At 43.8% G+C, this 288,358-nt stretch overlaps 2 protein-coding genes across 10 annotated transcripts; both read left to right on the top strand.

Annotated features, from left to right (window-relative positions):
• Nucleotides 1-13,721: 13,721 nt before the first annotated feature.
• On the top strand, nucleotides 13,722-28,382 carry NSMCE4A (NSE4 homolog A, SMC5-SMC6 complex component). The gene is made up of 11 exons (XM_047824523.1): nucleotides 13,722-14,101; nucleotides 14,810-14,887; nucleotides 17,586-17,716; nucleotides 19,817-19,968; nucleotides 21,882-21,981; nucleotides 22,654-22,744; nucleotides 23,854-23,948; nucleotides 26,062-26,110; nucleotides 26,812-26,906; nucleotides 27,007-27,092; nucleotides 28,214-28,382. The coding sequence occupies exons 1-10, from the start codon at nucleotides 13,810-13,812 to the stop codon at nucleotides 27,079-27,081; spliced, it is 1,158 nt and encodes a 385-aa protein (XP_047680479.1). The 5' UTR covers nucleotides 13,722-13,809; the 3' UTR covers nucleotides 27,082-27,092; nucleotides 28,214-28,382.
• Nucleotides 28,383-48,984: 20,602 nt separating this feature from the next.
• ATE1 (arginyltransferase 1) lies at nucleotides 48,985-204,863 on the top strand. 9 transcript variants are annotated; one of them, XR_007145215.1, is made up of 14 exons: nucleotides 49,483-49,614; nucleotides 52,082-52,145; nucleotides 55,199-55,261; nucleotides 59,722-59,825; nucleotides 61,582-61,836; nucleotides 67,603-67,835; nucleotides 69,602-69,730; nucleotides 70,645-70,773; nucleotides 96,823-96,855; nucleotides 122,412-122,593; nucleotides 126,187-126,286; nucleotides 167,689-167,809; nucleotides 172,887-173,051; nucleotides 204,315-204,422. XR_007145215.1 is itself a non-coding variant. In XM_047824516.1 (13 exons), exons 1-13 carry the CDS (start codon nucleotides 49,014-49,016, stop codon nucleotides 204,491-204,493), a joined length of 1,677 nt encoding a protein of 558 aa, XP_047680472.1. In that variant the 5' UTR covers nucleotides 48,985-49,013; the 3' UTR covers nucleotides 204,494-204,863. The 9 variants fall into 9 exon arrangements, 8 of the variants coding, with proteins under 8 accessions (XP_047680472.1, XP_047680475.1, XP_047680476.1 ...); XM_047824516.1 differs by lacking the exons at nucleotides 49,483-49,614; nucleotides 172,887-173,051 and adding an exon at nucleotides 48,985-49,098 and having other exon boundaries at nucleotides 204,315-204,863; XM_047824515.1 differs by lacking the exon at nucleotides 172,887-173,051 and having other exon boundaries at nucleotides 204,315-204,863.
• The last annotated feature ends 83,495 nt before the right edge of the window (nucleotides 204,864-288,358 follow it).

Below are 288,358 nucleotides of genomic sequence, written 5' to 3'. Positions count from 1 at the left end.
GTATACGTGTATGCATACATCCTATATTATATGTGGTATGTGAATTCTATGCTCTGAAAGAATCATACCACACGCTTATAATAAATAAATTAGTGACTCTAAAAATTCACACAAGCGACTAGTGAAGGGGGGAGCAGTTGCTGCCAGGAAGGGGCAGAAACCAGGGGACAGGGAAAGGGGGAAGTTTGTCTCCTCATGTATCTCTTTTCCTATTCTAGGAATGTGACCTCATGTGTATAGTCGTTTGTCAAAGAAAATTTTTAAAGTAATCTCATTTCCATTAGAAAATACTTAATTTTCAAAATTGCGATTCAGGGCACTGAATTCAATTAACCATAACGCGGGCACACACACACACACACATTTTTTTTTTTTTTTACATATTTAACATCTTTGATTAGGTTGAAATTCCTTAAGAAGACAGAGTTTTGAAATAACAAAAATCCTGGCCTACGCAGGACCCATCTGTGAGTTCCGATCGAGGAGTCAGAGGGCTGGACGTCTGGCCCCGATGCATCTCCTCTGTAGCCATGACTTAGAGCAGGTGCCCAGGTGCCTCATCGTGTGTAAAACAGCCCCACAGCCCCCGCTCTCCGTGGGCCCAGCGTGTCCTAAGCAAGACGATGTACATAAAAGCCTCTGAAAACAGAAAGCCTTTATTCAGGAACAGAGTCGTTCACGGTGATCACATCTTGTAAGATTTTTCTGAAGTTCTTGTGTAATTCAACGCTCAGATCGTGGAAGGCAAACTCCCCCTGAGAATAAGCATCAAGGAAAAGGGGATACTTCCAGAGGGCCTGTATCTACCGTCACTCCTTAGGGCCGGCTTTTATTATCTTACCCTGTGCAGGGCGCCTTCTTGTAGGTGACCTCCTGGCATGTCCCGGGGGGGGGGGGGGGGGGGCTGTGTTCAGGGCTTTCTTCTACGTCTACCTTCTGTTCCCACTTTATTAAACCAGGAGCATTTTTTAGTCCTTGCCTGAGTACCAACGCAGAACGCCTGGTTGAAAATGCTTTGAGATGTAAAAAAGTTGGTTTTTTTTAAATTTTTTTTTTTATTACACTGAAATCACTAGTCAAAGTCCCAGTGCCTAGGAACAGGGTGGAGGGTGGTTCCCACAATCCCAGGACAAACCGCAGACAACTGCTCGCCGGCTGACGTGGCGCCACCGTGTGGCGACATTGCCAGTGCAGCTTCTATCGTCCGTTTGACCCGTCAGCTTTGAAAGGCTTCTCCACCAAGACACTAATTCATTAACAAAAAGCAAATAATGGTTTGAATTTGGCGAGATTTGAAATCTTTTCAAATTTGCTCATAAAGCGAGGTCTCATCAATATTTTTTTAAATTTTCATTCATTTTTGAGAGAGAGAGAGAGAGAGAGAGAGAGACAGACCAAGTGCGAGCCGGGGAGGAGCAGAGAGGGAGAAGGAGACACCGAATCCCAAGCAGGCTCCGGGCTCTGAGCTGTCAGCGTAGAGCCAGACGCGGGGCTCGAACCCATGAACCTCGAGATCATGACCAGAGCCAAAGTTGGAGGCTTAACCTACTGAGCCACCCAAGCGCCCCTCATTAATAGTTTTACTGCTACATTCCTATCTTGCCCCATTCAAATTCAAATAAATGCAGCCCTACCAAAAATGACTGGCAGATGGCAGAGAAGATGAGAAGAACAAAACATTTTGCAGGCAATGCTTAGAGCTGCTGGTTCTTTTAAAATTCCGAGGGGAAAATAATTCAAAGTTATGTTATGACAGTAAACAGGTGGATTTATGAAAATAAGAAGATAATGTTTATGGCCCATTATCTCCCTACGCAGTGAAAAAGAAATTCTCATTAATGAAGCAGACAGAGTTCCTCTCCTTCAAGAATTCATTGAAGTGATAGCAAAGGAATGTTTTTTTGTTGGGACCCTAATGAAGCGAACTGGGACAGAACATCAGTCAAGAGACTGCTCCATGCTTGTGGACATCGGGAAGAGGACTGAGGTCTGGTAATGGAGGTTATCAGGCCACCGCCTAGAGTTGGGGTAAGAGAGAGTGGTGGGGCTTCGACCCGAACAAGACCCAGTCTGCACTGTAGACCCAGGAGAGGCTCTGAAACACCAGGAACAATGGAGGGAAAGGAACTGGGGCTCAAAATTTGAAAATTAAAAGTTGGTATAAGCAGAGCCTGGGTTTTCACCATGTTCTATCCCCCTGATGCCCGTCGACCAGACGAAAGCAAAATCAAACAAAACCCAAACCTCCCACATAGTCCGAAATAAAAAATTCAATAGCAGGTCGAAGGCAGACAAACAAACAAACAAACAAACAAACAAAAAAACATGTCCCGAAATAGAATGAAAGAAAGACTTAAAATAGGAAAAAAATATGACAGGCTTAGAGAATCAATCCACGAGTTCCCGCATCTCATTAATGGAGATGCAGACATGAAACAAAAAAGTGGAAAGAAGAAATTATCAAGGAATGAATGTAAGACTATTTCCCACAGTTGAAGCAGGTGAATCTACAGATAGAAAGGGCCCAGTAGGTGCCTGGCACAGTATCTTACAAATCCCTCATGGGTCTGCGTGTTTCTTGGGCTCTGCTAAGTGGTTCTTATGTTGAGGGAGGGCTCTCACGAAACTGTCGTCAGACGAGAGCTAGAACTAGAGCCATCTGAAGGCTCGGGGGGTTGGACGCCCAAAAGACTCACTCACATGGCTGGCAGGTGACACAAGCTTTGGCTGCTAGCTCACCCGTGACCTACACATGGCCTCTCCATGTGTCTTGGGCTTCCTCATAGTACAGAGGATAGGTTCCAAGAGTAAATGTTCCGCTAAACAGAATGTGGAAGCTGCCAATCTCTTAAGGCTTGGATCCAGAAACTGGCACTGTGTCACTCCTGTATCCTATTGGTCAGATGGTCGTGGGGCCCACATTAAAGGGGAGAAAGACATAAATCCCCTCTGTCAGTGGGAGGAGCTTCAAAGAATTCACGGCCATCTCCGATCCACCACCAGTCTTAAGTATTTCTAGAAACAGATCACAGGTCACTTATCAATAATGAGAATCAGAACCAAACTCATTTTTCCAGAACTGTCTCCCTTGGACACCACACTCCAGCTACCCGTGCTGAAGTTTCCTGAAGTTTCCAATATGCCACACTCCTTGAATCCTCACAGACTTCTCTTTGCCATTGCCTCTGACCAGAATACAATTTCCCTGTATCTTCATGTGACTCAGTCCTTCTCACGATTCAAGTCTCATCTCAAATGTCACCTCAGAGAAGATGTCCTTGCCCAGCATATCTAAAATAAGTCACGATCAGCATTTACACCCTTAGCCTTGGCTACATCCTTCATAGCACTAATCGTTACCAAAATGTTATTTTTGGTCTTGCTTTTGTTTACTATCTATCTCCTCTCTAAGAGCGGGGAGTTTGTCTCATTCTGCATGGTATCTCCAGCACGAAGACCAGTACCTGGAATGGGTGTTGAGTGGTTCAGAATCCGTTTCAAGCAGACAAAGAAACAATGTCTCTAAATTCCTGATGAAAAAAATATATATATTTTCCATTCAAAATTCTATACCCAGCCAAACTATGAAGCAAATGGAAGGGTGGAATGAGACATTTTTCAGATTCAAAAAACTTGCCTCAGTAAAACCAGGGCATAAACTAAGAAAGGTGTTTTTTTTTTTCCTAATGTTTATGTACTTTCGAGAGAGAGACAGAACGTGCGCAAGCAGGGGAGGGGCAGAGAGAGGGGGACAGAGGCTCTGAAGTGGGCTCCATGCTGACAGAAGCGAGCCTGATGTGGGGTTGGAACTCACGAACCATGAGCTCATGACCTGAGCTGAAGTCAGATGCTCAACCGCCCCGAGCCACCCAGGCGCCCCAAAACTAAGAAGGGTTTTAAACACAGAATGTAGCAGAAGAAAGCAGGAGAGGGAAGCCCCACGGGGACAAATGTCCAGCAAGACTGGGCTTACAGCTCATCCAAATCAAGGGTGTAGACGGGGTCCTGGGACAGAGATCTCCAGAAAAAATAGATAGTGGACTGGGTGAAGAGGTTAGAAACAATGGAGAGTATATTTCTTCAAAGATGCACTCAAAGCAACTAGAAATGACAGAGGGAAACGAAAGTTTAAGAAAGAAAATGTAATCAGTAATCCTCTTGACCTCTAGCTCTGCAAGAAATGCTATTCACAGAAATCCAATAATAAAACCATGCTCGTTGATTTTCAGATTTGAGAATCGACCTATAGACAAAGCACAAAGTGCCTACAGGTCGTTACAGAACAGCCTGGATGATTTTGTGGCTGACCTTGTGCTGTGCTGTCCAGATGCCCCTCTAGGGGGAAAAAGAAAAAAGAACTTCCTTAGTACCCCAGCTGCTGGAAGTGCTGTGGTCTTTTTGCGGACGGTCTCAGCCGAAGAGAGATGCGTGAAAGGCAATTCGGCCTCCCCTTCTGCCCAATCCTGCTTCCTTCCCTTCCATGACTGCACCCCTAACAAAATTCCGGCAGGCCAATGGGTGTCACAGAGAGTGACAGCTGGTGCCAGAAGCAGGGTGGTCCAAGAAAATGGACAGCAGGATAGGATTTGGGAGTGGTTTCACCTGCTACCTGACTGGCAAGGAGGACACCGTCACTGATGCCCGGTGGCACACCAGTTGTCCCTGGTACAATGTGGCAGTACGATTGTTAAAATTGTTGCTGGCGGTGAGCTCAGATGTTACCTCAATGAAAGAGATGTATCCGCTGCTGCGATGTATCAGGTGTTAGTGACACGAAAGGAGTAGTGGCCATAAGGCCATTGCCAAGATGACCGCTTTGGGACAAGAGAGCATATCGGTGAGAGGGATTCATCAGCAACGATAGCTAATGTGAAGGCTGGAGGCCCAAGCATGCAGCCAGCACAGGTGAAGGTTGGTTACAACCAGAAGGACGAGGCAAATAAGTAAATATGCTTACTGATGACAATGGTGACCAAGGTTTCCCACAGTTGAGAAGGGATTTGTAATATGGAAAGAGAAGGCTAGGAAAAAAAAAACCTAGAGGTGCTGTACTGGAATTAGAGGTTGGTGTAAACGTGTGGGTTTTTCTTTCCCTCCTTTCTTATTTGAATACGTTTTAAATTTATCTATGTATCTATCTAGAGATAAAGATAAAAGATAAATAGGATGTGTTTATCATGTGTGAGTAGGTAAATACGAACATATATTTTCCAGCTCTGTTTCTTTGTTGTTGTTGTTTTTCCAGAGGTCACCTTCACGTTCAATGACCAGAACAGATTTCATGGAGAAGGTGCTTTTGTTTTTTTTCAATATTTATTTTTGAGAGGCAGAGAGAGACAGAGTGCAAGCAGAGGAGGGGCAGAGAGAGAGGGAGACACAGAATCTGAAGCAGGCTCCAGGCTCTGAGCTGACAGTGGGGCTTGAACTCGTGAATTGCGAGATCATGACCCGAACTGAAATCGGACGCTTAACTGACTGAGCCACCCAGGTGCCCCCATCTCTATTTCTTGAGGGGGTCTACAAGCCATGATATCCCGGCATACAAAAGCAGGAGATAGTGCCATAGTCCTGGGTTATCCCCCCACAAAATATTTATCAGCTACAAAGGGAGAAAGGATTCCTTTATGGTGAAGAAACCTGCCAGACACTGGCATGACCAGGTGATCAAGATTCACATCACCAGTGGGGCAGGTAGACCTCAGGTGCCCCTGGGGTGAAGCACCGAGAACATCACTCCGTTCTGGTGCTACGCCTGCCAAGGATACGCGGCCTGGGTCTGGACATGAGGAAACATTGAGAAGACCCAAGTTGAACAGAATCTACAGAAGGGAGATTCTTTACAGCTGTCAAGAGTGAAAGTAACAAGAGACCAAGGAGCTGCTCCTGCAGGAGATGAAAAAGAGAGACATCATGTGATCCTGGATGACATCTTGGACCAGAAATGTCAGGACCCCGTTGGGACAAAAGGAGAAGTCGGAATGGGGTGTAATGACGGGATGCCAGAGTTGCAAAGTGTTGATTTCCTGATAGGGGTGGTTGTGTTGTGGTTACGCAGGGAAGAGTCCAGTGTGGTGGGGTCACACTGAGGAAAGAGGGGCATCAAGTCTACAACTTGACCCCAAATAAAGAATAGTAACAGTGAGTATCCACATGGGGCGGGGGGGGGGGGCATAAATACAACTAACGACTGGGGATACGGGAGATCTTTGTATTCTTTTTTAAAAATATTTTTAAATGTTTATTTTTGAGAGAGAGACGGAGCGCAAGTAGGGGAGGGGCAGAAAGTGAGGGAGACACAGAAGCTGGAGCAGGCTCCAGGCTCTGAGCTGTCAGCACGGAGCCCGGCGCGGGGCTCGAACTCACGAACCGTAAGATCGTGACCTGAGCTGAAGTCAGACGTTTAATCGACTAAGCCACCCAGGCGCCCCAAGGTCTTTCTTGTTGCAACTTCTATAAATTTCAATTTTCAAAATAAATTATTTTTTTTAAATGGTGATATCTGTGCTCTCAGACCACCTGACCAAATTGTACTAACCCCCCTAAAGGCTAATGGCTTCGCTGGGCCTCTTCTGAGACCCCCACCACCCTGCCCCGCTACAGCCCTCAACTCTGCTGAAAGCACTCTAGGCTGGACAACAGTAACTCCTCTTGGATGAACCGGGGAGTGTGGCACCAGAATATTCACATGACTGGGGTACCTGGGGGGCTCAGTCGGAGGGTCCGACCTTAGCTCAGGTCATGATCTCACGGTTCATGAGATTGTACCCTGTGTTGGGTTCTGTGCTGACAGTGTGGAGCCTGCTTGGGATTTTCTCTCTCCCTCTCCTTCTGCCCCTCCCCTGATCATGCTCTCTCTGTCTCTCTCTCTCTAAGTAAATAAACTTAAAAAAAAAAAAGAATATTCGAATGACTGAAGAATGCCAAGGTATCATAAATGACAGCAAAAAGGTGAAAGCCATCCAAATGTCCACCAGTGGATAAACTGTAGCATATCCATACAGGGAATATTATTCAGATGATGTTACAAAGTGGATACACCTTGAAAACATGATGCTAAATGAAAGAAGCCAACACAAAAGACAACATGTTGATGATTCAACTTACACGAAACATCCAGAATAGACAAGTCTGTGCATACAGAGAATAGGCTAGTGTTTGCTAGGGGCTGCGAGAGCACCGGGGGAATGGGGAATAACTCCGAACGGATATGGGTATGGGTTGGTCCCCCCCCACCCCCGAGGTGATGAAAATGTTCTAGAGTTCATTCTGGTGATGGTTGTGCAACTCTTGTGAATATAATAAAAACCATTGGATCGTATACCTTAAAAGTGTGAATCTTACAGTAGGTGAATTATATTTTAATGACAAAAAGTATCTCACCCTGGCCTTCAGAGGTGAGTAAATTGTTCTGCCTCTCCATTCATCTGGTGGGTCTAAGTACGATCCCTGAACAGCAGCACGGGCATCGCCTGGGAATTAGAAATGGACAATCAGAGGCCCCCTCCCAAAACCTACTATCAGAATCTGTATTTTTAAGATTAATTTTATTTATTCATTTATTTACGAGACAGCGAGAGTGTGGGTGGGGGAGAGACAGAGGGAGAGAGAATCTTAGGCAGGCTCTACGCTCATCACGGAGCCTGATGAGGGGCCGGATCCCATGACCCTGGGATCGTGACCTGAGCCAAAATCAAGAGTCGGACGCTCAACCGACTCAGCCACCCAGGTGCCCCCAGAATCTGTGTTTTTAATAACCATCCCCTGTGATTCAAATGCACACTAACATTTGGAAAGCACTGGTCTAAAGCATTATTGAGGCCATGGACTCGACTTTTGGGATGACAAATACATAGCAGGCGTGGTCACATTAAGACACCATTTCAATGACATGACATGACATTTAAAAAATGTTTTGAGGGGCGCCTGGGTGGCTCAGTCGGTTGGGCGGCTGACTACGGCCCAGGTCATGATCTCACGGTCTGTGGGTTTGAGCCACACGTCAGGCTCTGTCCTGGGCGCTCAGAGCCTGGAGCCTGCTTCCGATTCTGTGTCTCCCTCTCTCTCTGCCCCTCCCCTGCTTGCTTTCTGTCTGTCTCTCTTTCTCAAAAATAATAAGCAATAAAAAAAAAAAAATTAAAAAAAATAAATAAAGAAAAAATAAATAAAAAATGTTTTGAATTTACTGGCCCTTTTGATTTCTTTATTTACAGATCCTCTTCAACATTAACAAAACGAAAGAAAAGCAAACGGAGGCGGCGCGTCCTGGAAGATGGCATGAGACACTGCGCTTAAGCGTGTTCCCAAATGTCCCCAGGCTAATACCAGCTGTTCGTTTTGCCAGCTGGAAATCTCTCCAGGAGCAGAAGTCTCACCGATCCGCTGCTGGTTACTAAGATGGCTGTAGTTCTGTTCCATAAAAATAGGGAGGTGGCCGTCGTGCGAAGGCTAATGATCCTTTTTTGACCATTTAGACCCTTTGGCCTCGAGAGCCTGGGAAACATTTATTTGCATGTTTTGATTGAGAATTTGCACTCACTGTTTCAGTGTAGAAATTAAAAATGAACATTTATTACATTTCTCTCCCCAAATGATACAATTAACACCTCACTGAAACAGCACAGATTTAATAATCTCTCGCTGTCTCTGCGCCCCAGTCCCACCCCAGGTGACCAGCATGCACGGTGCGTATGCCTTTCTCTGGCTTCATGCTGTATATCTGACGACAAACAGCCCCTCTGCTCTCTGGCCAAACCGCACGGCAGGTGATTCCTCTCCTGTCCACGTCCAGGTGAGACGGGCTCGGGGTTGTACATACGCTTCCCTCTCATACTTGGGGTGCTTTGGGCACCCCGGCCTGGAGGTCTTGACAGTGAAGGCAGGCATGTCCCAGTCCTGGGCTTTGTTTTCTCTCAGAAGCTTTTGGATCAGTGTCTAGACTTAGGGCAGACGCTTGGGAAAAGAGAAGTCTCTAGATCTGGAAAGTTCTACACTCACGTCCCCCCTGCCCCCCCAGTTCACATGGCAGACTCCCGTTCTTAACTGAAATGTCAGCTTTTCGGCGGGGGCTTCCCAGACCACCCCAGCTAAAGTTACCTACCCACACTGCTCACCACCTGGTAGGTAACTCCTTCCCACAATATGCTGCCTTTGAATTTCCTCATATTGTCACCATCTGAAATTATTTATCTATTCCCTGTTTGTTGTCTTTCTCCCTGATAAGACCGCCAGCTGGCATCCGCCTGTGACAGCAGCGATCTTGTCTGTCTTGCTCACAGAGCCTGGCGTCTCATGGGCCCTTGATAGCCTTAAGCCGAACAATGTGTGTAGCAGGGCTGTGGATGCTCAGGCCCTATGCCCCCGCCGCCCCCCGAGTGCACCTGCAACCACGGTGGACAGTTTTCCACGTGTCAAGGGCTCCCATGAGTCCTGGGCTCGCCTTTGCGTTCCTGTAAACACTTCCTTTATTTTCCACGAGCCCAGGAGTGTCATACAAATTATGGCATATACAGGATTGAGTTGTGTTATAGCAGGAGACTCTTCGGAGAGTCTACCCTGACACATTTCTGATTATTTCCCACCTTGGAACAAAGCAGTTCCTAAACACTAAGCGACGGCCCCGGCTGCCTCCTGCTCTGCTCTCCTCCCCGCCTGCGCCCCGACTTCCATCCTGGGCTCCTTCTCACCTCAGCTTAACGGCCTTGACTCTGCTATCCAGGTCAGATTCTTGCCTAGCTCCAAATCCTTTCCTTCCAAGCGTCTAACACAGCAGGTAATATACATTCATCTTTGTTTCGCTTTTTTGATGTCTGTCTCTCTCCAAAATCGGTAAGCTCCATGCGTGCAGGGCTTTGCTCGCAGTCTTTAATATTGCATCTCGAGCGTCCAGCCTGTGGCTTAGCACATAGTGGCCCCTCAATAAACATGCATTAATAAATGAAGCACCCAGAAAAGGGGGCAGGGTTTCATCACAGACTCACGCAATCGCCAGCATAGCAGGGGCTACTGGAGAACGAGGGCGTTGAGTTTTTACTAACTACTGCCTTCTCTTGGCAGCCTGGCCGACGAGGAGCGCCAGGATCTCCCTGAGAGATATACTGAATACCAAATCACACCAAGCGACATGTTTATGACACTAGCCGCTATACATGCATCGTGGATGATCTAACTCGGCGCTGGCTGGACATACACAGACCCCCACATCCAGCATTCTTAGCACCAAATCAGCTCTGACCAGAAGGATCCCCCAGTGGCTGGCTGTCTTCCTCAGTGCCGGAACTATTAGAAACTTTGTTTCCCACCCGAGAGCGTACACGTTTTCCCATTTGATTTGCGGGAGAGCTGGTACCCAGCCACAGCCTGATGGACACCCTATGCACCGAGGGATTCAGTCCCTCCACCTCTGCCCCACCCGAAACTCTCCTGCCTCTCTCCTCTCTGCCCGGTGTTCATGAAGGCCTGCTTGCCAGACGTCCCCCTCTGGGTTACTCCTTGCCAGTTCTTCATTGTCATGTCATGTTAATGGGAGGGTGATCCAGAGGCTCAACTCCCAGGAAAGGAGGAGGGAGTACACTCAGTCACCTCTTCCCCCGCTCTCTGGTCTCTGCTCCATCATCTCTTTCTGACTCGTAATGTTCATTTGTTAATCTGTCCCCACGTGGCCCCAAGATCGCTGCCTCACTTTGAGCAGCACATGTGGACAGAACGACGTTTGACTAAAGAGGAACATTTCCTCTCAGTGTCTATTTTTATTGTGGAGAAAACATTTCTGAGTAGACCTTCCATAGACTTCTCCTTAGTCCCATTGGTCAAGAATGACCATATTCCACGCCCTAGGTCCAAGGAGGGGAGGAAAGGTGAGTATCTGGGGGTTTTTGTTTGTTTTGTTTTGTTTTTGGCTTCTATATTGGAAAGTGGGCTTTGACAGTAAAGAAGAAGGGATGGGGAAACAGAGAAAGAGAAGACATGTCTCCCAGCCTCCCTGCAGTTGGGTTGAGGCCGTGTGACCAGATGTGAGCAGCAGTGACATGTGCCCATTTGGGTTGAGGCAATTAAGCCAACACACGAATTCTGGACTGCCTACTTCTAGTTTTCCAGTGTCACAAGGAACATTGTAACAATTTTGGCGAAGGTCCTGTACTGGAGTTTCTATTATACCTAGCTGAAGAAACCCTGATAAACCTTTTACCCATCATGTGGGTTATTCTCCATTTGTCCCCACCCTTCCCTCAAATTAACCTCTACCTTTCTTGGGGCTCGGTCAGTTAAGCGTCTGACTCTTGATTTTGGCTCACGTCATGATCTCACGGTTCGTGAGTTCGAGCCCCACGTCAGGCTTTATGCTGACGGCGTGGAGCCTGCTTAGGATTCTCTATCTCTCCTCCTCTCTCTGCCCCTCTCCTGCTTGTGATCTCTCTCAAAATAAATAAATAAACTTGAAAAAATTATGATAATTTTTATCACAGGTGCTCATCCTAGGTACCGGTATTAGTTTCTTCTTACTGCTTTAACAAATGACTATTAACCTGGTCTCCAATTTATCTTTTTTTTTTTCCTTTGGTTGCTCGTGCTTTTGGGGTATATCTAAGAAACCATCACCTAATCCAAGGCCACAGAGATTTGTGTGTGTTTTCTTCTAAGATTTTTATCCTGTTAGCTCTTACATTTATTTAGATCAGATCCATTTTGAGTTAATTTTTATATATAGCACGAGGGAGAGGTCCAACTTCATTCTTTTGCATGTTGATATCCTATTGTCCTAGCACAATTTGTAGCAAGGACTGCTCTTTCCCCCTTGAATTGTCTTGGCACCTTTGTAAAAAATCAATTGACCGTGGATGAAAAGGTTTATTTCCGGAGTTTTGATTTTATCCCATCGATCAATCTGTCTATCCTTACGCCAACACCACACAGTCTTAATTGCTACAGCTCTGTAGTAAGTCTTGGAATGGAGGAATGCAAGTCCTGCCAACTCTGTTCTTCTTTTTCAAGATCATTTTGGCTTCTGGATCCCTTGTATTTCCATATGAATTTTAGGATCAGTTTCATGTCTGTCTCCTCGTGAGACCATGGAAGGCAAAGACAAGTCTCTGAGCCATCCTCGTGATCTACTGTGTTTGTAGGATGTCTGGCTCATTAGAACACACCAAAACCTCATGGAACTGAATGAAATGCTCCAGGTATTTGTATCCGGAGCTCGGAATGAATTTCCACCTAGAAGAATGCTAACTACTTGTTTCGGTCCCAACGCGCTGAGCTGCAAGTGATAACCGCAAAACAATTAGCACAGGATATTTACAGCTCACTTAACAAGCAGTCTGGAGACAGTTGCAGTTACTCAGCAACTCAGCTATGTCCGTCCTTCTCCGTCCCTTAGCATCCTGGTCTTTTCCTCATGCTTGTCACTTCGTCATAGATGGCTGCTGTCGTGTCGGGTACCAGTTTATCACATCAGCATCTTAATTTTTTTTTTTCAACGTTTATTTATTTTTGGGACAGAGAGAGACAGAGCATGAACGGGGGAGGGGCAGAGAGAGAGGGAGACACAGAATCGGAAACAGGCTCCAGGCTCTGAGCCATCAGCCCAGAGCCTGACGCGGGGCTCGAACACCCGGACCGCGAGATCGTGACCTGGCTGAAGTCGGACGCTTAACCGACTGCGCCACCCAGGCGCCCCGCATCAGCATCTTAAAGAAGGAGTGAGGGTGGGGATAAAGCCTCTCTTTTCTGGAGGCTTTGTGTTTCACGCAGATGGGACGCCCCCTCCCATATCACTGACCGGAACTGGATTACATGCCCGTCCCTAGTCCAGTCATTGAGGAAGGAGGATAAGATTGCCACGACTCATTTGGGCCAATTATACTGCATCCAATGAAGCAGGCACCAGCTTTTACCTTTTCTGAAACCCAGGTAAGTAGGGCTGTGGTGCTGTACCGGCTGTGGGGCAGCTGCAAACAGCGTTTACCTCCAGCTGACTGTACAAGATGCACAGAAGTATTTTTGTAGCCTTACGCAGAAACGCAACTTACATTATTGTTTCCTTGAGAAAATCGAATGCATTCTCAGCACCAAAGAGAACTTTTGAGAAACAACATTTGCAATACAACCCCAAATACGTAGCACGAAAGTCATAGGCTTTTCTGAATATAATTCCATCTGTCTTGGACCCTTTTTGAAGATACTCCAGAATATTTTAGCTTGAGAACCAATTGTGAACATAAGCTGCCATGCTGTAGCTATTTAGAAGGGACGGTTAACAGTTTACTAGGAGAAAGTCAATTTTTTGTTGTTCATTTTTGTTGTCCTTCTGGCTTCACCAGGAGTGGGACTGCCGGCTGCACGTGAACCTCAGTGGATCCGCCCCGTGATGGCTCGGAGAAACTCTCAGGTCACAGAGCCACATCTCTGCCTCCGAGCCCGGCGTCATCCGCGGCAGCCTCCATGACACACGTGCCCTGCGCGCCCTGACGTCGCCAGGCCGTGGCGGTGTCCTGGGGAACCAAAGAGACCCGGGAAGATGCGGGCCGGGTGGGGGGCCCGGCGGGCCAAGGCCGTGACCCCCGCGCAGCGAGGAGTAAGCGGGCCCCGGGCGCGGCAAACGGCCAGCGAGCGGAGGGCCGGGGCCGGGGCCCCGCGGCGCCTCGGGAGCGCCCAGCACCGCGCCCGCCGCCGGCCTCCCGCCAGAGGCGTCGCTGTGCGCTGGCGCCGGCCCGGGAGCCGCGTTCCGCGGGGAGCGGGCGCTCGCGCCGAGCAGGGGTTTCAGTTTCTGGCGCGAACTTCCGCCGTTCCGAAGTTGCACGGCGAATTGGCGCGATGTCCGGGGACAGCAGCGGCCGCCGGTCCGAGGGCCGGGGCCGGGGCCGCGACCCGCACCGGGATCGCACCCGCTCCCGCTCCCGCTCGCGGTCCCCGCTGTCGCCCGTGTCCCGCCGCGGCGCCGCGCCCGAGCGCAGGGAGGCCCCGGAGCGCCCGAGCCTGGAGGAGGCAGAGCCGTCGGATTCCGGGGACGAGATGGTGGACCCCGCGAGCTTGGAGGCGGAGACCGACCACGGCCTGTGCCGCCAGATCCGCCATCAGTACCGGGCGCTCATCAACTCGGTCCAACGTAAGGCGGGGCGCGGGCGGGGGCAGGTGCGGGACGCAGGCCCGCGCGGCCCGGCTGGTTAACCGCGCCCGCGCCGACCCCGCGCCGCCCGGCCGCGCCTCGATTGGCTCGCCGGGTGGCCCCGCGCCGTCGCGTGGAGCGAGCCGCGCGACCTTGGCGGGGGCGCGCGGGCCCCGAGGGGGCCGGACGGCGCCGCCCGAGCCCAGACGGCCGGGAAGGAGTGGCGGCGGGGCTCGGGCCCCGGGTGTCGTATCTGGCAGTCGGTGGGTCCCGCGAGGGGTCGCCCGCCCAGCGCGGGCGGCGCCACCAGGGAGCTGTCAAAAATGGCCCGCACCAGGACCGCACCCCGGACCTACCCACTCCGAAACTCGGGGTGGCGCGTCCATCTGTCGGGTGGCCCTCCAGGGGCCCCTGTGGCTTGCAGAGTTTGGGAACCACTGTTAGGAGCGCTCCTCGGAGGCTGCAGAAGCAGTGGAGCCCTTTGGGTGAAGGTTAAAGGCAGCAAGGCCCCTTTTAAAGTTCATGCTCCTTAAAGGTACAGTCACCTTTCTCTTTCGGAGACGCTTTGGTTAAAAAGATAGAGATGTGTGAAATAATCACCCCAGGGAGCAGGGGCAGGACTGACTCCTCAGCACCCCAGGTGACCACTTTATTAAGGACTTGGTGAATGATGAGCACATTTGCCAAACCTTGTATTTCTTTACGTAGAAAACCGAGAGGATATACTGAATGCCAGCGACAAACTAACTGAAGTCCTTGAAGAGGCCAACACTCTGTTTAATGGAGGTAATTCATTATTTTATATATGGGAGCTTTTTATTGTAAGTTTTAGGATAATTTTTTTATTAGTTTTATATAAGAGCCATATTATTGACATCAAACAATGCCCACATAATGTAGTAGTGTTTTCTTTACTAGTTTTGGAAGCTTTCTCGTTGGAGTGGTTATACTGCTTGTGTTGTGCTTACTATTCCCTAAGTGGTTATACTGCTTGTGTTGTGTATTGAAGGCTTTATGTGAAATTCTGGGGGCGCAGCCAGCAGCCTGTTTTAGCAAGCCCCCCAGGTGGTTCTGTTGCTCGTTCAAGGTTGAGAACTTGTATTATACTTGCATGAATTATCTTTATCTTTCTGCGGTATTGACTGCTGTATCCCCAGGGTGCGTTTGTTGAATGGATGAATTAAAGGAGAACTGAGCTGGGCTGTGACATCCTATTTCTAGTCCTGCCCTCCTCCCAGCTCCTTGCTATTGGTCCGCCTATGGGGGGGGGGGGGCAGGGGTGTAGTGGCCTCCTCCACTAGTGGAGCTGTTGGTCTCTAGTAGGGGGGTGGTGAGAGAGAGATAAAGAGATATGTCAGAGCACTGAGCACCCTCCACGGGGAGAGGGGAGTTCAAAAAACAATCATGGTTTGGGGCACCTGGGTGGCTCAGTCGGTTAAGCATCCGACCCTTGATTTTGGCTCAGGTCATGGTCTCACAGTTCGGTGAGTTCGAGCCCCATGTAGGACTCCTCACTGGCAGCGTGGAGCCTGCTTGGGATTCTCTCTCTGCCCCTCCCCGATGGGCGTGCATGTGCGCTCTCTCTCTCTCTCTCTCTCTCTGAAAATGAAAAAAAAAATCTTGGTTTGAATTAAAAGGGTTTGTGGCAGCAGTAGTCTGTTCAAAGACAGAAGGCAGGTCGGGCACCCCCTGATGTAGGCACTGGGGCCCCGAACCCTAGAGCCAGTCCCCAGACCACTTTCCCCACCGTCCTCCTAACAGTTCTGTGGCAGCAGAATGATAGAATGCAGACAAATTCGGTGGTAAGGAAGAGTCAACAACTTGTGCTGCCCAGACAATTCTTCATGTTCTTTGAGGACCAGACCCTTTCTTTCTAGTAATTTCCCAGTCCGACTAATGGCTTAACTGTTGCTCACTTTTAACATTGCCACGTCTGCATGTTCTCAAATGAGTGTCTTTCTAGCCCTGCTCACAGCCTCTGCACTGTTCCCCATCTTGGTGTCCCACATTTGCCAAATCTCGTTAAAACCTTCCAGAACTGAGCGTTTCCCTTTCACCTGGTTAAATCCCTCCTCACCCCTTGTTAGCGCTGTGACTCATTCACCCCTTTGTACTTTACTATGCATCTTATTAGTTCTTGGGCCACACATCACTCCCTCCTCGGCTAATGCCCCTGTGCTGACTGGGTCACCTCTTTAAGGCAAAGTTGCTCGCTCAGCAAACACAGAATTCTAGATCCTTGGCACTCATGGTTTTCCCTCGGTGGGAGCCTCAAAGCCAGCTGTGACCGAGAAGTCTGTGCTTTTCTCGCCGACTGTGCTGTGAGGCCAGCAGGCAAGGCACCCGGAGCGGCCTGGCCCCTGCTTCCCTCTCTCACGCATGGTCGCTCCCGCAGCAGCACCCCCGAAATAAAAAGGGAGAAGAATGATGTATAAAAGCAAAAATGGGAGTCAGCCAAGTTCAGCCGCTGGAGGTGTGTGTTCAGTAAGCGCGACACCCACAAGGCCTCCGGGAGCACGCCAGGCACAGGTGTTTCTGTACTTGAACTTTGCCGCCTTCGCCTCTTCTTGGCTCCCTTTCCGGTTTGCCTTTCCGGGTGTTCCCAGGGCCCTCTTCACCCTCCCAGTCCCGCCAGCCCCGCCGTCTCCTCCAAAGGGCCGGTCCCTCGCCTCTGCACACTTCGTCGTCCTGTTCCCTTCTTGACTCCTGTTTAAATCTTTTTCTCGCTATAGCTTGTCTTAAATCCCGGGTCCTCTGTCAAACGCCTTCCGGCCCTCCATCCTCAGGGTCGCCGCCCTGCTGCGTGGCCTCTGTCCACGTGGTGGCCCGGGCTGGCACCCGGGGCGTGAGTCTTAGGCTGACTGCCCAGACGGTGCCATTATTTCTGTTGATGTCCCCTGACGGTTTGTGGTGGCCGCTCAACAAGCCACCAGGCCTTACACGGAGCAGGCTTTCCTTTTGACTTACCTCCGCTCGCGTCGAGGAGGGACGCCGAGGTGGGGCTGCTGGCGTGGGGGTGGGGAGGGGGGGAGAAGCTGGGTGTTAAGAGAGGAGACAGGCTTTGTTGAACCCAAGCTATAAAGAGATGGTAGTTCAGTTCACAGGAGGAGAAGGAACCTGGAGGGAGAGGGGCTTTTAGGAGGGCTGGTCAGCTTTTTTTTTTTAAGGTTTATTTATTTTTGAGAGAGAGAGAGACAGAGCATGAGCGGGAGAGGGGCAGAGAGAGAGAGAGAGGAAGACACAGAATCTGAAGCAGGCTCCAGGCTCTGAACTGTCTGCACAGAGCCCGGAGGACGGGTCAGCTTTGACTCCAGATTTTGGTGGGTTGCGCATGAGAGCCAGGTTTTAGAGGGAGATGGGTATGTTTCCTTTTTTTTTTTTTTTTTTTTGGTTGGTTGGTCCAGTGGGAAATGGCAAGTAAGTAGGTGGAAATTTCGGGAAAATCCCTGTGAATCATGTGTCTTTTCCTTCTCTTTTTGAGCAGTGTCCCGGGCAAGAGAAGCAGTCCTGGATGCCCAGTTTCTTGTTTTGGCTTCAGATTTGGGCAAAGAGAAGGCAAAGCAGCTGCGTTCTGATCTGAACTCGTTCGATATGCTGCGCTACGTTGAAACTCTAGTAAGTTCAAAGCTGCGGAATCTTAAACAAAAAATGTGTCCCAGGTCACAGATTAATTATCTGCTTTGATTAGATCTGTATGCCAATGGCTTTCGCTTCCTTTTTCCTTTTCTTGGGGGGGTGGCGGGGCACAAGTCTCAGATTCCCCCAAAGAGATCTCATCTCACCAAGTTAAACGATGACAGGAGAGCCATGTCGAGGAATACAGGGCGGCAGCCTAGAGGTTTAGAAATCTCTTAGCATTCGAAGTAAAGATTCTGGGTGCTACGTTTATTTACAAATGGCCATTTTCCCCCTGAACCGTCAGTTCATAAGTATTCTAGCTCATTCTCAGTGACTGGGGACCCTTTGTCCTGGCTGGACAAAACCCACGCAGCAGGTGGCAGAGCTCAGCTGGAGATGAGTTGGGCCTGGGGGGCAAGTTCTCCTCTGTCTTTTTTTTTTTTTTTTTTTTTTAACATTCATGTATTATTGAGAGACAGAGACAGAGCAAGAGTAGGGGAGGGACAGAGAGAGGAGGAGACACAGAATCCGAAGCAGGCTCCAGGCTCTGAGCTGTCGGCACAGAGCCCGATGCGGGGCTCGAACCCACGAGCCATGAGATCATGACCTGAGCCGAAGTCAGATGCTTAACCGACTGAGCCACCCAGGTGCCCCTCTCCTCTGTCTTTGAGAATAAATGGGAACCACATGAATATGCTTAGGGTTTTGCTATTTTGTGGGTCTTTTTGTGGTTGTTTTATTTACCTTTCTTTTGGATGGTTGTTACCCAAAATTAAAAAATTTTTCCTTGGTGGATTTACCAAAAAAGGCACAATGAAGCTGACCGTGCATTTTACCCTGTTGTTGATTTTTTTTTTCTTTTTTTTTTGGTTCTACTCTGAGCGAAGCTCTGTCCTAGCATTTCTGCTAGACCTTTGAATTTCTGACTGAATGTTTGTCAAATGGCTATTAAGATGATTTAGTACTGTGAGATCGGACCAGATACATTCATTCTTTTGTAAAGGCAGGGGGCAGATGAGTTTTCTGTTGTTTTTAAAACCTTAAATGGTTTAAAACTGAAATTTAACTTACATTGAAAACCGTAAAATCTTCTTTTTTAACTTTTTTATTGTGAGGCATAATGCATTTGGAAAATGCACACTAACATACAGCTGAACAAATAAAATGACCATATATACTGGGTTGTCTTTTTTAAAATTACTGGTATTCATCCAAGTGAGCTGTGTACTTGAACAAATCAAAATAAATTCCGGAAGTCTTTAAGGCATTCAGAGTAAAACCCTAAATTAATAGCTCTGTGATGGCTGGGTGGGGAAGAGCCTTCTGAGTACATCAAATATAGGTTCTATAAAAAAAAGACTGGTAGACTGGACCAGACAGAAACGGACCTGTCCTCCCACGTGTGTGTGGGGGGAGACAAGGTGGCAGGGGGCGGGGGTGATGGATGCCGACCTTATGTCCCTGATCTGGTTCTTGCAGCCTTTTTCTTTACAACTTGATTGCCTTTAATAGGGGTCAGCTCCTTGAGAGCTTTTTGATTGTTCATATTTGATATTACTGTTTTAATTTGATAACTTGGAGGCATTTTATAATTCTATAATGTAATCAAAGCACTTTCATTTTCTGTAAGATAGTTGGGGATGAGAGAATTACTAAACTTCTGGCAACTCTTTGCAGGAAGGCAGTTTTAGGATGAATGATTCTCTGACGCTAGGCCACTGCTCTCTGGATATACTGAGGCGCAAGCTGAGTAGTGGTCTCTAGGAGGTTGGCTAAAATGAAAATCCGAAAGCCAGCTAAACCTGGCCTGTTCTGTGTTGGAGGCTTTGATTTGGGATGTGATTTCAGATTTGTATGGCGGAACTGCTTTCCTCATACTTTGATGGACTGAGTTCATTCATTCTCGTGTTTCTGCCTTTGAAAGTTGGAATTTATGTATGAAATTATCTGTATCGAAAGAAATTTAGCCAGCGTGTTAGGGCCTTGAAAACAGGCCTTGCCTCTGGCCTCTTAAAGTTTACTGATGCAGATTATTTGATGTGGTGAATGATTGCTTGTGGCTTAACTGGGGTTTTTTGTTTCCCTTCATTTTTGTAGCTGACACATATGGGTGTAAATCCGCTAGAAGCTGAAGAACTCATCCGTGATGAAGATAGTTCTGATTTTGAATTCATAGTCTATGACTCCTGGAAAATATCAGGCAAAACAGCAGAAAACACCTTTAATAAAACCCATACATTCCACTTTCTGTAAGATTATTTTAACAATCTGACAGACCAGTCATTTGTAAACCTTAAGTTGTTTTTCCGTTGTAGGAACAAACATTATTTGGTATTGTGGAGGTGACGGTCATGACGCCACTGTTTGGAGACTTTGTAAACTTTGATTGAAAAGCCCATAAAATCTCGATGTGGATGGATCCTCATCCTGCTTAATTGAAGCAGGGAAGGCTGTGGGCCAGGACCTCTTACTAGGTGCCCTGCCGGCTCCTTTGTTTCCTAGTATGTGAGACTTCCGGTCTGGGGCAAAAGGTCTGGCTTTGTTTTGTCACCTTTAATCCTTACCATGTAGGAGGACGATACCTCTTATGGAGAGTATCTTCAGATCCTACCAATGTATGTAAAGTGCCACTTACCGTAATTTCCTGTCGGACGATCAACTGACCTATACTTGAAGCCTGCTTGAGTCACGGTCACATAAGTGCCCGGTTGATTTTTTGGATACAGGTCTAGTTTTGAAAAGTGGTTTTTTTTTTTTTTGTTTTTTTTTTTTATACTCACATTAGCTTCTGTCTTCATTTCCTAGTTCAGTCCTTTTGGAGAAACTAAGAATGGTGCTCACTGGTTCTTCTCTAAGACCATCTTCAAATGCTCTGGCTGTGTCCCCCAGCAGATTCTTTCTGCTGTCGTTTCTTCTTAAGTGCTGTATAGCTCCTGGGCGGTTTGTCTGTTCTGATTTACCCTTGCAAACCTCCCGAGAGTGGTAGCGCCTCAGTTAGAAGGCTCTGGAGATGCACAGGTGTGGGGCGAGGCCTAGGTTTTTAAAAAGCCTCCAGTTAGCACAGGCAGTTAGCACTGCCTCCATTACAGCATAAAGGTCACACTTCTTCGTTACAGGATAAAGTCCAAATCTCTGTCTTTTGCTGTTGAGTTCTTGGCTCTGTCCTAAATCCCAAGATCTAAAGGGAGCCTTGGGTGCTGTGCCTTAAACTTTGTCTCCTCATCCTGCTGAAGTTGCACCCACAGTGAAGTGCTTACAGCTGTGTGCCCTTGCACTTGCTGGGTCTTTGGCCTACAATGTCTTCCCCCATCTTTTCCACCTGGGAATGTTTGCTGATGTTCCAGACCCTAACTTGGAAGCCTCCAGTAACTTCTCCGGACAGATAGAAGGCAAGATCAGAGATCGCAACCAGATCACTCCCACGTCTGGGTAGACCTCTGCCCACGTGCGCTCCCAGCACCACAGTATTATTCTAGTATGATGCTGTGGGATCCACCCCATTGCGATGAAATGGACACGTGTGTGTGGATTTGGATCTGTCCATCTACACTGCACCCTTTGATCTCCTCAGGCGGAGGGACCACACGGGTCTATGTTTTCGGGGCCGTGATCGCTGCGTGGTACATCTATTACTGTAGCTTAAGTCTGCATTTGGGCCTTTTTTAGGGGGTACGGGGAGTCCAGAGGGGAAAAGAATCCCATGGCTTCTGTTTGACCTGTTCTCCCGAGACAGGTATGTTCCGTAGTCTGAGGCTGTGAGCCTTGGCACTGGCACCCTAGTCCAGAGGCTTTTAACCCCCAGAGGAGCTGTTTTTCCCTCTTCCCCACACGTTCTTCTTCCCTGATCTGAAGTTGGCTTTGCCAAGAACACAGTAGGCTAGCTGGGAAGACCACAGGCATGTTGACCGGTCTGCTGTTGAAAGCAAAATATGAAGGTGTTTGAGGAGGTATCTGTAATTGAGAGAAGCTCCTAGGAGTTCTTTGAGAAACACAGAGGGAGCAGAAAGGATGTCACAGACCCGACCAGAGTTTCGATCTGATGTCAGCACATACAGCACTGAAGCCTGGTCTGAATCTGACCATTCCGTGGGAGCTGCTTCCAGTTAGTCGAATTGGTTTAGAAAACAAACAAAAAAAGACATGAAAGCATATTTTTCATTAGGTTGGGTTCAATACAAGGAGAGTTCCCTGTGCCAAAGCCACGAAGCGATCGTCCGAGAAAAGGTCCCACGACAGAAGAGAAGAAGACCATGCCTGACCAGGTTTGTCTTCTGAAAATGCCTACGGTTAAAGTAGCTGTTAATATAATATACATGCAATTTGGCCATCTTTTCTAAGCTTTAGGGTCTGGAGTCAGGGTTGGTTACTTAAATAATCACTTAAATAATTTAAGCTTTTAAACGTTTTACCGGGTTAACCCTTGTCTTAGTTTTAATTCCTTTCGGTAGTGGATCAGGGGCTCTCAGCCTCAGCACAGTCAGCCCTGGGGGCAGGAACAGTGTCCATCATGATTGGCTGTCCTGTGCGATGCAGGAGGCCCCATAGCAATCCTTGGCCTCTTTCCACTAGATGCCAGTAGCCGCCTCCTCCCCCATCCCCAGTTGTGACAACCAAAAACATCTCCAGGTATTGGCAAATGTCCCCAAGAGGCAAAAATCACTCCCACTTGAGAACCACGGTTCTGAACCACTTTTTGTGTTGTGCTATTTTATGTTCAACCTGAACATGGTTGATTTGGTCATGTTAACTCCTCTGTTAAAAAATTAATAGAAAAATGTTAACTGAAACAAAGTTTTTGTTTTTTTTTTTTAACTGTAAATTTGAAGATGGGGGTCAAAACTGGTAGTGATCCCCAATAAAAGACATTTAGACGAATATGGGCGCGGAAGAGGGCAGAAAACGCAAACAGTCTGGTAACGACTTTGTGTTTTCAGTTAAGTGAAATGGAAGAATCTCATCAAGAAGCAACAGAAAAGGAAGTGGAAAGAATTTTGGGATTATTGCAGACCTATTTCCGAGAGGATCGTAAGTATGATACCAAGTTCAAGTAGAGCAATTTGTATTTATCAGTTAGACACATGTCCCTTTCGATGAGAAGTTAGTTTTTTGAAACGCATTTTCGGTTCTGTACAATGTTTGAATCATTTTGATTGCTTTTTGGCCTATATATGTAACGCAGCTTCTCTCCTTTAGATATCCCATGTGAGGTTGTTGGCAAAGTAACTTTTCATTTTTGTTTTTAAAAGATGGGGTTGGGGCGCCTGGGTGGCGCAGTCGGTTAAGCGTCCGACTTCAGCCAGGTCACGATCTCGCGGTCCGTGAGTTCGAGCCCCGCGTCGGGCTCTGGGCTGATGGCTCAGAGCCTGGAGCCTGTTTCCGATTCTGTGTCTCCCTCTGTCTCTGCCCCTCCCCCGTTCATGCTCTGTCTCTCTCTGTCCCAAAAATAAATAAACATTGAAAAAAAAAATCTTTAAAAGATGGGGTATTTTTTCTGTTACAAAACAAAAGGTGCCATAGAAGTGAGAGCGGTAGAGTCAAGTACCTGTTCCACTTCTCGCTCCCTAGAGGCAGCCCCTTGTATGGCGTGCCTTGCGTGCTCAGATCGTCTTAGCTTTATGTCAGTTATGTAACTATGCACATAAGTAAGTTGGGCATCGTTGCTGGTTTTGCTTTCTTCAAAGCTAATCATAATATACACGTTCTTCCGCAACCTGAGTTTCCCACGTCGACATTCTTCTTCATCGATACGGGAAGATCTCCCTTCTGTCCAGTGATTCCCGTTGTAGGGCTGTGTCATAAACACATTGAACAAGTCCCCTGTGAGTGGACGAGTGGCAGTTCTTTGTAGCATCTTACTCTCGTGAAAGCCGCTGTAGCAGAGAATCCTGGCACGCAGCTTTGCACGCACCTGCCGACATTTCTGTAGGAGGAGGGTTGCCAGATCAGTGGGCATACGTATTTTATAATAGGTAGGCCAAACTGGCCTCCAGAAGGGCCGTATCCTTTAATACTCCCAACAGCAGGTTGAGGGCCCATTTCCTTCCTCTGTGCACACAAGAGAATATTGGTCTTACTGATGAGCAAAATGCATCTTTCCCGTTTTGAAGAATTTTTTTTTTCTTTTTCGTCTACAGCTGATACTCCTATGTCCTTCTTTGACTTTGTGGTTGATCCACATTCTTTTCCCCGAACAGTGGAAAACATCTTTCATGTTTCCTTCATTATAAGGGTAAGACTTAGGATTATTTCTCTTTTTTATCTTTTATAGCTTTTAAGAGGGTACATAGTAAAAGCTATGGGTGGGAGCTGGCAGAGGTGTTTGTACTAACCAGTATGTATGTATGTATTTGCATTGTAGCAAAACATTGGCACACAGGCAGAAGAAACTAGCTGAAAATTTGTGTGCGAAGGACTCCTGGCCGGCTCCGTCAATGGAGCATATGACTCTTGATCTCAGGGTCATGAGTTCGAGCCCCACGTTGGGTGTAGAGATTACTCAACATAATAAGTAACCTTAAAAAAAGAAGTTGTGAGCTTGCTTTTACATTTTGGGAATTATTTATAAAAAGGATTTGCAGAGTTTGAGTATGGAACTATAAATTAGAGAACAGTGTGGTATACATGTTCAATTTCCCAAATTTAAATTGCCCACATCTGATAGTTGCCATGTTAGGTAAGAAAATGTCTTGTTCTCCTCAAGAACCGTATACTGAAAGTACTAAGGAAAGGGAGCAGGCTATCATTTATTATCTCATAAAAATTACTAATACGGGCGGGGTGCATGGGTGGCCCAGCCTGTTAAGCATAGGACTCTTAGTTTTGGCTCAAGTCATGACCTCCTGGTTTTGTGAGTTCAGGCCCTATATCGCCCTGTGTTGGCAGCACAGAGCCTGCTTGGAATTCTCTCTCTCTCTCTCTCTCTCTCTCTCTCTCTCTCTCTCTTTCTCTCTGCCCCTCTCCCAATTGCACTGTCTCTGTCTCTCTCAAAAATAAAGAAATAAACTTAAAAAAATTTGGGGTGCCTGGGTAGCTCAGTTGGTTAAGCGTCTGACTTCAGCTTAGGTCATGATCTCATGGTTCGTGGGTTCAAGCCCCTCATTGGGCTCTGTGCTCACAGCTCAGAGCCTGGAGCCTGCTTCAGATTCTGTGTCTCCCTCTCTTTCTGCCACTCCCCCCCTCATGTGCACGGTCTCTCTCTCTCTCTCTCTCTCTCAAAAGTAAATAAACATTAAAAAAATTTTTTTTTAAATTACTAGTACAGTGGTGTCTGGGTGGGTCAGTCAGTTAAGTGTCCCAACTTCAGCTGAGGTTATGATCTCAAGGTTCGTGGGTTCTGCATCAGGCTCTGTGTTTACAGTGTGTAGCCTGCTTGGGATTCTCTCTCTCGCTCTCTCTCTCTCTGGCCCTCTCCCACTTGCTGTCTCTTTTCCAACATAAATAAACTTAAAAAACAATTACAAATGAATATGTAGAGAGAGTGAAATGATGTGGCAAAACTTTAACAGTGAAGTTTGGTGAAAAAAACTTGGTGAAAACTTTGTGAAGCTCGGTAAAGAATATAGGAAGGGAGGGGTGCCTGGGTGGCTCAGTTGGTTAAGCATCCACTCTTGATCTCCGTTCAGGTCATAATCTCACGGTTTGTGGATTTGAGCCCCACATCAGGCTCTGCGCTAACTGTGGAACCTGCTTGGGATTCTCTCTTTCTGCCATTCCTCTGTCGCATATGTGGGCACACGCTCGCTCGCTCTCTCTCAAAATAAATAAACTTAAAAAATATATATACTATAAAGGTTCTTTATAGTAGCCTTGTAGCTCTTTCAGTTTGAAATTATTTCAAAACAGAAGGTTCAAAAAAAACCCTACTCAAAAATATACTGAAATATAAGAAAAGTATACTTTAGACCTATCTTTAGTCTTGTAACAGGTTGCACTGCTGCATATGTAAGATGAATTTGATTTTAACCTTAAACAAAAATCTTGTATTGACCAGAGTATCTTCCCAGAAATGATAACAAAGGCATGTTTTGTCAACGGTAGATGATGAGCTAACACCTGATAAAATATGGAGTGTTCAAAAATACGCATGAATCAGTTAAAGAGATAAGCCAGTTTCGGTTTTATTTAGCAGATCCTCAGGATAGAGGCTGATCAGAAACCCGAGGGAAGCCCCATGTAACTTCTTGTCTACGTAATCTCATTATTGTTATGGTACATTTTGAGTGTCTGGGATATGGAGCTTTCTAATTAAGGGATAATGCTTTTCATCCAGTGGTTACAGGTTTTGGATCTAATTTTTTAAATCGGTTTTTGAATCCAAATCTAAAATCATGTTTGTGTTTTAGGATGGTTTTGCAAGAATAAAGCTTGACCAAGACCGACTGCCAATAATAGGTAAAGGATACTATGTTAAGATTAGTTTTTGAGAAAACGTATGTGTTATTAGAGTTCATGAAATGCAGCTTTCTAAATGTAAATGAGTTTGCATTTTACGTATCGAACTTGTACGTTGCTGTATCTTTACTGAAAATATCGCCATCATTTAAAGCCAGAGGGTTCACCTGTATCATTGACTCAACACTTACTGCCTTAAAGATTGACAAGAAAGTCCCTCCAGTTTTTATCTAGAATGTTTGTAATTGCAGTTACTATTGTACTTTCCTTCCTTCTATTTTTCCCTGAAGCCACCTCCCTCCTCTCCTTGGGAGAATCTTTCTCAAATAATTTCACCGGTCTCCATGAGTCCTTTGTTTCCTAAGGTCTCCTGCAGAGAATCAAGTACATCCATTGCCTTTATTGTTACTTTAAAAGCTCTTAATTTCTCTCGGACTCACTAGGGCTCTGTGGTTAGTACTTAGATCTGCAGAGGTTTTTAAATGATTGCAACGTGTCACTCCATCTTGTGGGGTTTTTTAAAAGTGGAAGCAAATGGATTACTTGCTACAACACTATAACAAGTCAATGATGCGTGGGATCCTAATAAGTATGTAATATTACGTGTCTTTTCAATACAGGCTTCGTTCCTGTTCAACAGTTTACGTTCAGCCTACCTCCTGTGATTCGATAACCTTTGAAAACTTTTGTCTTTCCAACAGAGCCCGTTAATATTAATGAAGAAAGTGAGGGAATTGACCAAAACACCCAAATTAGGAATCAAGGAATCATAGCTTTGAGTTACCGAGACTGGGAGGTAAAGCCTTGCCCCTTGCCCCTTTCCCCGGGGTAGTTCTGTCTCCCAAACGGCATTTGCCGTAAACCCAGTGCCCAAAATGTTCTCTGTTCTCCACCAGGAGATCGTGAAGACCTTTGAGATCTCAGAACCTGTGATTGCTTCAGGCCAGAGCCAGCAGAGGCTAAGCGCCTGACGCCAGCAAAGGTAACATTTCCTATGTTATGAAACGTTACTTAGCATTCCAAACCACCTTCCTTTTTTGCATTCTGGTGAAATTGGGATTTGCCTCCCTCTAGTGCCCCAGTCCTAGAACTGTGTGTGCTGGTGGGAAAGGCAGCGCGCCACCTAGTGGCTACAAGTCCCCTTCTTTGGATTACTTCGGGGTTCTGAAGGGGCGGAGCAGGAGTGTGTTCCTGGCTTGGCTCCTCCTACCCCCCCCCCCCCCCCCCCCCCCCCGCCACCTCCAACAAGTTGATAAACTAGATAAATCAAATACTGAACCCTCCCATCAGTCGTGTTCAGTGTCCGATTTGATTTGGTTATTTTATAGCTACGAAGTAGAAAGGGAGGATTAGGACAGATTTACCTTGGAATGATGTCAATAAATGGGCGTTTCTTAAATGTGAGTTATGCTGTGAAACACTTCTTCAATTTTTATGAAGGAGAACATGCTAGAAGGAAATCTTAGTGACGATCGGGCATTTGCTGTGGGTGGAGTCAGGAGACCTGGATTCTGTTGGCTCTGCCCCTGACTTTAAAATCACGGAGGGGGCGCCTGGATGGCTCGGTCGGTTAAACGTCCGACTTCGGCTCAGGTCATGATCTCATAATTCGTTGAGTTCAAGCCCCCGAGTCGGGCTCTGTGCTGACAGCTCAGAGCCTGAAGCCGGCTTCGGATTGGATTCTGTGTCGTCTTCTCTCTCTGTTCCTCCTCTGCTCACACTTTGTCTCTCTCTCAAAAATAAATAAACATTAAAATCACTGAGATGACTTCATCTCACTCAGCTTCATTTTGTCTATAAATCCAATCTGTAAAATGGGGGGGGGGGAGATTTTGAATTAGAACATTGTTAAGGTTTTATTTTTCTAACTCAATTTTTCTGTAATTTTGAGAGTTAAAATGAACTTTGAATACTTAATCTGCTTTGGTTCCAAGATAACTGAGGGAAAGAGAGCAGATGTAAGATATATAATGTGGGTGGACCGGGGCCCTCCTCACTGAGAAAGCACTGGCTGTCAGAGTCTATTTATGTATATCTAGTAAACTTTGGATTCATGTTATCATTTACAAACTGTTAACCAGCTATTTTTTTCCTCTTTCTTAGGACTCAACTGGATAGTGAAATCCAAACAGGAAAGCAGCATGTATTGTATATATTGTATGATTAAACATTTTTAAAGACAGATTGTTTTTAGTAAAATGTAGCTTTTGATAGTTAATGAATTGGTCCTGGTTGTCTTTGATTAAAGGAAATTCACTGCCATATTCACAAATATTTGTAGTTACTCTTTATTTTCTGATTATGCCAGAGTTTGGCCTTTCTCTAGTCCTGTTCCACTGAAAGCTTTTTAGTTAGGATGTCAATGGCCTACAGATCATTATGGTTCTTTTTATATCTCTTTAGCTAAATGTAAAGTTAGCTGGTCAAGTCAACCAATATTGGATTGAACTGTATGAAATTGTTTGTGTAGGTAAAACATGGCCAAATATCAGCCATTTTCTATGATTCAGCCTGTGATTTACACACGAGAATCTGTTCAGTCCTCTGCCAGGCCAGGCTGAACGACCATCCCCACAGCTCCCATCAGCGGTCCCCTGTGTGCGCACAGAGGACAACCAGACGGGCGCGACTCCCGAGCTTCTGATCTTGGCTGGGCCTTCAGGCCCGTCCTTGATGTTTTTTAGCCCCTTCCACAGCTTGCTACGTCCTCCCTCTCTCCCTCCTCCCATCTGGTGTCCGAGTCAAGTGTCCGAGTGTCGCTTCTCTGGCAGGCTCTGGGTCCCAGCCCCTCCTGGTCCTCGGGCTTGTCAGCCACTCTCCATACCGAGCACTTTCCCTTCAACCGTGCCTGCTTATCTCTCACCTTCAAACCACTACCAGAACCCTCAGTTCCTGTCCTGTCTCCTCTTTGAACAAGAATCGCTTCTACTCTCCCCTCCTGGCCGTCCTGGATCCGCGTGGAGTGGCACCCCCTTTCTCAGCATCCTCTAGGGGCTATTTTAGACCAAACTGGTGATTCCTACCCAAATAGATCCCCGGGTTAAATGCTGTGCATTTGGCACTTAAAATTCTGTTGCTTTCCCTGCTTCCCCTCCCCCCATCTTACTCTCATGAATTGATCCTAAACATTCTTCCGACTTGGACTCAACTCCGAAAAGCTACAGATGTATGTGCAATGGCTTATCGCCAGCATAGGGGCTGTTTTAAACATAGGTATAAAACAGCTCCCAAGTCTGTCTTCCCTGTAATCCCTGTGCTGGTCCCTCTACTCCTTTATTTCCTCAAAAGAAACCCAGGATTTCTCTTCTCCTTCCCCTCTACCTTGATCGGTCACGACTCCCCATCTGGTGTCCTGATTCTCCATCCTGCCCGGGTTTCTGCCACAGAAGCCTCCCATCCGCTGTCCCTGCTCCCTTCCTGCCCTTCACATCTCCTCCACATCTTCAGAACCGCTCGTCAGCCTCAGTGACTCCCCACCGCCTCTGACCCTTGAACAACCTGAGCTTTCAGAACCGTCCGAGGCCTCACATGATCTGGCTCCTCGCCTACACCCCGGCTCACTTCCCGCTCCAGACTCTAGCTCTCTCTTCCGTTTCATTGAACGGCTTTGCAGAGGTTTACTTCATACTCTTTGTCATTCACCCATTCCTGGCAAACAACTCATCAGTCTCTTCACAGGGCTCTGTAACCATCACCACGGTCTGATGTAGAACCTTCTCGCCCCCAACCCCATACCCGGTGGCCATCACCCTTCCTCGCCCACCTCCTCACCCCTGAGCCCCAACCAACTGATAGCCTATTTTCTGTCAAAATTTGCCTATTCTGGGCATTTCACATAAATGGAATCACATACGTGGTCTTAACATTACAATCTTTCAAGCACACATGTCTAGAGTTGCCTTCCTCTGTGGGTGATGGAGTTTGCAGAGCCTTGGAGTGGTAGATTAAAAGATGGTGGCAAATTTGAGAGGAAAAGTCTGTTTCCTCCCCCCTTGAATCTGGGCTGGTCTTGGTGACTTGTTGGAGCAACAGCAGACGGCAGAAGTGACGTTCTGAGACCTCGGAGGCTACATCAAAAGAAGCCTTGTGGTGACTGATGAGTTACCAGAGTCGAGTCACCTGTAATAAGGCCAGCTACCCGGTGGCCAGAAACTACATGAACGAGGGAGGCCCGGACCGGGACCAGCCGAGCCCAGCCTTCCAGCCATCCTCAAGGGCGTGTCGCCTGTACCCTCCGGACTAGTCCAGCTGTCACCTGAATATCCCCAAGCTGCTCTAATGGGGACGCGTAGGGCAGATCGCACTGGCGGGCTCTGCCCGAATTCCTGACACAGAATTACGAGCTATTATAAGATGGTGGGGGTTTTAAGTCACAAATTTTGGGGGACAGTTCTGCAGACAGCTGAAATGCTTGGTCCATCTACCCTCCCCGCCCCCAAAGTTTGATACACTTAGAAACAAGATTCAGGGGTATGGGATTTTATCGCACTGATTCTGAACGTATGCTCACCTGAAAAAGAAATACAACAATCCAGAAAATAACTTAAACTTTAGTTTTTTCTAGCTGACTTCTCAAAAACGGTGGCATGCTCAAGAGCTCTCTGCGGAGCGGCTTCTTGACCTCCTCCTCCTTTTTGGCCTTTTCCGTGAGGATGGTCACTTCTAGGAGCGTTTCCTGGGAAGGCTGGGCGATCAGATAGGCTCGAATTCCTTCACTTCCTCCCTGTGCACCGGAGGCCTGTGGAGAGGGGGAGCCGGGGCAGAGAGCCCCCGAGCTCGGCTCTCACTTCTCTGCTCCGTGAGCTGTCTCCCCTGAGTCATTCGGTCTTGATGCCCCTTGATCTGTTCCTTGGCCCAGGCCGCCCTGGGCTTTTTGGTCTTTGTTTTGTGTGTTCCCTGGAGAGTGTCCGTCTTTTCATCCTTCCCTAGGGTTAATGTCTTGGGGAAGACCGTTAGGCTGCGCATCCTTTGAGAGAGGGGCTGACGCTTGCCTTCTCCGAGGCCTCTGGCCCGTTCGGCTCAGTATATATGTACCTCTCTATCTGGCCCAGCTCCCTCTCAGGCACTAAACAGTCCCATTTTTTAGCATCTCCTGTGTTTTCGCTGTGCGGTCTCTCTCTCTCTATTTTAATTTCCCACCCCGGAACCATTTTGTATTTCCACGCCTCTCCCAGCACCGTTTCTTGATGTCGTCGATAGTAATATGCCTCTGCTTTGGCAAACCGGAAGTCAAAATACATGGCTTTGGGTTGATGAAGTGTTTCGTTCTCCTGTCGAAGCTTTTGGAGTAACAGTTTCCTCACTCGGGAAGAGTGGACGCCACCTAGGCTCTTGTCGGAGGGAAGCACTAGAAGTTTTTTAAGTCGGATGCCCTTTGTCACAGGCTCACAAGTGGCTAGCATTTCTGCCTGGCATTCTGACACCGTGTCCCTGTCGGGGTCTCTTAGCCGTGTTCCCTGGCTTTCTCTCCAAACCTCCCACACACCCCTGCCCCCGAGCCCCCTCCCGGTTGAAGATTTCGCCTTAGACGACCTTGAGGAAACAGCAGCAGGCAGTCAGAAACACCTTCCTCTTCTTGTTGCCGGAACAACCACCGTGTGTCCATCCTGGACTCTGCTTTCGTAATGGAAACATTGCCCCTTTGTCTATCAAAAGCCAAGTCGTCGGGGCGCCTGGGTGGCGCAGTCGGTTAAGCGTCCGACTTCAGCCAGGTCACGATCTCGCGGTCCGTGAGTTCGAGCCCCGCGTCGGGCTCTGGGCTGATGGCTCAGAGCCTGGAGCCTGTTTCCGATTCTGTGTCTCCCTCTCTCTCTGCCCCTCCCCCGTTCATGCTCTGTCTCTCTCTGTCCCAAAAATAAATAAAAACGTTGAAAAAAAAAATTAAAAAAAAAAAAAAAAAAAGCCAAGTCGTCTACGTGCCCTTGTGAAGCTTCCAGAACTTCAGTTTGCAATCACCAAATTCCCTTCCCTGCTTCATCAAATGTTCCCCTGTACTGGATCACTCCGTCTGCATAAAAAAAGGGTTCCAGTGTTGACATCATTTTTTGACAGAAAGGGAAGACTCTGTGACACGTGCCACCTTGGCTCCCCTTCCTAGTGTGCCATGAAGCGGAAACCTATCCCCCCTCTCCACTGCCCCACCCCACAGTTTGCCTTGACCCTTTTCACTTGGGTTTCCATCCCTCCACTCTTCCCAGACTGCTGTCGTCTAGCTCATGAGGGATCTCCACAGTGACAAATTCAGCGGCCTCGTCTCTGTCCCGGTCATCCGTGACTTCAGCAGCATTTCACAGAGTGGACCACTCTTTCCTCTTTGAAATACTTTACTCTTCTCTGGCTTACCGGCTGTGGCCAAGGGCATGTGACCAAGGCTATCCTGGACCTGCTAGAGAATTCCAGCCATTAGCTAAATATCCCCAGGTGACTGAATAGCCCTTCATTCTCCTCCTACCTCATGGCCGTGCCCTCCACCGCTTTGCTGGCTCTGTCTTTTAGAGGTAATGCAAGAAAATATAAGAGAAATTGTCACTTAAGACGAGCATAGTCTCATCTAGGCTTTTTTGGATGTGGACAGTCTCAATCACTCAACAAGGTGACCTACCACGGGCCAGAGGACTGCTCTAGGCGGGGGCAGTAAGGAATGAGCAAGACAGTCCCACACGACGCGGCCTCGCACTCGAATCTCAACTCCAGACCTAGATACCGTCTACTTAACACCTCCACTTGGCTCTAACTGCAAAGTGCTCCCTTCATTTTCCACCTTTCCAGTCCTGTCCCCGGTAGCTTCAGGATGCCCCCATCCTAGGGTGTTAGCCTGACTAGAGTTCCTGAATCCACACTCTCTCCCTCTGTCCCCAGCCCCATCAGACCACTCACACGGCGACCGGATTGATCTTTGTATCACACAAATCTCAGCACGTCACTTTCCTGCACAGAAACCTAGGATAGCGTCCTATCGATTTTAGGAGAAAATCCCATTCATAATCTGGCTCCTGACTGCCTCTTAGCTCGACTGCTTGCCTGCTCTGCTACATGTAGCCGCCCTGGCTTCTCTGTTCCTCAAACCCTATTCTCTTTGCCATCTGAGTATTTTCATACATTCTCTTATACTCCCAAACACACAACACAGCAGCTCTGACTATGGTACTTAATGTACGTAACGTTTAGGTTTTAGCTTAAATGTCACTTCCTCACTTTGCACGTAATTCCTTCAGATAAAATCCCATCTTTCATGACCCGTATCACAATCTGTGGCTGTCTGTTTAATGTCGAGGTCCCTCACTTGCTGAGGCCCCTCGAGGGCCCAAGCGATGTTTGTTTTGTTCAGCACTGCGGGTACTGAATGAATCGAACCTAACAGACAAAGCACTCTTGCTTGCAACACTCAGGCCCTTTCTACCTTGAAGAGGAACTTTTTATGATGGTATTTCTGGCTCCAACGTTCACGGTAAACGTACTTCCTCACCTTTATCTTCTTTTCTAGTGGGGACTGGGAACCCCCTGCAATCCGAGGGTCCTGAGTGTTTTGGGCCCAGGCCAATCTGGAAGATTAAAAAGAGAGATCACACTAGGATTTGGAGAAAGGCTTCAGGAACCACGGCCCAGGTGTGCACTGAGGTAGGGAGGATTTGGGACTTGCTTTCACACGTAGCAAGAGGCGTTTCTTGGTGCCAATAGGCAGGACTCTGGCTGACTTCTGTCTTTCCTTGAAGCAAGGAAGGAGTGCTCTCTGATAGAAGTATGAACAGAGATCCATGCTGAGTTTGAGGTTCAGACTAACAAATACCTTTAACACTGAAGAGGGGAGGCTCAGTTGCGATTTCACATTCCACAAACCACTGTTGGTATAATTGTTGGTAGAACAAAGAACTTGCCTTTGATCAGAAAATAAGTGTTCAAAGCTGTAAGTCCCTTTTCAGTTACGCATAAAATTATAAATAGTATAATTTAGAAGCTATCATTAATTCCCAGCAGTAGCTAACTGTAACATGTTTCAGGATTCTTGTCAAAGGCTTTTATTTTAGATAGATAATAAAACAATTTGATGGCAAGAAAGTTGGTTTTTTAATTTAATGCAGAAAAATACAGGCGAGACAGGGCGCCTTAAGTGTCGGTTGAGCGTCCAACTCTTGATTTCGGCTCAGGTCATGATCTCCCAGTTCGTGGGTTCAAGCCCTGCATCGGGTTCTGCACTGACAGTGTGGGACCTGTTTGGGGTTTCTCTCTCTCTTCCCCTCTCTCTGCCCTTCCCCTGTTCGCTCTCTTTCTCTCTCTCAAAAATAAATAAACATTTAAAAAAATTGAAAAAAAAAAAAGAAGAATACAGCTGAGAAATCTGCACAGTCACATTGAGATATTCTGGAAGAGAGAGAGAGAGAGACAGCATGTGAGCAGGGGAAGGGCAGAGAGAGACACAGAATCCAAAGCAGGCTACGGGCTCTGACCTGTCAGCACAGAGGCCCATGGGGGCTTGAGCTCAGAAACTGCGAGATTGTGACCCGAGCCAAAGACCGACGCTTAACCGACTGAGCCACCCAGGCGCCTGAGAACTCTTGTTTCTTAACCTGCTTAGTTAGTGAATAGGTTGTCTTTAGCAACCTGGGTTGTGAATATTCTGTTTCTCTGACTTCTCTTTGTAGCAAAAGAAGGATTTTATAACATTGACCGGTAAAAAACCAAACTAATTACTGTGTAAGTAAAGCTAATTTCTTAAACAGACTCCTATTTCTGCTTTCATGTTTTTCTTTCCTAAGAGGTTCTTATGCATTATTTCCAAAGCAGCATATATGGGCTCACTGTATACCGGGTGATGTGCTGGGACCTTAAATGGGTCCTTTCACTTGCCTCCCAAACAGTATGTGTGGGAGGCACTCATCACGTCTCACTGCAAAGACCTCTGTGGCCGAGAGAGGTCCAGTGACTTGTCACAGGTCCCGGGTCGGCTTCAGAGGCAAGCATGCCTGCACGACTCCAGAGCGCATCATTTTCGTTCCTGCGCCACTCTTGTTCCCAGATCAATGAACACTCTCCTGGCGTTTGCTCAGAGTGGAAGGAAGGAATACCTACTGTTCTTCCGCACTCAGATCCAGCCATTCTGAGTCTGTCACCAGAGGAGGGCGTGAGGGTAGGGTCTGCACTGACACTTGGTCCTCCCTTAGGTTCCGCGGGGACCCTCCCCGCCCGGCGCCTGTGGTCACCCCTCCAGAAGCCTTGTGCCGTTTATCTGCTGTGTCCTTTGTTTTCGCCAGAGCCCGATCTATCGCCAGCTTTTTTTTTTTTTTTTTCAACGTTTATTTATTTTTGGGACAGAGAGAGACAGAGCATGAATGGGGGAGGGGCAGAGAGAGAGGGAGACACAGAATCGGAAACAGGCTCCAGGCTCTGAGCCATCAGCCCAGAGCCCGACGCGGGGCTCGAACTCACGGACAGTGAGATCGTGACCTGGCTGAAGTCGGACGCTCAACCGACTGCGCCACCCAGGCGCCCCTATCGCCAGCTTTAAGAACAACATGCTTGCCCTTCACTCCCTTTCCTGGTCTCCAATCTCTTATTCTCTAGTCTGCAAAGTACTATTTTCCAGCTCTTTCAGACCCTCAGCCCCTTATTGTTGATCCCTCAGGATGCCGGGGGTGGATTTCTAGGGCAACCAGAGGCAGTCACAAGCTTTTGTATGTGTCATCACCATCCTAGATTGAGGCTACTGTGAAGTGGTACGTGGGGACACTGTCCGGCTGGCAGGGAATGAACTTCTGCGCGAGCTGGGCTGAATGGCCACAAAGTGGAAGGGGCTGGGTTTCAGAGACACGGGCAGCCTTGCCGCTGGAGGAAGCCCCTTCCAAGGCAACGGGAGCGTCTTTGTCATTTTTGTTTGGCTGGTGTTTTGCGGGGGTGGTGAATATCATGTATCCCCCAGGGAGGCGGAGGGCCTCGGGGCAGATCCTGCATGCACACTTGTAGCTGGCAGAGGCTGGACTGTGCGGGTGGCCTGGTCATATGGTCTCACCATCCCTTAGCAGGCATGTCACTTGGCTAAACGTTGCTGCTGCTGTGGAGGTTTTGCGTTCTCATACTTTTTTTTTTTTTTTTAAGTGAGAGAGAGGGCGCACACACGGGGGGTTAGGGGCAGAGGGAGAGAGAGACAGAATCTTAAGCAGGCTCCATGCCCAGCACGGATCCCAATGGGAGGCTTGATCCCACGACCCTGGGATCACGACCTGAGCCAAAATCAAGAGTCAGACGCTCAACCAACATTGAGCCAGACGGTGAACCAACACTCAGCCACGACTGAGCCACCCGTGCGCCCCAAGCTGTAATACTCTTTCATCTACTTGTAATCACATATTATTTGTGTTTATAACTGGTCATTCTTAAAGACTAGCAGGAAATACACAAATGTTAAAATAAAAACTAATGAAATGATTCTGCATATTCACTTCAAGATGCTTTTCACCATATATTTAAGCTGCAGATGGCCAAATAAAGTCCTCGTTTTTTATACTTTTACAATTGAGATGTCTCTACTTCTCAAAACGTGAAAGGAGAAAATATAGTGATAACTACAACCTGGCTTCTGACTTAGTAAGAATAAAATCTATCCCTCCCCCAGTGTGCTGTTTATAGAGATGTGCTTGAAACCGCAGCCCCGAACTCATTCAGAAATGAAACGGTTATGGGGCGCCTGGGTGGCTCAGTTGGATATGCTTCCACCTTTGGCTCAGGTCATGATCTCACGTTTGTGGGTTCGAGCCCCGTGTCTGACAGCTCAGAGCCTGGATCCTGCTTCGGATGCTGTGTCTCCCTCTCTCTCTGCCCCACCTCTGCTTGTGCTCTGCCTCTGTCTTTCTCTCTCTCTCAAAAATAAATAAACATTAAAAAAATTTTTTTTTAAAGAAATGAAACACTTAGGAAAGTAAATGCGGGTATTTTATGCTTAAAAAAATAAAAGAATTTCAAACAGCAAGTCATGACTGTGATTTCTCTTCATGCCAAAACCCTGAACTCAATTTCAATCTGCATTTTAATATTCATCAGATACCATCTTAACACTGATAAAGTGTCATGTCCCTCGGACGTCAAACTCATGTGATATTAATTCAGCCAAAATTTGTATATGCCTGTGCCCTGACAGCTTTGCGTATTCCACAAGTTCCCCGTATTCACGATGAGCCAGGCTGTGTGTGAATTGCTAAACGCTAATACCTTATTTACCCTCCTGTGGAAACAATATAGCCTCTTTTCTGAGAAAGAAAAATATGCAATCCCCAATATCAGCTTCTTGTTAACTACGGAATCAGCTTAATTAAAACTTCTATAAAAACAACCATGTGGACCTAAAAGTACTCTTCATTTAAGTATTATGTTGTGAATTGTTTCTCCTTCCTGATAAGATAAACGGGATGAAGACGACCAACCAGGGAGCTACAGAACCTTTTTGAAACAGCAGATTGGCTTGGAACAAACCGTCAGCACCACTACACTTGACCCTGACATAAACAAAAGGTGGCCTGAGTTGTGTCTTTCTCTGAGAAATACCAAAACAAAAGGACGTTTTGCTAAGAAGTATTTTATCATATACCTAAATTTTAATCTTTTGTCAAAAATCGTGAAATGTGTCTGAATAGTTACGAGAAGTCCTCGCTGGGGAAGGAGACGATAGTGGCTCCTGACCTGAAATTACTGTTAAACACTGACCTTGAAACAAACTTCAGAGTGTCATCACAGACTAACTTCGAGCATCAGAAACCACACCCCGCCCACTGACTCTATTTTGCAGGAGTTTGAAAACAGACTCAAATAAAAAATAAAAGTGTCCCTTCTGGTACCTAAACATAACACTGATACTCCAACCACCCTATTCGGTAACGTTATTATTATTCTTCCCATTTTCTATATGAGGAAACGTGGCTAAGAGAGTTAACGTGATGTGTTTGAGGCCACACGTTGCCCAGAGGGGGACTGAAACTTGAACATGGATGTCTACAAGCAAACTTGTGGTCTTAGCACACGCCATGCCACCCGACCTTGGAAAATGGAAGGAGTGGAAACACAGCCCTCACCTTTGTGGAGCTCACAACCCAATGAGGGAGGCAAGAAATGTACATAGGTGCACGTGTATGGTGTAGCAATACAAACGGGATGCATTGGTGTGGAGCAAAAACAGAGCAGGAGGCATTCATGTGAGGTGGGACTGAATACAGGGGACCTGGAGGGGAGCATGTTCTGAGTAGAGTGGCAGAAACGTGGGGGATACTCCTGAGACCAACCAAGCAAGAGTGACTGTCAGTGGTTGTTAGAGGAAGTTGCACAGGCAGGATACCACACGTGGGTAGCAGCTAGAGCCGGAATATGGTGTAGAGGAATTACGCTGACTTCCCAAAACAAATAGACAACTATGAAATGTGGTTAATAGGAAAATGATTAAAAAGACGTGGCACCAGAGAAAAGATCCCCAAACCATAGGGCCTAGAAGCAGACAAGTCGAGAATTGGGTTGGGCCAGTAGAGCGGTAAGAACTTGGTTCTAGACCAGCATTGTTCTACAAAAATAGAATGTGAGTCACAACTTTTCTAGGAGCTATGTTAAAAAATAAAAATAAAAAGAGGGCGCCTGGGTGGCTCAGTTGGTTAAGCATCTGACTTTGGCTCAGGTCATGATCTCACGGTTTATGAATTCAAGCCCCACATAGAGCTCTCTGCTGTCGGCACAGAGCCTGCTTCAGATCCTCTGTCCCCCCCCCCCCCGCCCCTCCCCTGCTTGTTCTCTCTGTCTCTCTCAAAATAAACTTTAAAAAATTTTTTTAAAAATAAAAAAAGTAAAAAGAAGCAAGGGAGATTAATTTTAGTGATATCCAAAATATTATCCATGAGATCCAAAATATTATCATCTCAACATGTCAATTAAAAATTTTTTTACACTGCTGTTCTATTTTTCATTAATAAACACTTTTTAAGAGTACCTATAGGTTTACGGAGATATTGACTAAAAATTACTGTCTTCAAGTTGCCCCCGTTATTTATATTTTGTATTAGTGTGGTACACTTGGTACAACTGATGAACCAATATTGCCTCATTATTATTGTTAAAGTCCATAGCTTATACTGAGTTTCACTCTTTGTGTTGTGCATTCCATGGATTTTAACATTGTATAATGACAGGTGTCATCATCACTGCATCATACAGAATTGGGTCATTGCCCTAAAAATCCCATATGTTCCTTGCTATTTGCCCCCCCCCCCCACCTTGCACCCTAAACTCCAGCAACCACTGATCTTTGTACTGTCTCGTGGTGTTCCCATTTCCAGAATGCTGTAGAGTTGGCATCATACAGTATGGCTTTTTCATGCTGAAAAGGCTTTTTCAGTTTGGCTTATTTCACTTAGCAATGTACTTTAAATGTTCCACCATGTCTTTTCACGGCTCAATAGTTCATTTCTTCTTATTGCTAAACAATAGTCCATCATTGGTTCATCCACTCACCTAAGCAAGGACATCTTGCTGGCTTCAGGTTTTGTCTATTATGAATACAGCTACTATAAACATTTACGTGCAGGTTTTTGTGTGGATATAAGCTCTCAACTCATTTAGTTATATACCAGTGATTACTGGATCATATGGTAAGAGTATGTTTAGTTTTATAAGAAACTGCCAAAGCATTGGGGTGCCTGGGTGGCTCAGTTGGTTGGGTGACCGACTTCAGCTCAGGTCATGATCTTGCTGTTTGTGAGTTCAAGCCCCACGTCGGGCTCTGGTGCCGACAGCTCAGAGCCTGGAGCCTACTTCAGATTCTGTGTCTCCCCCTCTCTCTACCCCTCTCCTGCTCACGCTCTGTGTCTGTCTCTCAATAATAAATAAACGTTAAAAAAAATAAAAAAAATAAAAAACTGCCAAAGCATCTTCCAAAGTAGCTGTACATTCTGTGTCCCCACCAGCAATGATTGAGAGTTCCTGTTGCCCCACATCCTTGCTATTATTTAGTGTTGTCAGTGTTACGAATTTTAGCCATTCTAGGAGGTGTGAATGCTACCTTGTTATTATTTTAATTTGCAATTTGCTGACAACGTATGATGCTGAGAGTCTTATGAGCTTATTTGCCATCTGTTTATCTTTGGGAGGTATCTGTTCAGATCTTTTGCCCATTTTTTATTCGGTTGTTTGTTTTCTTGCTGAGAATTTTAAAATTGTGTGTGTGTGTGTTTTAAATACCAGTCTTTTGGCAGAGACTATGATTTTCTCCCAGTCCATGGCTTGTCTTTTCATTCTTTTACCAGTGTCTTTTGCTGAGTACAAGTTTTTAATTTTAATTAAGTGCAACTTAATTTTTCTCATGGGCCATGTTTTAGGGTCCTATCTAAAGAGTCATCATTAAAACCAAGGTTGCCTTGATTTTCTCCTATGTTATTTTCTAGGGGTTTTTAGTTTCATGTTTTACATTTAGGCTTATGATCCATTTTGAGTTAATTTTTGTTGAAAGCATAAGGTCTGTGTCTAGATTATTTATTTTTGCATGTGGATGCCCAGTTCCAGCACCATTTGTTGAAAAGACTATCATTTCTTCGTTGAGTTGCCTTTGCTCCTTTGTCAAAGATCAGTTAACGGTATTTGTGTGTGGGTCTATTTTGGGCTTTCTACTCTGATTGATTTGTGTGTTCTTTCACCAATATCACACTGTCTTGATTACTGTAGCTTTATAATAAATCTTAAGTCTGGTAGAGTCAGCTCTCTGATTTTGTTTTCTCCTTTAACATTATTTGGGTTATTCTGAGTGTTTTGCCTCTCCATATGAATTTTGGAGCCAGATGGTTGATATCCTCAAAATAACTTCCTGGGACTTTTGTTGAGATTACATTGAACCTAAAGATCGAGTTGGGAAGAAACGACATCTTAACAATATTCATTTTCCTGTCAATGAACATGGATCATCTCTCTGTTTAGTTAGATCTTCGATTTGTTCTGACGTTTTGTAATTTTCCTCTTACAGATCTTACACATATTTTGTTAGATTTATACCTTTTTTTGTGGTGCTAATATAAATGGTGTTGTGTATTTATTTTTTATTTTATTTTAAAGAGAGAGAGAGAGAGCGTGAGACAGCATATGAGCTGCTGAGAGGGGCAGAGGGAGAGAGACAGAGAATCTCAACTAGGCTTCACACTCAGCATGAAGCCCAACCCAAGGCTCAATCTCATGATCCTGGAATTGTGACCTGAGCTGAAATCAAGAGTCGGATGACCAAAGGACTGAGTGACCCAGGCACTCCTTTTTAAAATTAATTAATCACTCAATTAATTTATTTATTTTATGGTGTTGTGTTTTTAATTTCAAATTCCAATTATTCCTTTCCGGCATGTAGAAAAGAGATTGGTTCTTGTATATTAATCCTGAATCCTGCAACCTTACTATAATTGGTTATTAGTTCCAGGGGATTTTTATTGTTGTTGATTCGTTGGAATTTTCCATTTGGCCAATCATGTCATCTGTGCACAAAGGCAGTTTTATTCCTTTCTTCCCAATCTGTACCTTTTATTCCTTTCTTTGTTTATTGCATTAGCTAGGACTTCCAGCATGATGTTGAAGAGCTGTAGTGAGTGGGGATATCCTTACCTTATTCCTGATCTTATTGAGAAACCATCTAGTTTTTCACAATTGAATATGAAATATAAAAATATTAAATATAGTTGTATGGGTTTTTTTTTGTAGATGTTCTTCCTCAAGTTAAGGAAGTTTCTCTTTATTCCTAGTGCCGAGAATTTTTATCATGAATAAATGTTGAGTTTTGTCAGATACTTTTTCTACATCTATTGAAATGATATGATTTTGTTTCTTTAACATGTTAATGACATGGATTACATTGTTTTTGAAAGGTATAAGAGTGTATAATTCTCTATATAGTTGAATTTGATTTACTAACATTTTGTTGAGGATTCTCACATGTATGTTCATTAGAGATATGGTCTGTAGTTTTCTTGTAATGTCTTTGTCTCATTTTGGTATTAAGAAAATGCTGGCCTCATAGAATGAATTAATAAATGCTGGCCTCATAAAATGAATTGCTTCTATTTTCTGGAAGAGACTATGGAGAGGTGGTATAATTTCTTCCTGAAATGTTTCATAGAATTCACCAATGAACCCAACCCAACCCTGGGGTTTTCTGTTTTCAAAGGTTTTTAATTATTATTCCATTACTTTTGCTATAGGCCTAATCAGATTATCTATTTATTTTTGTGTGAGATTTGGTAGATTGCACCTTTCAAAGAATTGATTCATTTCCTTTAGGTTATCATATGTATGGACATAGAGTTGTTCATAATATTCTTTTGTTAATACTTTTAATGTCCATGGGATAAGTAGTGATGGTCCTTCTTTCATTTCTGATATTGGTAATTTGTATTCTCATTTTGTCTGTCTTACTAGAGGTGTGTCAATTTTACCGACGTTTTAAAAGAACTAGTTTTTGGTTTTGTTGGAATTTCTCTATTGATTTCTTGTATTTTCATTTAATTTTGCTTTTTATTTTTCTGCTTATTTTGGATTTGTCTCTTCTTTTTCTAGTTTCCTGAGATAGCTTAGATTTTTTTCTAGTATATATATCCAATGTTATAAATATCCTCTAAGCACTGCTTCTGCTCTCACAAACCTAGTAAGTTGTACAGTTGATTCTTGAATAATACACACTCACCCATTTATTTGTGGATTTTGAGAAATAAGTACTGTAAAGGTATTTTCTCTTTATGACTTTCTTAACAACATCTTTCTCTAGCTTACTTCATTTATAAGAATATAGTAAATAATACATATAACACAAAAAATACGTGCTAATCAGCTGCTTAGGTTACTGATAAGGCTTCTGGTCAAGAGTAGGCTATTAGTAGCTATGTTTTTGGGAAGTCAAAATTTATATGTGGCTTGTTGACTATGTGGGGTTTGGCACCCCTAACCCCAGCATTGTTCAAGGGTCATTTGTATTTCCATTTGGTTCAAAATATTTCTAAATTTCTTTTCAAACTTCTTTGACCCAAGTGTTGTTTAGAAGTGTGTTGTTTAATCTTTGAATATTTTGGAATTCGCCAACTACTTTTCTGTTGTTGATTTCTAGCTTAATTCCACTTTGGTCTGAAAGCATACTTTGTATGATTTCTATTCTTTGAAATTTGTGGCACAGCAGGTAGTCTATTTTGGTGACTGTTCTTGTGAGCTTGAGTGTGTATTCTGCTGCTGTTGGATTAAGTATTCTATAGATGTCAGTTAGATCCAGCTGATTGATGGAGTTGTTGAGTTCAATCATGTCCTTATTGATTTTCTGCTTGTTGGATCTGTCAGTTACTGATATAGGGTGCTGAAGTCTCTAACTATCATAGTGGATTCATCTAGTTCTCCTTGCAATTCTGTTTTTACTTCACATAGTTTGCCCCTCTGTGCTAGTTGTATACATGTTAAAAATTGTCTTCTTGGAGAATTGCCCAGTTTATCATTATGTAATGGTCCTCTTTATCCCTGACTTTCCTTGCTCTGAAATTTACTTTGCTGAAATTAATGTAGCTACTCCAGTTTTTGACTAGTGTTAACAATAGTATATCTTTATTCATCCCTTTACTTTTAATCTATCTTTGCTTTCACATTTAAAGTGTTTTTTTCGGTAGATAACATATAGTTGGGTCTTATTTTTTTTATCCAGTCTGACAGTCTGTCTTTTAATTGGTGTATTTAGACCATTGACATTTAAAGTAATTATTGATACAACTGGATTAATATCTACTATATTTGTTATTGTTTTCTATTCATTGCTCTTGTTCTTGGTTTCTTTGTCTCTTTCTTTTCTTTTTCTTTTCTTTTCTTTTCTTTTCTTTTCTTTTCTTTTCTTTTCTTTTCTTTTTTCTTTTCTTTCTCTGTCCTCCAGTCTTTTCCTGCCTTCTCTGGTTTAAATTATGCATTTCATGATTCTATGTTTTTCTCCTCGCTCAGCATAGCACTTTTTTTTTCTTTTCTAAGTGGCTGTCCTTGAATTTGCATTATACACTTACAACTAATCCAACTTCTCTTTCAAAGAATACTACACCACTTCACAGGCAGTGCAAGTACCTTATACGAGTATTTCCAATTCCTCCCTCCCATCCATTATAACATTGCTGTCACTCACTCAACTTACCCATAAACTTGTAAAATTACCCTATACAAGTTGCTATTATTATTTTGAACTGCCTATTATCTGTTAGAGCAATTAAATTAAAAAAAAATTTTTAATGTTTATTTATTTTTGAGAGAGTGACAGAATGCAAGAAGGGGAGAGGCAGAGAGAGAGGGAGACACAGAATCGGAAGCAGGCTCCAGGCTCTGAGCTATCAGCACAGAGCCTGACGCGGGCCTTGAACCCACAAACCGTGAGATTATGACCTGTACTGAAGTCAGATGCTCAACCAACAGAGCCACCCAGTGGCCCACAAGCAATTAAATTTTTAAAAATGAAACATTTGATTTTATCTCCATTTATTCCTTCTCCAAATGCTTTTCCTTTTTTTACGTGGATTGGTTTCTGAATTATTTTCCTTGAGAATCTTCTTTAACATTTCTTGCCAATCAGGTTTACTGGTGACAGACACCCTCCATTTTTGTTTGAGGAGCCTTTACAGGAATACTTCATTTTATTACACTTCACCTTACTGTGCTTTGCAGATACTGTGTTTTACCAATGGAAGATTTGTGGCAATCCTGCATCGTGCAAATTTGTTGGCAATGCTTTTCCAATGATATTTGCTCACTTCATGTCTGTGTGTCACATTTTGGTAAATCTTGCGGTGTTTCAAATTTTTCATTATGATACTTATTATGGTGGTCCATGATCAGTGATTACGACTGGCTGAGAGCTGAGGTGACGGTTAGCATTTTTCGTAATAAAGTATTTTAAATTAGTGTACTTTTTTTAGACATGATGCCATTGCACTTTAACTTCACGTGCCAAAACATCCATTTGGCTTGCTTTATCACGGTACTTGCTTTACTGCAGTGGTCTGGAACTGAACCACAGCATCTCCAAGGTATGCCTGTACTTCTATTTCACTTTTGCAGAATAATTTCACTGGGCATAGAGCTGTAGGTTGGTGTTTTTTTCCCCCCCAACCCTTTAAGTATTTCACTTCCCTCTCTTATTACATGCTTTCTAAAGGAAAGTCTGATGTAAATCTTATTTTGCTCTTCTATTAGTAAGGGTTTTCTTTCCTCTGGCTTTTTCAAGAGTTTTGTTTGTCTTTGATTTTCTGCATTAAAATAATTTTTTTTTAGTGTTTATTTATTTTTGAGAGTGAGGGAGAGACAGAGTGTGGGTGGGGGAGGGGCAGAGAGGGAGGGAGACACAGAACCCAAAGCAGGCTCTAGGCTTCAAGCTGTCAGCACGGAGCCCAATAGGGAGCTTGAACTCACAAACTGCGAGATCATGACCTGAGCTGAAGTCAGACGCTTAACTGACTGAGCCACTCAGGCGCCCCTTCTTTTTTCAAGTTTATTTTTGACAGAGAGAGTCCAGCACAAGCGGGGGAAGGGCAGAGAGAGAGGGAGACAGAATCCGAAGCAGGCTCCAGGCTCAGCTGTCCGCAAAGACCCTGATGCGGGGCATGAACTCCTGAATGGTGAGATCATGACCTGAAGTCAAAGTCAGACGCTTAACGGACTGAGCCATCCAGGTGCCCCTCCCCCAACCCTATTCTAAACACACTTTCTTTTATTAATTTTCACACTACCAAATTGGAGAGTACATGTCTGTACAGTGGAGGGAAATGTCCAGTCTGAGGCCTCTTGACAGTGAGTGGCCCACAGAGGAAAGCATCTTCTAGGTGGCTACCATGCCAGCACCTGAGACCCCTGGTGTTCCTAGCTACCTCCTCCTAGAGTGCCCCTCTTCTCTGCCTCGGGTTATCTGTATTTTACTCTTTTTTCCCTGACTTAACTTAGGCCCCATCAACTCACTTTTTTCAGAAGAAAGAGGAATGTATTCCACAATTCAAGAAACATGAATTAGGCCTAGCCCATGCAGATTCCTTGACCTCATCAGGACCTCCCTCTTCCACACTGCAGGCTCACTTAGTGACATAAAAAAAAAACATTAATGGGCTCACAGCTAGTGTTGCCAGCATTTCATTCCATTAAACAAGAAAATTAAAAGACACCTATTGCTTGCAATTTCATATGTAAGGGAACATTCCAATAATGTCTTCTTCCCATGTCTCCCCACAAAAAGGGGGAGCTGGGGGCACCTGGGTGGCTCAGTTGGTTAAGCATCCAACTCTTGATTTCAGCTCAGGTCATGATCTCATGATTCATGAGATCAAGCCCCTTGTTGGGCTCTGCATTGTCATCATGGAGCCTGCTTGGGATTCTCTCCCCCCCCCCCCCCCCCCCCGACCTCTGCTCCTCTCTCACTCACTGGTGCTCTTTCTCTCTCTCAAAATAAATAAACATTAAAAAAAGGGGGGGGGGACTGAAGCTGAAAGTTATTTTTCTCACTTGGGCCTGGAAGATGAAAACTCATTTTCTCTTTCAGCAAAATAAAGACATCTGGGAACCACTGCCCTAGAGTCTTTGTTGATCTCTTTTTCACAATTTTATTTTTATCACCTTCCTCCCTCTGTTGCAGAAGGTCATCGAAAAGACATCGAAAACCCAGAATTGCTTCAGGTTCTGTGTCTCCCTCTCTTGGCCCCTCCCCTGATTGCGATCTCTCTCACTCTCAGAGATAAACATTAAAATAAAGTGAAATTATGAAGCTTGGAGAAACAGGTAAACTTTGAAGGTCAGTTTCCACATTCTTTTTTTTTTTTTTTTTTTAAATTTTTTTTCAACGTTTTATTTATTTTTAGGACAGAGAGAGACAGAGCATGAACAGGGGAGGGGCAGAGAGAGAGGGAGACACAGAATCAGAAACAGGCTCCAGGCTCTGAGCCATCAGCCCAGAGCCTGACGCGGGGCTCGAACTCACGGACCGCGAGATCGTGACCTGGCTGAAGTCGGACGCTTAACCGACTGCGCCACCCAGGCACCCCCAGTTTCCACATTCTTGAACCCAACGTCTACTGTGCTGGATACACACTTGCTTAAGGTGAAGATGTTTCTTGGTAGCCCAGTGACCTACTACATTACTAAGCATCACTTGTGCCTACACAATGGGAAAAAACCTAAGGGCTAGTGGTGTAGCATACAGGAGGTTCTTAGGGCCCCTCTGGGTTTCTCCAGTTCCTCCAACTCCTTAAACTTGAAGGTCCCTTGCTACCTATCAGTATCCATCAAGACAGACCTCATTCATTTTGTCTATTACGGCAGATTTGGCTCTACTCACGGGCCTTTCCCAGCCGGGCTCTCATTTTGAAGTCCTGTGGACAAAAGAGAGAGCAGAATGCCATGCTCAGACAGAGAGTAGGAAGCCAGGAGGCTTCCTGCTTTTCTTATAGCCCTCTACCAATTGACTTCTGTCCCTTTGTCCCAGCCTCATCCCAAGCAGGGAACGCCAGCCTCGAGCTACAATGCCAATGCCCTAGGTATATGTGATAACTCATTTAATCCTTCCAGTAACTTCACAACATAGGAAATGAAGACCAGGGTAAATAACCTCTCAAGATCATACAACTAGTAACAGACATAAGAGGGTATACGTGGAGGGCAGGGACAGACCAAAGGAAGAGGTAGGCCATTCCAGGTTGGTAGGTGGCAGTTTTAATAAGTAAAGGGAACTCACACATGAGGCTTGCTTGGGCAGCAGCAGGAAGAATGGATCCACACACCCACCTACCATATCTAAAAAGTTTGTATAGAGAGAGGCCTTAATTGGGTTCAGCCGAGTATACTGTGCAGGTGTTCTCATCATTATCTCAAGGCTATAACCTCGAAGCAGCCCCTGGAAGTGTGAAAGGCAAGTGGGAACCACGGAGGAGAACGGGTGAGGCACCTCCAATCACCTGGGTCCAGCTCACACAGGTCAAGAACCGGGAGATCACGACCTGCATGGAAGTTGGACGCTTAAGCCCTACTGATACACCCAGGCGCCCCACGATTTCACTTTTCAAAACACTACAAAAAGATAGTTTTATTGTTGACTAGGAAAACTGTACAGACAGGCTTAAATTATCTGTGCACATAAATATTAAGGAAAATTACCTTGTTGGAGGCACTCATTTTTACACTCTGCCCCAGACTGTTAAAGCATCCTCTTAAAATAGGGGTTGCAAATTGGAAGTCCACGGGCTGAATTCAATCTACATAAATGTTTTGGTTGCCCTGCACAGTTAAGAAAAACTTTTAAAATAATACCTACAAAAAAATCTAGATTTGTCAGTTTCTCTTTAAAAGTTATAGGCAATGGGCTGATAGCAGCACACGGCACATGCTGGCTCTGGCAGTTGTTTGCTTTAAAAACATTAAGTGTCTTCAATTCACCCACGACAGCTATTCACAGAACACCTGCGAGTATACTTGTTCTATTTTGGCACTTAAGTGAGTACGTGCTCGCTTGGAAGCTGGAGTTGGCTACCCATATGGTGGTCAGGGCGGCCCGAGACGGTAACTTTTAAACTGAGACCTGCAGGAAAAGACTGAGTCACAACCTCCGGCCCTCAGTTTCCCCATCTGTAAAACGGAGCTGAAGATGCGCGGTTGTAGGAATGCTTGGCGAGGAATTACGCAAAGATCCGGCCCTAAGTCGGGGCTCGAGGGGCACGACTACCACTTTCGCTAACACCTCCGGAGGCCCCGGCCCCCACACGGACCGGGGCCCCGAGGAGGCGTTAGGGACGCGGGTCGGGGCGCTGGGACGCAACCGCCAGACCTCGTCCTCCACTCCTCCCCGCCGCGGGCCCCCGCGCTCCGCCGAGGTCGGCCCCGGGGCGCCGAGAGGCGTGGCCGGCCTCGGCGGACCCTGGAGGCGGCCATGGCCTCGGTGGTGGAGTACAAGGGGCTCAAGGCCGGCTACCACTGCGGCTACTGCGACTCCGAGGAGGGCAAGGTGTCCTGCGGTGAGTGTCCCCACGGACGGGGCTGGCGTGGCCGCCTGGCGTCCAATCCCCGCACCGCCCGCCGCGCCCCGCGCCAGTCCCCGGCCCGGGAGCGCACAGGCCCGGCGCCCCAATTCCCGCGTCCCTCTCCCACTCGTTTCTTCCCAGACTGTTTCCCTTCGCGCTCCTCTCTCCTCCTCACCCTCACCGAAGATGGCGGTCCAGGTCGGAGAAGGAACGGAAATAGCGGACGGCTGCCCTCGGTCAAGATGGCGCGGGCGGCGTCAGCGTGCGGGGTTCCTGGGGAACCTGGCCTGCGGGCGCCCGAGCAGCTTCGCGCGCGCCTCGGGGACTCCCGAGCGGCGCGCGGCATTGTGGGGTGGCGGCGGCGGGGCTGGGCCGAGCGGCGTCGCGCTTGGAGGGCCGGGGCCATGGCTTCCTGGGCAGCTCTTTCGCCCAGCATCGTGGAGTATTTCGAGGGCGAGGACTCCTACCGCTGCGGCTATTGCAAGAATGAGTCGGGCAGTCGCTCCAACGGTGAGCGGGCCGGCGGGTGGGGGAGGGCGTCGCGGCCTCGGGTTTCCGCGGCCGGCCGGCCGGCCGGCGGCCTCGGGGGTGGGGGGGTCTCGGCGCTCTCGGCCCCCAGGGACGCGCGGCGGCGGGAGCCCCCGGCCAGATCCTGTCTCCAGGAGGGTGTTGCGGAACGCTGCTCGCCGGGGAGGGCCGTAGCTGTCACAATGAAAAACGAATCTCCGCTCTGATTCATCAGGGAAGCATCTGGGTGCTTAGCCTTCACACAGGTGGTCGGAAGTGCGGGATGATGATGGTCTCGCCGCAGTCCAAAGTGTGGAAACAGGTGTCCGTCATCCACCAGTAGGACAGGGTTAAATATGTGACAGCAAGCAAGCCATGCCGGGGAGCATTGCCGAGTGGTCAGTTCCGCCGGGGCGGGCCTCTAAGTGCTGATGCTGCTGTGGGATCATCCCCGGTTTTAAGTGCAGAACGCGGCGTGTCGGGTGGGCTGTTTGTGTACAGGGAGACGTGTGTGCATACGTGGGCGGGGGCATCTGGATAAAATGCGTCTGGAGACGCCGGTGACGGACCGTAGACGCTGCTGGCAAGGGAGCCTGTTTGTGTTAATGCGTTTGAAAATTTTACCAGGTGCTTGTTCATATGCCTTATCGTTCCTCCACCCACCCCCAGAACAACAAAGCCAGCTCACAGTTTTGTTTTGTTTTGTTTTTTCTTTTTCCCCCATCATGGTTCAGGTTTCTTCCGGAAGATTTGTTTGTAAACAAAAACAATATGTTTATATTACCTGCTGTGTCGTGCATTGGCAAGCATAGAATCTTTTATTTTAAGAAATAGTGCGTCATGGTGGGAAATGGGATAGTTATGAAGATATACATTTAGGTAGTTTCCGTTAAAAATATGTATAAATGTCCTACAACAGGGCAATGATGTGGACGATTATGGTGTGTCCGTTTACTCATTAGTTGAAATTGTTCATTAGATGCTTGTGGGTAAGAGGAAGTAGAATGTAATATAATGCAATCATTTGGAGCGATGGTTATGAAGAGCTAAGCAGAAAAATGTTTAGAACGTAGGGTTGGACGGAGAAAAACAGGATGCAAATGACATGTGTGACAGGATCTCTGGGAGGATGAAAACCCAGGGGGAAACACACCAAATGGTGGCAGTGATTGCTTTCGGGTATTAGAGATTTCCTCCTCATCTTTTTCAGAATTTGGTATTCTGACTATAGTATGTGTGTAATAAGCACTTTATATTGTGTGTTTAAAATTAACATATTCATAGATTCTTCATTATTTTCCCAGTAACTTTAATAAGAGGAAGTTGATTAAAATAGATGTCCTTTGTTTAAAGTTCTGTGGAAGAAATCAGTTTTCAGCCTTTTCACCTAAAGAGACACCTGTAAATTTCCATCGTATTTATTTTAGTTCTGATGATAATCTTTACTATAGGGCATAGCACCTATTAAGTAGGTTTTATTATTCCTATTTTTATAGATGATGAAATTGGGGCTCATAAAGTAATTCAGTGTTAATGAGCACCTGCAAGGCTTCTGGACATTTCTGTTTCTTAATACAACCTGTGCTATCAAGCCTACCTCTGTCTTTGCATACTTATTTTTAAAATATTTTTTTAATATTATTTTTGAGCGACAGAGTGCAAGCAGGGGAGGAAGGGGGGGGGTGGGACAACACAGATTCTGAAGCAGGCTCCAGGCTGTCAGCACAGAGCCCGACGTGGGGCTCAAACCCACGAATCGTGAGATCGTGACCTGAGCCAAAGTCGGACGCTCAACCAACTGAGCCACCCAGGCACCCCTGTCTTTACATACTTCTGATGCAGTTTGCTGTTTACGAGAGAAACATTTATTTTTCTATTAACATTAATTCAGATATACCTTTTAATGTTTTTTCATGGTTGCATCATTAATTATTCCATCATACTGATAATGTCCTCTGTAATCACTTTTTTGTTCCTGGGCATTTCGATTGCTTTCAGTTTTTATACTTAAAAGGAATACTGCTGTATACTTTTGTTCTATTTTCAACGTCCAAGACTATGCTAAAAACATAACAATGAGAATTAAATGCATAAGAAAACATTTGCTTTCCAATTCTTCGGAGGGGACCAGCTTATTAAATTATCGGGGATATTATTATGGTTAAAGGTGTTGTGTAATCTGATCTCAGGGAGGACCTTAAATTTACGATGTCAAAGAGACTATAGAGTAATTCGGAATTAAATGTAATCACTTTGATTTGTTTGATTTTTAAGATTAAGGTAAATAATTATTTTCATTTGTTGTGTATTATGTCACATAGTGTGAAGTATGTGCAAACTTTATTTTTCCAGTGTGAGCTAGATTTTTTTTTTTTGCTTCAATATTCACATTTAGAAAATGCTTTGAATTAAAAAAAAAAAAAGTTCAACCTGCTATGATTAACTTGGTACATGGCACTTACTTTTTCAGGCATGTGGGCACACTCCATGACCGTACAGGATTATCAGGATCTCATAGACCGAGGATGGCGGAGGTAAAGCTCCTTCATACAAAAATGCTTCTCTTATTACTCAGGTTCTTCTTATAACTAGAAAATGTTGTTCGCCTGTGAAATGTTTTCCTGTTGTTGGAAAAAGATTTAAGACTTTTTTTTTTTTAATGTTTATTCGTTTTTGAGAGAGAGAGGGAAAGACAGAGTGAGTGGGGGAGGGGCAGAGAGCGAGGGAGACACGGAATCCAAAGTGGGCTCTGGGCTCTGAGCTGTCGGCACAGGGCCCGATGTGGGGCTCCAGCTCACGAGCCGTGAGATCATGACCCAAGCCGAAGTCAGACACTTAACCGACTGAGCCACCCAGGTGCCCCAAGACGTTTTAAAATTATATTTCTTTATGTAGTGATTCCGCTGTCTCTTTTTTTAAAGGCATTTATTAGGAGCACCTGGGTAGCTCAGTCCGTTAAGCATCCGACTCTTGATTTTGGCTCAGGTCATGATCTTACACTTGTGGGATTGAGTCCTGTGTCGGGCTTTGCACAGTCAGGGAGGAGCCTCCTTGGAATTCTCTCTCTCCCTCTTTCTGCCCCTCCCCCTGGTGCACGTGCTCTCTTTCTCTCCAAAATAAACAAACATTAAAGAAAGATGTTCGTTAGGAGAACTTCAAGCCTACATAGATGTATAGAGTATGTTCTAATGAACTTGATGTAGCTATCAGCAGGCTTCGGCAGTTGTTAACGTTTGTTTTGCCAGTCTTGTTTCGTCAACTCTCCTTGCTCCCTGTGGTGGTGTGAATGTTCGTGTGTCATCCCTCACAACTCCCAAGTACATCTTTTCAATCCTAACCCCCGATATGATGGTATTGGGAAGTGGGCCTTTGGGAGGTGATTAGGTCAGAGGGTGGGACCCTCACGAATGGGATTTGTGCCCTTGTAAAAGAGACCCCAGAGAGTTCCCTTCCTTGCCCCTTCTGCCATGTGAGGTTACAACAAATATATGAACCGGGAAGCTTGTCTTCATCAGACATTAAATATGCCAACACCCTTGATCTTGGACTTCCCAACCTCCAGAACTATGAGGAATACGTTGTTGTGTTTATAAGCAACTCCCTGTGTGGTATATTGTTATAGCAGCTTGAACCAGCTAAGGTGCTCCCTCCTCCTCCACAAAATAATTTAAAGCAATTTAGGTATCCTGTCAATACACCTATAATAGACACATTTCTAAGAGAGGATTCTTGTTTCCTTTTTAATGTATTTATAATACCGTTATCATACGTTACAAAATTAATAATTCCTTGATGTCATCTGTTACTTAGTTTTGATTAGGTTTTTACTAGTCTCAAAAATGCCCCTTTTTTATAGTTGGTTTATTTGAATCAGAATTCCATTAAGGTTTACACATTGCCTTTGACGGCTAAGATTTTTTGGTAATTATTTTTATATAGATAGTTTTAGAGTATATAAAGTTTTTTGTGTAAATATAAGCAGTGTTAAGGGCCTTGTGCCAATACTACCCAAAAGATATGGGATTGAGTGCAACAAATGAAACTTCATAGCTTTCTTTAAACTTCATCATGAGACCCAAAAAGAAGATCTGGGTCAGATGTTGAAGGATTTTGTATGCCATGATGAAGAACTTTTCTTTTTTTTTTTAAGGTGGAAGGGGAGCCATTGAAAGCTTTTGTGTCAGAAGTGTGATGGAATTTGTGCTTTGGAAACGACCATTCAGATCGTAGAGAGGTATTTGAGGGGGTGGTTCTTGAAGGCAGAAAGACCGGTTCTAAAGATCACTGTAGGGTCCAGATAGGAAATCGTCATCTCACGATGATGCCGTCATCATCAGTGGCTGTAGGTTAGAAGATAGACCAAAGGGGATGGATACAAGGTACAGTTTAGAAGTAGAAAGCTTACTGCCGGGATATAGAGGTGCCTTAAAGGGAGGAACTTGAGATGACTCCCAGGTTTCTGGCTCAGGAACCGAACCCATGTATGTTTGCTTGGATGGCTGTAACAAAATACCACTGACTGGGTGTCTTAAACAACAGGAATCCGTATTCTCACAGTACTGGAGGCTGAAATTTCCAAAACCCAGGTGTCTTCAGCTTTCTTTCTCTTCTGGAGACCCTTCCTTGGCTTGTACATTGCTGCCTTCTTGCTGTGGCCTCATGGGGTCCTTTCTCTTTGCATGTATGTCCCTGGTGCCTGGTGTCTCTTTGTATGCCCAGTTTCTTTTTCTGATATGCACACCATTCAGATTGGATTAGGGCTTATGTTAACTGTCATTTTAACTTAATCACCTCTTTAAAGGCCTTCTCTCCAAATATAGTCCCATTCTGAGGTAGTGGGGGTAGGGCTTCAAAATACGAATTTTGAGGGGACAGAATTCAGTCCATAATGTCATGGCTCTGCCATTAACCAAGATCCAGAAGGCCTTGAAAGGATCGGGTTAATTTTGGGCTTCGTGGCCCTAGTGCACGTGGAACCCTCAAGTGTGGATATCCTAGGCTATGACACACGTCAGGGTGCCCACATCCTGAGCAGTTTTCTCTGATTGTCTTTGTGGTATTGAGGATTGGTGGTGGTTTGAGGCCTGGAAGGATGGCAGGTGATGCTAAGAGGGTAACTGAGGTGAAGAGGCTTGGAGTATGTACGTAAAGGTTTAGGAAAGGAAAGGCTGGGCTCTGTCCTTGCTGTGCCAGTGTTGCAAGATTGCTTAGTTCTTTTTAAAAAAAATTTTTTTTTAATGTTTATTTATTTTTGAGACAGAGAGAGACAGAGCATGAATGGGGGAGGGTCAGAGACAGGGAGACATAGAATCTGAAACAGGCTCCAGGCTCTGAGCTGTCAGCACAGAGCCCGACGCGGGGCTCGAACTCACGGACCGCGAGATCGTGACCTGAGCCGAAGTCGGCTGCTCAACCGACTGAGCCACCCAGGCGCCCCAAGATTGCTTAGTTCTACGGAGTAACTACATCTATATGTTTTTATGTTATCGATCAGATTTTTACCATAATTAATTTTGTGCCCCTGTACTAGTCTGCTTTGGTACATGTGAGAAACGTATGAGACATTAACAACATTTTTCAATTTTAGAAGTGGAAAATATGTGTACAAGCCTGTCATGAATCAAACGTGTTGTCCCCAGTACACGATAAGGTAAGAAAGAAGATCTCTCTCGTATAATTTTTTTAGTGGCACCTTGCTTTTTTTTACATGTTAACTTTTGTGCTAGGTAGACATCCTTTATAAAGAAAAGTAAATGAATTGTATCTTTTTTACATATCGATGCTACATTTATACGTCATCAGTAGCTATTAATAATACCGTTTAATGGTTTGGGTGTAAGTATGATATAAAAAAGTATACTATTTAGTAGTCTAGTCAATGATTCTATGAGATAGTATGAAAATACCAGCAAATACTCTGATTACTTTTAGGTATCAAATTCTTTATAAAATTTAGCTTAGGGCTTTCCACATTCTAGTGTATTACCAGACGTCGTGCTCATATTCAGACAGTACTATAGGATCTGTAGAAAGGGGCGGGGGCTGACATTTAATCTGCCACATGTATTCAGAGTTGTTTTCTTCATTGTAAAACTTAAGCTAGAAAGTCTGTTTTCCTACAGAGTGTTTGCTTAACCAGCAAACCCCAGCATAACATGGAAGGATTTAACCTTCTCAGGTTCTAAAGGTCCTCCTCTTCTCCCTTGTTGTCCTCCTTGCCTTCCTCTTCTTCTGGTAGAAAAAAGAGAAAGCATGTTATCATTGTTAAGCAATTGAGTACAGTTTCAATGTAAATATATTCTCTAGATAAAAAAAGCAAACATAGTTGTATCCATCATGTTTTGGCTGGTCTTCACATTTCTGTCCCATCTCTTAATTTGTTTTGGGGTTGAAGACTGTTTTGACAATCTGATGAAAAGTTCTAGATCCTCTCTGCAACAGAACAAAAGGGAGAGGGGCCTGGAGGCAAGAATACGTAACATTTTGCATATTAATTTTAGGATGACCATAGACTCCCGAAGTTCCACTGATTCCTGGTTAAGAATCCATTCTCTTATCTAACTGGTCATAGGACTGGGCAATAAAGAGAAGAGGTGGCTGTCTGGTTTGGTGACACCGTCTCACTTATACAAAGAATAAAATGACAGAATTGTGCTGTCCTCTTTCAGTTTTAGTGGTTATGAAGCAGTGACATCGTCAGAGGCAGAAGTCCTTTTCCTTCAAATAGCAATTTATTATTGGATTATGGCCAGGATTCTGTTTAAGTCTGGAGCTGATTGGCTTGAATCCTGAGACTCTAATCAGAAAAGGTCAATTTCAGTGGGTTAAAGAAAAAAGAAAAAGCTTCTATAATTTATCGGGTGCCTCTCAGTGCCAAGCACTGTTCCAGGTACATTGATTGCTTTTATGAAAAGGGATTCAATTAACATTGCAAAACAGAATAATTATAAAATGTGATTTTTTGCATGAAATGAAACATTTCCTGAATTGTTATCCTCTATACAACTTTGTTATATATGATGACACTATGGAGTCATTTTGCATATTTACTCTTCTGGGTTTTTTGTGTTTTTTTTTTGTTTTTTTTTTTTTTACTTTGTTGACTGCAATAGTTATAATAAGACCTAATGTAAAGGCAAGGTGTTTATAACTTACAACGTAACTTCTTGTTAGATAGAGGTCAGGGGCTGCCCAGTATGTGAGTTTAAATGAGGATGAGCTTCCTTGACGAGGATTTTTTTTTCAGTTTTTATTTTTATGTAGAATTATATGCTAATAATTAAAAAATCAAACATTCCATAAAATGTATTTTGCAGAATTGCAGTCCCCTGAGCCTTCTTGTTTCCTCTTTCCCAGTACAGTGCACACTCAAATTTTTTAACGGATTCTTTTGTTTTTCCTTCTTTCTACCTTTACTTGAGATGCTTATATAACTATATATCCTTATCTTTGGGTTTTTCTCATTATCTCTGTGTTTCTCTCTTTCAGAAATAAGGATTCAACTTTATTTTTTCTCACTATCTCTGGGTTTCTGTCTCTGAAAGATAAGGACTTAACTTTATTTCATCCCTGTTCCCTTGTCACATTCAAGCTCCTTTTTGTCCTCATTGTCAACTTCCCAGCTTAGAAGTAGTGTAATTTTATTTAAAAAAATTTTTTTTTTCAACGTTTATTTATTTTTGGGACAGAGAGAGACAGAGCATGAACGGGGGAGGGGCAGAGAGAGAGGGAGACACAGAATTGGAAACAGGCTCCAGGCTCCGAGCCATCAGCCCAGAGCCCGACGCGGGGCTCGAACTCCCGGACCGCGAGATCGCGACCTGGCTGAAGTCGGACACTTAACCGACTGCGCCACCCAGGCGCCCCTGAAGTAGTGTAATTTTAAATAGGCGTAATCCCTTTGTTACGACCTATAAATACGCTTTACAGTTGAGTCATGTAGTGTGCTGTGATTTTTCTTTTCTGTACGAGTTTTTGCTTTCCATGGAATTGATAATTGTCTTCTGTGTTCACATCGCCTTTTACGTACCCATCACCAGTTGATTTAGAAATGCTTCCACAGTAGTGTAAATGTCGTCTTGGTACTTCCAGATGCTTCAGGTACTCTGTTGCTTTTATCTTCTCAATGAATATCTCTGTGTTGTCTTCTGACGTGCTCTGATCTGGATAGGTGGTCTCTATAACTCCTGCATCACCGTCACCCTGGGCTCTCTTTTTACTGCCATCGTGGGGATTCTCTTTGGATTTCTTGTTGGATCCCGTGTCTCCTATCTCCTGACCTCTCTCTCTTGGATTATTTCCTCATTTTCGTGAAGCACATTTAATAGCTTTCTGAGGAAGAGTGCACGAGAAGTACTTTTTAGACATTGTACACTTGAAAATGTTTTAATTCTCTGCTCGAACTTATAGTTTGGCTGGGATACAGAAGTGTAGATGGGAGGGGCGCCTGGGTGGCTCAGTCAGTTGAGCGGCCGACTTCAGCTCAGGTCACGATCTCGCGGTCCGTGAGTTCGAGCCCCGCGTCGGGCTCTGTGCTGACAGCTCAGAGCCTGGAGCCTGTTTCCGATTCTGTGTCTCCCTCTCTCTGACCCTCCCCCGTTCATGCTCTGTCTCTCTCTGTCTCAAAAATAAATAAATGTTAAAAAAAAAAAAAGTGTAGATGGGAAATAATTTTCCTTAAAATTTTGAAGGCTTTGCTCCATCGTCTTACTGCTATTAAGTCAGGTAGTCTTCTGAACCCTGTTCCTTTGTGCAGAATGTTCTTTCTTTGGGGAAAGATTTTTTTGTTCCCAGTGTTCTGATGTTTTCTGTTTGGCAGTGTCTGTTTGCATCCATTACACATGGACTTATGTGGCCCTTCTTACCTGGGACCTCCTCCCACCATTATTCTTCACTTCACGGACATTTTCTTTATTTTGTTGGTCTTCTTCCCTCCATTTTCTTTCTTCTGTTCCATTATAACTGCTGATAATGTTTTTATTCAGTTATTGAACTTAAACATTAATTTCAAAATAATTAAAAATTAGAGTGATCCTCTAATTTTTTTTCTCTTCAGTTTTCCATCCCTTTTGCTGTATCTTTTGGAAGATTTCCTCAACTTTATTTTCCAAGTCTTGTTTAAATTTTAACTTTTTCTGTTATACTTTTTCTTCTGGGAGATTTTTCTTTTTGGACACTCTCTATTGTTTTGTAACCTCCCATTGTTGTGTGGCTGTAATAGCCAAAGAGAAATAAGAGAGTGTTCTGAGGATATTTTTATTTTGGGGGCTCTCTCCTTTGTACTCTGTGTGTTCCTAGTTACCTTCTCCAGTGTTTTTGGCAACGTGTCTTTGTACAGTTTCTCTCCAAGTATCTGGTGATTCTCACTTTACAGCGGAGAGTGCCTGAGGACAGTATCTTGGGGTCTGATCACATTCTGGAGAGAAAGTGCCAGGCTTTGTGGCTGGGTTGGGGAAGTGGCTTGGAAGTCTCAACATTCACGATGTAGACTTTAGACTTCCTTTTTCTAGTCCAGTTCCATTGCTTTCCACTGTGCTTGTATCCTCATGTAGGAGGCCCTGTTTTTTTTTTTTTTTTTTTTTTTTTTTATTCTTAGTTTGCAACTTTCTTCTGGGTTGTGTAGGGAGTTGTGTGGGGAGGAGTGGGGAGGGCATCAGACATCTAACTGCTTCCAAAACAGACTTTCAAGAGATTTTCTATTTTTAGACCCACCTTCACACTTATCTCCTGAGGTATCAGGTATCACCGGTCTCTAAAACTTCTGGGGTAATGTAGAGAGAATTGGTTGTCTTTCTGGCTTTTCAACACTCTTGGCTTAGGATTTAACTTTCTTTGGTCTACGAAGTCAGTTACTACTTACACCCGTGCTCTCCAGCTTCCAACATTTCTCTTTTTTTTCCCCCAGTGATTCATGTCTTTTTCTTTTTTTCTAATTCCTTAACATAGTTTTTTAGTGAGATTTGGGGTGGGACTAGAGGCTACATCAAGCCCTGTCTTTACCCAGAAATCCCAGGCATGAAGTTTGCCTCACTGTACTAGATACTATCCAGAACTCATTTTATTTCTTCATGGTTTGAGTTCACTTTTTAAATATTTGTTTTGCTTTCCTAGGTGCCGACCTTTACAGTTTCAGCCATCAAAATCACACAAGAAGGTTTTGAAAAAAATGTTGAAATTTCTGGCCAAAGGGGAAATTTCCAAAGGAAATTATGAGGGTAAGATGAGATTGGGTCTAAAAACTCTTTATATTGATGTTGATTTCCAAGGCTCTCCCTTCTGGCTCTTTCTGAAGTAGGGATAGGGGGTTCTTGCCATAGTCAGGCACTACTGTTAATCTGAGGATGGTGATTGTTGTTAGTGTTGCTGGTACTGTTGCCATTGGCCTGAAGGTCAAGGGTATGAGGAATGTCTGTCGGGGAAAGGGAAAATGTAGGAAAGTTTTACAGCTCTTGTGATTTCCTGGAGTTTATTAGAGCTTAAGCTTTCACAGTACTTTGACAACTTGGTCCTGTAATACCTTGTGAAGTACAGAGAAAGTGGTAGAATGTCTGAGAAACAGATGCTTAGGTACCCCTTGCACAAGACTACACAACCACTTTGAATACTGAGTGAAGCCCAGGTTTTCTTTGAGGAAGCCCTTCAGTAAATCATTATATTGCCTGAAATTTTCTTTTTTGTATGATAAACTTTGAATTGTGAGTCCGTTTCCTAAAAGAAATTAACTTTGGTTTACAGATACTTCCTTTTTCAGTTGTTTCAGTATCTTGTCTTTTCTTTTTTAAAAGTTTTCCTCTAGGCCATGCCTAATCGATGAGCATAATAATTGGGAATGCCAGCTGTTGTTAGAGCTCTTTCTCACATCTGCCCTAGGAAGTGTCCAACCCTGGGAACCTTCCTCACTTTTAACTTGTTAACTTTTGTTAACTTGTTAACACTTTTAACTTGTTAATACATCCCCAAGTATGTTTTCAGTGCCCACAATGTGCCAGTCCCTGTTTTAAGCACTGGCGATACAGTGGCCAGCAGGCCAGGGAAGTTCTTCGCCCTTGGGCACTGTCCTTAACGGATTAAAACTCAGGACATCATGGAGCAGACTTGGCAGAGCTGTGGGCAACAAAAAGCCTGGAAGGCTTACAGGGTCTAGAGGTTCAGGGACAATTGGGCATTGGGGACATCAGAACTTTGGTACAGCTCTGATTAGTATTGTCTGTACATAGTCTTGAAAACTAAATACATTTTGTTGGCTGGTCAAAAAGTTATTTCAGTGGCTGAAAATCATGTTCTGAGTTTCAAAAATTAATATTCAGATAAACCTTGAGGTGCCTTCCATTTATAAATTGATGATTGCCTGTCTTTATACATAGCTTTTACATTTGGTTCTTTATTTGACTTGTTACAGACTTCTAAATTATTTATGTTTGTAACTTAGAGGAGTGATGTACTCATTAGAGTAGAAGGGTAAATAGCTATAAGAAAAAGACACCAGCATGCAATGACTAACAAATGCTAGAAGTCTGTTTGTTTCCTAGTGTGACAGCCCATTGTGGGTGTTTCACATTAGCCTACAGTCTGCTCTGCCCCCCCAGCCATTCTGGGACTCCCTGCAACATGGAGTTTCCAAGCTCACGCTGGTTTTTACTAATCCAGTCAGTGGGGAGAGGAGGGGGTGGAAGTTCAGGGTTACAAATTATCTTTAGAAACAAGTGAGGCCAAGTTGAACCTATCAGTTTTGGTTCTGTTCCGCTGGTGGGAACTTGGTCACAACTTGCAGACGGACTGGGGTGCATTCCCTTGCTTGGGTGCCACAGTCTTAACTACAGCCCTGTTACTTTGGAAGGTGAGAGAATGGACCTGATGCACACACCATAGTCTCGACCACATCAGAAAAAAGGGGCGTTTTGTTTTTACTACGTGTATCTTAATTGCGTCCGATGGCATGGCTGATAGACTTTGATTTTTTCTGATTTGTAGATGATCCTATGGAGCCCACCATGGAGGACACCGTTGCTGGTGACTTTGGATTAATAAATAAATTGGATATACAGTGTGACCTTAAAACGCTCAGCGGTGACCTCACAGAGAGCTTTGACAGTGAAGAAAAGAAGAAAGGAAAAAGCCCAAAGAAGGGAGAATCTAATGAATTCATTCAGTCACAAGATATAGAGGAGAAGTTGGGCTCTGGTGAGCCATCACATCCAGTTAAAATGCCCATGGCTCCTAAGCCAGGTAGGGCAAGTTTGCTCTGTGGCCTTTTTAAAGTCCTAGTGATTTTCTTTGTGCTTGGAACATTGTAGCCCTTGGGCTCTCTCATCAGCTAAAAATATGAGTTATATGAAATCTGTAAAATCCCTGTTTTGTACAACTTATTATTGCCTGGATTTAGATGGACAAATCACATATTTTAAAAACTGCTATTTTTAAAAAGCCTGAAATAATAGTTTCATTATCTCCCAATACACATATTTTTAAAGAGTGCCATTTCTTCCTACCCTAGGAACTTAGAGTTTGAGAATCGCATTTTTATCTGTGCAAGGATGTGGTGCTAAACATTTTTATTTTTGGTGTGAAGCAAGACAAAGTAAATTTTAGGTATTATGTTCAAAGTACAGACATTATAAAGGTCTTTAGTTTATTATTAGATTTCTTTAATCATAATGAATTTTAGTTTAAAAATTACCAGATTTTGATATGTTACTTCACCTTTAGTAAGGTCAGATTTTTTTCTATATTTTCACTTGTAAAATGCTTAGGTTTTAAAATTTTATCCAACTTTAAATGGGTTTATTTGTGTGTGTGTGTGCATGTGTTTGTATGATTTTTTAATTTTTCTTTTTTCTGTATTTACTTTTAAAAATGTTTATTTTTTTAAATGTTCATTTATTTTTTTATTTTGTCGGGGGAGGGGCAGAAAGAGAAAGAATCCCAAGCAGGCTCCGCACTGTCAGTGCAGAGCCCCATGCGGGGCTCAGTCTCACAAACCGTAAGATCATGACCTGAGCTGAAATCAGGACTCAGATGCTTAACCAACTGAGCCACCCAGGCACCCCTGTGTGATTAAAAAAATTTTTTTTTAACATTTATTTATTTTTGGGAGACAGAAAGAGACAGGGCGCCAGCAGGGAAGGGACAGAGAGAGGAGACAGAATCCAAAGCAGGCTCCAGGCTCTGAGCAAGCTGTCAGCACAGAGCCCGATGTGGGGCTCGAACCCACAAACCGTGAGATCATGACCTGAGCTGAAGTCGGATGCTTAACTGACTGAGCTACCCAGGCACCCCACCCCCTGTATGATTTAAAAAAAAATTATTTCATAAAATGTCAATTTAGATGTTTATGTTTCAGTTCCTGAATTCTTATATTTATTTATACAAAATGATCCAAAGGAGAGATTTTTATTACTATTACAGTTTTTCTTGTCTAAATCATATTAATGCACAGAAAACTTTGTTTTGGATTTTTTTTTTTAAACCTCTATTTATTTTGGCGGGGGTAGAGAGAGTGCAAGTGGGGCAGAGATGGAGACCGAGGATCTGAAGCAGGCTCTGCATAGACATCAGAGAGTCTGATGCAGGGCTTGAACTCATGAAACATGAGATCATGACCTGAGCTGAAGTTGGATGCTTATCCAACTGAGCCACCCAGGTGCCCCATTTTGCATTTTTTTTTGAATAGGTATTTTCATGCAAGGCTTTCATGGCATTTAATTGGATGTCGACCTGAGATTTCATCCTAACTAGTAAGAATAGTCCAATAAAATATTCTGAATGGTTTAGATAAATTTCTTACATCTCTTACTGTCTTAGGTGATAGGGCCAGTTCTTTTATTATTTTAGTTTATTATAAAAATTACAGTTTATTACATTTTTAAAAACTTCATTTTGCATCTCTATAAGATTAGAACTTTCAGATACATACTCACAATAGCATTATTACACCTAAGTAAAATTCCGTAATGATACTGAATATTCAGTGTTAAAGTTTCCAGTTTTTAAGTATTTGTTTGCATCAGGATCCAAATATGGCCACATATTGCAGTTGGTTGCTATAGTTAAAAAATCTCAGTAGATCTTTCATTACTCCAACCTTTTTATTTGCACTTTATTTGTTGAAGAAACTGGGTTGTTTGACCTGGGTTATTTGACCGACAGTTACATCTATAGTGCAGTTTAACATGTTGCCGTACCTGCCTGTAAATTGATAGTTGGATGTAGAGCCTTGATCAAATTCAAGATTAAATTGTTTTTTTTGTTTGTTTGTTTTGTTTTTTTGTCTTTTGGCATTTTGGTTTTCTTTTGCTTTTTTGGAGAGGGAGAAGTCTTCATCAGATTGGAGTTCCAATTATTTATTTGAGGATGGGTAAGGTTAGTTCACGGGTGGTGGGATGTTCTTTCAGGAGACACATAATGTCCGGGTGCCTCTCTTTCTGCTAATGCTAGTAGCTGTGGACCAATGCTCAATGCCTAAGTCCGTTTATCCATTAGATATTTTAAGTCTGTAATTCATTTTTCATTCACTAACTGGGTACTTCCATAAACAGAACCTTCTCCTCATCTACTTGTCTCCCATAAGAACTCCCAGCAAAGGCAAGGGGAATTCTTGATTCTTTCATTTTGTGTCATCCATTTTACAAAATAACCTCTTCTAACAGTGAGTTTTAAACACATTTGCCGTGTTTTAATTCTTTGCTCCTGTGGGAGTTTCTCTAAGTTGGCTTCTGGTTTGTTTGATAAAATGTTGGTAGTCTTAGCAGCTTTCTATGACATGATGCTCCTGGATCGTCTTGTACAGCCATTTCCCCAAGAAGCCCTGGTTTCTTTTAGTGGAAAATGGCATTTGAAGATCACCGACTAGACCAGAGGTGACCACTATTGTTACTGGCTTGGTTATTGTTTTCTAGGCTTTTTCCATGAACAGACTTAATAGGTCGTGTGGTCATATTGATATTTCCAGTTCAAATTCAGGACTGTTAGTATTTTTACGTGTTTGTTTGCTTGTTTGACATTGGATCGTCTTTCTTCCACACTTAGAAACCTTGCTCTCAAGGACATGGAGAAGGGTAGAATTAGAATATCACAGTTACCCATTTGCTTTACCCTGCATTACACAACAGTTTTATAATAACAAACTAACTTCTTCAGCAGTATGATTACTGGAACATTAAAAAAAGTTTGCACTTATTTTCCTTTTATATTTTTCAATAAAAATGTGAGATGATTTCAAAATGTAGGAGGCTTTGGATTTTGTCTGGAAACACGCATTTCCATTTTATTTACAAAATATTAGAGGTATATTTCCTGAAACTTAATTAGGAATTATGCGGGTCTACTGAACTCTTTTCAAAACTCTTGGGACTAATCTAGGATCCTTGAGTGGTTTGAATATCTGTGGGTGCTGGGTTGGTACGGTGCAGTGATTTTATATTGATCTGTTTCTGTTCCATTGAAGGAACTTCTTGCTTTGGGGAGATCTTTAGTCCCATAAATAAGCTGAAATCCTAATTTACTATCCTCTGCAGTTCATATCATGATAGTACATACGTGTAGAGTAAAACAACCACAAGAAGGATTGCTTAGTCCAATGAATCCGTTCATGCAAAGCTGGCATAGGTGATCTTTCATAAAAATGGTGAAAACTTGTTTCTCAGTTCACTCTAGAGAATGTCATTTTGAGTAACTACTAGAAAATGCAGGATTCTTTTCTGCCTTATTACCATTTATGGAAATGCCTAAATAGGTGAACCATTGTAGGAATTGGTGATGCATATAATAGCTAATAATAATAGAAGACCCCAGTTAAATAGTAGGTATTGTTTTATGAGCTACACATGTATTAACTCATGTAATTCTCATGGAACTCCAAAGGTAAGACTGGTTATTGGCTTCCTTGTATAGACAAGTAATGTTGCCTAAGGTCAGCTAGCCGAGAGACAGGGATGACCTCTTGCGGCCCATGTCAGAGTGTATGCTCTTAACCAAATGCTGTTGTGCCTCTGTGAACAAATTTGAGGAAGACACATTCCCTGGCCAAAGAAAATTAATTCTCTAAGGCAGTAATGGTTAATTATAGAGTCTTTTGTTGCCTGGTTGTTAAACTTATTCAGAGTCTTCTTTTATGGGTAGATTTTGTTTTAATTGGAAAACATGTTAGTGAAGTCGTAATATGGTTTCACTATGAATGAACTATTTTCTCATCAGATTAATTTTTTTTGACCAGCTCTTGGTCTCTAGCAAGTCTCTTAACACACTGGGTCTTAATTTTCTTTTCTGTAAAATTAAACTTGCTGGTCTTGTAAAACTTCCTATTGCTTACTTTTATATGATTTGTAAATTTGTGTTTTAGGAACTTAAAGTAGCATTTTTCTTTATTTTGTTAATAGCTAAAAAATTTACAATGGTATGTTCATCGTTAGAGAATTTGAAGAAAAGAGAACACTGCAAGGAAAAGAGCAAGAAAAGTCCTTTCTTTGACTGTTAACATGGTGGTATATTTCTTTTCAGGCATTTTAATAAATATTTTTCGTGTATCTATTTGTAAATAATTGGAAATCTTTTTTAACCTTGTGTAATGACAAATCCCCGAAAATTCCTGAAGCATTTCTAATGACTTTTTGATATTCTGTTGCCTGGGTGGCTCAGTCGGTTAAGCGTCCGACTTCAGCTCAGGTCACGATCTCGCGGTCCGGGAGTTTGAGCCCCGCGTCGGGCTCTGGGCTGATGGCTCGGAGCCTGGAGCCTGCTTCCGATTCTGTGTCTCCCTCTCTCTCTGCCCCTCCCCCATTCATGCTCTGTCTCTCTCTGTCCCAAAAATAAATAAACGTTAAAAAAAAAAAATTAAAAAAAAAACTTTTTAAAAATTTGTAGGGGGGCCAGTCAGTAGAGCAGGTGACTCTTGATCTCAGGGTCATGAGTTCAAGCCCCATGTTGGGTGTGGAGTCTACTTAAACTGAAAATAAAATGAAAATTATATAATTATTCTATTGGGCATTTAAATGATACTGAAGTTTTCAGTTGTGTTCATTATTTGCCTCTAGCTCTTGATTTTCTCAGCACAGAGTCCTTAAAGACAACTTACTGGATGAAAAGGCACTCACTAAAATTTGTGGTTTATTGTAGTTAAAATATTTATTTATTTATTTATTTATTTATTTATTTATTTATTTATTTATTTATTTATTTATTTATTTATTTAAGTTTACTTATTTTGAGAGAGAGAGAGAGTGCACAAGCAAGGGAGGGACAGAGAGAGAGGAAAGAGAGAGAAGCCCAGGTAGGCTCTGTACTGCTGGCTCAATCCCAGGGCTCAATCCCATGAACCGTGAGATCATGACCGGAGCCGAAATCAAGAGTCAGATGCTTAACCGACTAAGCCACCCAGGCGCCCCTATTTTAGTTAAAAAATTTTATATCTTTAAGGCCTTTCAGTCTGATACTTGCTCTTTTAATTCAAACAAAAACTGTCAGTAACTGAGCTGAGCTAATGAGGCCCCTCAGTTAGATGGAGAGACACAGATCCCTTCAACTAAGCAAGAGTATTTTTTCATTAAAAAACCTGCCAGAGTGTTTTCTGGGATCAGTATTCATTTACACCCAGGTCCTAAACGTTTGTTTATGTCACAAGTGCTTTGAGAGAAATGTCCCTCAGAAATGTGCTGGAAACATTCATGTCCTGAAGCAGAAGATAATTGATTATGTTTTTTTCTACTTATAAAGACAGAGAAGTGGATGAATATTAAAAAAAATTGTTTTTGAATTTTCACTAGTAAAAGCTGCCTGAAAAGTTTCTGTGACTGTTTATTTTCTTTGACAGTTCCTGCTTCTAAGGTAGGATTTTAAGATAACTTAGAGCTCTACACCAGAATCTTCTGAAGAATCTACCTACAAACCTAACCTAATTGTTGAAATGCTTTGGGCCTAATTTTGTAGAATCTTTGAGACTTGAAAAAAACATTTCTTGAGTCAAATGTGAGTGGTCTAATATTTTGAAATTGTTTTTAGGCAAAGGAGCAGATTTGAGTAAGCCTCCCTGTCGAAAAGCAAAGGAAATCCGGAAAGAAAGGAAAAGGTTAAAACTGATGCAGCAGAACCCGGCTGGAGAACTTGAGGGTTTCCAGGCTCAGGGTGAACCACCGTCTTTGTTCCCACCAAAGGCTAATAAATCCAACCAGCCCAAATCGCTCGAAGATTTAATTTTTGAATCTTTACCAGAGAATGCATCACACAAGTTGGAGGTACTTTGGAGGGTGTTTTATTTTATTTTGTTGTTGGTGGGTACTTTATTTATTTTCATTTGAGGTTATACTCACCAGGTGATATTTTGCTGTTTAAATAATGGGAAATTAAAGTGAATTGGCATGGAGTAGCATTTGTATTTGCTAAGTTAATTGCTACTTGAGAACACCCCGCCCATTTTTTAAGATTTAAAATAAATATTTTAGGCAATTTGGCTACTAAAGTTGTGAAAACAGTTCCAGTTTTAGCATGTTACTATGTAAGGGACTCTGGCTTTTTGTATCCCTTGATTGAAATTCAGTAGTGAAAGAGATAAAATATACTATGTAAATTTCATTTTTTTTGGCAGTTTTGGTTAGATAAGGAAATCACAGTAGGCAAATCTTTGTTTTTTATCCATTCTAATATTCTGATCTTGACCAAGGCAACAAATTTTATTACATATGCAAGCCAGCAATTAGGAATTAACTAAATAGTACTAAGCTGTACTACTACAGTCCTTTCTCAGTAATTCTCTCAAACCAATATAGGCATAATACGAATACTTTTAGAGTATTCCTATTATTTTTGACTTACATTTCAGATTAAGTCTACATTTTTCGGTATTTGGTATTCATTTTTTTCCCCTAAAACATTAACGATAATAATTTTATTCTCATCAGTAACTGGGTAGCCTTTGAATTTATAGCTTAATATTGTCTAAGTGTATCACTAAGGACCTGCTATTAAGAAATTAGCTTTAATGCAATCTAAACCTTAGGATGCTATATATTATTAGACTTAAGTCTTAACTATGTTATAATTGCTTAGCTGTTCTGATTTTGGTATTGACACTTTTTCCTTCCCAAATTAAAAAGAATTGAACCCACTACTTAACGTATTTTAAGAGGAGTCTTTTCTCTTGTGATCATAAATAGTAATGTGTTCAGGGCACCAGGCCCATCTAGCATGTTGTACAGTAGGAGGCTTTTTACTTTTTTAATGTAATGATGGCTAGGATGGGCAGAGATTTTTTTTGTCCACTGTATGACCCTCTTTTTTTCGGCACCCGTGAAGATTGTCTACTTAGCCTTTTTTATTGCACTCGATTGTCTGTTTTATTATTCTGTTTTGCTAACACATTTTAACTGGTTAGTAAATGGTTGATGTTAAAGTAAATCAACTTTACTGTATAATTACGGTTTTTAACTCCTCCTCATTTTACGTATGAGGAAACTAAGGCACAGAGAATACATTTATTTACTTGACCCAAGATGGTGACGTTAAATTTTGAGAAGACATTTAACTTTAGAATCTTCATTCTTAACTCTGCCATGAAGGTTGTCTTTCACCCTTACAAAAAAATGTGTAAATTTAGAGTTAGCAGTGATGCGTGAAGAGCGTCTAAAAAATGTGTTCACATATTTTTGTCTTTCTGACGGGTTTACTGAAGGTGGGTTGCATGCAACGAAAAAAGCATCTATCTGTGTTTGTTTCTGGAGTGCCAGAAGCATTCTGCCATTTTACCATAGAGTCCGTCTTCTGTGATTCGGTCATAGACCTTAGTCTTCGAATCCTCCGCCATTTTAATGAGTCTGTACGTTGGAGGAATAACTTTTTAAAAAAATTTACTATCTGGTTGATTTTCAATGTTAAAATACTATCATTGTTTATGCTTTAATATTTGTGTGGAAACATTTGGTTCTTTTTGGGTGGGAGTAATGTTTTAATGCATGTTCTGTGGAATAAATAATTAATGAACATTGTTTTTTAACTCCTTCTGAAGGTGAGGGTGGTGAGATCATCTCCACCAAGTTCTCAGTTCAAAGCCACATTTCAGGAGTCTTACCAGGTCTATAAACGTTACCAGATGGTTATTCACAAGGATCCACCTGATAAGCCAACTGTGAGCCAGGTCAGCAGGCCAAGTGCAATTTTTTTGTGCAAATGGAACTTTCCCCTCCATTTGATATCATTGTATGAAAACTTGGTTTATTTGTGGTACATTTTATTTGTATTCAATTTGCAGCATATCTGCAATATGATAGGACTGTGGATTAATGGACATTCTGAAAGTGCAAATTTTACCTAGCACGTGTTGAGTGCCCATCATGTGTAATTTCAAAGTGGAAAGTAACACGTAAAATGAGTTATCTTTATTTGAAGTAACGATGTCTAGATGTATTTATCTAAAAATTAGTAATAAATAGAACTCTACTTTTTATGATAGGCATACTTTGAACAACACGGTTAATATGCTTTATCTGCATGTAAAAGTCACGTATAAACAGAGTTCATAACAGCTAAATTATTCTTTATTGATGTACTACCCATACAGGACAGAGTGGAATTAGAAAAGTAAGATAGTAGAATTTTTTTTGAGATAATAGAATATTTTAATAGAAGTTCACATATGCTTATCATTTTATAAATCTACTTACCCAAGAAAAATCTGGAAGGGGAAGAATCTTAAAACACTTAATACAAATAGAGGAGACAAAAGTAGTGACCCTTATGAGCAACATTGTGACTCTATGCAGAGAACCACAACAGGTGGAAAGAGTGAAAAAGTAAAAAAAAAAAAAAAAAAAAAAAAAAAATTTGTCCTGGTCCATATGAGTTAAAAATTTCCTAAGTGTTAGGGTAAAGTTAGTGCTTGAGGCTCTGTGCCAATCAGCACGCTCCAGGGTTCGTTCATTTCACGAAAAATAACAGCGCTGAGCTTTGGAAGTGGATTTGCGGAGATCTTACTCTAGCCTCACCTTCAGAAGCATATCATCAGGTAGAGATGTTTCAATAGCATTTGCTTGTATCTTCCTTGCTCTGAAGGTGAGGTTAGTACCTGTCTCCTTTGAGGACCCAGAGTTCAAGTCGTCCTTCAGCCGGTCATTTTCTCTATATGTCAAGTATCAAATGGCCATACACCAGGACCCGCCCGATGAGTGTGGGAAGACTGAGGTACCTTTTGTTCAACGTTTTTTCCTATCTTGATGAGGCTGTCTGAAGAAGCATAACATCGAACTTTGTTTTGCTGTTTTCTTATTTGTTAAGTAGAGCCGATCATCCTTTTCAGTGTATGTCACTAAACTTCCGTGAAAACAGGTTCTATCTGTGACTATGTAAGTCCCCCAGGAAGAAGGATAGGTTCTTACTCAGTGTTGTCTCTAAGAACCTGATGTAACGTGTTCCCAGTCATCTGGCTAAGTCAGCAAACATAACTGAGTGCTGGTTAGGTGACAGACTGTGTGCCATGGCACAAAGGGGAGAGTCTGTGCCTTTGAGGAGTTGATAATCAAATGGGAAAGATGGGCCAGTGAACAAACCTATGTAAACAAGCCAGTGGAAAACAACGGAATATGTTGAGATTATATGGAACATCATTTAAAGCATTTATTGAGGGCTTATAGTTTCCAGGCTGGAGATATTTAGATGAATGAGAAATCGCATAATTGTCAGAGGAGTGGATATATTAGAAGAAAGATGCCAACAGATGTGGAAGAATTAAATTTTGATTTTTTTTTTCGTTTGCTTTTTAATGACACAGACTGTTTTAGCTTAAAAGAGAGGATTAGTAAGACAGGAGTTAATGCTGTAATTTCCCTGAGAGGGCTGACTGCCAGGTCTCTTAGAACCTTACCTAGTTGAAGAGTGGTCTGCAAACCAACAGAATCCACCTGGAATGCAGAATCTGGGGTCTCCCTGCAGCCCTGCTGAATTGGAATCTGCATTTTTTTTTAACATTTATTTATTTTTGAGACAGAGAGCATGAACAGGGGAGGGTCAGAGAAAGAGGGAGACACAGAATCTGAAACAGGCTCCAGGCTCTGAGCTGTCAGCACAGAGCCCGACATGGGGCTCGAACCCACAGACCGCGAGATCATGACCTGAGCCGAAGTCGGACACTTAACCGACTGAGCCACCCAGGCGCCCCTAGAATCTGCATTTTGAATCAGGTCTCCAGGTGATTTGTATGCACCTTCCGGTTAGAGCAGCGCTTCTGTAAGTTCCCTGTTGAGACCTGTAGCTGCCTATGATTGTGTTTACAAACAGTAAGGAAATCTGCCAGGTGCCAGGACACTCCCTTTGATATTCCCAGGGCGTCTTATTCCTTCTGAACATTATTCCTTCCTATTACCTTGGAGACCCTGGCTTTGTGCCTGCTTGCTTACCAGGTATAGATGGATGGGCCATAACACAAGGATGTGATCCGATGTGTTTACTTGGTGAAGATTACTTTCCTGGAACTTCACCCACTTAGGCTTTAGGTCTCTGTGGAGTCTAGTCCTGCAGACTAGTCCATTGTTAAAGGCGTTCACAGCCTGATTGGGGCAACAGGTGGGTAAGCAGGTCCAGTGCCATTAGGGTTAGCTATTGGATTAGTAGAGAAAGCTGGCTTAGTGGGGACTGGAGGTTTTTCTGAAGGAGGTGACATCTGAGCCAAGTCTTAAAAGATAGTAAATGTTTTTCAGGACAAAAGGGAGAGAAGGGTGTTCTCGGCAACAGAACTACATATAAGAAATATAAAGTGCCACCTATGGAATATTCTTGCTAAAGATGTTGATCCTGAATTACAGGCTTCTTTTTTTTTTTTTTAATTTTTTAATGTTTGTTTATTTTTGAGAGAGAGAGAGAGACAGCGTGAATAGGGGAGGAGCAGAGAGATAAGGAGACCCAGAATCAGAAGCAGGCTCCAGGCTCTGAGCTGTCAGCACAGAGCCCGATGCGGGGCTTGAACTCACAAACTATGAGATCATGACCTGAGCCAAAATCAGACGCTTAACTGACTGAGCCACCCAGGAGCCCCTTGAATTAAAAGTTTCTAATTGTAATAACCAGTTCACAAAAAAATGAGGGATAAAGGATTATTTAAAATGACACCTGGGCACTTCTATGAGACAGATACATAATAGACAGTGTTTCAGAAAAAGGAGTGGGATGCCTGGGTAGCTCAGTTGTTTGAGCGTCCAACTCTTGATTTCAGCTCAAGTCATGGTCTTGAAGTTCATGGGTTCAAGCCCTGCATTGGGCTCTGTGCTGGCAACGTGGAGCCTGCTTGTGATTCATTCTCTCTCTCTCTCTCTCTCTCTCTCAAAATAAATAAACTTAAAAAAAAAGGGAAATCTCTAGATTAAAAGTTATAAGCTTTAAAAAATACATAACTATAATGCCATCATCACCCAACAGAATTAATAGTCAGATCATCTAATGCCCAGTGGATGTTCACTGTTCTTTAGTTGTCTCAAAAGTGTCTTTATAGTTGGTTTGTTTGGCTCAGGATCCATGTAAGATCTATACATCACATTTGGTTGATATTCTTATAACATCTTTTAATTGAAAACAACCTCTTGTTTTTAATAGCATTTTTATAAATATATGTTTTTATTCTTTTTTTTAAGTTTATTTATTTTGAGAGAGCGTGCACTGCCGTGCAAGTGGGAAGAAGGACAGAAAGAGAAGGAGTGAGAGAATCCCAAGCAGGCTCTGCACTGCCAGCACAGAGCCCGATGAGGGGCTCGAACCCACAAACTATGAGATGATGACTTGAGCCAAAGTTGAATGCTTAACTGACTGAGACACCCAGGCACCCCCTGAAACTGTGTTGTTTATCTTAGAACTAATTTTGCTTTCTTCTATTGATACTTTTTGAAAATGTAAGCAAATATATATGTGTTATCTGTGTGTGTGATCTTTCTGTATATATGGTGTGTGTGTGTGTGTGTGTGTGTGTGTGTGTATACACATTATCTCTGTATGCATGTTTTTACAACATACCAGTACACGCACAGGTATAGTGGAGCTAGAGAATTCCATTTCATTGTTGAGAAATGTGGTAAGACTTGATAGGCAACAAAAACCAAAGTTGAATTGATTTTTTTTTTTAAGAAAAGATTTACAGTAAAACCTTAGTTTGCAAGCATAATTTGTTCTGGAAACATGCTTGTAATCTAAAGCATTTGTGTATGAAAGCGAATTTCCCCGTGAGAAATAATGGAAACTCAGGTGATTTGTTCTACAACCCAAAAACATTCCTATAAAAATGATTACAATACTGTAATAGAAAACAAAATAATAAAATACAAAATACAAAGAAAAATGAACAAGTGAACCTGCACTTACCTTTGAAAACCTTTGTAGCTGGTGTGAGGGAGACAAGAGAGGAGGGTTATTGTGTAGGACGACTTTCACTGCCACCAATGAATCACTGCTATCGGTTGGTTCAGTGGAATCTTTTTCTGCATGGGGGCTGTTGTATACGCTCGTGTGGATGTTAATCACAGCACGGTATTAATAAACTCTTGTCGTATACTGTACTTAATGTAACTGGCAATAAGGCAGCAGAGGAAAGGGTCTGTGTCTGAAGGCAGCCTGACTTAGAATGAAGCAGAGCATTTCTGAGCTTACTCTTGTCTGGAAAGACTGTCCATAGGTGCTTTGAAGTGACAAAAAATACAGTAATGCCAGTTGTGAGTACCTTCCAGTGTTCTGAAAAATCACTGATTTCTGCCAAACACCGTGGCCTGAGACCCGAGCTCTGAGCATGGGAGACGATCACCCACAATCCCGCAGTGAGAAAGAGAAGAACCGTTGGCTCAGTTGTGATCTTGTGACATTCAGCGTCACATACGACTCGTATTACGAGACATCACTCATTTATCAAGTTAAAATTTATTAGAAATGTTTGCTTGTCTTGCGGAACACTCGCAGAACAAGTTCCTCGCAGTCCAAAATTTTACTGTATTTGCATATGAAACAAAGAAGTTTTGGGAAAGTACCATCAGTGTCTCCTGCTCGTGGTCTCCCGGCTCCCTTTCTTTTTAAGAGTTGACTCTCAGGCACATGGTGGCAGAGATGAATACTGCCGATTTAAGGTATGTTGTTCTCACGGCGAGTGATCGCAGCAAAAACGTGCATGTTTTAGCTTATTTCAGTAAGAAGTCCTGAGGAAGGTGCTCATTGGCCCAACTTGAGATGCGTCCTTATCCCGGGATCAGTCACTGTGACTGGGGGGATGGAGAACCGTGGTCATGTGTGGGATCACGTGCACACTGTACCCAAGAGCGGAGATGGAGGAGGGTCCTTATTTGAACACATGTTTAAAAGAGAGTGAAGGAATGTTTCCCAAAATAATGTTGGACGTTCCAAAATCCTGTCTGGTACTAAAGGTCCCTTTGGTGGCAGGCTTGTGCAGGAGGTTTTCTTCCAGAGTGGTGAGACTCAAGACAGAGCCAGCGAGGTATGCCGGGCTTGAAATATGCACTGGTAGGAAGCGGACGGTGCGGGTACAGTAGACCCTTCGGAGGGAGAGCTGATGAGGATTTGGTGTTTGACTTGAAGGATGTTTGGGAGTTGGAAGTGGAGGAGAGGGACAAGTCCAGATTGATCTTTCAAGTTTCCGGCTTGCGTGATTGGGTAGATCGTGGTGACCTTATCTGAGATCAGAAATACAAGAGGAAGAAGCATTTGTGCGCTTTGGCACAGAAAATGAGTTCCAGGGTGAGTTTGAGAAGCAACTAACTGTGGCAAGATACTAATCAGAAATGAGCATCTGGCACTTACCATCCGGAGAGACTCCAAGGTGGTGTTCTGTGTTTAGATGTAAGGTGTGATCCAGGCTTTTAGAAAAAGGCTTTGTATTTTTTGAGTGGTAGATTATGCTTTCTCAATTTTGTTATATATTATGGGATAGCTCTAATGTGTAATATAAGTGATGCATATTATAGGGTAGTAACCCATACTCTGAAAGTCGTATATATTTAAGAAAGATGAACATGACATTTAATTAAAATCCTTTTATAGTACATTTTAATTTGAGTCATTTAGATCTGTATTTCCTTTTGTATGCAGTTTTTGTACATTTTTAATTTACATTCACTGCCATTAGTAGTCTGAACTCTGGGTATGTGATTTGACCTGTGTTTAAATAGAAATATGTAATGGATTTCTTTATTATGGCCAGATAGTTTTGCCTTCACAATCTATCTTGTAGGTCACATGCTTACAGCAAGTTTGTACTGGTGAAAATGTCTTTGACGGTATAGTACTTTTTGATTTCATAAGTAAACATGGTTTGATTAATACTAATATATTGGGTTTAATGAATCCTTTGACTTTGAGATCACCCATAGCATTTTATTTATCTGACATCTAACTGAATTCATGCAGAGTTTTCAGAGACCTATGAAATGGTATTTTTTTTTCTTATGAGCTGAACTGTCTGTTATCTCTCTGAATATAGTTTCTAAGGAATAACATGAAATAATATGTTGCAAGTCAAGCCTTTGTACTGTACTTTTTAAAAAGTTTTTTTTTTTGCCTTTTTTTTTTCTTTTTAAAGTTTACCTGTTTGATAGAGGGAGAGGGAGAGAGAGAGCTGATGAGCAAGCTGGGGAGGGGCAGAGAGAGCAGGAGAGAGAGAATCCCAAGCAGGCCTTGTGCTGTCAGTGCAGAGTCTGACGCAGGGCTCTGTCTCACGAACCGTGAGATCATGACCTGAGCCAAAATCAAGAGTTGGACATGTAACCAACTGAGCTACCCAGGTGCCCCCCTGCACTGTGCTTTTTTTTTTTTTAAATAACAGCTTTACTGAGATATAATTCACATACCATATAATATAATTTGCCCATTTAAAGCATATGATTCAGTGATTTTTAGTATGTTTATGGTTATGCAACCATCATCACTAACACCAGAACATTTCTTCATCCCGAAAAGAAACCGCATATCCATCAACAGTCACTCCTCACTTTTTCCTGAATGCCCCAGCTCTAGGCAACGACTCTCCCACTTTCTGTCTCTGTAGTTACCTAATCCGGACATTTCATGTAAATGGAATTATACGGTATGTGGTCTCTTGTTGACAGGCATAATGTTTTCAGGGTTCGTCCGTGTTGTAGCATGTATCAGCACTTCATTTCTTTTTATGCCGAATAATATTTCATTGTATGGATATACCACAGTTTTGTTTTCCTATCCATCGATGGACTTTTGGGTGGTTTTCATTTTTTGGCTTTTGTGAAAAATTCTGTGTACATTCATGTACGGGTTTTATGCGGGCATATTCATTTCACTTTGGAATATATGTAGGGGTGGATTTGAGTTACCATCTAGTATAGTTTCCTTACTATATTACAGTTTTGTTCCCATCCACCTTCTTTATGATGTTGTTGTCAAACATATTACTTTCCTTTATGTCATAGTTCTAATAATATAATTATGCTTTCATACAGTTGGTTCAAAATCATTAGGAGGAGAAATAATACGCATTTATATAAAATATGAGAAGTCTCTGATGTCACTCCCTAGGGGGCTCAGCCTTGAGCAGTGCAGTCACCCTGGGATGCCAGTGGTCTTCCCAGTGTTCTGTTTCGTCTCTCACCCAGGTCTTTGATGTTTTGTGTCTTTTGGTATCACACCCAGCTCTTAGGCTCGCTAATTGCTGGCTGATTGTGGTGTGGTTTTGCAGCAGTGTCCCAGGGCAAATGTTGCTTCCTTGTCTGCTTCAGTGAAATCTGGGCCCCTTTGCTGGGGCAGTTGTTGAGGCCAGTCTTTTACAGTTTGCTCTGACCCCCAAAGGGCCCTTCTTAGCAGTCTCTTCCTGTTTCTCTGTGATACATCATCTGAGCTTGTGGTTTAGCTTGTTGCCCTCATGAAATTACTAGCGCCCTCTTACTTGCTTATCACCAGAACCTCAACTTTTAAGAGCGCCCTTAGGCTTGAACTTTCCCATGCACTGTTCCAAATATAGTTATTTCCCTTGAGAATTGGTGAGGCATTCTCTGTTCCTGTGGCCTCACTGCTCCACTGCTCTGGAGTTGGGGGCGAAAACGGTCCTTTCTCTTTGAGTGACACCCCTGTTTAGAAGCAGGGTGGTGGTCAGGAGCAGTATCTCTGGTCTCCTCTAGGTAAGATAATTAAATTCGGAGAAAATTAGTAGGGAATTTCAAGCCTGTGAACTGCCTTGAAGATGGTTCCATGTAAGGAGAGGGTCCCTGCTGCAGACTGTTTTCATCCTAGAAATTCTTACCTCACTTGGCAAAACCCTCCCTTATGGATGGAGAGTAAGCTCACCCTGTCAGTAGGTTGGCTGTGTCGAGAAACTGATCTGGACATAATACTTTGCTTCCCAAAAAAGCCTAGAGTGGCGTTTCATTTTGAAGGAACCCGTTTCACTCATTCTAGAGCGCAGAAGTAATTCCCCCTTGTACACGACTACATTTTTCAGCCTGATTGCCTGGCCAGTGTTCCTGTGCTGGGATGCAGGAAGAGAAGCCAAAAAAGTTCTCTGAAAAGTTTAAGTGTTCTCCTGACTTGTTTTAGGGCCTCTATGCAGCAGCTCACTGTGGCGTGGTTTTGTTAATATAATAGGTGAAACTAATTTACTTGTGTTCAAGAAAATACGTTTTTTTGCTCTTATGGTTGTAAAGCATTAAAGTAAATAAAAGTCAGCCTACTAGGAGACCTCAATCAACCATATCAGCGCATAAAATCCATTATCGGTAACCGTAAAATAATCATTTCAGCACCCCAGAAAAGTAGATTGTGTTTTTTCAGAGATTTGATGAGAAGTTAAATAGATATAGATTGCTTTGATATATAGAAGAGCAAGTCAGCTCTCTTTAGAAACATCGTTAGAGAAGTAGCACGTAATTGTAGATAGTGAGATTGTAAAGGACTTGATGAATTCTTCCAGAAGGCTTTGCTTCCATTCCTGTTTTCAATCACTGAGGTAGATACCAGATTTTCCGAAAATAATATAATATATATAAAATAAAATGGGTGTATTTTGTGACCTATCTTTTGTATAGTACGATATGAAACCGGCATTTATGAATCATTGTTTGTCAGAATACCACTAATTCCAAATCCTATAAACATGGGATCTTAGCTGGAATTCTATTGATACTGTATTATAGAAACTACCATTATCTAATAGTATTTATTAAGTGCCACTGGTTCCTTAGAATAATTAAAATTGATCTCAACTCTTCTAAACTATTTGAAAAACAGACTGTACTCTTAGTCCCAGTGGTCTCTTCACATTTCTGAGGCATTGACTAAATTTTAAATTTTATTATGGACTTTCAAACAGAAAGGAAAATTGGAAGAATGGTATACCAACCGCCTGTATACTCATCACCTGGATTCAACAACAGTAATTTTTTCCATGTTTGCTTCTTCTCTTGTGTGTGTGAGAATCATTTTAACTTCCATTGTGTTCCATGACGTTTTACTCCTGGGTTCTTTAGCATGCATCTCTGAAAAATAAGATGCGCTTGTTCAAAATGCAACATCATTGTCACACGTGGGAAAATTAACAATGATTTATTTACAAATGCCGTCTAATATCTGGTCCTGTATTCATTTACATTTTCCCAGTTTTTTAAACCTAAGCATCCAAGCTAGGTTTTTATATTATTTTTGTATTCTATTTTTTATTCCAGGACAGCTGTCTTTTAAATATTTTTGGTGATATTGCTGGGTTTTTTGCCCAACTTTTTACTTTGAAATTGTGAAATTTATGAACAGAGATTGCAGTGAACACTCACACTGTGCACCAGGGCTCACGGTTAATAACTTTGTCAGATTTCCTTTATCTTTCTTCTTCTCCTTTTTCACCTGAACTGTTTGAGCATAAGCTGTGGCTACGATAACACTTCACCTGGAAATACTAAACATGCTCCTGCTGCGAATAAGTATATTCTCCTACATAACCATAATATTTATCATTCCTAAATTTTGTAACATCACAATCTATGTTTAATGTTCCCAGTTATGCCAAAAATACCTTTTATAGCTTCTTTTTTTAAATACAGGATCCAGTCAGGGCTCATGCATTTCATGAACTGTTGTGTCTACACTATGTTTATAAAGTGGCTGTTATTTCTTTAGTCTTTTTTGTTTTTTGTCTTTCTTATGACTGACATTTTTAAAGATCTTAGGCTAATTGTCTATAGAATGTCCTATATTCAGGATTTGAGTGTTTTCTAGTGATTAGATTCAGTTTTAAGTGTTTTTAGGTGTAGGTGATGTGTACTTGAAAAAAACCTGTTTATTGGGGAATAACGTAGAATGGAAAAAAACGCATGTAAGTGTTCAGATAGATGAATTTTTGTGAATTGAACTTCTTTGTGTAATAATTCTCCCATCAAGAAATTGACTACTCGCAGCCCCTCCTAAGTTTCCTTTCCCCCTTTTGCTGTTACTACCGATACACTCTTGACTTGTAAGACCTCTGATTCATTTTTGCCTGTTTTGTGCTTTTATGTAAGTAGAGTCCTACACGTGTAGTCTTTCGCTCGTGGTTTCTTTTGCTCAGCATTTTGTTGGTGCGATTCATCTGTGTTACTGTGTGTCGTAGGATGTCCAGGCTCATTGGATAGTGTTCTCCTTGTGAATATACCGTGGTTTACCATTTCTGCTGTTGATGGGAATTTGAGTAGTTCCCGGATCGGAGCTACCATGAATAGTGCTGCACATGGACATCCTTGTACGTGTCTTCTCGTGAACAGGGGCATGCTTCTGTTGGGCGTATACCCGGAACAGAGCAGCCATGTCCTAGGCTCTGCAGATGCTCAGCTTTCGGGTATCGCCGGTTTTCTCTCGAGGTTGTGCTGGTGTTTCTGCTCTGCAGCATTATACCTGGTGGCACACAATGTCAGGTTGTCCCTTATTTGTGATGCTAGGTCTGCTCGCTTGGTTGGATGAAAGCCATCAGATCTCTTTATCGCCGAGAGCCGTTTTCACCGTTGTAATTAGATCTTTCCATTGCAGTGCACCTTATACCCTAAAGTAAGCTGTGGGGTGATGTTTTTTCAGATATTTTGAATAACCTCTTTCCCAACAGCATATCAGCCAGTCGTTTTAGTGTCCTTTGTTATTCCTTGCCTGAATCAGTTATAGGAAGGTAGGACAGGCTGCAGAATGGTGATTTATCAAATTGTATTACTTTCTTCCACGTTTATGACCTTGAAACAGCATATTCACTGTGAAGAAGAATATTAATTCTCCATTCACCCCACCCACCATCTTTTTTCCTTATGACATCACTGTGGGCTTATGGATTTAAAATTTTTTTGGAATATTATAATTCTTTGCTATCATTTTTAATGTTTAAATTGTCCCAAATTGGGCCACTAGGATTCCCCTTAAGCTCCTATGACCTTCTGTTATGATCCCGTTAGTCAAGAGTTTCCTTTTTGTCTGGCACAACAAGATGTTCCAGACCAATGTGGTATTTTTTTCCTTCCAGATTTGGAATCTGCCTTTTTCCCAAGGAACTCCAGTTCCTTTTAGCGGAGAATCGTACTGTTGTGCTTAAATCAGGGTGCCAGTTTTGTTCATTACTACAGTGGTACATGACAAGTCCAGGCCGGTTGTCTTACGTAATGCCCCACGTTCTGTATTTATCTGAATCTTTCTTCTTGGTCGAATTGAACTTGTTCCTTTGTGGCCCCAATTTCCTGTAGACTGAAAATTAAGTCTAAATCTTGATTAGGTTCAGGTTAAACACTTTTGGCATATGTACTTCATTAGGTGATTTTGCATACATCATTTGATGTCAGAAGATGCATAATGATGGGTTGTCTGGGAGTTGATGATGCTGCTTTGGAACACCGTGTTAAGGTGGCGACCTCCAGATTTCTTTGTTGTAGACGAGCAAGTAATCTGTAGAGAGGTATTTCACACAGATGAATAAATACTTTTTCCTCAACAGCCTTTCATGTAATGGTGTTAATGTCCTTCGATGATCTTTGGATCAACCATTTCACTGTTTGTAGAATAGGGATTTTCTTTTCTTTTTTGTAGAATCGTTTTCCTTTTTCTTTATTAATACGTGCATTAGTAGCCATTCTTTGTTAAAAAGGCTGGGGGAGATTTTCGTGATCCACTGAGGTTAACCTATAGTTTCTCCTAAGAAAGCAAGGTAAATGCTGAATGCTTTCACCTTAGGTACAAATTTTAGAGAAAGGAGCTGGTGACAAATTAGTTTCTCTCCCTCTTTTTTTTTTTTTTTAATCACTGCAGAACTCCTGGATATTTTTTTATTCAGTACTTTATAATCACAGTCATTATTCTTTTTGATGCTAAACCTGTCCCAAGTTTGCTCAGGGCACACTCCCATCAGGATATCGCCTCTGTCCTTTTGATAGGCTCCTTTTAGTGTTGAGAGCCTTCCTGCTTTCTAGAACAGAAAGATACCCCAGTCTCATCTTACACATTTCCCAACCCAGTCTTTGAAACTGCCAGCCATTCTTCCAAGAAGCTGTGGTTCCTTTTAATGGAGATTGAATTTAGAGACCAAGAAGAATTGGGTAGCCTGAGTTTATGTTGATAGTTCCAATTCAAATTTAACATGTGGTGTTGTCTTAACCTCTCTGATTTTGTATTTGTTTCTCTTTTTTGTGTTTCTTGATTACATTAGCATATTTCTGAACTCGCTTTGTATTATGATATACCTAAAGTAGATTCAACGTTACGGTATCAGTAGCCACAGTAATGACAGCTAATAAGTGAAGTTTATGATTCTTTTGTGATTCTTTTTTGGAACATCAGAAGTTCCATCAGAATACTGTGTTCAGAAATCACATGGAGTAATTTTCTTCTCTTACGTGGTTATGTTACCAGATTGACTTAACGTTCATTTATTTCTGTTGGCTTTGAATTTGAGGGTTTACTTCTTAATTGTAGTTTTTTAATAGGTGATACATTTATGTGAATCCAAAGTCAACCAAGGAGATCCACTTAGAGGAGCCTTCTTTCCACAGCTCCAGCCTGTTCCCTGCCCTGTGGTAATAACCATCTCGATTAGTATCTGTTAACATTCTTCTGGTGTTTTGTTTGGTTTTACAAAAATAAACAAATACATCTGCATAACCTTATTTTTCCTTTCTTTCACTAAGAGAAACATCCTGTGTACACTTTTTGGCACCTTTCTTCTTTCCCTAGAAACCTATCCAAGCAAGGTCACAGCCCTAGCATATCATAGAGAACCCTAATTCTTTGTTATTTCAGTCCCATGCTGTTTGGAAAGGACGGGCCGTAGCTTATTGAAGCGGCCTTTTGCTACTGCGCGTTGTTTGGATTATTTCTAATCTTGTACTGCCACCGGTAGTAACATTTTGTCATTGTGCGTGTGTAAAAGTATACTTTTGGGTAAAAGTATACTTTTATGGTTGATTTCACATGGTGCATCAAAGGGCCGAAGTTCATATAATGTTGCTAGATCTTGCCAAATTCCCTTCCCAGAGGTACTCAAGTTGGTGGGAGTGCCCTCATCCACAGCATGCCGTGCAGAGAGTGGTAGCAAACTTTTGGTTTTTTGACAATGGGTGAGAAACCTATCCCTGATTAATTTTTAAATTATTAGGAAGATGTTAGAGGAAGTGTCTTATTTTGGTTAACTTCTTTAGAGAGAGTTGTGTTTTGTATTTCTGCTCTATACAATTAAAAAACAATTTTTTTAAGTTTATTATTGAGAGACAGAGTGAGACAGAGCATGAGCATGGGAGGGGCAGACAGAGGAGACAGTTTGAGGCAGACTGCAGGCTCTGAGCTGTCAGCACAGACCCCAGCAAGGGGCTTGAACCCACCAACTGCGAGATCGTGACCCGAGCCGAAGTCGGATGCCCAACCGACTGAGCCACCCAGGTGCCCCTGCTCTATACAATTTTGAGAAACAAGTGACAGACTGATGCCGATGGCAACAGGAAAAGGAAAGGGGGGTGAGCATTTGAGGGGGTGACAGAAACGGCAGCACTGTGACCGTCCTGAAGTACTAGGAATGTTCTTAATGTAAATGATAAGGTGGAAAAATTGTCTTGCTAACAGACAGCATCTTGAATGACTCATAACATTTTTCTCAGTGAGAATATGAATCTGCTCTGTTAGATTTAGTGACTGAGTCCAGCTTATTGCCTTAAGAAAATACTTATTTAACCACCTAGTCTAACTGCTGGTCCGTAAGAAATGTTCTGTTTGCAATAAACAGGCCCTTTTTCCCTCACTGTGGAATAAATGTGTGATTTTGTTGTGTATGTGTGTGCATCATCTCATAGTTGCATTTTTATGGGATTAAAGGAATTTTTATTTAGATTTTAAGAGAAATATTCCTATCACTCCCTTTTTTTGGTAAGGTTGAGGCTTTTACCTGAGGTATAGTTAGGGAGGATAGAAAGTAAGCCTGGCTTGAGTGGTTTGGGGGGGTTGGTCACATATTGGCGCAAACCCAGTGTCCAGCACAAAGGGCCTTCCGGTGGCATCATTATCGTTCACCTCTCTTCATTGCCTACGATCCCTGGGGCTGTGGTAATGGATTGGGGAGCTGCTGTGCGACTCCTCTGACTTTATTCTCCTTCCATGATATGGACTAGAACCCTTCCTGAACTGTTTTTTTTTCCCCTGGCTTCATGGTTTGCAAGTGGACCCCTACCTGCTTTTAATAAGTTCCTGTTAGAGATCTGTACTCCAAAAATATTTCCTTTTGTGAGCACGCCATTCTCTATACGATTAAACAAAGGTAGGTTCTCAGGCTTCGCGGTCCCCGCTGTTCCACATTTTCATTCTCCCTCCTATGTTACACATTCACAAATTAGTAACAAGAAAGTACAGGGGAGGGTGAAAATGGTTTGTCACCTGCCAGGTGTCTTTGTCAGCACTAGAGCCACCCCTTTGGCACAGATTACGCAGCACATAATCTTTGCTGCTGTTCAGATTGTTTAAATCTGAATCCATGGATGAAACTAATGGATATGTTAGGCCACAAGTACTCGATTTAATAACATGAGAAGAGTTTTTTTTCTATTTGGTTGTAGATAATCATGACATTCAGTGTTACCATTTGTTGTTTTTTAAGCAAAACAATATTGTTAAATTTATTTATTTTAGAAAGTTTCTTTATTTTGAGGGACAGCGTGCATAGTTGCTCCCAAGCAAGGGAGGGGCGGAGAGAGAGGGAGGGAGAATCCCAAGCAGTGCAGAACCCAGTCGTGGGGTTGATCTCAACGAATCATGAGATCATGACCTGAGCAGAAACCAAGAGTCGGATGCTTAACCAACTGAGCCACCCAGGTGCCCCTTAAGGGTATCTTTACAAGATTTAAAAAGAAGATCAATAAACTTTATTATTCTGTTCTTGGAGTTTTAGTTTCAAAGGCTTTTTTTTTTTTTTTTGAAAAGAAGTTCACATATTACTTGACAGTCCTATCTCCTAGGATTAGTAAGTAAATCTGAGTATTTTTAATTAAAAAAAACTTTAAAATCGGGGTGCCTGGGTGGCTTAGTCCGTTAAGCGACCGACTCTCATTTTTTTTTTTTTTTTTAAATTTTTTTTTTTCCAACGTTTTTATTTATTTTTGGGACAGAGAGAGACAGAGCATGAACGGGGGAGGGGCAGAGAGAGAGGGAGACACAGAATCGGAAACAGGCTCCAGGCTCCGAGCCATCAGCCCAGAGCCTGACGCGGGGCTCGAACTCACAGACCGCGAGATCGTGACCTGGCTGAAGTCGGACGCTTAACCGACTGCGCCACCCAGGCGCCCCCCGACTCTCGTTTTCAGCTCAGGTCATGATCTCGCGTTTTGTGGGATCGAGCCCTGCATCGGGTTCTGTGCTGGCAGCCTGGAGCCTGCTTGGGATTCTCTCTCTCCCTCTTTCTCTTTCCCTTCCCCACTTGCTCTCTGTCTCAAAATAAATAAATAAAATTAAGTTAAAAAGAATAAAAGACTTTAGAGTTGAAAATCTCAAGCGTTTGTAGGCTAAAGATAGTGTAGGGAACCCCTGTGTGCTCATCTCTGAACTTCGGCATTGTCAACCCAGCCTTCCTTCCCCTTGCCACTTTTTGTTTGTTGGGTTTTCCAGAAACAGGCCCCTGAAACGGTGCCCTTTTACCTGTAAATAATTTTTTTGTTGGCTGATTCCATCAGATCTTGTATTAATTCAAAACTTAACACTACTGTGCTTTCTCAGGAAGTTTTCTAAATTATTAGTTCACAGAACTTCCTAAGAGAGTCTCGAACGTAAGGAGTCCTCCTCTTCTGAAGAATACTTGTTTTGGGGAAAGTTATCTTGCATTCAGGCATATAGGATTTGACAGAATGGTGAAGAAAAGGGGAGACGGTTGCTGTGAGTCCATTGTGACCGGAAGTGGTAGACTCCTGGGTTGTTTTCTCACTCCCGACACTAGGTGGTGCTCCAGCTCTAGAACAGGCGCGCGCCTCCACCCTGGCTCTGCTCTGCCCCCAGCACCCTGTGTAAGCTGTGTGTTCACAGCCCGTGAAGTCTGGATAAATGCTTTTCTTCTGCTGTTTGTTAGAGGTAATTTGCATTGAGGCATTGAATATGATCTTTATAAATGAGTCTTTGCTTCTTAAAGATTTAAATATTTTCTGGAACTTAAAGAAGCTTATGTTCTTTAGCTTCATTTTTATCTTAATAGTCTTACTCTACATGTGTGAAAACAATAACTTAGATTTACAAAAGTATTCGTTGTATCAGACTGACATTTTTCTTCAGTTATGTAGAGAAATCAGGCAATCGTGTATAGGCATGTACTATTTGATAAATATCTAGGTCGTATAATTAACAGTTTGTATGATGGCAAGTTCTCAGCATTTTGAAATATTTTTTTTATTTACTTTTAAGGCTAGGGATAACGTATTTGACTGAAGTAGGTAGCTTTGACAGTCATTTGTACAATTCAGTCAAAAAAGCCTCTTCTGAACAGCCCCTGAGCCAAGGGACTTTTGTATTGTAGTATGTCTTAAGGTGTGTTGTGAGACAATTGTCACTGATAGTAGTTAAGTTACTAGAGCATTATTTAAAATTTTTAAAAAATTTTTGTTTTTGAGAGAGCAAGAGAGCGCGAGTGAGCAAGCATGCGCACATGGAGGAGGGGCGGAAAGAGAGGGAGACAGACTCTGATGAGGCTCCAGGTCCTGAGCTGTCAGCACAGAGCCGGACGCAGGGTTTGAACCCATGAACTGCGAGATATGACCTGAGCCAAAGTTGGACGCTTAACTGACTGAGCCACCCAGGCACTCCAGTTACTGAAGCTTTGAGTCACTTACCTAAATATATTAGAGCAGAGGCAAGATAGTATCCCCAGCATAATGTTAATTTGGGGGGAGATGCAAAGGTGGAGTTACAGCTATGAGAACATTTTTCCTTAACGTTTCCTTTGTCAGCAGTTTCTAAAACTTGTCTCAGATCATAAGATCACAGCATTCTACGATATTAGACATGAAAGGATCTTAGCCATTGTGTAAATTTCTTATTTAGAGAGTTAAAGTAGGTTGTCCAAGATAAGGTGATGGTTAGTGGCAGGACGATGTCTGTAAATTGCCATGTTATTTACGCTAGACCACGGTGCTCAAGTCCAGAAAGGTGAAAGCAGGCCTCAATAATTAAGACAGGATAACTGACATTAGTGAATGAAATCTTCAGCATTAGCAGATTCTCCAGTAATTGGAACCTTTTTGTTGCTAAGGCTTTATGTACTCTGCTCGTTTAAAATGACCGTTTTCCCCAAGTCTATGGTGTTCCCGGTCTTCTCACACAGGGTGCTGTGCAGGACTTGACTGCTGCTGATGGCTCTCCTGGTGCCTCGGGAGCGCTCTATCCTTGCTGGATTCTTCTGTGACACGTGCCCTCGGACGACTGGTTTTTCCGCCAAAGTGTTTCTCTGTTTTAATCTTTTTTCCTTTATTTTCTTGCAGTCAGTCCTGAACTGTAGTAGCTTGTCTGGTTTCAGCATTCTTTTCCTCTCTAATCTGTGGCTTCTTAGTGTTTCCCTTAAAATCTGTATTGAGCACTTAACTGTGTGCCATGTACTCTTCGTGAGGCACTCAGCACAGTTGGCAGATGAGTGAGTAAGTCACGTAAAGATGCCTTGCTCTTGTGGAGCTCGCGGTCAGGGGTGGGAGGAGGTGGTCAGAAATGGTCATTTGAACAGTAAGCATCAGAAATTAGTAAATTATGTAGCAGGTTAGCAGGGGAGGAGCGTTAGGGAAAAGCAGAGTGGGTATAAAGGAGGAGTGCAAATACTAATCGTTGGCTTGGAAACTAGATTGCCAGGTGTATTGTTACTTAGGTAGTTGTGAGGAGGAAGGCGGGAAAAGGCACTTCAGGGATTTTTCTGTGGGTTGTGGACATAGCATGCTGTTTGCCATCCTCACTTTGACCTTTCCTGCTCTCCTCTGGGGGTTTTGTCTTAAGTGTCAGTATCTGAAATTCTGGAGTGGCGTGATAATGGCCTGCCGGGTATGTAACAGCTATCCTAGTTAACATAAACATGCCCACGTTGTTTCCTGAAAGCTGAGGGATGCAGCAGTGAAATGGAATGGTGGGTGTCGGATGGCGTGTTTCGCATCAAATGCACGTTGATTCTTGATGAACCCGACGCTGCATTCCTGCTTTCAATCTTACCTGTGTCTGTGTGGCTTTGGGCCAGTTTTCTGATGGCTCCGCTTTATTCGGTTCAGGTTCCTCATTTGTAAACATGGGGGGAAACAGTGCAGAGGAGTTTGTCATGAGGATTAAATAGAGGCGAAGGTGCTCGGCCAAAGAGTCATTGACTACACCCCAGTTGCTAGAATGCGGGTGATAAACGGCTAGGACTCATCAGAGACACTGAGGTCATGGGCAAGTAAGGGATACTGTTGGCCCATCCCACCGGCATTTGCAAATGAAGTTCTGTTTTTCTTTGTTTCATTTTTCCATTGTAATTCAAATATTTGTTCAAATGAAAAGATCACATACGTTTGAAATTTTATGTTTCATTAGAATTAGTTCAAAGGAAAATAATATTCAAAACCAGTTTGGTTCATCAGTATGTAATTTTAGTCTTCTAAAGCCTGTTATACTACATAAAACTTATAAAAGGTATTACTTGGTGAAGATTTATACGTATGGTTTTGTTTGTTTGTTTTACCGTTTATTCAGTTTTTAGAGAGAGAGAGAGACTGAGCATGAGCAGGGGAGGGGCTGAGAGAGAGGGAGACACAGAATCTGAAGCAGGCTCCAGGCTCTAAGCTGTCAGCACAGAGCCCGATGCGGGGCTCGAACTCATGAGCTGTGAGATCATGACCTGAGCTGAAGTCAGACACTTAACCGACTGAGCCACCCAGGTGCCCCTAAACATTTATTTCTGAATTGCTTTACTTACAAGGGGAGAAAAAGGAACTGTGGATGTTTCTGTGTTGGTTTTTTTCCACTTGTAATACAGCGTCCTGCCTATTCTTAGAGTATATCTCTCTCCTTCTGAAAAATTAGCTCATTATTCTGTCGTAACGTGTAGCATACTTTGTGCTGTTACACCTACTTCTAAAAATATGGTGCCAGGACCCGAAGAAACACGCAGGGCTCAGCAGAGCGTCTGGCACCGAGTAGGGGCCCAGGGAGCATGCGCTGCAGGAGTGAGCAGCCGAGTGGCTTGTTCTTGAGAAACAGCTGGAGAGGGAGCTCACCTCTTGCCAAATGGAAAACTACTCAGAAGGAAAATCGTGTTCTTGAAACTCGTGACGTGAAGCAAAAGGAGAATTCAAATGATGTCAAAAGCCCTTGACAGTTGTCCTTCTGTAATAAGTAAAAGCTGTTTTGGATTTCCTGAAAGAGAGTGTTGAGAAATCTGCCTACAATGAGTTAAGCACGTGTTAGTGAGTGCAAAGCTCAGGTGATAGGAATAATCTTGTCGTGAGCACAATTTGTCTTTAGCTCTTGTATGTTAGCTCTGCTTTTTCCATTAAATCTGCGGAACCTCAAGTTTTATGACCTCCTGGTAATGACCTAACAAGCGAACAATACCGCCTATTGATAACTAGTCTAAACAAGGAGAGTTTGTGTTTTTGCTATGGTAATTCATTTGATATGCCAAATAATTTTAGGCAACTGCTTGCACGACTAAAAAGTAGTTGACCTTATTTTAGTCAGTAGTTGTAAAAGTAAAAAGTATGTATTCTATACCTATTAATCCAGAGCATAATTCTGCCTTTAAGGGAAATAGGGGAGATATATTTGTATAGGTCTGTAAATATTGGTGTGTGTGTGTGGGGGTGTGTGTATTTGTGTATATATATATGTTTTTATGACAGTCATTCTAGAAATTGGTCAAAAGTTTATACTTAGCATGGCTCCATGTTCGTTTCTTCTGGGCTGTGGAGAAGTGTGATTTTTCTATTCAGTCATATAATGTACCTAGTGTGATGTGGAGACACTGGATCTTGCGTGAAATAAGTGATTTGATAAGTGTGTAAGTAGTACCTATAACCATTATTAATATGTTAGTAAAATTAAGTATTAGCTTTTAATAATTAAATCATACTTAAATACTTACAGATAAACATACTTATAAATAAAAATGAATACTTAAATGATAAATTAGTGATAATACATTCTATTTCTTAGTATCTTGACCAGAGGGCTTTTATTTTGTTAAAGTTTTACTATTTTTATTTATTTTTAACAATTTTTAATGTTTATTTATTTTTGAGTGACAGAGAGAGACAGAGCACGAGCGGAGGAGGGGCAGAGAGAGAGGGAGACCCAGAATCTGACGCAGGCTCCAGGCTCTGAGCATTCAGCACAGAGCCTGATGTGGGGCTCGAACTCATGAACTATGAGATCATGACCTGAGCTGAAGTCAGATGCTTAACCGACTGAGCCATCCAGATGCCCCTGTTTTTATTTAGAGTGAGAGTGAGAGAGAGAGAGAGAGAGAGAGAGAGAGAGTGAGAGTGAGTGAGAGTGTGTGCTTGCATGGCTGAGGGGCAGAGAGAGGGAGGGATAGAGAGAGAATCCCAAACAGGCTCCGTGCTGTCAGCACAGAGCCTGATGTGGGGCTTGATCCCAAGAACTGTGAGATCATGACCTGAGCTGATACCAAGAGCCGGACGGACACTTAACCAACTGAGCCATCTAGGCAACCCTAATCAGAGGGCTTTTTTTTTTTTTTTTTTTTTTTTTAATTTTTTTTTTTTTTTTCAACGTTTATTTATTTTTGGGACAGAGAGAGACAGAGCATGAACGGGGGAGGGGCAGAGAGAGAGGGAGACACAGAATCGGAAACAGGCTCCAGGCTCTGAGCCATCAGCCCAGAGCCCGACGCGGGGCTCGAACTTACGGACTGCGAGATCATGACCTGGCTGAAGTCGGACGCTTAACCGACTGCGCCACCCAGGCGCCCCATCAGAGGGCTTTTAAAATAAATTTTGTTTTGATTATTGTTTCCTGCTGATTTTTATTTCTAGGTTTTGTATTTTCTGCTTATCCCTAATTCTTACACAGATTTTTGGAAGACACCCAGTTTTTCAAGGGCAATTTGAATTCTTTTACCCAACTTAGTGGCATTTAAAATGATCCCTGGTTTTTCCTTCAGTCTCTTGAGTGGTTGTTCCTCAAAGATACTTACTGGAGGGGCTCAGTCGGTTAAGCGTCCAGCTCTTGATTTTGGGTCAGGTCATGATCCCAGGGTCATGGGATTGAGCCCCATGTTGGGCTCTGTGCTGGGCAGGGAGACTGCTTGGGATTCTCTCTCTCCCTCTGCCCCTCCCCTGCTTGCACTCTGTCTCTCTAAAAATAAAAAAAGAAAAAATCTTACTGGAAGTTTCCCTGCAGGAAATTAAAGGTGTTCCTGGAGGACACTGGCCCTCCTGAGAAGATCAAATGACAAGGGCACAGGTGGTTTCTTCAGTGATAGCAGTTCTAGGTTACTGGTGACTGCTTCTCTCTGGTTGTGGCATCTCACCTTGACCAGATGTGATCCATTTCTACAAAGTAGCCAGAGGCCATGAAGAAACATAGGGGAGAAAGGAAAGAACGTGAATATTCATTTATTCGTTTATGAATTAAGTCATGAATGAATGAATGCACGTAGTCATTTAAGCAGCAAATACTGAGTTCCTACTTTGTGCCAGGCATTATTTTAGACTCTAGGGATGCAACATAGTGAACAAGACAGAAAATTTCTTACCCTCAGCTTATATGCTAGTGAGAAAGTAAAAAGTATAGTGTCAGGGTAGTATGTGCTGACAGTTAATGAAGAAGAGGGGAGGGATAGAGTTGGTGATGGTGACAGTTACCTAAGGCGAAGGGGAAGAGGCTCTGAGGGGAGGGGCTCCTTGGCAGACGCCTGGATAAAGAGCATGCACCTGTATTTTGTCAGGCGGTATGTTTCAGTCTACAGGAGAGGCGGGACATGCTCACACGGGGTCAGGGACACTGGTGAGGCTGGGGAACAGAGCATGGGATGTCCTCCTCATTTATGTTACTTGTGAATGTATTTTTTTCTTTTTTCTTTTTTTTTTAAGTTTATTTTGAGAGAGAGAAAGTGAGCACAAGTCAGGGAGGGGCAGGGAGCAGGAGAGAGAGAATCCCAAGCAGGCTGCAAGCTGTCAGCAAGGAGACCGACCTGGGACTCGACCCTGTGACCTTGAGATCAGGGCCTGAACCCAAATCAAGAGTTGGACCTTTTTTTTTTTAAGTTTTTTTTAATGTTTATTTATTTTTGAAGGAGACAGAGACAGAGTAGTACTTTGTATGAGTACTCTACATGAGTAGTTATAAGCAAGTAGTTATAAGCAAAGCAATTCTACTTTGACAAATAGGTATAACTCACTGATGCTCTCTAGTTTAGAAAAAAAACTGGCTTATCTTGTAAAAATTGCTGTCTAGTGTTCCTTTTTTGTTAAAATATAGGAATTTAACATGGTTCCTGATGAAACAGGAAAGGCATTTGAGGAATATAGTAGCTTAAATTCTTACGCGTTGAATGTTTTATGTTACGAAGATCATTAGATGATTATCGTTTTACAGGAATATTTTGACAAAACCGGTAGTGGACGTTCTTCGCTCCCTTTGTTTCCTACCCTGCTGCCCCCACCCCATCCACCAGCATAACTGGTAGGGTTAACAGCAAGGCTTGGGAAAAGAAAGAACTTGCTAATCATAACTGACAGGAAGTTAAACTACAATTTTGTGTGCTTGGAAAACTGTTGAGAAAATTTTGGTAAGCATTAAGTGCTTCTCTGGAAGGAATGATGTGTTACCACACAGCTACCGATGTGGCTGGAAGTGGTGAGAACACTTGGAAGAGAAGCAAGGTCAGTAAGTAGCTGTGGAACATGAGAACTGTTCTGGGTCTATCCTTTTCCCTTTTTTAGAGGCCTGAGAGATTTTTGAAATAGTACTGAGGCTCTTTATGCATGGATGCTAAATACAGAACATAATCCTTATTTAAAAAAAAAATGCGAGAGTAGACAGAATCGCTGACGATTAAAATTTTTGTGAATTTTAGCAAGTGAGTCCCAAGTAATAATGTTATTAATGTTGTTATGGGAAATCTTACCTGTTTGCGTTTGAAAAGCCAAATATCAGGCTGATTGTTCTGTTTCCAGCTATATTAAATCAACATTTCTTAGAAGTGTGGTCTTTAAAATAGACACATAGGAAGACAAAGACTATGGCTATATTTACCTCCAGTTGTTTCTAGAATGATGAAGTACGTTCCTGTCTGTAAAGTCAGATATTTTATAAACATAGTGAATTCTTTATTTTCTCAACATTTTGCCTAAATATCTAAAATAGGATCTTTCCTTAAACTTACTAGCTGACTGTGCCCATAACATAATATTTTTAAAATAGCCACATTAGTATAACCGTGTTAGAAAAGTGGTATTAATGTGGATTGTTGACGGTGGCCATAATCTTTGTTGTTGTTGTGACAGTATAACCGTGTTAGAGAAGTGGTATTAATGTGGATTGTTGACGGTGGCCATAATCTTTGTTGTTGTTGTGACAGTATAACCGTGTTAGAGAAGTGGTATTAATGTGGATTGTTGACGGTGGCCATAATCTTTGTTGTTGTTGTGACAGTATAACCGTGTTAGAGAAGTGGTATTAATGTGGATTGTTGACGGTGGCCATAATCTTTGTTGTTGTTGTGACAGTATAACCGTGTTAGAGAAGTGGTATTAATGTGGATTGTTGACGGTGGCCATAATCTTTGTTGTTGTTGTGACAGTATAACCGTGTTAGAGAAGTGGTATTAATGTGGATTGTTGACGGTGGCCATAATCTTTGTTGTTGTTGTGACAGTATAACCGTGTTAGAGAAGTGGTATTAATGTGGATTGTTGACGGTGGCCATAATCTTTGTTGTTGTTGTGACAGTATAACCGTGTTAGAGAAGTGGTATTAATGTGGATTGTTGACGGTGGCCATAATCTTTGTTGTTGTTGTGACAGTATAACCGTGTTAGAGAAGTGGTATTAATGTGGATTGTTGACGGTGGCCATAATCTTTGTTGTTGTTGTGACAGTATAACCGTGTTAGAGAAGTGGTATTAATGTGGATTGTTGACGGTGGCCATAATCTTTGTTGTTGTTGTGACAGTAGCACCGAGCCATTTTCATACTGATCAGACACTGTGATGGGATTTGTTAGAAGGCCTCTGTTTCTAGATAACATGTATCTGTTTCTGTTGTCAGGTACAGTGTGTGTACGAAATAGATTTTGCAGTTATATTTGCTCTTTTTATAGTTCCTTTTCAGAGTATTACCATTTGTCTTGAATATCATGTGTAATTTCACAATGAAAGAATTTACTAAGTAAATGAAGGGCTCTGGCAGTGGGTTTTCTGGGGCACGAATCAAGAAGCAGCATTTTTGGACCTTTCTCATGTCCTTTGAATAGGAGAGTGTGTGCCTTGTGATTTCTTATTCTGTTTTTACTGCTTTGGGAATTCAGAACTTTTACTTATTAGTACTTCATGTTTTGGCAGCTTCCAACAGGGTGAGAAATTTTAGGTCTGTTTTGAAAAAGCTGTGACAGGAATATTATATACACCTGTGACAAAGATGTATGTAAGTTATCGGACCGGCAAGGAGACCTTAGTTTTCTTGGAGAGTAATTTATATGCTTCTGTTTATTGTTATTTAAAGTAACCTCCATCCCAACTGATACATCACTTGCTTCCGAAACAGAACTACTCCTAAGTTCTGAAGTTTAACGTGTAACTGTAGTTAGCACGCACATGGTGGAGAAAAAGCACAGACACTGTGAAATAGCACATTTCTCATTCTGAAATACACAGTCGCCGAACCTCATTTTTCTCCACTGTTGCAACTAGCTGGCCTTTCAGTTACCACTTTTTACTCCTAGGAGGAAGGGTAGGAGGGCTTGTCTCTTGTTGGGCGACTGTGAAAAGAATCTGAGACCACAAGGTTGCACTTCACATTTCAAAAGAATTAATTTGTTTCCTACCAGCATTATGAAAACTTAGAGTTTTGGTATATCTTAGGGGCACCTGGGTGGCTCAGTGGTAGAGTTTGTGACTTTGATCTCGGGGTCATGAGTTCAGACCCCACATTGGGCGTAGAGCTTACTCAGAAAAAATAAAGTTGTGGTATATCTTGCACTTTCAGAAAGTTCTCTTTTTTTTAATTTTAATTTTTTTATTTTTTAATTTTTTTTCAACATATGAAGTTTATTGTCAAATTGGTTTCCATACAACACCCAGTGCTCATCCCCAAAGGTGCCCTCCTCGATCAATACCCATCACCCACCCTCCCCTCCCTCCCACCCCCCATCAACCCTCAGTAGAAAGCTCTCTTAACAGTTAATATCTAATTGCATATTGGTATTTAAATTAAGAAAATACTTAAGTACACCCTGTTAGCTAGGGCCTGGATGATACTAGTTAATTACATGGCTTTGGGGTGCGTTGGTCGCATTTTACAAATGTAGTTGCTTTAGTTTTGTGGGGAGGAAGCGTCTGATAGTACTTTTTTAAACTTTATTATAGAAAAATGGAAATATTCACAAAGTAGGAGTCGTATAAGGAATCTGCATATATTCATTTCCGGTCCTTACCGGTTTAATATAATGGCCAGTCTTGTTTTATCTGTACGCTTCCCTACAGTAGTTTCCTCCGACCCCCAGTGATTTTGAAGGAAATCCCAGACATCATGTAATTTCATTGAGAAATATTTCAGTGTGTATCTCTAAAGGAGAATCAAATTATCTGTATTCCCTATGAGTACTAGCTAGCTTTGTTGTGGAGAGGAAGTTCAAGAGTGCTGGGAAACGGGCCTGCTATTGCATTTTATTGTGGTTATTTTGCATTTAGAAAGATCAAGAGTTTATACTACTTGGGCATTTTATTATTACAGTAACTCTCAAGTAACTCTCAGAGGATTTGAAATGTTGATTTTATAAATAATATCTAAAAAACATTATGAATTACCATCATGAATATGTATGAAGTTGTGTGACAGTCCTCATTTCTGAGCTGACCAGCAGCTTGCTTTGTGGTCTGTCCGTGGCTCCCCGCTGCCCCTCCAAGATTTTTGTTTCTTTCTTTAAATGCTGAGAACCAGCAAGTGTATAACGCTTAGCATGTTTCACATTTGAGCTGAGATTCCGTAAGCCTCCCTGTGTCAAAGGAAGCGACAGCAGAGAGACCAACGGTGCATGTGGGCTGCACGAGAGAAGGGAAGACAGGAGGGGGTATCACGGCAGCCAGGCCCCCGGGTGGGGGTGCCTCCCCTTCTTTCCCTCTTGCTCACCCAGCCTCCTCTCCTGGTCTTGACTTGTTAGCTTTTTTCTTGGTTCCCCTTTAGTGTCTGTCTTTTCCTTCTCTCAGCCTTGCCTTAATTTTGCCAGTGGCATTCATCACCAGGAAGGTTGCTCATCCCTCCCTTGGAAGGGTTGTAAGATGAAACTTTAAAAAATGAAAGCTTTTAGGACTCATTTGTTGTGCTTTAATTTGGTTTCTGTACAGGTTTTTCAAAATGTTTACTTTAATTCAGGTAGCTCAGTACCAGCTATGGGTAGATTGAACTTTTTTCTACCTGTGGATGAGTTACACAATGTATTAAAGCCATCAATTTTAGAGACTTTAAGGTTTACTCTAGATGCTGTTATTGAAAAAACATGTAATAATAATTTTTCCTCTTTTGTTGTCTTTTGCTGCCCATTTATTGGATGAAACGGATTCGGTTCAAATGTGGCTCTGCAGTTCACAAGATTCCTTTGCAGCTCACCTTTGGAGGTAAGCGTTTATTCACTGACCTTCATACTAGAATCGCTAATTGGACACGTCACTATTGGTATATTTTGTTAGGCATTTATTTGATAGTTTAGAGGTGATCATTTTGTTTTAACACATATGAATGTTGATGAATGAGATGAATTCCAGTAAGTTACAGAACTGTTCACCTTTATAACAGGTCATTGCTTCTTTTTAAATACATTTTCTTTCTTTAAACAAACTGAAATCAGTCTTTCATTGTAAAAAGCCTTATTGTATCTGCTTCCTTAGTAACTGACACTAGCCTTACTCTGTCTTAACTGTGCTGGCATGAAAAGAGAGCTAGAGGGGTCATGGGTGGAGGGGGCGCTGTCAGGGAAGTTTCTGTTGGTTTAAGAGTGCTATTTCAAACCCCCAAATTGATAAGGGAAGAGCAAAGGACTTACTGAGCTTCTCTTAAACACAGGCATGTTCTCTCCCTCTGTCTCCCTTTCCCTCCTCCCTCCCCTCCCCCTCTGACTCCCTTCCCCTCCTCCCTCCTCTCCCCTCTCCCCTCTCCCCCCTTCTCCCTTTCCCTCCTCCCTCCCTCCCTCTCTCTCTCCCCTCTCCCTCTTTCTCCCTTCCCTCCCCATCCTCCTCTCCCTCCCCTCCCTCCCCTTCGTGCCCCTCCCCTCCCTCTCTCATTGCTTCACCCACTTTCACATTCAGCCATCATCAAGGTTCTGCAGTGTAGAGCGGAGACTGCAGTGGTCACATTGTGAGATAAAGGTATTCAGGGCAGCAGCTGTCCTGTGAGTTGAGGCGGATAACCGGATATCCGGTTATCCAGATAACTTGTAGGATAACTTGTAGAAGTTGGGTGAGGCTTCGAGGAAGGAGGAGGAAAGAGAAGGCAGAGGAGAGTGTGGAGAGATGCTTGCACTCAGAACCAAAGCTTGATTTCAGAGCCTGCCTTCCCTCACTAGCCACACTGGGCAAATCGCAACTTCCCTGAGCCTGGCTTTCCTTATCTTTGAATGCAAATGATAATTCCTCCTTCACCAGTGAAGCGGTGGACATGGCAGCGGTTTTGAAAGTGCTACTCAAACCTTAGTAATATTTTGTATTTTCCTCTTGGGCTGTACTGCAGCCCACCCAGTAAGACTCTGTTTCTGCCTTTCCCTTCTCTTACTTGGGAGTAATGGAGGCATGGTTGGCCCATGAGCAAGTCATTGCATTTTTTGGTTAATCTCAAAGTGGAAATGGTAAGACTTCATGGTTATTAAAATGAAACGAAAGAGCGTATGGGAAACACTGAGTACAATGCCTGTCACATAGAATTTTAAGTAAAATTTAGTGCAAAAATGAAAAAGCCAAACTGTAAGAAACTTGACGACAGTATAAATTATATAATCTTTTTAGTTGATGAAGCATTTTTATTTTTATTTTTTTAATTTTTTTTTTTTTAACGTTTACTTATTTTTGAGACAGAGAGAGACAGAGAATGAACAGGGGAGGGGCAGAGAGAGAGGGAGACACAGAATCCGAAACAGGCTCCAGGCTCTGAGTGGTCAGCACTGAGCCCGACGCGGGGCTCGAACCCACGGACCGTGAGATCATGACCTGAGCCGAAGTCGGACGCTTAACCGACCAAGCCACCCAGGCGCCCCGATGAAGCATTTTTAAAGCATAGCAGAATGAGAAGTATCACAAAGGAAAGGATAGAAAAATAAAATTTGCTTCTGTTAAAAATCCTTAATTTTCTTCATGAAAACAGGTATAGTTAAAAGGCAGTTTGGGGAAAGTGTGATAAAAAGGTTATATTTAATGTACTATTTTTTTGCATAATTTTTGGTTGGATTTGATGAGCTAGTTTATGTGAAATACAAATGGTAATAAATGTTCTAAAAGTTTAACCTTGTAAGTAATCAAAGAAATGTAGTTTAAAACAATAGTGATAAATGGTTTTTTACCTATCAAGATACCTTTTTTTTTTTTAAATGAATGCTTGGGGAGATGGGATGTTTTTAAACTTTACCATTTACAGAAATGGGTTTGGGCATCTACGTTAAGACCTATACATTCATACCTTGCAGTTGTGTGCTTGAATAATTCTTGTCTAAGAATCACTGCCAGAGAAATAAAGATGGGGACAAAACTGGCATAAATGTTTATTACAGCATTATGGTGAAAAATTTATAAACAGTGTAAATGAGGAACATTAGGAGAAGGTCAAGTAAATAATGGTACAGCCAGCCATATTATTGATAGAACATGCTACAGCCATTAAGATGGGCATCCTGCATATACATGTTGGTGAGTACATATTGATGAACAAAACAACGTAAGATACTTTTGCTATGTTGAGATAGAGGTAGGGTGCAAAATTATAACGCAGATCTCAATTGAAAAATAATTTAAGCATACAGAAATTAGTTAGGAAGGAGATACACAACATGTTACATTGTTTTACCCTTTTCTTTTCCATGAAGGAGCCACAGTGGGGAGAAGAGATACCTTGGTAGGTTTTTAGCGGTGGCTCTTATAGTCAGCGTTTGGGAAGTACATCAGGGAAGTCTCTGATTGATGTGCAAACAAGGTCTAGTCTTGGTGGGGGGAAAAGGCAGGTGAGGAAATTGCAGGAGCTCAGGTGAGGAGAATGCTGGTGAGGTTTAAGGCTGGACTCTTGATTTTAGCAAGAGCTTCTGAGGAGTAACCAGGAAGAATGGTCTGACTGATTCGGACACGGAGTGAACAAGGAGGCTGGGGCTTGATGTCCGCTGCGTTGGGGCAATATCACTAAACGGTGGCAAAGAGACTTCTGAATAGATTTCACTTACAGACTTCTCTCAAATGCAAGCCCGATGAAAGAGGACCCTGTTTTTCTTGCTTCCTTGTGTTTCTAATTTTAGTATAGTAAGTAGTACATCGGAGGCAGTGGATAAATATTTGTTGAATGGATGGATGAACGAATGAATGAATAAGCCAGGAGGGGCTGAGGCCACAAGCAGCAGGCTTTTTATCCATAACTTGGCAGGAGTCAGCTAAAAACACACGAGGCCTAATATTCGTGTTTCAATATGGTAAACGGTCTTCCTGGCAAGACTGTAGCCGTTGAAGATCAGGATCTTTGTCTTTTCCATCTTTGGATGCTCTCAGGGATAGGGCTTAGAGTTTTCCAACCATACACCTAGAGTTGCACCGAACAAATATTTTTTAAGATCACATCTGGCTAAATATTGGGAATCCCTATGTACGGAAACTTTAATTTTTGGTGAAAAACAAGGGAAGATACGATGAAATTTTAGTGATAGTTTTTGTCATTTTCTGACCTGCTTTTTCCGCTTAATAATCTAGAGTTGTGTTTTACTTGGTTAAATATCTGTTTTTGTACTGAGCTTATGGACATGGGAAAGGGGAAAAAAAATCAAAATTAGAGATGACCAATGTGCTTTACTTTTCTTGAAGTATTTGGGAAATACTTGGAGAGCTTTCTGTTGAAATTTTGGTAGCCTGGAGTTTCACGGGGCGGCTGCCTATAGGCAGAGTTAGTGGCTGCTACCCCCAAATTTCCAACAGCACTGAGCTCAGGATTCTGTTCCCTTTGCCACTACACAGAGCCTGAGAGCCAAAGCAAGCCAAAGTTGGAGAGTGTTAGGAGTCCTAAATGTTTAATTTTGCCATTGGGCTTATGTTTTAGCTGAAGAAGGAAAATTACACATGTGGTAAATACCCAAACGCCTTCCGTAAATTTGATCAAAAGAAAAATAATTCTGGTGGAGATTGTAAAATACATGAGACTTGCAGTTGAAAACGAAGGAGACTTTAAACTTCACTTTGTCCACAGAACTGTGAATGAACCATGTCCCTTTGTTGTAAGTCCTAAACAGTTAACTGCCACATGAATCTAACGAAATTGTCAGGTTATAGTAATTACATCAGTAATTTGATCTGCTGTCATTTGAATGGAGCCATGTGTGGGGAGTCAGTTACTTCCCTCTGTGGGGCTGACCCTTTTACATTCCTGTAAGCTGAAAACTAATAGAGCTCATTAAGCTTTATGGGAAAAGAGCTTTTATCACCTCGTCAAGTCAGGCAACATATTTCCATTATATTTCTAATTTCATGTGGCTCTGTGGCTGCTGATGTGCGCTCCCCTGCTAGGTTTACATCGGACCTCTCCCTCACAGACATTTTTATTGACATTTCTGAGTCTGAATTACGTTTTGTGTGGCACCACCTACAGATGTCTTCAATTAAATGTAGGTAAATAAAAGGGATTATATATCAGAGGCTAAAAGATTCTTGAAATTCTCTTCCGAATCAGAGTTGGCCAGCCAGTCCGGTAGGGTGCAGTCTCGTTGGCCTTTTGGAGGCGGAAAGCTGTAGGAGAGGTGTTTGTCCGACGCTTCACCCTGTGCGCATGTAGGTTGCTTAGGTTTCTGTTCACGTATGTCCTTCTGTTCCTTGATTTCAAATCAGTTAAAGTCTTCATTCAACAGGTATCATAATAACTTAGCGAAATGTTAGCACATGTAGCGGATGGGTACCAAGCTAAGCTCTTGGCTTCTGTTGTTTTAATTCTCACAGGGTGTCTGTGGCATAGGTGTTCCCAATTTTGTTCTAAGAAAAATTGGGCCCAGAGAGGTAGATTGGCTGAGCTCAACGTCACAGCGGTTGGCTTGTGGCAACAGTAACAAGGCAGAAAGGAGAAAATGGAATACTGCCATAATATCCTTTTTAAAAAAGTTTTTTTTTAAAAAAGTTTCTTTTTCAACGTTTTTATTTATTTTTGGGACAGAGAGAGACAGAGCATGAACGGGGGAGGGGCAGAGAGAGAGGGTGACACAGACTCGGAAACGGGCTCCAGGCTCCGAGCCATCAGCCCAGAGCCTGACGCGGGGCTCGAACTCACGGACCGTGAGATCGTGACCTGGCTGAAGTCGGACGCTTAACCGACTGCGCCACCCAGGCGCCCCTTAAAAAAGTTTTTAATTCCAATTAGTTAATGTACAGTGTTGTGTTAGTTTCAGGTGTGCAATGTAGTGGTTCGACAGTTCCAGACATCACTCGGTGCTCATCATGACAAGTGCGCTCCTTAATCCCCATCACCTATTTCACCCATCCCCCCCTCCTATGGTAACGCTATAAGATTCTTATACTACCTGAAGTGATACAACATTTGAAGGAAGACGGTGATAAGTTCGAGATGTATTTTGTAAACCCAAGAGCAAGATTTCTCACGCTTGGCACTATTGGCATTTTGGATCAGTTAAATCTTTTGTGGGCGCTATCTTGGGCATTGTGTCTTTCTTACCAACATCTCTGGCTTCTGCCTGGTAGGTGCCATTAGCATCCTCCCCCGGAGTTGAAACAAAATGTCTCCAGACTTTGCCAGATGTCCCGGAGGGGTAAATTGGCTCCTTGTCGAAGACTGCTGCCTTAGAGCAGCCTTAAAAACGAGGAGATACAGGTGATAAGCCGATAGTGGAGATAGTTGCCATGAGAACATGTTTGCAGTCTCATGAAAGGCAGAAAAAGAAGGAAAGGTGAACAAAGAATAAGTGAGATGAACAGAAGACAAATAGCAAGTTGTCCACTTAAACCCAGCCCTGTTGATGACCCTAAATAAAAACGATCTGAACCATTACTCTGCTATATGGACATGTTCTGTATCTGCACTGTCCGAAGCGTGTATGTAGCTAGGGGTCAGATGTAGGTATTAAGTTCTATTGAACACTATACCCAGGAATTACAAACTACATATTTTTTCAGATACACAGGGAACATTCACTAAGATGAGACCATTATATATTATGGATTATAATCCATACCATTATACAAATTTGTGCCATTATACAAGTTTTAGTAATTGAAAAGGATTGAAATAATCTCTGGTCAAAATGGAATTGGGGCACCTAGGTGGCTCAGTTGATGAAGCGTCTGACTTTGGCTCAGGTCATGATCTCGTGGTTCGTGGGTTCAGGTCCTGCATCGGGCTCTGTGCTGACAGCTCAGAGCCTGGAGTCTGCTTCGGAATCTGTGTTATCCTCGCTCTGCTGCTTCCTGCACTCGTGCTCGTTCTCTCTCTCTCGTTCTCCGCCCCCCCCCCCCCCACTTCTCAAAAATAAATAAACATTAGGGGCGCTGGGTGGCTCAGTCGGTTTAGTGTCCGACTTCAGCTCAGGTCATGATCTCACAGTTTGTGAGTTTGAGCCCTGCATCGGGCTCTATGCTGAGCACTCAGAACCTGGAGCCTGCTTCCGATTCAGTGACTCCCACTCTCTCTGCCACTCCCCCACTCGTGCTGTCTCTCACTCTCAAAAATAAACATTTAAAAAAAAAGATTAAAAAAAATTAAACGGAATGAACTTAGATTCAGTAACAGAAAGAACTCATAATAAGGTAAACAGTGTAGTTAAAAAAAAAAAAGGGGCACGTGGATGGCTCGGTTAAGCATCCGACTCTTACTTTGGCTTAGGTCATGATCTCACTGTTTGTGGGATTGAGCACCACATCAGGTCTGTGCTGACAGTGTGGAGCCTGCTTGGGATTCTCTCCCCCTACCCCACTCACTCTTACTCTCTCTCAAAATAAATAAACATTTGAAAAAATAGGCAAAAACTTGATTATATGTTTCACCAGAGAAAACATACAAATAGTTAATAAGCATATGAAAAGATGCTCACCATCCATTAGGGAAAGGCAGATTAAAACCACAATGAGATACCACCACAAACCCACTAGAATGGCGATAATCAGAAGACAGTAACAGGTGTCAGCAAGATGTGGAGAAATTGGCAACTGTATACATTGTGGCGTGATGGTTAAAATGCTATAGCTGTGGTTTCACATTTCCTCAAAATATTAAAGATAGGGATACTATATGACCCCAAAATACAGGAATATACCCAAGCAGAAGGAAAGTATACATCCAAACAAAGACTTGGATGTGAAAGTTCACAGTAGCATTATTCATAATGGCCAAACCTGGAAATAATTCCCAACGTCCATCAAATGGTGAATGGCTAAATGTCCATGCGTCCAATGGAATATTGTTCAGCAATTAAACAGGCACAAATTCTGATCCAGGCTACAACATGGTTGAACCTTAAAAACATTATGCTAGGTGAAAGAAGCCAGACACAGGAGGCTGCATATTGTGTGTTTTCGTTTAAATGAATTACCCAAAAGAGGGAAATTCAGAGAATCAGAAAGCAGATCAATGGGATTAGAGGTAGGACTGGAGGACTGGCTGCAAACGGGTCTCACAGGAGTTTTTGGGGGGGGGGGTTGATAGAGATGGTCCCAAATTTCACTGTGGTGATGGTTCCACAGTTCTATAAATTTGCTAAAAATCACAGAATTCAGGTGCACCTGGGTGGCTCAGTCAGTTGAGCGTCCAACTTCGGCCCAGGTCATGATCCCATGCTTCATGGGTTTGAGCCCCGTGTTGAGCTCTGTGCTGACAGCTCGGAGCCTGCTTCAGATTCTGTGCCTCCCTCTGTCTTTGCCCCTCCCCTGCTTGCACTCTGTCTCTCTGTCTCCCAAAAATAAATGAATATTAAAATTCACAAAATTAAAAAAAAATCACCGAATTCTACACTTAAAATGGGTGAATTTTGTCGTGTGTAAATAAAGCTGGGGAGAAAAGGCATGTATCATTTCTTCATCCTTTAGTTTTCTAAAATGTGTAGAAAAGATCTGATTCAGCTTGACATCTTGTATCTTTACCTTGTCCCTAGTTGTGGTATAGACGGGTGCACACTTTCAGTATTCAGCAAGCTGGTATTCTATATTGAAATAGATATGTTTTAATTAATATTTAAATATTAACTATGTAGTTAATACTCTCAATTTAAATGTTAGCCATTAGTATTTTTTGATAGCTTATAAGACCGTCTTATACAGAGTATGAGTGGGGGAGGGTCAGAGAGAGAGAGAGAGAGAGAGAGAGAGAGAGAATCTGAAGCAGACTCCAGGCTCTTAACCGTCAGCACAGAGCCCAGCAGGGGGCTTGAACTCACTAACCGTGAGATTGTGACCTGAGCCGAAGTCAGACCCTTAACCAACTTGGCCACCCAGGCACCCCCCGGCCCCCTTTCTCCAAGCTTTTTTTTTGAAGTTGAGAGCTCCTTTCCTTTTCACTTGGAATTCTGTGGTAAACTGGGGCAGTGTGTCCAGTTAGGTGTGTGGATATGCACCGATTGCAAGCTGCACGTAGCAGGGGTGGGGATCTGCCCCCTGAGTCACTGGCTGGGAGCATTTGTTTTGCCGTTGAGAAAAAAAAGGACCAAGAGAACCTAACCATCTCTGCAGTCTGTCAGCAGATCAAGTATCACTGCTGGGGGTGGCTCCAGTAGAAGTCAGGATCTCTCCAGTGGCCAGAACTTGGAAGAGGAGATGGCTCTTCCCCAAACTGGGTCCTCTGGCATTGAAGGGACCTCATAGAGGTGGTCGTGGAGGGTGAGGTGGAGAACGTTGAGCCCCTAAACTTGGGGAGGGAGGGAGTTCAAACAATTTTACCGAATAAGGGGGATGCTGAGATATCCAGAGAGCTGGCTTGAACTGGAGATCTCTGGAGAGAGGGCTAGGGAGAGGGTTGAGCTGGTGACCTGGGGGAAGCTTTCACCTGCTGTCTGGTAGGGTGTCTGGGAGCACCAGTTGTGTTTCAAGGGCCAGGACCAGGGCAGACAGAGGTGTCTGAATGGGGGCTAGATCTTGGAGAATGGTCATCAGGCTGCTCTTGGTACTGAACAATCAGAAAACAAAAGCTAGGCTGTGGCTTGATCCACTGGGCAAAAGTGAGATATAAGTGCTGTTTTTTTTCTAGTTCCGTGGCTTGGGAAAGAGTCATGTCATTTTCAGGCTGAGTCCCACATACTGTGGAATCAGGTTGAGTGGTGTTGGGCAGAAGCACCAGTGAGAATTCTGGAGCCAGATCCCCGAGTGCACTGGGATCATCATTTGATTACTCTCCCATCTGGTCAGGTCTGGAGGCTATTGGGCAGTTGTGGCTGGGGCGGGACTGCTAGTGAGGCCACTGACAGAGAATCTGTTGAACTGAAGACCTTCCTTTTTGCACTCTGTTCGCCTCAGTAGATAGTGCTTGAACGTCTTTCATGTGGCAGTCAGAATAGTGTTCTCTGGGCTCACTCGGGCACTCAGTAACTGTTGTCGAGTAGACGAACTTGCTTCCAACTTGTTTCTGGACATCACATGATAGTTGAGCCAGTGTTATTTGAAACCTTATATTTTATAGTGAAGTTATATTATCTGGAAGTTTTTTTAGGGAAACCAACCTCCTGTGAGTAAAATAAATACATAAATAAAAAAAAATATATATATGTATATATACATACATATATGTATATATGTATATATATATATATATATATATAAATTTATTCGGAGAATAAAAGAAAGCATACCAGAATAGAAAACCAGACATTAAGTAGAAAGATGCCATAAATTTCCTTGTTGAAGATTTTTCTGGCATGGGACTTAGATCAGTTTAGGCATCTTAAAACGGAAGTCCATTCAAGATATGGTTTTGGCAGATCAGTCTTCTTTAGCAGGTAGTGGTTTTCATCATTGGTCCGAGGATCTTCCAACTGTGTTCAAAATTAGGGTCATCTGCCTGGACAATTTTCATTATCCATTAAGTGCGTGTGAATGCTTCAGAAAATGTTTGAATGGAAAATCCTGGGGTGGATTAGCTTCCACGGGGATGTCAGTCTTGTTTGATGTTTGCAGTCATTCACTTCTAAGTAAAAATATCGGTTTGGGTTGTCACTGGGGGCTGCTTTTCCCCTCTGTAAGAAAGACCGGAGAAGCAAGATTCTTGACTGAACTGGTGTGAAGGAGGGGGGCCCTTCGTTAAGATCGCGACTCTCGAGTCTAAGGTGTTTGTTGTAGAGTTTAGTAAATATGGACTCATTTGTAGAATTGTGAAGTTTGGAGTCCTGTTATTTTTCCTTGTAAGTGTTTTGTGGTGTCTCACCAGAAATCTTTAAATCCCAGATAGCTAGGATTTAAAAATATAAGGAAATGTCAAAGTAAAGAAAACCATTAACAGATTAACATCTTCATTTTTATGTATGCTGTGATGAAAATGCAAAAATAAATTCCTTTCTTATTCCTGTCACACTTACTAAAACACATTTGCTATAAACCGTTCCTCCGTGATTTAAGCTCTTTGTAAAGTTCAAGTTTTCGTCTTTACAGTACTTCTAGTTTTAAGTTATAAATGTTAGGGTAAACTTTTTTGCTTGCTTTGAAGCATTTCATTTCCTATGAATTATGTCACTGAGAAATACATTTCTTGATTCATCCTTGGCTTAGTAAGTTGCTGAAAATACCTTAATTCATTGCATTGACTAGAACATGTTAAATATTACGATTGTTTTGACATGGGACACCACAGAAGCAGTGGCCAGTGAGAAAAACACCGAACTGAGGTTGAGAATTCCAGGTTTCTGCCCTTCTCATTCCTGTAAATGGGTCTTGTGACCTTGGACAAGCCCCTTCATTACCCTGAGCCTCACTTTCCCACTTATAGAGTAGGGGTATCTCAAATAAAGAGCTCCTTCAAAACTGAGTGAACTTAGCCAACATTTTAACACATTTTATACAGTTAACTCTTGAGCAACACAGGTTTGAACTGTGTGGATCCATTAATACACAGACTTTTTTTTTTTTTTTACAGTACTGTAAATGTATTTCTCTTTCTTATGGTTTTATTAATAACATCTTATTTTCCCTAGCTTACTTTATTATAAAGAATACAATATAATACCTATAACATAAAATAATTGACTGTTTCTATTATCAGACTCCCTGTCAACAGTAGGCTCCTAGTAGTTAAGTTTGGGGGAGTCAAAGGTTACTTGTGAATTTCCAACTGTGCTGGGGTGTGTTGGTGTCCCAACTCCCATGTTGTTCGAGGGTCAACTGTAGCTGCTTTTCAGACTCAAATATTAGAAATTAGGCAAATAATACGCATTTTACTCAACTTAAAACTTGTAGTCCCTCCAGCTTTGTCTTTCACGGTGCTTTATGTTCTGAAGCAAGCTGACACTTAGAACAATTCTGCTCACTTTCTTCTATAAAAACAAGTGTTTTCCTGTTATCTTGCTTACCCAAATGTGTTTCTTATTTTTGCCTTCAATATGGTCTCAACTGTACATATGAATTATATCTTTTAATAAAGTAATAGCTTTGGGTTCTCAAAACTGAGAGGTGGGTCATTGAGAACTCTGTCATCTAGAAGCATCTGAGCAGACTGGGAAAGTACCTAAAAACAAACACCACAAATTTCTTATGCATCCCTCTTACATCTTCTCATAGTAGCAAAGATGAGCGTGTTTAATGACATGACCCAAAGATACAGTCATTCTATAGCATGTATAAATCAAGCAGGACAAGTTTATAAATATTATGCTCAATGTTGTAGTATTCATTCTTACTTAGAAACTACTTAGTTATCCAAAGGTTGTCTGTCAAATTTGTTGATTTATATTAATCCACATTAAAAAAAATTCTAATGTTTTTTATTTTATTAATTTGTGTGTGTGTGTGTGTGTGTGAGAGAGAGAGAAACCGCATATGAGTGGGGGAGGAGCAGAGAGAGAGGGAGACACAGAATCTGAAGCAGGTTCCAGGCTCTGAGCTGTCGGCACAGTGCCCAATGCAGGGCACTTGAGCTCATGAACTGTGAGACCATGACCTGAGCTGAAGTCAGACACTTAACCGACTGAGCCACCCAGGCACCCCTATTAATCCACATTTTAAAATTCTATAAGAATCTTAGAAGTTCCATTTAAGCCGCCACAAAACCTAACACATAAAAATGTTTGTCATTTGCTCAACATTACTAATTATTAGGGAGCTACAAATTAAAACCACGATAAGATACCACCTTCACACCCATTAGGATGGCTCTTATCAAAAATACAGCAAACAATAAAGGTTGGCATGGATGTGGAGAAATTGAAACCCGTGCACTGCTGGTAGGTTTGTAAAATGGTGCAGCCTCTCTGGGAAACCAGAGGCAGTTCCTTAGAAAATTGAAAATCCATTTACTCCATGATCCAGCAGTTTTCTAGGTATATACACAAAAAATTAAAAATAGGGACTCAGGTATTATAAACCACTGTTTACAGAGGCATTATTCACAATAGCCAGAAGGTAGAAGCAACCCAAGTGTCTCTGGACCGATGAAGAGATAAACAAAAAGTGGTATGTGCATAACATGGAATACTATTCAGCCTTAAAGAAGGAGATTCTGACACAGGCTGCATCACGGATGGGCCTTAAGGATATTATGCTAAGTGAAGTAAGCCAGTCACAAAAAGGCAAATACTGTGTGATTCCACTTACCTTAAGTACCTGGAGTAGGCAAATTCATAGAGACAGAAAGTAGAACAGAGGTTACCAAGATCTGGTGGGGGCGGGGGGAAGGGGGCGGTGTTACTGTTTAGTGGATACGGGGTTTCAGTTTGGGATGATGAGAAAGTTTTGCGGGTGGGTGGTGATGGTTGCACGACAGCATGAATGTACACTCGGTGCCCCTGAATTGTACATTAAAAATGGTTAAGATGGTAAATGTTATGTGTATTTTACCACAATTATGAAATATTTTTAAATGTCAGAATTGCAATTTAATTCAGTTGAACACAAATTTAAAGTTTCGAGTCACGAGCATTAGGTAGGAATGATGTTAACTTTTTTGATGAACCAGAGAGTAAGTAGTTCGGGAAGTTTAGACTATCCTCTTCATTAGGAAACAAACTCTGAGGATTATTTTAAAAATCTATTCCTATATTATACTTAATACTAATCTGAGAAAAGACCTACCTTTCTCCTTTCTTAAATCCAAATCATTAAGCCAGTTTGATCTATCTTAAAAATGTTTCTGAGCTAGCAGTTTCTGTAAGGAGTTTATTTTCTGTGAATTTGGAGAATATTTGATTTATGTAAATGTGTACTCGTGTCTGTAAATCAATTTAACAGAGCTCCTCTAATAAGGAGACCTGGTAGTGTGATTCGTTAATACCCTCTGAAGGTAGGAAAATATTTCACCTACAATGAGAAGTAAAGACTTTTTTGAATCACAAATTCACAAACATGTAGATCTCTGAGCTTCAGTTCTGCAACTTGACCTACAGGTCATAAGTGGACACAAAGCCATGGATTCAGATCTCAAAGAGCTGTTGTTCTCCTTAAAGGATTGAACTCAACAAATACATAGACGCAGACTACAAACCAGAGTCTCCGTCTCCTCTCATCCAGCAGAGAATAGATCTACATCATCCATCCAACAGACCGTAAACCGAATCCAGATATTAGTGCCACTAAGGGGGATAAGCTCACTGGTAGTAGAAGAACCAGAAACGAAAATAAAAGCACAAACTTCGTAGAGAGGGAGAAAAAGAGAAACACAGCCAAGCTGAAGCTCTGTTGCTCCGGGGAAATGTCTTTGAGAGTCCAGAAAAGATGAGGCTTCACAGACCCTGAGGGCCCTTCTGTGTCCACCAAGTGAGTTCACTTGAGCTGCTCGGTGGCTGACTGCCAGAATTGTTAAACTAAATTTTCAGAAAGGTAAAATCACGATCTTCATGCAGATAGAGCACGAACACATGTTATATTTTATTTGACTCATTAATTAGCACAAGAACCAGCAGCATATTAAAACTGATGCAGGGAGCATTTGTGAAAATATGCTGATACACATATATAGACACACACACAATTTAATTGAGTGAGAGATTGAGAGGAGATTGCTAAGCTAGATAAAAACAACTGATTACTGGCTTACAGGGCATTAAACTGTAACCTTTTGGGTTATCTGTTCCACTGGACAGAAATCTGTAAGTTAACCTCTGCCCCAAACAGATTGTAAAATAACTCCATCAATAGAAAATCAAGCCCAGAACTGCGCTTCAAGAACGCCCGGTAATTTCTTCGGCCTTTATCAGATGGCAGCCACCACACTTCTTTTTAACACTTGCTAGTAGTTCTTCAGCCTTGGTTTTTAAAGCTCTTGATTCTACATTCGTGCATTTTCATTAAAAAATGTGGAAAGTGGAGAAGACTAAGAAAAGTATCATTCATGAACCCTGTGGTGACAGCCTTCGATGTTTTTTTCCATCTTTATAAGTTTGGGTGGGGGTTGTAGGTACGTGCACGGAGAAAGACATTTTTCATGTGGTTTGGATCATATATGCCACCTTATGTCACGGTTTTACTTGGAGAAATGTTTATAATGTTATTAAAAACTCTCGGTAAGAATAGTTTTTAACTACTAGATAATAGTTCCTCATGTGAATGTACTGTAATTAACTTCTTTTATTTTACAGTTTTGTTTAATTTGGCTCCTTCTCCCAATTTGGAAGTGAACAGAGGTCGTCATGGTCTTAATTCAGTCTGAGCTGATGAAAATTTTTAAGTTAGATTCTATTTAGTTGTTTGTTGAGATTATCAACAAAAATTGAAGCAGTTGGTATAGTTTGTTCCTTTCTAATGACTAGATAATCTTTATTAACTCAGGGATTCTGATGAAATTGAGGCATTTGGAGGATTACCCAGTATAAAGTACTGTATAGAACTCGAGAGAATTGTGTGAATAGGAACATCAAAGGAATTCTTCCTCAGCTTAAGGCTATAGGAATTATGTCATTTATGTTACTTAGTAAAATTAACTTTCATAGGCTTTCTTTATGAGCAGAGAAAGTGTTGCTTAAAACAGAGCAACGGGGCACTTGGGTGGCTCAGTCAGTGAAGCGTCCAACTCTTGATTTTGGCTCAGGTCATGATCTCATAATGGTGGGGTCCAACACCGCATTGGACTCTGTGCTGAATGTGGAGCCTGCTTGAGATATTCTCTCTCTCTCTCTCTCTCTCTCTCCCTTTCCCTCCCCCTCCCATCCTTCCCCACCCCCTTTCCGCCTCTGTCCCTCTCCCCTTCTCGAATTCCCTTTCTCTCTCTCAAGAAGAATAGAATAACAGAAAATAGTTACTTTTATATGCACTTTTTATTAGCATCATTTAAATGTAATTGTCTTTGTACTGGAATATAGATGGTGATCAATTTAAGTGTTTAATTGGTTGGGCGTCTTTAGTGTACTGATTGCCAACAGACTAGGAACTGGTTCCTTTTTTTAAACGTACTGGTTACTGGTTTTTAAATCACTTGCTTATGCAACTATGTGATATGTAGGAACCAAGAGTATTCCTGTTTGTATTTTCCAACTTAATTTCATTTATTTTCTTTATTTCTTAATGATAGACCATATCATCTCAAATTTTCAAATTTAGTTTTGGGTTTTCTTTTTAAGAAATCAGGTAGATTTCGGTATCGTAGTGGTTTAGCACATTTTTGGGTGTTTATTTTTAAAAGGAATCTGACCTTCAGTGCAGTGTCTCATGAAACACTTCACAAAGGTGAAGCAATTGGAAGAATAAATTATTTTAAAACAGTGCAGACTTTTAATGAGGTGCTTAAGGTAATTACCTGTGGGGGCCTCCATAAACCTGTTTTAAAAAAAATTCAGGGCACATATTGTCTAATTATAGATTTTTGTGTGAACAGGTGCGATTTGGGAGAGGTACTTGGGCATGCCTTGCGAGGACAACTCAGGTTCTGCTCTCCTAAAGCTTGTGAAGACTTTCCCTGTTACTGTCTTTGAACCTGTGATGAAGTCTCTCCAACAGATGCTGCCTCTGGTGCCTGACGAATGACTCCCTCTTTGTCTGTTCCTTTGAGTCTTAATAGTGTTTGTTTTAAGCATAACTGAAGTATGTGGGGGCAGGTGGGCCAGGAGACAGGTGTACTTCATCAGAGTAAATATACCCATTTGGGGAGCAGTTTAACTAGAAGACTGGATTGGCCTATTAATATTGATGTCATTTCTACGTAGAGCCTTCGGTATCGTACTGCGTAGCTCATTTATCCATAAACCTTGCCATTCTTCCCCAGTGTTTGAGACATTCTTTTCTTTTCTGTAGCTAATGGCGGGCTTTATTATATTTTTTCCTGTTATCAGCTAAATCCTGGAAATGGAGGAGCTTCTGAAAAACAACTTTGCTTACCCTCTCACATATGCAGAACTGTGCAAACTGCAGGCGTGAGAAAGATAAATGATGAAATACTGTTAATCACATCACTGACTTATTTATGAGGAAATTAAAGATCGCTGCTGTTAGTTTTAAGTAACTTCTGTTAAATGAGCTACTGATGTAATTTCATAGACCTAGTCTTTGAGGATGTGCCATTCAGACCCCTTAAAACCAAAAGCAAAACCGACCCAAGTTTGCTCACGGTCTGCTTTTATTTCTACATTATCATTTATTTTTCACAGTGCCCTTTGAGGGTGAGCAGTAGTATGATTCCTGTTTTTAAAATGCAGAAACACCGGGGCGCCTGGCTGGCCCAGGCCCTAGAGCACACGACTCTTGATCTCAGGGTTGTGAGTTCAAGCCACACGTTGGGCATGGAGCCTACTTTAAAACAATTGCAGAAATGGGTACTTTTGAAAGCAGTTATTGCCTTGCTGAGGTTAAATAGCCAGAAAGTGTACTGTGGAGTTAGGGCTCAAATCCAGATACTTTGATTCAGAATCCTGGACTCGAGTCCCTCAGCCCTCCTCCCTTTCTGTTGTAGCTTACTGCTTTCTGCTTATATCTTTCCCTGCTGCCTGTAGATTTAAAAAATTCATTTATGTGGGGCACCTGGGTGGCGCAGTCGGTTAAGCGTCTGACTTCAGCCAGGTCACGATCTCGCGGTCCGGGAGTTCGAGCCCCGCGTCGGGCTCTGGGCTGATGGCTCGGAGCCTGGAGCCTGTTTCCGATTCTGTGTCTCCCTCTCTCTCTGCCCCTCCCCTGTTCATGCTCTGTCTCTCTCTGTCCCAAAAATAAATAAACGTTGAAAAAAAAAATTCATTTATGTGAGTGCTTCTCAGAAACATCCTGCAATCCCTGGTGGTCCCTGAAGCCTTAGCAAGGGATCCTCGAGGTCAAAATTATATTTTATTAGCGTTTTTCTCTTCTGTATTGTCTCATCCTCTTATGAATTTGTGGGGATGTTTCCCAGAGGCTGCGCGATGACAGCAAATGCAGAAGCAGATAGAAGATTCCACTCTCCTCTGCCAAGCTGGACTTCAAAGAGATTTCCAGAAATGTAAATCAGTGCCGTTTTTCTCACTAAATTTTTTTGGAAAATATAGTAGTTGTTTTTTTAACAATGTTAACACGTACTGGATTCATTGGTATTTTTAAGCGAATAACAAATACATACTTTTAAAAATACTAGTTTTAACATCTAGTGCAATAAATATCTCCTAAACTCCTTATCTCCAGTAAGCAAAATCTCCCAGTCTTCAATAAGATTTGTAAGTTAAAGGGATTTTGAGACCAAGAAATTTGAGAGCTGTTGATTCACATGAATACCTGTGTCATTGTGCCTCTGTTTGTTCTCAAATAAAGTGTACTTTCCTGCATAATTACAGTCTGTAATTGTATCACCTTCTGTGTTTTTAAGTAGCAGTTGAAGGGTGTTAACAATTAATAGGCTTTAGGTGAAACGTTGAAGAAATGCGACAATCCCAAGTATTGAAATAGGATTCTTAAGGAAGTAAAAATACAGAATGGTCACTGACTTGGAGAGGCCTCTCCGAGGCTGGGGGACTGAGCCCCTTGGAGAATTAAGTGAAGGGGCTGTTGTAAGATGTGGATCTTTCTGACCTCGTGGGGGTGAGGGTGACAAGTTTGTATTTGCTGAAAATATATACGTTTGCAATAAAGGTTTCTGGCTGCTACTTATAAAACCAACAGGTATCCAGGTAATAGCATATTGAAACATATGGCATGATAAGCCCATGAGTCTGGGTTTCAGGGATGTTGCTGAATGACCAGGGAGACATAACCAGGAGTTCTGCTGATTTCTCATTTCACAAACTTACTCATTGTTCTTTGTTTTTATCGCCTTACTCTAACACTCAAATTCCTGTATTTTTTCCATGTTTTAGTGTTAAAAAAAAAAAGTTTGAGCTAAGGGATCGCATTTGAGGGAAGCCTATTATGGCGGTTTTATGTCAACTGATTCAGCAAATGTGTGTACGTTCATAGACAAGCATGAAGAATCTTAGTTAAATCAGTTCAGTTTATGGTATTGGACACATGGTAGGCCCAGAATTTTTTTTTTTTAACGTTTATTTATTTTTGAGACAGAGACAGAGCATGAACAGGGGAGGGGCAGAGAGAGAGAGGGAGACACAGAATCCGAAGCAGGCTCCAGGCTCTGAGCTGTCAGCACAGAGCCCAACGCGGGGCTCAAACTCACAGACTGTGAGATCATGACCTGAGCTGAAGGCTAACGCTTAACTGACCGAGCCACCCAGGCGCCCCCAGAATTTTTTTTTCATTTGCTTTTTGTTTTGTTTTGTTTTGAGTGAGAGAGGGTGCAAGTGAGCAAGGATGGAGAGAGAGGGATCGAGAGACAGAGAGAGTCCCACGAGGGGCGGAGAGAGAGAGAGAGAGAGAGAGAGAGAGAGAAAGAAAAGCAGGGCTCACCTGAGGCGGGGCTCGAGCTCACCCAGCTGGGGACTCCTGAGCCCAAGTCAGATCTTAACCGGCTGAGCCACCCAGGTGCCTGGCCCAGAATTTTTTCCAGATTTCCTAGCCAGAAGTGAGTGATCTAGAGGTTCCGGCTGTCCCATCTTCACAGAGAGCCAAGGGAATCAATAGTTCAGGTTCACCATCAGCCCGTTTCCACAGCTGCCACTTAACCTGTTGAAAAACTTGAAAGTATTGATTGAGTTACCATTTGGGGAATAGTAAATCATTATTAATCAGTACTGCGGAAACAACCAGATGTACTTTTTGGAAAATAGCTTCTTACCTGCCTTTACTGAGATTGTTTTCCATTTATCAAATCTGTTTTTTTAAAAAAAATTAGGTCATTGAAGCTCCCACAAGGGAGAAAAGGAAATCATTCATATTTTAATTGTCAGAAAACATGTTGGAAAGAAAAAGAATGCAGCAAAATAGGTTTTAAGAAAAGATGTTGAAAACCATGCATTGAATAGTTTGTTTTTTATATTGCCTTATTTAGTGACTTCTGTATCCTAGAGATATTCGAAAGTGAGGATATTTAAACGATGAATTAGATGATTAGCTGATTTTCTTATCATAGCATAAAAATAGCATTGACCTAGGGGCTAAGAAGATAGTTTGTGAATCAGTTTATAACTCCATAGTTTCATGATGATTGTATTACTTAATTGACTCCTGGGTTTCTTGTTTCTTTGTCTGGATGTAGTAGGGGGTCAGAGTAGATGGTCCTGTGGCTTCTTTTTTCCTCAGTAATTATAAGGTAGCCCATACCTGTATAAATAGATGCGGGTTTTACAGAGGGAGAAGACTGTTAACTTCCACGGGCGTTGAGACACGAGAATAATGCCTGTGGTAGGGTATGTTGGTCATGGGTGGACTCACAGAAGAACAAACAGTGAGGTAAATGGAAGGTCATTAAATGGGAGGTCCCAGGAATGGATGATATGATTAAAATTGGAAACTCAGAAGGTAGCTGCAGTTTGGAAAAAGATTTCAAGCTTGTACAACAAGCAGGATTGATTTGCATTTAGGGTTAACGTGGTCTTTTGGTTATTTACTTATTGAGAACATGCCCATTAGTAAGTCCATATGTATTGTGTCTTTGATAAATACATTTTTAATGAATGAATGCACACATTGGATTTAGTGAGTCCTAGAATGACGTACTCAACTGAAATTGTGGAAGAATTCGGGTTCGTTTCAAAGTCATTTAGTTAGCTTTTGACTGCCTGACGTTGGACAGGCTCCCCACCTCATGTGCCGTGGACTGACAGTTTGTCTCCCTGTCACTGTGGGATTGCTCTCCTCCACGATTACTTTTAAAGACAGGGAGCTTCATTTCCAGGAGCCTCAGGGCTGACTTACATCTAAAAGATGGTTTTCATAAAATTCAGTGATGTATAGGAATCTGTGTATTTCTTATTACATATTTGGAGCAGCCTAGCTTCTGAGACAAGTGATTTGACTTCAAGTCCGTTAGCAATTTAAAATATGGGTGTCAGTTCTGGTGTTGTAGTTTTAATGGGTTAATATCCTTTCCTTTTTTTTTTTTTTTTTTTGTTAATGCTTCTGTTTGTTGCCTGTTCTGCTCTTTAAACTGTACCTATTTCCAGGGAAATAATAATATCTTTCTGAAGACTAAACCTATATGATAGTAAATGCTAAAACTGGGGTTTGACGTAATTTATTATTGGCGGAAGCTGTTAAAAGTTTCAAGATATATTTATTGTCTGAACAACATTTTTAGCTGTAGCAGTGGAAGGTTTAGAAATCATGAATAGTGCTAGCACCTTAGTCGGTCCTCTCATTTGCTGTTGTAGACCTTGCTCACCTGTGCAGTTACTCTTTGAAGTTCCTTCCCATACCTCTGGAAGGTACCCTGAAAGGGAGTTCCTGTGCGTAGCCCACACTTCATAGGGAGTAATGCTCCCTTACCTTTAGGGCAGACTGTCTACCTGAACTTTTTGGAATCCTTCTGCATGGGAGGTTCGTCTTTCTTCCTCATTTATTAATTTTTTCAATCGTGTATGTCATTATGGACTTACGGATATTAATTTTATACTTTGGGTTGTAATCTAACACTATTTTTTTTTTTTTTTTTTGCTCAAATTGTTCCAGCTTTGGCCATTGGGAGCTTTTTCAGTCGCCTTCTGTGCCTCTTTGACATAACTCCATCAGTGCGTGTTTCTTTTTGTTTTTTAAGTACTTTCTTTCTTTTTTGGCACCACACGATGAAGTAGGCTCATCTTAAATGGGCTCTTCCCGTCCCAGTCCTGGAATTGGCCATTTTTCCAAAGAGCCTTGTTCCTTTTACTACAGAATGGAGAAACCAAGATCTGAGTGCTAGATGTGCTTCTTGCTACTAGGGTTTCCTTTATTTAGGCCTTCTCATCTGGCAGAGTAAAGGAACATATGTGTGCATACTAACCCTTGTATGAACATATCTATGATATATACAGACCTATAAATATTTCTGTATGTAACCATCTTGTCTGTATTAAGCTAAACGTGAGTTCTTACGCATGTCTCCAATACTAATCCATCACCCTGTGGGTCATTCTAGCCTCTTCCCCTTGCTTATCTGTAAATGACGACTTCAACAGTGAGAAACTTGGTTCCCATCACCTCCGTCACTTTACAGTAGGCACATGTATCAGTGTCAGAGTTGTTAACCTGTAGTCTCGTGGAAAACAACTTTATCAGGTAGAATACAATGCTTATGTGTGGATTTCCTTTTGCCTTCATTCTTACAGACCCCAAAGGTTACTGAAGTCAGCACCTTTCCCCCCCCCGACCGACCTCTTTCAGTCAGGTTGTTTCATACATTTGTAATATAGGTAGATTCTCTGTCCTGTCTCCATTCCTTCCTGGGATCCCTTAATCTCCTAAAAGATTTTCTTTTAGTTTGCATCCATTAAGGCTCACTTTGTGTTTATAAAGTTCTGAGTTTTGGTAAGTACATAATGTCAAGTATCCACTAGTACAGAACCATAGAGAATAGTTTTATCCTAAAAGTCCCCTGCTCCAAATCCCCCAAATTCTTGGCAGCCAATGATTTTTTTACTGCCTCTTTAGTTTTGCCTTTTACTGGATGTATTTGGAATGTATATATGGAGCCTTTTCAGACTGGCTTCTTTCACTTAGCAATATGCATGTAAGGTTTCTTCATTTTGTGTATTTGTGGCTTGATAGGTTATTTCTTTTGATGAATAATATTCCATGTGTCATGGTTTATTTATCACCTATTGAAGGATATCTTGGTTGCTTACCGTTTGGGGCAATTATGAATAACATTGTTATGAACATTTGCATGCAGGCCTTTGGGTTTTGTGTGACCCAAGTTGTCAGACAAATTGGATAAATACCTAAGAGCGTGATTACTATTTTATATGGTAACGCTATGTTTATCTTTACTGGAAAGTCCCAAACTGTCCTCTGAAGTATCTGTACCGTTTTACATTCCATCATCGTCAATGAATCCGAGTTCCTACTGTTCTGCGTCCTCGCCAGCATTTGATTCAGGTTTTTGGATTTCAGCCATTCTAATAGTTGAGTAGTATTAGCTCAGTGTGTGTGTGTGTGTGTGTGTGTGTGTGTGTGTGTGTGTGTGTGTGTGTGTGTGTGTGTGTGTCTGTGTGTGTCTGTGTGTGTCTGTGTGTGTTTTAATTTCAGTTTCCTAGCAGATGATGTTGAGCAGCTTTTCATATGCTTATTTGCCACCTGTACATCTTCTTTGGTGAGGTGTTTGCTCAGATACTTTGCCCAGTTTTTAATTGGGCTGTTTGTTTTCTTACTGTTGAATTTTAACAGTCTTTCTATTTTTGAATACCAGTCCTTTATCCGATACATGTGTTGCAATTTTCTCCAGTCAGTGGTTTAACTTTTTATTTTCCTAGCAGTGTCTTTGTAGAGAGAGCACTTTTTAAATTTAATGAAGTCCAGCTTATCAGTTATTTCTTTCATGGTTTGTGCTTCTGGCATTGCATCTAAAAACTCATTGCAAAACCCAAGGTCACCCAGATTTTCTCCTATTGTTATCATCTAGAAGTTTTATAGTTTTGCATTTTATATTTAGGTCTGTGGTGCATTTTGAGCTGAATTTTTGAAAGCTGTAAGGTCTTTGTCTAGATTTGGATTTTCTTGCATTTGGATGTTTAATTGTTCCGGCATCATTTGTTAGAAAGACTGTCCTTTCTCTCTTGGACTGTCTTTGCTCCTTTGTCAGAGGATAGTCCACCATGTTTATGTGGGCTTATTTCTGGGCTTTAGTTCTGTTACATTGTTCTACTCTTCTCTTATTTGGCCAGTATAGACCCTATCTTGATCATTGTAGCTTTACAGTAAGTCTCGACGTAGGCAGTGTCAGACCTTCGACTTGTTTCTTCGGTATTATGTTAGTTATTCTAGGTCTTCTGCCTATTTATATGAACATTAGAACAAATTTGTTTATACCTACAAAATAGTTTGCTGAGATTTGGATTGGGATTGCATTAAATGTATAAACCAACTTGGGAAAATGGACATCTTAACAATATTGAGTCTTACAGTCTATTAACATAATATTTTTACACTTATTTACCATCTCTTTGTTTCATTTTGTCAGTTTTCTGCATATATATCCTGTACGTACTTTGTTAGATTTATATTTAGGCATGTAATTTTTTTTTGGTTTTATAAAATGGCACTGGGTTGTTAATTTCATATTCCAGTTATGGCTCGTATGTAGTAAAGCAAATGGCTTTTGATTGTTAGCTTTGTGTCCTGTGACCTTGCTATGATGGCTTATTGTTTCCATTTTTTGTTGTTATTGACTCTTTGGGATTTTCTACATAGTAAATCATGTCATTTGTGAATAAAGACAGTTTTATTCTTTTCCTTCCCAATCTTAATACCTTTTATTTCCTTTTTTGTTTGTTTTATTACACTAACTAGCATTTTCAGTATGATGTTGAATAAGGGAATCTTACTGGGGAAAGCATCAATTTTCTTATCATTAAGTGTGATGCCAGCTGTAGATTTGTTGTATATGTTCTTTATTAAGCTGATGAAGTTCCTTTCTCTTCCTAGTTTGTTGAGTTTTAGTCATAACTGGATGCTGGATTTTGTCAGAGGTATTTTCTGCGTCAATTGATATATGATTTTTTCCTTTAGCATCTTTCCATGATTAACTGCTTTTTATTTTAAATTACTTTTTTAATGTTGAACCAGCTTTCCATACCTGGAATAAATCCCACTTTGTCATGGTGTATAATTCGTTTCATACATTGTTGGATTTAATTTGCTAAGATTTTGGTGAGGATTTTTGCATCTGTGTTATGAGAGATACTGATCTGTAGATTTCCTGTCTTGTAATGTCTTTTTTCTGGTTTTAATATTAGTAAACTGACTTTTTCATTTTTCTTCATTCTCTTCTAGGTTTTTTTTTAGTGTTTATTTTTATTTTTGAGAGCGAGTGTGTGTGCGAGCAGGGGAATGGCAGAGAAGGGGACAGGATCCAAAGTGGGCTCCGTGCTGACAGCAGAGAGCCTGATGCAGGGCTCAGACTCTCAAACAGTGAGGTTATGACCTGAGCTCAAGTCAGATGCTTAACCGACTGGGCCACCTGGGCACCCCTCTCTTCCGGCTTTTGTGTATACATGTTATCTGTGATTTTAGCTGTGTGAAAATGATGTATGTGATATACATGTGTGTGTGTGTGTGTGTGTGTGTGTATATATATATATAGTGTATGTTGTATTTGTTCGCTTAAATTGTTAATCTCTAACATCCATTTAGTCTCTACCAAAGCATTGTTTCATGTTGCATCATAATTTTCATTTAGCAACAGTTACATTTAAAGTCATATTGAATTTTGGGGCTTCCGGGTGGCTCGGTCGATTAAGCGTCTGACTATTGATTTTGGCTCAGGTCATGATCTGACGGTTTATGAGATCACCCCCCGCTGGGCTCTGTGCTGATAGCATGGAAATTGCTTGGGACTGCCTCTCCCTCTCTCTCTGCCTCTCCCTCGCTTGCTTGCTCTCTCTCTCAAAATAAATAAATATTTAAAATCATTGAATCTTAAAATGAAAAGTGTCACTCAGCTATTTACAGATAAAAGGTTATACTCTGAAATCTCTAAGTTTCTTTTGTGGGATTATAGTTACATTAAGATAATGGTAAGGAAATTATTTTCCTTTGGCTCATAAAGGGAGCTCCTTATTTACACAGGAACTCTTACCTACAAAAGATAATGGGATCATATGCCTTGTCAGTGCGAGGGTTGTCACAGATGAGGCTTGGCTGATGGTATAGGGGCAGTTCTGTTCTCACCCACCCCTCTCCTTCTGTGTTCCCCATCTTTCTTTCCTGCACCATTTCTGTCTCAGCTTTTGTGTGGAACCGAAAAATAGACTTTAATATTTACTTATCCTGTAAAATTTGTATTTCCTACTGTTAAATTTTTAAACAAGGTTAAAAAAAAACCTTAAGTTTATTTCTTTTTCTCATTCTTTTGTTTGGTCAGTGTTTCTACAAGTAAAACGTTTTGTAGGGTGTGATTGCAGAGGATGATGACAGCAGGATATTTTAGGAGTTACAAAGTAGAAGTATAACAGGACAATTATTAAGATTTTTAATAGAAAGAAAAAGATGATAGGGGCACCTGGCTGACTCAGTCAGTGGAGCTTGTGACTCTTGATCCTGGGGTTATGGGTTTGAGCCCCACATTGAGTTGTAGAGATTACTTAAAAGTAAAAATCTTTAAAAAAAAAAAAAGGGGGGGGGCACCTAGATGGCTCAGTCAGTCGAGTGTCCGAGTTTGGCTCAGGTCATGATTCGTGGTTTGTGAGTTCCAGCCCTACACTGAGCTCACTGCTGTCAGCCTGTCAGCACAGAGCCCTCTTTGGATCCTCTGTCCCCTCCCCCACTTGTGCTTGCCCCAAAATAAATAAATATTAAAAAGAAAAGAAAAGGAACTGTTCACATGTATGTCTGCTTTTTCACAGGCGGAGAATCCCCCTAATGGACCAGATTGTGGTTATGGCTCCTTTCACCAGCAGTATTGGCTTGACGGGAGAATCATTGCTGTGGGGGTGATTGACATCCTTCCATACTGTGTGTCATCTGTATATTTGTACTACGATCCTGATTATTCATTTCTGTCTTTGGGTGTCTACTCTGCACTACGGTAAGATTACTTTCGACAGCTGTAATGGGTCATACGGAACTTCAGATAATTCCTCACTTGATTATATTTCATCATATAACAGCAGAAATCCTATTTGATAGTTCATAATAATTTTGTTGCTATAGTAGTCTCTCATATATCAGTATTTAGAAATAACCACTTTTAGAACTGAGGGTAGTGCCCGATGGTAATTCCCTAGCTTTTTAAGCTATCCATGTAATCTAGTGTAGGAGAAGTCATTGTATTTGTGGGGTGTTTTTGTTTACGTCTTTATTTAAGCTCCCCTATCAAAAACCACTCAATGTCCCTTAAATATTACAGTATTTACATATTTTTGTCATCATTAGTATAGATATTTTTTCATAATTAAAGGTTAAATGAATCTCCTATAAATGAATTCAAGCAATGTAAATCTGTTGGAAGGAATATACAGTTATAGAAAGTATATAGGAGTGGCAAGTCCCTGACTGTCCGCTTAATTCTCTGGCCCTCATCAAAAGATTATTTCCCTTGCATGTCCATGGATGCAAATATATGCAGCATCACCTGGATATTTTGTATTATCCTAATGGTAAAAGGATTGGGGTCTTTTTCCATGAAAATACTGGGTCTATTTTTATTCCTTCGTATCTGTGAATATGTGTAGTACAGAAGGGAAGGAAGATTGAAAATTATTTTTCTGTTGCTTATGTGGGAACTTGAGTCTCTGTTTCTCATTGTGTCAGTATTTTCACTTTTCCCAGTGTCTGTCTGATGGTCACAATCTCACATCATAGGAAGATTTTGAGATTATTTCTTTTATTAATTCTGTATGTACTTTTTTCTGAATTATAAAATTGGAAAAGTGGGTATTTTTCTTTAATTACTGTTTGATTTTTGTGAAAAATCTGGTCCATAATAGATTTTGTGTGTTTTAGTGGGCCAAAGAAAAATTCTCCATCTTGGTATTTTCAACCTGAGCCATCTCTTAATGATAAGTTATAGCGATTCACAATTATACACTGTTTACAACTGATCCCTGTAATATTCCTTTATTTTTCCTTTGTATTTAATTGCATTTTTGTATAAGCTAATTAAGAATATTTGTGACTCCTGATGGCATCAATGAAATTGAAATTGATCATTTGAAGCATTTACATTTTGTAACTTTAGAAGAGTGTATTTATTTCAGAAAAGCTACTTTTTTTTTGTACCAGAATCAGTCAACACTTTGTGATCATTGCTATTTTCCTTCTTCTTTTATTTTTGTATCTACTTTTCCACTTTACAGTATATAGCTTATGGATTTGTTTAGACTTCTCAGATGAACATTATGAATATTTATTCCCACATAGTGAATCCCAGCCTATGTATGAAATATCATTTCATGCCTCAATAAGCCAGGAGATTTAGAAATCCTGCTGCATTTGAGATAGCAAATAATCAATTCCTAGCAAAATTATAAAGAGTTCTATTTACTGTTTGGTAGATCTCTAAGAGATAGAGATTTGGTAGATTTGGTAGCTCTCCGGCTAGAGCTGGAGAGCTTTGAGGAGGAAGCAAAGGAGACCGAGAGCACGAACATTGTTGCAGTTGAGAGCGGGGAGGCTGCCTCTGGATTACAGCCTCATCACTTGTTTGTAGTGGCCTGGGGGATCTGAGTTGCTGAGTTTAGGGAAGAGGAAAGGCAGCCAGGAGATTGACATTTCCAAGCAAAATTGGGGAGAGTAGGTTGTAAATTGCCAATTCTATTATTGATTATAGTGTATTTCAGTGAAACTCATTTAGTTTCCCCTCCATTCCTTCAATTTCTTAAGCAATTTACAATGAATTTAGTTTTTGTATTTTAATGTATAATCAGTATAGATTTTTATATAACATAGTCTGTAGATTTAAAAAAATGTTTGAATTGGGGATCATGAACATGGCATTAATTTATGTTTTGTTAGCAAGGTGGATTTTAGAAATGAGTTCATTTGTTTAACGTATTTATTTGAGAAGAATCTATGTGTCCTGGGCATGATTCATAGAAGTGAATAAGACAGGGTTTCCAGCTTTGTCAAAGCAGATCGTAATGAGGATACCAACAACATAAATTTAGATACAACGTTATGCTGTGACAGAAGTAGTCACAGTGCCAGGGTGAGGTCCTTTTTGAATAGGGTGGTCAGGAAAGACCTCTTGGTCAGGTGACATTGGAGGAGCCCAGAAAAAAAGGAAAGGAGCCAGCTGTGCAAAAATCTGAAGGTAAGATATAGGGAGGTTACCTGATCTGGTTAATATTGTAAACCAACGACTGGTTACCACTCTGCGGGATTTATAGAGGGGCAAGAGAGCACACTGGGAAGCCAGTCTGTTGCAATAGTCAGCCAGGGGAGCCAGGATGCGGGCTTGGACCATAGTGGCTGCGGTGGAGGTAATGACAAGTGGTCAGACCCCCCGTAAATTTTGGAGGTTGAGCTGGCTGGATTTGTCGACATGGGTTGGACATGGGAGTGAGAGGGGAAGAATGGTTGAGGATGGCTCCTAGGTTTGGGCCCGGACAGCTGAGGGAGGGAGTGGCAGTGCAGGACCAAGCGGAGTGCCGTTGTGGCCGGGCGTCCTTCCTCACTTTGAACCTTCCAAGTGGATTCGTTCTAGGGTTGGTAGGATTTATTCTGTTACAGGCCACTAACGTTCAGTCTGCTTGGATTTAGAGATACTTTTATTTTACAGATGAATTTGTAGGGTCACACCTTTTCAGTGATTTAAATTGGAACTTGCAAAATGCACAGGCTATTCACTTGAATTTCAAGCATTTGTTGCTACAAAAGAGAAAGAAAAAGAGAGAGAAAGAAAGAAAAGAAGAAAATCTTCAAGAAACAAACGTAAAAACGAAACAAACAACTTTTCTCTTACTTTAGAAATGTACTGAAGTTTTGCTTAAAACTCTTAAATACAGCCAGTCATTCACTGGGCGGGTAGGATGAAGTTCTGTGCCCAGATTTATCCCGATATAAATGAAAACCACTCCAAGCATGGACATTGCTGACAGCTTCTTTGTTCGGTTAATCCTCGCCTATGCCCAACAAACAGGAAAAGTGGTGAGATAGCATAGTTTTTTTCCACTCTTTAGTTTTAGGGAGAATAAATATTAGAGTAGCGTCTCGATGTAGGAGAGAGTTCTACAGCAGACACACTTGCAAGGATGTGCATGTAAATGGTCATAATCAGAGTCATTTTTCCTGAAATGTGTTGGCTTTTGAGTTTTATAAAATTTGTTTTTAACTTGATAAACCTAATCTTTTGAGAACTCCAGGGGATAATGAGTAATGTACTAAATAGATCTCCGCTTTTATGCTCTTTGAATTTTTGCTCAACTAATTAGCTCAATAAAGTGTAAAGCATGACTTAGATGCATTTGCTCAAACTAATGTAGTGTTGTTGTATCTTTTTTTTAGTAAAAGTTATCTTACAGTACTTTTGAAATTGTTTTTCTTTCAACACTTGGAGTTTCTTAATAGCCTAATGTCACAATTTTAGATTTCATCAGATATTGGACATCAGATTACACAGTACTTTGAATATCGGAGCTAGATTTCACTGTACCTTCATCTTTATTCTTCTTTTGGCAGAGAAATTGCTTTTACGAGGCAACTTCATCAGAAAACATCTCAACTCAGCTATTATTATATGGGTTTCTACATTCATTCATGTCCCAAGATGAAATATAAGGTAAAGCTGATTTTCACGTGTCTGCTTGTACATACATTTCATGAAAATTAGTGCTTTTCTGGTTTCTCATCATTTGAGGTTAACTTGGTTGCGTATTTCGAATGTATGTCATGAATTATTCCATGAACTTTGCATGAAATCTGGCTTGTTCATGGCTTAGAACACTGCTGGACACATAGGTGCTTAATATTTGCTTAATACAGGTTAATCTGTAGAAATTAACCAAATATTTAAAAATCCCAGGTATTCTGGAACATTCAGCAGGGCCCTGCTTACTTGGGGTATACCCACTAGTAGGAATCTACCATTTCCGGGTGGATCCTGACCCTTCCGCCCCCCGCACCCCCCCGCCCCATTTATTTTGTCCCTCCCTTCTGTTTTAGCTTTGTTTCCTTTGGACCCAGTCACAGTCCAGAAAAATTGGAGCTCAATGTAAGCAGTGAGGTATTTTCAATAATAAAAATAATAATAGTAATGCAAATGTTTATAAGGTTTTCATTATAGAAAGATGAATCTTTAATATAATTTTTGTCTCAGGGCACAGGATTTGGGCTTTGAACATGGGTTAATTAAGGATAACGCTTTGCTGCCTCAGAAATTAAGCTTTCTGTAGTGAGAACCACGGCATTTACCGCTCTGACTTTGTAATTCATCGTACTATTGTGAGATTTAACTGTATTTCAGAATTTCCCTTTTATATTCTCTTGAATGAAACTCTTTGATGTTTCCTAAGGATTAGTGGCCTACTGTGTGTAAAAACTCTGGGAAGTACAGAGAAGTGTGAAGGAGCAGACTCCCTATATCCTGCGCACCTGAAAAGCAGTAACCGAACACCTTTGCTCTACTTAGAACACTGCTTTAAGCTTTGAAGAGGCAAAAAGATGTAAACATGAATCTTCCTCTGAAAATTTGTAATCTAGGTGAAGATGGGAAGCATTTTACATGAAAACAGGTCAGGCCAGTGGTTTGGTAAGTGGCCTGATGTAGAGTAGGGCTGATGGGGAAGCACATAGCAAAGAGAAGGAGCCGAGAAGTAAGGATTTGCCCAGGGCCTAGTCCTATAAAAAATGGGTAACCAGAGGACTCTGAATGACTTGAAAGCTTCTCTGAGGTATTTAGGCAGCTGGGAACCCTTTTCCCAGCCAAGTGCAGCGCATTTATACATCAAAAAGCATATTCGAATATATAAGTTATGACTTTTTTAAGGTAGGGAAATTTTTAAAACATAAACCAAATTGAAAAGTGTACTTGAACCCCGTGTACCTATTATCCAGCTTCAGCCCATCAGTGCCTCTTGTTTCATCTGTTCTTTCTTCCCCATTCCCTCCTCCATCATCTTTTGAATTATTTTGGAACAAATCCAGAATATCATTTCACCTGTTCATGGTGTGTATTTCTAAAAGACAAGAGCATTTTGAAAATACACGCAGTCTCATCATCCCACCTCAAAAATATTAACGGTATTTCTAAGTACCTTTCTGTATCTAGTCAGTGTCCGTTTGTTTTGCAGTTTGACTTTGAACCCAGACGAGGCCTGTACAGTTTGGTTGGTAGATCTCTTAAATCTTGTTAACCCGTAAATTTCCCCTCCCTCTCCCCCCGCCCCCCCCCCCCCCCTACAAAGGAATACTCCGTAAAACTTGGTGATTAACTATATATGGGAACGAACAAAAGTGGTTCCAGAGTGTTGACGTTAAGTACGGAAGGTATGGGGAAGGGATGTTTCCATTGTTAGAAGCTGTGGATCTAACAGAACTGGCTTTGAAAGAAGGGTGATACACATTACCTTGCTGGTTTTATGCTGACAGCCCAGGTAGTCTGGTCAAGGCACTCTGCTGGCATTTCATCTCATATTTAAGTGTATAGCGTAGGTAACTCGTGAATTTAATATTCGCATATTTCCTTTATGCCTGCATTATTAATTTAGTTGATAGGTCCAAACATATGTTCTTTTTTCAAATTTTTTAAATGTTTATTTATTTTTTGAGAGAGAGACAGAGCACAAGCAGGGGAGGGGCAGAAAGAGAGGGAGACATAGAATGCGAGGCAGGCTCCAAGCCTCAGGCTCCGAGCCATCAGCACAGAGCTTGACGTGGGGCTCAGACCCACTAACCGCGAGATCATGACCTGAGCTGAAGTCGGATGCTTAACTGACCGAGCCACCCAGATGCCCCTAAACATATATTCTATGAAGAAGGAAAAGCATGGACATATTTCTGCTTTCCAAAAACACTTACTTGGTACTGTTCTTACTAGTATTTTTTCCTTCTAGCTCATTTTTGTGGTACCAGATCTAAAGAAGCTCAGGTAGGAAACTCAGGTACTATAGATACTGTAGCACAATAATAACAATCAGAAGAAAATTCTAGCCGTCTTGGATATTCATCTTCCTCTGTGTACTTGTGCGCGACCCTTCTAAATGGAAGCATTTTTTTGGCCAGTCTCAGGGACCCGCAGAAATTTCACTTTTACTTCTCATCTGTAATGGCTGCTGTAGTGTCGCAGGATTTCCCTCAGCGAGTTTTTCCTCATGCCTAAGCTCAAATCTTAATTGCTCCATATTTTGACCTATTTCTTCTTTTTTTGCTATTCATGGAAATGGTGACCATATTTTCATCCCCCCTTCCCTCTGCATGAAGACTTTTAATCCCACCTTTGTTGACTCCAGTCCAGAGGAAATACTGTGTGTTCTTCAGTCTCCTTCTTAGGTAGAGCTCTGCTTGGAAACAAACATCTGGCTTGTCTAGTTTTTAGCTAAGAATTAAAAAATGTTTTCCGTGTCGTTCGGTCAGTCTGGCTTAATCATACGCAACCGAAATTTCTCAGAATTATAGCTTCAGGATATTATTTTTTAAATTCCATTTCCATGAGAGATACCCCCATGCCTACCTGTCCTCTGGCTTATTACTTCATTCGTTCATTCATAAAGTACTTCCTGACCTCCTACTGGAAATGCAGCAAGATCCCTAGTGTCAAGGAACTTCCATTCTGTTGGAACACCTACAGCAAGATAATAAGACAGACGTCAGGAATAAGCACTGTGTTATGTGGCACATACTAGGTGTGGCTCCTTTAGAGTTGGGGTCAGGGCGGGCCACTCTGAGGAGTCATATTGAGGCTGAGATTTGATTGACAGGAAGTCAGGCCATGGGAAGGTGAGGGGTCATTTCAGGACCAGACCAAGGCTCAGTGCTGCTTTGCTTTTGAGTTGTTGCTGTCATCCATTTGGCTATACTTTAGGGTGACCTGTGGAACTTTTTTTTTTTTTTGAGAGAGAGCGTGTGCACACGTTCCAATGGGGGAGAGGAGCAGAGAGAGAGAGAGAGAGAGAGAGAGAGAGGAGAGAGAATCTCAAGCAGGCTCCACACTTAGCACAAATCCTGATGCGGGGCTCGATCACATGACCCTGGGATCATAAGTTGAACCAAAATCAAGAGTCGGACACTCAACCACCTGAGCCACTCAGATGCCCCATAGGATGACCTGGGGAACTTTAAAAAGATACTGATACTTGGGCCCTATCTTCTAAGATTTGGGGCTCAACCATGGGCATCAATTGTTTTTTTAATGCTCAGAGGATTCTAATGTGAAGGCAAGCTTGAGAACCACCACACCAGATTAATTTTTCACATCTCAGCCTAATAATGAACTGGAAAAATGATTACTTCTCATTTTAAAGTTGGCTCTTTTCTGTTTATTAAAGTGAGAATCACTCATATTGAAGAAGTTCGTATCTACTCTTTGTTATCTGGGTCCTGGAACGTCTAAGGCTGAGTGACTGGAGTCTTTCAGCTGGGTGTTCCCTTTACCCTTACTGATCTCTTGTTTCTCTCTCTGTCTCTCTCTCTCTCTCTCTGTCTCTCTGTCTCTCTGTCTCTCTCTCCATCCTCCATGCTTGCAAACTCCTCATTCATCGTTCCACAGCCTAGCGGTCACTTGCTCCAATAACCTGTACTGGACACTAAGGCTAGACTTGACCACCCAGCCACCCCACCCCCTCCTCCCTTAGCAGTCGACAATTCTTTCCAAAATTCAAGTCTGTCTCCTGTGCATATGCTCGTGAGACCCTCGTGATGTTTATCTTCGTCACGTATGCAAGTACCTAACAGTGCCTGCCACACAGGAGATGTTTAACTTTAAGTAGACATTTATTGACTTCATGAGAAGCAATACTAGTGCTGAGGGTTGAGAAGCATGTAGAATAGTGAGAAACTCCCTCATTTGTTTCACAAGTGTTTACTGAGTGTGAATAGGATAGCTTCTGCTTAGCAAATAGGTTAGAACTTCGTTAAGACACGCAGGCAGTTCTAACGGACTGTGACTGGATATCATGGAATACCGCTAAGTACTCTGGCATCGAAGGGAGGTGGCGGTACAGGAATGTGCAACACTTTGGAGAAGTTGCTTAACTATAGCTGGTCTTGGTTTTTGCAGCTGTAAAATGGGAATGACGTAGAAGTGAGACATATCGTTGTTGTCGTTTTTAAGTAAGCTCTACACCCAGTGTGGGGCTTGAACTCACAACCCTGAGGTCAGGAGTTGTATGTTCTACCAGCAACGAGCCAGGCACCCCAGGATATATTGTGTTTTTATCTCAGCTTGAGTGTAGAATCTTCTTGCACTGATAGATAGCACCTTCCCAGTTGGGTAGCATGCACAGAATCATTACCTGTGCTTTCGTTGAGACCTGTCAAAGTTCTGTGTTTATATGCTGATAAATGGCACCCAAATTTCCAAGTGGCCTGCTTGTGCTATTAACCAGACTTCTTAGTTTAGTTCAGATGCTGGGGAGAAGCAGAGGCTTATGCTAGTTCACACCAGTTCTGCCTCCCTTTATGGAAATTTGTAGAATTGCGGACACTTGCCTTTTGTTTGGAGGAAAGTGGCACTGAACTCTTGGGGTTGGTGCTAAGAGTGGTGAACCTCTCAGGAATCAGTCCCGTGTTGTGCCACAGGGTGTCTCTTCATTTTGGCCTTGTCCACTGAGGGCCGAAAAAGTCTGAGCTCAGATGTTTGTGGGCAGAATAAAATGGCTGTTTTGTTCCACTTATAGATATTTTCGTTTCACCAGAGGATATTTTATTATATTTTCAGCAAATGAGAACTCTCAGTTATGAAGAAATAGCACAACTGCTTATAAAAGTGGGAATCCTCAATTAGAAATGTGCTGTTCAAAATCGCAAGGTAGATGCCGGTTCCGGCATGAATAGTTCACGTTGCAATTTGAGGGCCCAGAACTAGACACCAGCAAAAGATAACTCACAGAAAATGAATGGCACACTATTGTAAAATCTCTCGTTTTCAAGGTTTAGTGAGGGTAAATTTAGCATATAACTACGATGGTAGTTAAAAGTATATCTTCTTCCTTGGAGCATAGCTAAGTGTTTAAAGCATCAGTAACGGCGTGTTTTTGCCACACTGAAAAATCGACAGAAGTGTTTTCTATTGGGTACTAAAGAAAGAAGGAGTAGATCTTCAAATAGGCGTATTTTCGGTCACTGAGAAGGGGCAGTGTCGTAGATCCTGCAGGCACTGGGAATACAGCTGTAAACGGTGCGGATGCCCTGCCCTGATGGAGGTTACAGCCGAGGGGGCACATAGATGGCACAGTGCGCGAAGTGGCGCCCAGGGGTACCGAACTGGACCTGAGACCAGAGTAATGTTTCATTTGGATTTTTCTCGCGTAGATTTGGGCCTGTTCAGTTACAGCCTTTACCGTCTAGTACACCGATTATATGAAGTAGAGCAAGTGAAAGCATGTAACGGCAGGTCCAGGGTACGCAGAAGAGCGGGTTTTACCTGCTCTCTTTTTATTGAGTAATGGGTTTTCACGAAGGCATGCTGAAGTGACGAGTTTCTCGTCATGTGTAGGGAGGACCGTGGCTCGGTAGCTGGTTTCCAAGGGTGCCGTCGTCAGTTCCTCTCACCTGGTGTGTGCGTGCTGTTCCGTCCATCAGAAGTAGATTCTGTTTCCCTCAATTGGACTGGCCTTGTGACTTGCACTAACAGGATACCACGGAACGAACTCTTGGGGGGCTTGAGGCCCACACCTTAAGAGGGCTGGCAGCTTTCCCTTCCTCTGCCGGTGGAGCCAGCCATCAGCATGTAAAAGGGCCGACTGCTGCTGGACAGAGATGGCAGCAGCATCCCGGGGGTTTCAGCCCCCACCGAGCTTCTGGCTGCATGCCGCTACCTTGATTGAGCCTAAGAGATACCGATGTGAGAACCCCCTGACTGAGCTGGAGCCAACTCACAGAATCACGAGGAATAATAAATTAGTGTGGTTTTCAGCCACTGAGATTTGGAGTGGTTTAGTACTCGGTAGCAGACGACTGAAACACATGTTGTAGGATGGAGATCACTTAGAGGTGGAGATGTCCATGTAGATAGAAATCATTCTGTGTTGAGCTGTGCAGGCTCAGAATTGACCCTGAATTGAGCCGAACTGATCTGAGAAGTTTGTGATGGCTCAATGTGAGAGAGTTTTGGCAAAGTCACTTCATTTCCATATGCGTTCATACCTAGAGATGTGCCGAGTTGGCTTAGGTGAATTCATCTTTGTAAGGCATTTCATTTAATACCCTGACTCGAGCCTACAACGCATTTCTTGACATGATGATGTGTTTTGATTTTGCTTGTCTTGCTAGTGATGAACACTGCAAGATGAAAATCATCTCGTGGCCGTCTTCATAGTTACGTAAGTGGAGCACGTTGCCGTAATTCTCCTCTCGGAGTGTGCGTGGTTGGGTAGCTTATAGCACTATCATTTTTGTGCATCACATTCTCTGACATGCATTTTTAATGAATTCTTATGATTTTCCGTGTGTGTGTATGTGTGTGTAAAAGATTGATTTACAAAAACATTGCATGGTAAGATCATGTTTTTTTAATTTTTTTTTTTTTTTTTTTTTTTTTTTTTTTTTTTTTTTTTACTGTTTCTTTGTTTTTGAGAGAGATAGAGTGTGAGCAGGGGAGGGGCAGAGAGAGAGAGGGAGACACAGAGTCCGAAGCAGGCTCCAGGCTCCGAGCCGTCAGCACAGAGCCTGACACAAGGCTCAAACTCGCGAACTTCGTGATCATGACCTGAGCTAAAGTCAGACACTCAATGGACTGAGCCACCTAGGTGCCCCAGAGTAAGATGTGTTTTGTCTGGGCCTATAGTCTTAGAAGTAAGGCATAGGATAGTCACAGATGAATTGAATGAGAGCTGAAAATAGTCATTAATGAAAGGAAATTTCTTGATATGTTATTAGTGTTCACATTAACTGTTGTAATAATCATGGCCATGTTCATGGGATTCGGTATAGTTGTAGCATAAATCAGTGCCAGTTTGGGGGCTCAGGAGCTGGCTGACATGAACAGAAATTGTGTTTTCAACCTAGAAGAGTCTCTCCCTGGAGGAGTCCTCTGGCCACAGTAGGCGGGGAGAGTGGAGCTTTCTGGCCGCCGAGCCCAGTGACACCTGTCTTCCAGCTCTGCTTCTCTCGTGGTGCCCAGAAGGACATTTGGGCTGCCCATTTGGGCATCACAGGCCATTAGTAGTGGCTAGAATCAGAAAAGAGCTATGTGTTCTCCTGTGCCTCTCTTTTTCTTAACAAATATTTTTATTGTGGTCAAATATATGTAACAAAATTGGCCATCTTAACCATTCTGAAGTGTACCGTTTTAGAGGTTACGTCCTAGAGGTTCTAGAGGTTACGTTCGTGTGGCTGTGCAGCCACCACCACCATCCATCTCCAGGACTCTTCTCAGCTTGCAAAACTGACACTCTGTATCTGTGAGACAGTAGCTCCCCACTCCCTCCCTGACAGCCCCTGGTGACCACATTCTACTTTGGTCTCTGAATTTGACTGTGCTAGGTGCCTCCTGTGACTGGAGTCCTGCACTGTCTGTCGTTTCGTGACTGGCTTATTTAACTTAGCTTGATGTCCTCACGGTTCTTCCATGTTGTAGCAAGCGTAAGAATTTCCCTCCTTTTTAAGGCAAATAACACCCATTGTACCCACATGCCACATTATGTTTATGCGTTCACCGGCTGACGGACGCTCGGGGTGTTCCCACCTTTTGGCAATTGTGAGTAATGCTGCTACAAACACGGGTGTGCAGATACCTGTTCGGGTTTCTGCTTTCGGTTCCTTTATGTATCTTCCCAGAAGTGGAATTGCTGGATGATATGGCAGTTTTAGGTGTAACTTTTTGAAGACTCACCACGCTGTTTTCCGTGGCGGCTGTGCACACAGGTTCTGATTTCCCCACGTTCTCGCCCACGCTTGTGATTTTCTGGTTTTCTTTGACAGCAGTGCTCCCAACGTGTGTGCGGTTGTCTGTATGTCTCACGAAGAAGCCTCCTGGCCCACTTCACCCATTTTACCTCTCGGAGTTGTGCCTCTTGTCTGTTCCTGAGCCTGCCGCTGGTGAGGGGCAGGGAACTGACTGAGCACAACTCTGCTTGGTGATGGGAGGAGTCACTTTCTGGAGCGCAGGGAATCTCAGAGGGTGAGCACCTGAGCAGGTTTTCTCTTCACTCTGCCTAACCACCAGGAACGCGGCTGCTGCCTTGTGCTTGTTTATTTTATAGATGCATTATACAGCTTATATAGGTATGTTATATAGTTTATATACATATACAGCCATACGTTATTATTTTATATGCTCTTAAAAATCGAGCTGTTGGTTTAAATCTGTCTGGTTTGTTTTCTAAACACTTTTTAAATGAGTTTTCCCGTGCTTCCAAACTGTTTAATGTTTACCTGTAAAGCTTAGTTTATACTCTTCCAGTGTGACCCCTTCCCATACGTTTTAAAACTGTTCGATTTCCTTAAAAGTAAAAATTGGAGTAAATAGAAATGACGGTAGGTGTAATGTTTAAAACTCCTTCGTGTTGTCTCTCGGAGTTCTGCCGTAAGGCCGTTCTGTGATGCGAAAGAGGTGTTTTGACTAAATTCTTATCCAGACTTGTATGGGGGCCAAAGTAAACAGTGACTTCAGGCAGTCTGCTTTGGTAGCATGACATGGCCAGACATCAGATAGTTGAGACATCAGAAAGGGTTCGGAAATGTCAGAAAAGAAACAAAAAGCGAATTCATCTGTGATTAATCATTCTTCAGCTCGGTGCCTCAGCACGATCGTGGTCAGACAGCACCTCTGGAATTCTGCAGGGGCTTGCCTGAAAGGGGGTAGCTGGCATTACTGTTACAAAAGCAGCTACGGGAAAAACTTGGGGTTTACAAAGCTGCATCTGCAGAATCACGGGCTGTTGAAATCCCCGAGCTCCCACAAGCTCCCACGCGGTTCAGTTTCCTGACCAGACAAATTAGCATGTGTTATTTTACTACAGTATTGCAGCCCGGGGTGATGCATTTGGGTACACGTGGTAGTGACTTTGCTACTGTTGGTCTGAAAGAAATACAAATGATCTCATCAGCTACCCACAGCACAGAACAAAACTCTGGGGTTTTTGACTCAGCATCTCTTTTTCTGGATGTTAAATGTCCAGTGAGTTAGACATAGTCAGTAGAAAAAATGACCACCGAATAATTTTAGTAGGGGATTTTTGATGCCTCCTGCAGGCCGTGGGAGGTAAAAGAATTCACATGCTCATCACAAATCCTTGCTTCTAAAATTGTCACAGGTGGAAATTTGCCACATCAGAGTCAAAAAGCGGTTCCTTGTGGGTCATGTGTTTTTAAGTTTCTCATTACAAATGAGAAAATTGAAGTTCAATATGCTTAGCTTGCCCAGAGTTTGAATTAACTCATATTTTTTCAAAAAAGATTTTATCTTGTAAAGTAAATTCTACACCCAACATGGGGCTTCAACTTACAACCCCGAGACCGAGAGTCACATGCTTTACTGACTGAGCCCGCCAGGCTCTCCTCACATTTTAATTTTAGCAAAAGAAGGGGGAGTTTGAATTGAAGTTCGTATAAATGGCTTTGTTTATCAGAGTTATGAGTTACAACTTGTAATTTTGAAGTATCCTAAAATGCTTGCATATTAACTGAAAGTAAATGTTAACTGGGGAATAGAAGTGTATTTGATCGTGTGCCTTTTCCCATCCTTTTCCCGTCTGTCCACAGTGAAATAATAAGCTTGGTGCAGTGCATGATTTCTAATCCTTGAAAAACAGCCGTGGTCTTTGGAGCTTTTGGAAAATACTACCACCGAGCTCTGCCCTGACCTCCTGAAAAAGAAAGCTTGCTTTTCTCCTGCCCACAACCCCTTTCCCCAGCTGTCAGGCACGACTTTACATGCTCTGGAGCCTCCCTTCCGCCAGGCCTTGTGCTGCCTCTTGCCTCCTGTTCCTATCCCGCCGTGTTCTTGTCCCCAGCTGGGAGCGTCCTTTCCAGACCACAGTCCTGTGCCACTTCTTCAGGGACGCCAGTCTCTGTATCTCCTCCCGGCTGCCCCCACCAGCTCTCCTCCCTGGGCGCTGAGCGAAGCCGGGGGCAGCCTTTCGGACCCTGTGAACTCTTGTCATTTCCGAGTGTGTTACCTGTAGCTCTCCTTGCGGTCCAGTTGTTTGTAGGTGTACGTGATCAGTCAGTGTTTGTGGAGGGCCTGCTCTGTAGAAGACGTCGTGCTAGATGCCAAGGCAAGAGGAATGTGATCAGACATGGTTCCTGCTTGTCAGGTCCTCGAGCAAACCAGGGCTGATCTGTCGCTGTCCTCAGTGCCCAGCACATTAACTGGCACATACAAGGTGCTCAGTGACTTTACTGACGTGCATTGCATGTGGAAGGCGGGCATCTGTCTGAAGGAATAAAACTGGGAAGTGAAGGAAAAGCGGTATATAGAAGTGTGTAGGGAGCTGGCTTCTTCGTGGGTCCTCTAGTTGGAGCACTGAGCTTAGGAAAAATGTGAAGTCCTCTCTCAGTGGGTTGTTTTTTTTTTAACTGGTTATTGAAATGTGATGTGTCTACAGAAATGTGCGCTGTTCTTAATTGCACAGCTTGATAAATTTTCAGTCTCCAACTGTGCAACCAACACCAAGATCAAGAAGCAGAATATGCCAGCCCCCCCACAAGCCTGTTTCATGCCCCCATTGATTATTATCCCACCTCAAAGATAACCACAGTAGATTCATCTTGCCTGTTTTTATATTTTACGTGGAATCACTCATTGTATTTTATTTTGTGACTGACTTGTTCCACTCAGCAGTATATTTGTGAGGTTTATTGATGTGGTTGTGTGTAACAGTAGGGGGTTTATTCTTATTGCCTGTACACCCATTCTCCCAGGGATGGACTGTTTCTAGGTTTGGCTAACGGAAGTGCAATGTGAAGACATGTCTTTGGTTGGACATATGTAGGTATTTTTGATGGGCTTAGACCTAAGTATGGACTTGCTAGATCATAGGTTTAGTTCCTACTGCCCGTCGTTTAAGTGACTGTATTCATTTACACTTTTGCTCCCAGCAGAGGAAAGGTCCAGGTGCTTCCCATCCTGATAGTGGAATGTGGGGGGTGCACCGTGGTGTTGATTTGCATTTTGACATTGACTGACAAAGTTGAAGGCCTTATCATGTGTCTCCTGGCCATTTGTGAGTTGTCTCTTCAAGTCTTTGGCCCGTTTATCTGTTATCGGTCTCTTATTTGTAGAAGTCCTTCTAGCATTCTGGATGAGAATCCTTTGTTGCATGCATGTTTTACAGATACTTTCTTCCACTCACTCCTTGCCTTTTTTTTTTTTTTTTCTCCTCTTAATAGTGTCTTTTGATGAGCATAAATTCCTAATTTTAATGTAGTCCAATTTATCCTTAGGGCTTTTGTGTTGGGTTCCAGAAAATTTTGCCTTTTCTGTGGCCATGGAAATGTTTTCTTTCCTTCTAAGAATTTCAGTTTTACCTTTCACTCTTCAGTAATCTGCAATTTTTTGTGTATGGTTGTGCTAAATGCCAGGACTGAATTTTTTTCTCCCAGATGAGTAATTACTCTTAGTTTCTTAAGGGCACTGCCCTAAACATAACCAGTTTAATAAAGAATTCAATTAAATAACTTCTGTGTCATTATATTTGTATTGTGATAAAACGTCTCGGCTTCCCCTTTTTGAGACTTAATCTTGATTCTGTTAAATGAGCAAATACCTTATTTAACTTTAGGTTTCTCCCTATAGAGTGACACTGGCCAGCCTATTCTACAGGGAATGTTTGATTTCAGTACCAAGGGCTGTGCAAGTAAGTCATTTGCTCTTGTACATTTCTTCCAAATAACTTTAAAAGGTCGTGGAGATGCAGAGAACCTCTTTCATTGAAACAGGATGATAGGTTTTGTGAAAATTCAGTTACAAGAATGATTCAAACCACGATGAAAAGTTCTTTGTGTATTAGCAGTTGTCATCTCAAACATTTCTCATTTGCCAGTCACATCCCATTTTGTCATTTGCTTTATATCATTGTTTATGCCATATAATTTATTACACGGAAGTTAATATTTTTTATGTCACCCGGTTTATTAATCCTTTTCCTCTATGACTTCTGGTTTCTGTGTCATGCTTTTAAAATACCTTCTCTGTGCCAGCATATTAAAACAGTGATGCTCTGCTTTGCTCCTCTCACTTTACAAGATTCATCTCCGGTTTGCTCCCGCTCTGAAACCTTGCCGGACTGTATTGTATTATAAATCCCTGCGTTCCCATCTGTATGTTTCTTTAGCCTCTACGCGTCTCAGGAGGTGGAGTTTGAGCTCGTGTATTATTCAATTTTAGCAGCAATCCCTGATTTATAGTAAATGTTCAGTAAATCTTTGGACAGACGGATGGATGGCAATGTGAGAACGATGACTTAATTGGATTATTGGTTAGAGGGAAAGTAGATATCTATGCCAAATAAAGTGGTGTCCTTTGGCATTTCTACAGGATAGATCTCTTTATGATTTCAGCAATATTCATTAAGGGTAAGTTTATTAAAAGATTGTTTTCTATTTAAGGTAATGAGAAAGTTGTGTTTGAACTGTCAGGTGAGCAGTGAAGATACTCTTGCGTTGGTTATTCAGACTGGAAAAGCATTGCAAATACTTTGTAATTCTGAAGTGGCAGTCCTGTATTATATATGGGTTATATTTGAATTAAAAGGTTTATTTACTAATTTTTTTATTTTTATTTTTTTAATGTTTTATTTATTTTTGAGACAGAGAGAGACAGAGCACGAGCAGGGGAGGGGCAGAGAGAGAGGGAGACACAGAATCCGAGGCAGGCTCCAGGCTGTGAGCTGTCAGCACAGAGCCTGACACGGGGCTCGAACTCACAAGCCGTGAGATCATGGCCTGAGCCGAAGTCAGATGCTCAACCGACTGAGCCACCCAGGCGCCCCAAAAGGTTTATTTTTAAACAGGTTGATTTAGAGATGTATCTAATTGAAAAAAGTTCATTGTGTGTAAAGCCCTTGAGATAACAATACGGTATAGTCTTTCCTAGTCTTGATAATTGTGTTGTGTAAATTTATAGTCTAAACGCTATTTTTAACTCCCATTAACTCATTTCATGATCGAACATATTAGCTAGAGTGGGGCAGTGAGAGGCTTCCCACCCAGAGTTCCAGTTGCTGCTTGCCCTTAAACAGTGGTTCTCTGTTGAGCAGTTTTGCACCCAGCCCTGCCCCATATCTGGAGACCCTTTTAATTAGGACAGCGGGGGAGGGGTGCGTGTGCTACTGGCATCTAGTGAGTAGAGACCCAGGGTGCTGCGACACGTTCTGCTGTACACATGACAGCCTCTGGCCCAAAGAATTCTCCGTCCTACCAAGGTTTGGAATCCCCGTTTAAAGGCCACCCACTTGCCATTAAAGTCTGTAGCGCTTGTTGCCGAATTACCACGGGTAATTTGACTGTTGCTGTCAGAAAGGAACTGTCAGAAGGATTAATTTGGGGTTCACCATAACGGTCTTGAAACAAACCATCCTGTATGACCCACCAAAGAGAAGTTTCTTGTCTCTAATTCCTAACCCTGTGGAGCCATATACTCACTGATGGCTCCAGGACTGTCTTAAATTTTCTCTAGGGGGTTTATGGGTGGCCTTCATGTCAACTTAAAAGTAATTTAGTGTTTCTGTACTATGAGATATAGCTGGCAAATCTTGAGGTCTCTCAGGAGGAACAGCAACAACAACGAATAAGGTCAAAGATTCCAAAATGTGATGCCTTCTTTTCCTAGTTCTTATATGCATGGTAGGGTCTGTCTTTAGTATTTATAAGTCATTCTGTTTTCCTTGCTTTGTAGGAAACAAAAAACAACTTGACAGCCTAATAGCCACGTGAACTTATCCTAGCAGCTATATTCAGTTCTTCTTTTTTAGTGCGGAAGCACAATGTTGCCACCGACGTAGTCAGAGAGGAGGTTATGCTCGTTTTCAGCTTTACTGGGATTGAGGTTTGGCACGTTCTGTGTTGATGTGCTTCAGCCTAGCGTGTTTGGAACTAAGGTGTCTTAGAGAAGCACATATGTTTTACGTGTTCAACTACTGTTTATCTTGCTGGGTATTCTACCTCAGTGTTGATGCTAGAATGAAACCAGTTCCCACCCCTCCAGGACTTTACATCACAGCACAGATCTTCTTTCCTTCTTGTACCTACAGATGTTCTCTTGGTTCTTTAGGTCTTCATATGCAAAAATAAGGCAATGATAAGATTCTCGTATGTGACACTTCAAAAGCCTTGCAGTCTGAGTTTGTGTATTAGCCAAAGGGAAGCAATCTTGAATAGCATAATTATCTTGGATATAGAGCAGTGCATTGAAAATGACCATGCTGAGGGACACCTGGGTGACTCAGTCAGTTAAGCATCCAACTTCGGCTCGGGTCATGATCTCACAGTTCGTGAGTTTGAGCCCCGCGTTGGGCTCTGTGCTGACAGCTCGGAGCCTAGAGCCTGTTTCGGATTCTGTGTCTCCCTCGCTCTCTGCCCCTCCCCCACTTGGGTTCTGTCTGTATCTCTCTCAAAAGTAAATAAACCTTTAAAAAAATTAAAAAGGGGCACCTGGGTGGCTCAGTCGGTTAAGCGTCCGACTTCGGCTCAGGTCATGATCTCGCGGTTTGTGAGTTCGAGCCCCGCGTTGGGCTCTGTGCTGACAGCTCGGAGCCTGGAGCCTGCTTCGGATCCTGTGTCTCCTCCTTTCTCTGCCCCTCCCCCGCTCATGCTCTGTCTCTCAATAATAAAATAAATGTCAAAAAAAATTTTTTTAATTAAAAAAAAAAAAAAAGAAAAGAAAATGACCACACTGAGAAGCAGAGGAAGCTCCATGACCACTGCTGGGGGACTGTTCCACACCTTCCATCCTGTGCCAGTGTCACCCCAGAGCCGTTTAAGGATGATTTATACTATGCACGAGTCCATGTTGCTAGAAAATCTGTGGTGTCGCACACAGTTCTCTTAAATCTAGATTCTTCTGCTTGGTCTTCAGGGGTTCCCTTTTTCTTCCTGATTCCTCACCATTGGCCTTTAGACACACCTTTGTCCACCGGGGTGTGCTTCTTTCATTCTTTCTTCAAGTTCATTTCTTTCTTGTAAAATACAGTATAAATGTAAAACTCCAGTGGTCTGCCTTATCCCACCTTAACTATTCTTTATTGGCATCCCTTCAACCGTTAGTCATATATATGTGTATGGGTATATATGTACATATATATGTGCCTGTAATTTTTATGATTTAATCTGGGACCCATGTGGTGGTTTGCACTTAATATCCTCTGTTTTTTTTTTTCTATTATGTTTGTTCTGCGTGGAGAAGTCCATTGCGCTCAGATGTCCGCCATGCCCATACCCCTTTTCTGAGGGAACTTGCTATTCCTATAGACTCTGTCAAAAGAAATGCAGCCTTTGCGTTTAGACCGCCATGCCTAGTGACTATCAAACACTACCATCTTAATCACTGTTGGACTGGGCATGAGTGCCTGACGCCAAGGTGGATTCGTGTCACGTAGGACTTGGCAGTAAAGCTTTGCCCACTGAGTAGTGGGGGACCAAATCAGTGAGATCCTCTCTTCGAAGGAAGTTTCGGTTGAGATTATAGGGAGGATCAGTACTCAGTAGGGATAGTCCCACACAGTGCCACCTAGAGAAAGCGTGGCAAAGGCTCAGAGTGAATTTAAGGCTTCATAAGCGCAGGTCCATAAGGTTTGGATTGTGGGCAAACTTTTGTCTACGTGCACATTTATGTTGAGGATAGAGTCCTGAGATTTCTTTCATCTGGTTTTCGAAGGGGTCTGTGAATCAACAGATACCGAGATGAGAGGGCGGCGAGATTAGGGGGAGGAGAAGCAGAGTCGGCAAATAGCAGATGAAAATACACATTGGGGCCTCCTGCTGCTGAGGGGACACAGATAACCTCTTTTTGGACCTGCTTGCCAGTTCTTGAATTATGATGTTACCCATGAGGCCTTCATCTGGCCTGGATTTCCTCTTCTTCCTGGATGGCCTGGAATCGTCTGGAGCCTGACCCTACATGGGTAAGATTTCTGCCCTCATTTTCTTATGTGCCTCCCTGAAATGTTGTGTTCCCCTCCACCATTAGTACCAGCCACTTACTGGATCACCTGAGCGAATTTCTTTGTTTCTTCAAGGCCAGGTGCCAAACTAAGAAACTTGTCTCCCAGCAGCCTGGATGCTTTAGAGAGGCCAACAGCTGTGCTGTTTCCTTGGGTGCTCCGTGCTGTGGTCGGTACCTAATAGGTGTGTCCACATAAACCATGTGCCCAGCCAAGTTTGAGATGGAGAATAAGACAGGAAAGAGCTGGTAAATTATTCTGTATGAACAGGACCAGATAAAACCCATGTCAATGAATAGTCTTTAATCTTTCCGGTCAGAGAAACATTTTATCCTCTGTTTCTGAGATGTTGTCGGTAAGATTGTGATGGGGAGTTCAAACGAGGAGTTATTTAACCATGTTTGTGCCTGGGCTTGGTGTAGTATTTAGTGAGATTAATTCTACGGAAGAAAGGGAGAGAGAGAAAGAAAGAAAAGAAAGACTTAAAAACGAATGTGAGCAGATGGTAGAGAACATTACATTATCTGAAGTTTTAAAATACTGGAACAGATTACTAAGGTTGAGATTTTGTTTTCCCTGAGAATTTTGAAAAACAAAATGATGACAAAACAGATCTTTGTTGTCCCAGAAGATAAAGGACCTTTATGCCTCAGAGACAGAGGGCCGTCTCAACTCTCCTGGCCTAACTCTATGAGCACTGAGACCGAGGTGGTGCTAATGAGTTTATAGTTTTTCCTGGGTGATGTAATAATTGCTTTTAGAACCTGGAACTACCAAGTTTAACTTAGTTTGAATAGCCATTTTTCCAGGGCTTGTTGCCGCTGACCACATGTGCGGCTAAGCCAGGCAAAATTTTCAACTTGGTTTTCAAACCAAATTAGGGTGAAGGATTGAAACGAGGGAGAGGGCATTGGTGTAGAAAAAATCAAACAGTAGAGAATGTGTATTTTCTTTTTTCACTAATTCCCCAGTGAAGCTTTTCACTAATATTCTTAGGGAACAAAATAAGAAGTTGAAATAATGAAAATTAGAAATGTATAACTCATTGAAACTAACCAGCTGCATTTCTTTGAATTGGAGGTGGAAAAAGTTTTAAAGGGCCTCATGACCACCGTGGTGAGCCAAGTAATGAGAAGTGTTAGAAGGAGACTCTGCAAAATAATGCATCCCTTTTCCCTTTTTTTCTTACCGTTTATTTTCTCTTATCTTTTGATTTATTTCCCATGACTTTTGGGTGAACTGAGGAAAACTTACAAAGGACGTCCTGGGGGTGCTTGTAATGCCTCTGGTAGTAGTATGGAGTCACATAGATTGTAGCCACATATTTAAGTTAAGGATTTGGAATTAGGCTCAGAGAAGGGACATTTCTGCCTTCTCTGTATTCAGGGTTCTGTATCCTAGTTCAGCACCTTGTAGTTGCACTGCTCTTGGCTCACAAGGGAGAAAAAACAGCATAAGAATGATCAATTTTTTTTCATACTGATTCCTAGAAAGAAGGATCTAGAGAGATTCTGAGTATTTGTATTACTTTATTTTTAAATGTTTATTTATTGTTGAGAGAGAGAGAATGTAAGTGAGGGAGGGGCAGAGACGGAGGGACAGAGGATCCAAAGCAGGCTCTGCGCTGACAGCAGCGAGCCCAGTGCGGGGCTCGAACTCCCCAACCGCGAGATCATGACCTGAGCCGAGGTCGGACACTCAACCGACTGAGCCACCCAGGCGCCCCTTTTTATTGTTTTCATTCAGCTGAAGTCTGATAAACTCATTCCAAAAGCTTTGTTCAGTCCTTTGTTGAGGTCCGAGTAGTAGAGTTGGTGAGCCTTAGATGAGACTCAGGCAGTTTTACCTGTTTTGGGAGCATAGTTTTGTTAATCCACTTCCGCTTTGGACACCTTGCCACTTGCAGATGTCGCCCCAGGCCCTCACGTAGTATTCTCGGTGAGATAGGAAGACCAGAGGGCCCACTGCCTTATTGTTACAATTAACAGTCAAATGGTAGACCTTGTTTTTACTTAATTATTTGGAAATATTTTCTAACTTCGAGAAAAGGTGCAAGAATAAAAGTGATACAAAGGATATCCTCATACCCTTCTCTCAGATTCACTTATTGGTAACATTTTACTCCATCTGCTATCCTGTTGTTCTCCCTGCCCCCCACCAGGTACACACAGATACCTGAATGTGTGTGGTTATATAATTTACACGTACATAACATAATACATACTATTTTTTTAACTTTTGTTTTTTTACTTGAAAGTAAGTTGATTATATTATGTGATTTTTTTTCATGTTTAAAGAATTTTAAGTTTCTTTATTTTGGGGGGGGAGGGGCAGAGAGAGAGGGGGACAGAGGATCTGAAGTGGGCTCCGTACTGACAGCAGAGAGCCTGATAATGGGGTTCAAACCCGCACACTGTGAGATCATGACCTGAGCCGGTCGGATGCTCAACTGACTGAGCCACCCGGGCGCCCCCTCCATAAATAAGTGTTGTGTAGTTACTCACACAGTTGATTCCTAGACACAGGTGTTTGCATTGTCACCGTCTCATAGATGAGCAGCCCGGGACACAGAGGGCCGGTGGGCGGACAGCTAGTTAGTGCCGGAGAACTCGCACTCGGGCACACGTAGGCCAGAGCCGCGGCCTTCTGTCCTCTGCGACTGCCCTCGCGGCGCGTTTCCAATGTGAAGACTTCGGCGTAGGTTTTGAAAGCGCTCTGAGTGGCCACGGGTCCTCTGAGTCCGGATCTCAACCCTCCCAAGACCTGCATTTTTCTTCCCCTCATTTTTATTTTAAAGTCTTGGGTGTGTGTCTTACGGTGGATGGTGACGTAGCTGTCATCATAGACCCGTGTGTGCGGACTTAGTGGTTATTTTTGGTGGTGTGCTTGGCCAGTTGAAGCCTCTGGACGCTGTATCAGTGGTGGCCACTGGGCTGTGCGTGTGAGTGTGCGTGTGCGTCTTCGGCTTCCCACTTGACAGGGAAAATGATGTTGTGGGTTACCAGCTCCAAGAGGTGGAGGGGCTCCTGCATTTTATTGAATATTGTGGACTTGCTTGAAGTCCAGACCTGCTTTCCCAGGTAAAATATGTAAATGTTTCTGAGAAGACGTCTCAGCTCTCCTTAACTGCTGGCATTTGTTCTCACTTCTGGGGCTGCGAGGATTATAAAGGTGACTGAGTGGAGTGGCTTGTGCAGTTCCAGAATCCCCTTCCTTGAAATGATTATTTCCTGCTTTCTTCTATGTGCTCTTCCCCTTTCCACTCTTTTTCTTTTCTTTTCTTTTCTTTTCTTTTCTTTTCTTTTCTTTTCTTTTCTTTTCTTTTCTTTTCTTTTCTTTTCTCTTCTCTTCTCTTCTCTTCTCTTTTCTTTTCTCTTTTCTTTTAATTTTAAAAGTAATTCCTCTTGTGGAAAAGGGAATAAAGGGAGTATTAAAAATAAAAGTTGCTTGCGGTTCTCTCACCCAGAGCTCATCGCTGGTGACATTTTGCTGTGTGTCCTTAGGCTTTGGTGAATACGCAGACTGTCTTTCTCCCGCATGGTTATTAGGTGATATGTGCAATTTTCTTTTCCACCTTTTTCTCACTGGTTTCACGAGCGTTGTCCCATTCTCCTTAAACCTTTCTTGCATGCCCCCGATTTTAGGTGACTGCAAGTGTCGTAATAATGTGCCGTAATTTACTGAGCATACACTTAAGTTCATTCCACTTGTTTTGTTACAAGTAAGGCATGGCAGACATCTTTTTGCATGTTTCCTTTTGAGACATGATCGCAGAATTAGTTCTTGTGCACATTCAGTAAGGATTCCATCCACAGTGTGTCTCTTCCTTGGGGAAATGTTCTTCCGTGGAGAGTAGAAGAAGGCCATGTACCGGAAGCTGCTTAAAATCAGACTTGTGAACATACGCTGGCATATGACGAAGGATACTTCTGTTTCAGGAGACATAAGCCAGTTGATTTTCTATTTTAATTTTTCTGTTCCTCTTAAGTTGTTACGTTAAAATTTGATTTGATTGCCATCAGTTCTTTTTGTGAATTGATAAGATGTAAGCTAGTGTCCCCATCCCCACCATTCTCTGGATCTGTTTAGGCACTGGTACGTTCTGTACTACCTTTTAGGAGTCAGTAGTGCTGATCTCTTGCGGCTACTTTAATTTCAAGTTAAAGCGCTACAGGTGGCTTTTGTTCCTTCAGTACTTCCAGCCTTAGTTTGCAAGTTCTCAAGAGGATTGTAAGGAAAATGGAATAGCTCAGTGATGTCAGCCCTCTTTGTAATAAGGCAAATAAAAGTTCTCTTTTAAAATTTATTTCTCTTAAGAGGACATTCTGACAGGAAAATGAGGAACACGTCAAACAATATGAAAGTAGATAATTGTCTTTTGCCATTTTTGTTCTTTTTTTTTTTTCCCTCCTGTAGCTGTATTTCCTCTCAGGCCATCAACAGTGAAGCATTGGCTCTGTCCCGACTTTGTTCCGCTTTTTCCTTTCCACCCCTAAGAAGGGTCACCGAATCTTCCTGCAGACGCCCCTTTTCAGCTGTTTCCCTCTGCCCACGGAACCCAAGAACACTGTCACTGTGTGTCTAGGGCAGTGTTGTTCCCTGGTTTAATAGCCCCGGCTCTGGCTTGCTTCTCCCTGGCCAGTGCCTTGAATCTGTGATTTATGTGTTCATTTTATCTGTTGCTGCCTTCCATTCCCTCCATAAAACTTACCCAGCGAAGCCCGTCGCGGTCTAATGCTGATGGCTGGCACGCTACGCTTCGGTACACGTGCATGTCCGTTTCGTCAGTTTTTTAATGCCAATTTTACTTGTTATTGTAATGATATAACTCAATTGACTATTAATTAAACCATTGAACGGTGTTTTAAAAAGTAGTTATTTGCATTAAACTTAATTTGAGCACTTTAGATAGATTCAAAGATGAATCATAAAAAAAAAAATTCTGCCAAATTAGTTGCGGATAAGATAACTAAAAGTGTTTCCAGTAAAAAAAAAAAAAAAAAATCCATAAAAATCTGGAAAGATTCTCACTTCCTAACCTGTAAGTTCTCACTGTATTTTAAAGAACCAGTGACTGAAAGTCACAGTGATGCCTCCCCGAAGAAAGGGCTTGATCCTAAATCAAAGAATGGCTGATGTGTGCAGTAAAGTGTTGAAGGTATGCGTGTTTATGTGCATTTTCCTCCATACACACTGTAAGGGCATTTTCAGTTAATCTGCCACTACTCCTGCTCACTTTGGGTGTGGTGGCGTTTACTGTAAATTGTTCTGTACTATTTATAATTGAAGATACTCAAGCAAATTGTGATTAAGTAGGTCTAACCAGTGGGTATTGCCATAGAGTTCACAAGCCTTCAATCTTGGCGAATGAGTAAGATTAGAGAGTAGTTGGATATGGCTTTGGGCTTGTGCACTTTCATAGTGGCTGTTTAAGTGTTAAAACCGTATTAATTCTCCTCACTCGTCTAGTCCTGCTAGGTCCTAGAGTCTTACTGTTAAACCCCAACCTATGTCCGTGTGTCTGCTCCTTGAGTTGGGTCCTGCTGTTACTGCCTCCTTGCCTAGGTTGCTTTTAGTTTCTGGAACTGTCTTTAAATGACTTGTTCAGGTTGATCTCTGTAGTTTCCATATCTGCCCATCCATAGTCTGGAGATCAGACCTTGGTTCTGACAGCACCTTTAGAAAGTCACTGTCTTATATGTTTAATTTTGGAAACATGGGAATGTTATCTCTTTCATACACCCTTAAATTCACTATAATAGGATTTTTTTAAGAAGCCTTTTTATTGAGGCATACGACAGATATAGAAAAGCACACAAAAGCATAGCACTCCATGAATATCACAGGATAAACATACCCATGGGTCCTCGATGTCTACTGGATATTGAAATTTCTGTCTCTGGCATTTATTCTATAAAGGGCCAGATAGTAAATATTTTAGGTTTACAGGCCATATGGTCTGCCTTTGTAGCAAAAGCAGCCATAAAAAATACATAAACAAATGGGCATGGCTGTGCTCTAGTAAAACTTAATTTATGGACATTGAAAGTCGGATGTCATATAATTTTCATCTGTCATAAAGTAGTATTTTTCTTTTGATTTATTTTCAACCATTAAAAATGTAAGAATCATTCTTAGGTTGTGGGCCATATGTAAATGAGCAGCAGGGCAGTTTGGGCCCATGGCCATGATTTGCTGACCCCTACTTTACAGTATGCCACTGCCCTGCTTTTATTTTATGGTCCTGATGATCCAGCCTGTACACATTGAAGTGAACATCATGGTCATCCTCATCATCTAGCACCTGATAGCTGTTCTCCTGTCATCACAAAACCCACTTGTCAGGACAGTTTGCTATGTGAAGGTCAATGATAAATTTACCCTGGTGCCTCTAGAACACATATTCCCAATTTGGGATACAAATTTTAAAATACCTACATAATTTACCTATATAATTTTAAAAGAACACTATATGACATAATAACCATGAGTTATTCCGGAGTGGTTTACAGACTAAACAGTGGTGTTGATCACCTTTGTGTACTTTTTTTAATTTAACTTTTCAGCTATTTAATAGTTTTCAAACGATTCTAAGTTTAGGGATTATATAGTATAGTTTATCAGTCATGAAATACTTCTGTTGTGGGTCCTTTTTAATACTGTAGAAAACTATCATCACCCATATGGTAATATCTCAGAATATTCAGCCCATGTTTACTAGACCTGCTTTGAATGAGGCACTTTGAAGATCTTCAGTGAGTAAGTCACTCCGCTGGTCCTGATGAGGTAGATCTAGGCCCTGTCTGCACGTAGCTTTTTGACAGAGTAAACACTTGCAAAACGATTCTGCGAGATCAAATGTGGTTGGTTCTACAAGAAAGGGACAGAATGCCATGGAGTGTGCACAGATGCATGGTAGAGAAAAGTATGTATTTATCGAATCTGATTTTCCCTCCAAATTTTGAAAACTTCACACCTACAGAAAAGTTGAAAGAACAGTACGGTAAACACCTGGACACCGTCACCTGGAGCCACCAGTGATCAACATCTTACCACTTCATCTCTTTGTATACATATATAATTTTCCATGTGTATGTATTTTTCTGCTAAGCTATGTTAAAGTTAGTTTCAGAGATCATGACATTCATCCTAAGTGTTTCAGCACGGGTTTCCTAAGGACAAGGATACTCTTGTACTAAACCATGTACCGTGATCATGTTCAAGAAATTTAATATTCTTGAAACAATACAATTAAATGTGAAATTAATATTCACATTTCCCGGTTGTCCCAATAATACTCTTTCTTTCTCTCAATCAGGGATCTTATTAAAGACTATAGATTTCATTTCATTTTATGGGTTTTTTTTTAAGTTTATTTATTTATTTTTTTTCAACGTTTTTATTTTATTTTTGGGACAGAGAGAGACAGAGCATGAACGGGGGAGGGGCAGAGAGAGAGGGAGACACAGAATCGGAAACAGGCTCCAGGCTCCGAGCCATCAGCCCAGAGCCTGACGTGAGGCTCGAACTCACGGACCGCGAGATCGTGACCTGGCTGAAGCCGGACGCTTAACCGACTGCGCCACCCAGGCGCCCCTTTAAGTTTATTTTGAGAGAGAGAGAGAGCACGTGAGTGAACAGGGGAGGGGCGGAGAGAGAGGGAGAAAATTAAAAGCCACAGAGCCCGATGCCTGGCTTGAACTCCCAAACCATGAGATCATGACCTGAGCCAAAACCAAGAGTCAGACGCTAACTGACTGAGCCCCCCAGGCGTCCCTGGTTTGTTTTTTTTTTTTTTTTTTTTTTTTTTTTTTAAGTATCATTTACTCTAGAACTGTAACTTTGCTTTTTTTGTTGTTGTTGCTTTTACAGCATTGACATTTTTGAAGAGTTCAGTGTCTCGTGTCTCTTAATTTGGATTTGTCATTATTTCTTCATAATTTTATTCAGGTAAAACTTTTTAGTGCGAATACTACTGAGGTGATGCTGTGTCAGTCTCAGGATATCACAAGTCCGTCTGTCTGTAGAGCTGCTTTTTCCCCTTTGCAGTTCGTGAGTAATCTGTGGGGTCATAGAGACTATGGGTATCCTGTTCCCCCAACCTTTTACCCAGGGGTAGAATCTTTTTCACAATTTCTTATGATCGGTAGGATTTAGTTTAGTTTTTTCTTTTTTAGTTTTTTTAATGTTTGCTTATTTTTGAGACAGACAGAGACAGAATGTGAGTGGGCTAGGGGCAGAGAGAGAGGGAGACACAGAATCCGAAGCAACCTCCGGGCTCCGAGCTGTCAGCACAGAGCCCAACGCAGAGCTTGAACTCATGAGCCGTGAGATCATGCCCTGAGCTGAAGTCAGATGCTCAACTGACTGAGCCACCCAGGCACGCCGGGATTTAGTTTTCTTAATTAAAAAAAATTTTTTTTTAATGTTTATTTATTTTTGAGACAGAGAGAGACAGAGCATGAACAGGGGAGGGTCAGAGAGAGAGAGGGAGACACAGAATCTGAAACAGGCTCCCGGCTCTGAGCTGTCAGCACAGAGCCCGATGCGGGGCTTGAACTCACGAACCACAAGATCATGACCTGAGCCGAAGTCGGACGCTTAACCGACTGAGCCACCCAGGCGCCCCAGTTTTTTTAATTTTTAAAAAAAATGTTTATTTATTTTTGAGAGAGAGAGAGCGTACGTGCACGTGAGTGGGGGAGTGGCAGGGTGGGGAGGGGAGAGAGGCTCTGAAGCGGGTCTATGTTAACAGCAGAGAGCCCCATGCGGGGCTTGAACTCACAAACCGTGAGATCATGACCTGAGCCGAGGTCGGATGCTTAACCATCTGAACCACTCAGGTGCTCCTGAACAGTAGGATTTTTAAAACATAATTCCATAATTCCAGTTGTTTGTAAACATCTTCAATCTAAACATGCATTTTGTTAATGAAATACTATTGAAAGTTGGACTACAAATAGAGTTTTAAATAGAATTTAAACATTAATTACCATTTCATTAGGAGAAAGCAGTTAAGGTCAAGTTTCCAAAGACAAAGAGCTGAGTTCAAATCTTGGTTACATGTCTTACTGTATGTACAGAGTTTCTAAGCCTCAATGTCTCCATCTGTAAAATGGGAATAATCATCACTACTCCTTATAGGATGATTGTAAGGATTAATGAGGCAGTATGTATAGTGCCTGGTGTAGTGCCCAGCCCATAGTCACCACTCAGTAAAGATTAGTTTATTGTCATGATTTTTACTAATACCAACATTATTTATTTAATTATACATGCAGACATAATTTTTACTAAGAACTGGTGACTTCAAGTTATACAAAGAAAAAACATTTCTTTATTTAGTTCTTTTACCCAAATTTGATCTGAAAATATAATTAATTTCCTTTTTCCTAATGCATTTGATTTAGTTTTTAGACATTTTTTTTTATATGCCTTTCAGTTAAGGGTAGATATTTTACTAAAAGTGCTTTGGAAAGATGACGTTTAATTCTGTCTTATGTGATTCTTTGCATTCATCTTGCAAGTGCCTCGTGCTGTTATTATGGGAAGGAAGCTTAGAGACTATACTGTTCCCCAAAACTACAGTTAAATAATTGGATGAAAGCTTAATTCATTTAGTGATAGATTGTCGAATCTATAGCCCAGAAATACACAGTGATGTCTGAGGATAGTGAAAACTTTAGAATAAACAGTCTCTATGAGGATGAAATGAAATTAGCGGGCATAGACATTATCATTAGCAACTAGAATTATATCCGAAGCTCTCAGGGGCCAACTGAAATTGACTCTCACTGGCCAAACTATGGCCAGTTTGAACATCAGAAAGGATAACTGTAGTGGATTGAAACCCCTTACGTGTCTCTATATCTGTGAGCTCATACCGATACAGAGGAATCATTGCTGGAGTTTGTGCTGTGGTCCACGTTGTATTACCCACAGGCTGCGTCCCCAGAAGCCTAGAGCCTGCCTGTGGATTGACAGCTTCTAAACAATCCTCAGTGCTTCACACTTTCAGGCTCAAAACCATACCAATATCATAATCCCAGGCTCTGTCGAATAGTAACTTGTCAAAATAATACTTTCCCACATCTGGAAATTGTAGATTTTCAGCTTTAATTTTTATTCTGTTCCCAGAGAGTTCTGACATGGTAAACTGACAAGATGATTATACTGTTTCGATTACACCAAACTGTTACCGGGTAGAGAGGTGATGATTGGCTCCTTAAAAATTTTAGGATGGGGGCATCTGGGTGGCTCAGTCGGTTGAGCATCTGACTTCAGCTCAGGTCACGATCTCGCAGTTCGTGAGTTCGAGCCCCACATCAGGCTCTGTGCTGACAGCTCAGAGCCTGGAGCCTGCTTCGGATTCTGTGTCTCCCTCTCTCTCTGCTCCTCCCTCACTCACACTCTGTTTCTCTCTCTCTCTCAAAAATAAAATAAACATATAAAAAAAAATTAAAAAAAATTTTTAGGATAATGTATTTCTTGTATAAAGTGAAAGTAGGGGAACTTTTTTTTAATGGTTTAACCATTGAACACTTTGCTTTTATATACATATATTTTAAAATTGAATTCTAGGGGTGCCTGGGTGGCTCAGTTGGTTAAGTGTCCAACTTCGGCTCAGGTCATGATCTCACAGTTCGTGGTTTTGAACTCCACATCGGGCTCTGTATGATAGCTCGGAGCCTGGAGCTTGCTTCGGATTCTGTGTTTCCCCTTCTCTGTGCCCCTCCCCCACTCGTGCTCTGTCTCTTCCTCTCTCTCAAAAGTGAATAAACATCAAAAGAAATTTAAAAAATAACAATAAAATAAAATTGAGTTCTAAATAACACTTTCAGACCGTACATGAAAATGTGAAAAATTCTTAATACGTCATAAAGATTTTTTTGTATTTGGTGCATAGATGGTTTTGTAATGGGTAAAAAAAATGGATAAAATTATAGCATTTATAAGGACATTAATGATTGCTGTGATCTTCGGGAGCTGTATAACTCTAAATTTTATTCTAGTGACATGGTTGAGTTTGGACCAGTGTGATATTTTAGGCTGGATGTCTTAGAAGAAATGCAGACATGAGGGTTCGCAAGTTGGCACCCAAGATTATTGGGTGTTTGTGACATAAGAAATTATTCACAATAACTTATCTACAGTTCTATGACTGGACTTGATTTGCTCACCCCGTCAAATACTAAGTTAAAAGTCGTTGTGTTCATCATAATTCTATAACTGATCATTTAGAAAAGGAGGAAGTAATCTACCAGACATGTTCTGAGCTTGCTGAAGTGTGGGCACTTCAGCTGTCACATTGACCTTCTACCAAGTACTTCCTTACACAGACACACAGAATACTGATGACATCCAAGGGGACAGGATGTAAATTCTACCAGCCCTCCTACCGCTACAGCGGGGAGGGGAAAGGTTATCCTCAGACTTGAGGCGTTTAAGTCATTTGTGATGAATTTTCCATCAGGCAGAAAAAAAGGAATGATTACCAAAGATCACACCCTGGGGATAAATATGAGGTTATAGCTAACTTCTTATTTCCCTCAGGGGTGTAATTAAACAGACTTTTACGATTAAGGTTTTCAGGCATTGAAAAATGTTTACTGGAAAAAAGTAATAGCTTCAGTTAGAGACACGATCAATCAGATACAGCTTACTGCCGTTATTAAAGCTGTGTATTTGTGGTGAATTGCTGTTAGCATTTGTTTGACTCAAAGCATATCAACTTAAAGAATGTTGAAAAAATACTGCTGGTTGTGTGTTTCTAATGGGTCCAGATTCTAAATGATTCTGATTAGGCAAATCTTCATAAACAGGAACATAGGACTTTGCTGACACACCGTAGGTGTTCATACTTCTGTCTGGCTTTACCTTGGGAATTTTAACAGAAAAAAGAATATTAAGATTGAGCTTATGATCTTGCCTTTACCAGTCATTGGCCTTAAGTCACTTAACTTCTCTGTCCCCCTTCCCTTTTTAAATATTAAAATGAAACTGGATACTGACTAGGGAGGTCTACAGCCCTTCTAGTTTTAAAATGATCTGATTGCCTATTTTAAGAAACACAATTCGACACATTCAGTTTAATTTAATACATATTCAATATGTATTTATTGAGAACTCAGTCCATATAAGGAATTCTGCCTAGGCACAAGGAATGCAAAGAAATGATGTACTCCCAGCTCTCCGGAAACTCCCAAGTTGAGGTTGGGGAAGGGAGGTGGGAGGTTGCAGAAGTAAGAGAAACAGCACGTAAACAGACCACTCCAGTAGCTTCGTATTAAGTTCTAGAAAAAAACTTCTGTACAAACCCAGATACCCGCTAAAGACACCAGCCCTGACACTCCCAGTCTAAATTAGGTCTCCCTGTTGTACTCTCTGAGTGCTTTCTCTTCACAGTGTTTGCCACACTTTGTAATGATATGTTTCTGTGTGATTATTTTCTTAAGGTCCTCTCCCTTTGTAGACTAGGAGTTCCCTGAGAACTGAAACTCGTGAGTGTTGTTATTCACCATGGCATGCCCAAGACCTTACCGTAGAGCCTGGCAGATGGTAGGCATTTAATAATAACCCGTTGACTTGCAGGAAAGAGAGCATGGGGGATGATTCTGTCCGGGGGTGAGAGCAGTTGGTGGTGAGGTGAAGCAGAGTCCGAGGAGAGCTTGGCAGAGAAAGAGTAGACAGCACTTAGGTCCACTGGAGGCATTTAGACCCAAGTGCGTAGTCCTCCTGGTGCCTAGATGTGAGTACCCTGCGGTGAGTGTGCCCAGATAAGGAAGCAGGCTGAAAGCACATCTTGTGCCATTCACTCAGGGTGCGTGATGTCGCTAAACCAGGGAGCGAGAAGTCTGTGCATCCGTATACACGTTGTGGGTGTAGATTGATACACCCGTGAGTGTGGTACTCTCCTTGTGCAAACACATTTAGGACCTGTTGTCATTGGTAAAATCCATACTCATTTAAAAGCATTCATGAATTTGTAGTGGCTTTTTATCTTATGTTATTTCTCATCTGCTGTAACTAAAATTACAATACTATCTTATAAAGGCCTGTGACTTTTTTTTTTTTTTTTTTTTTTTTTTTATACCTTAAAAAGGATTATCCTACTTTGCTATACATATTGGAGCGCCATTAAGGGGCTTTAAATGGGGCATTTACACAGTCAGTTCTCTCTGTTGACAGTAGGAGGATGGATTCAGAGCAGGAGAACTTGAAATCAGTCCCTCTCGCTGTGGTCCAGGTAAGGACATCTCCGCCTACGGTAGGGACAGAACCAGTGACTCTCAGTGCCGCTTCTCACGCAACAGCCTGAAACCCGACGGAGCAAACGTCTATCCTGATTGTTCTTCCTAGTATGGTGAAGGCCACATTTAATATACACACACATACGTGATATTCACATGAATATTTGATCTTTAAGAGAAATTAAAGCAGCTTTGGATTTCACCTTTTCGTTTTCTCTTCTATTATTTTCTCTGTCTTCGTCTTTCATTCTCTTTTTTTCTTCATCCTTTTCAACTTATGACCCTTCAGTTTGAAATTAAATTTGGGCTGTAAGTTGACTCCCTGAATCTTTTCTTCACAAGCCTTCTTTGTATTTTCTAGAAGAAAAAAGATTAACCCAGGGTTTCCAAAATAAAAGCAAAGATTGTGATTAAAACTGAATTAGAATCTTTATTCTCTATTATTCACTAATAGTAAAATAAATAGCCCGGTCTTAAGGAAGCTTTAAAGTAAGTCCTGGAGCCTTTGCAAACTCTTGGATTTTAATTAAAGAAACACAGAATACCATCACTTTCTGTTTGTCAGTGGGAAAAATATGTATTTTTAAATTTTCAAAGCTTAGCCCAGCAGCACATGGAGTACATCTGTTGGCTCTCAGAACTCAGGGAACACAAATGGATTCAGATGTTTAGGCCCTTTGTCTTCACTGGTCTCCGCTCAGCTCGCCAACTGAGCGTGGCACAATCCAAACACAGTTTCTGAAAACAGAGCAGCTAGAGTTACTTCTCAAGCACTCTCTTGGGGACTGATAAAGTCAATCTCTGTTTATGTAATGAAATCAGGGAGCAAGGGGTCTGCTGTAGTGCTTTGTGGATGGGATTGCATTGGTGTTGTCTTTCAGGGAAAAGACTGGATTTAATAAGCCCTTGTTCTTACTCGTTTTCTGTGTAGGTACAGCCCACTCTAATGGATTATTTTGAGCTATTTTTGTTTATGTAGTGTTAGAGCTTCTCTTTAAGCAGTTGGTTTTAGTAAAATAAATAGGTTTATTGTAGAAACATAGGATACTGATATCACCTCTACCTGATAAAAAGACTTAAATGTCTGGTAACTTATTTCTTCTTTGTTCAGTGCTACTAGGGTTTACTGTGTGTGTGTGTGTGTGTGTGTGTGTGTGTGTGTGTGTGTGTGTTTAAGTAATACTGCCTTTTTAGTGTTCTTACATTTTAATTTAACTTGAACTTTTAAAATAAACTCTGCTGGTTTATCCTCTCCTCAAATACTTGCAAAATCCTTCGTATTTTTCAAAATATTTATAAAGTATTTTTGAGAGTGAAATCTCATAAAGATCTTTGCTTCAGGACCAGAGTTCAAAGGAAAGTCCGTTTGGTTTTAATTTGAAAACTGTAAAAACAAAATACCCTCAAAATGGCAGGGTGTGAATTGGTAACTTCAATTTTATTGCAATCTGCCAAGCCCATCCCCAGATGTTTCCAATTAAAAGCCAAGAATGCTAACTTGGGTGAATATCATATGAAAGCATTTCTTTACTTTTCTCTGATTTTTTTTTCTGAGAAAAATAACAGTCTCGATTCCTTTAACTTTAATTAAAGAAATAATTTCTCATTTGCATGTTGTTCAAATTCGTACAAAGACCATGTAACATGCAAAGAGAATTCTTATATGTCGGATTTGCAAACGTGTAGTCCTGAATGCATAGAGGTTCATATATGTCGTCTTATAAAGGTGAAGTGAAAAGGCTTCTAAAAGATGTTGGAGCCCTTTAAAAGAAAATAATGTATTTCTGGATTTGCTATAATCAAAGAGTATACCTTTTAATACCCCACATTTATTTAAAAGGGGTGGTTAGCAATGAGCTTTTATTTTTGATCAGTTGTACATTGAATTGTAAGAAGTCCTTCTGTAGGAATCTAAGGTGTAATAAGATAAACCCGAATGTTATTTTGAAGCTGTCAATTTCATAATATTTCTCTAGATAATACTAAGTTACATTAGGATCCATACATGAGCCTGAAAGTTACTTCGAATATGTCATTCCATATTAAGAAAGATGTACGCTGGTAATAAATTTGAATTTATGGAAACTGGCATTCGTTCAGAGAAAAGATGGAATTGATCTTTATAACTAACCGAACATTTTGAGTGTAAAGCTGAAGAGACATTGATTTTTGAAGCATCCACAAGCCACAGACCCAGGACCACATACTAATCTGTGGAACCGAAACGGTTTCCCGTCACATTTCCTATCTGGTGAAATTTTGACGGACGTGTATTTGGGAGCTCAGGAAGGAGACAGCCATGTGGGTCTTGGGTCTGTTTTTGCTTTCGGTAAGTGCCTGACTTTTTTTCGAACATGGTACCACTCAGACTTGGACATGCTACAGAAGGGACCTCTTCTGAGGAGTCTCCCAAGAAAGCTGGTCGTCTCCGCCTTGTGTTTGACCAGCAGCTTGTTTATAGTCCTTGTTGCTGTGCCAAGTGTCACAGCCACATTGCAGCTCTTTGTCCTTCCATGGCACCTTGTACCTACCACCCTGCGTTTGCCCCTGGCTACACAAGTCACGGGGTCCCACGCCTCCCTTTTCCCCAGCTGATCATGAGTGCCTCGCGAGGCTCATTCCATCTTTCCGTCCTTGATGACAAGCAGAGTCCTGTTCATATTGGACTCAGTTGTGATTTTAAGGTTTTGGGAAGTTATTTTGAAAATACTTTTGGGGCGCCTGGGTGGCTCAGTCGGTTAAGCCTCCAACCTCGACTCGGGTCATGATCTCATGGTTCATGAATTCGAGCCCCATCCCATGTCAGGCTCTGTGCTGACAGCTCAGAGCCCGGAGCCTGCTTTGGATTCTGTGTCTCCCTTGCTCTGTGCCCCTTCCCCACTCATGCTCTGTCTCTCTCAAAGGTAAATACGAAAAGAGAGAAAATACTTTTTAACAAGTGCGAATATCTTAGCATTTAGGTACAGAAAGAGAAAGGGGATCAGGAGTCTAGGTCTGAGTTCATTGCTACCATTACAGGACCTTCCTGTTTCATCTGCGCAGTAGAAACAGCATCTGTTTTCATTACCTTTGTAATTTATTCGGAGATTTAGCTCCTGGGATGTGCAGAGTCATTACGGAGACTGTGCTTAAACGCTGGGGGAGCTTGTTGTTCATGTTCTTTAAAAAAATTTTTTTTAATGTTTATTTTTATTTTTGGGAGAGACAGAGACAGAATGCGAACGGGTTAGGGGCAGAGAGAGAGGGAGACACAGAATCGGAAGCAGGCTCCAGGCTGTCAGCACAGGGCCCGACGCGGGGCTCGAACTCACGAGCTGTGAGATCATGACCTGAGCTGAAGTCGGACGCTCAACCGACTGAGCCACCCAGGCGCCCCGACATTGTTCATGTTCTTGTCGTCACCAGAGTGACACTGCTGAACTCTGCACAGACGAGGAGGTCTTTTCTCAGGTCATGTCTCCCCCTCCTTTTTCCTAAAATGAAACTTAACAAGCTATGCATTTTTTTAAAAAGGCAGTGTATACCAGTAAAAGAAGGAAAGCAATATTTTCAGCTCTGAGGGGGAAAAAGCTAAATGGACGCGAACTAGTCGTTTCTGACGCTCTCAAGTATGACAACCGCCTTTTAGATTTTAGTGACTCTTCTAGATCCTGTCGTGATCATGTACTTTTTATTTTTTTTATTTAAAAAAAATTTTTTTTTTAACGTTTATTTATTTTTGAGACAGAGAGAGACAGAGCATGAACGGGGGAAGGGCAGAGAAAGAGGGAGACACAGAATCGGAAGCAGGCTCCAGGCTCTGAGCCATCAGCCCAGAGCCCGACGCGGGGCACGAACCCACGGACTGCAAGATCGTGACCTGGGCCGAAGTCGGACGCTTAACCAACTGAACCACCCAGGCGCCCCGATCATGTACTTTTTAGTATCCAGTGGTAATTCACAGAACCCCTAAAGGTTGGGAACTGTTTCTGTACAGTAAAAATGCAGTGAAGCTGCCTCATAAACACAAGTTGAGCAGACACTCGTCGATTCCTGTGTGTAAGAAGGGCGTATTTAAAGTGACGTCTGTGTTCAGAGAAGGAAGTAGAAAAGGCCTCCGGGCCGAGTGTCCTGCATTCATCCAGCCAGCAGTCAGCTGATGAGTAGGTTTGGGGATACGTCAGTGAAAAAATCAGACTAAAACTCCTGACCCTGCAAGGAGTTTCCTACGGATCTAATAAGTAAGTAGGAGGAGGAGTGTTAAAAGGCGGCAAGTCCTACAGAAGAAAATAGGAGGGAGAGGCGGGCTTCATTGCGAAGGTGGCACTGGAGCAAAAACTTAAAGTGGATGACAGTCTTGGGAACATCTGTAAGACCAGCAGAGAAAACAGCCAGAAGCCTGGGGTGGGAGCAGGCTTGATGCGTGCTGGGAGCAACCAGGAAGCCAGTGCAGCCAGAGTGGAATGACAAAGGAAGGAAAAAGGCGTAGAAGACAAGCCGGAAGGGTAACGTGGGCCACATCACTTAGGGCCTCGTAGGCAGTGCTGTGGCTTTGGGTTTTGCTCTGCCTCTAACAGGAGTGTGGCAGTGTAAACAAACACTCCCCATTTTAAAACGGATTGCCAGTAGAGTTAATGGTTGCCAGGGCCTTAGTGAGAGAGAAGGGACTGCTAATGGGAAGACAGCTTTTTTTTTTTTTTTTTAAAGAATGATAAAAATGTTATGGGATTAGGTAGTGGTGTTGATTGCACAACTTTGCAAAATACACGAAGCACAAGGAACTGTACACCTTAAAAAGGTGAATTTTATGGTATGTGCATTGCATCTCAAAAAAAAATTACAAAAAGCGGTCGATTGCCAGGGCTTGCTAGAACCGTTTTTTTTTTTTGTTTTGTTTTTCCTCCATCTACCTAATGTAGATTTTACCTTTAAAGATCCAGGTTTTGGGAGCGCCTGGGTGGCTCGGTTGAGCGTCCGACTTCGGCTCAGGTCATGATCTTGTGGTTGATGAGTTTGAGCCCCACATCGGTCTCTGTGCTGACAGCCTGGAGCCTGCTTTGGATTCTGTGTCTCCCTCTCTCTCGGTCTCAAAAATAAGTAAACATTAAAAAAAATAAAGATCCAGGTTTTTAGGGGCACCTGGGTGGCTCAGTCAGTTAAGCGCCCGACTCTTGATTTCAGCTCAGGTCATGACCTCGCATTTTGTGAATTTGAGTCCCACATTGGGCTCTGCACTGACATCGCAGAGCCTGCTTCGGATTCTCTTTCTCTCTGCCTCTCCCCAGCTCTTGCACACATGTGCTTGCGCGCTCGCTCTCTCTCTCTCTCTCTCTCTCTCTCTCTCTCAATAAATAAATAAATAAATAAACAAACATTTCTTTAAAAAAAAAAAAAACAGGTTTTTAACTAGTTACACCTTAAGGGAAAGTCTTAGTGTTCTTGACTGTGTTTTCATTAGAAGTAAAGGATGTTCGTCTGTTTTAAAGTATCCTTGCTGAAATTGTTAACGATTGTGAAATCAGACTATTCCAGACACCCTTTTTATATGCACTTTACATACCTGTGTCGCTCTCATTTGGTAAGAAATGATAGCAAGATGTTTTTAACCTCTGGTTAGCAAAATGAATGGAATTCTTAGGTTGACTTTTCATTAATACATTTTGCTACACTAAGATAGTCTCTCCATACAGTTTATTTTGTGAGTCATCTACAGGCTAGAAAATTAGATCAATATGATAATGTTCTTCAAATTATGGTCTAAAGCATGCAAGTGAAAAGAATACCTGTTCATTCTATTGACCAAAACCCAAAATTGGATGCCTCTTATTCCAAAAGAAGCAGTTATTTTTAATAGAAATAGAACAGGAAATGTATTTACCACCCCCACTCCCACCCCCGTTTTAGCTTTAACTTTGGAATTTCCTTGAATTTCAATCTATGACAGCCTAGTAAAGTTGACTGAAATATTATGACCATATCCTAATTTTTTTCTCTTCTTTTGGTGGGGTTGTATAAGCATAATTTGGGTTTTACCAATAGTCTAAGTGGTTTTCTTTAAATGAAATGAAATCATTGAATACACTCGTGGAATGGAACATTGATTATTGCTGAGCACTCCAAGCAAAACATTCACTCTTCTGTGATAACTCAAAATGTAGAGGCCCTTAGTTTGTTTCGTGTTCCTCTTTGTGGTCTGCCCCAAAATGGTTTATAACCAGCTGCAGAAGTGATTTCTGTTGGTGAAGCTGTAGGTCAGAGGTCGCCGAACTTGCTTCCCTTTGAGGACTTTGACTGGAGTGGTTGTCCCTCCCAGAAATGTGTAATTAATAATGAGGACTAGGCCTTCCCTCCTCTAAATTTGGGCTTCTTAGAAGATAGCTTTTACATTGCCCAGGCTTCTTGAAGTGCGTCATCGGAATCGGTGCCTTTGCTGGCCCCTGGGGCCCTGTCCTTGTCAGACGGTGGTCGTGAGATGGGGCGGTCGTGAGATGGGGCGGTCGTGAGATGGGGCGGTCGTGAGATGGGGCGGTCGTGAGATGGGGCGTGGTGATTCTGGAGCTCCTCTTCTGAAATTGTACATCAGATTGCAGGAACGCTCAGAAAAATTGTGAGATAAGCCCTGTCAGACCAATTACGTTTTCAGAATTTCGAGTACTCGAGAAATCTATGGTAACTCTGATTTCTTCTTCTTTGCAAAGAGTTGGCACCCTAGGAGAGGATTAATCTGCTTTCGCCTCATTGTTCCAGGATGAGTGAACGTACTTAGGGGCTGATTAAATATTTTTTCTTCCGACTAGAGGAAAGTATGTCCAAATCCTTAAGTAATTACATTCTTAACACAGACATTTCTCATTTTCTCACACTAGCTGCAAAGGCAGGGCAGATTCCAGGCCCTCGCGTTTCTCATTTGTGTGACGGTGACTTTCAGTGGAGCTTTAAGTACTTCCCTCCCCTCACTCTCAACCAGCTAATGTTAGAAATGTTAGAAAGCATAATGTTTCAAAGTGGTTTATTTCATAAAACTCTTTGTATTCTTTGGTGGCTCAGGAGAATAGCTGCTGCAAAGCCCTGAGATAAGCCTACGCTTTGGAGAAAAAGGATGTCTTAACCTAATCTAAACACTTGATTTCGGATGATGAGCAGAAGTCAAAATGTATTCATTTGTGACTCTTCAGTGAGATAAATGAAGTATTTAAAGAGTTAAAAAGAAAATATCCGACCCACTGTTGTGAGCAAGTATTGCCTGAAAAGAACGTGACATTTTGGAAACCCTGACCCCCTGTACTCAGTCATACTTGCTATGTCCTGGCATGCGCTTCATCTTTGTCCTGGTCTGTCGCTACCAGGAGATGTTGAGTTACCTAGAGGCACTCGTTTGTTCATCATTCTGTTCCCAGCCGCCCAGCGTCTGCCGCACAGCGAGGATCCATTTCGTGGTCAGTGACTGTTTTTGAATGTCACTGTCATCGTTAAAGGCAGACATTGGGTTCAGGTGTCTGTGGATGAATCTGCATCTATTTTGTTACTAGACATTCTTGGGATTCTCTGGTTCTGTGTCCCTCCATCACAACAGACAAGATACACCATAACATTTTTATTACTGTTTCCTTGTTCATATTGGTAATATTTTTGTACCAAGTACAGAATTTTATTTTATTTTATTTATTTTTTAAGATTCTGTCTTTTAAGTAATCTCTACGGTACCCGACATGGGGCCTGAACTCAAAACCCTGAGATCAAGGGTCACACGCTCTACTGACTGAGCCAGTCAGGCGCCCTGCCCCCCTAAGTACAGAATTTTAGAAAAATTACCCAAGAAGAGCCGGGAAATTGTGCACATGTAAAGAGCAATCGTAGGGGGATGGTTAGATCTACTAGAGATTAAAATACAATATCAAGCTTTAATAGTTAAAACTGTGTGGCATTGGTACATGAATAGACAGATAGTGTCTAAGTAAATAGGAAGTGCTGAAAGAGATCTAAATATATATGGAAATTTAGTAAGTTATCAAAAAGGCGTTTAAATCAGCGGGGAAAACAACGGTTCTAAAATGATGTTGAGGCCTCGTGGTAAACATCTGAAAGAAATTAGGTTAGATCCTTTTCTTATACCTTACACCAAAATAAATTCCAGATGGAGCATACATGTGAATGTAAAATTATGAAACCCTAAAAGCACTGAAAAGAACATGTAAATGTTTTTATAATATTTGAGTGACAGTGACTTTTTAAAATTATACTGCAAAACTTAGACACTGTTTTAACAAACGATATGTTTGCCCACTTATCAGATTTCCACATGGTGAAAGAAAATACCATACGGAGTCAAAAGATAGATAAACTAGGGAAGTACAACATATTTTGCAAACCAAGGGTGAATTTCTTTAATATATAAAGAGTTTTTCCAATAACAAAACCAGAAATCTAACAACAGAGGGGGCCAACTTTATGGAAAAGGAAATGCAAATCCTTTCAACGTATGGAATGCTATGTAATGCAAATTCAAACCACAATGAAATGCCATTTCTCAGATTGGCAGAGATTGAAAGTTTTGATTATAGGCTGTGTTGGTAAGGATTTGAGGAAGTTAGCACTGTGTACATTTGTTGCTGATGGAAATGTAAAATGGCACAGCTTCAGTGGAAAATAGTTTTGGGCTAATAAAACATAAAAACCCTTACAGCCATCAATTCCAATTCACGGAATTTATCCTGGACATATTCACAGATGATACATGTCCAAGAATGTATTTTCCCAAATGGTTCTACCGTTTTAAACCAACGATATCCAAGTTCTGCATAGTCCAGATCCTTGCCAAAGCTTGTTATTCAGTTTAAAATTAATGGCTTAATTTTAGCCATTCTGGTGGTTATGCAGTGGTATGTTATTATGGCTTTAATGGCATTTCTGGTAACTGATATTGAATATATTTTCAGGTACTTACTAAGCATTCATTTATATTCATATATATTTGGTGCCTTTTTAAAAATGATTTTTTTATTCTTGAGTTGTTAAATTTTTGATACGTTTTAGATACAGCTATGTTTTCTAATATATGTTTTGTTACTATTTTCTCTTAGTCTTTCGCTTGCCTATTTCTTCTTTTTTTTTTTAATGTTTATTTTTGAGAGAGAGCGTGAGCAAGGGAGGGGAAGAGACGGGGGGGAGACACAGAATCCGAAGCAGGCTCCAGGCCCCGAGCTGTCAGCACAGAGCCCGACGCGGGGCATGAACTCACGGACCGTGAGGTCATGACGTGAGCCAAAGTCAGACGCTCAACTGACTGAGCCACCCAGGCGCCCTGTTCCCTATTTATTTTCTTAATTTTTTAATGCAGTATATAATTGTCATGAAGTCCAGCTCATTAGTGTCGTTGTTGTTTTTAATGGTTAATGCTTTTTGTGCACTAAGAAATCTTTGTATACTGCAAGGTGAAGAAAATTTACTCCTTTTTTCTTTTTCTGTAGAACTATGCTTATCTTTTTAAACTTAGCTTTTTCCTCCTCATCAGGCTTTCAAAATGGTCTATAACCCAAAAGGAAAATAAAAAAGGTTTAGACCCATTGCTTTTAGACTGCTAGTTTTTCAGATTTGTTGATAAGGACATTGTCACATCATGCTGCTGCTTTCTACCAAGAAAACACTTTCTGAATGAATCTTGCTTTTAACAAGATAGGTATCATTGAATATTGGGCTTTATTACACCTACTAATTATTCATTCATCTCAAATAATCCTGTGTTGTGAATTTTCATGTTGGACGAATATGTGCACCACCTGGAGAGCTGCCCCTATGGATGACCTTGCCCGTGCCAGGGCGGTGAGGCATCAGCAGGGCAGTGAACAGTCTGGAAAAAGCAGGGTCATAGACCTGAGTTTTGGTCTTCCTCCTGTCCAGCAAGCATTCCCATTTCATCCAGAATAGAGTTCAAAACTTGAATTCTGAGGCTTCACAGAATCTGGTCCCAACCTACGTCTCCATTTCTGCAGTGCCCCGCTATTTCCTGTTCCTCAGGGTGATCTTGCAACTCTGCGTCTCTGTTTTTACTGTTCCCTTCATCTAGATTGTTCTCATTCCTTTTCATCCTGCCCTGGACTTAACTCCAGTCAGTCTGTTAAATCCGCAATAAAACTCCATATCCTTCTTGAACTCTCTCCTGGCTTCTCAAGAAGAAACTAGTTTGCACACACTCTCTCTGTACGGTCTCCCCCATTAGCTCGCGGACTTCTGACTGCTTCGAATACTGGGGGGTGTGGTGTTTCTTGTACGTCTGAGTGGGGCTTCATACAGTGACCACGTAGCGGGCCGGTTACAGAGAGCCGGTCTGACATAAAGGTATGTGACAGTGTGGAGCCCATAACAGCGGTATTCTTTGTAGAGCGTTTGGCATTCGATAGTGTTTTTCAAACTCTGAAATTGTGACCCTTTTTGCCGTTCATAAAAGCATTTTTTATGGCTCAGGAGCATCATTAAAAAAAACAAAATGGAGTAGGTTAGGAAATAAAAGATTACATAACACGGGTAAGCGTTCTATAGTGAAAGGTTTGTTTCTAGTTCTATATTTGCGTTTGTGCTTACCAGGTTGTGGCGCGAAGTGTATTTCTTACTATGGGTTGTACCAAACAGAATTGGGAGACACTGCACTGGATTTTAACCTCTATAATGAGTTTTGAAGTTTGCAGTTTTAGAGAAGAGATATTTGGAATTTTTTTTTTTTTTTTTAATTTTTTTTTTTTTTTTCAACGTTTATTTATTTTTGGGACAGAGAGAGACAGAGCATGAAGGGGGGAGGGGCAGAGAGAGAGGGAGACACAGAATCGGAAACAGGCTCCAGGCTCTGAGCCATCAGCCCAGAGCCTGACGCGGGGCTCGAACTCACGGACCGCGAGATCATGACCTGGCTGAAGTCGGACGCTTAACCGACTGCGCCACCCAGGCGCCTGGAATTTTTAACTAACTTTGGTACTCCTGAAATTTTTCACTAAATGATTTCACATAATTTGTACCTGTGGGCAAACGATTTTGTTTTTCTTCAGCATCTCGTGTGTAGTCTTTGTTTTAGACTTGGGGTACATAATTGGGTTATAAATATATAAAACATTCTTGCAAAATGGCATTTTTGAAGAAGCTAGAGAATTATAGACGTTTCTCTAAAATTTCTGTAATGTTTTTTAAACTTTATTTACATATATCGGTTTAGATTGTTCATGAAAGTTTCTTGACAAAACAGTAGTTTTTAGTACATTGGAATGAAATGAGTGTTATCAACTAAATCTACAAATTAAAAACTTCTAAAATTTCATTTTTGAAAATGAGTTCACTCCATATATAAATTATGCTTTCATATATGAAAAGACATTTCACTTTGATTTTGAAACTGGGTATTCTTTGCAGTCAGCTCAGCAAGAATCATATATTAAATATTTCTTCCAAAAGGAAGTAGAAACTCGAATCTTCCACATCAATACAGGCATCACAAATAGTGATGCGTTGCTTTTAGAGAGCTTTTGAATCAAATGTGCATCCTTGAGATAGGAAAGCAGTTACTAGAGACAGCTAGTATTTACAGTAAAGCTGTTTCTGGTTGACTTTGTTTAAATTTGTGATTAAAACCTTTCCTGGAACTCTGGAGCCTTGTAACCAGGAAGTTACTGTGTTTGTAAAGCCTGTGTTCTTGTTCCTTCACTTCTCTTTAGGGTCAGTATAGACCTTCTGATTTGTTGTGTCCTGAGACGTATGTTTGGGTGCCCATCGAACAGTGCCTGCCTTCACTTGAGAACTCAAAGTACTGCCGTTTCAACCAGGACCCAGAAGCAGGTACGTTTGGAGCAGAGCTCTGCCAGAAATCCTTGGCATTGTTTTTAGGTTCCTTGTGTGTGGCTTTGGCTCTTAATAGGGTCCAGGTAGCTTTTCATCTATCGTAGAATGTGTATGGTGTGTGTGCGCGCACATGTCTGTGTAAGACCGGGAGATGCCACGTGCGCACACACACAACACTCTTGCTTCTGGAAATAAATGCAGAAACCTCATGTGCTTCTGCTCCTTACTAACCCGTCTCCTTCTACTTTGAGCGTTGGTACCACCTTCCGTTTCTGCTACAGCTGTCACAGTGCATAAAAATTCTTCCCTAGACTGTTTAGGTAAAGAAGATAGAAATACTGACCAGTTCGACTGAACAAGGCCGGGGAATGGTTTCCCGAAGGCCAACAGGCTGGGATGGGTTTTGTGACAATACTTTTGTTGTTGTTGACAATACTTACTTGACTTTTTCTTACATCTTTGGTGCTTCTCCTCTCCCGTCCCTTCTTCCACCTCCTGCGCACGCAGTCCAGCCCTAGCCATGTCTTATCTCTTGGTACTCCCCATTTGGATAGTCTGTGCACTGGTGGGAGGCACAGACACTTGCACATACAGCCTGGGGTCAGACTCCCTGCAGGTAGATCCTGGCTCCATCATCAGCCTGTAAATCGTGTGCCCTTGGGCAATTTCATGATCTTCCTGGCCTCAGATTCCTGACCTTCAGAATTAAGATAATAATAGAACCTACCTTGCTGAGCTGTCATGAAGATTAGAGTAAGACAGGCACACTGAGGATAGCCCCCTCGTCTTGCTGGGTTGGCGATGGCTGGGCAAATGGGCACGCGATGTCCCGTAGACTGTGCCACGGGCTTTCATCTGCATTTGCCTTTATTTGCTCTGATTCCTGTCTCCAGAAAAATAACGCAGTTCTAGTCACCTCCCTTTTGTCTAGATCTCGCTCAGTTTTCAGCAGCCTTTCTCACCCTCCCTGCGTGCCCCGGCGGCTTCGTCCATCAGGCGCGAGTTGTGGTGCTTGTGGTGGGCATCGACTCTCCATGTGTGTTTTCCTCAGACTGGAGTTCCTGGGTGTTCCCCCTGTGCCTCACTGACGTCTGCCAGAGGAGGCGCCCGGTGCACAGTTAACAATCACATTTTCTGTTTAGTCACCCGTGGTCTAAGCTTGGAGAAAAATCAGAAAAGGGAAACGGAAAGGCCGGGGGAGGGGCAGGGAGTAAATGGAAAGATCAAATAGGAAGACAAAGGGACAAGCAAAGAAATGCAGGAATTTCTTCTGTTCTAGGATGGGCGTTCTTTACCACCCCCCCCACCCCCCCCCCCCGCCAGAAATGAGGTTTTTTATTTCCAAAAAAGGAAAATTGGTTCATGTTTCATTGTATTTTGGCATCTCCTTGAAAAGCTGTTATGCAATCAAGAGTGGACACTTCTTACACATGGTGATACCTTAGAATCTGATGAACAAGTGGCCGTAGGGACCCACCTGACTCCTACACCAGAGACCCCGAGGTCACCCCAGGCTTCCTAGACATTTAGGGTTCGTAGAACAACCAGGGCTTTATAGTTCTGCACCTCCGATTGTCAGCATTTCATTATTTCATTTTAAGTAGAATTACACCTGACTGATCAGACAGACAGACGCATTGCTTACGGACAGCCGTACTGAATTTGTCAGCGTTTGAGTCAGGCTCAAAGCGAAGGCAGTGGTAGTTCAGAGGAAAGCAAATACTTACCTGCTGTCCCTTCAAAAAAATTGTTTTTTCCTTTTTAGCTTTTCTCAAGGGCAGCTCAGAGTCATTTCCTTCTGGTGAGAACAGCTAACCGTCTTACTGCATTATTTCACGTTCACATACAAAAGTGGATAAGTTCCTTCCAACTAAATAAAAATGATCACGAATTGGTTTCTGACTCCCAAACTTAAGATGCAGTTTCACCATCCCCTTTTTCTTTCCTGGATCTATTTTTTTTTTTTAATTTTTTTTTCAACGTTTATTTATTTTTGGGACAGAGAGACAGAGCATGAACGGGGGAGGGGCAGAGAGAGAGGGAGACACAGAATCGGAAACAGGCTCCAGGCTCTGAGCCATCAGCCCAGAGCCCGACGCGGGGCTCGAACTCACAGACCGCGAGATCGTGACCTGGCTGAAGTCGGACGCTTAACCGACTGCGCCACCCAGGCGCCCCGATTCCTGGATCTATTTTAAAGGTTGCTTCTCTTATATAATATTTGGAGATTAAGACAATCACAGGCTCTGTCTGTTGTAGAAAGCTGAAAAGGTAACTGAATAATTTCCATGCACTGAACATTCAAGTAAAGATTTATTCATGTTAATAGACTTCAAATTCATTTTCTGAAGTTAGCACTGAGGAGCATTTCATGGCAAAGAAAATTTGAAGTCTCATTTCAACGGGACTACACCATGGTGAGTGAAGAGTGTGCATGACATGCTTTTCTCCTGTAATCTGTTACATTCCAGTTCTTACGGCATAAGCTCTAGGTCTTAATATATTCATTGTTTCGAATCCATTTACAAAAGTCAGAGGACTAAGTTTTCTTCTTCAAAGAAAAGGAAGATCCTTTTCCGTATGCTGAGTCTTTGGAACTTGCAAGAGAACACCGTACAGTTTTATCAGTATTGAATATCACAGTCCAGACACTATTTGAAATCAGACTTATGTCCTGTGGTTTTAGGAAATTAAAATGCAGTTACATGCTGAAAGGTATTGAGCATGCTGTGAAACATGGTCATTTGAGATTTAAATGGCAATCTGTGAGAAACCGTTCTCTTCTCTTGGGTCAGTTTCACTTTTACATGACCCAAACTCCGACTCAGACAAAATACAGAGTTTAATATGGACACCGTTGTTAGTCGGCATGGTGCTTTTTTCCACTAAATCTGTTTCTCCTCCCAGCTGTTCAGTAGTTAAATTACTCTGCAGAAGGCACAGCTGATCGCCACAGGTCTCTGTAAAAACAGTTCGGCTACAAGGTGTATCAGGAGCCACTTGTAAGAAAAATTGCATTTCCCTCCATCCTGAATTGATGTAAGCCTCTGGAAATCCTACTCCTCCCTGCCCTCCACCCCCTACTCCCCTACCTCCCGCATTTTGGAGGTTTGGGGTTATATGGTTATTTGGTTAACTAGGAAGTGTGCATTAGGGTAAAAACCTGTTGTAGTTACTGCTTTCATGTATGGTGGGGGGGGAGGGGCCGACAAAAGGGAGCAACTTGGAAAATTCTAAAGACGTCTCTTGGTTCATAAATAGGTCTTTTGTTTTTGAATTCAGGAACTCTGCCTACTCCAAAGAAAGGAATTGAGAAGTTTCCCAAACCATTCTTAAGTAAAAAATCTGTCAGATTGCTTATTAAATTGATAGTTGGATATGTGTAGAATTCAAAAATCCTGCATTACAGTTACACGTTGTCTCTTTTGTTTAAATTATCTTTAAAAAATGTTTACTGGGAACAGTAGTAGAAGATTTATCCAAATGCATAAAACCATGCCAAGAAGAAATATTGGAATGGCCCATCGATCTCTCTACAGCAGTAATCACTGTCAGTATTTTTATGCTCTCATCCGGATCTTTTTTCTCTGCATACCTTGGTTAAACAACAGAGCAGGAATCATCCTTCACACTTGTGTTGTTTTTTTTTCTGAGTACTCTGTGTTTCTTCTTCCTTTTAGTAAGGCAAAACCTACTGGGCCACTGATTTGGGGCTTCAGCTGACAAATGCCACTACTTAGGTGACAGGCAGTGTCTGCCACCGATACTTCATAAGAGGCATTGGAAGCAAAGCGGATGTTTTGGAGCTGGTTTGAGGACCATGATAAATTATGATTTGATTTGACTCTTAATGTCGTACAGGTGTTATACTATTTATCGTTGGTAGTAGAATCCTTTTGGGGGGTCTCGCTGGCTTAGTCGGTAGAGCATGTGACTCTTGATCTCGGGGTCGGGAGTTGAAGCCGCACACTGGGCGTGGAGCCTACTTAGAAAAAGTCCCTTTGGTTCCAGACTTGTAAAAAAGGATAACCTCACTGAGCATATGCTGGTTCCCAAGTACCATCTCTGGTTCCTCCTGCGTTACCCCCGTTGATCCTCAGCACGTGAGGGAATGTTTCGTGATTGACCTCCTCAGATATTATTTACCGCGAAAATATCAGCGGATGCTTGTTTTTTAACCAGAGATTTAAAATAATTTTAATTCAGATATTGCTCTTTCATTTTTGTAAGTACTTTTAGCATTTATTTCAAAGAAGCTAAGTAGAATGATCTTTATTTCTGTCTCTATGATAATTACAGCAGTATAGACATTTTACCACAGATTAGTCTAGATTTCACTCCCTCTTTTCTATACATACTTGAAAATGATTGCAAGAAATTTCCTAATTTGTCTAAGTCATGATATCAGAATATTGAATTTAAGTTTGCTGTAAAAAGGACAGCACCTAATTTTGTCTTAGTGCTTGCTGCATTTCCCCAAGTTAGAGGATTTCTAAGACGTTTTACCTTTTGCAGCCAGTTAATGAAAATCTAAGTGTAAGGAGCTCAACCCTGAACTTCCAAGACTCCAATCTGTGTTACCTGATGCTTTCATTTGTCTCTTCTCTTTGCTGCCTTCTTCTTTCTTGCTGGCATGGTTCCCTGGCACTTTTTCTATAGTGTCGTCGTTTCTGTCGTAAATGCCCATCGAGAAAGCAAGTCCCACTCTGACCGCGTGTGGGATGATCAGGTTCAGAAAGAATTCTGACTGTATTCGCTTGCCTGGTTTCTCCAAGCCCGGTCTCACTTCCCGAATACTGTGTTCATGGTCCCTCCAAAGGGTGTACCCTCAGCCACAGTGTCGCCTTGGTCACTAGGAAGTCATGCAGAATGACAAAAAGATAAACCAAAACTTCCGAGGGTCCCTAAAAACGTGCTGCGGTGAGAAGTTACAATTAAGTGGACAGTGTCTTTCTTAATGACCGTAGGTGTGCAGTGAAGCTGGATTTGAGGATGACTTCCCGCTCGAAGTCGCAGAGTGAATGATGTTTGATTGCTGGACGCTTAGTAAACATAAGTTCTTTGTTGCCGGTAGAGATGGTGGTGCCAGGACGTAGCTGGGTGGAGACAGAAGCGGTTGAAGCCCGGCGTCGAGACAAAATGTTTTCGGAAATTTGGCTTTTTTGGATTTGGTGAACCTGGAGAACGTATTTTTGACGTGGAAAACATCAAACATAGAAACAGAGAAAGTTAAAGCCTTGTAAGTTTTCAGTTTACTCTCTGTCTGCTGAAAAATACTTCTTCATTATAGCGTTCCTCTCTCTTCCCGCTTACCCGTTTCTCAGAGGTACCCTTTCTAATCCAGATGTTAGTGTAGCACTAATACGACTGCTGGCTTAAAAGTGAGAAACGAGGTTTCCCCCCTTGTGACATGGTCTTCTAATGAGGACAGAGAGGAGCAAGGAGAGAGGCCTTTCCTACGATACTTGTGCGTAACACTGAAGGATTGTAACATTTTAGCGTGTGCGCTTTCTACCAGAAAACCTGAGACGGACTTTTAAGGTAAACTTCCAACAGTTGCAAAGACTGTGTGCATTTTTTCAGTGTTTTACAGCCAGTCTCGCACAAGAGAAATTTTAAAACTACTGCTTTGCAAATTTTTACCAGGCAGTCTTTGCTCAGTAAAGCACGCGCGAGCAGTAAGCCAGTGACCGAAGCTGGCTGGAGCCCTGGCCAGAGGCAGACTGAAATAGCTCTGAAAAACTTTGAAAAGCAGACTTGAGGTTTCCATTTAGCTGTTAAAGAAAGATTTCCCTGATCCCGTTGTCTTTTCTTATGGAACAGATCAATTTTTAAAAATAAACAATTCCTTTTACAGTCACCCAGTTTTTAAAAAGTTGAATTAATCCTATGATTTTCAAATCATTAACTAATCCATTTTGAAATCATTCCAGTAGGCTGGAAACTACCAATACACTTCAGACCGTGTCTGAAAAAATGCTAGTTCTGCCTGGCTTTAATGTGTGGCGTCTTAGAGTAGTGTTTTGTTTGTTTGAATAAAAAAAAACTGACGTTTTTGAATGTAACGAAGAGGTTGTCCAAAATGTCACTTAGAGGATAAAAATAAAGCCCACAGCTGCTTCAGTGCTGGCTGAACAATGATACGCCGTTGAATGGAAGACGCCGTCAGTTTTAAGTCCTCTATCTTACGTACCGCTAAGAAAGAAAAAATGTTGCCAGTAGACTATGACTCTGTCAGTTGTAAGATGCATCTAGGTTTCAGAAATACCAGAATGTGTGAAAATGTGAATCTTCATGACGTAGAGGAAATGTGGTTCAGTCTGTGCACCGCAGTACTGGGCAAAGCCATGGAGTACCTAAGAGACTTGTTTTTATTTGTTAGGGAGCTTTGTGGCATCTCGCTTGTAGGCATTAAATATATTATAAGTGGGGTGCACACCTATGTGTCAGAGTTAGAAGGCATCAGTTCCACCTGCTTTTTGATAAAAACAAGATTACTGTCATGGATATATGACAACAACAGAGTTCTTTTAATACCCTCTCCCATAGACTTCAGAAAATTTTGAGAAGACCTGTAACTACTTCACAGGGATACTTTATTGTAATGTAAGTAAAAATGTTTTACTACTCAAAAAGCAGTGACATTCTGTAAGCATTAATGATTTCAATGCATTCTGGTCTTAAATAAATTTTAAAATTTTAAAAACTTTGATGTTGGAAGGCAAGGATAAAAATAGAGAATTTAAATTAAACTTTGCTTAGCCCATAAATTCAGCGATCTCGGACACCTGATGGAATAACGATTAAAGATGAAATAGTAAAGAAGGGGCAAAAGATCCTATCCTTCGATGCCATCGAGCTTGTCATCAACCCTAAGTCGTGCCATTAATTGAACACTTGTGAATTATCAGTGAGTATTCTTGGTTTAACTTGTGGCTCCATAGTAACAGAACGTGAATCATTAGCTTAGTGGGAAAAAATTCTGGAAGGGGGTTTGATGCTCTATTTTGGAGCCTGCATCATTTGCTGTTCAGTGCAGTGTCTGCTGGCTACTGGAGGAGCTAAGACAAAGACAAGCCACAGTCCAAAGGTTTCTTAGATCATTCACACCCAGCTCCAATATAAGAATGAAGTCACTGCGTTTGTCTGCACGGTATTTTGAAACTGTTTAGATTCTCTTTTGTGTCCGTTAACATTCAGTCTCTCTGCAGGAGAATAAGCAAGCTGTAACATGAAGGTATGAGAAGGTCTAGGAGTTAGGTTAGGTTAGGAGTGTTCTTGTATGTGATGCCAGCAAAATGTTTTTAATATAAATATGGAAACTGGGGTAGAATTCCTGTTCTTGTAAGAAATGTGTTTTCCTAGCTGCCATTCATTTGAAATAGGTATCATTTATGGGAGACTTGTTCATGCTTCTGTAGCGTGTTCACTGATAACAAGATGAAATTTGTCTGAAATTAGGAAGGACCTGTTGACAATTGGGAAAGAAGTAAAGCCACCTGCTCCGCTAACTGACCAAAATAAAAAAGCAAGAGTAAAAATTCTGATGCCGAAGCGACTCTCAGCCGGGTTTCCTTCCAGAAGCAGATCCTGAAATGTGGGCTTGCGTTGATGGGAGCAGGAGTGGGGGCTGGTGCGGGTGAACTAGCGAAGGGAGGAGGAGAAGGTAACGGAAGTGCGTGTGCGCGCAGTGCGGTCCGGCACTTTAATGACTGGACGTCAGTCCCTTGAGAAACCTATTTCGGAATCGACTGCCTGAGGGACCAAAGGAAGACGTATGTGCTCGCCTGGCCTTCGTTCTCCACTGGCTGTTGATTATCTCACAGGGGGTTAGTGTCTCTGCCCTGTCCTTTGTACCTGTGCAAATGGAGAGCAGGCCGCTGCATCTGAAAGGAAGCAGGGCAGGCCGATGGACCCTTCACAGAACCATGCACAGTGGGGGTGCCGCGAGTCAGAGATGAGGCTCGGGGATACAGGGCAGTGCCCAAGGAGTGTCTAACCCAGAAGAAGTACAGGTCGAGGTGGCACGTCCCTAGCGTTAGCTGACCGTGTCGGCCGCACTGGCGCAGGTCGCGTCTGGACCGTGAGCACGAGGAAGTAGTGGACTTAAAAAGTCGTTGGAGGAGCCGGGCAAGAATTAGAATCATAAATGTGAAGAATTCATAAAATCATTCACTCAACAAATATTTATTCAGCCGGGTATTATGCTTTATGACGGGGAGGTAGATTAGTCCTCCCGCCCTCAGAGGGCTTGCGGAGGACGCAGACAACTATCGTGCAGTTTTCGTAAAGTGTGATAAGTGGCCTATTGGGGGAGATAGGTGCAGTTAGTTCACAGAGGAGGGTCCTCAGCTCAGATCTGCACAGGCTGTGGGAGGGCAGGGAATGCTTCTTGGATGACATCTCAGAATTTTTAGAGGAAGGGAATGCAAGAGCTTCAGGGAGAGACAACAGCATGTTCAGAAGGCCCAGGGGGCAGAGAGCACACCTAGAGTTTGGGGGGCAGGCTGGGTGGGGGAGATCTAGCTGGCTAGCGAAGGACTGGTCATTGTAAGGACTTCGATGTTTCTCCTGAGAGCACCAGAAGGCCAGGAGAGGGTTTAGGCACCCGATGGCATCCAGAAGTTCTGTCATTTCTACTCCACATGTGGAGAGTGACCAGGACTCAGACCGGAGGTAGGAAGACTAATCAGGAGGGTTTTGCACACAGTACTCCAAGCAAAGGATGATGGTGGCCTGGACGTGGGTGGTAACTGTTGGGAATGGGATGGGAGCAAATGGATGCTAAGGATATTCGGGAGGTGGGGTACATGGAACCGGCTGGTTGATCGTGTATGGTGAGGGTGAGGGGAGAGAGTTTAGGTTCTGACACGAACTGAGTTAATGCTTACTCTTCATTTGTGACATGAAGCACATGAACAGAGGGGCAGATTTGGGGGGGGGAGGTGGAGAGGAATGGTGAGTTCGGCTTGGACATGTTGAATCGGGGGTGTTTGGAGACATGGACAGAGATGTTGGGGAGGCAGGTGGACATACAGACCTTAAACTGATGAACAGCCTGGGAAGGAGGCACTAGTACGTGTGCGGAAGCCTTACGAGTGAATATGCCCTAGTTCGGAGTGAAGAACAACAGTCCCAGATGAGAAGCCTGAGGAACCCCACTATGGAACCCCACTATGGAATGACTGAGTAGATGATGAAGAGGCCAAAGGAGTGTGGGGTCATGGAAGCCACGTGAAGCATGTTCAAGAAATGGGGAGCAATGGCAGTGTCCGATTCTGCCAACAGGGCTTGGGAAGCATCTTTGGAGGATCCTGGCAAGACCTGTGTTCATTTGGACGAGGATAAAATAGTGTTGTCAAGGCTTAAAAACTGAGTGGAAGTTAAGAAGGCGACCATGATCAAATATGAATTTTGAAGATAGTAGCTCTAGAGAGGTAAATCTGATGGCAGAAGACTTTTAAAAAATGGGAGAGACTTGAACATTGTCAGAAGCGGATGGGAGTTAGCAAAGAGAAGGATGAACTATAAGAGAGAGGTGGAAATCAGTGTATCAAGGTCTCTGGGACGAAGCACAAGGAAAACCAAGGACACAGGAAGACCAGCCTTAGACCGTAAGGACCCTTTGTTGTAGGAGAGGGTGAGGAAGGGCTCGGTGCACTGAAGAGAAATAGACTGGTGTGGTGGCAGCAAGTTGGATGCTTTCTCATTTGGTACCTTTTCTTTTCCATTTGGAATGCGTGCTGGTGAAGGGGGGAGGTGGCAGGGTAAGAAAAATGGGAGACAGAGCTGATGGCCAGTCCTTGTCAGAGTCCGTGAGGGTGAGATCATGTAGAGGAGATGCTTCTCTGACGGCCTGGGGAAGGCAGACCGTTGTCTGGTTTCCAGGGTGTGGGCTTGTCAGGCCGTTGCCGTGGAAGGGCAAGAATTGAAGGCTGTTGGCCGCGAAATGGTGGGAACATGGCGATGGCATCTGAATTCAGTTAGAAAGGAACTGAAGGGACAAATGGAGCTACATGTCATAGAAGGGGTCAAGGACTGGAGGTCCCAAAACCAGGATGATGGGCTGACAACTCCCTGCAAGGATAGGAAATGGTGTCCAGAGAAGAAAGAGGGTCTGATTTTACAGTTTGGAGGCATGACAAGCTTTGGCCTGGGGTTTGGGGAGCCTAAGTCGCATTAAGGTGGAGTTACTGAAGAAGACTGGAGGAACGAGGATGGCAGCCCACGTGGACCGGCCGGAGATTTCCGTTCCTTCGTGCCATTTAGATGTAAGAGTGGTGATGTCCCTAAGTGAAGCTCCTTCTTATCTATCAAACAATTCTGATGTTTCTAGCCCCCGGCAACATAAACACAAGATCAAGGGCCTCCCGCTCGTCAGTATAGGATAGAGAACAAACAGAGTTCTGTTTTCCAGAAAAAGCTCATTTTGTACAGACAGTGATCTTGAGAACACCTGTCTATCTTTGTTTTTTTTACAGTTTTAACTACAGCTCATTGAAAAATACATAGTTTATATCTCCAGCTAGTACACGGTGCTTCTGTGTGTGTGCAAGTGTCATGTCTGTATATATAGATTTGAAGCCAGAGTCTCATGAAATAGTGCTTATCCTCCTGCCGATGTGATACCCTCCATCTTCTTTACTATTTTATTTTAAAAAATGAGTCTTTCTTAAAAGAAAAATTAATGTTTATTTTTGAGAGAGAGAGAGAGCATGAGCGAGGGAGGGGCAGAGAGAGAGAGAGGGAGACACAGAATCCAAAGCAGGCTCCAGGCTCTGAGCTGTCAGCACACAGCCTGATCCAGGGCTTGAGCTCATGAACCCCGAGATCATGACCTGAGCTAAAGTCGGACGCTTAACCGGCTAAGTCACCCGAGGGCCCCTCAGACATTTTCCTTCTTAATTTGGTTTTTTCCAGGTTGAAAGACAAAACCAGAGCCTATTTACAGTGCCTCTTCAGTGACCTCGTATCTCAAAGAGGTGGACCCGTAGCCCATGACCAAGTGTGTTCTTACCTGATTACATGGTCTGCTGACTACAGTTTGCCTTCCTTGAGCCCAAAAGGTTATGTCTTAACTGGAATGTGCATTGCGTTTAGGTCTTAAGATGTGTCATTGATTCCTAACTAACTCTAAAGGTCCTTGAGCTGATGGGATTGTCACGTTGACCAACATACCACATTGTTGTGTTCTTAGGGTCGTCCAAATCATGAGTTGAATGGTAGTTACATTCAGTTGAATTTTTAGTATCTTTCGGAGCATTTTCTGATTATTTATTCACAACTTCCAAAACCAGTCTATTAACTTTATTTATATTTAATACTTAACCATTTCTCCCATATAATAGCAGGTCACTGGAGCATGAATGCCAAGTGACAGTATTTAAAGTAGAAGTATGAAGACAGTAGTTCTGCCACACGCTAGCTTTGTGACTTTAGGCGGGTCACGAGTTTCTCAGCCTCAGTTTCATTATCTGTGAAGTGGGGCATTCAGACTACATGAAATGAAGGATTTTTTAAAAAAAAATTTTAAGTTTTTATTTAAAGTCCAGTTAGTTAACATAGAGCGTAATACTAGTTTCAGGAGTACAATACAGTGATTCAGCACTTCCGTACCTTACCCAGTGCTCATCATAACAAGTGCAGACCTTAGCCCCCATCACCCGTTTAACCCCCCCCCCCCCCCACCCCCTGCCACCAACCTCTCCTCTCGTAACCATCACTTTTAGGTTAGAGTCTGTTTCTATAGTTAAGAGTCTGTTTCTTGGTTTGCCTCTCTCTTTTTTTTCCCCTTTGCTAATTTGTTTCTTAAACTCCACTTACGAATGAAATCATACAGTATTTGTCTTTCTCTGACTTATTTTGTTTAATGTAATACTTTCTAGTTCCATCCATGTCATTGCACATGACAAGATTTCATTCTCTTTTATGGCTAATATTCCATTATGTGTATGTATGTATGTGTGTATATATATATACATGTGTGTGTATGTATGTATGTATGTATATACATATATATACATATATATGTGTGTGTGTATATATGTATGTGTATATATATATATGTATGTGTATACTTATATATATACATATATACCACATCTTCTTGATCCATTCATCGGTTGGTGGACACTTGGGCCGTTTCCATAATTTGGCTGTTGTGGATAATGCTCCTGTAAACATCAGGGTGCATGTATGCCTTTGAATTAGTATTTTTATATTCTTTGGGTAAATACCTAGTAGTGCAACTGTTGGATCATAGGGTAGTTTTCACTTTTGGAGGAACCTCCATATTGTTTTCCAAAATGTCCACACCAGTTTGCATTCCCACCAGCATACACAAAAATAAATTCAAAATGGATTAAAGACCTAAATGTGAGACCTGCAACCATAAAAATCCTAGAAGAGAACATAGGCAGTAAGCTCTTTGACATTGGCTGCAGCAACTTCCTTCTAGACAGGTCTCCTGAGGCAGGGGAAACAAAAGCAAAAATAAGGTATTGGGACTTCATACAAATTAAAAGCTTCTTTATAGCAAAGGAAACAACAAAACTAAAAGGCAACCTATTTAATGGGAGAAGATTGACATATCTGATAAAGGGTTAACATCCAAAATACGTAAAGAACTAAAACTCAGTACTGCAAAGAAAAGGATTCGAGTATGTTTTGGGACCTCCAGATGTTTAGGACTTTTTGTGAGGATCACACTATTAAAAAACTAGAATGCATTACATAAAGGTAAGGTATACGATTCTGAGGCATCAAGTGATAGGCATCACATAAACCTTGTAGCATTTTCCATAGTTGTGCTGGACTTCACTACAGTGAACCCTTTCACCCGCCTTCTCTGTTCTATTAGGAGCAGAAGATTCAAGTTGCAGTTTCAGATGAGGCCAAGTCTTCAAGAAAGTGTTTTCCAAACTCTTGAATATGGTCCACCGTAAAAAAGGGATTTTCCAGTGTGACAGTACACATTTCCGTGTTTCTCACAAACACAGCTGAAACAAAGCCGTGCTGACCATTACTCATCTTTACTCATGGGAGGCACTCCAGTATTTTTGAGTTGGTTCTAGGATTGAGAGATGAGGATGGGGGGGAAAGCCCTGGATTCTCACTCCAACTTTGCTCTCCTTCTGTTCTGATAGACGTAGTCGTGGTAGCAGCGATTGCCACGATGAATATTGGTTGGTCCACCTGTTGTGCTCATCACTTAGCATTTATCATCTTAATTCATCCTTCCACTGACTCACATTCACCTCGCTGAGTATTGCTGTTACCTGTCGATCAGTATTCATGAGGCAAACAACTGATTAGTAGCAGAAAGAGGTTGAGTTGGGCGAGTGTCGTAAGAGTAGTCCTGTCCCTGGAAGGACCTATTTAAATTACTCTCTGAACATCTCACAGTTGTAGTTGTTGGAGAGTCCTTTGCCGAGAGGTGGATATTGTGTGTATGTGGTATGTACATGCAGCAATCCCTGGCCCTGAGAGCTGAGGACAGACCGAGGAATGTGCCCCACACAGCTACGTTACCGTCCTGAGTGGCCATCTTTGAATGACCAGTTACTACCCTAGACAGCTTTGGGTGGGGGCTCTAGATCGGATATTTTGAGCCTGTCAGGTGTAGTTTGCGTGTTTGAAATAATGGGCCCACTCATCAAAAGCCTGAGGAAGTTTTGGGCCATAGGCAAGAACTGGACTATAGGCAAGAAAAAATGGTACAAGTTTGAATTGGTTTCTTTCTATTTAAGAGCACTTCTATCTCTCCAGGCTTTCTTGGTCACTTGCTGACAGGGCTCTCTGTTTCTTAATTCCAGTGATATTAGTAACTAAGATAGCAGTTTTGCTCATGGTTTTCATTTTGTGTTTTATCCTTGTGTATGCACACATACGTGGGCTTTGGGTAAGAAAAGTCACTAGTACATTGGCGAGGTGACAGAATGGTTCCCCTCCTCTCCTCTGCTGTGGCAGATTTGGATTCAGGATGGTCGCACAGACCTTTATGTTCTCGTAAGTGGTCTACTGTCCATCTTGGTCAGGATTCTCGTGTTTTTATGTTTTACTGGGGCCTCAACTTGTAATTTTACTGATCAGGTATTCTAAAGAGTATGTCCTAGCTAGATAGTTAACTGAAAACTGTATATAAAACTAAACAAAATTGTATTCTGTGGTATCACACAATAATATTATTGTTTATCATGTATCTTAGCAAACTACACAGTTGTATGCCCAATTTTTAAAATACCTCCTCACTTTTGTCTGTTACATAACTGTCTTTGTCTACCAAGTGTCTGGATTCTCCAGATGTGTCTGCCTTTGAAGAAAGATACGACCTTAGAGGCTTACCTCTTTTGACAAACTCTGGACTGAAATACTATGTCCGTTGATTTTATGATGCAGTCACAGATGCCCTTTAAAACATATTTTACTCTAAGTAAACACGATTTGAGTATGTTAGCGGAAATTTAAATCAATACCACTTGTGTTTTCCTCTTTTAATTTCTTTTTTGCTTACTTAATGTTAAGTTGCATAGATCATTTCTTTGAGCAGACAGCAGCAGAGTTTACTGCAGTCGTCTGAACCTTGGCATCAGGAACTCTGAGTTCTAATTTCACGTTCAGATCTAAGTTACATTCCCTTCGTAAAGATGCCTTTCTTCCAAGGAGTCGGTTGTAAGTATGACAGTGGCTATGGAAGCCCGTGATGCAGGTGCCAGGGAGAGCTCGGGAACGCTGTGCCCTTTGAACTTTGTCCTCAGCTCTTTCTCCACCTGTCGTCTGCACAGGCCTTCTCAGTCTGAAGCGAATTATTGTTCATGTGGGAGCTTTGATACACATCTTAAAGTAATGCCAGGTGATTCCTCAAAACTGAATGAAACCAAAAAACAAGGTCTTTCGGGTTAATGCAGTTAGAGGGTGTGTGGAGGGAGGGGTGAGGTGCTGTGATCTACTGCCTAAATGTAAAGAAGTGTATCTGAGCTGGTTCACTAAATTGGCATAATCTTTGTTCTATAAAATAATGGTTTCGGAAAAGTCAAATGGGATCTAGTGATTATAAATTGAGCTCTATCTTTTAATGTCTCTTTTAAAAAACACCCTGCTGGGGCGCCTGGGTGGCTCAGTCAGTTAAGTGTCCAACTCTTGATTTTGGCTCAGGTCATGATCTTGAGGTTCAGGAGTTCGAGCCCCACATCGGGCTCTGCACTGACAGCGTGGAGTCTGCTTGGGATTTTCTCTCTGCCCCTCCCCCACTCATACTCTCACGTGTGTACACGCCCTCTCTCTGTCTCTCTAAAAAACAAAACAAAACCAAAAATACCCTGTTGTTAAATCCATTATTGCGAATTCTTTGACAAAACGAAGACTCTCTTGCAGTACAGCTAATCATCTGTGTTATATTTTCATTTTTAAAATTAGGATTTTTGAACATGTTTTCTTAAAGCACTCAAACTGCATTCAAGAAAGCAAGGAAAATCAGAAGGGACCATTTAGTTTATTTGCACTTTCTGAATTTGCCAGTGGTCCAGTGTTTGCTTTGGGACCGTAGACCTGGCTTTAACTACAAACTGTAGCCATTTCTTTCGTAACTGCACACTTCTGAAAATACAGTTGACCCTTCTGAAAATACAGAAGTTGACACTTCTGAACATAACACAGGAGTTAGGAGTACCCACCTCCGTCCAGCTGAAAATCAGCATGTAAGTGTTGACTCTGCTAAAACTTTACTAAGAGCCTCCTGTTGACCAGAAGCCTTACCAGTGACATAAATGGTCAGTGAATGCATAATTGGTATGTTATATGTATTATATACTGTATTCTTACAATAAAGTCAGCTAGAAAAAAATTTTAAGAAAATCATAAGGAGGAGAAAATACATTTACAGTCCTGTACTGTATTTATCAAAAAAAAAAAAAAAAGTCTGCATGTACCTAGATCCACATACCTCAAACTTGTATTGTTCAAGGATCAGCTGTATTTTTGAAAGAAATTGGTTTCCAAAGAGGAGTGTGTATGAACTGTAAGTACAGTGCTTTGTAACACTGCTTTATTCGTTTTTAGTCACAGTACTTTATTTTGTTTTTCAAAATACTTTAAAGGAATAGTCGAGATTTTTAAAAAATACGTCACAGAAACGTGCTTGGATTCAAAGGACTGAGCAACACTGTTCTATAAAAGGCCTCAGATTCTGTCCTCTTACGTTGTTGCCCAGAAGTTCTATAACAGGCTCAAGTCTTAGGAAGAAGTATTTGAGATGTAGGAAGCGTTCTTAAAGATTTATTTTAAAATTAAAAAAACTGGAATTTACTTTAGAAAGTCTCAAGTTTTAGGGATTCATGAATAAATCGTGTACCTGAGCAGCGTGAAGACAAAAACTCAGTTTCTGTGTCAGACCTGTCAGAGCTGATGAAGGACACGGAGAGTCCCAGGAGTGGCCTGGTGGAACAAAAGAGAACTCTTCTGTTGTCCAGAGGTTCTGTGTATCACTGGTAAGATTTTGCCTGAGTTGGTTACCCGTTAGCTTATTTAATGCCAAGAAAGGAGTTTTAATCTTCTTATTATAGTTCCCATCACGCACCTTTTCATTGTTAAAACATTTTACTTCAGAGTAGATCTTTTCAGTGCACTGTAATGAAAATGAAAACCAAGAGCATCAAGTCATTTGGGGAGATTGGAGTCAGCAAGTAACAAATGGATTTCATCACACGCAAATGTAGACTAATGAAAGCACAGCAGAAACTCTGGAAGAACATGGAACAATCCACTGGACTGGCAACTCAAGGAAGGGATAGAAGGATCTAATAATTAAAGCTAAAACAGCTGGGGCATCTGGGTGGCTCAGTTGGTTGAGCGTCTGACTTCGGTTCAGGTCACGATCTTGTGGTTCGTGAGTTCAAGCCCTACGTTGGGCTCTGTGCTGACAGCTCAGAGCCTGGAGCATGCTTCAGATTCTGTGTCCCCCTCTCTCTCCGCCCCACTCCTGCTTGTGCTCTGTCTCTCTCTGTCTTTCAAAAATGAATAAACATAAAAAAATTAAAAAAAAAAAAACAAAAAACAGCAAAACCTGCATAGCTGTGCAGGGTGAAAAAAAACCTTTCTTCCTCCGAGCAGGAGGATAATATACCGGAAGGAAATGTGGCAAAGCTTCTTTGGTTGAGTTTGTTCATCACCTTGGAGAAGGGCGTTTCCCCTGTGGAAGTGGGTTGCAGTCTCCAATCTGGCCTCCAAAGATAGAACCAAAACACACTCAGCGATTATCCTCCCTGGATTGGGGACCAATAACCAACAGGGTTTTTGAACGGCATGTAAGTAAATTCCTAGCTCACGGCTGCCTCACAAGTGTCCGTAAATGCTGCTTAAGCAGTTGACTTTGGCTGTGGTTCACTGCTGGGTTTGGGCCCAAATTCCTCTCTTCATATAAATCATCAGTTGAGCCCTGCCAGTTCATAAAAGATCTGGAACATGGGTATTCTCCATGCAGTGTCTCTGTTTCTAAAATTCTTAGTCCCTCTGGAGAAGCAGACATATACTGGTCTAGGACGTGAAGCGTGAGACACAGCCTTTTCATTCCAGATGGACTTAGGTTGTGTTTGATGGATTGTTTACAGTTAGCATCATTTCTTTACATTTTATGGTGGCTAATTAACAGGAGTTTTATGTAGATGTCAGATACCATTCTTGCTCTAAAAACAGATTAAACAGAGCACAATTCAAAGCAATTGTGACCCGATCAATTTCAATATTTATTACATATTCAGAAACAAAATAATCTAAGAATGATTTAATTTGGGAACTCAGACATTGAGTAATAAACATGAGGTACTAATTAACAAGATAGTTGATGAAAGCTGGATAGTTGCTCTGAAGATGTGTTGCTCGTCTGGAGTCTGAGATCAGCACCATGAACCACAGGCATTTAGTGGATGCCTACTCAGCATTTTGTATCTCCAGGATCGAGGGTGCATGGTGCCTGGACCTTGAGGCTACAAAGAAGTACAAGATTTGCTTCCCATCCTCAGGGAGTTTACTGTTAGGATGGGAAGACCATCCACATATAAGATGACAGAGAGCAATCAAAATATTGTTCCTGTAATAGGTTTTTTTCTTCATTAAAAACCACTATCGAGGGGCATCTGGGTGGCTCAGTCGGTTAAGTGTCCGACTTCGGCTCAGGTCATGATGTCATAGTTGGTGGGTTCAGGCCCCACCTCTTTGTGACATCTCAGAGCCCGGAGTCTGCTTTGGATTCTGTGTCTTTCTCTCTCTCTCTCTCTGCCTGTCTCCCGCTTGCTCTCTCTCTGTGTGTCTCTCTCAAAAATAAACAAACATTAAAACAATTTTTTTGAACACTTTTGGTGGATATGTTAATTAGGTTGATTGTGGTAATCATTTCACAGTGTGTACATATATCAAATAGCATGCCGTACACCTTAAGTGTATGCAATTCTAATTTTTATTTGTCAAGTTTACCTGAACAAAGCTGGTTGCCAGGGGTAGCACCATTTTTAAATGGTCTTAAGAGAAGAAAAAGCTAAGTGGACATAAGATGCCTTACAGGGACAAAATTGCTGAGATTTGAAACTGCATTTTTCTAAGCAAAGTAAGAGCTACATTTTCTCTAATTTGCCTAAAAGATCTTGGAAACTTTGATGATAGCCATTAACTCTGTTCATTGGCCTTTGCATTCCCACCACTGTTTGGGATTAAATTAAAATCTAAGGTATGTTTTTGAGTATGAAAAAGCCTTAGGATTATAGGATAGCTGGATGGTCCTGGCTGCTGAACCTGGGGCTGGGGGAGGAGCTGCTTCTAAGCTTTCTTCCCAGGGAGCCAGCACCTGTGTTTGCATTAAGCATGGTTCGTAACCTAACCCCCACCGACTGTCTTCATTTTGATATTCAGAAAATCACTATTTACAGCAGAGAGAGATGGCTGTGTCTGACTTTCCATCACTTATCTCACTCAGCTTTTTGTGAAGATTTTTGAGGGACCCGCTTTGATGTTTTCTTTTGGTTGCATTTTTTTTCTTCCCCTGATAGCCTTAGTTTCATTTGTGGGTATTAAATGTTTCTTTATTTCAGAATTTTTGCAAGCTTCAACAAGGTGGGTGCCATCCTTACAGATATCCTAGTTTGCTTTAAGACTGGAGTTTTTTATGTTTAAGACGCTTGAGACATTTGTTGATTCTATCAAGATACTTTAAAACAGTGAACATGTAGAGTCTCATTTTGAGATTGCTCTTAATTGCAGTGGATAATGAAAGGTGCGATACGATTTTTTTTTTCAGTTAAGGAAATAGCTTATAAATCCTCCACTCATCTTGAATAACAAATTATTCAAAATTAAGCACAATGAATTATTGCTTTATTAAGTCAGATCAGACTTATTGAATTTTGGCTTTATTGATCAGAGTATATACGGTTCATAGCATTGTTTGAACTTTAAGCCACAGAGAACTAATTGATCTTAAGGTTCAAAAGCAGATTGTTTTAAAGAACACAATATATAATAAATCCTGAAAATATTTCAAATTTGCACTTAAGATGCTATAGTTTTGTTTTAGCTTATGAAAATCAATAAAATCCTGAAATACTACCTTTGACTACTAATCTCAGAGGTTATTAAGGATCTTCATGCTAAAGTACAAAGACATGGCCCAGTGGGAATGTCTTAGATATTGTACTATATTTCGTTTGTAATTTCCCTCTCTTCTCCTCTGTATGTGCGGGGGAGAGTGGTGGGTAGAGTATGTGTGTGTGTGTCTTTCTCTCTGTCTTTTTTAATCTATTAATCCATTCCTACTTACTACCTGTGTAGTGGTCCGTGGTGTGGATGATCGTTGTGCCCCAGCTTGTTTAATTATTTACCTGTTGAAGGATTTCTGTGCTTTTCCAGTTTATGACTATCACCAGAAAAACCCTGCATAAACATTTGTTATACAGGTTTTTGTGTGAACTTAATTTTCGCTTCTCTGGGATGAATGACCGAGAGTGTAATTGCCAAGTTGTATGGTAAAAGTAGGTTTAGTTTCTTAAGAAGCTGCCAAGTTGGTTTCCAGAGTTGTTGTGGCGTTTTATATTACCACCACCATGTATGAAAGACACCGTTCCTTCACGTTCTTGCCAGCACTGGTTTTGTTTCTATGTTTTTGTTTTAGCTGTTCTAACAGGTGGATAGCAGTATCTCACTATGGTCTTAATTTGCGTTTCCCTAATGGCTGATGGACATCTTTTCATGTGCTTATTTGCCATCCATATTTTCCCTTCGGTGAAATGTATCCTCGTATCTTTTGTGCATTTTTCTAAAGGGATTGTTTGTTTTTATATTGTTGGGTTATAAGAGTTCTTTATTTTTTTTTAAGTTTAAGTAATGTCTACACTGAACATGGGGCTCGAACTCACGACTCTTAAGATTGAGAGTTGCACACTCTTCCGACTGAGCCAGCCAGCCCCTCTTTATATACTTTTTTAAGGTTTATTTACTTATTTTGAGAGAGAGAGTGAGAGAAAGAGTGCGTGCGTGAGCAGGGGAGGGGCAGAGACGGAGGAAGAGAGAGAGAATCCCAAGCAGGTTCTTCGCTGGCAGCAGCCGAGGCCACTGTGTGGGCTCGAACTCATAAACCATGAGATCATGACCTGACCAGAAACCAAGAGTCAGTTGCTTAATCCACTGAGCCACCCAGGTGCCCTTCTTTATATACTTTAAATATCAGTCTTTAGTAGCTTGTCTTTTTATCCTTTTAACAGATTTTCATAGAGCAAAAGTTTTTAATTTTAATACTGTCCAACTTATCATTTATCTCCTTTATGAATCATGCTTTTGGTTTCATGTCTAAGAACTCTTCAGTAAGCCCTAGGTGTCAAATATTTTTCTCCTGTTAGTTTTATACTTTTACAGGTAACGTTTAAGTCTGTGATTCATTCCGAGTTAATTTTTTTTGAGACGTGCAGTTTAGATCAAGATTTAGTTTTTTGGCTGTGCATATCGAGTTGCTCCAAAACTGTTTGTTGGGAAGGCTCTTCCTCCACTGAATTGCTTTTGCGTCTTTGTCAAAAACCAGTTGGCCATACTTGTGTGGGGCTGTTTCTGGATACTCTGTTGTGTCCCACAGATCCATATGTCTACCTGTGTAATGTGTAAATATTACACAGTCTTTTTTTTTTTTTAATGTTTATTTTTGTGAGAGAGCAAGAACGCACATGAGTGGGTTGGGGCAGAGAGCGGGAGACGGAGAATCCGTAGCAGCCTCCATGCTCTCCGTGCAAAGCCCAATATGGAGCTTGAACCCACCAACCATGAGATCATGACCTGAGTCGAAGTCAGACGCTCAGCCAGCTGAGCCACCCAGGCGTCCCTACAGTCTTGATTACTGTAGCTATGTAACAAGTCTTAAAATTCAGTCGAATGATTCTTTTTCAACTTTATTCTTTTTCAGAATTGTTTCAGCTCTCCTAGTCTTTCTGCATACATTCGGGAATAATCTTGCCTATATCCATAAAAATACTTGCAAGGATTTTGTTAGGAACTGTGTTACATCTATAGATCAGCTGGGAGAGAATTAATATTTTTATCACAAGTTTTTCAGTCCATAAAATGGAACATCTGTCCATTCATTTAGATCTTTGATTTCTTCCAGCAGCATTGTGTGGGTTTCAGCATGCAAGTCCCATAATGTTCTTGTAGGTTTACAGGTATTTCTTTTTCCAAGTAATTATAAATGGCGTGGTTTTTTATATTTAATAATTTCCACATGTTTATTGTTTATTGAAATACAGTGGGCCTTTTAAAATATTTGTTTCGATCGTGGCAAAATATACACAACATAAGATTCACCATTTTAACTATTTTTAAGTGTGTAGTTCAGTGGCATTAAGTACATTCACATTGTACAATATCACCACCATCCCTCTCCAGAATTCATCGTCCCATATTGAAACTCTGTACCCATTAAACACTAACTTCTGTTCCTTTCTCCCCCAGCTCCGGGCAACCATAATTCTAATTGCTGTCTCTATGAACTTGATTATTAAGTTTTTCATAGGAGTGATATCGTACATTATTTGTCCTTCTGTGACTGGCATATTTCACTTAGCACAGTGCCTTCAGGGTTCACTCATGTCAGAGCAGATGTTAGCATTTCATTTCTCTTTAAGGTTGAATGATATCCCATTGTATGTATATGCCATATTTTATTTATCCATTCATCCATTCGTGGACACTTGGGTTGTTTCCACCTTTTGGCTGTTGCAAATAATGCTGCTCTGAACACGGGTCTCCAAATATCTCTTTGAAACCCTGCTTTCTGTTTTTTGGATATATGTCCAGAAATGGAATTGCTGGATTATATGGTAATTCTAATTTTATTTTTTTGAGGAACCACCATACTGTTTTTCCCCGTGGCCACACCATTTCACATTCCCATCAGCCACATGCAGGTGTTCCAGTTTTTCCACATCCTCTCCAACGCTTGCTGTTTTCTGTTTTTTTGACAATAGCCATCTGGGTGGGAAGCGTTATTTTATTGTGGTTTCTATTTGCATTTCTCTAATGGTGACTGATGTTGAACATCTTTCCATGTGCTCTTTGGCCACCCGTATGTCTTCTTTGGAGAAATGTCTATTCATGTCTTTTGCCTGTTTTTGAATCAACTTATTTGGGGTTTTTGTTGTTGAGTGTTAGGAGTTCTTTATATCCCAGATATTAATAACCATAGCAGGTATGTGATTTGTAGTTCATTTGATTGGTGTATGTTGATGTTTATCCTGTGACTTTGCTGGGCTCACTTGGATTTCTAGGAGGATTTCTTTTACAGCATCTTTGAGGTTTTGTGCATAGACAGCTACGTTACATGCAAATAGGGACAATTTTATTTCTTCTTTTCCCATCTGGGTGCATGTTTGTTCCTTTTTTTTACCTTATTGCAGTGGCAACTTCCAGCACTTCCTTGAATAAAAATAGAGCAGACATCCTTGCCTTGTTTCTGATCTTAGGGGGAAAGCATTCATTCTTTATCGAGTTGACGAAATCCCCCTTCGATCCTAGTTTTCTGAGACTTTTTAACATGCATGGTTGGTTGTTGAATCCGTCAGGTGTATTTTCTGCCTCATTTGATGTGACTGTGATTGTTTTCTCTAAACTGTTAATATGGTAGATTATATTGGTTAGCTTTCAAATACCGCATCAGCCTTGCATACCTGGGATAAATGCAACTGCTGAATTCTTTTTTGCTAACATCTCATAAAGGATTTTTGCATCCATATTCATAAGGAGTACTGGTTTGCGATTGTCTTTAGTTGTGCTTTGTCTAATTTAGGTTCCTGCTTTTATTTTCTGAAAGAGATTGTGTAGAATTGGTGTGTTAATTCTTATTTAAATGTTTGGTAGAATTCTCCAGGGAGCCCATTGGGGCCTAGAGATTACTTTTTTGGAAGTTAATTACAAATCCAATCTCTTTACTAGTTAGTTATAGTGCTATTTATATTATTTCATATTGGGTGAGTTGGGGCAGTATGTTTTTTGAGATTATTCTCAGAAAGCTTTTTTTCTTGCTACATTTTTTTTTGTCTCTGTGTATTGGCTTTTCAGGGTCACCAGCTTTTCCAGGATCCCCCCTGGAATACATGAGGCACAAAGAGCCCAGGACGCTCACCGCCTTATCATTCCTCAGGCCTCCGAGTCCCTACCAGGCTGCTGCCCCTTCCCTCCTGTTCCAGTGTCTTCTTATGTTTTATGTATAATGTCCAGGGTTTTCTGTCATCCTCAGTGGGGCAGTGGAGAAAAGTAGGTGCACCTCATCTTGCTGGAAGTGAAAACCCCTGTCTTCTCTTGTCTTAATTGGAAAAAAATGATAATAAAATGCCAGGGTGCCTGGGTGGCTCAGTTGGTTAAGCATCCAACTCTTTAAAAAAAAATTAATGTTTATTTTTTGAGAGAGACAGAGCATGAGTAGGGGAGGGGCAGAGAGAGAGGGAGTCACAGAATCTGAAGCAGGCTCCAGGCTCCGAGCTGTGAGCACAGAGCCCGACACGGGGCTCAAACTCATGAACCGTGAGATCATGACCTGAGCCAAAGTCGGACACTTAACCAACTGAGCCACCCAGGTGCGTGCCCCCCCCCCCTTTTTTTTTAATTTTTTTTTTAACCTTTAGCATCCGACTCTTGACTTCAACTCAGGTCATGATCTCATGGTAGTGAGATCAAGCCCCACGTGGGGCTCCATGCTGGGGGTGGAGCCTGCTTAAGATTCTCTCTCCCTCTACTCCTCTCCCCTACTCATGCATGTTCTCTTCCTTCTCTCTCAAAAAAAGTCCTAAGAAGTATTTTTTTTTTTAACTGGTTAGGAACGTGTAAACTATTATTCCTGTTTCAGCTGTGCATTTACAGCTATACTATGAAGACCATTAACGCATGCTACTGGTAGTTAATATGCAGCAAATGAGTAGTTGAGAAAATTTAGCAAAAATCAAACATGATAAAATCTGATCCAAGTTTTGTAAAAAGGCTTATTTGTATCGCTAATACTACTTACTTGATTAACTTTCAGAGAGATTACAACACCTAGTTTCAGGTTTAAAAATCCAAAAGAAAACCAGATTTCAAAATCATGAAGCTGTGACAATAAAAAGGCACTTACAATAGATGACACCACTGTGACCCTTACTCCTAATGTTGTGATGGTCTTAAATTGACTTTTAAGGAACTATCAATAATCATCTCTGTCTCCTCTTCTCTCATCTATGTTAATATATTGGGGTTTTTTTCTTTTTTTAGTCTCCACAGAGTCACTTTATCAAATTACGAATAAAATTAAATGGAAATCTGCTGATTTCTAACACAAAAACAGTGGATCACAGCATTATTATAGAAGATGTGAAAGGACAACTGAGGTTATTTTGTACGTTCTTATTTGCACTGTAGCTAAGGCACACCTGAGGGTCACTCTTCTCCATTCTGAAGCTTTAACAGGAGCAGAAATGAAAAATGGCCACATGAATGTGGCAGTGGAGAAATTCCCTGCTGTAGCCTTGGTTTTTGGTTTTTGTCATGGGTTTGCTTTTTGTTTGTTTTGTTAATTTCCCTGTCTTAGAGCACTGTTTTTAAAGGCAATTGCAAGAAATTGTTAACGCACCCTTAGATTCATGCGCCGGTATGGTTTTAAGATCTCCTACATGTCTGACTACATGATGGGGTGTTTCTGTGCCGTTGCCTGTAGGCCCCACTCCCAGGGACTCCAATGGTCCATAGAGATCCTGAGCGTCAGAATTTCCTAAAACGTCCCCCATGATTCTAGTATGCAGCCAAAGTTGAGAACCAGCGTGCTAGAATTTAGCTTACTATTTGTAATATGTGTTTTATTTGGGCGACTGGCAGAGCTTTCTCCTGCCTGCTGGACGATTCATTTGTCCAGAAGTTTAGATGAGCCTTCAGGGGTGACTTCGCATTGAGGCAGGTCCGTGTGCTGTGTGCAGTCCCAGTCAGCTGACTCAGAAGCTCCCCCCTGTACCCGAGAACACGACAGGCAGGCGTTCTCCTTACCCAGCTCTGACTCACAGCTTCACCTGCTAAAAGCCGCACAGATGTGAGCACTCTCTTTAAATAAGGGCGAAGTGACCGAAGTGGGAATTCTATCAACAGTAATTGTAGCTCTGTTGCTGCTTTTAGCATCAGTCTTGTGCTGGATGCTTCATATTTATTTATTCACCAGCACTTTAGCCCTAGGTGGCTTCTTTGTGTTGAAAATTTTCTTTACTAGAAACATGATCGATTATATGATTGTTATTATTAAAAATATGGTGTGGAAAGTTAAAATCCCACAACATATCCCAGTGCACGTGCATATAAGCATCCATATCCACACCCCAGGCTCTGCAGAGGTAAGCACTATTGAAGTTTGGTAGGAAGTTTGGGTTTTTTCCTGTGCGTATATTTTCTAATTTTAATTTTTAGTCACATCATTTATTTAAACCTAGAATTTATATGTGTAAATTAAATCCTTCTAAAATATCCTGTGGCTTGGTTTTTTACATTAAAATTAGGTTATCGTGAAAATGTTGTATCACGAACTTCCTCATTCCTTTTAAAAGTAAACTTTTTTAGAAGAGTTGAAACTACTAAAATGGCAAAGATAGTATAGAGCATTCTCCTGTACCCCCCGCACCCACTTTCCCCTGTTGTCAATATCTTACATTTTTCTCATTTGTAGTTGTTTTTTTTACGAGACTTTTTTTGATCAGTTTTAAGTCTACAGAAAAACTGAGCAGAAAGTACAGAGAGTTTCCATCTGTCCTCCAACGCCCACCTCCCATTTCCCCTATTATTAACATCTTGCATTAGTGAGATATATTCGATACAGTTGATAAGCCAATATCGATCCATTATTATTGACTGAAGTCCATGGTTGACAATGGGATCCGCTCTTCGTGGTGTACGTTGTATGCTGTACAATGTGTAATGACATGTATCCCCCATCACAGGAGCCTGCAGAATAGTTGCGTTGCCCTCAATACCCTCTGTGTTCCACCTGTTCATCCCCGCTTCAAAGCCACCAACCCTTGGCCACCACTGATTTCTTTACTGTCTCTATAGTTTTGCCTTTTCCACAGTGTCACATAGTTGGAATCATACGGTACGTAGCCTCGTCAGATCGGCTTCTTTCACTTAGTAATATGCATTTGAAGTTCCTCCGTGTTTTTTCATGGCTTGAAATTGCTGTCTTTTCATCACGGAATGATAGTCCATTGTATGAATGTACCACACAGTGTTTTCATTCATTCACTCATTGCAGCACATTTTGGTTGCTTCTGCATCTTGGCACTTATGAATAAAGCTGCTCTGAACATTTGTTTGTAGGTTCTTGTGTGGACATAGTTTTCCGTTCCTTGGGGCACCTGACTGGCTCAGTCAGTAGAACATGTGACTCTTGATCTGGGGTCACAAGTTTGAGCCCCACAGTGGGTGTAGAGCTTATTTAAAAAATATATCTTAAAAAAAAAAAACAAAACCTTAGGGGCCCCTAGCTGGCTCAGTCTGTTGAGCGTCTGACTTCGGCTTAGGTCATGATCTCACAGTTTCTGGGTTTGAGCCCCACATCAGGCTATGTGCTGACAGCTCGGAGCCGGGAGCCTGCTTCAGAGTCTGTCTCTTCTCTCTCTCTGCCCCTCCCCTGCTTGTATGCACTCGCTCTCTCTCTTTCTCTCTCTCAAAAATAAATAAACATTAAAAAAAAAACTTAAAAAATTTTCAGCTCATTTGGGGAAATACCGAGAAGCATAATTATGGGGCCATATGGTATACATGTGTTTACTTGTTCTTTTTTAATGGCTGCAGACAATGATATACGTTATTGATAATAATTACCCATTGACGGACATTTAAGTTGTAAATGTTTTGCTATTACAAATAACGCTACAACATACTTTTAAATATACATCTTTTTGCACACATACTAATATTTCTGCAGGACACATCCCTAAAATAAGAATTGCTCTGACCAAGAGCATGTGAATTTGCCCAGCAGAAGACAAGCTGTAGACTATAGCCTCCCAGCTCTGCTCCACTTAGTATTATCAAGTCTCCTGGGGCTCAAAAGAAAGATTTAGGCTGGAACTTGAGGATTGGGAGGTCAGACTTAAGTGATGGAAATTGAATCCATGAACATGGTTAAGGTTTCCTAGGGAGAAAGTGTAGAGCAAAAAGAGAGGATGACCTAGAACGGAATACTGTGTAACTCCTAACATGGAACGATCAGGCAAAGGATTGCCCTGGTGGAAAGAGAAGAAGCAGGGTGCGTGGCGTCAGAAAGGCTGGAGTGGATTTCAGGGAGGAGGGAGGTGGCCTTCTGAGTTTACGCTTTGCTGAGGGAGACGAGGACGGAACTGTGTTCGCCGTATTCACGAACAGTGAGACCTTTGCCCTTAGTGAATACAGTAGACTGGACAGGGCTGAGACACACAGCGAGACAGATTGTGCAGTGGGTGGGACACGAGGAAATGGACATTAAATACCCTTTAACGAAGGAGAGAAAAGTAGAATAAGATTAACTGGAGGGTGAGCAGGGGTCAGAGAGTTTTGTTTGTTTCTGCCAGGTGGCAGTCTTCAGCTTTTATGAAAGTTAGTAAAAAGGAATTAGTAGAAGGAGATGCTGTAACTTACAGAGATTGTTTGCAGATTGGGTCGAGGCCAAGAATGGGGAAGAGGACAGATTGCTGGAATGAGGCCTTTGGCAAAGAAAAATGAATTTGTATTTGCCCGTAGGTAAAAATTTTGTAATTTAGTAATTTTGAATTTAATTTTATGCCCCTGGAAATTCTTAAAGGTTTTTGCTCTTTGAAGGTACTTTTGGACGTGTCTAGCTCAGTCCCCTTGGAAAGAAGCAGAGTTAACTCAGTGTCAAGTTCAGTCACTGGAAGTTATTTTATGGCTAACTTTCATTTTTAATGGCTTTGTTTGTGACCCAATGGGGTTACCTATCAGTGAGGTTACCGATGAGATTACCTATTATTGGATTAACTTTAACAAACTGTCACATGTGGAATTTAAAGCTGTTGATTAAAAAAAAAAACTAGGGGTGCCTGGGTGGCTCAGTCTGTAAGCAGCTAGCTCTTGATTTTGGCTCAAGTCATGATCTTATAGTTGGTGATTTGGAGCCACGCGTCAGCATGGAACCTGCTTGGGATTCTCTTTCTCCCTCTCTCTCTGCCTCTCCCCTATTTGTGCACTTGTGCGCTCTCTCTCTCTCTCAAAATAAATAAACTTTAAAAAATAAAATGAAAACTAATTTGTTAAATCAACTGAACATCATAGATCATAAAAGGAACTAATTCAGTATATTTGATAATAAAAAAATTGTCAGATATCCATGTATTGACTTATATTAAATACAGTATTACCTTTTACAATTCCTTTTTCTCAGGACTCTACTTAAGATTTTTATTCTTCATCTCGATAACTCTGCTCTCTGACAGAAGAAACAGAATCTGAAAATACCTCCATAGGTTGTAGCGATGAGAGTATGTCAGAACAAAATTTAACAATTAAAAAGTGTAAATGTAATGCTTGGGTTTAAAAATAGACACATAGAATATGATGAGAGGCTGAAGAACATAGTTTAGCATGTTAATTTTTTTTCTGAAATAATTTCAGATGTACAGAAGAAGTTTAAGACTAATACGAGGAACTGCACACCCTTCACTCAGATTCCCCAGTTGTGAACGTGTTACCACATTTGCCTTCTCATTTTCCCCTACTCTGTATTTTTTTCTGAACCATTTGGGAATAAGTTGAAGATCTCTTGCACCGTCATCCTTAAATATTTCAATGTATATATTGCCTGAGAGCAAGGATACTTTTCCACACAGGCAGCCATCCAGACGAGCACGGTAGCAATGTTCTGTTAGCACCGTGTATTACACAGAAATCCATGTACACACAGGCAGACCAAACCAGAGTAAAAGTCAGTGCTGTGGGCTACATTTATTGTCATGTCCCTTTAGTCTCCTTTGATCTAGAACAGTTCTTTAGTACACCCTGGCTTTCATTACCTTGACATTTTTGAAGACACAGTCCAGTTGCTTTCTAGAATGTTCCTTAATTTCTGTTCATCTCATAATAGGACGCAGGTTACTTAGTTTTGGCAAGAACACCCTAGAACTGATGCTGTGTTCTCACTGCATCATCCGGGGAGTCAATCGCACTCTCAATCCATCTCACTGCTGGGGACTTGAATTGATATCACTTGGTAAAATAATGTCAAGTGTCTCCACTGTAAAATTAGCATTTTGTATATGTTAATAAGAAATTAATATTTTATAGGGAGATACTTTGAGACATTGTAAATATCCTATTTTATCAAACTTCTATCTACCAGTTTTTATACCCATTAATGATGATTCTTGCTTGAATCATTTATTACTGAGATGGTTGCCAAATGATGATTTTCTGGGGCACCTGGGTGGCTCAGTTGGTTAAGTGTCTGACTTCGGCTCAGGCCATGATCTCGTGGTCTGTGAGTTCAAGCCCCACGTCAGGCTCTGTGCTGACAGCTCAGAACTTGGATCCTGCTTCAGATTCTGTGTCTCCTTCTCTCTCTGCCCCTTCCCCCCACCCACCCCCGCCTCAAAAGGGGTAAAAAGATAGAATTACTGTTAGGAATAAATTTAACAGAGAAGTATAAAACTTATAATCTGAAAAATACAAAATATTGAAAAATTACAAAAGACCTAAGTAAATGGAAAAACATCCAATGTTTATGGATTGGACGACTTAATATTGGGAAGATGGCAGTACTCCTCAAACTGATCTACAGGCTAAATTTAATCCCAATTAAAGTGACAGCTGGTAGGGCTCACTTGGTTGAGTGTCCGACTTCGGCTCAGGTCGTAATCTTTCGGTTCATGAGTTTGAGCCCCGCATTGGGCTGGCTGCTGTCAGCCCAGAGCCCACTTTGGATCCTCTGTCCCCCTCTGTCTGCCCCTCCCCTGCTTGCACTCTCCCAGAAGTAAATAAATTTAAAAAATAACAGCTGGCTTCTGTGCAGAAATTGACAGGTGATTCCAAAATTCATGTGAAAATAAAGGAATCCAGAATAACCAAAACGGTCATGAAAAAGAAGAATAAGGTTAAAATTATGTGGTTGTGACACATAGACCTATATATCCGTGGACTAGAATTGAGAGTCCAGAAGTTAGCTCTCATATTTATGATCAGCTGATTTCCAGAAATGATACCAAGACATTTCAGTGAGAGAAAAAGAATCTTTTCAACAAATGGTCCTGGGTGAACTGGATAACCACATACAAGAGAATGAAATTTGTTCCCTATTTCATAGTATATGCAAAAATTAACTCAAAATGGATTGTACCAAAATGTAAGAGCTAAACCATAAAACTCTTAGAAAAAATAGGAGTAAATTTTCCTAACCTTGGATAAGGCAGTGATTTCTTAAATATCACCCCAAAAGCACAAGTAACAAAAGGAAAAAAAATGAATAAATTAGGCTTCATCAAAATTTTAAAACTTTTATACTTCAGGAGACACATCAACAAAGTACAGAGTCCATAGAATGGAAGGATGTTTTCATAGATCATGTATCTGGTAAGGATCTAGTATCCGGAATATACAAACAACTCTTAGAACTCCATAAAAAGCTCAGTTTAAAAATGGGCAAATGACATGAATGTACATTCCTCTAAAGAAGATCCGTGAATGGCCAACAAGCACATAAAAAGAAACTCAACATCATTAGCCATCAGGGAAATGCAAACCAAAACCATGGTAAGATATTACTTCATTCACCCTAGGGATGGCTGTAATGTCAGTGTTGATGAGGATGTGAAGAAATTGGAACCTTTATACACTGCTGATAGAATATAAAATGGTGCAGCCACTTTGGACAACAGTCTAGCCTTTCTTCAGTAGGTTCAATGTAGAGTTTTCCTATGACCCAGCAGTTTCAGTCCTTGGTATATATCTAAGAGAAGTGAAAGCACGCAAAAACTTTGACCTGAATGTTCATAACATTAGTCATAATAGTTTAAAAGTATAAGTAACCCACGTGCCCATCAACTGGATAAGTAAAAAGCAGTGTGTCCATACAATGGCATATTATTTGGCAATAAAAAGGAACGAAGTGCAATTATATGCTGCAGCGTGGGCGAACTGTGCCAAGTGAAAGAAGTAAGTCACAAAAGATTGCATGTGGAGACCGAAAATAGACTGGTATTGCCTGGGGCTAGGGAAGTTGAGGAGGGGTGGGGAGTGACTGTTAGTAGGTGTAGGGTTACTTTCTGGGATGCTGAAAATGCTCTAAAATTGCTTGTTTTGATGGCTGCACAAGTCTGTGAATACACTAAAGACCATTGAATCATACGCTTTAAATGGATGAATTGTAGGAGAATTATATGTCAATAAAGCTACTATTCCATGGTATTTTACATAAGCTAAGTTTAGATTTGTTTTCATTTTGTCCAAAAGAATATTCCAAGAGAAATGACTAGCAACATTATCCCTTATAGATTATGAAAATGTGTAATTCTCCCCGACTGCTTTTGGATTCCCAGAGCAATTTTTTGAGCCTCCCACCAAGTGAACTTGACCAAGTAGCTGCCGAGTGGAGTTCATTTCTGTCACACGTGCCACGCATTCCCTTGCCCAGCCCTTTGCTGCCCGCGCTGAAATCTGCCTTTCACGGATTCTCCCCCTTCCCCATAGCGATCGAAACGTTTGTTAATACCTCTTGTCACAGGAAGATACTCTAAATCATACTTGATAGTGAACTTTCCATAGTTGAGTTTGGTTTCAGAGTTGGGTTCTTTCATGCCTTCTTCACAATTCCACATTCTTTCTGTTGCATCACAGTTTCACTCAACTTCAGCTTCATTCGCGTTGCCACATTTGCCGTCTGCACGGCCATCGTCCTGAGAAACTGTCAAGCATGTAATTTGTTTTCATGTTTATGAAATAATGCTCTACCAATAAATAATGAAGGTAAGAAAATAGACCATTTCATCATTTTCTGGGAAGCCTGGACATTGGGAGAATAACGAATGAGGTAAATCCCCATAAGAGGAAGTAAAGCCGTGAGCTCTAGATTCTTTTCGTCGGAAAGCGCCTGTGATGTGCAGTTCATCTCTTGCGAATAAAAAGCTGGGGAAAATCAAGCAGTCGTTGCCCATCGTGACGAGTTTCCCTTGAAGATTAAAACATCATAGATTCAGCAGCATATTTGTATTGCCAGTGATCAGATGCTCAACTCAGAGAGTTTGCGGGATTGCCTTTGGTTTTTATCTTACAAAACTGTGATACATTAGAGAAAGAAAGGGTGCAAGAGGTCCTTGTTAACACACCTGTCTAAGACTTGTCAGTAAGCTGGCAGTGTCCCTTGGATGAGATGGCAGATGGTCTTTAATCTCAGAGTGGCTTATTTTTCTAGTCAATTTTGAGTCCCCTCAAGAAGAGGCCTGTTGTGCCATGTGGATTTAGCTGTGTGGGGTTTTGTCTACCAGCACACCGATGACACTTACCAGGCGAGCGATTCAGGATGATCACAAAGCGTTTTGAGAGGGTGCGGGAATGCTTTTGTTGTTGTTGTTGTTTTCCTACTTCAGTAAATAAATCAACATTTTTGGTGTCTTAAGAATCTGGCAGTGTCTACGGCCATACCACCCTGAACGCGCCCGATCTCGTCTGATCTCGGAAGCTAAGCAGGGTCGGGCCTGGTTAGTACTTGGATGGAAGAACCTGGCAGAATATTTCTTGTTTAGGTTTTAAATTGGTTTTAATACTAATAATATAAAATGTGCCGCGAATCAGAATTAACCTTCATTGCATATGCAACTAGTGACAGTAACACTGCAGATCGTTAAGCCGAGAAAAGTGCATCGTATTTTCGCTATAAGGATAATCGGCGGTTTCTGAAGTTTAATACAGTACACCCACTGAAAGGGTGATTGGTTTGATTTTCTGGCCTTAATTTAAGGTATGGATAGAATGTGATCCGAAACTCCTAATATTTAAATGTAGCCTCTGAAATTGTTGAACACTGATAACGTGGGTGGAAGTTGGCTGAGGAAAAGAGGAGTGGGGGAGAAAGGGTTCCATGTGCTGACATCGTTCAATTTTTTTATTTCTGGATTATTTGAGTTTTTACAAGCGTTACTTTTTTTTAAGTTTTTGCTTAAATTCTAGTTAACATATACTGTAATAATTAGTTTCAGGAGTAGAATTTAGTGATTTATCAGTTACATATAACACCCAGTACTCATCACAAGTACCCTCCTTAATGCCCATCCCCCCACCCACCTTGCCTCCAGCAACCCTCGGTTCTCTATCGTTAAGAGTCTTTTATGGTTTGCCTCCCTCTCTTTTTTTTTCCCCTTCTCCTGTGTTCATCTGTTTTATTTGTTAAATTCCACACGTGAGTTGAAATCATACGGTATTTGTCTTTCTCTGACTTATTTCACTTAGCGTAATACACTTTAGCTCTATCCATGTTGTGGCAAATGGCAAGAAGTCATTCTTTTTGATAGCTGAGTAATATTCTAATATATAGACATATATACACATACACAATTCCTTTATCAGTGGATGGATATTTGGGCTCTTTCCATAATTTGGCTACTGTAGATAATGCTGCTGTTAACATTGGGGTGCATGTACCCCCTTTGAATCTGTATTTTTGTATTCTCTGGGTAAATACCTAGTAGTGCAATTTGCATAACTTTTATGATTGAAAAAAGATTAATTTAAAAATTAATGTGCTTGTTGAATATTTGGTAATTTTGATGACTAATTCCCGGACAATTCATTGAGTTAGTTCAAGTTACTGAAATATCAGGTTTTAACAATTTATAAAAATATCTTTCCCTTTGTTTCTCTTACCGATGCCTTGTGGCTCTGCATTCCATTTACTGAGCCAACGACTCAGCTGGTTGAGTGTCTGACTTCGGCTCAGGTCATGATCTTGTGATACGTGGGTTCAAGCCCCACGTCGGGCTCTGTGCTGACCGCTCAGAGCCTGAAGCCTGCTTCAGATTCTGTATCTCCCTCTCTCTCTATGCCCCTTCCCCACTCACGCTCTGTCTCTCCATCTCTTCAAAAAACTAAACATTAAAAAAAATTTTAATAAAAAAATAAACATTAAAAAATAGTTAATATAAATTCTGCATGGTGGGGATTTTCCTAATTTTCTATTTTTATGTGTCATATTAGCAAAGAATAAAAGAGTGGCATTCGTTCTAGATAAAATAAGATGATGGCATATCAGATTTTACATTTTTATTTGCTAGAATGTTCCATTAGTTTGAATGTTAAAAGTGTGTTTGTCCTAAAATATTTTAGGGTAAATGTTTAAATGGTTACACATCATTTTATAAATATAGACATTATGTAGGGCCACGAATGAACGGTCAAGAAAGAAGTTTTGAGACGTTTTCAGTGCCAAAATGTGCTTTTATTATAGCATAGGGACAGGACCTGTGGGCAAGAGGAGTTGGTGGTTATAGGCCTAGTGCTCAAGGGAGAGGGGGATATGCAGGGAGTATTATATCATAAATGTCCTCTTCAACTTTCTACTCGTAAAACCACTTTCACAAGATTTCTCTGGTGCTTTATCATTCAGCCCGATATTAACTATTGGTGAGATGTACAGGCAGTCATGAGACCCAGTATGTACTCAGGATTGAGAACCGCAGCTGGAGGATGGTTTTTGGAAGTGGCCTGGCCAAGTCCCTGATAAAAGACATTATACATTGAAGTACATACCGTCGGGGTGGTCCCTCTATCTGCTGGAATTAGGAGCAGCTGCCATTAATTGAGACCTAGAGTAAATTGGCTGAAACAAAGGAGTTTCTTTTTCTCTATGAAATTCTTCACATCGGCAGTCCAGGGCTGCCCTGGTAGCTTTAGCCCACGGAGTCCTCTGGTACCGGAGTTCCTTCTTGCGTTAGTTTTTGTTGACCTAAGAGAAATCTCATAGTCTCGGGCTCAGGAGGAGACAGGTGGGCAGCCCTGCCTTGACGTTCATGAAGCAGGCAGCACAGTGAAGGAAGGGTTGAAAAATAAAAGGAGGAGAGGGCCCAAGACCAGCTGTTCTTTTAAAGGATTCCTAGAAATTGCCACAAGACACGCCTGCTCATATCCTGTTGGCCAGAGCTTGGTCACGAGGCCACACCCGACAGCAGGAGCAGCTGGGAATCAGGCTTTCCTCCAGGTGACCATTGTGCCCCGCAGAAACCAGGGATTTGTTTCTGTGAGAAAAGAGGAGAAGCGAGAGCAGCAGCCACTGGCCATCCCTGCCGCATCCTCCACGAAAGCCGGAAGAATCTGCCCGCTGCCCCCGGACCCTGCCTGCCCAGTGCGCTGACCTGCTCGGCTCGAGTCAGCCAAGCAGCTGGGTTGCAGAAAGCTTTGTTGCAGTGATGAGAACCTCAGTACGTTGGCTTGGGGAGAGGCAAGGTCCGTTCAGTTCAGACCCAGGAAAGATGCTAGAGAGTTGTAAACTTTCCCGTTAGGAGAAAGGAATGTGTTCAAGGCCGGTTGTTTAATTGCATGCAGTTCTCTTCCGGATGTTCCAGCTTTCTTAGGGGAGGGAATTTATCACCTTTTGTCAGGGCATTTATTTATTAACATACTCAGGTTCATCTTAATGTTCATGCCGCACGCCCTCGTTTAAACATACACGGGTCGAGGAGAACATCTTAACACATAATTATTACTCAAATTAAACATTTGTTTTTAATATTTGGAGAGAGAGACAGAGCGTGAGCAGGGGAGGGGCAGAGAGAGAGAGGGAGATGCAGAATCCGAAGCAGGCTCCAGGCTCTGAGCTGCCAGCACGGAGCCCGAGGCGGGGCTCGAACCCACGAACTGCGAGATCATGACCTGAGCTGAAGTCGGACGCTTAACCGACCGAGCCTCCGAGGCGCCCCAGAAATTAAACATTTTTAAATTCAGAAATGGGAAGTAGCTGGACATGTGCCTTTCTTAATGAATATTTTCTTTCTTATTGCAGTGGATGAAGGTCGCAGTAAAGACCCTGACCGTTTGCAGGTGTTCCACAAGAAAGCCATAATGCCTTACGGCGTTTACAAGAAACAGCAGAAAGACCCGGGCGAGGAGGCCACTGTGCTGCAGTACGCGAGGCTGGTGGGGCAGACGTGCTCCGAGCGGATGCTGCTGTTCCGGAACTGAACCCGCGCCGCCCCCGCTCCCGCCCGGGCACCCACCCTGTGCCCGTGACGCGCGCCGCACGGTACATGCCCCTCCCTCCAGGGACGTTCCAGACCCGCCCACAGATTAGACTTTTTTATTTTGACTATTATATGGCTTTTCTAAAATATTTTGTGGCAGTGTATTTGTGAGAATCTCCTGGTTAATACAAAGATTTTAAAAATACGTCGTGACCTAGCCTCATAATTGGGGCTTATCGTTTTGGAAGTTTGTTTTATGAGCAAGATACAGTATAAACTTCTCATGTTACTATTTTGGAAAGTAAAATTAGAAAGTGGATCTTAACTAATTTAAATCACTGTTGTGCTTTTTTTTGTCAAAGAAATTACAACAGACTTCTCAGATCCATTCAACACATTAGTTTACGCTACAAAACCTTACGTGTGGGGAGGACAGTGAGGGGGTCTGTCTCACCACTTAGAAAACGTCTTCTCAGGAGAATGAGACTGTGTTGTTATTCAGTGTTCAGTGTTAAATTACTGCTGAATGTCATGTAGTTAATAGAAAACTCAAAAGAATATAAACATTGAAGAAAGGATGTCATGTGAACATCAGATATTCATTTACCCAGGACAGTCCCCATCGTGTCTGTTCTCTTGACGGGATTAGTTTTTCCTAGAACGATTACTACAAGAGTATCCCAGTTTGGACAGCAAATATATGGTTACCCTAGTTGTGTAGATGATTTGCCGTGTTTCTAAAAATCTAAGAAGTGGAGTTTTCTTTCTGTTTGTTTCGGTTTTTTCATTTTGTTTTTGTAAAATATTGGCTCCTGCCTTGGCCTAATAAGACCCACCAGAAGTAAACATACACTAAATTTTTCATTCCTTCGAACTCAGGACACTTGCCTTTGGTTGCTGATTAAAAATTAGTTAATATCGGACTACTAGCTGCACTACAAGTCACACGTAACGAAGCACAGGAATCATTCTGACCTCTGTTCCGGAGCAAGAGGTGAACAATCCGTGCCTTGCCCTCTGGTTTGCGAGTCACGGAGCAGGTGCTGCACTCGGGAATCTGAGGCAGAGGCCGGCTTCTTTTTTCCCCTCTCACTCGCTTTTGTTTGGCCCCTCGCCCAGTCAGCCAGTGTCCCTCGTCCACCACCGTCAAGGTGACAGGCACTGTGCCGGGAAGGAAGAGGAGACCCGCACGTCTCAGTTTGTAGTTAGAACTGAGTTGTGTTGGAGACCATGAGCGACAGAGCAGCTTGGTTTCTTGTGCTCTGTATCAGCTCCTCCCCGTCTTCTGCAGCCAGCTGCTCGGCCACTAGTTCATTTCATACCCCATTTTGCCTCTTTTCTATTGATCTTTTTAAAAAAAAAACGCCCGTATTATAAAAGTTAGTACTTGGAAACCCACTACTGATTTTAAACTTTTCTCCTAAATGCACTGATTTTAGATAAAACATTAGGAAATAATTTCAGTTAGCTAAGGGAAAGATCCTAAAACAATGATTTTAAAAATCACATGTCTAGAAATTCAGCATCTAAATAAACTGTGTATTTATTCATTCAGATAGGGTGTGTGTGTGTGTGTGTGTGTGTGTGTGTGTCTGTGTGTCTGTGTGTCTGTGTTAACACCTGCCATGGGCAGGTACCTGGCTAACTGAAGATAGGGTAGCGAGGAAAGCCATTTTTTCTGATAGCGTGGGTTTAGCATTCTTCTGGAATTTTGTTCCGTAAAATAAGTCTCCCAAGAGTATTTGATAGACTCGTATTTGGAACTGCCTTCAGAGTCTATAGAACTTTTTTTTCTTTTTCCCTCTAAAATGAAGACAGCTTGGGGCGCCTGGGTGGCTCAGTCGGTTAACCGTCTTGTCTTGACTTCAGTTCAGGTCATGATCTCACGATCCATGAGTTCGAGCCTCACGTCAGGCTCTGTGCTGACAGCTCAGAACCTGGAGCCTGCTTGGGATTCTGTGTCTCCCTCTCTCTCTGCTCCTCCCCTGCTCAGGCTCTGTCCCTCTCTCTCTCAAAAAAAAAATGAACATTAGAAAATAGTAATAAAATGAAGATAGCTTAGTTGTTTTCTGATGACAAAATGGTACTCACTGTAAGCAATTAAAACGTTAATAAAACTATAAATTAGAATGTAAAAATAATCTGAAATTCTACCATAGCAGAGAAAGAGAGAATTGTTCTGTATATCCACGCGCATGCGTGTATAATTTCAACATAAATAGAATTAACGCTCCATACCTGAATTTTGAAAGAAGTTTCAGAATAGGATTTCAGAGGTGTTGTGAGTAATCTCAGTACCAGTAAAGCCAGCAGGGTAGGCTTGGTCCATAGTACCCTTGGCCTTGGAATGTCCTCGTCGTTAGGTGCTGCATCACATCTTAGCGATTGGCAGGTAGAAAGGCACTGTGGACGATCACAACTCTTGAGTATCCCATGAAGAGAAAACTGGACTCTTGCGTCTTGCCACGAGCGTGGTTTCCTCCCGCAGAATTCAGTTAAGGTTCCTTCAGAGGAAAGCGATCAGTCACCCCTGTCGGGGAACCATGGTGCTGCGCCTGAGGGGGACGTTCAAGGTCGGCCGCAGTGAACTGCCAGAGCCGGGCGCAAAGATTCTTCTGCTCACTTGCTGCGTTCGTGTGCTGTTCTGGGAATAGATAGTGTATTGATCCTGATGAGTTAATTGTTTGTTCTTTTGATCCCTAGCTGAGTGAGTATTAAGAGTGCTAGACAAGGACAACAAGGAGAGCGACCCAGCTTTGTCAGTCGACATGCAGTCTAGCTGAGAAATCTGGTTTTATGTTAATGGCTTTCATCCAAAGAAGGACACTCGAGAACCTTTCAAAGACAGTTTCTATCTTTATCTTTTCAAGGCTGGCAGCTGCACGTTTAGTCTCAGAGTTGTCGTCCCTTTCTGGATTCAGGTAGATTCACGTCTGCTGCCTCCTTGTCTTGGGAGCAGAAATGAAATCGAGATGTCCCCATGCTACCGTCTTTATTTAAATTCTTTCAGTTCTGTGAGATTTTTGTTATTTTTTTAAATGTAATCTGAGCACTTTTTTTATATTCTATGAAAGATAGAGGCTATTACCAAATGAATATATTATTCATTTGATTAAAATTATTTAGATAAGGAACTATTACTGTTTATCTTTGCTTTCAGACAACTTATCCTATTTTTTATCCATTTTGCAAAATAGCACTTGTGTGTGGTTTCTTAACACATTGGAATCTATTCTGTAAATGAAGCTTTTCAGATTTCTGAACAGTATATGGTCTGATTTTATAGTCTTTATACTATTTCAGTATGAATAAAAATGAGAAAGAATGTGATGACCAGTTATCTAGAATGTGTTGTTTGTTGCTAACTTTAAAGAAGGAAATGAAATGGAAACATATGGGAAATGTTTGAATTAGAAGTTATTCAAATGTGTATTCTTTTCCAAAAGAAAACCAGTGACTGTAAAGCAAAACAAGTTTGATTGCATGTGATATATTTTTTTTTTTTTTTTGCTCTTGTGTATGCTTTTTGAATAGTCCATTTGATAAAGCTTAAGTGGAAAAAAATAAAGCTGTTTCTATCCGCAGTGGCTCGTGCTGGTCAATACTTAAAAGACCTATGTTTCCATCCTCTTAAATTTTTTAATACATTTTACCTGTAGTGAATATTCAGAAAACAGAGATAAAACGCTGGCTGTATGAATCGTAATATCTAATTTACAGTAATTGGAATTCTAGATCATTTGGTTACCTAAATCAAAGCATGATGGATTCCTTTCTTAGGAATAAATAAAAATAAAATAAATCTCACTTTAAGCAAAACATCTGGGTTTCACAAGATAAATTAGGGAATAGACATTCTCTTACCCAAAGGGATTAGAAGTGGGATTTAAGTAGCAAACTCAAATATAATTTGTCTTAAAAAGCTTAGTTTACAGAGAAATTTTCATTAATATCTCATAGAACAAAGTACGCTTTAATGGTCCATAATAGTACACAGTATATTTATGAAATATGTTTACAAACGTTTTGTCTTTTTACAGTAAAGAGGACCCTAGTAGGTGTACGATTTTCCAAGTGATTTAAATATTGGTTAGAATTCCCACTGACATTTTTTTTTTCCCAGAATGGAAATTTGCATTGTTGTTTTTCTTACCTGAAGTGGACGGTGTTCACCAGGGAGCACTTAGGCCGTGTAGAAAAGTACACAAAAGAAGATGCAAAATCACTTAGCATCCTATCAGCAAGCACCACCACTACGGTTAACACTTTGATGTGTGTACCCGTTCATAGTTTGTTCGGTCTACGTGTATGTATGTGTTTTTATTTTTAAATAAAAATGGAATCATGTCATGTATAGGGTTTTATCATTTTTTTCGTCTATTGAATATATTTGAACATCTTAATCTGTGAACATGAAACCAAATGAGGAAGAATATAATCATTTTAATGGCTGTTCGATAATATTCTGCCGTGTCTAGTACCTTTTGAGAAAGGAGTCTTCAGACGTCAGCCCCTCCTTATGGGCACTCGGAGTTGTAACTGACCGACATTAATATCTTTCATCAGTTGCTTGTAACATTCGGTCACATGGTTCTTACTCCTCATTTTTCCCAGCCCCTATGCCTTTCCCTGGACAGCAGGGGTTTTGTCTTAACTCGAAGGTTCAGGAAATATGCACCTTTTTTTTTTTTTTTTTTTTTTTTTTTTTTGGAGAGAGAGCACACATGAGCAGGGGAGAGGGGCAGAGGGGGAAAGAGAGAGAATCTTAAGCAGTCTCCACACTCAGCGCGGAACCTGATGTGGGACGTGATTCCATGACGCTGGGATCCCGACCTGAGCCAAAATCAAGAGTCAGACACTCAACCGACTGAGCCACCCAGGTGCCCCAAGAAATGTGTAGCTTTTATAAAACTTAGTGTCCCTTTCTCTCGTTATCTCTCAACTAAATATTTTCTGGGAGATTATACCATTTTTACAGTCTGCACATCTCTAAAATTTCTAGTTAGAAAATGTCTTAAAAACTTGAGGTTATTTAAAACAAGTTTCTGATTCATTGACTCTTTAGACAACAGAGGTCCTTAAAATTAGTATGTGGAGAGGGTGGGCAGTTGCTAATTTAGCTAAGCTTTTTAGATGTTGGCTTCTTAAGATTGAATTCTCAGTACGATCGTATGTTTATGTCCAGTTGGTTGTCACGGGCAGTATCCTCAGTCCAGCCCCGTCCAGGAAATAGTTTCCTATTGACGCCTTCAATTAGACCAAGAATTAAAGTTGCTAAATATAGTTTGCATGCCAAATTCTTATTCTTTCAGAGTTTCAAAATAGCTTGCAGATTTATACCCATTGGTTTCCTCAGCACATCACCTGCAGTGTGAAGAAACAGTTCCACAGGGGTGCGCTCTTAGAAAACAAAATGAAATCGTTTTTCTTTTTTTTTATTTTTATTTTTTAGAAAACATGCAATTTTCTGTGCGCAGTATACATATGCATAAATGCACAGTAAACCTTTTTTTTCAGAAAATGTGCAATTTAATATGAGAAAAATAATGACCTTTTTTTCTTTACTTCCATTGAGATTTAGTTTTTTTAAGGGGTAATAATTTATATTATAAAGTAATTCACTATTATTTCCTTTAAACAACATATCCCTCTAGGTCTTTATTTATTTATTTATTTACTTACTTATTTTTAAATTTACATCCAAGTTAGTTAGCATATAGTGCTATAATGATTTCAGGAGTAGATTCCAGTGATTCATCCCCTCCATATAACACCCAGTGCTCATCCCAGCAAGTGTCCTCCTTAATGCCCCCTTGCCCATTTAGCCCATCTCCCCACCCATCACCCCGCCAGCAACCCTCAGTTTGTTCTCTGTATTTAAGAGTCTTTTATGTTTTGTCCCCCTCCCTGTTTTTATATTATTTTTGCTTCCCTTCCCTTGTGTTCATCTGTCTTGTCTCTTAAAGTCCTCATATGAGTGAAGTCCTGTGATTTTTGTCTTTCTCTGACTAATTTCACTTAGCAGAATAATACCCTCCACTTCCATCCACGTAGTTGCAGATGGCAAGATTTCATGCTTTTTGATTGTTGAGTAATACTCCATTATATCTGTCTATATCTATATGTATATCTATATCTGTATCTATATCTATATATCTATATGCCACATCGTCTTTATCCATTCATCCATCGATGGACATTTGGGCTCTTTCCATCCTTTGGCTATTGTCGATAGTGCTGCTATAAATATTGGGGTGCATGTGCCCCTATGAAACAGCACACCTGTATCTCTCAGATAAATAGCTAGTAGTGCACAGCAAGTTTTAATGTTATGTGGCATTTGTGATTTTTAATAACCACTCTCTAATTTGGAATTCAAAAATCAATGTTTCAGCCACCTCGGAGGAGGAGAGAAAGACACCCTTTCCTTCCCACGTCTAGCATGCATAAAGCAGACCAGGAGTGACTCGCACAAATAGCTTTGTTTCTCTGATCATTACGGTTTGATTAGAGCCAGTAGACAAAAAGTGGTTTCTAAAATTATTTATATGCTGCAAGCTAAAGCCATTATACCAAGAAGGTACAAATGTTGTGCTTCTGGCTCGCACAGTCCGACTATGTGATTTTGGATCATATTTTCTCCTGACCCTGCATTTTTCATGCTTTTGTCAGTCTGGGCCAGGGTTTTGAAATCATTTAACATTGGCCTTTTATAAAATTTTATTTAATTAACGTTAGGTGAGGACTCATGAATACTTCATGAAGTCCCATTCATCACACTTTGTTAATTCAGTATTCAGGGGGTCTGAATAGCATCTCTTGACTAATGGAGCTTTTGGATCATGAAATAAAAAGCATTTCGATTTGTGAATTCAGAGCTCAAGGATCTTCGCTCAGTTGTACGTGGACGGTTCCCAACACTTTTCAAGCACATTTAAAAATGTTCAGAGGGGGCCAGACTGGAATTAGAAGCTGTTGCTGATGTTATTTTATGGACCATTAAAGCAGAGATTATATGTACATACATATACAGTGAAAGAGAGCGTGTGCTTGATTAAAGCTCACTAGTAACAGTGTAATTTATTCTATTTTAATTCCAAGAATCAATACATCTGACTCTTGACCAGCATGGGTTTGAACGGTACATGCGTCCACTTACATGCAGATTTTTTCAATAAATACAGTACGGTACTGTAAATGTATCTTCCTTGGTTTTCTTAATGACATTTTGTTTTCTCTAAGAGAGTTTATTGCAGGAATACAATATATAATACGTATAACATGGAAAATATGTGTTAATTGACTATTGATGTTATTGGTGAGCCTCTGGTCAACAGTAGGCTGTTAGAAGGTAAGTTTGGGGGAAGTCAAAGTTATCTGCAGATGTTTGACTCACAGGTGGTTGGTGCCCCTAAGCCCGTCTTGTTCAAGGGTCAGCCATGAAAGGATTTAGATTTGTAAGACTATTGTAGGAGTCCTACAAACTGATAGAGCTTTTCTGTCCGCAATAGCTGCATATGTCCACTTACTTAATTTAAAATTCAGGGGCGCCTGGGTGGCTCCGTCGGTTAAGTGCCTGCCTGACTTCAGCTCAGGTCGTGATCTCGCGGTCCATGAGTTTGAGCCCTGCGTCAGGCTCTGTGCTGACAGCTCACAGGCTGGAGCCTGCTTCGGATTCTGTGTCTCCCTCACTCTCTGCCCCTCCTCACCAACCCCCGTCTCTGCCAAAAATAAAAAAAGTTTTAATTAAAAACTTTTTATTAAAAGTTTAACTTTTGGGGCGCCTGGGTGGCGCAGTCGGTTAAGTGTCCGACTTCAGCCAGGTCACGATCTCGTGGTCCGGGAGTTCGAGCCCCGCGTCAGGCTCTGGGCTGATGGCTCAGAGCCTGTAGCCTGTTTCCGATTCTGTGTCTCCCTCTCTCTCTGCCCCTCCCCCCTTCATGCTCTATCTCTCTCTGTCCCAAAAATAAATAAACGTTGAAAAAAAAAATTAAAAAAAAATAAATAAAAGTTTAACTTTTAATTAAAAACTTTTAATTAAAAAATAAAAAAGTTTTAATTAAAATTCAGTTCCTCAGCCTCACTAGCTACGTTGCAGGGGCTCGGTGGCTAGCCATGTGTGGTCCAGGGGCTGCCCTAACAGCTTACCACAACCTGGGTGCCTGAAAACAACACGTATTTGTTCTGTCACCGTTCTGGGGGCTGGACGTCCAAAATCAAGGTACAGGCAGGGCCATGCTCGCTCTGATGGATCCAGGGAGAACCTTTCCTGGCACCTTCCAACTGCTGGTGATTACCAGGAACGCTTGCTGTCCCTTGGCTGGCAGCTGCTTTACTCCCACTTCCTCCGGGTTCCCAAGGCCGTCTCCTGTCTGTGCATTTCTCTAGGTCATCTTCTCGTTAAGGACACCAGTCATATTGAGTTTAGGGCCCATCCTAATCTAGCATGACTTTATCTTCATACATCGGCAAAGACCCTAATTCCAAATAAGGTCATATTCACAGTCACCTAGGGTTAGGACTTCCAACATACTGTTTTGGGGCGGGGGGGGACACAATTCTTTTTTTTTTTTTTTTAAGTAGACACCATGCCCAACATGGGGCTTGGACTCATGACCCCGAGATCAAGAGTCACGTGCTCTACCTACTGAGCCAGCCAGGTGCCCCTGTGGGGCACACAGTTCAACCCATCAGAGCCTGCCACACTGGACAGGGCAGGTACAGAAGCATTCTACTGTTGCAAGTGCACCTGGACAGTGCTGCAGAAAGGCCGTCTTACAAAATGAAAATGTCATGGCTTGATGATATCTATTTTACGTGTCTACATAGCAAAACACCGTGGAACTAACACAGAACAAACATTTAGGGCAACTTATTTTGACACTTTCTGGTCTCTCATTATAATTTACATCGTGCCATCTAGTTCCATCTTTGATTAAAGTACAGCTACACATAATGTATGAATTTGCAGTATCTCCTTACCAGGAGGCTGCCCCAGTTTCCTAAGATAACTGCCATGTCATTGTGATTTGAAGTTCAACTATGTGGCACAAGAATAGACACTCAGATCAATGGAACAGAATAGAGAACCCAGAAAGGGACCCCCAAACGTATGACCAACTAATCTTTGACAAAGCAGGAAAGAATATCCCAATGGAATAAAGACAGTCTCTTCAGCAAGTGGTGCTGGGAAAACTGGACAGCGACATGCAAAAGAATGAACCTGGACCGCTTTCTTACACCATACACAAAAATAAACTCAAAATGGATGAAAGACAGGAAGCTATCAAAATCCTCGAGGAGAAAGCAGGCAAAAACGTCTTTGACCTTGCCCGCAGCAACTTCTCACTCAACATGTCTCCGGAGGCAATGGAAACAAAAGCAAAAATGAACTACTGGGGCCTCATCAAAATAAAAACTTCTGCACAGTGAAGGAAACAATCAGCAAAACTAAAAGGCAACCGACAGAATGGGAGAAGATCTTTGCAAATGACATATCAGATGAAGGGTTAGTATCCAAAATCTATAAAGAACTTATCAAACTCAACACCCAAAAAACAAACAATCCAGTGAAGAAATGGGCGAAAGACATGAATAGACACTTCTCCAAAGAAGACATCCAGATAGCCAACCGACACATGAAGAAGTGCTCAACATCACTCATCATCAGGGAAATGCAGATCAAAACCACAATGAAATACCACATCACACCTGTCAGAATGGCTCACGTTCACCACTCAGGCAACAACAGATGTTGGCGAGGATGCGGAGAAGAGGATCTCTTTTGCACTGCTGGTGGGAATGCAAGCTGGTGCAGCCCCTCTGGAAAACAGTATGGAGGTTCCTCAAAAAACTAAAAAGAGAACTACCCTACGACGCAGCAATTGTACTACTGGGCATTTATCCACAGGATACAGGTGTGCTGTTTTGAAGGGACACATGTACCCCCATGTCTATAGCAGCACTATCAACAATAGCCAAAGTATGGAAAGAGCCCAAATGTCCATCGATGGATGAATGGATAAAGAAGATGTGGTACATATATACAATGGAGTATTCCTCAGCAATCAAAAAGAATGAAATCTTGCCATTTGCAACTATGTGGATGGAACTGGAGGGTATTCTGCTAAGTGAAATTAGAGAAAGACAAAAATCATATGACTTGACTCATATGAGGACTTTAAGAGACAAAACAGATGAACATAAGGGTAGGGAAACAAAAATAATATAAAAACAGGGAGGGGGACAAAACAGAAGAGACTCATAAATACAGAGAACAAACTGAGGGTTGCTGGAGGGGTTGTGGGAGGGGGGATGGGCTACATGGGTCAGGGGCATTCAGGAATCTACTCCTGAAATCATTGTTGCACTATATGCTAACTGATTTGGATGTAAATTTTAAAAAATAAAAAATCAAAAAAATAAAGTTCAACTATGTGCAGAGATCATGTTTAAAAATTTGAATGACTGAGATATTAATCCAGAAATATTTCTAAAGTATTTCTGCTCTTTCTTTTTAAATTTTTTTAATGTCAATTATTTTGAGAGAGAGAACAGGAGCAGGGGAGGGGCAGAGAGAGAGGGAGACACAGAATCGGAAGCAGGCTCCAGGCTCTGAGCTGTCAGCACAGAGCCCGATACGGGGCTCGAACTCACAAACCGTGAGATCATGACCTGAGCTGAAGTTGGACGCTTAACCGACCGAGCCACCCAGGCACCCCTGCTCTTTCATTATTTCCATTTTTAGATGGCATCTCGAATTCTCTTTCAGAGAATTCAAACTGTTGTAGTTACATGTTTATTTTGATTACGCAGAAATTTTTTAAATAAACTTATCAATAAAAATCTTTGCATCTATGCCAATAAAAGGATTTAAATGCATCTCTCACAAGAAGTCTACCCAAAAGTATGCAGTGATCTGTGTGCGAAAGAAAATGGGAAAAATAGGGGCGCCTGGGTGGCTCAGTCGGTCAAGCATCCGACTTCAACTCAGGTCAGGATCTCACGGTCTGTGAGTTCGAGCCCCACGTCAGCTCAGAGCCTGGAGTCTGCTTCCTCTCTCTGCCCCTCCCTCCCTTGCTCACACACTGTCTGTCTCTGAAAAATGAGTAAACCTTTAAAAAAAAAGGAAGGAAATGGGAAAAATAAATCCTCATTTGCAACATTTCTCTTCTACTGTTTAATACACAGGTGGTGGTTACCTCACCAGAGGACAGATTCAATCGATTTGCAGGTCTGCCTTAAAGATTTTTTTTTATTCCTTTAGTATTCCATTTTTTAAATGTTTATTTATTTTTGAGAGAGAGAGAGACAGAGAGAGAAAGAGAGAGAGAGAAAGAGACAGAGCATGAGGGCAGAGGGGCAGAGAGAGAAGGAGACACAGAATCCAAAGCAGCCTCCAGGCTCTGAGCTGTCAGCACAGAGCCCGACGCGGGGCTCGAACTCACGGACTGTAAGATCACGACCTGAGCATAAGTCAGAGGCTTAACTGACTGAGCCACCCAGGCGCCCCAATTTAGTGTTGAATTTTTAAGGGTGATTTTGATTACTGTTGTTGTTGTTTTTCCTAGTACAGCCTACTTCTGACCAAAACCGCATATCAGTGTTCTCAACGTGGGGGTCTTCGTGGAATTTCGCTAGAGGTGTGTTATTTAGACCCGGACACATTCGTCCGGATTCACTTCATGAAACCGTGTGTGTGGCCACCCAGGAGCAGAGCTGGCGGTGGGGAGGGCTGAAGGAGACCCCGGTGTCGGCCAGCGGCCCCAGGGCTCTGCACAGGGTGAGGGACGGTATCTGCAGGAATGAAGAATTACCGTCGCTGGTCTCCCTGGCCTTCTGCCTATTCTTGGGAGCCACGTTGCGATTTACTTAAGTCCATTCCCCACGCTGTTTATAAGAAGGCCAGAGAAGCATCAGTGTGTGGCCAACTGTGTGTAATTACGAGCTTCGCATCTACAGCAGCTGGTGGTTCATGCTTGAGGCAATTAATATTTCTGATAATGTCACCAAAGATGCTGTCGAGAAAGTTTAGAAAGAAAGGATCCGCGTTTAGAGGAAAAAGTCTGGAGAACACTCTGAGCTTCCTCTAACGAGCGCATTATTCATTTCCATTACCCCTTTGTTGCCTCTGTTAAGATACGGAGACTGTTATATGTCAGCATTATCGGTGAGTGATGATGAATCTTGGGCCTGGCTTATCGGCAGGTTGCTTATCTAGCCACTTCACCATCTGGAACATAAATGGGAGTATCCAAAAGTAAGGTTAAAAAAAAAAAAGAAGGAAAGAAAGAAACTTGCCTCTTGGAAGCTAAAATGGGCTCGAATCCAGGCACTAAAGCGCATCCCTACCCATGGGAAAGCCACTCGGGCTACGTGGCATAAGGAGAAGAAAGTTTTGGTTCCAAAGTAAAAGAATAAAGTGAACAGGAAATGATGTATTAATGGAAGGGTGCGCATCACCTCCTGGCCAGCTCTTGCTGTATATACGCTGACATTCAACACGGTGTCCGTGGACGGCGGTGCTGGGAGTCTGCTCTGGAGGAGGGCAGATGGACTGCAGGGGAGGGGGGGGGGGGGGCGGGCGGTGAGCAACACTAGGCCTAAAGCAACCTTCTGACCACATTCCACTAGCAAACAGACCCTTTTATCCACCTTAATAAGTTAAAACCAAAAACCAGAAACCAAAACACGGGGTGGGGGAGGGACCCTTCAAGCTGGACTGGGTTCAAGTCCCAGGATCACTTAACTAATGGTGTGGCCTTAGGCAAGGACCAGAAGGCGGGCGAACCTCGGCTTCCTCATCAGGAGAGATGAGTTGGGCAGGCGGGGGCCCCGCTGGTAGGAGTCGAGGGCAGTTGCCTTATAGAAGGCTGAGCACGCGGCCTCGCTGGTCCACGGCTCTGCGGCCCGTGACGCCTTGCCCAAAGCGGATGTGGACCAAAAGAAAGGTCACCAAGTTTTAACAAAATATTAAAGAAAAAAGAAAGAGTACACCCCACTAATCCGAGGCATAGGACCCCAAACATCTGAACAGCCCCTGAGCACCAACAGTGTCGGGTCCGTCATGGTTGACTTTGGTAATGACAATGCCGAAAATTGTCAAGGAAACAGTTACAGTACATTCAGTATCCTCTAACCCAGGAAAAAAATGGTATAATGCATTCACATATTTCTGTTCGAAATCGTTCAGGCAACAAGAAGAATCTATTAGTGGATAAATTACAGTTATCTGCAAAATTCACCATATTGAAACAGGTCTTCAAGACGATGGAATTAGAATCCATGTTAAATGCCCGTTCGCAAAGGACACTCAAATGTTGGGAGGGGGAGCACTTTCCATTGGCTGGCCTTTGCCTAACAGAATGTGGATAAACAATTATTCATAGGAACCCACGGAGAGCCTCACTCCAGTGGCGCCGCTATTCAGGATTTCCTTGGTATAATGGGAGAATAAAATGGGTTTTGAGGCCTGGTACAATTATGCGCATTTTTGTTTGTTTTGTTGGAGACAAAACTGAACAACAGGATATCTGGAAAACCAGCAGCATTTTGTGGGCTGTGCTGTTTGCTCTGCACAGCAGGCTGCCGTATCCAGTTACAGCCGACCTGGTAATGACTGGACTGTTTTCAGCCAGCCCCCCAACTGCTCCTGCTTTTCTTGGTCCTTCTGCATTATTCCGCTGCACTCAGAAGGCAAATTCTGGAAGAGGCATTACCTCTTAGAAGTGGCTTTTCACAGAGCCACACGTTAGCTGAAGAGCATTATCAAAAAGGTCAGGAGATCCAAAGCACGTTTTTTCGAGTGGAAAAGGAGTGATGTTACGCAGGACCGTGGAATGCTGCCTTTCGCGGGGAACAAAAGGCGATCTAGAAAGATGAAAGTTGAAATAGATTTGCAGATTTTACCACCGCCACCACCACCACCACCATCAACAACAACAACAACAACAACAAAACCCACCCCAAACCGAAAATCCCTGATCTAATTAAAACTGCATTCTGTTATGTGCAGAGCTGTGTGCCCAGCCCCTGGGCCAATGCGATTCGACACGGCGGCCAGTGGAGCTGTTTCCTGAGCATTGTCAGAGCCGCTCTGCTCACAGATCACGTTCTAGCAACGGCTCAGGGGAAGCCCGATGGAAGCGGAGTTGGAATCTCAGCGGCCGCCTCCCCTGTCCCGCTGGGCGCTGCGCAGAGCCACCCGCTCACGCTCAGCAGATGACACGGGCGGTGGCCCGACCTCCGCTCGCCAACCTCAGGCAGAAGGTCTGAGATGTCAGGATGCCTGAAACGCCTTCGCTGTGGTTGGAGTGCTGTTTGCTCAGTTCACATTGGACACGAGTTGGACAAACTGGTCCCCTCTCTTCTTTCTTCTGCCCTTTCCGTTCAATTTTCCCAAAAGCCACCAGGGGGCAGAGAGAAACTTCCTTGCCCTTTTTCTCCCCTCCCGTCTAGAGAGGGGAAAGTGAACTTTTCCTTTGGTTCATTTGGGCCAATGTTTTTGATACAAATTGCATTTCCTACTTCCCATATCCTTGATTTTTTTTTTTTCCAGGTTTGGGTGGTCTTTGAATTAAGTCTTCTTTCTGCGCCGAAAGCAATCAGGAAGGGGAAATCGCACATCCTCAGCATTTGTATGATTGGTGACTTAGCTACGTGATTGCCAGGCCTGACTCAGCATCCCAGTCTCACCTGCATTTTCCCCCGTGTCTGCAGTCTCAGTGGGCTACTGCAGGCCCCGGTCCCTTTTACCAGGATCATTGCAATAGCCTGCCAGCCTTCCCAGCCAGTTCATGGGCCCAACACACATCTGACTGATGTGCACCCCATTGGCATGCCCAACATATTTTTCAACCTTGGTTTTTTGTTTTTTTTTTTTTTTTGCTACATCTGCCTTCCATAAACCCTACTCTCAGCAATCTTTTGCCTGTTTCTTGACCTCCATTGGGTCTGTCCCCTCATCCGTCTTGCCCAATCTCCTCCAGCGGCTGACACTCAAATCTGCAAGGTCCAGACCAGATGCGCCTCCCAATGAGTGCCTGGTCTACAATATCCGAAGTCCTTCCTCATCTGGCAGTTCTTTCTTAAGGCTGGAGACAACCAAGAAACTAAACGCAAGGCGGGCCATGGAAATGATGCACGTTGCTCTCGGAAAGCCGGCCAGAGACTGGGTTCATTCGAGAAACCTCCCTAGAGAAAGTGTGCTTTGGGTCATGTGGGTGCTGAGACCCAGCTCCCAGGACGCCAGGATGGGTCTGGTCCGCTCCTCGGGGTCAGTTTCACAGCACTCGGTGGAAATGTTTAGACAGCATTCCCGAGAAGTGAGCCCACAGTGGGATCTATCGAACTTCGCAGGCTCTTAACACGTTAAGAACAATGGAAATGCCCATAAAGAAGAGTTGTAAATTTGATGTACATAAATGAGGAGTTTTTCTTCGTGACCTTAGAAGGGTGCCAGTCTGCTTGCTTGTTAACGGGCCAAGGATTATCTGTAGGAAACGCATCCATTGTTCTGGCTGCTTGTATATTCACAGATGGGTGGGGGGTGAACACGTTCGTGAATCGCTTCGGATGTTACCAGAGGTGAAGATTATGCTTGTGTGGATATTTGTGCCTCAACAGGTACCTTCATGGTCACCTGCTGCCAAAGGAACAGTGAGAGAAAGGAATAAAGGACCCCGTGTGTGAGGGCTGACGTGCCCCGGCAAGCAAGCGGGGATGCATGCGGAGAGCCATCGTCTGGGGACATTTGGCTGTTTCGCATAATGAATTCCTGGCCTAATGGGTATGTGGACCCCAGTACTTGAGGGCAGGCCTGTTTTGGTTTAGTGCTCTCATACCAAAAAAAGAAAAAAAAATGCACCAATATGAGTTGAAAATTCTTAAAGGGGATCAGGGTAATCCCTATTTAATTTGGACTTTTCCTCTTAATTCATTTCGCATATGGTAAGACATTCTTACAGGGGACACAAAGGCACTCTTACACATGCGGACACGCTCTGCTCCGGGGGATCAGTCCTCCTGCACCCACTGAGGTCCTGAAAGGAGGAGAAAACCCTTGTAAATGACCCACTGCAAGTGCAGAAGAGAGCCCTCCCCGGCCCCCAAGTGCACGGGTGGTACAGCCTCCCTTTCCCTCGGGACCTCCCAGGCCAGCGGATTCCTTGAGCCCGAGGTGCCGAAGTGAGGCTGAGCCTTAATGATGCCTACTTCGCGGCCATTTCTTTCACTTGGTCTTAACCTCTGTTAACTCCTCCTAAATTTTCTGCGGCCGCTGCTTCTCCTTGAGGCTCACGAGGGCGCAAGAACTGGCCCAACTCTGTGAGCTGCGCTGCTCAGCGCATGTGGATTGTGACCGGCTTCGAGCGATGAGGACACAGGACATTCGCGGAGAACCGCCGCATTGCCCACGTGCCCGTGACAACTGGCTGGCAGGGAGGGGTGGTTCCAGGGCAGACAGCCCTCGTGTTGACCCAGCACACCCGGGACTGCAGACCCACATCTCTCCCGGAGGCCTGGGGCTCTCAACCTGCTTACTCTCAGAAAGCTCTCTGCAACATCCAGGCCACGCACACAGGCTTCATGCATTCATCTTTTGGTTGATTTATTCACCCGACGGCTGTCTGAGCGCCTGTCCTGTCCCGAGTGTAGTGTGAGCCACAGAGGTGAACAACTCCGAGCCCCTGTCTTCTTGGAATCACCTTCTCTGGAGAGACAATTTACAGTAAGCAGAGAGGCAAAACGCTGGGTTGTGTTTGGCAGCCCGAGAGACCACTTTGCATAGGGTGTTCGGGGACGGCCTCTGGAAGCAGCGTGTTGAGTGAATGAAACCACGAACACAAGGACACGCCGAGTTACTAGGGATCCGAGATGGAACAGGTGTGGCCTTTGCCCTTTTGGAGGCCGCAGTCCCGGAGGGGAGACCCGAACCCATGAGATGGGATGAGAACTGCTCTGAGGGCACAGATGCAATCCTATGGACACCCTGGGGAGGAAAAGCTTGCATGTGGCTGAAGGCAGTCAAAGCGGTTTCTTGAGGGAGTTGATCTTTGACCTACAGTCGATTTTCAGAAAGGAGGGTCAGGGTTCCTGGCAGAAGGAATGGAATAAAGCCCCCAAGTGGAGGCCGAAATACTTTGGGGGCAGCGTGCAGTTTCATTCGGCTGAAATATAAAGAATCTGAAAGGAAATCATGGGTGCTTAGCTGGAAGGCCTAGTACAGCAGCCCCTGGGGGTCGGGCGTGGACTCTGGCCGCGCGTGCGCGGCTCCTTCTCTCCGGCAGCCCAGAACCACTTTGCTTGGTTTTTTAAAAGTTTCTTTATTCTGAGAGAGAGAGAGAGAGCGCGAGTGGGGGAGGGGCAAAGAGGGAGACTCCCAAGCAGGCTCCGCACTGCCAGCACAGAGCCCGACGTGGGGCTTGAACTCACGAACTGTGAGATCGTGACTTCAACCGGAACCAAGCGTCAGAGGCTTAATGGACCGAGCCACCCAGGCGCGCCCCCTCCCCGACCGGGGAACCCCTCTGGATGGCAGTGGGGAGTAGCCGTGGCTGGAAGGAACAGTGTCCCAGCCAGAGAGGAGAGGCCACCTCCTGATCTCCCAGGATACAAGCAGAGCACACCCACCGCAAAATCGAGAAGCCAGCTGATTTCTTACCATCGGCTAAATTGGTTTGTTGTTTTCACCTGGACACCTGGGATGGCCCGTTCTGGAATCCTAAGCCTCCCCCATAGGGAACACCCAGTGGGGAGGCCGCACAGAAAGGCCAGGACGACTGGCGGGGGGCGGGGGGCGGGGGCGGGGGGGGGGTGCTCCAGGACGACTGGTGGGGGGGGGTGCGCTCAGTCGGTTGAGCGTCAGACATCGGCTCAGGTCATGATCTCGCGGTTCATGAGTTCGAGCCCCCACAGAGAGCGCACTGCTGTCCGCACAGAGCCTGCTTTGGATCCTCTGTTCCCTTCTCTCTCGGCCCCTCCCCTGCTTGCATTCTCTCAAAAATAAATAAACATTAAAAAAGAAGAAGAGGAAGAAGAAAGAAACAGCAGAAGAGGAATGTCCCCAGAAGAGGAAAATCTGAGCGTTGCACGTGGGTTTAATCCGTAAGTAAATAACCATGTGTATTGGAGAGGTAAATAGGCTTGTTTTGGGTCAGATTTCCCCTGGACACAGCCCGACGGGGGGTCGTTGGGTAGGGGGTGTATCCAGGGTGTTCTCTGAGGAGCAGGGGAGGGAGGAAGCAGAGCTGCACCCGGGAAGGGGCTGAGCAGGCCTGGGCTCAGCTGAGGTGGGGGCCCAGGCCGGGTGGGGACCGTGGGGACCGTCACCTCGTGGGCCGGATGGTTTCCGTGGCAGCACCCCAGCAACCCGATAGGGTGAGCCGCTGGGGTCCGGGCGCCGGGCAGCGTCCGCTACGACGCTCAGAAACCTTTGCTGCTGGGGCGCGTGGTCAGAGTTCTGGGCCCACCGATGAACTGGTGTCAGCCGTGGCCGTGAGAGAGGGGAAGCGCTTTCTTCTGCGCCCCGCCCCCACTGCCCCTCCCGTGTGGCCGGAGCCACGCTCCCTGCAGCCCTCCTCTTCCTGGGGTGAGCGGCCACCGTGACCGCGGGCCGTCGCCGCTGTGGTCGGACCCCTGGACGGCGACCGGTGTGTTCTTGGGTGAAGAGGCCACAAGAGAGAGCCGCCTTTTGATTGTGAGGGGCTAGAGGGACCTGTTGTTGACCCAAGCAGGACGTGTGATCCGGAAAGATGGCAACTGTAGCTGGAAGGACGGCGTGGGGCGTCCCCGGAGGTAAGGAAGGAGGCAGGGCTAAGGTAATTGACTTGATGGTAAAGGAAAACGTGTGTCTGTGCGGCCAAGGAGGAGAGCAGGGGACTAGGGGGAGACCTAGTCCTCACCCTGCCTCTGACGCCAAGCACCTGTGGACTTGGCCAGGCGTCCTACCCTCTCCAGCCCTGGCCTGAGAAGGAACAAGGCACCGCCCTCGCTGTGCTGGGTCCCAGCGGCCCCTCCTGCCCACAATGCTGTTCTCCTTGATCTGGCTCCGCCTGTTTCCCTGCGAGGCCTCTGTCTCCTCTATTCAAACTTAGCACCCAACCGTCGGCTTTCAACACAACCGTTAGAACGTTGTTGCATTCTTGTGTTAGGCCTGCTCCCTACGGACCACGTTTCCTATTCGTCTTGCTGTCTGTCTGTGTGTCTGTCTGTCTCCCCAGAGGACTGGCAGCTCTGGGAGAAGAGGTCGGCTCTGGCTTGCCCGCTGCTCCATTGTCGGGCCCAGGACAGCCCCTACTGGGCTCTCGTGGTGAACACTTTCTGAATGATTGAATAGGCTTTACCAGAGGAAAAAAGAAGATAAAAATGAGGAAGGACCAAGGAAACTGTGAGATTCTACATATCCCTGGCCTTAATATTCTAGGCCTTCTCAGCTAAGGTCACTCCATATTTTTCTTTGAGAATATCCATTGTAGCCCATATTTTCTTTCTTTAGAAGTATGGAAACATAAGGTGACTGGGACATGTCTCAAATGATGTTTAATTTTTTTAATGTTTATTTTTGACAGAGAGAGACAGAGTGTGAGCAGGGGAGGGGCAGAGAGAGGGGGACACACAGAATCTGAAACAGGCTCCGGGCTCTGAGCTGTCAGCACAGAGCCCGACGCGGGGCTCGAACCCACAGACTGTGAGATCATGATCCGAGCCGAAGTCGGACGCTCAACCGACTGAACCACCCAGGCGCCCCTCAAATGATTTTTTTAAAAAAGCAAATATTCACTTTATTTAAATGTGGCTTTGGTTTTGTTCCTCCCCTTGGTAAGAACGAAACAGGAAAATCCCCACCGACCCCTTTCTTAGATGTGCACTGACTTTTGTCCTGCCGGAGCCCTGACTGTCCCTTTGCTGGTTTGGAAGAGGCTGATGTTGGACGTTCTGAGTCTCTCCCTGCTTTCTGCCCACCAGGAGGGCCCGTCTGCTCTCCCCTGTCCTCAGCCCACCTCTTTATGGTGTCGCCATTAAACACAAATCTATAGGCAAGGTCCTGATACCGGGGGCACGGGTAATCTAGTCAGCCACTGACATCAGAACCACGCGGACCTGCTCGGGAATAAGACACCTTGTTACGTGTTGCCCCGGCTACTAAATCTGGCACTAAGGCCCCCTTTCCCCAGGGGGTTGTGGGGCCACACGTTCCCAGACCCCCACATCGCTCCCACGGACCTTACTAAGGGACATGTGACGGAAACCACATGCTGTGCTTGGAAACATGTATGGGCTGACCCACACGTGCTCCCCAGGGAAGAGAGAGCTTTCACTCCTCGAGTCCGTCAAGGACAATGAAAACCAAATGTGTCTAGCTTGCACGCAAGCCCACATAGACCCGCAGACGCGCGCCCACATTCTGCAAAAATTCATTATGTGTGATAGGCCAAGGGTAGTTACTGTTGTTGAAATGTAAACTTGTTGCTGGTGCTATAGAAGGCAGAATGCTAGGACATCAACCATTTCCGCACACCATGTTCTTTCCTTACTGCGGTGGCTGAAAAACACTGACTGTACCGCCAAATTACATTCCCTGGGGGATCGGCTGGCCCCTTGTCCTGTTGACAACATGTATGTATGGAAGTAAGGTAGCGTGCGTTTCCAGCTTGAAGAATGTACTTCAGATGTTCTTACCTTTCCCCTCCATGACTGGCCCTCATTGCCCTGCTGGTGGAGAGAGCGTCGGGCCTCGCCCGCACCCCCAGTAAGGAGGTACCACCGACCCGCTGGCGGTAGCAAGAGACTCCCTTTGCTTTTTTAGGAGCACTGGTCCCCCCCCCCGCCCCCCGTGGATTTCATTTCGAAAAAGGATTTGCTGAGGGTCCCCACGCAGGCTGCAGCCACGGGGCTGGGAGCTGCTTATCAGCAGGCCCAGCACTCTGCCTGTTCTTGCAGATGCCTTCGCTGGACCGCTGCAGCCAAAGCTGGGGAGGGTTTCTGGCTCTGCTCAAGGTGAAATAGTTGGCAGCACAACCCTACGCGGGACAGATTAATAAAAATTCCTTTGTTCTAGTAACGCCCTGTGATTTCGGCTTCCCTCCTCCAAGGGTGTCCTCGTGGGGTCACCTGCCACGTCCTTCCCTCTGCTCGCACTTCCTGTCGCTGACACCTTCATTCCTGAGCTGCTTCCCTGCAGCTGGGTGCTCCCCACCTGCTCCTGGTCCTTTACTCTTGGTCTAGGAATGCCATTAATTCCCCAGGTCACCCACCTTGCAGCCTTGGTGCTATCATGGACTCCTCTCTTTTGTGTCCAGCCTAGAGTCACCTGAAAAGCCCTATCCATCTCGTCTCCAGTGTGGTTCTAGCATCTCGATCCTTTTGTTACCCTGAGGCTGGCAAAGATCGCCACCTGTTTGCTCGCAGCTCTGCTACTCCAGTAGGCTCCTCATGGGCTTGCTAGCTTCAGTCTTTTCTCCAATGCAGCGATGTCTTGTTAGATAACTGGCAAAGGACATTCCTTCTTAGAATAAGCTAAGGTAGGGGCACCTGGCTGGTTTAGTTGGCAGAGCGTGCGACTCTTGATCTTGGGGGTGTAAGGTCAAGCCCCACGTTGGGTGTAGAAATTATATAAACTCTTAAAAAAAAAAAGATAATGCGTTCCATGCCTTTTGGCTGGTTCCTGATATTTCTTTGGGCCAGGATTTCATTGCATAATTGAATACTAAAGGTAAAAGTTTAACCTCACCCTCCGTAGGATGGCTAATTATAGAAGAATCAGAACGGAACTAGCGTTGATGAGGACGTGGGGAAGTTGCAAGCCCTTGCGCACTGTTGGTGGGAATGTAACAATGGCGCAGCTTCTATGAAAATAAGGTGATTCCTCAAAAAATTAGAAAGAGGGTTGCCATATAATCTAACAATTGCACTTGTGGGTATATATACAAAAGAATTGAAAACAGGATCTCACAGAGAGATTTGTCCATCCGCGTTCACGGTAACGTTATTCACAACGGCCAGAGGGCGAGGACAGCCCAGGCATCTGTTCATGGAAGAATGGATGAGCAAAATGTAAATACATACAATGGAGTACCATTCAGCCTTAAGAAGCAAGTGCGTTCTGACACCTGCTGCAACATAGATGGAACTTGAGGACATTATGCTAAGCGGAACAAGGGAGTCACAAAAAGCCAAATACTGAGTGACTCCACGCTTATATCGAGAGGAGTCAAGTTCATGGAGACAGGGAGAAGAATGGTGGCTGCCAGGGGCTGGGGAAAGCTCATGGGGAGTCGTTATTTCGTGGGTACAGAGTTTCAGTTTTGCAAGATGAGAAAGTCCTGGATATTGGTTGCCTAACAGTGTGAATATATGTAACACTACTGATCTGTATATGGTATTGTATTGTATTGTATTGTATTGTATTGTATTGTATTGTATTTATCTTTGAGAGAGAGAGAAGGTGCAAGTGAGTGAGGGGCAGAGAGAGAGAGAATCCCAGGAGGGAGAGAGGGAGAGAGAGAGAGAGAGAGAGAGAGAGAGAGAGAGAGAGAGTGGGGCTCATCCAAAGCAGGGCTTGTGTTCACCCAACGTGAGGCCCAAGCTCACCCAATGTGGGGCTCGGACTCAAGAACTGTGAGGTAAAGGCAATAAATTATATTAAAGAAAAACAAAGTGGGCTCATGACCTGAGCTAAAGTCAGATGCTTAATGACTGAGCCACCCAGGCGCCCTGAACTGTACATTTTAAATGGATAAGATAGTAGGTTTTGTTATGTGTATTTTAACAGTTAAATTTTTTAAATATATTTTTTAATGTTTATTTATTTATTTTGAGAGAGTACATGCACAGGGAGGGGAGGGGCAGAGAGGTAGAATCCCAGGCAGGTTCCGTGCTGTTAGCTCAAACATGGGGCTCGATCCCACAACCCTGAGATCATGACCTGAGTTGAAATCACGATTCAGATGCCCAACCAACTGAGCCACCCAGGCATCCCAGAACTATTTTATTTTATTTTATTTTATTTTATTTTATTTTATTTTATTTTATTTTTAATGTTAATTTACTTGTGAGAGAGAGACACAGACAGAGTGTGAGCGGGGGAGGGGCAGAGAGAGAGGGAGACACTGAATCCGAAGCAGGTTCCGGGCTCTGAGCCATCAGCACAGAGCCCGATGTGGGGCTCGAACTCATGAACTGTGAGATCATGACCTGAGCCAAAGTCGGACGCTCAACCGACTGAGCCCCCCGGGCGCCCCTAAAACAATTTTAAATTAAGTTTACATTATGATATAGCAACCTCGTTGTTTGTCGCAGTGTTTCACGAAGATGAATTTCAGTATTTGGCAGAAGAAGTTAACTTTGTAAACTATGTGGAACTTGTAGAATAACAAAACGTGAACTCTAAGGTTAGAAACTGCATCTCTCTTCTAAGAAGGATGAATTAGATCCCATGTAGTAAATTTACAGTATTTGTAAGATTCTTTGAGATGAAGCTTTCCAGTTGAAACCTGTCGTTGACATGCCCCAGGGTCGATGTGCTGTACTTGGCACAAGAGTTCTAGCAAGTTTAGGTAGCTGAGAACCTAGGGTCTCAAGAAGGTGAATTATAGGAGTACCTTTTGGTGTTGGCGCATAAAAGGATATGCGAGTAGTTAGTGACACAAATCTGGACCGCGGGCTGCCCATCTATCGGGAGATTTTCCACTCCTGTTTCAAAGGAAGACAAAGAATAATAAGAAGCAGTTTCCAGATCATTTTAATAAATACAGAGTTCTCCAAATGGCCCACCGTTCCAGACCTTATGGCTCCTGCCAAATCCTGTAAAAATAAAGATTAAACCATACAGAATATTTGTTTTGCTCTGATAGCTGTTATTTTGTTTTGGTAATAAAGGTCCCTAGCCATCTGGCCTAAGAGAGTGCTGACGGCTCTAGCTTTTGACTCCGTTCATCTCCTGCCCTTTAGAAGGAATCACTTCTTCCTTGGCTGCCTGTTCCCCTCTCTGCTTGGAATCACACACCGCCTTGCTCACAGGGCACGGCACAGCACCGGGCCACCATGGGAAGTCCTGGTTCTGGTGCCAGTGGGCCTGGGTCTCAGATTCCTCATCATGACTTAAAATGTTGTATTTTTAAGTAATTTCAAGCTGGTGGAAAATTTGTAAGAACAGTGCAAAGAACCATTGCAAACCTTTAAAAAAAAGAATTTTTTTAAGTTTATTTATTTTTGAGAGACCGAGCATGAGCAGGGGAAGAGCACAGAGAGAGGGAGACACAGAATCCGAAGCAGGCTCCAGGCTCTGAGCCATCAGCACAGAGCCCCACGTGGGGCTCGAACTCACGAACCGTGAAATCATGACCTGAGCTGAAGTCAGACACTTAACTGACTGGGCCACCCAGGCGCCCCCCATTGCAAATCTTTTACGCGGATTCCTCATTATTAATACTTTGCCTTTCTCTTTTTCTTTCTCTTTCTCTCTGTCTCATAGGGTCATAGTACAATGATCACGCTCAGGAAATTAAACATTAGCACAAGAATTATTTACAGTAGATCTAATGTGGGGGATTTCTCCAATAATGTCTTCTGTAGATCTTTTTCTTTCCTTCCAGTCTAGGACTGCTCACTGAGTGCATTTAGGCAGCAGGGACTCATTCACTTTTGACCACCAAGGAAACAAGTCAACCTTCCACGCGCTTTCCCACTTTCCAGTAGAAAACGAAGTTGGTGATTACAAGGAACTGGAGAACACTTAACTTGTTTCCAGCCCATGTGAGGCAATTATAATTTACCCTTTAAAACAAAATGAATTTATATGCCTTTATATTACTGATATACTACCCTATAATTGAAAAGAGGCTGCAACAAAAGAGAACGTCCTTTTGATTCTATGTTGCAAGTTATTTAAAAGGTACAGCTTCACAGGCTACAGTCATCAAGAAGGTGTCCCTCTGCGGAATGGGATGGTTATGATGCAAACATTTTGCAATAGGGGCCATGTCTCGTTTATGGACTAAAGTCACTGTTGTACCATCTCTCTATAGGGTTAACAAAGCAATTCACAAGTAACCCAACGGTAATAAGCAAGAGTAGAGAAACGGTCAGAGGAAAAGTCCACAGGCCAAGGGGGGGATGCTCTTTGATGCTGGCTCCATGAGCTGCCCGACCTTGTCTTCATATCCCAGTTGAAGGCTGGATTCAATCCCTTGAAAGTATTGTCTGGGCTCTTCCCCTATGCAACATACACTCATTTCTCCAGGAATGAAGACTCCCAGAGGAGGAAAGGTTGAGCTTTCAGAGTTTAATGATGGAAAGGAGGGAGTTGGACTTCTAGAACTGTCATTAATTATAATGACACTTCTCCACCCCTGTCTTAAGGGTGTGTGTGTGTGTGTCTGTGTGTATAGGGAGGTCCTTTTCAGGGTATCTTTGGTCAGGGTGTATTTCTTTAGGTCAAAGAGGCTATTGTATAAGGGAGAACAGCAATAGTCCCTCCCATGGACCTCATGAGGAATGTCAATCTCACGAGGTTGTTATGTTTCATATGTTATTCATTTACTGGGATTATTAAGAGGGTCCAGTGGGGTTATTCAGGGTGTCCAATGTCAGATCAGAAAGTAGAGACCAGCACCCTTGGAATTGCAGGTAATTCTACTAAAAAAAAAGATAAATTTTTCATTGTGGAAGATTTCAAATATACAAATTAGAATAATATAATGAGCCTCCATATACTTACCATACAGCCTCCACAATAATCATCTCATGTATTTTGTCTATTCCCCCTTACCCTCCCAATCCTGAATTTTTTTTTAAGTCTATTTATTTTGAGAGAGAGAGTATGTGCACCTGCACGGGTCAGGGAGGAGCAGAGAGAGGGAAAGAGAAAGAATTCTAAGCAGGCTCTGTGCAGTCAGCATGGAGTCCAACTGGGAGCTCGATCCCACAAACCATGAGATCATGACCTGAGCCAAAATCAAGAGTCGGACACTTAACCAACTGAGCCACCCAGGCGCCCCACATCCTGAATTATTTTGAATAAAACTCTGATGTCATATCATTCCATCAGTACAGGGTATATGTTTAAAAGATGTATGTTTATATTTAACCATAAACCACTAGCATTCCTTATCACAGCTCTATTTTTGTAATCATCAATAATTCTTCCACGTCAGTGACTGACATGGAAGGGTTCCACGTTAACCCTTCCTCAATTATCTTATAAAATGTTTTACTAATTGTTCAAATTGGGATCCAAATTAGGTCCACTCATTGCAATCAGTTAATCACATCTCTTGTTTGTTTTCATCTATGAGTCACCTCTGCACACCCCCCTACCAACCTTGGAAATTACTTGTTGAAGAAACTTGGTTACTTGTCCCGCAGAGTTTCTCAAAGTCCAGATTTTGTTGGGCATGACCCCATGGTGTCACTGAACATGTTCCTCTTTCCCCTGTACCTTTTGTCAATTGCTGATTCCATCTCAAGACTTCATGAAATCCAGGTTTGAGTTTTTTAATAAGACTCCTTCATAGGTAACGGTGTATTCTCCCAGTAAGAGTTAAAAAAAAATGACTGGGGGGCACCTGGGTAGCTCAGTCAGTTAGGCATCTGACTCTTGATTTCAGCCAGGTCATGATCTCACAGTTCATGAGATCAAGCCCCACATTGGGTTCTGTGCTGACAACACTAAGCCTGCCTGGGATTCTCTCTCCCTCTCTCTCTGCCCCTACCCCACTCATGCTCTCTCTCAGAAATAAATATTTAAAAAATACATCTGGTTGTTTCTCTTTTTTGATATTAGCAGCCATTAGTGATTATTGCCCAGATCCGTTATTTGGTTAGGGGTTGAAAATGGTGCTAGTCTAATTTTATCTTTTCATCTTCATTTTTTTACCTATAAAGATAACTTACCTCATCAACTATTTGACCCCAAAGCACAGTTCATAGAGAAAAGCTAGGCTAAGTGCTTCACGCTTGCTATCTAGCAACTTTTGAAATAAAGAGTTGGTTTCCTAGCATATTCCAAAGATAACCAATCAGTGTGTTTTAAAATATCATATGAATTTGTGGATTTAAGCAGGGTTGGTGGGTTTTAATCCATTATGGTTATTGTTCTTAAGTGATTGCTCAATGAATTATCCTATCTTTGTGCCATGGGTGCCTTTTCAAATTTGTTGTTGTGGCCTTTTGACAGAATCCCAAAAGTCTTTGAAAGCTTCTGTGCCTTTTGGGATGACAGGTTGTTCTGATTTCTGGGAGCACTTTGGGATCAAGCCACTTAACTATGAGTCCTGAAGTTTCTTAGCACTAAGGACATTCACTGCTACTGGGCTGGGAGTCCCTTTAGGCCTTTTCAAGGGACAAACCTAACAAATGATTAAAAAAAAATTGGATGGGTTTTTAATATTTCCAATCCACATTTAGGATTGTGTATATCTTTTTTAAAATTAATTAATTTATTTTTGAGAGAGACAGAGATAGCGTGAGTGGGGGAAGGGCAGAGAGAAAGGGAGAGAGAATCCCTAGCTGAACCCATGAACTGTAAGATCATGACCTGAGCTGAAATCAAGAGTCAGACGCTTGACCGATTGAGCCACCCAGGCACCCCTAGGACTCGAAATATCTTATTTAACCAGACCAATCTCATATCTACCTACATACGTCTCTTTTCTCCATGTCGAAGAATCCCGGTTCCCAATGATACCAACATAATTACTCATTGATTTTATCCCACAACAGCCCCGCCAGTCTCAGAATAACAATGCTAACACTCTTGCCAGCAATATGCTTACTGAAATGGGTTTTCAGTTGAAGAGCACACGATGTAGGGATTTGCTTGACTGTCTTCGACTCTCAGTTCGTATTTGGGACAATTAATTGCATGTGCACAGGGAATTAGGATCTCACTGAGGATTCAGCCAACAAAGGAGGGATTCAGTGGAGTTTGAGTAGCCTCGTCCACGGTTGCGAAGAAGGTTTTGGAAGCTGTGAAGTCTAGATAGGGTTGGTCTGCAAGTATCTTTATACGTCCCGTTGCCGTAAGACTAGTTAAAGGAATCTTTGGTCACCTGTTGTCAGGTTTTCATGCTAGATATTATTCTCTTTCCGCATAATCTGGCCTCGTTTTAGGCCTAAACTAATTCTGTTTGAGCTCCTGGTTTGTGGGCACAGCCTCACGGGATTTTGGATCTAAAAAGACCTGCAAATTCAGGGAACATCTAGTTCAACCCTCTTCTATTACAGATGGGGAAATTGGTGTGGTATGCTTATGATATGTTTTCATGTTTTTGTTTAACGTGCAAGGTGGTGAGGTGTGTTCGTGTGTTCGCCTTTTGCTGGAATTGGGGAGGGGGGAGCTTAAATCCAAATAATTTGCATAATGACAAAATTATTAGGAATTAGGTGGAATTTTATCATGGCTGAATAGATGTCAGAAACAATAACAAAGATGGTAAGGGAGTATCGTGACCGGTTCTCTCTTATGTTATCTGACCACACTGTCTAAGGGTAAACCCTTCAGAGTGATCAGATTTTAAAATAGAGAAGCTAATCATACGCCATATGAAATTAATCCTTCTGGCAATACGAAAGGCATCCTTGAGGTCAGAAATCTAGATTTCTGATCCCCTTAAGAGGAAGTGTGATAAGTCTCATAAGAAAAAACAATGTACAAACAACTTGAATGTTTAGGTCACAGAAGAAAATTAGAGTTAGCAATAAGCACGTGATTAATAAACAACTTCACCCCCCACTGGAAGCAAACGCAAGTCAAACCATCAGTGATGCATGAGTTTTCTCTTGCAAAACTGTCAAGAATGCAAGTATATAGTAATAACCTGTGCTATGAATAATATGGGAAAATAGGCAGTAAGTCCATCGTTGTGGGCAGCGTAAAACTTTGTGAAAGCGGAGAGGCCATTTTGACAACGTCTCTCAAAATGCAAAAAGCACATATCCTTTCACGTAGCAATTTCGTTGCTAAGAAATCCACCCTATGGACATACTTGGAAGGCCCACAACGGTCTCCGTGCCAGGATGTTCACTTCAGATGTCTGTGGTAGCACAACACGGCAAGAAACCTAAATGGTACCAATAAAGGATAGTTAAATAAATCATGGAATAAGATACTCAACCATTAAAAAGAATGAAAAACCATTAAAAAGAATGAAGTACCGGGGTGGCTGGGTGGCTCAGTTGGTCAAGTGTCCAGCTCTTTTTATTTTTGAATGTTTATTTATTTATTTATTTATTTATTTATTTAGAGAGACAGCATGATCAGGAGAGACAGAATCCCAAGCAGGCTCCAGGCTGTCAGCGCAGAGCCTGAGGCAGGGCTCAGACTCACGAACCGGGAGATCGTGACCTGAGCCGAAATCAAGAGTCAGTCTCTTATTCAACTCAGCCCCATCCTTGTAAGTGTCCACCTCTTTTTTTTTTTTTTTCAACGTTTATTTATTTTTGGGACAGAGAGAGACAGAGCATGAATGGGGGAGGGGCAGAGAGAGAGGGAGACATAGAATCGGAAACAGGCTCCAGGCTCTGAGCCATCAGCCCAGAGCCTGACGCGGGGCTCGAACTCACGGACCGCGAGATCGTGACCTGGCCGAAGTCGGACGCTTAACCGACTGCGCCACCCAGGCGCCCCAAGTGTCCACCTCTTGATTTCGGCTCAGGTCATGCTCTCACGGTTCGTGGGCTCAAGCCCCGCATCGGGCTCTGTAGTGACAGCATGGAGCCCGCGTGGGATTCTCTCTCTCCCTCTCTCTCTGCCCCTCCCCCACTTGCTCTCTCTCAAAATAAATAAATAAACTTAAAAAGAAAAAAAGAGAAAAGAATGAAGCATAGCTATATGTGCTAAAATAGAAATCTTCCCCAAATATATCATTGATAAATGCAAGATAAAGACCGATCTGTATACAATATATAATTTATGTAAAAATATTCTGAGGACTATTCATATATACTTATGGATATACTACACATACATATTTGCATAAATTATTTTCTGGAGGTGCACACATGAATTTGCAATAACTGTGGTTTGAGGCTGCAGAAACTGGAAATAGCCTTTATTTATCTTTTAAAAATTTTTTTTAATATTTATTTTTTGAGAGAGAGAGACAGAGCACGAGCAGGGGAGGGGCAGAGAGAGAAGGAGATACAGAATCCGAAGCAGGCTCCAGGTTCCGAGCTGTCAGCACAGAGCCCGATGCGGGGCTCAAACTCATGGAGTGTGAGATCATGACCTGAGCTGAAGTCGGACGCTCAACCGACTGAGTCACCCAGGCGCCCCCAAACGTGTCTTAAATACAAACACAAAACACAAAAGGTGTGAAGCACAACATTATTATATTTCAATACACAGCTACTGTACAACCAAAAAGTAAAATATCATCGTAAAATTTTGGGGGAAAAAACATGGTATTTCATTTGCAATGCGTGGCAAATGGTTAACATCCTTAGTCATAAAAGATCTCTTAGGAACCAGTAACAAAAACCCTAATATTCCAAGGGAAATGAAAAAAAAAGAAAAAAACAAACCGCAGATTACAATGAAATAACAAATGACTAGTACAGTTTAAGGACATATGAAGATGATTGAACTGAACAATAACTGAAGAAAGGCAATTTCTTTGTAGTATCACACTGTCAAAGATTAAAACCTTGACATCCAAGGTTTGTACTGTTTTAGAAAAAAAGAAGTCTCATAAACAAACGCTGGGAGACAAGACTGATGAGGACAATCTATACAATTTGGGGGAAATCTCTACTTTTGACTCAACATATAAAATTTAGGTTATAAATATACTTAATTCCAATGAACTGGAAATAGAACTATTTCAACAGTTTAGCTGGGGAAATTAAAAAATAGCTTGTATATAAGTGTGTCTAAACTTTCTTCTTAATTCTGGGTTGAGACTGGTTAAAGGGATGTGGCCAATTTGGTGTCCTTTTCATTGGTAGCACAGCCACAGGGTCACAATCATGGCACCTCAGCATGATTTCCATGCATCTTTTAAAAAAATAACTTAATAAGCTGTAATAAAGCATATACCTCTGTAAATCCCATGCAGATCATGACATAGATTATAACAGTTTCCCTAGAAGTCCTTCCTGTACTGTCCTCGTGATACGTATGTGTGAATACACACATATATTCTGAACTTGTAGATTTTAGCATATTTAACATATTTGAACATATTTTATGAATTTTAATCCATTGTGATTATTATCCTTCTTGAAGCTCCTAAATACCATCTCTGGCCAGTGGGAGGTTAGCAAGTACCCCTTGGTAATAAATCATTCATTCATTCATTCATTCGTTCATTCATTATTAGTTCGTTGGCTCATTCATTTAACTGAGAGTTTTGTGTACCTATTGTAGACAAGATATACAAGAAGCTTGCAGTCTGTAATGAGAAATAACGTATATACAGACTGCATGTAGAAGGTGGTATCCTAAAAGATGGAGAAATAAAGATGTGCCACAGTGATTCCAAAGTCTCCAAATTTCGTATCATAGGAATCCCCCAGGATCTTGTTTTAAAATGGAAATTCTGATTGAGTAGACATGGGTGGGTGGGTGGGGGGGGGGGGATGTTGGAGTGTTGCATTCTAACAGGCTCCTAGGTGAGGCAGAAACTGTTGATTCGTGGACCACATTTAAGTCCCACACTTCAAGGGTAGGACAGATTGTCTGCTGTCAGGGCAGCTCAGTCCCACAGACCCCTGGAGTCTTCTGTAACTGATCTGTAACTGATGCTCCTGTTTGGGAGCTGTTTGGGTCATTACCCTGCAGCTGTTTGGGTAAATACCTTTGAGGAATGTTGAGTATTTGTATTAAATACCCAGATGATGGGCCGGGTACAAAGTGCATTTAAAAGGCTTTTTGCCCAAAGTAAATTGTGTATTAGCTTTTGTTTAGAATTTGAAGTTTTCCCTTAGGATTAGAAAGTTTGGGGAATCATAATTTTTAAAATGAGTGATTTCCTAGGTCGAACACAAATCACAGAAGCACACAGATTTCTTGGCATTATAAATATTTAGATCTGTGGCCTTCCTCCAATTTGCTTCAAACACTTTTGAAAGTGTGAATAATTCTACTCGATGCCAGTATAAATAGCACTTTTATTTCCCAGAGAAATCTAAACACTTAAAGGCCCTTTAAGTGTGTTATCTTTAAAATTTTGTGAATAAAATGGAGTCACGAAGCCTTCCTTGGGCTGGGGTCAGCTGCCTCTGGTGTGCACTCCCTCTGCGTCCTCCACCTCTCCAACGTGGCCCTGAACTGTCAGCCCCAGGAGGGCAGGACTGCCTTGTTCTTGTTCACCCCTGTATCCCATAGCCTAGAACATTCCCAGCTCCCAGGGCTGGGTTTGGAAGTTTGGATTTCTCCGCCTGTTTTGTCCCCAGCAACCGGCCTTTTCTGCTTGACCTGCCAGTGCCCGGTCTCAAAGTGCAGTGCTTTGATCTCACTCCAGCTAGGCACAACCCTGGCTTCTGGAACAGCCCAGGGTCGTTAGGGAGATGATAAGAGGAAAGGTCCTAGAAGCACTTGGTCAGCCATAGAGTGCTATACAAATGTAACAGGGCATTTCGCTGCATAAAAATAATTATTATTACTTATAAATTTTGAACACGCGCTGCATGCCAGAAGTCAATGTTCGACATAGCTCTCTCCTGTAATTCTCATCTCCTTTTCTCAAATGGAGAAACTGAGGCTTCGGTAATTTGGCCGAGGTCAGGCAGAGCCGGGAATCTAACCCCGACCTGGGGACTCCAGCACCTATGCGCTTCTTTCGGAAACATTGAAATCTGATTCCACTGTACGTTGAGAACGTATTTGGGGCTGTGTTCGGGCTTGAGTCTGGATTTGTAAATCACGGTTTTATTTAGTTTCTTTTCATGTTTCAAAATGTGCTCTTCCTACCTACCGGGAGGGCCTCCTGGCAAGTTTTAGTTCACTGGCCCCTGAAGTGCGGGCTTGATGGTCCCTCTGTATGCGGGCATCAGAGGCGGTGCGGGCGTGTGCGAGCTGGGTCGCAGGCAGCGGCACAAGTGGAGGATCTAAGCCTCACATTTCAGGTCTGCCTACGAGAGGAGACCCAGAACCTGGTGTGAAAGAAGCAAGAGACGGGCGCCTGGGTGGCTCGGTCGGTTACGTGTCCGACTTGGCTCAGGTCATGATCTCACGGTTTGTGAGTTCGAGTCCCGCATCGGGCTCTGTGCTGACAGCTCAGAGCCTGGAGCCCGCTTCGGATTCTGTGTCTCCTGCTCTCCCTGCCCCTCCCCTGCTCACGCTCTGTCTCCATCTGTCTCAGAAATAAATAAATATTAAAAAAAAAAAAACTTGAAAAAAAAAGGAAGCAAGAGAGAGCAGCGGGAAGGATGCCTCCGCCCCCGCCCCCCGCCGCCCGTTTGAGACCCTGCAATCTGTTAGGACCATTATGTCACCCTCTTCTGCATTTGCAGTCCAGATAATGTTTATTTGCCCCCCTCCCTCCAACTTGGAGAATCACTTACCCTCTAGTGTATAAAATAGGAATGCTGTGTGCTTTAGTAGGGGCACAAAAATGGAAAGGGAATTCACCTTACCCCCTCTGGGCATTTCAGTGAGCATTTTTTAAGGTGCTTAATGAAGCATGGGGCTTCTTTAGCATGGACTTACATTCAAGCTGCAGACTTTGGGTTTCGTTTCTCCCCCATCCTCTGAAGGAGAGCCCGAGCAGGTCAGATCTCTTTCTGCCCCACCCCCAGCTCCAAACAGCCCCCAACTACCACTCCCCACCCCCAGCCTGGCGGCAAATATCCCGTGGTCCCCTCCCCCAAGTCAGCCTGAAAATAGCGCTCAGAGGGAGAGAAAGTGGCTTTGGGAAGTGTGACCTGAGCAGTCAGCTTAGGCGGAATGTGCACAATAAACTTCTATCTGGACTGAATTGTTCTGTAAAGTGGCAATCACTTCCCAGACAGACGGGCCCTGGAGGACCCGCCATTCTGCATCTTTTAATCACCGTTGCTATGGAGAAAGCCACTATTTCATTAGAGAAAGCGCCTTAACGCAATTAACACATAGTTCAGTTGTTCCCCATCCCTTTGGGGCCCCGCGATGGAGGGGGTTGGGGGGGATTGCTTTCCCCGGGGGGCCCCGCAGGAGACGTCGGACCAGGCAGGGCAGGGCAGGTTCCCAGGAAGTAAAGTCCCAGGGGTACAGCACTAGGCTGCATATTAAGGGACCTCAAAGGGAGGAAGGAGCTTGAAATTAACAAAAATTCAGGGTGCGGGTTTGACTCCGTGTTCCGGAGGAAAGCGACACAAAATAAAACAGCGAAGTCTCTGCCTGCTACTCTTGGGAGTCGGAAATACACTGAAAATCTCTCTCTACATCCTCTGGCCAAACTGATTTTTCTACTCTTGCTTATTTCAATTTGCTTTTTTTCCAGGACCGGGACGATCCAGTAGCCAGGCGGGGTGGGTGTAGACCGACCACTGTCCCCGCGCCCCAACTTTGCCTGGCTGCCGTTTCAACCAACCCCCTTTCACAGGCTCATTTGCAAAACAGGGAAGATAATATTTTCTACTTAACTGGGCCATCCTAACAAATTTTCCCCAGGGTGCCTGCCTGGCTAGAAAAAAGAAATGCTCATAAAAAAAGATGAGTTTTTGATGGTTATGAAAGGAGGGCTTGGGAAGAGTTTTTCTGAAGTTACCAAATTCTGGGCATTTCCCAAGAGCGGGGCTGTCTGTAGATGCGTGCCCCTGTCCCGGCTTTTCTCTAGCTTCGTAGAATAAAAGACTCAAGCAATACTTTAATTCTCCATTAACAGTATTAAAAAGAAGCACGTTCATGCATCCTCTTCTGAGAGAGCCCGTCTGGAAGGAGAGGGGCAGCGGGAAAGTCGGGCAAGGAAAGCGAGCAGTGGCGTATATATCTTGTATATAGATGTTTGCCTCATCCCTAATTAGCTAATGTATTTCTTTCCGCCTTCCCTCTTGGAGGAATTCTCAAGCATGTCCCCTGCCGCTCCTGGAGACCGCAGAAAAGCAAATGACACCGAATTTTCCCTTCTTAATTAAAATGTTAAACAGGGTTAAGATGCCAAGTTTCATCAGAGATATTTGTTCCCCCGGTGAACTCTTAAGTCCTGCTGAGGTTCAATTCAATGGGAGTTATTTGAGTCAACACATGTTATTAAGTTTCCAAATGTAATCAGCCCAGATATTTTAATGGAAACTTTCTCCTTTCTTTTAATAAGCATGCGGTTTGGTTAAAAAAGCACTTGGGTTAGGTGCCCTGCGTTGCCCTTCCGTAACCAAATCGCCATAGCAACGGGCAGCTGGTCTCTACAAAGGCAGCGGGCGCTGTGAGGGGCCACCGGCAGGAGCCCAGCCCCCGGGGGCAGTGTTTGGCCAGGCATAAATATCCTCGATGGGATTAGAATGTTTAAGGGGCTAAAGGCTGTGGGAAAACTTTTGTTTGCCATATTTATCTCTTCTGCTGTTGTGTGTTAACATTTCCACTCGGGGTACAATGGGGTTAAAAGTAAGAGCAAATGTTTTGATGGGTTTATTTTGAATTATGAATTCATGGGTCTGCATAATCGCCTAACTTGCTTTTCACTGGGCCAGAGGTGGGTGGGGGGAGAAGGCAATGGGGATCCATCCCGGGGAGTAGCTTCAGCATGGAGAGTTAATTACATGGGGGAGGGGAGCCGCTTTACTCCCCGGTGGACACTGTGTATCTTAGAGACAGGTTTCAGGCTCAAGGCACCGCTCCTGGGGTAAGGGCTTTGCGAAGAGGAGGTTTTCTTATTGGCCCAGTTTGTTGTTATGGGGGAGGAAGGAACTGGCAGGCAGGTGTTTCTGTCTCCTGGGCCTCACACTCTAGATTGGCTGGAGAGGATGCCGGGTTCAGCATTGCTGTGGAGAATGTTCTTGCGTTACGAGCCAAAACGTGACCTCCCTACAAATTCATATGCTGAAGTTATAACCCCAGACCCCTTAGCATGCAACTGCCTTTGGAGACGGGATCTTTGAGGACGTTAAGTTAAAATAAGGCTGTCAGGGTGAGCCCTAGTCCAATGTGATGGGTGTCCTTACGAAGAGGAGGGACCACAAAGAGGCGCCAGAAGTACACGTGCACAGGAAGACGGCCACGTGAGGACACAGCAAGAAGGCGGCCGTCTGCAAGCCAAGGAGGAGAGGCCTCAGAAGAAACCAAACCAACCAGCACTTTGGTGCTTCCAGCCTCCAAAGCTGTGAGAAAATAAATTTCCATTGGTTAGGCCCCCCAGTCTGAGGCATTTTGTTATGGTGGCCCTGGCAGACAATTTCTCAGCTCTGCCAGACGCGTGACAGAAGCAGGTAAGAAGGTCCCGTGAGGACCAAACTCTCTCCCTTTTCCTCTCTCTCTGGAGAAAAACACGTGTCACATTCCCAAGCCGAAGAACCTACCACTGAAGCAACATTAGCTCCCAAAGTTGTCGGCTCCCTTCTGAGCGGCCCAGCTTTTTCCTTTATACTAACATCCGACTTCAATGTTACACGTTATTGGCACATTTAATGGAGCAGATGTTGAACTAGTGCATTATTTTGTAAAACTTCTGTGCTAAATACGATACGGATGGTACGCTCATTCTTTTTTGTTTTTATGTTTATTTTTGAGAGAGAGACAGAGCAAGAGGCGGGGAGGGGCAGAGAGAGAGGGAGACAGAGAATCGGAAGCAGGCTCCAGGCTCTGAGCTGTCAGCACAGAGCCTAATGCAGGGCTCGAACCACAAACTGTGAGATCATGACCTGAGCCGAAGTTGGACGCCTAAATGACCGAGCCACCCAGGAGCCCCGATACACTCATTCTTATTATGCATCCTAGGAACCCCAATGTTTGGGGGCCCAGGAGCCTCCCCACATGGGTCCTATGCTATGTTCTACCAAGCCACCCCTGCCCTATGCAAGCGAGCAAGGGAAGCCCCTGTTCCAACTGCTCGGGGGATGAGCGAAGTTTGAGGCAGAAAGGGGTAGGCGTGCCCCAATTTTAAGCATCAACCCTGGATCTGAAGACAGACAAATTTAAGGTTGATGATTTCCATTTCTCTACAATGCACCTTGCAAACATATGGGTGAGTGATGCATTAAATCACAGACTCCTTCAGTACATTTAGAATTGGATTCAGGGGCGCCTGGGTGGCGCAGTCGGTTAAGCGTCCAACTTCAGCCAGGTCACGATCTCGCGGTCCGTGAGTTCGAGCCCCGCGTCAGGCTCTGGGCTGATGGCTCAGAGCCTGGAGCCTGTTTCCGATTCTGTGTCTCCCTCTCTCTCTGCCCCTCCCCCGTTCATGCTCTGTCTCTCTCTGTCCCAAAAATAAATAAACGTTGAAAAAAAAAATTTAGAATTGGATTCAGTGTAGAAATTCCGATTTGCAGGGGATTTCTTTCACAACACCTGCATGAAGCAAGGCCTTCCTGTTTAGTAGGATGAGGCACTGACGAGTAACCAAGATCTCTTTCTTAAGCTGCTTAGGTCAGGAATGGGGGTAGTACAGCCAGACGAGGGGCAAGTACAACTTGATAGATGAATATATATATATATATATATATATACACATGAATATATATATACACATGTCCATCTATCCATATGTAGACAACTATATATAGATATACACGTATACATGTACATGTGGTTACACACACACACACACACACACACACCCAATTTCTTGCAATTTATGCCTTCATTCAAGAACCATTTATCAAGTGCTCACCTGTGTCCTATTGTACCAGGTGCTTAGAAGACAGACGACACATGGTTTGTGCCTAAGAAATTCACAAGAGGAATGAGACATGGAAACAAATAATTCTAATACCAGGGGCACGACCCACATGGCGATGTTTGCAATCACTTATTCCCAGGGCCACAGTCCTGAGTGCTTTCACACCCGCCACTTGTGAAATCCAGCCTCCCCGTGTCGCAATCAGCCTCCACCTCTGTCCGCGGCTTTCAGGAGGAAGCCGAGAATTCTGTGCCAAGATGTGGTCACGTGGATAAATTGCCCCATGCGTGAGAAGTGGTAACAATGTGCAAAATTATTTAAGTATAATGCACATTTGTCTTAGGAGGGTAGTGGAGGTTCTTTCTTGCCCGAAATTGGTCCCAAATGAGAATCTAAAAACCAAACCGGAAACAGTTCGGTGTTGTTTTCAGCCCTTCCAACCCAAAGCTTTGGGCTAGTCTCCTGCTTTTGGAGTTTGGGGTCACAATATCTGTACAGCTCCGCGGAAAATGTCCATGTGTCATGCGTCCATATTCTTCCTTCTTCATAGTCTGCACCTGCCTGCCTTCAGATTGCCCTTGCTTCCGCGGGTGGATGTTGTGAGAAGAACCCTCTGTGCCCCCTGCCGCCCCCCCTTGCATTGCTGCTTGGATAACATACGTAGGGCACCTTTGCCCTACGTCCGTCCCCCGATCAGAAGCCATCCAGGTGTATTTCGTGTTGTTAGCTGCCATCCATATGCTAAAGAGTTCGCACGTATGTGGCTGACAGCACGGTGTCCTAACCCTGAAGCCAAGCATCGGTGAGCTCCCGCTCAGAGCCCCCCGCCTCTCAGATGCGTCCGCCACACTCTGTGGTGTCCTGGATGCCCCGTGCCCTGTCTTTGCTGCGTCCACCTCCCCACACGCCTTTCCACTCACCTGCCTCTCACCTGCTGCGCTCTCCCCACCTGGGCCAGTTTATGATACATTAAAAAAAGAAAATGATCAAACCATTCACGCACAAGAACAACACTTGTGTAATAAACAAGAAACAAAAGCTCTTATTCAGGCAAAAAAAAAAAAAAACTTTTGAGGAAAAGACACTAAAATATGCCGAGTGGTAATTTCTGGGTACTGGAGTCATGCATGCTTTTTTTTTCTTCGTTCTGCGTTTCCTGAATTTTTAATATTAAATATATTTTGCCTTAAAAAAGAAAGCAAAAAACAAAAGAAAGGGTTTCAAAAATAAAACCTACATATTCTTCAAGACCTAGCTTGGGATGCCAGAAAATTCTGCTTTCGGATGATAGAAAAGAGAATGAGCTTTTGGTTATTTAAACGTGGGTTCAGGGGCACCTGCGTGGCTCAGTCGGTTAGGCGTCTGACTTCAGCTCAGGTCATGATCTCACAGTTTGTGAGTTCGAGCCCCCCATTGGGCTCTGTGCTAACAGTTCGGAGCCCGCCTGCTTTGGAGTCTGTGTCCCCGCCTCTCTCTGCCCCTCCCCCACTCGCACTCTGTCTCTCTCTCTCAAAAATAAATAAACATTAAAAAAAATTTTTTTTTAACGAGTTCAGACCTAGCTCCCACTACTTCGTGGCTAGTATTAGCTGTGTGAGCCTCGGTACGTACATCTAGAAAATCAGATACTGCCTTTCGTATAAAATGTGGGGGATAAAATATAATGGTCATAAGCTGCTTAGCACATTGCTGTGCTCTGTGATTACCATCAAAAGGAGACCCCGCAAGGTAGTCAGCCCCTTCTGTATCTCCTGAAGCTCCTCTTGTCCTAAAGACGCTTAAATAAATATTTGGGGGGGGACAGAAGTAAATTATCTCTGTATTGAAATAAAGAATCTGCCAGAAAAGTTCTGAGATATGAAGATACAGTGAAAGGCAGACTCAACCGGAGGGCAAGAACAAGCAGGGGAGAAAGAGTGGACATCTTCCACTCACTTGAAAGTCGTAACTATCCGAAAACTCAGAATTATGACTCCCTCTCCTGCTATAACCTTTTCACATCACACATATGGAATAGAGACCATAAAAGTTAACACGATGTTCAGTAGCACACTTTACAAATGGATTGCACGATGTGTGTTACCGTGGCAGTGGTGTTCATAACTTTGAACTTCCTCCCTTTTATGCCTTGGTAATAGCATCAGCCGTGGCTGTGCGTGGCGGGCCAGTCTACACTCAGAGCCCAAACTGTATTTACAACGGGAATCAAGAGGGAAGAAGTTACTCTTTGCGAGGCCCCGAAACCGCCCTGCATCTCTTGGGGTTTCCTGGCAGGTTTTCCAAGTGGCCTTTTTCAGAGCCATATTGGAATAAATGGGGTATTTTCCCATTTTTGCTTGAGTTTACCGAACGGTGTTTATTTTCCATTAAAATAAATACTTTCAGGGGCGCCTGAGTGGCTCCGTTGGCTGAGCATCTGACTTCGGCCCAGGTCACGATCTCGAGGTTCATGGGTTCGAGCCCTGCGTCGGGCTCTGTGCTGACCTCTCAGAGCCTGGAGCCTGCTTGGGATTCTGCGTCTCCTTCTTTCTCTAACCCTCCCCGGCTCCCGGCTCGCAATCCATCTCTCTCTCTCAAAAGATTTAAAAGAAGTAAAGACAAGAAAAAAAATTACAAATAATGCTTTCAGGCGAGGGCTTCATCACCAAGGCACTATTGTTGACGTAGTCACATAGCCCAGGAGGCTCCGGGCTTGCTGAAGCTGGGACTTCACAGACCGTAAGCTCTGCCCGGTGCTCATGCAACACGTGTCCCTCTGCTTCTAGAGACTTCACGACTGTCACCTCCGCACGAAGCTGCCTACCCCAAGGACGTGCAATCTGGGGCTGGAAGGTGACCTGGTTTTCCGTGGTCACACCGCAAGCAGAGATGTCTTCTGTGACCCTCAGCTCTGGGCCCAGGTGAGTGGCCTCTCTGGCCTTTAAAAGACACGCGGAGAATAAGCGACGACTGCCTTTCCTGGTGCCCTGTCCCTCGACAAATTATTCTACTGGCTAAGAAATCATGCCGTCATTGAACCTTAATCTTTCGTTCTTTGCTCCAAGCCTCTTACTGGGAACGTCTTCTTCCAAAATGGAGGACACACAAGGTTTCTAGGAGCTTCCTCTGCCTGCCGGTTGTTTCTAAGGCTTCCCCCACTCTGTCTTCCGCAGTCCGAATCAATCCCGTGCGCCTTAGGCCTTTCTTTGTAGGCCATTGTCATACCCTTCCTCAGCCTTCCTCAGCCTTCCTCAGCCTTCCTCAGCCTTCCTCAGCCTTCCTCAGCCTTCCTCAGCCTTCCTCAGCCTTCCTCAGCCTTCCTCAGCCTTCCTCAGCCTTCCTCAGCCTTCCTCAGCCTTCCTCCAAGGACCCCACTCCCTGGGACACAAGCACAGTCTCCAGGTGAGTAAGTGCGAGCCTCAGGACTGCATTCTAAGTTAATTGCGAGTCCAAGGTACAACTTGTAATAGCTTCCAGGAAAGTTTTTTCTTAAAGCACTTGCTCAAATCGATATCAAAACCAGCATCACACTCACACACGCACGCACACGTGGATGTTTGACGTCGTAGAGAGATCGCCTGTGCACAAGGAGCTATTTATGTCTTGTTTTTTTCCAAGGAGAGTCAGCTCATGATAGATGACCGTGGCATTTGAAATAGTTTAGGCTCCTGCATTTTATTTTCTTATTTACTTTCCTTTGCTGAATGTCTTTCGGTAATTCCGTCAGGGTTGCATTTTGGAAAATTGCAAACACTTCCTTGGCAATACATTAGAGGAAAACTCGAGGCAGACGTCGGGGTGAGGGCCAAGGAGCCTGCTCCTGTGAATGAGACGGTGAGGTCAGGGTGAGTTTTGTTTTTTTGGGGGGAGGGGAGATAGGAGAAGGGGTAAGATGGTTTGCTAAAATAAAAATGCCCTCACTGTCTACATGAACGTTCGGAAGTATAGAAATTCGTTCAGCTGTCCCCAAACAACGGTGAAATGCTGATAGTTTTAAGCCTTTTGCAGGTACATCTGCATACGTGATTGTTTTTCGAGAGGTCTCAGGAAGGTGGAGACTGGGAGAAAGCTGGGGGTGTCAGTCCCACCAGTAAAATCTTGTTCTCGGGTGGTAGCACAAACGAGTGTTTTCTGTAGGGTATATAAAATTGTTCTAAAAATCTTGGGGGGCGCCTGGGTGGCGCAGTCGGTGAAGCATCCGACTTCAGCCAGGTCACTATCTCGCGGTCCGTGAGTTCGAGCCCCACGTTGGGCTCTGGGCTGATGGCTCAGAGCCTGGAGCCTGTTTCCGATTCTGTGTCTCCCTCTCTCTCTGCCCCTCCCCCGTTCATGCTCTGTCTCTCTCTGTCCCAAAAATAAATAAAAACGTTGAAAAAAAAATTAAAAAAAATAAATAAAAATCTTGGTAAACATCAAGATTTCCCATTCAACTCATCAAGGGTCTTTAAAGCACAAACACAGAATCCACCAGGTATCTAAACTTCTTGGCGAAGGTCATTTGGTTCTGGGTGGGGACATAGTGATTATTTAAAAAAAACTTTTTTTAAGTTTATTTACTTATTTTGAAAGAGAGACAGAGAGAGATTCAGAGAGAGAGGGAGAGAGAGAATCCCAAGGAGGCTCCACACCATCAGCGCAGAGCCTCGTGCGGGGCTCAAACTCATGAAACATGAGCCGAACTCAAGAGAGGACACTTAACTCACTAAGCCACCCGGGCGCCCCCATAGTGAGAATTCTTAACAGGCTCTAGTCTGTTCACCTAGTCTGGAGGGACCATGGAAGCGTCTGAACTAACAGGACTTAAGCTCTTGTACCCAAGAGTCATGGTAAATGGACTCCACCTCCCTGTTCATTTCAGTATCTCCAATGCTACTTTCTTTTAAGGCCACGAAAATCCCTGTAGGAGTTTTCTGTGGTGCCATCAGGGTAAGTGACTATATTACTACGATGTGGATTTATCATTTATATACCGTTTCCAAAGTTTGACATCTTGAAATAATGGCATGTAATTAGAGAGATTTAAAAAATAAAGTCAGAAAGAGAGATCACCAATCACATAGGGGGAAAAGGGTCATAGTGGTTAGATATGGTTCTATGGGAGAATATATGGAAAGATGGTCAGGATTAGATCTGGCTGTGACAGAAAACCCAAAGTAATATGGGCTTATATGAGAGAGAAGTTTATTTTTTTCTCCTTTAAAGGTCCAAGGATAGACAATCTAGGTTGAGATGGTGGCCCCATGATCCACTTGGGTTCTTCTGTCTTGCTTCTCTGCCAGGTTTAGCTTGTACTCATGGTGCAAAATGGCTGCTTGAGCTCCAGCCATTCCATTAACCTACCGATCAGCAGGAAAAGGGGGAAAGCTGCACACTACACTTCCTCTAACATCCTGCTTGCCAGAAGTTAAATGATAGGTTCATTATATCTGGTTGCAAGTGAGTCAGGGAGATCTGGTTTCTATTCCGAGTAACCACGTGCCCAGCTAAAAATCAGAAGTTCTGCTTTGTTCCTGTTGTTTTTTTGTTTGTTTGTTTGGTTTTTTTGTTTTTTTTTAGAAATTCTGTTTTTAAAAAGAGAGACAAGAGGTAGTCTGGATACCCATTCTTAAGGAGAGAGAAATGCTTTCCTGAACTTTATCTGTAAGTTACAGCCATACTAGAGTTCATTTCATTAAAATTTGAAGTGAAGAACAATATTAGCAATTGACCCATTTTTACTTACTCGGAGGGAATGACTTGGAAGATTGGAAATATATCCTTCTATATCCTTGAACTGGATGCCCTCTGTGCTGCCCTCCCCACCCCTGTTCCTGTCACTGTCCTGTGGGCTAGCAATCAAAAGACATCTATTTTACCCGTATCCCCTCCCTTGCACTGCGGCTCTGGGCTGCCTGCCCGTGCTATTTGCACCTCAGTTTCCTCTTGAACAAAAAGTTCACAGTCGTGCCAACCTCAGAGGTACTTGGTGAATGCGGCTGTCCTTTGCTCTGAGTCGCCCTCAACCTGACACACGCAGAACAGGTAGCAAAGGCTGGAATCTCCATGCAGGCTCCCGGGGAAGCCATCCATATCATCCACGGGATGGTCCATGTTTGATAGAAAAGGAACCTGCAGGTGAGAGGGGTTAAGAAACGTGCCTGGGTCACCCAGCTGGGCAGTGGCAGCCAGGACCTCGGTCCAGTTCCTGTGATTTCTGGAGCCTGAGAATTCAAGCTCTCTGCTGGGCTAAAAATATCAAGTGTGGGTAAAAAGCCCCCTCTCCCTTTTTAACCCTGTGAAAATTTCAAACTTAGACAATTTTCTAAGTTTAACCTAGAGGCACTAAAGAAGAAAGACGGTCTTCTGGAGCTTACGGCCGTACCTGTTGATGGTTCAGGATGGCGTGTTTATAAGTTTGACGTGGGGAATAAGCAAGGATAATTAGTTTCCTTTTGTTTGTGCCTTAAAACACTGAGGATATGGCACCATTTTAAAAACAATTTTTTTAATGTTTATTAATTTTTGAGAGAGAGAGAGAGGAGAGAGAGAGAGACGGAGCATGAGCAGGGGAGGGGCAGAGAGAGAGGGAGACACAGAAACTGAAACAGGCTCCAGGCTCTGAGCCGTCAGCACAGAGCCCGACGCGGGGCTCGAACTCACGGACCGCGAGATCGTGACCTGAGCCGAAGTCGGACGCTTCACCGACTGAGCCACCCAGGTGCCCCTGTGTGGAACCATTTTTAAAGGGAACCTGAGTCTGGTGCAGCCACTGTTTTCCGCTCCACTGGAGATTTGCTCACATTACTCAGGGAGGGCAGCTTTTCTCCTGACCCTCAGAAAGCCACCTGAAAGAGCCTTTGTCCCAGGGCCCCGACGAGCAGCCCCAGTCCGCAGAGCCTGCTGTCCTGCACTCTGCCCCTTGCATGGTGAGCACTGGAGTAGATTCAGCCTCGCAGTCGTGCTATTTCTCCGACTCCGCGCCGGTCAAGGAATCCGTCCTCCCTCGGATCACTGGTGCCTTGCTATGACCTGAAGGCCCAGGAAAGCATTTCTCCCCACACCCATCCTCCATCCGGGCACCTCATTCCTGCCAATCCCGGGAAGCTGGGTATAGAGGGAGAATGTGGGCTCTAGGCAGTGGCTGGTGGGGGCGGGGGGGGGGTGTAGATAAAAGGCACGCAGGTTGGCACAAACCAGCCTGGGAAGCAGAAACTCGGTTGGCTTGTGCCAGGCCGGATGGCTGTTTATTTTGCCCCTGTTTGAAGCCCCTGTGTGCCCCACTGGCCACGGGGCTCCTGCGAAGGGTCATCATAGCCGGTGCCTTTGGATGGGTTTCTGCCTGAATCCTGAAATAGAAGACCAAAAAAAAGAAAAAGAATTTTTGTTTGCTTCTGAGTATGGGACCCTCCGCACCTCTTCCTTCTGATCGCTGCCTACTCTTAGGCTCTACTTTCATTTATTTCTTTATTTGAGAGAGAGAGAGAGAGAGAGAGAGAGAGTGCATACGAGCAAGGGAGGGGCAGAGAGAGGGAGACAGACAATCCCAAGCAAGCTCCAAGCTGCCAGCGCAGAGCCCAACGCGGGGCTCGAACTCACGAATCGCGAGATCAGGACGTGAGCTGAAACCAAGAGTCAGACGCTTAACCGACTGAGCCCCCCAGGCTCCCCTTGACTTTTCTGGCAACGTGAGGGAAGGTCTCACTCAGCACAACGCCCGGGTCACGCCGGATGCCTGGTAACTGTGTGTGGCACTGAGCCGAAGACAGAGTGGTTGACAGGAGGCCATGCCCTACGGACGACAGCTGGGTGGCTCTCATCACGGCAGGACCAGCTACCTCAAATCCATGAGTTGCTCTGTGCGGAACTGGAGACATTTCCCCCTCCACCCAGACACCAGCTTCTGCCCCAAGGCAACCCCGTGCCTTAATCGTTGGGCTGGATTTCTGCTGGAAACTTCTGGCTTCAGAAGAAGATGAGCTATTTGCTTCCTTACCTGCCCAGCCTTTGATGGGAGGCTGTCCCCATTCTAGGAGAATGACGACAGCGACACCCTCCAGCCTGCTCCCAGGAGCAGGGAGATGTGGGCGACCTTGCTGATAAGACCAGCAGGGGGCCCACTCAGTCTTCAAGGCAGGAGGAAGGATCCTTTATCCACTCCCCGAAGGCCGCGCTGGCCTGTCCTGCCCCCCAACTTGACCAGTCACTTAGCTGAGTGACCTTGGGCCCGTTGGAGACCCTCTCTCCATCTCTGTGTCTCGGCATCTCATAGGGTAGTGACAAGGACCCATTCAGCATATGAAGGGCTGAATGCAGCGTTTGGGCCATCGATGAGCTCAGTAAGAGTCCACTGTGGTTACCTCTGTCTCCACAGGAAATCAGTCCCTGAATGGTTAGCTAGGGATATGTTTAGTCTTGAGCATGTTTCCTTAGGAATTAAAGACATATACTTTGGGGCGCCTGGGTGGCTCAGTCGGTTGGGCAACCGACTTCAGCTCAGGTCATGATCTCGGGGTTCACGAGTTCGAGCCCCACATCGGGCTCTCTGCCGTCAGCGTGGAGCCTGCTTCAGATCCTCTGTCTCCCTCTCTCCCTGCCCCTCCCCAGCTGGCATTCACTCTCTCGCTTAAAAACAAACATTTAAAAAAAAAAAAAAAAACTTGTATGACTCATTCATTCATTCATTCATACAATTAACATTTATTGAGTGTATAGTGGGGGCCGGGCACCGTCTGAGTGCTGGAGATCCCGGGATGAACATGGGTAAGATCACGGAACTTACCTCCTAAGGGGGACACAGGGGAAGGGGAGGAAGGTGATGGAAAGTTAGCAAGTGCGTGACCGAGGTTATTTCAGATAGTGGTTGGTTATCCGTTGCTGTGCAGTAAACCACCCTAAAACGAGGCGACTTAAGACCACCGTTTCTTCGCCCAGGACTCTGCAATTGGGGCAGGGGTTGGTGGGGACAGCTCGTCTTTGCTCCACGTGGCATCAGCTGGCTCACTCCCTTGGCTGGCTCGCTGTTGCGGGCTATTGGCCGGCGGCTGTTGGCCGGGGCCTTAGTCCTCCTCGTGTTGCCTCCTCACGGTTCGGGTGGGCCTCCCACGGAGGAGCAGCCCAAGTGGGTGAGAAAGCATTCCAGGCTGAAAAGTGGCAAGAGAGCTGGGAAGCCACCACAGGGTCCGAGGGAGGGGGGGGTGCCATCGGATCCCGCAATGGCGAGACATCTCCGTCCCTCCGTTTTTTTCATTCACAAAGTGGGAGACGCGACCGAGCGGCTTCTAAGGTTTCTTCCAGCTGATTTTCCCAGAAGCGCTTTGGTGGCTGCAGTTTCTGGATTTGGGTCTTTGCTGCTGCACTTTCTCACCCGGAGAGCAGCGAAGAAGTGGAAGGCTTCCTGGATGCTTCATAAGGAGAGACACCCAGTAATGACGGGGTCCTCAGCCTGGTCTCCGGGCCGTTTCCCGGGCCTCAGCATCGAGCGCATATGCACGCAAAGGATGTGAAAGGCGGGTACCCAAGCAAAGGCTCTCTTGAGCCAAGAAGGAGGAATATCAGTTAGCAAAAAGAATTTCAGAAGATACAATTCCCCTAGTCCAGACGAGTCCAGCATGTAAACCAAATCCTGAGCTGGTGTCACCCGTGGTCTGGGAGGCCACCGGAATAGACATTTTTCTTTGCAGTTTAATTAGATCAAGATGGTTCATATATGCTCCTTAAAGAGGGAGCCGAGCATTTAAAATGATCCCAGGGATACTTTCCCCTGGGTATCTGATCCGTGAGGGGAGCCGCGAACCTATCAAAAGGCGTGATAAGGAAGCTACATTGTGTCATTTTAAACTAGTTCAAGCCAGCCAGGCTGCTCCCCGCTCTGAGCTGCTGGCTATTAGCTGTCATCTAGCCTGGATGCGAGACAGGCAGGTGGATAAGGAAGACATCCTCTCGTTAGCACCTGCAGGAACAGGCAAGCCGGGAGCCCATCACAGTCCACATCTCGGAGGCAGGCTCAGGCTCCAGCACGAAGCCCCATGTTAGATGGGCTTTTCATTTCAATGACATTTTTTTTTGGAAAGGTTAGAATCTAATCCTCTCTCAGGATGGAATTATTTCAGTTCCCACTGATCCTGCCGATAAATGAGGCAGGGTTTCATTTTTTTCTTGCTGCCGCGGTATCTAATTTTATAAAAGCCTCCAACAATGCCATGATTTATTGTAGCAACAGGATGGCTACGTGTAATGACTTGTCTACTTTCTGTTAATTTTCTAAACGAATCTTTCCCCCTCACCACTGAGAGGCTGTGCATACCTTTCTCTGTGGGTTTCATTAAGACTGTTTGAAGTCATGATGGCAAGATCATTATGATGTCTTTGAAAGATAGTGGGTTTCAAAGAGTTGTACTTACAAGACTTAAAAAGCTTCATCATCTTAATTCCTGTCCTCAGCTACTTTTTCAGAGCTGTGATCTGGATGTGCAGTAATTGGTGTCATTTTCCTTACAAACTCACCCCCAGCTTTTTTTTTTGTTCTTATTACGGCTACCCCTCTTCTGAAGTGACACATGTAATAAGCAATTAAAAAAATAAGCCAGAGCCTAGCATCTTGTAAGGAATTCAAGGCCAACGTGCAAATGGCTGGGTCCGTATGCATGCACACAACACAGGGTTATGATACACATCCTTACAGAGGCGGGGAAACTGAGGCAGCAGATCTTTGTGAAAAGCAGTCTTTCTTAGATATCTTTTTCTCTTTTTATTTTTTTAAACATTTATTTATTTTTGAGAGAGAGAGACAGAGAAAGAGAGACAGAGAGACAGAGTGTGAGCAGGGGAGGGGCAGAGAGAGAGGGAGACACAGAATCCGAAGCAGGCTCCAGGCTCTGAGCTGTGAGCACAGAACCCATTGCGGGGCTCGAACTCATAAACTGTGAGATCGTGTCCTGAGCTGAAGTTGGACACTTAACCGACTGAGCCACCCAGGCACCCCTTAGATACCCATTTCTTACAGTCATGCCATGGCCATGCCAGGGGGAGGGCCAGTGTGGGCACAAAGTAGACATCAATAGAGGAGTTAGTGGAAACATTTGCAAAATGTCCCCAAAGGTTGGGGACGGAGGAGACGAAGGAAAAAAGGGATCCATTCTGAGCCTCAGAGGCCAGGCTGGGGTTTTCAGCTAAGATGGAGGGAGGCTGGGGCCGGGCAGTTTGGGGAACAAGCAAATAATTCTCATAAATTCCTAAACTTGACCTTGATTTACAAAGAAGTGTTATATTCGAATTATAATCATTTCATTCTGCGACTGAAACTTCTAAAGCCTCCATTTTGCCGAGAAGCGAAGTCAGGAAACAAGATGTCAATTAACTTGTCCAAGCTCATAAAGAAAGATCACACATTAAAATACAAGTTGTGATATTTCTAGTCTAGGACTTAACCGACTGAATCCTTCTGCCTATCCTGGTTAGTGTTAGGAGAAGACAAGGTGGTGGTTATGAGCTACATGAACCAAGGGGCCTCTTCTGCCCTCGTGGACAATGTGTTTATCATATCCAGGTATTCTATAGAAAACACTTTGTGGGTTGAGCCACAATTTCAAACCCATTCAGGATATATTCAGCATATAGGCTTAAACTGAATCTAGAACTCTTATTTTAATAAGTAATTAAATTTGTTAATTAAATTAAATTAATTAATTTTGAGAGAGAGTGCCTGCGTGTGTGCATGCGAGCAAGGGAGGGACAGAAGGAGAGTGAGAGAGAGAATCTTAAGCAGGCTCCACACTCAACACAGAGCCCAATACAGGGCTTGATCCCATGACCCTGGGATCGTGACCTGACCCAAAATCAAGAGTCGGACGCTCAACTGATTAAGCCTCCCAGGCGCCCCTAGGACTTTTGATAACGGAAGAGATATGCCTCCCTAGCCAAGCATGTCTTATTGATTTCTTAGATGGGGATAATTGATTTCTTAGATGTGTGATAATATGGAAGGACACAGTACAAACGATCAGCCTTTACTAGGAAAATAATATTTTTGACACAGGGCAAATGAATTAAAGATGTTACCGGGAAATTTCCCTCTTTCTGCTCAGGAAATGTCTTGAAAATCGAGGAGCGCCTGCGTGGCACAGTCGGTTGAGCTTCCGACCTCGGCTTGGGTCATGATCTCAATGGCTCGTGAGTTCGAGCCCCGTGCCAGGCTCTGTGCCGACAGCTCAGATCTTGGAGCCTGCTTCAGATTCTGTGTCTCCTTCTCCCTCTCTGCCCCTCTCCCACTCACTCTGTCTCTCTCTCAACAATAAATAAAAACATTTAAAAATGTTTAAAAAAATCAAAAACGTGGGAATATTGCAGAAAAATACAGTTGAGGAAGAAGGTCTCTCCACGGTGCAGCCTTCTTTAAAATTGTCTTGTGCCCTTTCCGACATACAAACTATTTTGCTAAATCCACTCATGTTAGCCTGATGAACTCTGCCTGCACCCAAACTCCCCTCTGAGCAGAGTGATTGTTTCTTTTGGATGAATCCTGTGTTGGGCCACATGCTCAGCGCTGCCTTCGCACCGTCTTTTTGCAATCCGCTTTGAGAGCTTGCCCTCCGTCAGAACTCAGCGTTCAGCGCCATGGTCTGGGATGGTCCCCTTCAGAGTTGGTAGTCATGCGACTTTCCATTCGGAGCACTGGTTTCTTCTCCAGTGGTTCCCTAGCTCAAGATGATAGGATCTGGAAAGAATTTTCTGAATGAGAGAGAGAGAAGCAAAAGGTACTGTGTTGTGCAGTGTTATTTTCACTTTTTAAAACCCACAGTCTCAGATGCACCCGCCGGACTATTCTGGAAACACATGAGCTCCAGTCCTAGCCGAGGTCTCTGCTGGTAGGAGTCCTTCTCACCCGAAAGGGACCGTGTGTTAATAGCTGTATTCATGGAAGTTAAAATTAAATTTCTGTGTGTTGATGTAAAGCCAGCTTTCCCCTCAGGGCTATTTATTTTAAAAATCCAAAATAGTATGGGGTCCACAGCCTATGCCGCAACGTAAGCAAATTGGGGTCTGTGCTCTGAGCAAAGACTCCTTTGTGTTGGCCCTTGCGATGTAATGCCCTCCAGCAGAAACCTGGCAATGTGTGGGCCTCCCTTTCCCCTTCCACATGTGACAAGCTCAGGCAGTTTGCAGATTCGCCTACAAGAGCAGTTGTTCAAGATTTTTATACCTGGAGGCAAATGCTACAATAAAGGGAGCTGTCCCTGACGTGCCACCATCAGACGGTGGGGTGGGGGACGGAGTAGGTGTTGAAGACTCTGGCCCTCGTGCGCGGTCACTTTTCCTTCAGGGTCCGAGGCTGGGATTGGTGTTGTGCTTAAGCATTTTTTTTCTTTTTCTTTTTCTCTTTTTAATGAAAAAATTTTTAATCTTTATTTTTGAGAGCGGGGAGAGGGGCAGAGAGAGACAGGGAGACCCAGAATCCGAAGCAGGCTCCAGGCTCCGAGCGGTCAGCACAGAGCCTGACGTGGGGCTCGAACTCACAAACCGTGAGATCATGACCTGAGCCAAAGTTGGAGGCTCAACCGACTGAGCCACCCAGGCGCCCCTGAAACATTTTTTTCAAATGAAAAGATTTTTTAAATTAAAAGTAAATTTTAAAAAGCAAAAGGGAAGGAGGCCATCCTCAATAAATGCCAGTAAATAAAGCTAAGAAATGGCACACACGCTATTCATGCAAAGACTTAAAACCTAGCTGTATAATAATAATAAGGATATTAGTAATCAGAAGAAGAAGAAGCTGAAGACGGTAAGTAGTCGTAAGAAGAGAAGCAGAAAACGTTTGTCTTCTCGGCTCCTTGGAGTACAGGAGTGGGCGAGACTCCTTTAAAATGCCTTTGAAAAATCCCAAAGCCCTTCTAGTTGAGGGAGAAATAGCCTAAGCAGTGGTGGGACGTAGGACGGGTCAGCATAGACCCTCCCTTTGCAACCCCAGCCAACCCTCCACGGAGCTGCGGGGAGCCTTTCGGGCTGGATTCGCCCAGGGTGTCCACGCTGGCACTTTTAATTTTCACCCAGAAAAAACCTGTCTGGCTGATGAGAGGGCTTGGCTCTTCTCCCTTCTCGGAAGCGAGGGCTGCTTATTTCTCCCTTCGCGTTGGTTGCGAAACGTAACAGATGAAGTGTTGGCCGTCAGGCAGGGTGGGAAGAAAATAGTGATGAGCAAGCGTGAAGCGACTTCCTCCTGTTGGTGAGAAGCATGTTTGTTTTTCTTGAAGAGCATCGAACGATCCTAGTGGTAACGGCTACCCGCCTGTGTGTTGCATGACTCAGTTGCCCCCGAGCGGGGAATTCTATCGAGTCGCCCACAGGTTGTTGGCCATGTTCTATCCAGGACTCCCGACCTGGGAGGGGACAGCATCGGCCTCCGGGGCAGCTGGGTTTCCCCTTCCTTTGTGCCTCGCTTGGGATCCATGAGTAATCGACGCATTGTCCGGGAGAGCGCCCTCCGCGTCTCCGGGCAAATTGAGCAGAGCTGCCATCTATAAAAGCAGAACCATAAATCAGCCCCGTTACAATGGCAAAGTTCTTGAAAGCACCTAAAAGCCCCACATGCATTGCTCCTAGTTAATAAGCAACAAGGTAGAGCCGAAGTCACTGGCCTGGTGGAGGCCAAGTTAGAACCAGAAGATGGATATGTGAAAACCAGTCACCCAGGAAAATCTAAGCCACCCGAAGAAACACAACCAACTTCAAAGGCCTCTTGTTCCTTCTATACAATGCTTTGCGGGCTGAATACTGTATATAAAGAGTGCAGCTGGGTCTCCCGTGAATGCAGCTGTTAGAACACATTTGGGGCAAACTCTATCAAAGGGGACTTTCTCTTAAAAATTCTTTAAACCTTCCCCTTGAAGTATCGCCTGGATCCCCCATGACATGATGGAAAGCCGGTGGCGGCCTCCTCTTCTAAAGGTTTGGAGGCCTTCGCGTTCTCTTGCTCGCTCGTTTTCTAGGACCCCCAAACTGTCGATGACAACTTGCAAGTGCGTAATCCATTTAATCTCTGTGTGTGTGTGTGTGTGTGTGTGTGTGTGTGCGCGCGCGTAAAATTCTAGTTCATTGGCCTTCTCATGGCACGTTTGTTTTAGGTTTACATACGAATCACAGAACTTTACATTCCTTCCCTCTTCCTCTTAGAATTGATCCTTATGCCCTAGTTGTCTCTTGGCGAACCACACCCCATACCAGCCCCCCAGAGCCCATCAGCATCATGGGAGTACACGTTCCACAACAACCAGACGTCCATAGGGATGTCTCTGGCTCTTCAGAAAAACAAAACACGCCCCCCCCCCACACAAAGGATGTGTCACGTTTGAGAAAAAGTATTTAGCTAGAGGGGTACGGGCTTAATAACAAGAAGAAAACATGTTCAATAGTTTTGCATTTCAAACGCCTAGTTCATCGTGTTCTTTTCACTGACGTAACGTGCTTTTGCTCAGTTGCCCGTAGAAAGTACACCTGCTCAGTTCTGTGTTGCAGGTGACACACACAGCCATATGGCAAAGGTCCCATAGTGTCTTCAGTGTCGAGACATGGCGTTGCCACTCGTCCACACCCCGGCCAGCACGTACTGATGGTTTGGGCAAGCGGCCACTGCTACCCTTCTCCAAGCTTCGTGCTTAATCCTTACAGTGTCTTCTCCTCCCCTTCAGCCCTCACGCAAAATCATTCTCCAGCCTTCTGTAAAGAATCCAGCTTGGCGCACACAGGGATTCAGAATAGGTTAGTTTCCCTAACAGAGGGATATTTAGCCTGGGAGGTTCCTGGACCCTAGAGAGTCCACGAATGGGTTTTAGGGTTGCAACCACTCCTTGAGAGCATATACACAGTTTTTATGTATGGAGACTTGTCTTGGTGAGGAGTGGGCTTGTGGTCGGTCCCCGATGGATTCTAGGAGGAGTCTGAGACCTGGCAAAAGTTCATGGCCATCACTCGGGCTGGTTTCCTGCCTCCAATTTCATTCTCTTTCCAGCTCATCCTGGATCTGACGGCGGAATCTATCCAAAATCTACCTTTAGGTCTTGTAGCACAAGCCAAAGCCTGCCAAGGCTCCCCTCGCGGGCAGACAGCACACACTCTTCTGGCGGCCTGCCTGGTTCCCTGTCCTGAGGCTCTCTGCACCTCTTCTTCCAGAATGTTCTATGTACCATCTCCCCGACACGCCATGCTTATTTGCATCCTCACATGCCTTCTCTCATCCCTTCCCCACGTTCTCACTCTTCAGCTCCTTTCAAATCTAACTTTCCCGCGATGACTTTCTCGCACCAACAAAGAACCTCCCTCCCTCCCACAAGCTTGAACCATCCATGCACGTTCTGACGCCTAATCTGACTCCCCTCATGATGTTATTTATTTCATGGGATCAACCTTATCCGTGTAGGTTTTGCCATCCAAACTGGGTTGTGAATTTCTTGAAGCCCAAGTTTCATTCGTTCATTCATTGTTCAGCAGGTATGTATTCACTGTCTTCTACTTATGGGGCACTGGGCCCAGGTGCTGGGTTTGGGCCTTCACTGTGCCTGGGCCAGTTCTCATGGTTTTTAAATGTCTTTTTAAATTTATTTTTGAGAGACAGAGAGAGACAGAGACAGAGTGCAAGTGGGGGAGGGGCAGAGAGAGAGAGAGAGAGAGAGAGAGAGAGAGAATCTGAAGCAGGTTCCAGGCTCTGAGGTGTCAGCACAGAGCCTGATGCGGGGCTCGAACCCACGAACTATGAGATCATGATCCCAGTGGAAGTCGGACGCTTAACCAGCTGAGCCACCCAGGCGCCCCCTGGGCCAGTTCTATATACAGAGAACACACTCAGTGAACAATGAATGAATGAATGAATGAATGAATGAATGGATTTGGGTTAAACCAAGCCATGTCAGGCGTGCTTGCCTACCTCTGGAAAGAATATACAACCAGAGTCTCTCTAGGTCTGTGGAGCCAAAGCAGAGCATTGAGGCGTGGAGATTCCTAAAATGTAACCTTCTGGAAGGGCTCAGTAAGTCCCAAGCAACAATTTCTTTCCACATCAAGGGAGACCACTTTCTGCTGACTCTGCACCATTCGTGGCAGGTTCCTGGCTCTGCTGGCTCTCCTTGGCTTTCCCTTTCCTGGGGATGGCTGAGCAAGAGGGGGACCAGAGTCCACCCTTTCATCAGAGCTCGTAACCAACAGTGAGGAGAGAAAAAGAAAACACCAGTCCTTTCTACCCACCGGGGCTTTGTAGCATTCTCGCCCCTCGGGGCCAGCAGCTAAACTAATATTTCTGATGCTGTTCCTTCCTGAAGAAGCCCACCTGTGGGCACGGGGTCGGGGGTCATCTTTGCAGGCGGTGGGTCGACCCTGCCCACCTTCAGGTGGGCACAGGAAGTGGGTGCTACGTGCACATGGCTTTTAGAGACTGCTTTGAAAGCCCCCGAGTGTTTGTCTTGGCTGGCTCCATGGGCACTTGAGTATCTGCCACGAGAGCTGGCCAGGCCGTCAGCTTGGTTTCCAAGGCCTTGCCTCTTGGTTGGGGATGGATTCTGCTGCTCTGCTTCCTTCAAAGAAGGGGAAATATAGCCCCTGAGACTTAGGAGCCGTGGCAAACCTGAGCTCTCGAAGCCACATCCCGGAGGCTCCGGGGCCTGGGCCCCATCACCTAGGGTTCTGTCCTCTTTGCTGCAAGCCAGAGCACCGGTTCTGCTCAGAAGGCCCCAAAGTCTGCTGTTATTCCTTTCCGCCTCCTGCTCTCCCCTGCCAGTAAAAATAAGAGAGGGGAACAGCTTTGATGGCGGACCTCCCTCAAGACGACGCGGCGTGTGCCCACAGAGAGAGAGATTGTGTGTCTGCATTTCAGCGTATCTTTACTAGGCTTTATTTCTCTTGACTTTGTTTTCGCAAAAGTCCCCTGCAGAGGTCCTGAGTAAACACCTTCAAAGTAATTTACGTAAAATACACCAAAACGCTCTTTGGCTGGGACCACCGACCACGTGCTCCATGCTGGAATGGGGGAAAAGTCACCTTTTACTTTCTATAAAACGGACCCGTGTGGATATATGCTCAGTTACCCTTTTTTTTTTAATGTTTATTTATTTTTAAGACAGAGAGAGACAGAGCATGAGTGGGGGAGGGTCAGAGAGAGGGAGACACAGAACCTGAAACAGGCTCCATGCTCTGAGCTGTCAGCACAGAGCCTGACGTGGGGCTCGAACCCACGGACCGCGAGATCATGACCTGAGCAGAAGTCGGATGCTCAACCGACTGAGCCACCCAGGCGCCCCCTCAGTTACCTTTTAGTTTCATTGTGGTGAAATGCACGTATGAGAAAATGCACCGTCTTCACAAGTCTAAGGGGGATTGTCCCGTGGTACGCGGTGTATTCACAACATTGTGTGCTCGTCACCACTGTCTGCTTCCAGAACCTTTTTATCGCCCCTAAAAGAAGCCTTGTCCCCATCGGCAATCACCCCCCTCTCCCCTCCCCCAAACCCTGGCTACCGCTAGTCTGGTTTCTGTCTCTACAGACTTCCCTATTCTGCACATTTCATGTAAGTGGAAGCAGACAACAGGGGCCTTTCCTGCCTGGCTTCCTTCGCTCGGTGTCAACCTTCCAGGTTCACCCCCATGGCGGTGTGCATCAGAATGCCTGTTCTAGGGGCGCCTGGGTGGCGCAGTCGGTTAAGCGTCCGACTTCAGCCAGGTCACGATCTCGCGGTCTGTGAGTTCGAGCCCCGCGTCAGGCTCTGGGCTGACGGCTCAGAGCCTGGAGCTTGTTTCCGATTCTGTGTCTCCCTCTCTCTCTGCCCCTCCCCCGTTCATGCTCTGTCTCTCTCTGTCCCAAAAATAAATAAACGTTGAAAAAAAAAATTAAAAAAAAAAAAAGAATGCCTGTTCTATTTCCTATTTTCTCTCCTTTGAACTTCCGTTTCCACCCACACCTTCACACCTTCACTCTGGCTCAAGACCTTCTTTTTTTTTTTTTTTTTAAGTTTATTTACTTATTTTGAGAGAGAGAGAGAGAGAAAGCGAGTACGAGCAGGGTAGGGGCAGAGAGAGGGGCAGAGAGAGAGAATCCCAAGCAGGCGCCGTGCTGTCCGTGCAGAGCCTGACACAGGGCCCCAACTCCCAAGCTGTGAGATCATGACCTGAGCAGAAATCAAGAATCGGATGCTTTACTGACTGGGCCACCCAGGTGCCCCAGTTCAAGACCTTCGGAGGCTTAACTCGTCTGAACTTGAGCCCTCCTAACTAGATTCCTTCCGATCTGGCCAGCAATCTCCAAACCATACCTGAGAACCACTCCCACCAGGGACCCCCGAAAGGACTGGCTAAAACCGCAGCTTCCCAGCCCCACTCCACACCTCCTAAGCCGCTGTCTCTGGGGAGGGAGCCAGAAAAATCTGTGTCTCTGACAAGCTCCCTGGGCACGGTGACATGCACGTGTGAGCACCGGGGCTGTGGCACGGGGCTGGTGCACACTCCTCTCTAACGCCCTGGTCGAATCCCAATGCCTGGGCTTCATCCCCGTCTATACCCACCGGAACCCCAGCTCAAATGCCACATCCCCTGTGATCGGTGACACCTTCCTCAGCTCGTGGCTAGAAACCATGTCTTCTAGATTACAAGCAACCTGAAATCAGGGCCCAGGCTTCTCTTCGTATCCCGTGAATAATGTTCGTTCCCAAAACTCACTTACGTGCAGGCGCTGTCCTAGGTACTTCAAAAAAAGTGTTTTTAACGTCTATTTATTTATTTTGGGAGAACGAGAGCACGCGAGCATGCGTTATGATGAATGTGGATGTAATTAATGCCACTGAATTGTACATTTAAAAATGGTTACCACGGTAAACTTCATGTTATTTACAATTTACCACAATGGAAAAAAAAATCTCAGCTTTCCTTTTCAACCGCTTGAATGAAATAAAAACTGTGGGTTTTCCAGATTCTGCTGCGGAATCCGTGGGTCTTAGGTCTCCTTTGAATAGGCTCTATTAGGAGCTCGTCGCCGTTGAGCACATAATCTGTTTAACCTCCTCCTTCCCCGTCCCAGCTGCCGTGGTCTGACCTGAAAAGGATTTCTCTGAACGGCACCAGGGAGAGCGTGGTCCAGCTGAGGGTCAACCCCTGGGCAGCAGGCCTTTCCAGCAAGCCTCAGTCAGCAGATGTGCCCCAGGGCATGGCCCGTTCTGGGATCGGATCATTTCTGGTTGTCCTGAAATGGCCACTAAGCGGAATCCTCATTCTATTGTTAGAAATTCCCCCATAGCATTTGGCCTGTGTCCTTTCAGGGCAGACCCACCGACTTTCTAACAAGGAAACGAAGTATTGAATAAATTTCCGGATTCACCCCCAGCCTCGTGGATATGCCGATGGCGACTCTGTAGACCTGGCATAGTTGGGTCTTGCCAATCCCAGGAGGAAGGAGGACAGGGACCAGGACAAGGGTCAAAAACGTTACTGACAGACAAGGCCCATGGTCAGGGCAGGGGGCGGTGGGGGCGGGGAGCTGATGGTTGTTCTCAAATACAACCACATTCAGAGCATGTGGTTAATAACCGTCAATCATCTCCAGTTTATTTGCATATCTTATTGATTTGATAAGCAAAAAAGTCCCCCATATGAATTATATGCTCTCCCAAAGCCTCACGTACTCCAGGCTGTTTGGAAAAACCTTAACACTAGCTTGGCTTTCCTGAAAAGTCACTTACAGATGTATTTATATTTAAGTTTATTTTATTTTGAGAGAGAGAGAGAGAGAGAGAGAGAGAGAGAGAGAAAGAGAGCAGGGGAGGGGCAGAGAGAGAGGGAGGGAGAGAATCCCAAGCCGACTCTGCTTGGAGCCTGCACAGAGCAGGACGTGGGGCCCCACCTCACAAACCGTTGAGGTCACGACCTGGGCCGAAATCAAAGAGTTGGATGCTCAACCAACTGAGCCACCCAGGAGCCCCTCTTTTATTTTAACTTTTATTATCCGTTTATCAGGCACATGTATCACTTTACTGTGTGCCCACTGCGTTCCAAACTCTTTACAAGTATCACCTCATTGAATCCTCCCGGTGCTCCTATGAGGTAGGTTCTGTTATTACGTCCATTGTACAGATGAGAAAACCGAGGCACAGGCCACTCTAAAGGCGATGGCACGGACTGCAGGGACATTTCCTAGGAAGGGCAGGCAAGAGGCTAGACAACCCACCATTCACGTGGAGGTTGGGCACCGCGTCCGCCCGAGCATTACGTTCCTAGAAAGCCCAGGACAGGGCGCCGAAGGACGAGGCAAGAACAGGACGGCTCGCGGGCCACCTCTGTCTTCTGTCTCCTCATCTCCCTCGTCAGCCTGCTCTCCGTGGCTTCTGGTGAAACTGAGGGAAAGAGGGAGGGGCCGATGTCTTTTTCCACCTGCCTCAGACTCTCTTGTCAGGAACTGATGGCAGAGGGGAGCCCAGAGTTTCCTGAACGTCCACGGCACGAGTACCATGAATGTGCCGGCCAAGTCATTTTAAGCGCAGCGCGGAAGTTGCCGGTAGCATAGCCATTGTTGAAAGCCATTTTGTGAGGTGACTGAAATGCCATTGTTCCCTCTGAATGAGGGCTGTGAATTGTCCCGTCGTCGGCTTCCTGGTTTGGATGTTGGACTTTAGTGACACAAGATGTTATCAAGGGGGGGAAGGGGGGGAAGGGTACGAAGGCCCTCTCTGCCCTATTTTTGCAGCTTCCTGTGTATCTATAATTATTTCAAAATAAAAAAGTTTCTTACAGGGGCGCCTGGGTGGCGCAGTCGGTTGAGCGTCCGACTTCAGCCAGGTCACGATCTCACGGTCTGTGAGTTCGAGCCCCGCGTCGGGCTCTGGGCTGATGGCTCGGAGCCTGGAGCCTGTTTCCGATTCTGTGTCTCCCTCTCTCTCTGCCCCTCCCCCGTTCATGCTCTGTCTCTCTCTGTCCCAAAAATAAATAAACGTTAAAAAAAAAAAAATTAAAAAAAAAAAGTTTCTTACAAATGCCATTGTTTAAGGGGCCAGGGAGCCGTAGCCCCTTCTTTGGCCGTGCTATGTGTTTCTCCGCGCCTAGGGGCTTCCTGTCGGCTGACTTCTGGGCTGGGCAGGGCCGTGCTGGCCCCCGTCAGAGGCTGACCACCCCCCCCCGTCTTGGCACCTGTCCCCTTCTCCCGATACTGGGGGTTCTCTTTCCTGCTCTGGAGCTGGGACGTTTTAAGCTGATTCCTTGGGTGCCTCCAGGAGCCTGCTCTACTGTCCCCATAAATCTCAGGCACATTCAGCCCTGAGACTCCCAGCATCCTGTGGACCTGCCCTTCCAGTCCCCTGCTGGGCACGTCACATTCGCTGTGTCACCCAGCTCTCTCAACGCCACGGGAGGACTTTGACCAGGGAAGTGTGGGTGTCTGTGGGGGAGGGGCAGGGACACCCCCGGTGGCGGGAACTGCAGAAGCGAAGGCACGGAGGCAGGACCCCGTGGGCCAGGGTGAACGACTGAGGTACCCTGGGGTTGAACCATCGCATGGTGACCCGTTCTGAGACCCAGAGTTAACGAGCCTCCTGGTACGTGTGGAAACGGGGTTCTCGGGCAGCCGGGAGACAGTCTGGTCTTCCTTCAGGCTCAGGACACAAGGGGCTGTCACCTTGTGCAGGTTCTGGGAAGCCTGTGAAATGTCTCCTATTCATGCGGCCAGGCCGCCGGGGCCTACCTTACAGCCTCAGACGACCCCGGACCCTGGATCTCAGTTCGCTTCTGTCTCCACGTCCTGGCATTCGGGGCCGGGCCTCTTCAGGGGTGGCAAAACACGACGGCACCAACAGTGAAGTCCCCAAACCCGCAGAACAGCCAACCCCTGTGGGTTAGATTTGACTAGAAGGCCTTGGGGTCGAGAGGCGCTTCAGGAAACCCAAAACTCCAGGCCCCAGATTTGGAGGTTCAGGGTTCACTCCCCAGGCATTTTCTCTCCAGCTCACCCGGGTTCGGCTTCAGAGTTGAGGGTTTTCCAATTGCTTCGGGAAACGAGCCTGACAACCCGAGCTCTGTGGCTGCACACCCCTCTCCCCGCGCTGTCCCGAGGAGCCAGGATAGCTGTCCCCCCAGAGGACCACGGGGACCCTTCCCAGCCCACCTTTCTTCCCCTCGGAGCCTGTTTCTGTCCTTGTCTCCTCTTGGTCCTTTGAACAGGTGAGAAGGAGGCTGCTTCCTCCACCCCCACCTCCAGCCTCGCCTGTTTTTTGTGACCCTTCTCCCACAGACGGCCAGGCCCCTTTCCACAGGCTGTTTCTGAATTTTGGCCTCCGGTCCGGGCCGACCGGCTGCTGCATTGGGGCATAGAAGTTGGCACTTTAATTTTCTCCCTAAGAGGCTCCCGTCTTGGCCATAAGCTCCCTGGGTGGGCGGCAGCGTCTCCCAATAGGAGGGCGTCCATCCTGCGTCCGGGCTTCCCGCCTGGCAGACACAGGCTGCTGGATGGCCGGCCGCATCCCCCCTGGGGCCAGAGGGCCCTCTGAGTGATAGCAGCCTCCAGCTCCCAGGAGGGTGAGTAGGAGGAAAAGCAGGACCTGTGTCTAACAACCTCACTTAGGAAGTGGTGAGAGAGAGAGAGAAGGGCGTCTGGGTGGCTCAGTCGGTGAAGCGTCGGACTTCGGCTCAGGTCATGATCTCACAGTTTGTGGGTTCGAGCCCCGCCTCGGGCTCTGTGCTGACAGCTCAGAGCCCGGGGCCTGCTTCGGATTCTGTGTCTCCCCCCTCTCTCTGCCTCTCCCATGTTCATGCTCTGTCTCTCTCTCTCTCTCTCTCTCTCAATAATAAATAAATGTTAAAAAAAATTTTAAAAAGAAGTGGTAAGAGAGAAGAAAGATGCCATACTGTATCGTATGTTGAGAGAGTAAGGTCGCCGTCACGGACAGACAGATGCCCTGTTTGCTAAGACCCTTGTCTGGCTTCATGCCCAGTAGCATCAGCACCCAGCTGAGTGACAGTAGCTAACACTTCTGTACCCGCACTGTCCTGAGTGCTGGTCACCTGGGAGCTCAGCTGACCCTCACGACAGCCTCATTTTACTGATGAAAACTGAGATTTAACCACTAGGGGGGTTGAACCTCTATGGTCTGGCTCCAGGGGCCTCACTATTAACCACTATGCAGCAGTTAATAATAATAATAATAATATATCAGATAATAAATAATAATATCAAATATTTAATATATAAATGTTATATTCCACACTATATAATATTAATAAAATAGATGCAATGATATATAATATAATATTAGTTATACTATTATGTCATATATAATATATAATTACCTATATAGTAAATATGTCATTATATGTATACTATACTTAATTTTACATTAAATAATATTAATTTTTTTTAATTTTTTTTCAACGTTTTTATTTATTTTGGGGACAGAGAGAGACAGAGCATGAACGGGGGAGGGGCAGAGAGAGAGGGAGACACAGAATCGGAAACAGGCTCCAGGCTCCGAGTCATCAGCCCAGAGCCTGACGCGGGGCTCGAACTCACGGACCTCGAGATCGTGACCTGGCTGAAGTCGGACGCTTAACCGACTGCGCCACCCAGGCGCCCCTAAATAATATTAATTTTGATATTTAAATAACTTAATATGATGACCATGATAATTTAATAGTAATAAGATATTTGCTAAGTCCTTATTAAATGCCAGGCACCATGCTTTGAAACACATCACCGCACACTCTTCTGGGGAAGGCGTTTTGTGCCCGTTTTATGCGTGTAAAAACGGAGGCTCAGTTCAGCACAGGATTCAGGCTCAGACTGTGCTGCTTCCGTCTCCTGCTCCTTATCTGGGGGTTATCAGTGGAAGGGAGGCTGTCACGTGCTGCCTGGGGAGGCAACCCCAGCTGTGCTGTCCCAGGTGCTTTCTGCACGTGAACTTCTTAGGGGCTCGGTCTCTGCCTGCCAGGTGCCTTCAGGTATCTGCCTCCTACTTTTGCGATTCTTACCGAGTATCTTTCCCTGATGTCCTGACTTGCCCAGTACGTTAACCCAACACGGCCGGACTTGAATGCCACCCCCATGTCCGACGTCCCACCCACCCTGCATCACCAGGAAACCAGAACCTTCTTCAGCTGCCCTTCCTGTCACCCACCCCCATTCTCTTGAAACTCTGGGGTCATCTTTGGCTCCTTTTTTCCCCACTTCCCTTAACCCCAACAGTCACCAAGTCCGAGAAAAGCAATTACCTTTGGGACACGCTTGTGACGTTCTAGTGGGGAAAATCCTGGAGCGGCCAGATGAGAGCCTGGATCCCTGGATCTTTCTTCCCAGGCTCATAATATCATCCGATAAACCCGAATCCTCACGCACTGAAGGTAAACTGTGCTCTGAGGGTACGTCAACCTTGAACCTCTCTCTCCAGCCTTTATGGGCTTTGGGGTGCCACCGTTAACGGACTCAATGTTTGTGTCGAGGCCCCAACCCCCCGTGTGGTGGTATTTGGAGATGGAACCTTTGGGAGAGGATTAGCTTCAGGTGAGGTCGTGAGGGGATTCGTGTCTTAAACAAAGAGGAAAGGGACGCAACAGCTTTCTTTCTCATCACAATGGGAGGACACAGCGAGAAGGGGGCCTTTTGCCAGCCAGACGCCAAATCTGCTCTCGCCAGGCACTGAATGTTCTGGCACCTTGCTCTCGGACCTCCACCTCCAGAACTGCGAAATGAGTGTGTGGGTTTAAGCCCCCCACTCTGTGGAATCTTGTTACGGCAGCCTGAGCTCACTAAGACACAGCCTGTCAGGACCTCCATGAAGAGAAATGACACCAGCACTGGGCCCGGGAGCGGCCTCAGGGCCCTGGTCTGGAGCTCTCCCTGCGGGCTCCTGGGGCCCTGCTGAGGGAGTGTCTGACTCTGTTAGCCACGGAGGGCCGGGGGAGGAGAGGGACCGAGGGACCCAAGGAAGTGGGTTACAGGGTTTCCTCTGTCAGCTCTGACCAAAGCTAGAGCTACCCTTGGTGGTCACGACGACACAAAACAGCCTTCCGGTGTGCGTGAGGGGCCCAGTTCTTCCCCAGGACGAACTTACGATTTGGTGGTTGTCCTCCCTAAGGGCCCCACGTTCCATCCTGCTTGGGCCTAGAAAATTCCGGAGATTCTGTTGCGCATCCCAGCCCCAACTGTGTTAGGAAGTTGGCCTCCCAATGACTGGGCAAGAGTTTAACTAGAAACTTCCATCTGGTCCCAAGGCGAATGGCGCCTGCAAAACCCTCACCCCCCACCGCCAGACATCATACTAAGCAAGCAGCGTTTTGGCACAGACTTTGATTTCGGTGCGCATTCATAGGCTTTGTGTCATGTGTATTTTGTGAAAAGACTCGGAATTTCCTATTTTGAAATCTAGGCCTGCTTTCACCCTGCCGCTGTGGGTTAAAATACTTAAATTGCTCTTCTCCAGCCACGCACAAAATAGGATAAAAGTTTTCTTTTTTTTTTTTTCAACGTTTATTTATTTTTGGGACAGAGAGAGACAGAGCATGAACGGGGGAAGGGCAGAGAGAGAGGGAGACACAGAATCGGAAACAGGCTCCAGGCTCCGAGCCATCAGCCCAGAGCCCGACGCGGGGCTTGAACTCACGGACCGCGAGATCGTGACCTGGCTGAAGTCGGACGCTTAACCGACTGCGCCACCCAGGCGCCCCCAAAGCAGAAAGTCAAGAGGTAACAAAGGGAGTGCAGACCCCACCTGGTCCTAGTTCCTTCCCCAGAGGCCTCCACTGCTTTCCCTTGATTTGGTGGGAATATTCCAGAGATGCTCCACACAGACTCCGTCACACATACAAATGCTCTGCGACTCCTCCTTACCTGCACGGCAGCACATTATACTCGCTGTCTGCTGCTCGATTTGAGCAAACACCTCGGATAATGTTTCCTCCGTTCTTCTTCGTGGTCTGCATGACCTGCAATAGACCTAATCAGCCTCCTAAAAATGGACATGTGGGTTGTCTGCAATCCTTTTGAGCCTTGCTCATCGGGGAGGTGAAATATGGTATCTAACGGGATGTAAATTGTGCCGTAGTTTTGTTTTTCATCACGAAGGTTGAGCATCTCCTTACGTTCAAGCAAAGTCGTTTGTATGTGGTCTTCTCTGCAGGTACTGGGTAAGTCTTCGCTCTCAGCTCCTTGGGTCTCCATGGTAAGGAGACACGCTTAAGCCCATTCACATTCCTTACCACCAAAAACTTGCCGCTCAGGGCATGTATTAGTGACGGCTTGCGGGAGGGTTGGAGGAGTCCCCTCTGAGTTGGGAGATGGTGCTCAGAGGAACAGGGAGGGTTGTGAGCCCCGGCAGGACAGGAAAGCTGGCAGCCTGCGTTCCAAGGAAGAAAACTATTTCCATTAACCTAGGCATCTCTCAAATGTTCTAACGTTCCGTCAACAAAAGTAGCCAATTTTCTTTCTTTAAAAACTTTTTTCAAGGTTTATTTATTTTTGAGAGAGAGAGAGAGAGAGAGAGAGAGAGGCAGAGCATGAGCAGGGGAGGGGCAGAGAGAGAGGGAGACACCAGAATTCGAAGCAGGCTCCAGGCTCCGAGCTGTCAGCACAGAGCCCGACGCGGGGCTCGAACTCACGGAGCGCGAGATCGTGACCTGAGCCGAAGTCGGACGCTTCACCGACTGAGCCACCCAGGCGCCCCCGATTTTCTTTCTGGAGGCTCTACCATGTGCCAGGAAGTGTGCTAAGCACATCAAATGCCTTATTTCCTTTGAGCCACACTGTCAAGTTAGTGTGAGAAAACCGAGGCACGGAGGGATCAAGCAAGTAGTCTGGGGCCACACCATGGTGGTCAGGATTTGAACCCAGGCTGTGACTTTCATGCTACACATCCTCCCCCGGGGATGGGCAAGTGCTTCTCAAGCTGGTGGGTGTACGAGTAACCTCGGGAGGCCCCTGGGTGGCTCAGTCGGTTGGGCGTCTGACTTCGACTCAGGTCGTGATCTTGCAGTTTGTGGGTTCGAGCCCCGTGTCACGCTTGCTGCTGTCAGTCTGTCAGCACTGAGCCCGCTTCAGATCCTCTGTCCCCCTCTCTCTGTGCCCCTCCCCCACTCCCTCTCTCTCCCTCTCTCTCTCTCTCTCTCTCAAAAAAATAAATAAAACAAGAGTAGCCCTGGAATACGGGCATTTTGAGGAACTCAACCAAGAAGACCTTCCCGGCTTCTCCGTGGCTACAGTCACCCTTGCTAGTGGTGTTCATCAAAGGGGCAGTTTTACTTCACTCAGCGACCGAAAAAACTATGGCATTAAGGATGGTGAGAAGCTCCTTGGCTCGGGGCTCAGATTTGCCTCCACTCCCTTAGACCTGCTTTGGTGGGAGCAGCCTACGAGCGTGGTTGTGCTGTAAGTGAAAGAAACACCTATGAAGGGACTTGTTTTCCCCTTCAGCCCCTCCACGCCCTGTGTCCTTCCGAAGCAGTGGATGAGTCCCTAGCTTCTCCAGGCAGCCAGCTGGGGAAGGGAAGCCCCCCTGGCTCCTCCTGGGAGGAGTCCCACTCACCGCAGTGCTCAGGGAGGAGGGAGAGAATCTTCCGAAACTGCTCTGCCTTTGGCTGGTTCCTGGAGGACTTTCGACCCACCCAAGTTACGCGAGTCTTCAAGGCACGTCCAGGGCATGTCCCAGGATGGGGGAAGGGGGGCGGAGGGGGGGGTGCGTAGGTATCCGCCAGGGGCTCCTGGCATGCCGGGACAACCTGGGAACCTAAAGACAGATGACCTCAGGTACGAGCCTCAGATCTGTCAGTTTCTGGTGCCACTTCTGTCCCTTTCAGAGACAAGGCGTGTCTTACCTCCCCTGTTCACCCTGGGCCGGGATCAGCCACAGGGAGATTGCCAGAAGCTTTCACCTTGCTCCCCCAACTGACGCTGCCCGGCTCAGCACGCACCTTGTTCTGACCCAGCCCTGAGCTGGGATGGGGAAGTGATGTCAGGAGTCTGTCCCCCACTGAAGCCGAGCAGTGCCCCATACCTGCCCTGCTGGCCGTGTCCTATGTCTGTCTTGCCACAGTTTCTGTAACAAAGTGCCGCTGATGGCTCAGCTCCAGGAAAGCAGCAAGTGTGGGCAGTGAGCGTGCCCAGGCTAGTAAAGGCACCCTTGCCCTCAAAGTTGTCAAAAGTGTGTATGCGGAGATAGAGGGAAGGGTAAAGGGTGATAAATGCAATAGACGATCTGCATAGAATATTTCCTCTCTCCCAAATATGCATCTTCAGGAGGAATTTTATTTATGTATTTTTTAAAGACTATTTATTTTGAGAGAGAGAGAGAGAGAGAGCGCACAAGCGGGAGAGGGGGCCGAGAGAGGGGGGGAGAGAGAGAGACTCCCAAGCAGGCTCTGCACATTCAGCGCAGAGCCCGATGCAGGGCTTGAACTCATGAACTGTGAGATCATGACCTGAGCCGAAATCAAGAGTCGAATGCTTAACCGACCGAGCCATCCAGGCGCCTCATGGGGGAATTTTATAGAAAACGAGGCCAGGGTTGTTTTCCATCCGGGATTTATGGTGAATGGCTGAGTGAACACGTTGTCAGGCTGAGTCATGCAGCCAAAGGTAGTCCTTCAGTCGAGCTAGCTCTGAAAGCCCCCAGGTGCCATTTCTATGACTAGTGAATCAGGGCTATTTGGTGAATCAGGGTTATAGAGGCTTCGAGGCCCTCCCGCTTTGTCTTCACTTTCTGTCTCACTACCCTGTATTGGAACCATGCCAAACCCTTTACCAGCTACCCCCAGACCCGTTCTTTTCCATGCCCGTGCCTTTGCTCATGCTGTTCCCTCCTCCCTGGATGTCCTTCCTTTTGTCTCCAACGTTGCTACATTATCTGTCCTTCAGGTCCCGGCCACAGGCCACCTCCTCCTCTGGGCCAGCTCCCACATGGCTGAGGGCATGAGCAGATCTAAGTGGGAAACAGACAGGGGACCGGTCAGACACCGCAGATGTGGAGAGCCACAGTGGACGGTGCTCCGTGTCTGTCCTCTTGTTCCGGGAGACAACGAGCCCAGCTGAAGAACCACAGTCCCAGCTCCCTTGCAGCTAGGGGACCATGCGTCCCGGTCTGACCAGTAAGATGTAAACAGAAGCTTGGGCCTTTTGGGGAATTGCTTAAGTGGGAACAGAATCACGATGCGGCGACCCTAAGGATCAAAGTCACATATTGGGGATGGCCAAAGACGAACTGGAAGGAGCCGGGGTCCCTGGGGACTCTGTGAGGAAGCCTTCCCCACCCTGGAGTCGTTCTGTGGGACAGGGCCGGCTTTTGTGAGGCCTGAGGCTTCTCCAGTTGAGGGGGGCCTTTTTTGAGAAAAAGAATACAAAATATAACCTGGGAGGGGTCTGAAAGTTTAATTGGACCTCTGCCAGGACTCCTATCTGTGCTGTGCTTTTTTAAGTTCATTTATTTTGAGAGAGTAAGAGAGGTAGCACGTGGCAGCAGGGGGAAGGGCAGAGAGAGACAGAGGGAGAGGGAGAGAGAATCGGAAGCAGGCTCTATGCTGTTAGTGTCACGCAGAGCCTGATGCAGGGGTTGAACTCGCGAACTGTGAGATTGTGACCTGAGCCGAAGTTAAGAGTCAGACGCTTCACCGACAGGGCCACCCAGGCGCCCCTTCTGTGCTTCCTTCACACAGGAAAAAGGAACTCTTAATCTGTTTAAACCACAGTGCTCAGAATGCTGTTCCTCAGAGCGGAACAGAATTCCTGAAGCCCCAGTGTGTTATCAGGAGCATTAGCAGGTGCTGGCTGCCCCGTCAGCTTAGAACAGGTCCTGAGCCTGGCTATAGGCTGAGCTGTGTTCCATAACTCAATCCATAAAATTCATATGCTGTCTGTTCTAACTCCCAGCAGCTCAGAATGTGACCTGGCTCGGAGACAGGGCCTTTAGAAGGGTAATTGAATTAAAACGAAGTCATTAGGGTAGGTCCTAGTCCAATATGACTTGTGTCCTTATCAAGGGGGATATTTGGGCCAAGAGCTCGGCACAGAGGGAAGATGACATAAAGGCACAGGGAGAAGACGCCATCTACGTGCCAAGAGTGAGGCCTCAGAAGGAACCAATCCAACTGACACGTTGGTCTTAGACTTCAAGCCTCCAGAACTATGAGACCCAGGCCCCACCCAGAGAGTCTGATTCAATGGTCTGGGGCCAGTCAGATCTGGCGATGTTTTAAAGGGCCCCGAGGCAGCCTACTGACCAATCGGAATAGAGAACCACTGGTGTAGAGCACTGAAGAAAGATCCAGAGAGTAGATTCACATGGGTCTCGAAGAATGACTAGCTGAGTGGACCCGAAGCAGGGACACTGTGCAGGTGGGGTAACTGGCCAGAGTTAGCGTGCACAACCTGGCCATGTGGCCGAGTCAGAGAGGACCAGGCAGGGGGCCTGAGGTGAGGGCAGAAGGGCAGCCTGGGCCAGGTTAATAAGGTCTCACACGGCAGGTGGGGGGATTTTCCTGGGCAGCAGGGAGCCCGTCAAGTCTGCAGACTGAGGCCGGCTGGGATCAGAGCTGGTCTTTAGAAAGGCGGTGCTTGTTATTTTTGCCTGGTGCCAGTCACTGGGTGTGTAACTAGCCTCATCAGCTCGGGTGCAACGCTGACTGTTCACAAGTCTGGTGCTGAGCTGCACGACAGTGCATGCCCACCTGCTAGGTCTCTAGGACGGTGACGGTGGCACCATACTCACAGGCTGGAATCAGCTGCTTTTCCTTGAACGAACCCGGTGGGCTTTCCTTTCGCGGAATGCCCTGCCCCCTTGTCATCTGGGCAAACCCAACAAACTCACCTCCAACACCCACGTCCCGCCACCTCTCCCGGACAGCCTGCGCTGTCTTCCTTTGGAGGCCAAGCTGCCACCACGCACTCCGGCACCTTGCACGCTTGCACTGCCACGGTTTGTTTGTAGCCCCGTCCACACTGGTCTGCGGGTCCCTTAAGAAGAACGCTTCTGTCTTCTCTGTCATGTTTTCAAAAACGTTTATTGAGCAACTACTGTCTGCCGGATACTGTATCCCGCAGCAGTGAGCATGACTGATGCTCCGGAGATATAGGCTGAACCGGTCGAGCAGGAAGAAGACTCCGTGAGCAAGCTGCAACTGCAGGAACAATTTTGCACCCCGGTCAGCTTGCAAATAGGTGCAAATTTGGATGGCCTGGGGCCTGTTTGTATTGTGCGGATTCAGTTAACCACTTAAAACTCTCCGAGCTGCCTTCCTGTCTGTAAAGTAAGAGTCGAATTAGCCGTAGGCGAAAATCTCTTCGAGGAAAATCCACTAAATTGTATTCTGTCTGCATTTCAATTCTGTCCCCGTGGCAAGTGCCGTATGAACCTGTGTATTTGGTCATTTTTCAGGTCGTGTCTCATGCGCTAGGACAACCTGGCTGGCTCCTCCCACCTCCAGGCTTCTGGGGTGAGTGGAACACGGACAGGCTGGATGTAGGCCACCCTGTCTACGTCCTAGCTGACTGTTCCCGTCTCCCCCACTGCGTCCTTTACTCTCATCCACGGTTTGGTGGGTTAAAGTTCAATTCCTCCAGCAGCCCTGAGCATTATTATCTGCTGTAGCAACTGATGCATTAATAGAATAGAGAAGCAGAAAGGAAAGTCCAGGGCCTGACTTGCTGAGACCAGAGAGCAAGGTGGTCTTAGCATCCTCAGCAGCGGGTCTGTATTCTTCAGGCCTCGTCCTGTGAGCATGCCCTGGGACTTCATTCCCCGAGCTGGTCTCTGCTCCGACACTGGAGGCCCCGGAAAGCAGATTACAGTCAGCTTGGCAGAGGGGTCAGCTTCAGAGGGAAAGACTGAGCTTCCTTCTGAAAGAAAACCAGGTGTTCCCAGGGGAATTCTGCCACTCAAGTACGATAAATGCCTCCTTGGCGGAAAGCCCGCTGCAAAGGGGAGTGGCTGTTTTAGCAAAGGAGTCACAATTAATAGATATTTCCTTGAACCCGTCCCATGGGTTACAAGAACAAGCTTTCCTTAAAGATCACCTTGACCCCGGTATATGGCATAAACTTGTCCGGGCTGGCCCAGAACTGTCAGCCTGCGGGTCACCGAGGCAGCCCGAGCAGCCCATTGAATATTTTGCAATGGGCGTTACTTGCCCTGAGGTAGACGGACAACAGCCCTCAGACAGCCACTGATGTCTTTTCCTGGAAGACGTGATTCTAAACGTTTCGACAACTCAAAGCAGCGGTTCATGATTTACTGCCTTAGAAGTTGCACATGGGTTGGGGCGCTGGGTGGCTCAGGCAGTTAAGTGTCCGACTCTCGGTTGAGGCTCAGGCCGTGATCTCATGGTTCGTGAGTTCAAGCCCCGCGTCAGGATCCTCTCTCTCCCTCTCTTTCTGCGCCCTGCCCCCCTCCCCCCCCCCCCCCCCGCCATCTCTCTCTCAAAATAAATCAATAAACTTTAAAAAAAAGGTGTGCATGGGTGAAGGGGCTATTTTTGGGTAGGATGAGATGTTGTTGCAGGTTGGTAAGCAAGGACACACAGAATTGAGGGAGAGGGTGGGGTGGGCTGGCCCAGGTTAGCCGCCCGTGGGGACAAGGAGTCATGACTTTGGAAATATACCTGCTCCTGCAGGGTTTCTCCAGCAGCAAGCGGGGACCATGGCCCGGAGGGCACAGGTGCCAACGTGAGGCCTGCTCTTGAGAACCACAACGGGCCCTTAGCTTGTCCCCGCGGATCGCCGTGGGCAAACACCAGTGCCTTGAAGGGTTGCTTCATGGAGGGCAAAACCGGAAACTTTGGGCAAACTGAAGGTAATACTCTTACCTTTCCCTGCTTTTTCTAGCAACCAGGTGGGAGCAGACTACTGGCAGTTTCTTTGAAACTCTTGACTATTTGCTTTATTCCAACACTTGCTGTGAGCCTACTCAGAACTGGACTAGGGCATGGCCCCCCTGGAAGGGTGATCATTTAGTTTAGAGCCAAGCCACATGGCTCTGCCTCTCTTGTCCCTCCTCCCTCCTCCCCCCACCAAATCTGTCACCCTCCAAATCACCATCCGAGTGCCCAACTCCTTCACTCAGCCGTTCTAGGCTTCCTCAGTCCTGAATCCTGGGTTTCAGTGACCTGTAGGTTCTGGCCCACTACCTTGCCAACCTTGATCTCTCGAGGAGAATCACCTCTTCCTGGAGCTCCATAGGATCCAGAAACTCTCTGGCCTCCCAGCCACCTTCCCACCCTGGGATCTTCCCTCGTCCGGGGATTTGTCCATGGCATCCTCTTTGCCTGGCAATTCACCTGCACCGTCAGCCCATTTCAACCTGGAAGCCCCCAACTCAAGGCCTTATCCAAATCCCCCTTCACCCTGATTCCCAAAACGAGCTGCACCTTCCTCTCCTCTCCTCCATGGCTCTGGAATCTCCCACATTGACTAATTATCCCAGGCTGCTTTACACAGTAGTATTTCAGATCCTTCTGTTTCACTTAATATTGAGCCCCATATGTTAAAGCTCTGGTTCTCAATCTGACCGCACGTTGGAACCCTGTGGAGGGCTTTAAAAGAACACTAAGGTCTAGGGTCACGCGCCTAGAGATTCTGACATCGTTAGTCTGTGTACAGCCAAGTGGGGGCAGTTTTAAGAGCTCAACGAGTGATTCTGATATGCAGCAATGCTTTGAGGACATCTTTATACCCTGGGTGGTATCCTTCACCTCAAGTATTGATTGAATTCGATGGAATTATTGGAGGCGGACTTAGCAAATAAGGCCACAGACCAGCGCTGATCAGTGGAGATACAATGTGAGCCACGAATAGGAGCCACGTCTGTAATTTCCAATATTTTCATCACCACATTCAAGAAAGTAAAAGGAAACAGTGAATTTTTGTTTTTACTTAGAGAGAGAGAGAGAGAGAGAGAGCAAGCACAAGCAAGGGAGGGAGGCAGACGGATAGAGAGAGAAGCTCGAGCAGGCTGCACCCTCAGCGCTCAGTGTGGAGCCTGATATGGGGCTCAGTCCCACGATCGTGACCTGAGCCAAAACCAGGAGTCAGACGCTCAACCCACTGAGCCACCCAGGTGCCCCCAAACAGCAAAATCAACGTTTATTTCTTTTGTTTAAACCGTGTGTGCACATAGTATTGTTTCAATACGTAATCAGTATAAAGTTCATTAATGGGATACTGTACATTTTTTTTTTTTTCATACTAGCTCTTTGAAATCAGGAGTGTATTTCACACCTCTGGGTCGTCTCAGTTGGGATGGGCCACTTTTCACGTGCTTCATAGCCACATGTGGCTGGCGGCTGCCATCGTGGCCAGGTGGTTATTGGACTGTGGGCCGAGTGAATCATGATGCTCCATGTGCCGTGGAGAGCTGGCAGAAGGAAAGCTGTTTCTGCGGCTGTGATGAGAGGGATCTAACACTCCTGTGGCCCTGAGCAACCCCCCTCTTTCCGGTTAAATCGCTGTGTCTTCTTATCTCGCCCCGCTCCTCTCCCCCCGCACGCCCACCATCTGGGTGCCACATCCAAAACAAATTTCCTCCCATCCTCAGCCTCCCGTGCGCCAGCTTCCCAGCACCCAGCTGTGGACCTGCCGCGGCGTCCTGTCCCGGTGGCTCCTTGGGAGCTGGCTGCTCGTGCCAGTGGGAGGGACGGGGGGAGAGGGGGAAGGTGGGGGCACCTGGGGGTCTGGAAGAAGTCCAGGAGAGAGCGCAGAGTGAGTTCTCCCCCACTTGCTCCGCTTCTCTTTCTCTTGTTCTCTCCTGGGGTCAGATGCTGCAGCCACTGACTGCTGCCCACCACCCTCCACCCTGCCTCAGGGTCCTCCCCCGCCCTTAAGAAGCCCCAAAAGCTGAACAGTTCTCCAGGTGAGAGTCACCTGGCCATTTGTCAACCCCTCCAGGGGCAACCCCTGGAGGGGACATTCTGATGCCAAAATGGGCAGAGCTAGCAAGGACAGGACTATCATTAGGCCTTCCCCCTTCCCCCCCCACCCATCCCGTTACAGCCACATGACTTGGCCCTTTGATGTCACAGTGGGAGCTTGCGCCCAGCTCTCTGTGACACTAATATGGTATTTCTGAAAGTGCTTTCGCACTGGCACAGACTATCACTGTGCTCCCAATGATTATCTTCTGTTTCCAAAGGCAATTAATCTTCTTTGTCGTCTCTCTCTTTTTTTTTTTTTTTTTTTCCTGCATGTGGCCAGTCCTAGTCTTTGTTGCTGTTTCAAACCCGTGAATCGTTTGGGAGCATGTGGTAAATTGGCTTTTATGCTCTACGTTTTTGCTGAAAGCTGAGGCAGCAGGAAGGGCTAATGAGAAATATATATTTTTAAAAGAATTTTAAAAATTCTTAGGCATGTAGCAGGAGATTTCACATGGAAACTTGGAGAGATTAATTGTCGATGACCCAGTTTTGTGGCAGTATAGAGTGCTTCGACTTCTGTGTGAGTCTGGGGGGAGAGTCAGGCTGGACGATGCTTGTAGGTTGGAAGGTGCTCCATTGCATGGCAGAAGTGGTGATTCCAGAAGTCAAGAACTTCAGGTTGTCTTTTCAGCTCTGCTGCTGACACCCTCTGGTGACTTTGGCCAGTCACATCACCACCTCTGGGCCCTTTACAGGACTGATGGTTCTTGTCACTGCCCTTCCCTTGATCTGCCATTCAAGAAAGATCAGAAATTGACCATTCATCCATCATCCACCCATCTAAACATCTGTCCACTCATCTATCCATCCGTCTCGCCACAGGTACCTACACCCGTCCAATCACATGCCTGTCCATCCACTACCCATTCACCCATCCAAACATCCATCCATTCACCCAGCCGCCCATCTAATCGTCCATCTCTCCATAAAGCAGTCCATTCACCCATCTTCCCACCCACCTATCCATCCATTTATCAGCTGTGCCTTTGGTCATTCATCCGGTCCTCGTCTTCTGGAGGCCTGTGCTGGTACACACACTATACTGAGTGCTAAGAAATGCAGAGCCAGGGGCACCCGGGTGGCTCCGTCGGTTGAGCGTCCGACTTCCGTTCAGGTCATGATCTCACGGTCCGTGAGTTCGAGCCCCGTGTCGGGCTCTGGGCTGACAGCTCAGAGCCTGGAGCCTGCTTCCGATTCTGTGTCTCTGTATCCCTCTGGCCCTCCCCCGCTCACGGTCTGTCTCTCTCTCCCAAAAATGAATAAACATTTTTAAAATTTTTTGAAAAAAGAAAGAAATGCAGAGCCCAAAAGTCCAGTTCTCACCATCAAGGCAAGTCAAGGAGGGTAACGGTGCCAACACAGATGACCGAGCTGCTACCGTGACAGGGGCAAGTAAAGGATTGCCAGGCTAGAGGAAGAAAAGGGCTCTGAGAGGGTAGTGACGGTGTGGGCTCACCTCTCCCTGAGCACCGACTTCATAGGATTATGATTATCTGTGCATCTTCTTTGTTAGACTCCAAGCTCTTGAGCATGGAGACCATGTTTTCGACACCACCCTCTGACCTACACAGAGGGACCTCTGTTCGATTTCAGGACCCTGTTCTGACTGTCCTACGAGTCACCCGTCTCCACAGAATAAGGAATCTGTGCGGCCCCAGGGACATATTCACCTGGAGCCCATGCCTCCTCTCCTCTCTCAAGTCGTGCCACAGATGGCCAATGCCAACGGTAACCAAGGCCAGAATTCTTGGTCCACGTGGACCGGAGGAGGCCTCTTCCCTGTCACGTCACTCGTGTGCATGCCCCTGAGTCCAAGCGGTGGTCCAAAGGGCAGCCATTTGTGGGCACAGATGAAACTCGGAAGGGCAGAGTGGGGTGTCCACTTGTGTGCAAACAAAGTTCCTAGTGATGTGGACGGAGTCCGGATGGCAAGAGAAAGGGGGCAGGCTACAGGTCCGAGAGAGGGGGCCATTCTTCCCAAGTCATGGATTCCGGCACAGAGAACCCCAGGGACTTCAGGAATTCTACGCTGGAAAATGGATCTCCCAGTGGTTACGAGAGCCTATCTGTCAAAGCAGGAGGAGAGAACGTATTTCAGTGAGTGGTATTTTGAACAAAAATATCCTTTAGATATTTAGACCTATGGCTCGTGTGTCTCCTTTAGGGCTCCTGCCCGGGGCCTTTAAATGTTAGGGACAGAACTCCATGGCTGTGAAGTGAATCCTAAGTCCCCAAGCACACATGACAACAATGCAATAATGGTTCTGGACGGGATGCTGAACTAGAGGAAAAAATGCTGGGAGAGACATAATTGGGACAATGGACAAAACTGGAATTTGAACTTCCGATTAAAGTATTATTCTCAATGTGAAATTCCAGAATTTGAGAACTGTGCTGTGGTTACCCGAAAGAATGTCCTCGTTTTTAAGCATCACACACAGAAGTATAAAGGGCAAAGGAGCATGATGTCTGCGGTCTTTATGAGACGATCCAGGAAAAAAAAAAAATGGTGATAAAACACATGTGGCAAAACGTTAAAAAATGATGAATCTGGTTAAGGGGTATATGGAGGCCCCCCTGTATTATTCCTGCAACTTTCAACTGTCAGCTTGAAATTATTTCAAAATAAGGAGTTTAAAACCAAAGCGGCACAGTGCCTTGGGCAGAGTAAGCAGTCTAGAACCTTCTAGAGGGCGTGATTTATAAAGCAGCCCCTGCCCCATTCCTCTGCTCTGTGGGGCTTCCCAGCACACTCTATGCTATAAACAGGGGGTGACATCGCAGCTGGCCCTTAAGGAGGCTCTGGTTTCAGTAGTCAGCAGCCGGTGCAGGGGGGTGTGGAGAAAAGAGGGTTAACAACCTCGGCCAACAAGCACAGGGCAAGGAAGCCGTGGCTGAACCACACTGAGGGCTTTGCTTTATCATCTCAGTTAATCCCGGGGGGGGGGGGCAGCCCCCAGCCTAAGTACTACCATTCTCCCCACTGCCCAGAGGGGAGACCTCAGCCTAGAGAAGTGAGCTACTCTGCCCAGGCCCTGCAGGGGGTCACAGCAGAGGCGGGGTCGGAAGCCAGGCGTCCGGTTTGAGAGCCGGATCTCAGCCCTTCCACTCCGCTGCCTCTGATCACATTAGCCTGATGAGCGCTAGGTGTGAAAACTCATGGTTCTCGAGCTTTTCCATCTATCGACTCTGCTAATGCCCACAGGATCCCTGTGCCAGGCTGTATAAATTACCTGTATATTGTGCTTATTATTTATTTTATTGTCCCCCAAGCCCCCCTCACCTAGAATGCCATCTCAGTTAAAGCAGGGATGTTTCTCTATTTCATTCACTGATCTAGCCCCCCAAAGCCCCAACAGGGCCTGCCTCCTAGTAGTTGCTCAATTAATATGGGTTAAACTGAGTTGAATGAACAGAGTGGGGGGATCAGGCAGGGGAACTGGTTGGGGAGGAGGTTTTATGAGGCCAAAGAGAAGAACCTTCTAGAGGGCCTGGTTTATAAAGCAGCCCCCGCCCCGTTCCTCTGCTCTGTGGGGCTTCCCAGGACCAACACGCTCCGCGCTATGCCTGTGGGAGGCCCCGGCTCCCCCGGCTTCGGGTTGCCCTCACCTTCCCCGGAAAGACCCGAACTAGTACGTCCTTCAGAGTAAGGCCATGAGAGCAGGAACGTTTTCCTGTCGCGAGTTTTGGAAGGAGCCACTCAACCGAGTCAGACCGGCAGGTGTGGGGTTTTGCACCATCACAGCACTTTTCCCTTGCAAAGCAGTTTCTCCCAGACAGAGGAGGTGTTTCTCCCGCCGGAGGAGGTGAGTACCTGCGCTCCCTGACACACAGCGTGGCTCTGGAAGCAGCACAAAGGTAGCGCTGTTCCCAGGGAGGGGGTCGGCCGGGCGGATGTGGGTTTCCACTCTCCCCTCCGGAACCCGGGTGCTCCCTTCCTGCTATCGCTGCCGCCCGTGTTGTTGCTGACCTGTGGCCAGACCCCCCGGGCCAAGTGTTGATTCCGAGGCTCCCCTGGGTCACTCTGTCAGTCTTGCACTTGGCACCGCGCTCCCTGGCCGCCCCGACGGTTGGAAGCGACGCTTTAAGAGCTGCTTCCACGCTTGGCTCTCCCCGCGGAAATTCTGGGCTGTTTCATACCACCGAGCGGCTGGCTGCCCGCCGGGCCTGCCAGTGCAGCACCTTCCTGCCCAGGGAGCCCTCCTTCCCGGGTGCCAGGCCCTTGCCTTTGCTTTCTCAGCGTCCTCGGTGGGAGTGGGCATCCACACACCCCTCATCCGGGCTCCTGAGTCGCGTCTGAAGATGGGAACCATCTGGAGAGTCAAGGACACACGGTGCATCCACTAAACTGGCCGCCCCCCAGGTCGTGAAAAGCTAGGGCCGGGATAACCAAACAAACCTTCTAGAGCTTTGGACGGGATCCTGTTTATAACAACTGGGGGCTTTTTATACACTAAGATCTTCCAGAAACCGGCCTCTACTCCTGTGCCTGTATCTCCCATCACTCTTCCTGAGCGATGCCCCCTCCCCCCCACACGTCCTGTATGCACAGTGCCCAGTAGGTGGTGGGCACCCAACAGATGGTGAGTGCATGCCTCCCGGCCAGCCGGACGGACACCTCCTCCCCCCCTCCCCCACCGAATCCCAGTGCCCCTCCAGGATCCACACCCAGCCCTGCTCCAATGGGAAGATTGCTCCAGGTTCTTTCTTGAAGTGCTCCCCCTGCTCTAAAAGCTGGAAGCAGGTGGTCAGCCGTTCTTTCAGTTCCATTGACACCTCCACCCTTCCAAGGAAACTCTTAAATCACTGCAAGCCGGTTTCTGTTGCTTGCAACCAACGCATCTCATCAAATTTTCTTGGTTGCAAGGGGAAAGGGACGAGGGTATGGTGAGAGGGAACCTCGCGTGGACTGAGTGTTCCTTCAGGCCAGGCAACGTGCCAAGCCTCGTATTTCACACATTCGAAAGTGCACATTCCCCCAACGCTCACACTTTTTAACAGGAGAAAACCAGCGTGGTTTTATCCCAGCCGGCTGTCACAGAGCCAGCTGTAGATGTCGCTACCTGTGCGTGAACATCAGTTCTTGCAAGTCAGCGCCTTTGATAAAAATCCCGGAGATAAGGAGGAGAATTAAGAGAAGCTACCTACGCCAGAATGAGGATTTTAAAAATGCTGTGTCTCTGACAGGCACAGAGTACAGTGTTGTGTGGAGAAACATAGATGGTGACCAGTGTCGATTAAAAAGATAATTGAGAGGGGCGCCTAGGTGGCGCAGTGGGTTGAGCTACTGACTTTGGCTCAGATCACGATCTCACGGTTCATGGGTTTGAGCCCCGCATCGGGCTCTGTGCTGACAGCTCAGAGCCTGGAGCCTGCTTCGGATTCTGTGTCTCTCTCTCTGCCACTCCTCCGCTCATGCTCTCTCTCTCAAAAATAAATAAACATGAAAAAAAATTGTTTATGGGAATGCAAGCTGGTGCAGCCACTCTGGAAAACAGTATCGAGGCGCCTCAAAAACTAAAAATAGAACTACCCTACGACCCAGCAATTGTACTGCTGGGCATTTATCCACAGGATACAGATATGTTGTTTCGAAGGGACACATGCACCCCCATGTCTATAGCAGCACTATCGACAATAGCCACAGTATGGAAAGAGCCCAAATGTCCATCGATGGAGGAATGGATAAAGACGATGTGATATATATCTACATGTATATATATACATACATACAATGGAGTATTACTCGGCAATCAAAAAGAATGAAATCTTGCCATTTGCAACTGGATGGAACCGGAGGGTATTATGCTAAGTGAAATTAGTCAATCAGAGAAAGACAAAAATCATATGACTTCACTCCTATGAGGACTTAAAGAGACAAAACAGATGAACATAAGGGAAGGCAAGCAAAAATAATTTAAGAAAAGGGAGGGGAACAAAACATAAGAGACTCATAAATATGGAGAACAAACAGAGGGTTACTGGAGGGAGTGTGGGAGGGGGGATGGGCTAAATGGGTCAGGGACATTAAGAAATCTACCCCTGAAATCATTGTTGCACTATATGCTAACTAATTTGGATGTAAATTAAAAAAAATCAGGGGCGCCTGGGTGGCTTGGTCAGTTAAGCGTCTGACTTCAGCTCAGGTCACGATCTCATGGTCCATGAGTTCGAGCCCCGTGTCGGGCTCTGTGCTGACAGCTCAGAGCCTGGAGCCTGTTTCAGATTCTGTGTCTCCCTCTCTCTCTGCCCCTCCCCTGTTCATGCTCTGTCTCTCTCTGTCTCAAAATAAATAAACGTTAAAAAAATCAAAGCAAAAAAAATTTTTTTTAATAAAATAAAAAGATAATTGAGGGGGGCACCTGGCCAGCTCAAGTGGTAGAGTGTGTGACTCTTGATCTCGGGGTCGTGAGTTTGAGCCCCACGTTGGGTGTAGAGATTACTTAAATAAGTAAAACTTAAAAAAAAAAAAGATAATTGAGAATAGGGCTCTGAACAAGATTTAATGTTCTAGCCTGTTTAAAACTCACTTATATATCTTATCAAGAATGCAATAGAATGGTGTATGATTAAAAAAGTAAATAAATCTAAAAGAGTTCTCTTGATACGTATAAAATAAGTATTATAAGTCAGGGATTGGCAACATTTTTCTCTAAAGGGCCAGATTGTAAGTGTTTTAGGCTTTGTGAGCCAGACGGTCTCTGTCACAACCACTCAGCTCTGCCGCTGTGGCACCATAGACAACATATAAGGGGAGAGGCATGACTGTGTTCTTCTATGTGTATAAATACCCTAGAATATTCATCTACGGACACTGAAATTTAAATTTCATACAATTTGTGCGTCAGGAAGTATTATTTTATTGTGTGTTTTTTGAAAAACATTTACAAATATAAAAGCCATTCTTAGCTTGTGGGCCATACAAAAATAGATGGCAGGTTGATAGGCCTGTCCTAAGTGATAAGAAAGCACAGCGGGGGCACCTGGGTGGCTCAGTCGGTTAAGCGTCCGACTTCGGCTCAGGTCACGATCTCGCGGTTTGTGAGTTCGAGCCCCGCGTCGGGCTCTGTGCCGGCATCTCGGAGCCTGGAGCCTGCTTCGGATTCTGTGTCTCCTTCTCTCTCTGCCCCTCCCCTGCTCGTGCTCTCTCTCTCTCTCTCTCTCTTAAAAATAATAAATAAATAATACTAAATAATAAATAAATGACCTAATTGACAGCTTCTTTTTTCTGAGTTCACCGATGGTTCAGTAACGAGGTACTGTGGCTTCCCTGAAAAACGTTTTTCAGCAATTGTACGGAGGAGGTAACATTCCCAGATGGTGCCCACAAAACATGTAGAGGTTGTGTTGTCCCAAGACCCAGCACTTAGTAGGTGTCAGAGTCGAGAGTCAACCCTCGGTCTGGTTAACTAACTAAAGAAACCTGTAAGACACAAAAACAGGGCCGTCTTTAAAGATGGCAAATCGGCCGGGAGAACTGACCTTATGTCTACAGGTAAAACCTGCAGTGGGCCTGATGGCTCTAACTGGCTTTATTTGAATCCGCCTCGTCCAAACAGAAGAAGGCGGGAATACAGGTCTGGATTTGGGGTGCCTGCAGCGTGACCAGCCAGGTGGGTCACTGTTCTAACCGCAAGCCGATAAAGTGGGTGCGTGACTGGCGCATATTTTTGAGGCTAAAACTTTCATAAGGTCCTACTTACCTCTTACCGTTCTGAAGGGCATTTTTATTCAGAGAAAAGTGCAGATAGAAAGAAGGGGATTAATATGTCCCACTGGCCTCAGCTGCCTCCCTGGGCTGCTCACGAACTTGCGGTTTTCTGTAACCCAGGCGGGGAATTGGCTGTCTCACGCAGGTCCCCAGGAGGGCCAGAGGAGCAGAGGTGTGGAACGAGCGAGCCCTGCAGCCGGCAGAGCGGGGGCTGGCACAGCGCGGTGGCCGCAGAGCCACAGAAGGAATTAACACGTGTTCTGCTTCGTTTTTCCAGGCGCCGGGCTGCGGACAGGCCTCCAGGACGAGCCTTAGATGAGTTCTGCAAATGGGCTTCCAAAATCAATAGGCTGCAAAAAATCTATTTGGCCTGCAAAGCTTTCCTTGGTCTGTTTCACATTCATCAAGGCTTTCTTCTCCCTGGCATTCGGCCTTCCCTCTGCCCTGTGCTGCTTGGTGGGCGCACGGCAGGCCTGGGGATGGGGGGCGGGGAGGCTGGCAGGTCCGTCCACGGCTGCGAACACCGGCCTGTGTCATGACACCAGAAGAGTGGCAAAAAAAGGCTGAGCAGATGCATCTCCGTAGGGATACTTCTAGGCCGGCTTGTGCTCATGGCTGCCCTTCCTGAGACCCTGCCCTGGAATGTTCTCTGTCTTCCAATTACCATGTGCGTCTTGCTTCCTAAGATCAATAGTTACTATTTACTGAGCAAATGCTGTGTGCCGGGCATGCTTCTCTGAACTTCAGAACCACCTCTCTCTCCTCTTTATTCCGAGCACCCCTTAAAGTCTTATCCCTCTTTTACAAAGGAGGAAACTGAGCATCAGAGAGGTGCAGAATGTGCCTAGGGGAAAAAGTGGCTGGGTGCCTGGGCTGGGATACAAATTTGACTCTGTCTTTCTGGAAGCCTGCTCTAATTTCACTTTCCAGAAGCAGAGAATTGGAAGAGCCAATCAGAACCACTGGCTGAAGTCTGAAACATGGCACCTGTCACGTCCCCGGGATCATTTCTCACGTCCGGGTTCCCCCTGAAGCCCTTCCCCGCGGCTGGACGAGAAGCTGGCGACTGTCTGTACCTCCACGTGGCACGTGGGAGCAGGGGCTGGTGAATTTCTCTCACCTCCTCGACTAGAGTTCAAGTACATGGAAGGAGGAGAGCAGGCCAGAGTTTTCCACACCTGCCCCACTGCCCTCATGCTCAAAGGCTTCCTAGTTGTTTGTGGAATCCTGAACGAGTCCAGCGTCCTCACCCCGTCCCTCTGTCAAAGACGCATGGAGATCACCAGGTGAAAGCATTCCTCGGATCACCACGATGCGGGGCTGCTGTGACATCACCCCATCTTTAATCCTTGGAAGCTGCTGGATCTCCCTGCCGAATCTGTGGTGCGCGTAGCCAGCCGTGAGTGTGTCTGGTGGATGCTTGGGAAGGAAGGGGGCTTTCGTGATAAAAACGGATCGTGCTCTTGAACTTACAGGTTGTCTCAACGGCGCGCCGGCTCTTAGGGTTGTGTCTTATCATGAAACAGCAGCGGGCCGTTGAGAGCAAGCTGTACGTTTCTAATCTGGCCGACAACGGGAGATCTCCATGCTGAGGACGAAGGCCACGTTGCAGTGTTTGTGGACGTGTGATTTACACACTGTTACACGGAACTAACCTCCGAGGCTCGGTACCCTGGTTGTGTAGCAGAAACAAAGCCGACAGTCTAGAGACACCGAGAATCATCTCTCCCCTCCTTAGCGTGAGGACACGGTAGATGCAGAGGCTTGCCTCTAAAAGGCAAAATCCGCGTTTTGCCTTGCCAAGGTGATCTGAAAGCTAGTGAAGAAATTCCAAACAAGCTGGGTGTTGGCCAGATGGGTATCTGGCCTACTGACGGAACGAACTCCATGCTGGGTTTTCTGCTTGAGATGACGCTGGAATATCCTTAAAAGAGTTTCAGAACTTCGCGGACACTCTGAAATGTCGCGTTTTAGATGATAACCCAGTGAGTTGTTTTTCACTCAGTGTTCACGTTGGGAGACTACCAAGTAAAGATTTCAAAACCAGTGGCTTCAGCTGCGGGCAGACCCAAGGACCCTCTGATCTGTCATACACCGTCTGCGATGCGTCGAGACTAGCCCAGGAGCACCTCCCTGGGCGCGATGCTCTTCTGAGCATCATGGGGATGCCTCTCCCACCCTGAAGGGACTGATAGAACTTGGAGAGAGGGTGGAAGAAAAGTGAGCAGAAGCAGCCAGGGCACGCCGAGTCAAAAGGAGGGGCTTGGAGGAACCAGGGGTTCGGAGGAAAGAGGGACCGCAGGGAGTCTGCATGGAAGAGGGGGCTTTCTCTGGGCCCTCACGTGTGAGCAGAGGATTGGGGTCCTCAGGCGAGAGTGGAGTGGGAGACGGGGGGGCATTAAGGGGCAGAGGGACTCGGCCGGGGCAGAGGATTTGCCTCACGGGTAGAGCCGGACGGGGATGGGCATGTCGGTTGGCCCAGGTTGTGGGGACTTGCGTTTGGTACCCACACGGCTGGGCGCAGAGCTCCAGGCCCGCGCTGCCCCCACTTGCTCCTCTC

This window comes from Prionailurus viverrinus, chromosome D2 (genome assembly GCF_022837055.1).
Source record: "Prionailurus viverrinus isolate Anna chromosome D2, UM_Priviv_1.0, whole genome shotgun sequence".
Taxonomy (NCBI): domain Eukaryota; kingdom Metazoa; phylum Chordata; class Mammalia; order Carnivora; family Felidae; genus Prionailurus; species Prionailurus viverrinus.
The sequence above is the reverse complement of the archived record's forward strand: the minus strand, read 5'-3'. Positions and strand labels throughout refer to the sequence as shown.

What these genes read in the sequence shown, in the direction of transcription:
- NSMCE4A (XM_047824523.1), top strand. Translation starts at nt 13,810, where the DNA reads ATGTCCGGGGACAGCAGCGGCCGCCGGTCCGAGGGCCGGGGCCGGGGC. An exon ending in TGCGCTACGTTGAAACTCTA is followed by an intron (nt 17,717 to 19,816) that starts GTAAGTTCAAAG and finishes TCATTTTTGTAG; the next exon opens with CTGACACATATGGGTGTAAA. An exon ending in TGAGTTACCGAGACTGGGAG is followed by an intron (nt 26,907 to 27,006) that starts GTAAAGCCTTGC and finishes GTTCTCCACCAG; the next exon opens with GAGATCGTGAAGACCTTTGA.
- ATE1 (XM_047824515.1), top strand. Translation starts at nt 49,509, where the DNA reads ATGGCTTCCTGGGCAGCTCTTTCGCCCAGCATCGTGGAGTATTTCGAG. An exon ending in GCCCATGGCTCCTAAGCCAG is followed by an intron (nt 61,837 to 67,602) that starts GTAGGGCAAGTT and finishes AATTGTTTTTAG; the next exon opens with GCAAAGGAGCAGATTTGAGT. An exon ending in ATGCATCACACAAGTTGGAG is followed by an intron (nt 67,836 to 69,601) that starts GTACTTTGGAGG and finishes CTCCTTCTGAAG; the next exon opens with GTGAGGGTGGTGAGATCATC.